At 47.2% G+C, this 288358-nt stretch overlaps 1 protein-coding gene across 1 annotated transcript; it reads right to left on the bottom strand.

Moving 5' to 3' along the window:
- Positions 1 to 12480: 12480 nt before the first annotated feature.
- On the bottom strand, positions 12481 to 146257 carry LOC142583346 (phospholipid-transporting ATPase ABCA3-like). Its single transcript, XM_075693766.1, has 8 exons — positions 145680 to 146257; positions 138187 to 138365; positions 126427 to 126552; positions 104371 to 104488; positions 97046 to 97191; positions 50685 to 50840; positions 24102 to 24312; positions 12481 to 13001 (listed from the first exon to the last, which is right to left on the bottom strand). Exons 1-8 carry the CDS (start codon positions 146113 to 146115, stop codon positions 12745 to 12747), a joined length of 1629 nt encoding a protein of 542 aa, XP_075549881.1. The 5' UTR covers positions 146116 to 146257; the 3' UTR covers positions 12481 to 12744.
- Between the last annotated feature and the right edge of the window lie 142101 nt (positions 146258 to 288358).

Genomic DNA, 288358 nt, shown 5'->3' on the forward strand with positions numbered 1-288358 from the left:
ATCCGAAACCAACCATCGAAACAACTTAGGCCACTGACTATGTCACAATTTGTATATACGGGTCTGTCTGTCTGTCTGTCTGTCTGTCTGTCTGTCTGTCTGTCTGTCTGTCTGTCTGTCTGTCTGTCTGTCTATCTATCTATCTATCTATCTATCTATCTATCTATCTATCTATCTATCTATCTATCTATCTATCTATCTATCTATCTATCTATCTATCTATCTATCTATCTATCTATCTATCTATCTATCTATCTATCTATGTATTTAACCGTTTTCCTGCCTGGGTCACATGATAGTGCGCGCTCGAATGGTTAGCGCATCGGGTTGCTGTGCCTAGGTAACAGGATCCGAAACCAACCATCGGAACAACTTAGGCCACTGAGTATGTCACAATTTGTATATACGGGTCATTCTTCAACAAACCTCATTCAAGCTGACATGGGTAACTGTACATGCGGTACTGGTTAGCACGGCATTTAGAATTTCTTTAAAGCCAACTCAGATTGCTGTTTTTTTCCACCTAGTTTGCGCTGATTTTCATTGAACCTCTGTGAAGTCAACTCGGGCAACAGGGTATACCCTCAATTGTATATGCGCCAGTAGGTGCGCACCGTTCTTCACTGAACGTCTGTGACGCCACCTTGGCTAACTAGGTACGCGCCACTACAAATGTGCCAGTTTATAACGACGAAAAACATCGCTTACATTTCTTCGATGCTAATCAAAATAAAACCCACGTTACAAGGGTTCCTCAAGGACAACAACCCGGCGCATTAGCAGGCTGCACCACAGATGCAATGGGTATGGGACGCTCATCAATGAACGCTTTTCCCGCCAGTACTTTGGCAAGCTCCGCCATGAACGAAATGGGTATGTGCCGCGTTAGTGGACCTCTCGCCAACTTGTGTCGAAATTGTTATGGAGCAGTGGGACATATTGTGACTATGAACAAAGGCGAGTTGTCTAAAAGAGCGTGCGGCTGGTTTGGGCAGCCATCTTGAGAATGCAGTGTTGCTGCACCTTGTGTATACTTGTAAATACACCTGCTATTCACTAATTCTGCTCGGTGGCATTTTGGTGGAGGTGCTGGGTAGCCAAAAAGTGACTACAGGACTCTGCAGTGATCGTCGTCTCGGTATTCACATCATGACGGAGGAGCAGGGGCCTGCGCCTGCGGCGTCTATCCCAACCGTTGTCCTGGCGTGTCCGAAAGTTGAGCGAACGTTCTGCGGCACTGACAACGTCGACGTGGACGATTCACTCTAAAAAAAGTTTACACCCTTTGGGGCTTACCTTGTCCCCAAACAATATTGGTCATCTGCCTTGCTTGGGTTTCATCGCTTGAAAATTCGGCGCTCGCTACTTTCCTGTCAGAATGATATGCCAAGCTTTTAACACGCAAGCCGTTCGTGACTAGGAAGTACCGGGCTCGCAGCGTTAAAGAAAGGAAATGCGGCCAAAAGAGATGACGATTATTCTTTGGGGACAAAATAGAACCCAAAGGGTGTAAACTGTTTTTAGAGTGCTGGATCGCCATTTATGAGCGTGCGAGTACCCACAACAGATGGGATGCTTGCAACCGTAATGTAGGCCAACCTGATGTTATACTTCCAAGGCATGGTGAGGATGTGGCTTGGCAACAACGAAGATGAACTTACGAACTGGAAAACTTACAAACACAAGCTCAAGCACTTGTTTGGCCATCCGTTAGAGCCGAAGAACGCCACTAACACAGACCTAGTGACTCGTGCGGAAACCTCCACGGAATCATTAGTCACTTACATCCAGGACGTGCTTGCTCTGTACCGCAAGGCTGACAGTGATATGCGCGTGTCAGACAAGGTTATCCATGTTTTGAGAGGCATCGCTGACGATGCTTTCAACTTGTTAATGTGCAAGAATTGCGCGAGAATCTGTGATATTATTATGATATTATCGGTAGATACCCGAGAGACGAGCCGCCGCGGGAACGACGACGAAGTGGGTCTGTGCCCTTGGCGCGAGAAAATGTGGGCCTGGCGCTCTGGCTCCAGGCCAGTGTAAATAGCGCGTAAATAGCCTTTTGCGTCTGTGTCCTTCTACACGTAACAATATTATCAAGGAATGCGAAAGCTTCGACCAGGCAGCGAGACGCCCCATTGCAACGTCGTTCACCCGCTTGCCGAACACAACTGCGGCTTCCTCATGCGAGGGCAGCAGATGGCAGCGACTTTCGACTTCAGAAGACGTGGCACGAATTGTGCGGCGCAAAACTGCAGCAATGTCACCTGCCATCCTTTGCTCACGCGTCGGTGATCCCAACAGCTTGCCCGCGATACCACTTGTCCAAGCAACAGTCCCCGAAGAATTCCAAAATGTTCGAGTTCATTCGCCTGCCTCTACTCCAGCTATACAACTCTCTGATCGATGTTATCCTTTGCCTTGCCAGTGGTGGCAAAGGGCGAACTGTAGATGATTGAACAATCTGATTTGCCTACCGTCGAATCGGTCACATTTCCCGCCATTGCCGCAGCCGTATCGCTTTTTAGCTGCCACTACCTACCTATGGTCACTGGTGTTCCGGACTGAGCCCACGCCGTTCCCAGCCTTCATTGACCAGCAACCGGCCAACACCGGCGCGACTGCTGCATAGAACCGTTTTTCACCCTCATCCCGCTGTCAGCCGTCCAGTTCACCACCAGCTCACCGGCCATCGTCCCTATCGCCTCAGGCTCGTCCCCCGCCGTCGCCAACGAACCTCCGACGCTCTTCTTCGGAAAACCAACTGTTGCAGCTCCCGGAGGTAATACTGCACTGACGATCTGACCTGGAAATCGCCTACTCCCTTTACCGACCAGACAAACCTTGATTGACGTTGTAGTCGATGGCCTAAACATTCGGGCTTTCAGTTATCATAACAGATAACTGCAGTGTTGTGCAGTTATCTGTGATGAGTGCACAATTGCGCCACCGCCTGGACAAAGCACACACGCCTGCCCCATCACGAACCGCCCGAGCCGCCCATGGAGGAATGCTCACCATGCTCAGAATATGCACTGCTCGCGTCAGCATCACGGGGTACTTTACTACTCTTCTAACGCGACAGCGTTAAGGAGCTCGTGTCGCAGAAAACCCACTGTCGGCGTCGGCGGCGTTGGCCGCGAGCGAAAAATCCCGGAAAGCAACTCATAAATAAAACAACTTGCAAGATGGGTTAGGTGGGAATCGAACCAGGGTCTCCGGAGTGTGAGACGGAGAGGCTACCACTCAGCAATGAGTTCGATCGTTCAAAGTGGGATAAAAACGCTTCTAGTGAATGCGGTGTTGCCTTAAAAACGTGCCGTAGAAAGCTATACTGCTGTGTATATCGGTAATTATGAGCATGTAAGTTACAGAAGTCGCAGTTAAACGCGTAGCGAAGTACGTTTGTGCTATATTTCTTCTGCGCTTTCCGCACACGCAGAGCCATCTTGCGGCAAACACAGAAGAACCCCTCCTCGCAATGTACGGCGCTGCCCCGACAGCTGGCGCGCCACGCGCGCATTGGGGCTGTGCGGAACCGGTGCGGAGGCGCGTCGCGGCCCGGCTGTCACGTTTGGCCCGCGTAGATCGTTTCTCCCTCCGAGACACCGAGTTCTTTGGTTCGTTCCGCTTGCTCAGGCGCACGTTTCGTTGCCGCGCCGAACGCTGCGTTGCTCGACGCTCACCGCGTGATTAGTGGGTGCGAGGTCCGATGCGGGGCGCCTCTTAAGTGATTGCTGCGCCGTAGCGCATTGTCTTACACCCCTTGGCGGGTCGACGGGAACGCTGTCGCGTTACACTCTTGGAGGCGAAGCTTAAGCGTCCTCCAATTTTTGTTTGAAGTCTTGGACCAGTGCCCTCACGACATTATACTAGGATTAGAATTCTTATCACCTCATTGCGCCCTCTCTGACTGCGCGTCCAGTGTGATTCAACTGCAACTGCCCCAGAGCTGTGACATTCCACAAGAGACAGAACGCCCATTTATCCCTTGATCACATCCTCCTGCCACCGCAATCTATCAAGTACGTTACTGTGAACTCATTTACACCTGTTCCTGACTGCGTCTACGCGTTTTGCACGAGTACTCACGTAATGCTTGAAAGAAATGTCGCACTTCCGCACACCCTACTCCCTGTTGCAAACAACCGAACCACATTCCCTCTTCTTAATACGTGTGCGTAGGTTATCCCGAGGGGCAGGACGCTGGCTTATACCTCGCTTATTGATTGCGAGATATCTATATTAGATGCGGAAGTTCCACGGTCCTACGCAGGTTATTTCGACTGGTCTAACCCTGCATCAGACGAACTCAGCAAGATGATCTCACCTGACCTTCTTCCTACGCAGGCTGCTGACATCGCCGCCTCTCGAAGTCTTATTGCGACATTTTTTTATTCTAATGGCCGTCCCTTGGGCCAGACATCAGTCTCACTCACCATATATGTATCGGAGACACCAATATCATGCGTCGACGTCCGTACCGTATTTCACATGTAGAACGCGTGAGGTGGACAAAATGTTGACTAAAGGATTTATCCTACACTCGTCTAGTCCGTAGGCACCCCAGTTGTCCTTTTTAAGAAGAAGGATGGTAGCTGGCGCTTTTGCGTCGATTACCGACATCTGAATGAGATAATTCGCAAGACATCTAACGGGTACCACGTATTGATGACGCCTTGGATGGAGCCAAGTACCTCTTTTCAATAGACCTTCGCTCTGGATATTGCCAGATCTATGTAGATGACATGGACCACGAAAAGGCTGCCTTCGTAACACCGGACGGGCTTTATCAATTCAAGCTTGTGCCGTTAGGCATTTTTAATGCCCCGGCAACCTTCGACCGAACGCTGGACTCTATACTTCGCGGATATAAGTGGTCCACTTGTCTGTGTTACTTAGACGACGTGGTGGTTTTTTCGCCCACATTTCTGACTCATTTTACGCGTCTGTCGGCCATTCTCGCTGTTTTCCGACGTGCCGACCTGCAACTCCACTCGTCCAAATGCCACTTAGGACGTTACCCTTATCGGCCGTTTTGTCAGTGCCGCAGGAGTTCAAGCCGACCGAGACAAGATTCATCATCATCATCATCATCAGCCTGGTTACGCCCACTGCAGGGCAAAGGCCTCTCCCATACTTCTCCAACAACCCCGGTCATGTACTAATTGTGGCCATGCCGTCCCTGCAAACTTCTTAATCTCATCCGCCCACCTAACTTTCTGCCGTCCCCTGCTACGCTTCCCTTCCCTTGGGATCCAGTCCGTAACCCTTAATGACCATCGGTTATCTTCCCTCCTCATTACATGTCCTGCCCATGCCCATTTGTTTTTCTTGATTTCAACTAAGATGTCATTAACTCGCGTTTGTTCTCACACCCAATCTGCTCTTTTCTTATCCCTTAACGTTACACCTATCATTCTTCTTTCCATAGCTCGTTGTGTCGTCCTCAATTTGAGTAGAACCCTTTTCGTAAGCCTCCAGGTTTCTGCCCCGTAGGTGAGTACTGGTAAGACACAGCTATTATATATTTTTCTCTTGAGGGATAACGGCAACCTGCTGTTCATGATTTGGGAATGCCTGCCAAACGCACTCCAGCCCATTCTTATTCTTCTGATTATTTCCGTCTCATGATCCGGATCCGCCGTCACTACCTGCCCTAAGTAGATGTATTCCCTTACGAGTTCCAGTGCCTCGCTGCCTATTGTAAATTGCTGTTCTCTTCCCGAGACTGTTAAGCATTACTTTAGTTTTCTGCATATTAATTTTTAGACCCACTCTTCTGCTTTGCCTCTCCAGATCAGTGAGCATGCATTGCAATTGGTCCCCTGAGTTACTAAGCAAGGCAATATCATCAGCGAATCGCAAGTTACTAAGGTATTCTCCATTAACTTTTATCCCCAATTCTTCCCAATCGAGGTCTCTGAATACCTCCTGTAAACACGCTGTTAATAGCATTGCAGATATCGTATCTCCCTGCCTGACGCCTTTCTTTATTGAGATTTTGTTGCTTGCTTTATGGAGGACTACGGTGGCTGTGGAGCCGCTATAGATATCTTCCAGTATTTTTACATATGGCTCATCTACACCCTGATTCCGTAATGCCTTCATGACTGCTGAGGTTTCGACTGAATCAAACGCTTTCTCGTAATCAATGAAAGCTATATATAAGGGTTGGTTATATTCTGCACATTTCTCTATCACTTGATTGATAGTGTGAATATGGTCTATTGTTGAGTAGCCTTTACGGAATCCTGCCTGTCCTTTGGTTGACAGAAGTCTAAGGTGTTCCTGATTCTATTTGCAATTACCTTAGTAAATAGTTTGTAGGCAACGGACAGTAACCTGATCGGTCTATAATTTTTCAAGTCTTTGGCGTCCCCTTTCTTATGGATTAGGATTATGTTAGCGTTCTTCCAAGATTCCGGTACGCTCGAGGTCATGAGGCATTGCGTATACAGGGTGGCCAGTTTCTCTAGAACAATCTGTCCACCATCCTTCAACAAATCTGCTGTTACCTGATCCTCCCCAGCTGCGTTCCCCCTTTGCATATCTCCTAAGGCTTTCTTTACTTCTTCCGGCGTTACCTTCGGGATTTCGAATTCCTCTAGACTATTTTCTCTTCCATTATCGTCGTGGGTGCCACTGATGCTGTATAAATCTCTATAGAACTCCTCAGCCACTTGAACTATCTCATCCATATTAGTAATGATATTGCCGGCCTTGTCTCTTAACGCATACGTCTGATTCTTGCCATTTTCTAGTTTCTTCTTCACTGTTTTTAGGCTTCCTCCGCTCCTGAGAGCATGTTCAATTCTATCCATATTATACTTCCTTATGTCAGCTGTCTTACGCTTGTTGATTAACTTCGAAAGTTGTGCCAGTTCTATTCTAGCTGTAGGGTTAGATGCTTTCATACATTGGCGTTTCTTGATCAGATCTTTCGTCTCCTGCGATAGTTTGCTGGTATCCTGCCTAACGGAGTTACCACCGACTTCCATTGCACACTCCTTAATGATGCCCACAAGATTGTCGTTCATTGCTTCAACACTAAGGTCCTCTTCCTGAGTTAAAGCTGAATACCTGTTCTGTAGCTTGATCTGAGACAAGATTGGCGCCGTCCAAAGCCTTCTCGTACCATCATCCACAGCAGATGCCAGATGCTTTGTTGGAGTATGCTTTTATATCCGTCACTTCATCAATAACTTTCCGGACACCACCCGCCCGCTCACTGACCTACTAAAAAATATTTTTCCTTCTCATAGGGCCGTGCGCAAGATGAAATCATTGCCGCGCTCGTCCGCCTGCTTACGGCTACACATTTGCTGGCTGACTACGACCCATACGCTGCTACTGAAGTTCGCACAAGTGCCAGCTGCCATGGAACAGGAGCTATCCTCGTTCAACAGCAGAACAACGCACAGCGCGTAATTGCATACGCTAGACGCCATCTCTCACCCACAGAACGGAAGCTTTCTATCACAGAACGCGAGTACCTGGCGTTTGTTTGGACATTAGCCAAGTTCCGCCCTAACTTATTTGGCCGCCCATTTCTCGTTATCACTGATCACCATGCTCTGTGCTGGCTCTCATCGCTGCAATACCCAACTGGACAAATTGTTTGGTGGGCGCGACGGCCACAAAAATGCACTTTTACTGTTCTGTACAAATCTCGCCGTTTACTCAAAGACGCCGACTGTCTCTCCCGCTACCCGGTTGACAGTCCGAAGCACGATTCCCATGACGCCGACGCTTGCGTCCTAGCCATTTCAAGCTTGCGTGACGTTCGTAATGAACAATGCCGTGATGACTCTTTTCGTCTCCTCATCGATCGCGTAGCTTCTGTGCACCCTGAACCCGCTGTCAGCGAATTCGTACTCCGCCACGGCGTTCCGTAGCGACGCAATATTCGCCCTGACGGCGTGGAACTTTTGCTCGTCCGACCTCGACATCTTCGAGCAGAAGTTTTTGAGCAGCTAACGACGCGCCCACTGCTGGCCATCTCGGTGTATCCTAGACTAACGACCGTGTACGACACTGCGTTTACTGGCCCGGCCTGTGTCGCTCCTTGCGCCGCTACGTTGCAGCTTGTGCACTTTGTCATCGCCGCAAACGACCTGCTTTATTATACTCTGGACGCCTACACCCCATGGATGTCAACAAGATGTCGCGCCAGACGACACAACACGTTACGCCACCACGTAAGCATTGCCTGCAAGCTGCGCTACGGGCGTTGCGGATTTCCTTCTGTATGACGTCATACTGCACAACGGGCGCACCGAGGCAGCTGCTCACTGATCGTGGCCGTACCTTGTCACGCCTTGTCGAAGATATTTTTCGTTCCAGTTCTGCCGTGTACAAACTATCCACAGCATATCCCCCGCAGACCAATAGGCTAACTGAGCGGCTGAACCGCACGTTGGCGGAGTGCTATCCATGTCCGTTTCTCCGGAGCACAGTGACTAGGATTACACGTTACTATACATAACCTTTGCATATAGTTCCTCCCTTTACGAGACGGCTGGTTTGTTCACCTTTATATGCTGTTCGGCCGCCACTCAACTTTTTCCTTCGACACGCTCTTTCTACCTACGACCAACATTCCAACTGAGTATGCTTGTGACATCTTCGCCAGGGTCCACACAGCTCACCAGATTGACCGCTCACGGCTCACTGCCTCGCAGGTTGCACAGAAGTCTACGTACGGCACCCGCCATCGACATGTTCCTCTCTCCCCTAGGTTCCTAGTTCTTCTATGAAGACCATGCACCATCGCATCGAATTGTCCGAAAAACTGCTGCCGCTCTACAGAGGGCCTTACAAGGTCCTGCGCCAGCTCGACGATGTAAATTACCAAGTATCCTCTTTGGACTATCGCTAATTGTCGGCCTCTGCGCCCACTGATGTCAACGCTTCTAGGCTGAAACCTTACTTCACCGCGACTTCGCCCCCCTAAAACTGCCGCTAAGGCGGCGGCTTTCCGACCGGGGCTTGATGTTACGTAGCAGTGGGGCATAGTGTGACTCTGAACAAAGTCGACGATTTGTTGAAAAGAAGGTGCGGCTGGTTGCAACACTGCACGCATCTTGTGCATGCAGTGTTGCTGCAACTTGTATATGCTTGTGAATGCACCTACGGCTCACTAATTCTGCCCCTTGGCAATATTTTGTGTAAATTAGCAAACTGTGTAAATTAGCATCACTTGGGGCAAGTATTTCGGCTAATGAAAGTGATGGTCAGGGTGTCGTAACTATTCGCATTGTTAAAGAAAACACTGACGTAGGAGGACCTATACAATGCCGTGTTTTTCAACATTTGTTAAGCCGTTCTACATACCCATCGTAACTAAAAATTGCCAAGGCCGTTTCAATAGTGTTACGGGGAGAATAAATTTAGGAGCCTAGACTGGCAAGATGGCGTAGCCTTGAAGCCAAGGCCAAGGTCAGCACGAGCATAACACTAGTTAAAACCGTTGTCGTCTGCCATCGTCTTTATCAATATGCAAAGCACCCGTCACACAACCCCGGCGGCAAAAACACCTTCTTGGTGTCTTCTATGCCAAGCAGCGAGCAGCAGTGCTGCACGGCTTGAGACGGAAAGCTCGAACGATTTCAGCCGTCGGTGCCGCAGACGACGATGCAGATGCGAGAGAGGGCACCTTGTATGGCACATTGGTCACATGACGCATCATGGGATATGGGCCGTGATAGCACTAGAGGAGTTGATGAGGAGGAGGAGGAGGAACCAGTTGATGAGTCTTTAGCAGTTGATGAGAGATACCGACGCGACTAAAAAGTGTCCAGACGAAGACAAGGGATCCAGGCCTGAAGTACAGATCCCTGTGACGACGGTCGTAACTAGTTCTGGTGATGTTAGCGCGCGCAAAGACGTCACTCATGTATAGGGTACTGAAGACCATGGCAGAAGGTCGCCGTGTGTCGAGGGGGAGGAGGGCGTTACATCTAAACCAAAGATAAAAAGGAGAGTAGTCGGTAGTGTCATGTCGTGAAGAATTATATGGAAATGTAATGAACGGTAATGCGGTGTCCCCGTCCCGATGAAATCGGACAGGTACATGGAAAGCATGTCTGTGTGCATAAGTTGACACGTTCCGTAAATCCTTTAGATCGGGGATGATACACTGTCGTGAATTAGTGGAGAGCCGAGAACAAGCGCAGACATTTGTCCACAACTTTCAAAACAAAACATCGGCCACGGGTGCGATGATGTAGAAGTACGCCGTGGACAAGAAAGTCCGTGACGTACGTGGCACAGCTGGTAGGAATAGCCCGCGTGATCGCGTACCACGTGGCTTCATCTGTGGCAACGGTAATCCATTTGTAACCAAAAGTCGACGTAGGCAAAGGTACAAGCATGTCTAGTGCAACGCGAGAAAATTATTCGGTAAGGACAGCAGTACGCTTAACTCACCCGGCTGATGGGAGCAATGAAGAGTTTTTGAACGTTGGCAAAGTTCGCAAGACGCAAGATAGCGTCGGATAGATCAATGTAACCCAGGCCGGCAGAATTGCCGTCTCACTGGGTCAAAAGTAGGAGAGATACCCATGTGTCCGGCGGTTGGGGCATCGTGATGTTCTACAAAGACGATCGATCATAGATGCTACGGAACATCAAGATAATTGCCTCAGGGTGTAGATTTCGGCTACACAAAATGCCGTTACGTAGAAGAAGCAGGTGCAGTGACCGGTGACGTGCCATGGAAGAAAGGCGTCGAGACGGTGGCTCACAGCTGAGGCAGTGCGGCCGGGCAGAGATTTCGAGCTGATAAACTCCCTAGGAGATGTCCTGTGATAGCTCGAGGCGCAAAACTCCCTAGAGCATTCATTTAGGACGGAGTGGCCTCTGAGGAAGTTGATGCCATGAGCCTGGACTTGAGGACAGCGCTCCAACACAGAAAACGGGACGGACGTCTGATTATCAACCATGCTGCCACTAGCTGAACACCTACCAAGGATGCTCACAGCACAATGCCGTTCACAAAGCGCACGACAGGTGGCCCGGCAGAAGTGAACGCCTTCTACAGACGGCAACAAATGTCTGAACTCATGATTGGCAGTTGCGCCTGTATTTATAAGATCTTCTGTTTACGCCGTCGACAGGGATTTTAAGAAGATTGCGACTGCATGTAGTGGGCGGCAGAGTGCTTTTAGTACGTGTGAGCTATGCAGCGTTACCTATGGACGCTGCATCGTCTATTTTCTCGAAGTGGATCGGAAGGAAGGTAAGAGCAGCGAGACAAAGGCAGCATTGAGGTGGCGGCGAAGGGCTATAGAAGGGCCTGGGAGGGTTGGGGTCAGTGCTGGGCTCTTCGACATGGATCGAAAAATGATTCAGGGGCGCTATAACGTAAAGCTGGGTGCTATAACGTAAAACTATTCCAAACTTTCCTATTCCAATTCTGCAAGCAGCCCTCCGCGATCGGTCAAAATTTTTTTGGACCGCCCCCACTTCACCTGTCTGTCAGGCGACGTCACGAAAGCCGCGATAGCTTCCCATCTGATACGACGTGCCTACTGATTATGCATGATTTGACCGAACAAAAGAAAAATAGTTATTTCAGATTCAACGCCTATTCGCAATTAGCCCTCGGCTATTGGTCCAAATTTTTCAGGGTGCACCCACTTCACCTGCCTGTCACGCTAAGTCACAAAACACCGAATATTCCCCACGTGAAAGTGACGTGTACGCGTTGAAGATACATTAATATGCCGCACAAAACTGAATTTTCTTCTGAATAGCCGCAGGCTGCCCCGCTCCGAAAGGAATAAAAGATCGCTGCCGCCGATCGCTCAGGCACTGGCTACTTGCACTAGCCGGAAAGCATGGGTTTATTTGCGTATTATGAAACTTCTTGCATGGCCGTGTAATGTCTTCGAGCACTTTCGGTACGTTTACAACCTCGCTCTGCGAACTCTTCTTTGCTGAGGATCCATTTTAGCGGCAATATTAACCTTCCGTTGTAAGCCGCGATTTTCGACCAGCCATCGCAAGCTAAGTAAGAGAAAGCGGACCAAGCGCAGACGCCGGCACCACCCTCTACATCCGGTTATCGAATTTCAGAGCACTGGCTCGGCCCAATCGAATCCCTCTTCACTTGAGCGTGCTCCTCGCCTCTTGTCAGTCAATTAGAAAACACAAGCCCCTCACTGTAGGTAATGCTATTCGTTTTTAAGGTAAACAAAAGTGAATCCTATAAACAAGGAGAGTGATTGGTCTGTTCAAACAACCCTGCGTCTCACCGCCTAATGCTTGCGTCGGTGGTTACGCAAATTTCACGTCAGCAGATTGCAATAAAACATTTTGGAATAGTTTTGCGTTATAGCACCCGAGATTATGTTCAAGGCGTCGAGCGACGCGAAAACTTATTCTTACGGAGGATGGCTCACGGCTGCGCACTCCCGAGATATGTGGCTAGCGTGTCCACAGGAGAAAAAAATAGGCAGGTCATCGGACGTAATCCATTTATTCCGGTTTTGATAACAAAGGTAACAAGGCGGGAAAGGGCAGGATTGCGTAGCCGCAGCAACAGCTGGAGAGACAGCGTATCCTGGTATTTACCGCAGCGATGCATCGTGGAAAAAAGAACATTGAATAAAGGCTTTGCGTACGTAAGGACAATTTCGCTTCCAGCATTTGAGGCCGTACATAAGGGACGTTTACTTAGGGCATAAGTAAATGCCCAAGTGCGAACGAAAGGTCACTCAATTCGAGGCATCGAACTTACTTGACATACGCGTCCTTCATTGTGGCCACCGTTACTCCAATGCTCCTAATACCTAGCTTCTTGCTTCCATTTTCAAGCTCCAATAACATAGACGCAAGGCCGTCTCTGCGCATGGTGTTTAGAGCAATGATTGCTTCATTTTCCTTCTCTTCAGCAATAGCACCTTGAGGCGCTACTTTCTTCACCACAGCAAGGACACCTTCAGATTTGAAGGCATTTCGTTCCTTGAGAATCCGCAGCTTGTAGCCAACACCTGCAGCGAAAGACGTTTTTAAGTGTGCCTATCTAATTTATAAAGCGTTCAGCAGTCATCAAAGATTTCGTGCGTATGACGTATTCATGAGAGCGAAAAAGGAACGTGAGAGAAAGGAGCCATACTAAGGACCATTGAGCTTAGTCACTCTGCCATTACCAGTTTCTTAAGGCTTTGACAAAGTGCACAGCACCTCGCGGCGTGTGCTGTGCCCACGGGCAAGACGTTCTCTTAATAATATAGTTCCCCTTACACAGTGTATCCTTGCTGCCGCCTCGCATTCTCTTTAATTTTGTAGGAGTCTTTCAGACGCTTGATTGTAGTCACAAAAATGCTGTCTGTAGTTCACGTGCGGAAGAGTTGGCGAAATAACTGTGTTCTTCAGCCAGCAATAATGACAACATACGCAAAGGCTTGTGGTCATTGATAAAATCAAATGTTATATTTAGTTAAAATGGCAATTCACTTTGAAACGCTAATAAACTTTTGATTTAGCCAGTGACCTTTGTGTCTTTGTATCCTTGTGTCTTTCTGAAAAGGTGTTTTGCTGCAAGCCATGCACAAGCGTTGTAACCTGCAAAATTTATTTCTGAAATACAAAATGCCAAAAGGAAATGGTTATGAAAATCATCAGGACATGTACTGTATTTACTCGAATGTAAGGCAACCACAATTGCAGCGCGCGAAACAACTTATCAGCCCATGCAAAAAAAAGAAGAAAATAAAAATAAAACATCGAATGTAAAGCGAGATGAACGGGAAAAAAATGGTAAGCTTATTCAAGGAACCAATTCGGAAAACAGTTGTTGTCTCAGGGGGAGACACAGCTTTCCTTGCATTTTTCTCGGGCGATCATTTTGAGTCAGTTTCCCTTTCGCGAAATTTCGAGTGTCTCGGCAGCGAAAGCGTCACCTACAAATGTTTCTGGCGCTGTGCCAAGCTCGTCATCAGCGCCAAGAGCGCTGTCAGCCGTATACTTCGAGGGGTTTGTTGCTGAAACAAGCCAAGTCTCCCCAAAGCGAAACTCTCCTAAAGTAACCGCCCGAGAAGAAAGTCATGCGTACCGTCGAGCTCGTTTAAGATTAAGTACTTTTTGAAAGACCGCACAACCGTTTCATTCTCGGGCAGTACAAGGCCACTCACTACGAGGCCCTTCCGACCGGCCCCGCTTTTATAAAGGACCTTCCATTGGCGTCACCATGCGAGATTCGTCAAAACATTGACGTTTAACTGCCGAGTCGTGGCGGAGTTTCCTGGCACCTCGGCGATTAAAATTACTCGTCTCTCGTAGCAGCCGTCGTGCAGAACGCTTTGCGTCGCTATAGCGTTGCGAATCATGGTGAAAGGAAAAGGCTGAGGAGAGGCCGTGTCCCGTCCCAACGCCTCCTAGAAAAACTTCAAGCCTGCGTGCCACCAGATGTCACGTGAGAAACGTCACATCCGGTAGGCGATCGCCTCCGGTAGGTGCGCGCGAGAGAGCGAACGAAGCGAACCCTGTACTCGGCGCCGCAGTGCCCGCGCTGGACCAGCAGCAACCAGCCCGACGTTGCAGGCATTGTTTTGGCATGGTTTTGTGTTTATGTACTGGTTGTGCGTTCCTGCGCATGATCAACGTGCGTGGTGGTGCTTAAGCCGTGAATTGTGGCTATCAGCATGCCGTACAAGTGATGCGTGCCGAAATACCGGGAAAACTACGATGAAGACTCGAAAGTTCAATTCTTCTCATTTCCGAAGGACGACGCCCAGCGAAATAAGTTGCTGCGTGCCATACCACGCAACTACTACCAAGTTACAGCTTCTTCAAGGGTAAATATTGCTGTATTTAGCTTGTTGTGTACCTTCGTGCGCGATTTTACAGTGCGCATTGTTCATTGTCAGTGCAAACACATTGAGCGTTAGACCTACAATCCGTTACATCGCTGAAACGGACGAGGCGTTGCAAGGACTCTTAGAATGCTTCCTATGGCTGACCGACAAAAAGAGTCACCTTCAGATTTCGCACAGAGGTGGCGTAAAGCAGGCAGAGTTGGGTTTTACTAGTTTTATGTCGTATATTTGCCAAATTGTTTTAGATTAATAATCAAATATGAAAGATGTCTTGCAAAGGAAAGGTTTCTAAGTAACGCCAGTTCTCGCCGTTCAGTGCAGTCAAGATATCTCAATGTTTCGCTTAGTCTGCTCTCGTTCTTCTGCAGTTGTGAAGGAATAGCACTGCGGCTCGAGCTGTAGGGAAGCTATTATTCAGTCGGACATTGCTCTAGACGGTGCGATCTCCGTTCTATTCTGTCATGCAAGTACGCTGTCAATTTGCCGTAATAAAAAGGCTAACCACTAAATACTACGTTCTTTGCCGTGATCTGCTCGAGCATGTACGAGCTAGTGATACCAGAGGTTTTGAGCTGCCCAACTGTTTCTGCTATCGGCAGGAAAAGTAGATTGGTCACGGAAGCGGATTCAAAGCTTTGTTGCTCGAAACCAGACGCATGGCCATTGATTTATGCAGTTGGTGACACTAGGCTTCGTTGGCGATGCTTTCGGCTCTCCTCATTCGATCAATTCGGTGTTAACTTGACCCGTCGTAACATTTAGATTTGATATTATAGTTCATTTGCTTAATCTGCCTGTTCTACGTTCTTCCATGCTCTGCAGCCGCTATGATTTTCGCGGAATCATCTTGCCGAGTTTAACGACAAGAATAATTGTGAAATAGAAGCATGCCTTTTCGAATTTTTAGCACACGCTAACTGAGGAGCACGTGTTTTCTGTGAAAAGTGTTCCTTGAGCCTGTTCTTGCATCTAGAAAGAATCTAATCGGCCCGTACTAGAAATACTACCTTGAGCACATATACATAATATGAATAAAATCCTTTTGGAAACACTATTACATCATTTTGTGACACTGTCCCCTGTTTTCGTTTTTACAGGTCTGTGGGCTACACTTCCATGAGAGCTTTGTTATAAAGAAGTTTGTATATCATGACCAAAGGACTGGGAATGTTATCCAGACAACTTTGCCGGTACCACGACTGGACTCTAGTGCTGTGCCTTCAATATTCAAGGACTGCCCATCATACTTGTCCGCACCAGAGTGTTCCAAAACAAGAGAGGAGGCAGAAGATCGACTGCAGCGGTTGGACTCCTCCCACCTTGCAAATGCATTGGCGAATTCATTCTCGTCACATAGGACGGAAGTTGGCATGTATCTGTTCCAGACATTAACAGAGCTGCAGGCGTGTCTGCAGGCATCATCGTTGCCAGAAAAGTGGTCAGTACTGTATACTTCTTTGAGTGTAATGTTCCTGTTGCTAACCAGAGGCACCACGCCAAGCACTGAAGCTTCTGTTGGGATCAGTGACAGTATGAACATAACTGTATGCCATCAATAGTCACAATGAAAATGCCCAGATATTCACCACATTTGATGGTTAATGCTAGCCTTCTTTTACAATATCGCTACACGCGTGCAAATTCCTGCGACACGCAGATGTTCTTACACTTCCTCATCCTGCAACCATCAGAAAGCTTTGTGCATCATGTCAGCTGTCACCGCAAGGAGAGATGGATGAAAGCGCGTGAAGTGCCTCCAGCCTCACGAGCGCATACTGATTTTATGCTTGATGAAATTCACTTGAAACCATTCTTAAATTGCAAGGGTGGCAATGCTTTCGGAGATGCCTTTACCTTGTCTGACGCTGCCACGACGGCCCATCTTCGGAGTTGCAGTTACAGTTCGCAGTTGGCTATGTTACAAAGTTTGGTTTCATCTTTTAAAGAGGTCGCTCACATCCTTCCTGTTAAAACCATTGACGCTGCTATGTTGCATAACGTCACCCTAAACGTCGTGAGTGGTTTGGAGTCGCACGGGTTAAAAGTCGTGTGTACTGTTACTGACAACAATGCTATCAATAGAAATACAATGTGAAGCTTTTGTAGTCCTTCAAAGCTGCAGTTTGTGTAGCCACATCCCTGCGACCCGACGAGACCCCGATTTTACATTGTTGTCACAGTCCATTTCTTGAAACTGTGCGGAATAATCGCATAAACTAAAAAAAAATCATGGCACTAATTTCTATTACCCGAAGTTTGAGATTGCTAGTTATACAATTGACAGTGGTTATATCATGTGGGCTTCGTTTGAAGCACTGCGCAGACTATACAAACTGGAAGAAGGGTGTTTGCTAAAGTATGGCCACCAGTTCACCTTAAAAGCTTTGCATCCGTCAACGTTAGAGCGGCGAAATGTGCAGATTGCACTACAAGTATTCAATCAATTTCCTGCAGAATGGTTTCTGGCGCATGCGAATGATATTGAAAGACGAGCAGGAACCTGCGAACTTTATCAACATTATCGTTGGCTTGTGGGCAGTGGTAAATATCGATACCCTCTCGAAGGTTTTCCAATAACATGACCCTTTTCAAGAGCCAGTGAAAGCAATGAAAAATGAAAAAAAAACATGACATTTCTTGAGACATTTGCGGAGTGGCTAGACATATAGATTGCACTACGTTTTGACAATGGCGTTTTCACACGTGAGACGGTAAATGCCTTGCGTCTGACGTCCTGTGGGCTTATGGAATTCTCTCGATACTGGCTTGAGGAACTTTAAATACGCTACGTGCTTCTAGGAAAAGTTCAGACCAATCCACTCGAGGCGAAGTTCGGTCAATATAGAGAACTTGCGGGTGGCCAGTACCATGTTTCTATTCGACAAGTGCACTAGTGTGAGGCAGAACTTTGTTTGCAAAATTCGCTGCCAGTTCTACCAACTGAGGAACTCAGGCTTCCTCAACCGAGCACACGACAAAAGCAGAACTTTGATAACGCCTTCAGCTTTTAAGTCACAGATTCTGACCTGGATGCTTTGCCTTCCAAAATCCCAGTGATCACATATGTAGTTGGGTATTGTGCTCATGCTGCTTGTAAGGCACTGAAGTGTGAACAATGTAAAGGAAACCTTGTAGTGGCTAGGAAAGTGGAGGAATCTTATGAAGAAAATAACCTCATTGACGCCCTTAATAAGGGTCGTGTTCGTTTTCCAGCACCAGTTGATGTAAATGCTGTGATGTATGCGAATGTAGTAATAGAACAACTTCTATTTAAGGAACACTGCCTTAGGTTCTTGAAGTTAGAAGACCAGCGAAATGCTCTGATACACTTAACAACAGAGGTCTTACCAGAATTTCAAGGCTTTGACACATGCCTGAATGGCCATAGACTTGAACAAGTCCTGGACCCATTGCTGCATTCAGCATAGGACATCCTTTGAAATAAGATGTGCAAAAGTAAAAACGATCTTCTGGCAGCGTCATCTCATAATGCGGAGTCGAAAAAAAAAGAAAGCTAACTGTCCTGTCCAAAAGTTAGGTCATTTTCATGGCTTTCCGCTCTCTTCTGCATTTTGCTGTAGTTCTTCTGTTTCTTGAATAAATTTATAATTGCAGTTTAATGCATCGCCAGTCAGTTGTTGCTTGTATTTCACTGTGCATTTGCTTGCTTGTATGTGGACTCTTTATTGCTTTGCTTTGTTTTCGCAGTGCCCTATTTTCGACAGGAACCAAGTTCCTAATACTAGTGGCTGGCAGCTATCTTCAACAATATGTCTTGTGCTTAATCTGTATATTGCTCGAAGTTTTGTGTATTTATTGACTGCGAACCATGATTGCTTTACTACTTAACGAATCACGCACACACAGAGGGTGGCTTGCATTGCTGACAGCTGTGCGTTGCTTCATTACCTTGAAGATGTTTGTTGCGGTGACCTGTTCTTCCTGTATAGGTGACATGCTCCAAAGTGTGTTCATGAGTAGAATTTCTTTATGTCTTGATATTTAAAGGGTATGTCTGTTCTACAAGTCTGTGGCTGCTAACTGGCAGTTCAATTTTGTTACCTTGGTGCTTTATTAGTTTTTCACTGTCTGTATTTTAATATTGTGTTTGTATTTGTTTATGGGGCCTTTGAATGCCCAAAAACCGACATTTGTGTTTTGTTAACGACTCCAAATTTCACTTAATTCTGGAATTTTAGCACATAATAAACAGCCTCGTGGGAACAACAAGCTTAGAAAGCTGCAGTGGGTACTATTATACAAGTTGCATGAAGGTGATGAGCTGCTGGGGCTGCCTCCATCATCGCGAATTCACGTGGCGCGCGCCGATGAAGCAGAAGCCGGCCGAACAACTGTACTGCAGAAGTTGCCCCGCATTTTGTATCGCACTTATTCACTCACCCAGAGTACTTCGTCGGCCTTACTTCTTTGAAAAGTGCACTGCAGCTTACCAGGCCCCTAGCTCTTTTCCAGAAGGTTCGGCCTTTCTTTATGAATGAGCGCATGCCTACCTTTTTTTCTTTTCAGGCGTCTATAGCGGTCACACTCGCGCTGGATACAGCGGTCGATAGAGAGGGACTAAACCATCCTAAAAAAGCGACACCAAGCGCGGTGGTGGAAGCGAGCGACGCGGCCATCCACCTACTGGATGTGACGTCACTTTCATAGCGCGCGGACCTGAAGCTTTAAGGAGGTAGTGCCTATCCGCATTGTACGAGAAAAGTGTACAGGAAGACACATGGTATTTTCTCCTTTTTTTCTTTTTTCTTTTGCGGTAGCGGCCATGTTCTCGGACCACAATGGCGGCTTTGTTATGGTTGTGTGCGCTCATACGTGTTGAACCGTGGGTTTAGCACCATAAAAAAGGCGTCGTGTGTGCAGCATTGCGTTAGTTTCCGTGTTTTGTTTCGCTGTGTTTTCTAGATTGTGATCTCCCAGCTGTTGTCCTGGCCAGGAGGGACTGGAAGAAGTAAAAAGCGTGAGACGCTTTTTGCTTCTTCCAGTCCTTTTTACTTCTTCGACCGTGCCGGGTTTCCAACCCGGCACGGACCCGGCATGTGCTTCAGATAATGTACGCTAGACACCTTGTACGTCAGTGACAGGTGTGCAGTATTGCTGCTTTTGACAGCGGACGATGAACTTGTGGCACATAAAACAACCATGTGGAAGGGCGGGAAAGAAGCGTCTTCTGTGAGTAATAAAGGGACCAAGCCCCTTTGCTGCTGTAATCAAAGTTATGTGCTGGAGGGGCGTAGGGAAGTGAAGGTTGGAAGATGTGGTGCAAGAGTGAACAATGCTCGAAGAAGAACGTACGCCTGTGAGCACGTAGGCCCGGTCAACGCGCCAGCCGCACGCATACGCGCTTACTGTTCGGCACCGCGGAACTTTGTTTCCATGAACCTTCACTTAACGTGCAAACGTAATACCTGAGACCTTCGGCGCCACTTACCTTTACAAAAAGTGACGTCATAGCCCCTCCTCAGACTTTTCTTCCTCCCATGATACGAATGAACATAGCCGAAGTGCGAGAAGCCGCAGGGTAACGAAACACCCTAAATGTAACACCAGGCACAAGCACAGGGAAAACGGCATCGATTCCAAGAAAGAGCAAAATTTTTATCTCGGTCGACTTGTCTATAGATTGGATCGAGACGTAAAGGTAACGTTGCCAATGCAAGGTTAAAAACAAGAGAAACTAGAGTATTTGTTTTGAAATAGTAAATTTTGCCATTATTTGAACGTAAGGCGAGGGTTGAGTTCAAGCAACGATAATCGTGAAAAAAACTTGCTTTACAATAGAATAAATATACAATCATATTCTGTAAGATTAGGTCACTTTATGGAAAGGGAGAATAAAGAGACATATGATTTCACCTGTATTAGTAAATTGCTCTTCTATACTACCCTTCTAAGTACCCTATCTTATCTTTCTGCTACCTTAGCTAGAGAATGGGCGGGGGAAGCAAGAAAAAAGGTGCAAGAAAGAATGCTAGATGGTGGCGCTGCCTTCAAGGGACACTAAAGGCAAATATTAAGTCAAGATAAAGTGATAGAATACAACTCGAGGATATCTAAGGCGTCAATATTATCGGCAGGCACGTACGCAGGATTTCTTTTTCGAGGGGGGCCCTAACGGAACTTTTCTATGCAAATGAGGGGGAAGGTACATTCACTAGTACAAATGTGAATAATGTCTACCATTCGCCATAATGGCGCGTAAACCCACAAAAGAGAATTAAAATAACGTGTATCTCACAGGCGTATCTCACAAAGAACCGCATCAAATGTACTCGCGCATGAAAGATGCGCAGGAAGTATCTTGCCAAGAACAAGTTAACGAGCGAAAGTGCAAAATAAAGATTTCTAATAGAGTTTTATGAATTAGCTCTGGAAGAAGTATAGAAAGATGCATATTTGCGAAACAATCAAAGTTCTTTGGGTTCCCTCGTTTACTGCCCTACCATGTGCCAAAACCGACTCGTGTTGTTATTTGGGGAAGTTGCGTAACGATGCGTGATCACCAGTCCCGTACAACCCCGTATAGCGCAGGACGCTGCGGTTCTAGACGTACTGCGCCCACCGCGGAAGCTTAGAAAAACACCCCCACAGCACAGCACATCAGGGATTCAAAACGTCATTAAAAACACACGGAAGTAATCACCACTTCCGGCGCCGTATTGTCTACTTCCTTTTTAAATAAAAAGATGTTGATCCATGAATATTTTCACAAACGATTTTCGCTTTTCCTCCCTGTTTGGCTGTTGCCTTGGCTTTCTCCCTTAGCAGATCGCTTAATCTCTCATCTCTTTGAGGCTCTTGTTTCCAGTTGCCAGTTTCGCACGAAAAGTGCTATACAATTAAGGAAAACCCAGGCGAAGTAACGGGTTACAGTTATACTGCTTATGGCTTGAAAGGTTATTGCCGGGTCTGATGATGGACGCTGTTTCGCAATATTTTATTTTCCACCTTATATAACCTAAATCACGGGTATATGGTTCCAAGGATATTTCAGCCTCGTGGCGAGCCGTCACTCGAGCAAATAATGAAGCAAAATAAAAAGGGGCGTTTTCTCAGGCCACAACTCGTTCCACGAGCATACAGACCAGCTGACTATGAACCGAACCTCTTTCCTCGCCCCTGGAGCAGTCTAAACAAAGAAGGTTGAACTAACGAAGCAACTGCAATTCGCGTGATCGTTGAATAGATGGTGACATAAAAATTGTGTCGGGCATTTAAAACAAAATAAAATGTTATAATTAAAGCAATAAACTACGCCCTGCCTGCTGCAATAGATGGTGACAACTGCATTCATCTTGAGTTAATCACGTGGGCGTCGAATCGATGAGAAAACTGGCCTCCACACCCCAGGAGGTGCCGTTAACTACCGCCATTCAAAAGAAGTGAAATAATTGACAACGATTCCACTCTGTGAAGATGGAATGGCAGCGAAAGCTGACGACAGTCAAAGCTCTCAAACGAAAAATACCAGGCACGTACCCAGGCCACCCCTGGTACGTGCTCATTATCGGACACAGAGCCTTAATAACCTAGAAATTTCGGCAAATGCAGGACATGATTAGAGACTCTTCCGAGACATTAATTTACTTTCCCGATGACGAAAGCACTCCTCAGTCGAATTCTGTCTGTAGTAATCAACCACTCTTTGCAAAAAAAACATCCTAGTATTGCAACATACCTCGAAATAAAATGCTTCATCATCATCATCCTATTTTATGTCCACTGCAGGACGAAGGCATCTATTTGCGATCTCCAATTAATCCTGTCCAGTTCTATTTCATTTTTAGAAACAATGAAGTCATTGAAATTGCCCTTAACGACGACGCGGGAGGCCGAAAGGTTTCGTTTTTGCCCGCCGCCGCGCCGCCCACGCTTTCGCGTTTCAGTAATTTCGTTATCGCGCAGTGCTGCTGTGATTTTGCTGGCTCGCGAAACTCGCACAAACTGCAAGTAGCCGCGAATTCAAGTTCCATGTGATGTCGCCGGATGTCCGAACGGTCTACGGCACTTGACCAAAAAGCAGCTGCAGCGGCTAATCCACTGCTCTGTCTTGGCTCGGTAACGCCGTCTGTCGGGCGCCGTTTTCCTCACAGACGGCAGCAAGGCGCGGTGATGGCGTATGCAACGTCACCACTCCCCGGTTTGGGTGGCGGGATACTTCAATTGTGATAAAGGTATTCGGACCCCTCAGATACAGTTTTCTCGTAAACTATTTTCTTGGCACAAAACAAGCGTTGCGAGGTTTTTGGAATGGTATTTAAACAGTCCACGTCGACATGGTATTTGCTTTTTGTGTCTCTGTAACGTTCTCGTACTAGCTCATCGTGACGTCTTGAATATGAAGGCGCCTGCTAAGGCCTTGTTAATGGTCTATCGCTAAAAATGGACTACACTGTATTCTAAAGAGGCAAGAAGTTCAACATGCCAAGTTTGCGGAACTTTCACTAATGCAACGTTGCCCAAATAAAAGAAAGAAAGAAAACTGAAATCCGAGACATCACGTTGACGTACCGGCGCTGAGGTTGCGGTGCGAAATTGTAGGTGTAGATGTAGAGCCTAGACGGTGTGAAGTTTTCGAAGTAGAACTGATCGTCATCTTTTTCAATGTTCAACATGAAATGAAACATTGACGTACACCCCGCCCTAGCCCGGAGCTACAAAGGAAACCCACTGAGTGTTTTCAGAGATGAAGCTTGGCATTTGGAAAGCAAGTCTTGGGATCGCTCCCCATGCCAGGACGCCTTTTAGGGGGGTCACTCTATCATCTAAGCCATTTAGCCCATGTCTGCGCGAGGACAAATTAGTCGACAGCTTCAAACACACCACTGAATATGGCAAATCAGTGGTGTGGAAACCCACAAAGGGGAGAAAGGTAATGAAAGAGAAAATTGTCGTCCGCCTAACTGCTGCAAACCGAACTAAAGGAAACAAACATATGGGTTTCTCGACGTTGCAGGCTTCCACAAAATTGATTTGCCTAAATTAATGTATTATCGCAAAATGAATAATATAGCGTGTTCGAAGATAAATTTAGCGGCCTCAACCAATTTAGCGTTTCTTGTGAGTGCGCTTTTATTAAAATGTCTTTGAAACCTGTGGGCTTGTTGAAAAATATTTTTGGGGGGAAAGACATCAACGTTGGCCTGATACCCTTGCTATAATTACGGTATTATTACTTGTCGTCGTCTACAAGAGAGAACCATTTGAGAACGGACAGTTTTTTAGCTGCGAGTCTTTGCTAAAACGGCAACTCACCACAGGCGTTCTTGAGGAAGCTCGGCGAACCCCAGCAGACGACACTGCCGCTGTACATCACGATGATCCGGTCGCCCAAAACATCGGCCTCTTCCATGTCGTGCGTGGAAAGCAGTATGCTTGCTTTGCCACGAAGCTCATTTATGAGGGACCATATAGTTCGCCGTGTCTCGGGATCTAGAGCCGCCGTTGGTTCGTCCAGTATCAAGACCTGTGACATGACAGCAAGAAATAGCATTGAATTGTACCGTGGAACACTGTCAAGCTTACTTAGCTATGTTTTTTTACTAGAACTAGCTTTTTCTGTGAGCAATAGTATGCCAGTTGACCGTTTCATGCTAAATAAAACGTCAGAATGAGTTTTATTTATCGATATATATAGCCATATTCAGTTTTCCTTTTACCTGCCGCGGAAAACAACGTCAAGGGTGTTACACTGAATGATTAAATGACACCACTGCGAATGCAGAGGACAAGCTCTGCCTTCTGTTCCCGATCACAATTAAGGCTCCTGTGCTAGTTTGCTGTCTGCGGCGGCCGTATGTCGTACGGCATGACAACGTTTTGGCGTCGCCAGCAGCCCGACCACCGATGATCGATTGGCTAGGTCTTTTACACGCAAGCGTGAGTGGCCAGCTAGTGAAATCGACGAATGTATATTTGAAGCAGCCACGGAAGCGAAGGAGGAAGGTGCCTGAAGGTGAAGAGAATCTTGCGCCGGGGAAAATAAGAAGGAGCGCGCAGAGCGCGCGGCAAGGTAACGCCACGTAGAGGAGGGTGTAGGTAACGTTGAAGGAAGGGAGATGGAGAAACAAAGGTGAAGTGCTGCGTAAGAGGAAAGTAGGCGCAGGCCCGCCGGGTTGACCTCCTCTACCAGTTGCTACGGGTTGTGTGAGCGCTATGGAGGTACCGGGTTCGTCTCATGTTCGAGTGGCCGAGCGCCGAGCGAGCAGGACGGACCTGCAACACAAGCGGCGCCAGTCCGACCCCCAGTCAACCGAACCCCCGAGACGTCGACAAGCCCCGGGTACAAGCTGAATAAGTCAGGCAAAAGACGCCGGCTTCGCGTGGCATCAGGAAACTAGCCTACCTCCCCTCCCCCCGGGACCATGCGCGCGACGAAAGACAATGCACTGTCTCACCGCTTTATGTTTTGCATACGTGAGATTCAGCCACAATCGTAGGCTCACCATCGCAAACTTTTACTCGCAAGTGCAGCATACCGCGCGCAGGGACGATGTCATCGCCCTTAGATTTTATGCAGAACTTCGAGGCGACCACGACAGTACAAATGCGCCTGGAGTGTGCATATAATTGATATTGTAATTATATAGAAATGGCGCTCATACGCTTGCGCATAACCTGAGTTCACGAAGTAAAACGTGTCACCGTAACTTATTCGTTTTGCTGCGAAGCTGTAGGAAGGGTACTCGAAGTTGGAGACACCGACGCTCGCAAGCTGCCGTATTTTCTTTCTGTTATTGCCACTTTACCTTCTCAGAATAATTTCACACTAAGCTAGTAGTACGCTGATATTCGCGGTACCTTGGGCTGCGATGAGGACGAGTTTGCCCTAACCAGTTAATGGTCAGAAGACGCGTCTACTGCAGTTGAGGTTAAATCGCAGCTGTCGTTGGCGCTAAACGTTTATCAATGGGCCAGGGTGTTCACAAATGCACAATTGACGTACCGCTTTGTTATAGTGAACGTTCATTTTTTGAAAATACGAGTGCAGCTTATATTCGCATTACCGATGTAGGCGACGCACTGCAACTGCCAGCTCTACGAGGAGCGCTCACTGGCGCCTTGCAGTTTGCGGTCGCCAGTTCCCAAGTCGGTTGTACGGCACACCGGCATAGCTGCCAACCGATTTGGAGCAGCCTTTGAACCTAGATACGTCTCGCACTACCGACCTTCTACAGCATCGAATGCCGCTGTGCCAGCACGGCATGTTTGCCGCCGCTACTGTAGACGTGCAGCCTACATGAGTTAGCTGTAGAATTTTAACGTGATAGCGTTAAGGAGTTCATGCCGCGAAAAGCCCGGTGTCGCTGGCATTGTTACGTGGGAATCCCGATCAATCGATCGGGTAGTCACAAATGCGAGTCACGTTGTGTCGTTCTCTAGACGCCTCATGTTGTGTCTACGCCAATGCGTGACCACCTGTGTCGGAGGGGGAGAGGGAGTAGTATAAATCTGCGGCTGCGCCGCCAAGTGTGCCGCCACGCAGTCACGTGACAGTCGAACATTGAGGCTCTTTTGTCAGGAGGAGGGGAAAGTTTCCATCTGTATTCGTCTGCGGAGGATGCGTACCCACCCGCGGGGCAGCCGCCAGGCCAGCGGGACAGAATGCGCTATACGATGGATGCAGTTCTGCCTACTAGTGCGGGACGCTTTTCTGAGTCGTCATCTACGATGACGCATCTATGTCTGCTCCTACTCGGACGAGTTCGGCGACATAATAGTAAAACTGCGAAGCCTGTGACGAAAGTTAAACGCGCAGAAGCGATAGGCCTAAAGCGGGTTGAGGATCCGGAGTATAAAGCGACGGAGGCAGAGGCCAAGCGGCAGGATTACGGCCAATTACCCGAGTATCGTGGACTGGACATCGAAGTCAAGCATCAGAGGCGGAGTGAAGACACCAAATTATGTGCCCGCGCAGCCGAAGTGAGGTGACAGCAGCGACAGAATGATTCCGCAGATCTTAGTCAGGTAGGCTGAAGCCAAGCGATCGAGACGGCGAGCTGAGTCGGAGCATCGAGGATGGCAGAGGCTCAGCCAGCACATGACTGCGTGAAACATGCTTCCGAAACGCTTACGCACCTAAGTCAGCGCACTTACCAAATGTTGATGCCATGAGCGAGCGACTTGTGTCACCGCGGATCCCCTTTATGCTGAATTGGAGGTTGCAGCAACGGGACAGCGGCCATTTTGGCATCGAGAGACTGATTGTAAACGTGCCCATCAGCGTTGACACAACCGTGAAAATGCTCCTGCGAGATGTCAGAGAAGACCGAGCGTCGTGTGATAACTGGATTCTCATCGAACTAATCACCATCGGACGCTACGTGAAGGAAAAGGGCTGGGTCACGTAACCGTCAGGTACAAGCTATTTTCCGTGGCCCAGGCGAGCGTTATAACCATCCATACGTTGCAGGCTGGCACACAGGATGAGTTGGTGGTCGATTACTCAAATTTACAGAACCAGATGCTCGTATAAGTCAAATTGAGCATGGTTACCACCATCTGCGGGTTGCGCCTGCAGCACCAACAACCATTGGTTCTATCATGCCAAGGGCAATCCGGATCGCCCTTTTGGCGACGAAAACTGGAGACTGTCCAAGCATCGTCTAAAAAACACCACTGCCAAGTGCAACTTCGTCACCATCAGCTATGTGAGCGTGCGCTCCCTGGGTGCACACTGTGCCGACGTCGCAGGACATTGTTATCGCACAGACTTTCGTACTGTATTTCACCGAGATAAGGATGGACCCGAAAGCCCCTTACACAGTGGATGGGTATAGCAACATCAGCGTGGCTAAGCGCTTCGATCGACGACAGTGCTGCTGGTGTGGCCATGTACGCTAACCGAGAGGTGCCGGTGGAGGACGTCTTCCTTGTTCAACAGGCTCACCAGTATGGGCAAGTTTGTGGCAGACCTAGTCGTCAACGAGCTGCAGCCCTGGATTAGGAAGAAGGAGCTGGCAATTGCGCGAGACACTAATCAGTTAGCTTGGGTATCCAGGAAGTTTCCCGAGCTGCTGAACTTGCGGGTTGGTTTGGAGATGACAGCCCCTATGAAGGCAAGTTCAACCAACCGAATGCGTGCATACATTTCGCTTTTAATATTTAGGACGCCGTTGAAGAAGCACGGTGGTTGCATATTCAAGGACTATAAGGCGATGCGTTTTGTGGTAGGGGTGAAGAAGCCGATAAAAGAGCAGCAAGTCGAAGAGGTGCAAGAAGAAAGAATGCGAGAAAGACCAGAGGATGGTCAGGATTGATGAATGGAGGGGGGGGGGGGGGGGTTCCTCCGCTGACGCTGATACGGCCCGCCCGACACCCTCCCAATCATTGCGTTTGATGACAGTGCTCTGCGAGAGGGCGGACAACTGTCGTTCAGGTATGTCTTGGAACAGAAGAGAGATATGAAGGAATTTGCAACGGCCTCGATTACTATGAGTGACAGTGCCAAAGTATGGTGTGTGTGAGTATGTGTGCGTAGTGAGTGAGGTACTCAATGCGCGTGAACACCGAAGGAAACAGGTGAGCAAGAAACTTTGTAATCTGTAGAGAACAGTGAAGTAGTGCTGTAGAATGTGAAGTTGATGTGTCAGAAAACAGAAAAGAACAATGAGGACGAAGTCTCACTGTGGAGAAATAAAGAAGTGTTAATTGCGTCATGAGAACTAGGTTGCTGCGTGACCGATCTGCATAAGAAGGGTATGAGAAGACGATGCGAACGCGGAAGATAACGTTAAAGACTTCCACTCTTAAACGTGAAGCTTAAGCGTCGTCCAATATTTTGCTTACGTGGTTTCAGCGTTTCTCACGCGGCATTATTAGTTCTGTTAACAGACATATTTGATAGCATATTGGCGGCATTGCATCCATTTATTCATTATTCATTTTGTAAGCTGTCCAGGGGTGTTCTATGCACTCTCTGCGTTTTCTATATTACATGTAGTGTTATCAGAGGGTGTTACTGCACGAAGCGTAATTTTATTTAATTGTGGATTTTAGGGATTAATTCACTGACATGTTTTCGGCCTTCTTTTCTCGTGAAATGAAATTCTGTTAGGATTCGCCGTTTTCATCTTTCGTTCTTAATTAAATGGCGGGGAAAAGGAACATTTTGCTTTGCAGATTTTGCAGATACCCAAGTTACTGGCGAGTAGGAAGATCAAGCAAATTGAATTAATAGTTGGTAAGCGTTCATGATGTATTTTTTATGCAACGGTCACAATTGACGAAGGACGAAGAAGATACAAACAGGAGTTGACAACTGTCTTTTTCGTGCTTCCTCTAATGAAAAAATACGCCATGAATCACACTGAAGCCCATTTCTGGTTCCCCTAAACGCCTTTATTTGCTTGTAGCTAAACTTGTCGGTCCGGTTCCTTTGAGCGTTCGTTATTTAGTATATATTCGTTACTAGAATTTACCCCGAGTTCGATAAAACGTGCTTCCCTTTTAATAGGTTTGCTTGCTTTTATTGATGTTATATTTTAGCTGATTTCGATAATAGTTTGGCGCAGATTGGTCCCTGTTTGCTAAATGATGTAGAGTAAGGGTTTATTGAAGAAATCTCAAGTGCAGAAATGTCCAGTTTAAGGGATTGCTTAGATATGTTACAGTGCTCATGTATATACGAGATGTTCCAAATTTAGCTTTACGGTTTTCTTAAAATTAGGCACTGGGAGGCACGCGAAAGCATCTGGCAAAATAAGTTATGATGTCAGCGACATACAAACTGAGATGACACTTATCCCTGTCAGTAGCCGAATTAACTACAATTGAATAATTACCTTTTTGTTGACTGCAGTAACTGGGTATATTTGTATTGAAAAGTAAGAGGCAGCCGTGCTTCTACACAGTATCACTTGGAAGAATTCTTCTAGCGTGTCTGTAGCTCCGAGCTGTAGAGGCAGCCGTGCTTCTACACAGTATCACTTGGAAGAATTCTTCTAGCGTGTCTGTAGCTCCGAGCTATCTGACTCCAAATTTTAATTGTCGTTCGCATGAATAAGCATGCACGAGAGTTAGGATCGGCGCAAAGCTCCTGCCTGATGTGACGCGGCTGTTGCGTTCGGCGTTTAGTCTGAAAATGAAGCGGAGGCACCGGCACAGATGATAACTGTTTCCACTGTTATATGTGGAAGCGCAAGGACACGATCTACCATTGATATCAATCAAGTCTAAAAATTTAAACTTCCAGATTATATGCTATCATAGTGACCGCCGAAGGGCTCACGGCACATGCCATCTGCCACATTTCGACACTCCAGACACAAAGACACGCTTCCAGCTCGGATACTACGACGAGCACAACAGCACAGTTTGTATCGTGATTCTCTTGGGCACTGTTGTGTCATGCTGTCCTTTGGTGTCATAAATAGCACTCGCTACCATTGCTATCTGCAATGTCCGTATGATGGAGCCGCGGCCTCAATGTAAGTGCGTTTGTGCGAATTCATTAGGCCAATCAGGTGTCATCACGCTACCTGTGTACCGCCAATCAAGTGTGATCACGTAACCTGTGTAACAGCCAATGGCACAAGGCAACCTGTCGATGAAATTCTATATAAGGTTCCTCTAACATAAAATTCTATTCCAATATGTTTTTATTCCAATCTGACGTCAAATTCCAATCTCCTGACTTCAAAACGGGAGGGCCACCGCCCGCTGCGGGCGGTGACCTGCAGTGTTGCCTCAACAGCCCAATCAAATGCTCTCTTCGTTTATAGGAGGTCACTTTTCTTTGATTTCAAGACGAATAACATTGTCCACACTGAGCGGCTTGTCTTATCTAATGGGCTGACAAGAGGCGAGGAGCACGCTCAAGTGGAGAGGGATTCGATGGGGCCGAGCCACTGCGCTGAAAATCGGTAACCGGATGAAGAGGGTGGTGCCGGCATCTGCGATTGGTCCGCTTTCCCTTACTTAGGTTGAGGTGGCTGGTCGAAAATCGCGGCGGCATGCAATGGCAGGTAAGAATGCCGCTATCCTCAGCAAAGAAAACTTGGCAGAGCGAGGTCGTAAACGAGCCGAAAGTGCTGGAAAACGTTACAGGGCCACGCAGAAAGATTTATTGTACAAAAATAAACTCATACCCTCCGGCAGGTGCGAGTAGCCAGTGCCTGAGTGATCGGCGGAGCCATCTTTTATTCCTTTCGGAACGGGGCAACCTGCGGCTATTCAGAAGAAAATTCAGTTTTGTTCGGCATATTATTGCATCTTTAACGCGTAGACGTCAGTTTAACGCGGTGAGTTTTCGCGGTTTTGTTACGTCGCGTGACAGGCAGGTGAAGTGGGTGAAATCCGAAAAGTTTTGACCAATAGCCGAGGGCTAATGGCGAAAAGACGTCGAATAAGAAATAAGTATTTTTCTTTTCTTCGGTCAAATCATGCATAATCAGCGTGTACACGTCATATCATATGGGGAGCGATCGCCGTTTTCGTGACGTTACGTGATAGACAGGTGAAGTGGGGGCGGTCCAAAAAAGTTTTTGGCCAAACGCGGAGGGCCGATTGCAGAAATGGAATAGGAAAGTTTGGAATAGTTTTACGCTATAGCGCCACAGCCTGCGGCTATTCAGAAAAAAAAATCAGTTTTTTTCGGCATACTAATGCATCTTTAACGCGTACACGTCACTTTCACGCGGTGACTTCTCGCGGTTTTGTGACATCGCGTGACAGGCAGGTGAAGTGGCTGCAGCCCGAAAACGTTTAACCAATAGCCGAGGGCTAATGGCGAAAAGCGTCGAATGTGAAATAACTATTTTTTTTTTCGTTCGCCATCGCGGTTTTCGTGACGTCGCGTCACAGACAGGCGAAGTTTTCTTTTCAAAAAAAAAAAGTCCTAAAAAGTTTTTGATCAATCGCGGCGAGCTGACTGCAAAATTGGAATAGAAAAGTTTGGAATAGCTTTACGTTATAGCGCCCTAAGTCGAATAAACGCCACGTTAGTGAGACCCTCTTACCCAGAGGAATCGTCTCCGTCTACCTCACTGCGTCGTCCTCCTAGACGCTGAACCCCCCCGTCGACGTGCTCCGGGTGCGACCATTCTGTCTTTGCCATATCCCTTATACAAACAGCTGTGCCGCAGGAATTTGCTAACCTGGCTTCTTGTTTGGCCTCTTCTGCCTCCTGACCTGACGAGATCAGTGCCGATTAGTGTGGTCCGGAGCTTCCCGTGCTTTCCGCACCGTTTCGGCAACACGGCTGAGTGTAGAACATCACACGACAAGCCGATCTGCTTTGCCTGCCGCCAAATTGGACACGTCTCGTCACTGCGACTGCAACCGGTAGTTTCTGCCCTCGAACGACTTCGTCTGCACTTCTCTCCGGTTCACTAACCCCGCCGCCATTCGCCACGCCGTGCGTCGCAAAGGTGACGTTACTGTGTAGGATCCGTGCTCCTTCCTTTTCTCGCCCTCGTTTTAACGCCAACATGCTCAGTCCCCTTATCCACTACAGCGTCAATTTCGTTCGCTTCTGTACCACCGAGCTCCTTCGCCGACATTTTCGTACGACCCGGTACCGTAAAGCTATATAATGAGCGTTTATAGATGGAGCTGCATTGGCGAACTTGGCAACAAATCTTCGCTTGGCCCACTAAGCGCAACCTCTTAGTTGTTCATGTGGACGGCATTACTGTTGACCGACACTGCGACATGTTGATCGTAACTGGAGCGCGCGTGTCTATTATGAGCGCCACTCTTCGGCGTCAGCTGAAGAAAATTCGTACGCGTGTACCGCACCGATTTCCAAGAGTCGTCGACGGCTGGACATTCGCTATTATTGGCATCTGCCCTGCACGAGTGAACATCAAAGATCGACGTACAGTCGTCCTTTTTACTCTCATAGTTCACTGCCTTCATGAACAGCTACTTGAGCCTGGTTTTCTTCCCGCCGTTATCTGCGCCTTGCCGCGCCCGTTTTCGCTGAAGCCCGTCTACCGTCTCAAACACGCCTAAGTTGCGTTGACTGCACTCGTCTGGGCCCTCAAGCTGTGACCCATGTCCGTTTGTGCTTTTCGCAGAGTGTGCCTGATGGTGCCTATGTGGTGATAACTATCACACACGCTATGCTTACGCACGGTGTAACCACTTCACATGCAGTTCTTACGATGAGAGGCTACTAAACCTGCCTTCCTCTTGTTAATGTTGCGCTGGCCGCGCAGATGCTGCCGTTGCGTACGTGACTGCGCCGTACTTGTGCTCTGAAAGTCGTGACCTTCTTTGTAGATGACCCCGTGCCGCTCACGCAACTCCTCGACGTCATCGCATTGTAGTGGTGCCGCCATTCACAACATGGTTCCGCCTGACCTGCCGACTGCTCAAGCTCGGGCCTTCTGCAGCGTTATTGAAAACTACCGTGATATTTTTGATTTTGACACTCGGCCCTGGGGCTATATTCCTTCCCTGACCTATCGCATAAATGCTGTTGATGCAAACCCAATTCACTGCTGCTTCTGGCGTATTACCGCGTTAGAATGCCTGGCAATACAAAAGGAATTCAGAAGGTACTAGCTAAGCATATCATCGAACCTTCGTGTAGTCATTGGGCTTTTCCAGTCGTACTCCCGAGAAAATATAATGGACTGTGGCACTACTGTGGTAGATTATCTCCACTAAAACAAATTCATAAAAAAGTACGTTTACCCTTTGCCACGCTTTGATTACGCTCTAGTTTGTGGCATTTTTTTCTCAATAGAGATCTGAGAACTGACAGGCTGCTTTATAAGTAAAAGGGCACCACCGAACGGGCAGTGAACTCCCTGTTTCGTGGGTTTAAATAGTGGACGAATTTGGGCTACCTGGACCAGATGATTGTTTTCTAGTCTACGTTTGAGACGCATCTAGATTGTCTATCAGCAATTCTTCATGTGTTTCGCAGGGCCGCCCTCAAGTTCTCCACGAAGCGTCACTTTTGTCTCCACCAAATCAGCGTCCTGGACCACCATTTGGACGCCACAAGAATAAGACACTATCTGAAGAAAATTCATCCCATTGCGAACTTATTCGTCGCGAATATCATCAAAGCCTTTCGTAGTTACGTAGGACTGTGCTCTTATTTCTGCCATTTTGTGCGGGTTTGTGGCCATCGCACGCCCTTTACCAACCTTTCAAAGAAAGTCGTGTTTATGTGAGGTCGATTTCGCCGGTGCTTCTACGCAGCTCACCAATCTCCCTATCACAGCGCCAATGCTAGCCCAGTTTCACCCAACGGCCCCAAACGAGGTTTGAACTAGTGCCAACGGCGACAGCATAAACGCAGTAGTAGCCCAACATCAGCGTGGGCACGACAGCGTTATAGCCTACGCCAGGTGGCTCCTGTCGGCCTCTGAGAGCAACTCTTCGATCACGAAGCCCGCGTTCCTCGTTTTTGCGAGGGTATTCTGTAAGTTGTGCTCATTCTTATTCAGACGCCCCTTCTGGGTGATCAAAGATTATTACGCGCTCTTGTAGGTCTCCTCACTCAAGCACCCGTGGGCCGACAAGCACGCTGAGCTTCACACTTGCAAGAGTAGACGTACTCATTTATGCACAAGTCAGGCCGCTAGTATCAGGATGTAGACTGTCTCCCGACCTCGTGAAAAAATTGGCCGCTACTGACGCAGTTCCCTGCGTTTTATCCCGTAGCAATTGCTTGAAATCAGCGACGAGCAACGCTGCGATTGATCTTTACGAGATCTCATCGACCCGCACTGGTCTTTGCCTGGTAATACCCCCGTACGGTCGTTCGTTCTCGAGTATTGGAACTAATACCACCGTACTTATCACCCTGACGGCCCTTACCTTTCCTTCGTCCTACCAACACAGCTACACTCGGCTATCGTCCACCAACTTTGTGACTGTCCCATGGCAGGGTACTTTGACGTTTTATGCGCATACCATCACATGCACCATTGCTTCCTTTGGCCTCGTCTCGGCTGGTCCGTGAGTATTTACGTCGCCGAATGGCAGCCCTGCCAACGCCGGAAAAAGCCCTCTGCGCTGCCTGCCGTGTACTTGCAGCCGATGGACATCCTGCCTGCCCCTTCCTTCCGAGTTGATTTAGACCTTGGCCCGTTCCTTATCGCTGCCTCGGGAAAAATTTGGTTGCCGTCGCTACCACTGACGCTACATTGTGCTCAATCACAAGTGCGCCTCCAACAAGTTGAGCTCGTCACGTTGCCGACCTCCTCCTCTACAACGTTTTTTGGTTCACGGTGCTCCACGACACTCGCTCACTGGCCAAAGTCGTAACTTCCTCCCTATGGCCATTAATGACCTGCTGCTCAACCGAACATCAGTTCACCACGTCAGCCCTCCCGCAGACCAACAGCCACACTGAGCGATTCAATGGACCATCACGGACATGCTCTCGAGATACGATCGAGCCGACCACCATGATTGGGACGTTCATTTACCATATGGAATGTTAGCATAGAATTCACTGCGACCCGATACTGCCGGATAGTCGCCATTCTATCTCGTGTACGACGGTGAACTCGACCTACCGTTTAACACGTTGCTGCCTTCGATTGCGCCTTCTGCCAGGGTATATGCCTGCCACGTGATCACCCGCGCTGGCCACGCACGGTGGCTCGCCCACGCTCACTTACCATGCCCCAAGGAAAATCAGACTTCTCTATTGCTGCCGGCATCGAGATGCACGTTTCTAGCAGGGTATCTGGTACTTCTTTGGTCATAAATCCATCACGTGGGGCTTTCCGAAAATCTATCGCGTTGCACCGCTCTGTACCGCGTGCAATGACTGATGTTAGTATGAATTCATCCCTGCAGGTTCATCAGTGTCATCGTTAGCCGCAAGGGACATCGTTCACGTAGCAAGGCTGAAGCCGTATAACACTCCTGCGATCACCATTGTGTCTGTGATGCACGCGGACAATTCTTCTATCGTCGGGGTCATGTTATGGGGCTGCCGCAGATCTATGACGCCTCAGCGTGGCTGCAGTGAACAGGACAAAAACGAAGTGGTGTCGTTACTTGACAATCGCCATTCTGCTAGTTTTGGCTGATGGACACGCATCTATTTTTGGGGTGTTGTCAAGAAACCCGGGTCCGAAGCCCGGCTACCCAATCCCGCTCCCACCTACTTCGCCTTCGTTGTTATATCGTGGGTGGACGCTGGCATGGCTGGGCTCGGTCGTCCGGGTAACTAAATTCTGAGAGGCAGCGCGAAGAGGTAGCCGCCGTGGCCACGATTTATTGAGGCCGGCCAGCCATGGTGCAGCGGGGTCTCGGGAGAGGCCGACACCGCGGCCGCTCAGGTCGCGCACGCTAGCGTGTTCTGTTCTGGTGTTACCTGCACGTGAGCCAATCTTCTTCTTCGCCTGCTTTGAAGACGATAGTCACGCCGCTACAGGGCCCCTTGCCTTGTGCGAAGTGCAATTGAAATAAAGTCCAATGGTAAAGGCCAGGTAAAGTTTGCAGATGGTGCCGGCGTTGGTAGTGTTGGATTCACGCAATCGGAGAGAGATGTACCAGGCATCAGCGCCAGTGTAGGTTGTGAGCGAGGCGCAGGCACAGTGATACCATAGCACAGACTCGCGATCTGCCGGAAGTTTTCGTAAATGCCCGGGCCTGTAAACGTTGGAGCTCCAAACGTAGACCACATGGAAGCTCGGCCGCTTGTGTGAAAATAGTGCGAGGGTTGGGCACTCAAGTTGTTGACGTAGAAGTGATTCAAGAAACCAGATGGCAGAGCTCCTCCTGCAAAACTTCTGTAGGCCATGCATCTGCCGAACGCGTGAGCACAGAACATCGGAAGGCTCGCCCGCTGTTGCTTGCGGTGAAATCTGGAATGCCGATAGCATCAGGGTTCCTGTGGTCGCTGGATGCATCGCGAGGGTTGTGCTTGTGGCGTCGCCGTGCCAGGAAGAGTGAAAGTTGCGCCTAGTGGAGCCGGTAGGAAAGCCTCTGAATCCATGATGAGTGAGCTGCCCCGAACAGAAAGCGGACAGCTTTCGGAAGCATCCAAGAAATGAGAGCAACGGGCTGTAGAGTAACTGAAAGTGCTCCCGTTTGGCCCAGTGAATTCCTGAGAAGGGGTGGTCGTGCCACTACCTTTAAGCTTGGGAAAGGGTTGACTGTTGGGCTAGTTGGTCGTCCATATTTGAAGTAGTAGCTTAGCGCATAAAACCACGGACACAAGGAAGACGGACAAGGACAAGCGCTTACGTACCCTGTAGAAGATTGGTGATGGGGCCGGCGTGTTCTGGAGATAGGCAAAGGTGGGTGCAGGTGGTGTGGGCCGACAAGACGCGGAATGACGCAGCGGTTCAAATGACCAGTGCTATCGTGCGCGAGCGCACTAGGTGGCGTAATGAGAAAGAACGGCTGCCCGCAAGTCCGCGTAGAAGTCGGGGCATGTGGGTGACAATCGGAGCCTGGAACGCAGTCGGAACATAGAACCACGTCGAGAAAGAACTGGCTGTTCAGCTGCATGAACGAGATGTCCAGCATGTCGATGTAGAATTCCCGGAGACGTCGCAACCGCAGGACATCTAGCGGACCACGTGGGGCCGTGCCACTCTCGCCTTGGATAATGCCGTGAGGGCAGTTGTCGATCACAGCAAAAAGAACAGAAGTAGGGTGCCCGGCTGTACTTAAACGCGCAGTACGCATTCCGAGAAAAATCAGCACGCTGCCGCCGCCTACGCGAAGCACTTGCGCAGCTGCTACGTCTACGCAGGCTCGCACTCATCACAGATACGTGGGCTCCCGTGTGAACGAGTGCATGGAGAGGTACGCCGTCTATTTTAACATCAATTACACTTCTCTTTGTGGGCACAGACAGAGGATTTGCTGCAGTAGTAGGCAATGCAGCACCACCTCTGAGGGCGGCATTTCTTAGTTTTCCGAAAGGGTGCGGCCGAAAGCCACAGGGGACGAAAGGCGGCGTGGTTGCGGCGAATGGGAAGATGGGCGACGTGTTTGAGGTGAACGAGACTGGTGTCCGCACGGCGATGGTGAGCGACCGTTCCAGGTGTTCCTAGCAGAGTTCTCGGCGGCGGTAGACTCGGCGGTGGGCGAAACATTGCGGGTATTTCCAAGAAGTTGGCTCAGGTTGGTCGATGTCCGAGGTGTTGAGGGCCACGAGCTGCGACATTATCGGGCGACATGACCAATGCAGCGACATGTGAAACATTATCGGCTGCTCGTCCGAAGTTTTCTACTCAGGACGTTTGATGGCTCGGTGCTTGGTGACAGCACGGACAGAATATAGAACAATGTTTTCATGTTCCTGATGAACAATGGCTTATACGCGAGGAGAAAGCTGCGGGCGCCATCACATCCAGTTCACGTCCAACGATTGGCGCCATGTCCTCCGATGGCGGCGCATGCTGCTGTGCCCTGTGATCTTCACACATCGACGTTGCTGCAGTATTCGGAAGTCTGGTGAATGGTTACCCCACGCTTCTGCTTTTCTCCTGCTCGAATTGTCGGCAGACTTTGACGATAGCATCGACTGTAGAATAATTTTGCACATGAGCAGATTAAAGGCGTCATCAGAAATTACCTTCAGCACGTGCCCTACGTTCTCAGCTTCTGTCATGTCGTGATCGGCTTTACGACAAACCCCATCATGTCTTAGATGTACCAGAAATAGGACTCCGTAGGGGATTTGGCACGGGAGGCCAGTTCCTGCTTTGCGACAATTTCACGGCCGGCTGGTTTCCCAAACATCTCTGTTAACTTCTTCTTGCATTGGTCCCTGCTGGTTAGCTCCTCTTCGTGTTTTTCGCACCACACCTCTGCCGTGCCTCTTCGGTAGAACAACAAGTTAGCTAGCATAAGCGTAGGGTCCCATCTGTTGACTGCACTTACGCAATCGTGCATAGCCACCCACTCATCAAAGCCGGCGCCATAGGTCCCGGAGAAAGTTCCGGCATCCTTCGGTTGCACAACCACAAGCGCAGGGGACAGAGACGTAGCTGTCGACGGTGATTTTTGAGGTGGCAACGACGTTGATTCCGCGTGTTTACCGTCATTCATGAGGAGGACGGTGATGCGACGTCATCTGCGGAGCTCCGTTTCTAGCCGTGGTACCCAGCACCTCTACCAATATAATACGGGGTTGTTGAGAGTACTGATAGACTGTATTTACAATATATATACAAGCAGAGTCAATATGGTTAAGATGGCAGACCAGCAACACGCAGCAGCCAGCGTCTCGCGATCTTCTTCCTTTCTCTTCTTTTATGTTTTTGCGACAATATTTGCTTCCAATCGAACACTGCTACAGTATCACAATTCACGGGCTGAATCTGTGTTTCCCGGTACACTGGACCAGACGCCGCAAGGTGAGACGAACATGCGCCCAGGTCAAGCATATGTCTTCCAAATTCCCGCATGTTGTCAGCCATCCCCTATTCCTAGGTGCCTCGACGCACCCGTCCATTACTGCCCATTATGTCCAAGCAGGCTCATCTGGGGAAAACGCGGTATTCATGTGTTTGGTCCTGAGGGGCAGCAGGTATTCTCCACTTGCGCAGCGCTCATAGTGGCGTCCTGTCCTCGAGCGAACTTTGCCTTAGCCATGTTGTTAAGGAAGATTAGGAGTGCGCGGGTCCTTTGTCATGCTGAATTATTCCTACGTTGAGTATTATATTTGCGCGATAAAAGGTGTCGGTAACGTGGAACCCGGCGCCCGTTCAAGGTAATCAGCCCTCACCATAGGTAAGGTGACGTACATAGTTCTATGATTCTTTCTCGTCATTTTTTTGTGACGATGATCTCGGGTTGTTCATTTTTTTTTACAGTTCGAGTCCACTGGGGTAGCTGTTTGAAGAAGTGGTGAACGCGGCTGCTGAAACGCGGCAGCTTCAAGCTGAAGCGGCTGCTGAGGGTGTGAAAAGTAGGCGCCTGCAGCGTAGCCGGAGCCTCACGTGAAGGGAGCACGGAGAACTGCGTGGCCCCACAGTCCTAGCCAGCAGGTTTTAGTCCTGACCACTAGCGCCCAGCGACGGTCCCCGCCACCGCTCATTAATTCATTGTGCTCTTCTCAAGTACTATCTTCCATGTTGAGGTGGTAGCCCCGACATGTCTCCTTCTTCTGGGAATGCTGCAGCACTTGGCCAGGGTGACTTGCGATGATGATACGGCACCCTGCCCGATGTGGAAATTTTGTGTACTGTAGCACTGATCGTGGATGCGCGGACCATGGATCAGGCAGTACCCGACCCGGCAATGTATGCTCGGCGCCCGAGGGTCCGACACCGGGCTGGCTTCTTTGAAACTGTGCATCTGGCTGGCTTCTGTGCAATTTTCGCTTTGGCAGTCTGGTGGAGCGTCGACCAAAGTGCTGTTCTTTGCTGCTTACTTGTAGGGCCTGTTTCTCCGATCGCCAACTGCCCATCTGTTAACCTTGCGGCCTGCTAGCTTGCTGGACTGCTGATCAAGGAGCGAGTAACGGACAGCGTACGGCGCAACAACTAAGCCAAGAGTGTGGGCGGTCAGCGATAACATCGTCGCTGATGACTGACGGCAGCGGTGACGTCAGGAGCCTGGACGGTTCCAACACCTATAAAACGAAGGACCAAACGATGCTGGAGGGCCGTCCGGTGGAGCCTCGACTAACGTGCTGATCGTTGCTGCTTACTTCTAGGTAAAAGGCGCCTACTTGGGGGGATCGGTCGTATTTCTTCTTGCTCCACTGGACTGCACTCCTGTCTCGAAACATGTTGCCGCGAGATTGTACAAAGTGTTCAAAGCTGTTTGAAAAAGATCAAGAGTATATCTTATTCCAAATGCAAGAAAGTATACCAGGCGGGCAAATGTTCGGGAATGACTAAAAAGGCTTTCAAAAACATGGGACCACGCGATATCGGCGGCTGGATGTGTGATAGTTGTAGAAAGTAGGAATCAGAGGAAGAAACATCAGAAACCAGTGATGCGGAACGCAGAGGGAAAGGGAAGGGAGGAAAGAAAAATCAAATGAATCATGTTACAAAACTGATTGAGGACATTAGCCAAAAGATGGTGGCAGTCTTGGGCCGACTAGAAGAAATGGAAAAAAAGGTAGACAGACAGTGCACGATAACGGAAGAAATAGAAAAATCTATGAAACTGCTGTCGCATAAATATGACAAAATTATGGCCACCACCGTAAGGCAAGAAAATGACATTGCCGAATTCAAGATAACGTCAGCAGAGCTGATGCGAAAGGTGGCAGAAAAATACAATGAAATCGCAAGGCTGAAGGAAAACGTCGAGAATGCTGAACAGTACTCGAGGCGGAAGAACATCGAGATACATGGCGTTCCGTACAAACAGGGCGAAGATCTGTATAAGGTTCTAGCGGGGCTTAGCGCCAAGCTGGAAATACAGACAGTAGAACGTCACTCACTGAAGGCCATTCACAGGCTAAAAGAGAAGATAAGTTACCTCCAATCAATGTCAGATTTAAGGAATTGGCTGATCGTGACATGTGGATTTCGAAGAAATACGCACTCCAATCTGATGGCATACACATAAACGAAAACTTGAGACGAGCGCAAAAGAAGTTGTTTTGGCTGAGCAGACAGAGGGGCAGACAACAGGGCTGTAAATTTGTCTGGATGCGTAATGGCAGATTTTTCGCTAGGTGCAACGAAGGAAGGCCTGCTATGATCATTGCAACAGAAAACGATTTGGAAAAAATAAACTAATGACAGAGTTCATGTCTTTTGCTGAGTGGGATTCTCATATAAATCAGTTCACTAAGATAGAACAGTTAAAGCAGGAGTTAAGTTTATTACATATAAACATACGATGCATAAAGAAAAACTGGGACCAGTTATGTGCTTATGTAAACACTCGGCAGACAAGAGAAGATGTAATCGTCTTGACAGAGGTTAATCTCGATGCAACTTGACAGAGCTTTTACAGCCTTGCTGGGTACTCTCGTTACGCTTGGTGTCGAGAAAACAGAAAAGGAGGAGGGGTGGTCGTGTTTGTGAGCGAGACTGGTTGTCATATGAAATTCAGTTATGCATAGAAAACGCATAAATGGTGGTTGTCTCTCTTACCCAAGATGGATACAACTTACATTGTATGTGCAACATACAGACCACCTAGCACGAACATTCCTTTATTCCTCTAAGAACAAACCTCACTTCTAAAAAAATATATGAATGAGAAGCAGTTTATTTTAGCGGGAGATCTAAATGTAGATATAATACTAAACTAAAAGAGGGTAGTTAGAGGCTTCTTAGACCTACTGGCTGAATTTCGCTTAGTTAACCTTATTAATAACTGCACAAAGAGGAATATTTAGGTTCCAAAATAACTACATCATGCATCGACCACATAATTGTCCGCATAGCAAGCAAAGACTGTTCATCAGGAGTCATTAAATTGAAACTTGCAGACCACTACTTTGTGGCACTAGTAACCATGAAAAAAAACTTGTAACCACGAAGACAATGCGAACATCAGACCTAGAATCAGGGACATTCTAGACAACAGGAGTATAGACAAAGCTATTCAGAACACAAACTGGAATGCTATATTACTTCTGGATCACATGAGGCTATATAATAAATTTTTCGAAAAGTTCCACCTCATACACGAGACGTCAACCAAAGCTATCAAAATAAAGCAAAGCGGACAACAATTGGATAACGCAGGATATCATGGAGTTGTGTTACTTAAAGGATAAAGCTTGGCAGAACTGTGGAAAGGACCCTGAAAATGCCGCACTTAGGCAGGAATTTCGCATATTGCGAAATCTTGTAACAGCCAAAATGCCACAGGCAAAAAGAAGATACCTATCCCAGCTGTTTGCGCTAAACAGGAATGATGGAAGAAAAACATGGAAATTGGCAAACACTTTAATGGGCCGCGTAAAACAGGCTACAATTGAGGAGGTCATCGACAAAAACTTTCCAACGGAACAAACACAGTCATTTTGTGAACTGTTTAAGAGACTTTCATTCACGCAACAGATAAGCTGCGCATTGCTCATGGTACGAATCGTCTTGAATGTAAGCACATACTTTCAGGCGCACAGACAGCGTACCTTCCTGAGATAACAGAAGCTGAGCTATGGAATATAATAGGTAGAATGAAGATGTTCAAATCACCAGGTTTTGATAAGATCCACGTACGGGATCTGTACTACAAGTTTAACAAACTATAAGGTGTGATTCTCAAAGTACTAAACAGAATGTTAGAAACCGGAATGATGCCCAAGGAATTGAAAATTTTGATAGTGAGACCTGTGTGCAAAAGTGGAAGGAGAAGTGACTGCGCAAACTATAGACGGATTTCTATTCTACCTGCCCTGGCTCACATTTTGGAAAAGCACGTGGCACCCGTTAAGCAGTCTTTCTGCGATAAATGTTCATTAAACAACCCGGCACAATATGGGTTCACAAAGGACCGGAACACAACTACACTCTTAGAAGAATTATCGGATTACGTTAACAGCGCAATAGAAAACAATCACCTTATGCTATCATTGTTTTAGACCTATCAACGGCATTTGATACTATTGATCACGCCTTATTGTTGCAAAAGCTGGACAACTTAGGTTTCAGTGGCCCATTTCATCAGTTCCTTGAGGGATATTTCACAGAAAGATCACAGTGTGTTAGAATTGAAAACAAATACAGTGAATTTAAAGCAATAAGGTTTGGTGTTCCGCAAGGAAGTATTCTGGCCCCATTACTATTTAATATCTGCTTATCTGAACTAGGTTTTTTAATAATAATAATATTTGGGGTTTTACGTGCCAAAACCACTTTCTGATTATGAGGCACGCCGTAGTGGAGGACTCCGGAAATTTTGACCACCTGGGGTTCTTTAACGTGCACCTAAATCTAAGCACACGGGTGTTTTCGCATTTCGCCCCCATCGAAATGTGGCCGCCGTGGCCGGGATTCGATCCCGCGACCTCGTGCTCAGCAGCCGAACACCATAGCCACTGAGCAACCACGGCGGGTAAACTAGGTTTTTTTGAATTTAATATCAAGAATCTTCCTATATGCAGATGACACAGCATTAGCACTAGAACTCACTGATCTAGATCTTGGGTGCAAAGTGTTTCTGCAGGATGTGTGCAGGGTAATAGACTGGCTGACGCAAAATTCAATATAATGTAACAGATACGAAAGGCACGGACAAGAGAAGAGAAGGGAAGACGAAGAGGACGAAGCGTTGGAGAGGCCGAGCTGCGCTACTATCACGCTACGATCATCATCCATCGCCTGTAAATAAAACCATTTCTTCGCAACTCTTTGTAACAGTTGTGGTGGAGGTGCGGGGTCCATGGGCAGCCCCAGTAATCCTGGTCAGAAAAAAAGATGGCTCCTGGAGATTCTGCGTGGATTACAGACATCTAAACGCAGTGACGAAGAAGGATGTCTATCCACTACCGCGAATAGATGACGTCATTGATTGCTTACACGCTGCTTCTTACTTCTCAACACTTGATTTGCGATCGGGGTATTGGCAAATACCTATGGACCCTGCCGTCACGGAAAAGACCGCTTTCGTGACTCCAGATGGCCTATTCGAATTTAATGTTATGCCTTTTGGCCTTTGCAATGCTCCTGCCACCTTCGAAAGATTCATGGACACAGTACTACGCGGTCTGAAGTGGGAGATATGCATGTGTTACCTCGATGATGTTGTAATCTTTGGCCGCACGTTTGGAGAACATAATGAACGCCTCAGCCTTGTTCTCGACTGCATCGAGAAAGCTGTACTGGTTCTAAACTCAAAGAAATGTCGCTTTGGCGAACGTCAAACACTGGTCCTGGGACACTTAATTGACAAGGATGGCGTCAGACCCGATCCTCGTAAGATCGAAGCGGTGAGCTCCTTCAAGCCACCACAATCAGCACGAGAATTTCGCTCATTCATTGGCCTGTGTTCATATTTTCGTCGTTTTGTTCCCAGGTTTGCCGACATCGTTTACCCGTTGACAAGTATTTTGCAACAAAATGCATCCTTCAATTGGACACCAGAGTGTGACGCATCATTTTCTCAACTGAAGTTTATACTAACGTCAGCACCGCTCTTGCGTCACTTCGATCCGTCTTGCCCAACTGAAGTTCACACTGATGCTAGTCGAATTGGGATAGGAGCGGTGCTTGTACAACGTCACAGTGGCGCAGAACATGTAGTCGCATATGCCAGCCGTTGCCTGAGCAAATCTGAACGGAATTATACGGTTACGGAACAGGAATGCCTGGCAGCTGTTTTCGCCATACAGAAGTTTCGGTGTTATCTTTACGGTAGACCATTCGAGATTATCACCGACCATCATTCTTTATGCTGGCTGGTCGGTTTGCGTGATCCCTCTGGTCGCCTCGCACGTTGGGCACTGCGCCTCCAGGAATACGACTTTGTGGTGTCGTACAAGAGTGGCCGTCGTCACGCTGACGCAGACTGCCTCTCTCGGATTCCTCTTGCGGCTACCGACTGCGATGCTGAGAATTTTGACGACTGTCTCGCTGCTGTTACTTCTACGTTCCCTGACGCGGCAGACTTTCAGCGAGAACAACGGAGTGATGTTACCCTCGATCCGCTTTTTGTCGCCGCCCGTACTTCTCAAGGCAGCGGTCGCTTTACCGTCCGTTATAAATTACTCTACAAAACTAATTATTCCGGGCATGGAGCGCGTTTTCTGCTTGTTGTCCCGGAGAGCCTTCGCTCCGACGTTCTACGCGCCATGCATGACGATGTGACATCCGGCCATTTCGGTTTCGTACGAACGCTACACCGCACGCAGGAGCGCTTTTACTGGCCTAAGATGTACGAAAGAACCAAGCGCTATGTCGCTAGTTGTGAAACGTGCCAACGTCACAAGCGACCGACCACAGCAGCCCCGGGTCCCCTTCGGCCATTGACACCACCCAACAGGCCATTCGAGCAAGTAGGCATTGACCTTTTGGGTCCATTCCCGTTATCTAGCAACAAGAACCGTTGGATAATTGTCTGCGTAGACCATCTTACACGGTATGCAGAAACTGCAGCCATACCGTCTTCCACCGCCGCTTGCGTGGCGGTCTTCCTGTTGCGTTCCGTGGTCCTTCGTCATTGCCCACCACGTGTCATCATCAGCGACCGTGGTCGCCAGTTCACTGCTGATGCCATTGAAGAGCTACTTCGTTTGTGCACTTCCCAGTTCCGTCATTCCACGCCGTATCATCCACAGACCAATGGCCTCGTTGAAAGGACGAACAGAACGCTGACCGACATGCTTGCCATGTACGTCTCCTCCAATCATAAGAACTGGGACGACGTGCTGCCCTTCATCACTTACGCATACAACACGGCGAAACACGAAACCACGAACTATAGCCCATTTTATCTCCTCTATGCCAGGTTACCGCGAAGCCCTCTGGACACTTTCTTACCGTTTGTTCTGCACAGTGACGATTCTGTATCGAAGACTTTGTGTCTCGCCGAAGAAGCGCGTCGAATAGCTCGTCTTCGTACTCTGGCCTCGCAAAGTCGTTCGAAAGAGCGATACGACAACCGTCACGTACAAGTATCGTTGGAAAAAGGTGACTTGGTCCTTCTTTGGACACCGCAACGCAAGCGTGGATTGTGCCAAAAGTTATTGTCACAATATTCAGGCCCATTTGTAGTTGTGGACAGTGGCGTAGCTAGGTCGTCTGGCACCCGGGGCCCATAGGTCTTCTGTCACCCCCCTCCCCGGGTGTAGCTGGCGGAAAGAGGGGTGTCTTCAGACGCATATGACACCCCTCCCCCCCTCCTCTCTGGCCGCTTGCACCCGGGGCCCACGGCCCCCCGGCCCCCCCTGTTGCTACGCCACTGGTTGTGGACCGCCTGAGCGAACTCACTTACGTCATAGCTCGCCTACTGTGCAACGGTCGGCGATCAAGCAGAACTCAGCTGACTCACATTGCTCGCCTGAAGCCTTCCTACCCTGCTTGTGCATCCTGACTCGCCCCACGGGCTTCGTCTGCTTGCGGGGAAATGTAACGGATACGAAAGGCTCGGACAAGAGAAAAAGAAGGGAAGACGAAGAGGACGAAGCGTTGGAGAGGCCGAGCTGCGCTACTATCACGCTACGATCACCATCCATCGCCTGTAAATAAAACCATTTCTTCGCAACTCTTCGTAACAATATTTAAAACGGCAGAAAACAAAGCTTATCTGTTTTAGAAACCCACACAAACGAATGCTCCAAAGGGAGTCTCTATTTTTACATAACTCACATTGCGCTACGTGCACATGTAATGCAATACCATTTGAACATGGAATCAAGTATCTCGGAATAATATTTGAAGAGCATATAACAGGGTATGATCATGTGCAGTATATATGTAACAGGCTTAGAGCTGTGTCTGCGATGATGCACGACCTAAGAGGTAGAAATTCGATGTACTCGAGGCGCACCATATACATGGCGCTGGCTGAATCTGTTATAACAGTATTACATTCTATGTAACTTGTTCTGATCACAAAATGGGAGCCATGAACCGCATAATTAAAAGAATAGTAAACAGTGTAACCTACGGAGCGATGCTGCAACAGGCTGTCAAGGAGGAACAATCCAATAGGCTTGGCATACTGGAAATGCGTGAACTATTTTATTACACTGTGCTCACACGTCATTACTATGCAAAGGATTTCAATGTACCTGCCAAGAAGAACCTTGCCCTAAGAAAGACAGAAATATACATTAAGCCACGATGCTTTACTCATTACGGGGGAAAAAAATAAGGCGATATTACGTGGCACAGATATTTAATGAACTTAGAGAAGCGTTTGGAAATTTCAAAACTAAACGAAAAATGACTAAATCAATAAGGAAATGGTGCTCATCTTTGCAGATAAATCACTGATGGCCTCTTGCATGTAGAAGGTTGCTTTCCTGCGTTTGCTCCTTAGATGTTCTGTGAGTTGTGATATGGCTCATTGTCAAGCTAATATGATGTACTTTATTTATTTACTTTTAATTTTGCTCGAGTTGTACTCATAAATGCTCATTATGACTCTATAATTTTTGTGTAATATGCTTAGTATGTACTAGTATGCCTTACTTCATTGTTTTGTGGTACACATTTGATGATTCACTTTGCTGCCTGAACAACCAACAAGCACGCTGTGGTTAGGTTGAACAGAAAATGACAACCTATGTACCAAATGAAGATGAATAAATTTTGATTTGGTTGGAGATGCTGTGTAGAGCTGGCGCAGCTGCGGCAGAGCATACACTATAGCCTCCGAGTTCTTTAATTCTTGCAGGAGTAGAAAGGTTCTAAGATTCTTCCGGAATGCGCAGCTGGTCTCTCTCTGCAACTTTGTTCTCAAAAGTAAACTCTGCAGGAGGCGGAAGGTGTGTCTACCTTTTAAATGCTGTGCTTTAAAGGTGTCTTTAAAGAAATAAAGTCAAAGTGAAAGTGACACCAGGTATAGAGAAGGCAAGTAATCTCGAGAACAGTGGCTACTTGGAGTAATGCAGCCAGGGTACGATGTCGACCTGCTTCGATTATGAAAACGGTGCCTCGATATCACCGCCGCCGTGGCCGCTGACTCCCGGATCTCGACATCCGCCTTGCAGGAGCTAAAACGCAGCTCACCGGGTGCGCAATCATGCTTACAGGTTATCGTGTGGAAGTCTTCATACTGTGCCGCCGAGAGCCTTAGCTGCTCCTCTAGCTGATGTCGGCACCGCCGCATTGGTGAGTTCTACGGGCCAACGGTGCCTTTATCCAAATGGCGGCATGGATTTCGAGGCGGCGCCCAAGGTCCCGCGCCAGGCAGAGAAGGAGCAAGCTGAAGAGCTTATTGTCGCACGCGGAAGGTGCATCTCGCGCCACGAAAGCTTGTCGCAGGTCTTTGTAGGAGTCGGTACCTCCTGACGAACGTGCGCAACGACATCCTGCGCGACCGTGGTCCGTTACGGAAATCTGCCAGGGCCCAACATATGGCGCTAGTCTGGGGGGGCGGTGCGGCCAAATGCTATTCGGTAGGCCTCCATCCTGACTTCCAGCGTCCCGACAGAGCATGCACTACCACCCGACGTCTGTCTTGTTCTTCTCGGCGTGCACAACACGATAAGAGAACTGATAGAGACGCACCTGGTGAGCTAGACTGAACGGATAGCGCTCACGGAGCCGAGAAGAGCTGTCCCGCGGCACCTTGGCCAACCGATGCCACTGAACGTGACGGCGCGGAAGGAATGCATACCTTCCAACATTCGCGAGCGTGTCTACGTCGCACCGGTACCTGGGAACATGCATGCCGAACACAACAGAGACCATAGACGCTCTCGCGCTGGAGCATCACAAACAAAGTGATTCACATCACAAACAATGATTCTCTCGCTGGGAACCTGAAGGGCCACGCCTCTACTCGAGTACACACTCACTGAGCCTCAGAACGAGACAAACGTGGCGAGCAGAGTTTGGAACTAATCCCAAAACAATTTCACGCCATACTTCAACGCTACAGAATACAGCGCCGGAAATATCCACCGCACGACTCCCTACTGCGCACCCAAGCAGTTTCGTGGATGCAGCTACAAAACACCTTTCTGCACCGCACACTGTATCACGCCATGTATCCCACACAATACCCGTAGCAATGTCCAGATTGCAATTCTCCGGTGACTCCCTACCATGCCACTTGAGCGTGCCAGCTTATGAGTGCCAACCTTATAATCGAATATCCAACCACACAGCAGTGGGAAACATGGCTGTCTAGTGTCAACTCGATGTGATCCTGAGAGTGCGCCGGACAGCAGCGGCTCATGGGGTCTTGCACGGAGGACTCCATCCACGCTCAGGGCCGGTCGACGGACCTTGCGGTTCCCCTGTATTTTAACAAATATTTCCTGTCGCTCTCTCTTCTCTAGTACTAGCCTCAAAGTCGTGGATCACGGTGGCGTTTCCTTCCGTGCGAAAGCTTCAAGTGGTTTCTTTCCATCCACGTAGTTAGACCCATCAGTAGTCATCCGCAGCCGTCTTAAACAAGAGCTTGTCTTGTATGAGCAATTTGATATCGTTAGCATACAGTGAACAAACTACAGAGACGCGAATCTCTTCACGACAGCCACAAGATCTGTCATGAGACAAAGATCATAGCATTATGCGCTATAGGGTAAAATGTCCGCGTTGAAGGAAATGAGAAAAGAAAACTTGTCAGTGTAAGCCAAGAGTAACAAGCTTCGACCTTCGACGCCGGTGTTCGCGCCCTAAGAGCCAACACACAGAGAGGAAAGCCATCAGCCAATGTAAAACACCACTTACGAACGAAAAGCTTTGCGAATTCGGCGCCTGTTCACTACAGTATCACAATGTGGAACCAGAAACGCTGCTTAGATACTCTCATTGCAAGAAATGTACGTCCTCAAGTGCATAATACGTTTAATAAAGCGAATAGCTGTCTAGAAGCGTTCGTCTATTCGTTGACAAAAATCTTTAATGAATACTGCCCATATTGTTTCTCAGTTTACGCCACTGTAGTTTTATTACCAGTTAAATCCGTTCTGCTAAAACGCCGTCTTACTGATAAAGAGACTCTAATGGAGCTTCCTATGAAGGCCAGTTGTATATAAATAATGATCAACATGGTAGCACGATTTCTGAAGTTTTCACGAAATTTATCAGCCCTATTTTTATGAAAATCAAAAATTTTCTACTTGAAGTAGGCAAAACATTGTTCTGCATGTATCGTGGGTCATGTAGTATGGCTTTTCCCATTTAGCTTAGGCCCGTATGGGGTGATGTTCTGTAATTCGTTCTTCTTTATTTAAACTTGAGTATATTACGAATGTATTGAAAACCGAAGGTTACGGATTCAGACTACTTTGATATTTCATCCATTTATATTTCATTTTCGATATAGCATGCAGCATTAAATAATGAAGGCCAAGCTGTGTACCTCAGGGCTGGTAAGAAGCGCCACAGCGATGCTCAGCTTTCGCTTCATTCCACCAGAAAGTTCATGAGGAAACGCGCGTGCCTTGTCAGAAAGGCGCACAGACTTCAACAGATTTTCTGTTATTTTGGGCAATACGCTAGTTTCCAGTCCTTTCATCTGAAAAAAAAAGAAAAGGAAAACGTTGGTGACATATCATAAGTGCTACATATGAGGTCATGATTTTTACTCATTCGAGCAAAAAATTTCAAAAGAGCTGTGTGTAGTTCATACCGCAGTTTGGCGTTTTAATTATTCCGGTGGACTGTATGCTGCGGCGAATTTCATTATTTTTAATTGCTGTGCGGCCTAGCGCAGGACATGCATGGTGTGCCAAAATCTCAAGAATTATATTCTTCAAAATCGATATATTTAGGAAATTATTGCTGACTAAACTGTGCGCTTTGACCAGCCATTTTACACAGGACCTTACATCTAAGCTTTCTTACAAGTGATCTGTGAAGGCAGCTCATCATGGGCAAGCGCGTTCTTAGTTCCTTATTCAGATGACAAACCGGTTTTCCAGAAACTTCTTATCGACTATACCACAGTGGGCGTCATGCTTCATTTTCATGTTCACATAATAGAAGTACCATCGCGTTTGAGCCCTTTTGGACATGCTATATTCGTCTTGCTTTAGTAATTTAAATAGATTTACCTACTTATTTACTTAGGCATAGACAAATGTTGCCGGCCATCTTATTTCGTACAGCAAGACAGGTCCCTCTGCTCGTTTTACAATTCTGCAAAGGCGGAATTTCCCCAGTTATGAAGCATTCATCTGAAATGTTCCATGAAGGAGAAACGGGGGCTCAGGGAAATGACCTTCCATTTGGTTGCAGTCACAGCAATGCTATGTGGTATGGGTGTGTGAATAATCGAAGTTTTCTGAAAGGAAACGAATATCGTCCTTTTGTCGAGTGTTGCCTAGCATTTTCGCAAATGTGTATACTTTTTCAATATTCTCCGAATGCTTCGGATTGCAAGCTGTGCAGCGTAGAACTGTAAATAGAAGCACATTAAAGCAAACATCAATTATACGAACACTCTAGGCACATTTCTGCCGCCATTTCCGGCAATGCCGTGATGTGCCGTATGAAGACCAAGTGCGGTAACACTGTCGCCTCGTGCCGTATGCTATATGTGCGAGTGAAAGCGTGCGAGGGGAAGCCGACGATGGTGGCTCGATATCACGGGCGCAAGGGAGGAGACAGGAGAGGGAGCGCCGCCCTCCGTCGAGCGCGAGGCACCGGAGGGAGGAGGGCACTTCTACTCCGACGGCGGCTGCATGCGTCACGCCCTCGCGTGCTCTATTTTGAAATCGAGCTGCGATGGGGACAGTGTACGCCAGGTGCTTATAGCTTTGTGTGCGCTGTATTCCAGCCGATTAGTTTGAGTTGTGTTCTCGCCGCATGGCTCGCGTTGAAGCGACAGGCAGCACGAAAGTCAATTCGCTTGTTGTTGCAGCGGCGCTTTCTCACTACAGCTTTTTGACAACGAGCGTGCGTGGTCATAGAGTGAGTGGTGCTTAGGTTTAATTGTTCGCGCGGGGCGCCATCTTTGTTAACTTAATAAGAGAATGCATTTAAGTTTATACGGCCGTTAAACTATCACTCTTAGTTCGCACAGCTTTGCGCTAATTTGCTGTTGTAATTGATGCTTCGCCTTTCGGGTGAAACTGCTACTTCTTTTAGCTATACCAGACTCATTCGCACTCAAATTTTGATACAGCATTGCATTGGCTGTGCCTATTGAATGGGACTATTTTATCGTTGTTACAATTCTGTTCACATGAATTAGACTCACATGCTTGATTGCGAGGTAAATTCGTATTGTTACGGGGATGTTGGGAGTATAAGACGATATTTACAATTGTATATACAAGCACAGTCGATGGATTGAAAAAAAAATGGCTGACTAGTAACAACAGGCAGCAGCCAGCTTCTCTAATTATGGGGTTTTACGTGCCAAAACCACTTTCTGATTATGAGGCACGCCGTAGTGGAGGACTCCGGAAATTTCGACCACCTGGTGTTCTTTAACGTGCACCTAAATCTAAGCACGCGGGTGTTTTCGCATTTCGCCCCCATCGAAATGCTGCCGCCGTGGCCGGGATTCCATCCCGCGACCTCGTGCTCAGAGCCAGCGTCTCGCGATCTTCTTCTTCCTCTCTCTTCTTTCATCCTTCCGTAACAGCACTTCTGGGCAAAGAACTGCGAAGAATGGTAGGCGAAGAACTGCGAGTGAAGTATGGCTTCAGCCGCGAATAATGCACGACGTCCACAGGTGGCGGATTTGAGGAAGTGCGAAACTGTAACGGCGCGATCTCGTAACTGACGTCGTTAACTTCACGTAGGACTTCATAAGGCCCTGTGTAGCGAGAGAGAAGCTTCTGGGAGAGGCCGACCCGGCGACATGGTGACCAAAGCAGAATCCAAGCACCTGGGGTGAAGTGAACATCGCGATGGCACCGGTCGCAACGCTCTTTTTGCATATGCTGCGAGGCTAATAAGCGAGATGGGGCGACTTGACGCGCCATGTGAGCGCAATCGATGGCTTCACGAGCGTACTCAATAGCAACGCGGAGCACAGAAGGTATGATGGTGTCAAAGGGCAAAGTGAGGTCGCGACCATACAAAAGATCAAAGGATGAATATCCTGCGGTAGTATGTCGGGACGAGTTATAGGCGAATGCCATGTAGGCCAGTGTGGCGTCCCAGTCGCGGCGATCGATGGAAACGTACATCGACAGCATCTCTGTGAGTGTTCGGTTGAGACGTTCCGTAAGACCGTTCGTTGGTGGGTGGTAGGCGGTGGGCAGCTTGTGCTCAGTGGAACAAGAGCGAAGGAGGTTGTCCAAAACTCGAGACAAGAACGAGCGGCCGCGGTCTGTAGGTAACTGTTGAGGTGCACCATGCTGGAGAATGACTCCGTGAAGGAGAAAATCGGAGACGTCACTTGCGCAGCCAGACGGCAACGCCTTTGTTACCGCGTAGCGTGTCTTGTAATCAGTAGCGACGGCGACCCACTTACCCCCTCTAGTCGTTGTCGGAAGAGGGCCAAGCAGGTCAAGGCCTACGCGAAAGAACGGTTCAGATGGAACTTGTTGGAATCTCAGCGCTGACACCCGTTGTTGCAAATGGGTTGCAAGCCCCAAGGGTAGCCTTGGCCTGGCGGCCTGGGGCACAACTGGAAGCATCCGAAGGTCCGAGCAAAGCATGAGTCGACTGCTAACAGAACAACTTGTTTATTCTAGCATCGCAAAAGAGCGGCCGGTCAGGTCGACCAAAGTGGAGAGACGGGAGAGCACGTTACTCAACAGAAGAAATCGGAGCCTCTCTCGGCGTCCGGGAGCAGCTGCTCTTATACTCTCGGAGTCGAGGGGAAGAAGGAACGCCTCGTCAGAGGCGCACGTGATGCGCGGCACGGACAGGCTGAGAGACATGTTGGGACGAGTGTAGTGACGCATCCGCCGGGCCGGCGCCGGTCAGACCTCCTCGCTTCACACTTGGGGAGCTCCTCTCCCCGGCTGCCGCGCTTTGACAAGCGTGGGCACCAACATGCACACACACACACACGCACACTTGAAGACACGTGGCATTGAAACATGCCTGGACGCGCTTGGCGGGGAGGCGTAGCAGCGGCGCCGAACGGGCCAAAATGTCCGCCGCTTTGAACGAAGCCCCGGCGTTCGCTGCATCCGCGCCGGCTATACCGCGCGTCGTAGGCGAAACGTAACAGACCGCCCCGCCGGGGGAAGGAGATCCCGATGGTCAGGGGACTGCATCCGCTGTCCGGAGGGATGTCGCTCGACGATGCTCGCAACCGAAGTCGGTCGTCCCTCGGCGTTTCTTGAGCGCAGCGCACCGAGAAGGCCTCGTTCTCACGTTCAGGTTCACACAGGACACTGCAAAGTGACTTCGGGAGAGTTGCCATTTTTGTTTCTCGTTCCCAGCTAGCGTTAGAACTACGCCGAAACTCAACCGCTCAGTCAGCAAGCACGGCACAACCCTCACCAAGTCCTGCCAGGCTTTTTCCCCTTTTATTCCACTGCCTAGTTCCTGACAGTAGTCTAGCAGCACTCAGAACGCGTCCACAAATTGGAAAATTGCACTAGAAAGCACGTCATCACTTTGAAACACTAAACAAAAGCAATATGTTAAAAATCCTGCCTCAGGAAGAAAAACATCAGTAACAAACTACCTTGAGGCTGATTCCTACGTTAGGGGCTTCGACTTAAGCCATCGGCGTTACCGTTGAGACTCCCCTTTTTGTAACGCACCTCAAAGGAATATTGTTGCAAAGCGAGGCTCCAGCGCAGGAGGCGGCCATTTGTGAAAGAGATGGTCTGCAGCCATTGGAGAGGGCAGTGATCCGTCTCGAAGCATGCGGAGCGGAGATCGCAATGAGCGACCGTACACTAGCTCAACCGGCGAAAACCCCGTAGCCGCATGCGGCGCGGTCTTTAATGCAAACATCACTCCAGGCAGACACAGCTCCCAGTCAGTTGGTTGTTCAAACCACAATGCTCTCAACACGCGCTTCATGACGGAGTGGAGATTCTCAACGAAATTCGACTGTGGGTGGTACACTGAGCTGTGTAACAGCTTTACCCCACACCTTTCAAGAAAGGCTGTCGTCAAAGCGCTAGTAAACACCGTGCCCTGATCTGATTGGATTTCCGCAGGAAAACCAACTCGCGCAAATATGGACAGTAGTGCATTGACTATCTCAACTGAGCTGAGTTCTTTAAGCGGCACTGCTTCAGGGAACTTCGTCGCTGGGCAGATCACAGTCAAAATGTGTCTGTACCCCGTGGCTGTTACCGGCAGAGGTCCCACTGTATCAATAACGAGCCGTCTAAAAGGCTCCGTAATGATAGGTACCAATCTCAACGGCGCCCTCGATTTGTCCCCTGGTTTGCCCACCCGCTGACAGGTGTCACATGTCCTCACGAAATGGTCTGCGTCCCGAAAACACCCTGGCCAACAGTACTCTTGCAAGAGACGGTCCTTAGTTTTCTTAACTCCTAGGTGTCCGGACCACGAACCCCCATGCGACAAGCGCAACAGATCCTGACGGTAGCACTGAGGCACGATCAGCTGATCGAACTCCACTCCCCTGCGGTCTAGATACTTCCGGTACAGGACCCCACCTCTTTCCACAAAGCGAGCATTTTTCTTGGCGATACCTTCCTTGACAATGCAGCGTATGTTTTCTAGGCTGCCATCCTTTTTTTGATGGGCTATCAAAGCCGACCGGCTGACTTTTAGCAACCTATTAAGTCCGTCTGACCTAGGCGCGATGAGCAAATCTGCAGATAGCTCTTCTAACTTTCCCGTGTCGGGCATTTCCTCTCCAGTATCTGGCGCCTTCAACGCTACAGGCTCAATTTTATTCAGTTCGGGCGTGCTCTGAATATCAGCTTGCTGCGCCTCTGACCCTTTCTCATTGTTCGACAACGTCGGCCCCGCAACTACCGCCTTTGCAGCGAGCTCCCGAACCTTCGATCTGGTTAAGGCCTGAGCGCTAGCCTCACCAAACAAAAGCCCCTTCTCGCGCAGGAGGTGATCGGACCTGTTCGAAAATAGGTACGGGTACTGGGGGGGCAGCATAGATGACACTGCGGCCTCCGTCTCAAGTGCTCCGAAAGGTCCTTCAATAAGCACTTTTGCTACAGGAAGACACACGCTATGAGCTTCCACGGCTTGCTTGATCCATGCGCACTCGCCCGTGAACATATCGGGTTCTACGTAAGAGGGGTGAACTACATCCATCGTAGCTGCGGAATCGCGAAGCACTCGGCACTCTTTCCCGTTCACGAGGAGGTCTCGCATGTAAGGCTCGAGAAGCTTCATGTTCTCGTCAGTGCTGCATAATGACAAAAACACGACTTTTGTTTTTGTTTCCGGACACTGCGCCGAAAAGTGTCCCGGCTTCTGACACGTATAACACACGCGCGCTTGCCTCATCTCGAACCGTTTTCTGCGTTCGGCTTCGGCTGCCGCCGTCTCCTTACGTTCGGTCGGACTTTCACTCGCATCCGCACTACGTGTGTCCCCCCTTGCTCTCATGGGTGTGAACTTCGGCCTGTCAAACTTGGAGCCAAATTCACCCTTTTGACCGTCCTTAGCTCCGCGAGCCCGACGCGTCACAAACTCCTCGGCTAGCTCGGCGGCTTTAGCCACCGTACAAACGTCTGGCCTATCCAAGACCCAGTACCGCACGTTCTCAGGTAACCGACTATAAAACTGTTCCAACCCGAAACACTGCAGAACTTTCTCGTGGTCACCAAACGCTTTCTCTTCTTTGAGCCACTCCTGCATGTTTGACATAAGCCTGTAGGCAAACTCTGTATATGACTCACTTTTGCCTTTCTCATTTTCCCGAAACTTCCGACGGAACGCCTCCGCTGACAGCCTGTACTTTTTTAGCAGACTCGATTTCACTTTGTCGAAATCCTCTGCCTCCTCTCTCTTCAAGCGAGCGACTACGTCGGCCGCCTCGCCGGGTAACAAAGTGAGCAAGCGCTGTGGCCACGTTTCCCGAGAGAACCCCTGCTTCTCGCACGTTCGCTCAAAGTTAACCAGGAACAAACCAATGTCCTCTCCAAGCTTAAACGGCCGCATCAAGTCAGTAATTTTGAACAATACTCGTTCTGCTGCACCGTGTGCCTGACTTCCATTACGAGCGCGTTCCATTTCAATCTCGAGACGCTTCATTTCCAAAGCGTGTTGACGGTCGCGCTCTTTTTCTTTCTCTTGTTGCTCTCGCTCTTTCTGTTCTTCAAGTTCGCGCTCCTGTTTTTCTTTCTGTTCTTTAAGTTCGCGCTCCTGTTTCTCTTTCTGTTCTTTAAGTTCGCGCTCCTGTTTCTCTTTCTGTTCTTTAAGTTCGCGCTCCTGTCTTTTTGCCGTCTCCCTCTCCTCAATGGTCTCAAGGCATTCCGACAGCTCGTCATCCTCAGCCTCTAACTCAAGAATAGCCCTTAGCAGTTCTGGTTTTCTGAGTTTGCCTGAGACATCCAGACCCAACTCTCTTGCAAGCTCCAGCAATTTCGGTTTGCGCAACGACTTCCAATCCATGGCTACTCTGAATGCTGCTTTCTCTACTGCCTACTATTGTCTTGCCGCAAACTAACCCGGCAGCAACGACAACCACAATTACCAGCTCTGTTTCTGACACTAACAAAAGCCTGGCAAAACTCAGAAGAAGAAAGTCCCGCACTCACCAAACCTCGCAGCCAAGAATTCAGCGCAGTCGTTCCGCTGCAGGCAACCAGTCATCACACAGGGCTCGTTCCACTGCTCCCGGATGGTCGTTGTGCTGCTCAGCATACAGTCAACTGCATATCTTCGCTGCTGGCCTCCGTTGTCGCGATCTCACCGCTGGCAGACAGTTGTTGGAATCTCAGCGCTGACACCCGTTGTTGCAAATGGGTTGCAAGCCCCAAGGGTAGCGTTGGCCTGGCGGCCTGGGGCACAACTGGAAGCAGCCGAAGGTCCGAGCAAAGCATGAGTCGACTGCTAACAGAACAACTTGTTTATTCTAGCATCGAAAAAGAGCGGCCGGTCAGGTCGACCGAAGTGGAGAGACGGGAGAGCACGTTACTCAACAGAAGAAATCGGAGCCTCTCTCGGCGTCCGGGAGCAGCTGCTCTTATACTCTCGGAGTCGAGGGGAAGAAGGAACGCCTCGTCAGAGGCGCACGTGATGCGCGGCAAGGACAGGCTGAGAGACATGTTGGGACGAGTGTAGTGACGCATCCGCCGGGCCGGCGCCGGTCAGACCTCCTCGCTTCACACTTGGGGAGCTCCTCTCCCCGGCTGCCGCGCTTTGACAAGCGCGCGCACCAACATGCACACACACACACACGCACACTTGAAGACACGTGGCATTGAAACATGCCTGGACGCGCTTGGCGGGGAGGCGTAGCAGCGGCGCCGAACAAGCCAAAATGTCCGCCGCTTTGAACGAAGCCCCGGCGTCCGCTGCATCCGCGCCGGCTATACCGCGCGTCGTAGGCGAAACGTAACAAACTTCAACTGGATAGAGTCGTCCGAGAGGTGGCAGGGGAGGTTTCCTACGGCGCTAACACAATTCGCAAGTAGCGACACAACGACGCACAGAGCCGTAGAGGCCCGGCCGGAAGAACCGCCGTCGTACGCGGTCGTATGTACGCAAAACATCAAGGTGTCGTGCCGTCGGTGCATCGTGAAGTTGTTCGAGAGCGACAGATCGCAGATGACCAGGAAGGACAAAGAGCAACCCAGGGCCTTCAGGGTTGATATTGCGGCGGTAGAGGATGCCGTCATGCAGCACGAACACGCGGCACGTGCCGTCGGTTCGGCTAGATTGTACTCCGGCGATGATGGACTGTAAGGATGCGTATCGTTGTTGTTCGGCACGCATGTCAGTCATGTCAGTCAAAGGCATCACGCAGGTCATCGGATCCTGCGCAACAGGATCGGGAGGATCCACGGGGTGACGCGAGAGGCAGTCAGCGTCCTTGTGCAGACGTCCAGACTTATATTTGACAACAAATGAAAATTCCTGCAGCCGCAGAGTCCAGCGAACAAGACGACCTGTGGGGTCCCGGAGGGAAGTGTTAGAGTTGTAGGACAATCCCAGCGCTAACATCCAGTTGTTAGGATTGGGGGCTGTTAGGATCAGTTGTCAAGATTGGAGTCAGGCATGAATTAGAAGGCAGCTGGCCCATGCCGTCGTCCAACTTATCCATGCTGAGGACGTTGCTGAAGGGAAGGACTGCTTCTCATCGAGAACGAGGAATACGGATTTACTTACAGCATCTACATAAGGACGTTGCAGTTCATCAGTCTAGCATGACTGCGAGAGAAAGTGCACTGAGCGGCCGCACAACAGCGGTTTATAAGCACTCGGTCCTCCCTCGACCCAAAGGTGAGCGAGATGTTAGACCAGTCATCGTAAACAAGTCGCCCCTCTGTGCGAGGGATTACACACACTTCCACAGGTTCACGGTCCTCAACCGACGTTACACAACAACTCACTTGGCACGGCAGCAACAGCACGATGCGGATTCTTAATCCTTTCGTCTATCTTGTGCAGCTGATTTCTACTTCCCTGGTGATACCGACGACACGGGACGGCTCTGGCCCCATGACGCAGGGCATGATAGTGCGGCTGGGCAACCACTCCGGCTCCTTCTGCCCTGCGACGGCAGTGGTCATCGAAACCTTCGTCTTCCACCGGAAGTCGACAGGGACGCCACACATTGACGGGACTCCCAGCTTGGACCAGGTGGCGCTTCGGTGCTACTTAAAGCGGGACTGGACCAGCACGCACTTCACTGGGCACGGCAGCAACAGCACGATGCGGATTCTTAATCCTTTCGTTTATCTTGTGCAGCTGATTTCTACTTCCCTGGTGATACCGACGACACGGGATGGCTCTGGCCCCATGACGCAGGGCATGATAGTGCGGCTGGGCAACCACTCCGGCTCCTTCCACCCTGCGACGACAGCGGTCATCGAAACCTTCGTCTTCCACCGGAAGTCGACAGGGACGCCACACATTGACGGGACTCCCAGCTTGGACCAGGTGGCGCTTCGGTGCTACTTAAAGCGGGACTGGACCAGTACGTACTTCACTGGGCACGGCAGCAACAGCACGATGCGGATTCTTAATATTTTCGTCTGTCTTGTGCAGGTAAGGCGTTACGGCAAATGTATTCGCTCAAATGATCAGTTCCTTGTTATGCTGCCGTGCCGAAGGCTGCTGTGTCCTATACTGTGTGATTTGGCAATGCACGCCGCTGAATTACTGCTACTGGCTGGAGACGTCGAAACAAACCCCGGCCCAGATCTTGAACAGATCTCCAGACAGCTCCAGGCGATTGCCGGAGACGTAAAAAGCATTAAAGAGGATCGACTAACATCAATTGAAACGAAACTGGAAAACATGGCTGCCCTTGACAAAAAAATGTTTGACTGCATAAACCAGGTCACCAACCTGCAGATGGTTGTTTCCTCGCTTGAACTAAAACTGGATGATTTGGAAAATCGCTCGAGACGGTGTAATCCTTTAGTTTACGGAATTTCAGAAGATGAAGAAGACAACGAATCCATTGAACAATCTTTTAATGAAAGCATTGCCAAGAACATTCTTCAAATTCAACCTGTCGCCATTGAACGCATTCATAGGTTAGGAAAACCTTCACGCGAGAAAACCAGGCCTGTAATATTTAAACATCTTGACTTCCGTGAAAAGACTCTTGTGCTAAAAAACTGTCGGAAACTTAAACATACTGAATACGCGATCAGCGAAGATTTCTCTGTCCGAGTACACGACATAAGGAAAAAAAATGTGAGTTAGTGTAAAATCAATGAAAGATTCCGGTGCAAAGGTGGCGCTCGTTTACGATAAAGTCCGAATCAACGGAGAATTGTTTTAGTGGGAGGAAGAGAACTGCCGGGTACCTGTAGAGGTACAAACAAATGCGAGTAAAGGCAAAAAAAAACAGGAAGGAATTTGACCACACCTACGCCCCCGACCGCCGCAAAAACGAAACAAATAACCTTTGCAAATGTAAATGCACGTAGTATCCTGAATAAGCTTGACGCACTAGAATCTCTTCTTATCAGCCTAGAGCCCGACTTTATGGCGATTAGAGAAACGTGGCTTACAGATGACATACAGGACAAAGAAATAGCCCCACCCGACTATGTGATTGTGCGCAAAGACAGATTAACGCGAGGGGGAGGAGTTGCTTTACTAATAAATAAAAAAATTCCTTTCACTGCCTTACCAGAAGTCGAAAATGCTGAAGCACTTTTTTGCAAACTTAGTTTTTGTGCAACGACTATCAGTGTCGGTTGTATATACCGTAGCCCTTCGACTGATGAACGCGCAGTGACATCGTTATATCAGTATATGGAACTTCATGTACAAAAATACCGGCTGATCCTTCTCGGGGATTTCAACCTTCCTGATATCGACTGGCCAACCAGGAGCAACCATGAGCCAACCATGAGGCCAACCATGACTGGCCAACCATTATGCTTAGTTTTGACTTGTCACAAGTTGTCAACGAGCCCACACGTGTTCAAGGCAATGCATCCAACATTCTTGACCTCATCTTTCTGAGCAACCACTTTTCGATCAATAAAACTAACTTAGCAGTGCTAGATGGAATATCAGATCACAAATTAACATTATGCACTACTCCCATTCAGGCCGCAACAAATCTTTCTATTTCCCAAACTAGTTATCCAGACTGTACAAAAGCTGACGACTCAAGCATAGTTAATTACTTAATTTTGGAGTATCAGTCATTTGAAGAACTCGCTAATTCTTCAGACACTGATATACACGCAAAATGGGAAAGATTTAAAGCCATTGTATCCCACTGCATCAACAACTATATTCCAATAAGAACCAAACGAACAAATAGAAATAACCCATGGATAACACGTGATGTCATTCATGCGAAGTGCAAAGTGAAGTGACTAAGAAAATTGCTCAAAACAAAAAAAAGGTCCTCAACATAAACGTAAACTCACGTGTGCTGTCAGTGAAATGAAAGCAAAGATTAGTACAGCGAAAGCACATTTCTTTTCAGTTACGCTTCCTAACTTTTTAAAACATTCCCATGAAAAGTTTTGGAAGTATCTTAGCCCCAAAAAACAAAGCAACACTCTCAATTCTGAGGAACAAAATTTAAGTTTTGCAAATTCATTAAATACACACTTCCAGTCTGTCTTCGCTGCTGACGATGATCGCATTCCGGAGGTGAATCACTACAACCAGAGACCGCTAGGCATGCCAACGATAACTGAGTCAGGAGTCCTCAACTTATTACTATCAATAGACACAAAAAATGGAAATGGCCCGGACAATATTCCCAACATTTTTCTTCAAAGATATGCCGAAGTCAACGCGAGATATCTGCATCTAATATTTAACAAATCCTTATCAACATGTAGCTTTGCAAAGGAATGGAAAATAGCGAAAGTAATCCCCGTTTATAACGCAGGAAGCAAAAGTGATGTTGGTAATTACAGACCAATATCGCTAACGTCCACAGTAGGGAAATTGCTATCATATGAAAGCATATCACGAGCTATCTAGGGCAAGCAGAAATATTATCGCCTATCCAGCATGGTTTCCGGTGGGGACTTTCAACAATAACCAAATTACTTGAAATAACGCATGACTTATCCCAAAGCATTGATAATCAAAAACAAGTTGACTTAATAGCATTAGATTTTTCGAAGGCGTTTGATAGTAACCCATCGAAAACTAATGAGCAAACTGAAAACTTTAGGCGATGGTTCTATTGTCAATTGGATTGAAGATTACCTAACCAACCGGTTTCAGTATGTTGTTAACAATGAAATTTCTTCCATTGTACCAGTTACATGGGGGTGCCTCAAGGGTGCGTCCTTGCTCCCACTTTATTTCTTATTTTTATTAATGATTTGCCCTCTAACATCCGCGTTAAAATAAAGCTTTTTGCCGACGACTGCATTCTTTGTAATGAAATTAACTCTATGAATGACCACGTTGATTTAAACAGTGCCCTTCACGATGTAGTGAAGTAGTGTAAAAAGTGGCAGATGGAGCTGAACATTAAGAAAACTGCCTTTTTATCTATAACCCGCAAAAAGCATAGGTCGGACTTCGAATACACTATCAATAATATACCACTCACCCGAGTTTATGAGCCTAAATATCTTGGCTTGATCATTTCACATGACCTAAGATGGGAATCTCATAATAGCAGTATCATACCATCTGCTTTAAAACAGCTGTTCTTCCTCAGAAGAAGACTTCGAGCTGCGCCACCGGAAATTAAACTGGTATCATACAACGCATTTATTCGCCCAGTTCTCGAATATGGTAACACAATTTGGTTTCCTTATACACAACAGCTTATTAACAAACTAGAAGGAGTGCAGCGAAAGGCAATTAGATTCATCTTTAACAAATACAAGAATAGCGATTCACCTACCCAACTGCTAAAACAAGCCGGTATTCCTACTCTGCGAAACCGCGTCAAGCTAGCAAGACTAAAATTATTGTTCCAATTAATACACAATGCATTACGAATAAATACTTCGTTGTATATATCCCTAGCTGACACCAGACCTTCCCGCCATAAGCATTCATTCACACTTAAAGAATATGCATTTCGCACTGACTGTTTTAGATATTCATTCTTTCCTCTTGCAATAAGAGAATGGAATAGTTTGGACCCCTTCATAACGACTAACACATCGTTGCCGAAATTTATAACCCTTGTAGAAGAGCAGTTGTGCAATAATTAGATTATGTTAGCTGGAAATAGCACCCCTCATGTCATTGTATAAAAAGAAATCTGTATGAGCATTGTATTTGCCTATGTAATGTCACCTCCTTTTGCCAAATGAAATGTACCCTTGTTTTATTTCCTACCATATGTGTATATCTGCTCCATGTCGATTGCAAATATTGTTGAAATCATGTAAACATGTTTTTATCGCTATTTGTGAGTGTTTAATATATGCCCAACCTGTAAAAATCCCGCTGGGATTGACAGTATCTGAAATAAATAAATAAATAAACAGCGGTTTATAAGCACTCGGTCCTCCCTCGATCCCAAGGTGAGCGAAATGTTAGACCAGTCATCGTAAACAAGTCGCCCCTCTGTGCGAGGGATTACACACACACACTTCCACAAGTTAACAGTCCTCAACTGACGTCAGACTGACTTCGTAGAACTCGGGGCTACGTCAGGAAAGGCGCCTTTTATTCCCCGAACTGACCCTCGCAGCGCGGCCACCTGTTGCCCATTGCCTTGCGTCTTGAACGGCGCGTGGGATGGGCCTCGAACTACGCTCCCTCGGGGACTCCCTTGTTCACAGCAGACCAGATCGGCGGTGGTGGGTTCAGGTACAAAGCCTGTTTCGTCGAACTCATCTTGGCTCAGGGACAGAGAGTCGAGGGCGCGCGTATTGTTCTCCCCATACAGTCGACTTAGTGACGCCGTGGCTAGAGGTTTGCGGTGGCGTTCCAGCAAAAGTTGACGCCGCTGTCGCAACTGGCGGGCAAAACTTGCATGTCAGCGGGCCGTTCTTAACAGCGCCTCCATGGCCCGGAAAATCTCGAGTGTCCAGCGCTGACAACCGCTGGGCAGGAAGAGAACGGCTGGTGGCCAGGGGGTGATGCCTTGGCTCGCAGCGACCACTTGTGTAATGATGTCACCACCCCAAAACATCCAACAAGAAAAGGCAACTGCAAAACGAACCCCACAACACGGTTCTGCGCCGAGATGACGTACCTTGGATCTCACTTTAGACCCGCTGGGCTTCAAAGAAAACATAAGTGCAGAAACAAAAATGCTGCATTTCGCTATGTCAATTCTTGAAGCAATTTTGTGCTGACGAATTCAGCAATCATGGACGGAGTCCTGTTAAATGAGAGGAGATCTTCTTGGCTTAACAAAATTACCAATAGTAACCCTAAAATTTAGGCGGGACCCTTACACGCAGTATTCAAATTAGCCTGCTCAAACCATCCGCATTGCTATACAACTTTCCCTTCTTTTATCTAACGGAGAAGTTGTACTCTTGGAGAGTGAGACCCCATCGGAGCAAGCGGCCATTTTTGTGCGACATTTGATTGAGCTACGTCAGAGGACAGTGGTCGGTCTGGAAGATGAACTTCGCTCCGTACAAGTAACACGATAACTTCTGCGCGGCCCAAAATAAACAAGTGCATTCTTTTTCTGAAGCGCTGTGGGCTTCCTGTCTTAAATTTAGTTTACGGCTGGCATAGAGGATAGGATGCTCCTCGTTATCGTCGCCGACCTGACTGAGTACCACGCCCATACCTCTGTCGCTTGCGTCGCATTGAACTATGAATTCCTTTGTGTAGTCTGGCACGCGAAGCAAAGGACGAGAAACCAATAGCGTTTTCAAACTTTGGAAAGCGTTCTATTTGTCCTCATCCCAGTGTACGCTACTCAGCGCTGCCTTTCGGAGGGCATCCGTTAATGGACTTGCCATTTGCGAGCAATTCGTAATGTACCGTTTATAGAACCCCACAAGTCCCAAAAAGGAACGAAGGTCTGTTTTCGTGCGCGGCTGAGAAAATTCTCCAATTGTAGCTATTTTCAGCTCGGCCGGCCGTCTCGTGCCCTGGCCGACAACATGGCCCAGATAAGTAACCTGCGAACAGCCAAATCTACACTTTTCCGCTTTCATTGTTAAGTCGGCTTCCCTCAACCGTGAGAACACCTGTTTGAGATGCGATACGTGTTGTTCCCAGCTGTCCGAAAAAATTGCTACATCATCAAGATATGGCAAGGCGAACTCCTGCAAGTCTTTCAGGACAATATCCATTAACTTAGAGAAGCTAAACGGCGCGTTCTTCTGCCGGAAGCTTAATGCGAGAGGGCGAAAAGTGCCTACAGGTGAGATGAATGCGGCATAGCGGCTGACACTTTCTGAAAGGGGAACTTGCCAGTACCCCCGCACGGGATCTATAGTTGAAATGTATTTAGCAGCGCTAACTCTTTCAATTCGTTCCTCAATGTTGGGTATCGGGTAAACCTGATCTCTAGTGATAGTATTTAACTTCCTGTGGTCAACACACGGACGAGGGTCCTTGTTAGGGGTTTCGACCATTATTAGCGGTGATTTGTAGTCGCTCTCAGTGGGCTCAGTAACTCCCAACTCTTGCATGCGCTGTATCTCTGCATCCATAATTTATCTCCGTCTTAGAGACATCCTGTAAGGCTTTGATCTTACGGGTTCGGTTGATGTCAGCTCTATTTCATGCATTATTAGTTCGGTTCTACCTGGCCGATCGCTGAACCTGTCGAGATATTCCCCTAACACCCCTTTTAGCTCATCTAGCTGCTCGGGTCTTAGAGCGTGCGAGCTTACCGAATGGTTTACTACTTCTTCTAGGCCGATTTCAGAGTTGGAGGTCGCCCTATACTCCTAAAACTTGGTACTATTACCATCCTGTTCTTTGATGGTATAGTTAACGACTCCGCTCCGCTCTATATGCGACTTCATCAAATTGCAGTGATATATCCTCAGCTCCTTCCTGCGACCAGGCATTTTCAGAGCATAGTTAGTATCTGAAAGTTCGAGCAACACTTTAAGGGACCGTCCCAGTGAACTTCAAGCTTGTTCTTTCTTGAAGATTTGAGGATGATTACCTGGTCTCCGGCGTTAAACGTACGAAGCCTCGCATTCTTGTCGTAATAGAATTTGGCGTTCTTTTGCGCCACTCCCATGTTCTTTTCGACTAGTTCTTGGGTTGCGCTTAGCCGTTCCAGCAGATTTAGCACGTATTCAACCACTGTTGGACTCTCTCCTCTTTCCTCTCACATCTCTCAACATTCTTAGTGAAAAACGGAGTGTCCTTCCATACACTAGTTCTGCTGGTGAGAACCCTGTCGCTTCATGTGGAACCGTTCGCAAAGCAAAGTTGCCGGCAGACAGTTCTCCCAGTCCTTCTTGTACTCGTAACACAGCGCGCGCAAAACCCGCTTAAGCACTGAATGCCACCTCTCTACACTGTTTGACTGAGGGTGATAGACGGAGCTGTGTATTAACTTTACCCCGTACTTTTGCAAGAATGTGGAAGTCAGTGCGCTGGTGAATACTGACCCTTGATCCGCCTGAATTTCTGCTGGAAACTCAACTCGTGCAAATACTGTCAAAAGCGCGTCTACTACTTCGGTGGAGCTGAGCTCTTTCCGAGGGATTGCTTCTGGAAACTTTGAAACCGAACACAGCATGGTAAACAAGTACCTGTAACCCGATTTTGTTTTTGGTAGAGGCCCTACTGTGTCGATCACAAGTCATCTGAAAGGTTCTGTTATTAAGGACACTAACTTTAGTGGAGCTTTCCATGTCTCTCCTGGTTTACCCGAGCGCTGGCAGGCGTCGCATAATCTTACAAAGTGTTCTATGCCTTTGAAACAGCCAGGCCAGTAGTATACCATAAGCAACCTTTCCTTTGGTTTGTTTATGCCTAGGTGGCAGCACCACCCATTTCCATGACATAGACTCAAAAGGTCCTCCCTGTACTTAGTAGGTACGACTAAGTGATCTAAAATCCTACCCTTTCGATCTCTGCAATGCCGATACAACAATCCTCCTCTCTCATGTATCGTCACGTTGCGCCTAGCAATGCCTTCTTTAACTGTGTGTTGCAATTTAGCTAAGCTCTCATCATTCTTTTGCTCGGCTGCCAGTGACTCTCTATCCACACGTAAGAGCTGGTCAAAGTTCTTTGAGGCCGGTGATATTAACGACCCTGTCTCACTTGCGATTGCGTCAGCTTGCTTTTCCTGCAGGCTTGAACTTTGACACTCTAGTGATACGCTCTCATTGAGCTGGTCAGCTGGCAGGCTTTTGTCAACTGTTCCTTTGTCCCTCGGGCCTAGCTGGGATTCGGGTATTGAAGTTATCCCTTTTCCTGCTTTCGCTGGAGCAGCTTGTGCATTTTCAGCCGAAAGCGACGCGATTTTACGAGCTTGGCCTCAGGACAATGCCTGTACTATGCGCTCTCCCAGTTCAATCCCTTTTTCACGCAGTAACCGATTCGAACGATTCGAAAAAATGTAAGGGTACTGCTGTGACAAAAATTTCGAAACTGCAGCCTCGGTCACTAGCTCCCCAAATGGTCCACTGATTTTGACTTTGGCCATGGGCAGACACACGCTGTGTTCTTCTACAACCTGTTTGATCCATGCTACTTCTCCGGTGAAGTCATCTACCGTCATGTAAGAGGGATGGACAGTGTTCATCGCGGCGGCAGTCTCTTAGCACCCGGCGTGGTTTGCCATTAACTTGCAGGTCGTGAAGATATGGGCTTAAAAGTTCCATATTCTCTTCTTTTTCGTCCACGTAGGAGAAAACTACGCTAGGCTTCCCGCAGTTTACAGCTATATGTCCCAGTTTGTGGCATTTATAACAGTGGATTGGTCTGAAAGTTTCGAATTTTCTTTTCTGCTCTTTTGGTAGTGTTTCCCCGTTTGATTTCTCCTCGCTCTTCTCTGAGGGCTTTTCCTCCGCGTCTACAGGCTCCAGTCGTCTAGTCTTCGAACCGTTTTTGAACGGAAATGATTTCCGCGGTCCAGTTCAATCGTCCCAATTTCCGTCCTCGGCATTCAACTTTCTACGCGTTGCGTACTCTTCAGCTAATTCAGCCGCCCTTTCCACAATGTTTACATTCCCTCTGTCTTGCACCCACAGTTTCACGGCTTGGGGGATGCTTTTGTAAAACTGCTCTAGACACATGCATTCAATGATCATGGCTCTGCTGTCGTACGCTTCCGCGCTTTTCAGCCACTCGTCTAGGTTGGCCTTTAAGCCGTATGCAAACTCCGGATACTCCTCGCTATCGTTCTTGCCTGTGCTCCTAAACCTTTGCCGAAAAGCTTCCGCTGAAAGGCGGTATTTTTTCTGGAGACTAGCCTTAACTTTCGCATAATCACATGCATCCTGTGCACTGAGTCTGGCGATTACTTCCGCCGCCTCACACGGGAACATAGACAGCAACCGCTGTGGCCATGTACTCTGACCGAAGTCCATCTTCTCGCAAGTCCTTTCAAAATTGCTTAGGAACAAGCCTATGTCGGTCCCGCCCTCAAATGGCTTTAATAGCCTGTCCATGCGGTATGATTCTGCCTCACTTAATCGCCCCAGAGCCCCTTCACTTCCTTGACACAACTCCAAACGTTTGCTTTCAAGTTCAAGTTGCATTTTTCTTAACTCGCGTTCCTCTCTCTCTTTGTCCCGTTCTTCTCTTTTTTAAAAGCTGCAATCGCATTTAAATTTCTTCCTCACTGGTGTGTTCAGAAATTAGCTCCAATAATTCCTCTTTTAGCATTTCATTGCGTACATCTAGGCCCACTTGCTCACCAACAATCAACAATTCGTCTCTCAGCAGTCTCCTTAACTCCATGATTGCTGCGTTACTGCCTTGATCCTGCTCGCTAAATCTAGCTTAGGAAAACACAACCTAGCTAACACTCAACAATCTAGCGTCCCTACTGTTCTAAACAGGACAAACACAAAATGAAGCCTAGAGAGTCAAAGCAAGAACCAAGCACTCACCGCAGACAAAGCACCACGTCGCAAAGTCCCTCTCACCGCTGTCAGCCAGTTGTTAGAGTTGTAGGACGATCCTAGCGCTGACATCCAGTGTTTAGGATTGGGGGCTCAATCCCAGCACTCGTAATCAGTTGTCAAGATTGGAGTCGGGCATGAATTAGAAGGTAGCTGGCCCATGCCGTCGTCCAACTTATCCATGTTGAAGACGTTGTTGAAGGAAAGGACTGCTTCTCATCGAGAACGAGGAATATGGGTTTATTTACAGCATCTACATAAGGACGTTGCAGTTCATCAGTCTAGCATGACTGCGAGACAAAGTGCACTGAGCGGCCGCACAACAACGGTTTATAAACATTCGGTCCTCCCTCGGTCCAAAGGTGAGGGAAACGTTCGACCAGACATCGTAAACAATCGCCCCTCTGCGCGAGGGATTACACACACACACTTCCACACAGGTTCACGGTCCTCAACCGACGTCAGACGGACTTCGTAGAACTCGGGGCTTACGTCAGGAAAGGCGCCTTTTATTCCGCGAGCTGACCCCCGCAGCGCGGCCGCCTGTTGCCCATTGTCTTGCGTCTTGAACGGCGCGTGGGAAGGGGCCTCGAACTACGTTGCCTCGGGGACTCCTTTGTTCATAGCAGACCAGATCGGCGGTGGCGGGTTCAGGCACAAAGCCTGCTTCGTCGAACTCATCTTGGCTGCAGCGACGGAGAGTCGAGGGCGCGTGTATTGTTCTCCGCACACAGTCGACTTAGTGATGCCGGGGCTATAGGTTTGCTGTGGCGTTCCAGGAAAAGTAGATGCCGCTGTTGCAACTGGCTGGCAAAACTTGCATCTCAGCGAGCCGTTCTTAACAGAAGACAGCCAGCAGAGATCGTGGTGTTCTGCAACGAGCGAAAACGTGCGGCCGTACAAATATGGTCGGAACATGGTGACAGCCCGAACAAAAGCCAAGCACTCCCGCTCGGTGATGAAGCGATTTCTCTCAGCAGGTGACAGCAGGCGGCTGGCGTAAGCTATCATGCACTCGGTACCATTCTGCTGTTGGGCGAGAACAGCGCCGATGCCATAGCCCCTTGTGTCAGCGTAGACTTCGGTCAGTGCACACGGATCAAAGTGGGCAAGTATGGGAGGGGTGGTCAGAAACCCGATGAGAGCGGCGAACGCGTCAGCTTGCTCAGGGTCCCATGAGAACGGCGTGTTCTTCCTTAGATTTGTCAAAGGCCTGCAACGTCGGCTAAGTTTTTGAGAAAACGGCGAAAGTAAGTACACGGGCCGACAAAGCAGCGCACCTCAGAAGCAGAACGTGGCAGAGGGAAACTGTGTACGGCGTGAAGTTTTTCCGGATCTGGTTGGACACCGTATGCGTCAACGAGGTGAACCAACACGATAATCTGACGGCGCTAGAATTGACACTTCGTGGAGTTCAGTTGGATGCCGGCTTTTCGGAAGACCGCAAGAATGGCAGCGAGTCGGATAAGGTGGCTGCCGAACGTGGGAGAAAACAATTGGCAGTGGTTTAGCTCGGCTGTGCGAGGATAGACGTAGCGAAAGCTAAGGTATAGCATGGTTAGTCTTGGTTAATCTTGATTGCAAGTCCAGGTTAGTCTGGTTGTCTAGCTATGTTGCGGTGTTTAGCGAGTCGTTCGGCGCGCTGTTCGTCTCTTTCGTGGGCGACTCGTTTCTTCTTCATCTCGATCCAGTGTCGATTCCAGGCCTCCGCCTGCTTATCAGAATTGTGACCGTCCATACTGCTGCCTCAACTGTGGTTGCGGTGCACGCGAGCTGTCCTTTTCAATCTTCCGATATGTTATCAGGCATGAAGCGCAGCTGGCCAAGTTAGTGGAGGCGAACGCAACGACGAGGAACGCAGTGTGTCGTCATGTGCCTCCTCGGAGCACGGCAGCGCGAAATCGCAAGTTTTCGACCAGTAAAGCTTTCGCTTTAAAACAATAACATCGTCAAGGTAGCAGAGACAGGTGATCAATTTAGAGCCCCGCAAAAGAGTCCATCATACGTTTTAATGTCGCAGGAGCATTGCATAGGTCAAAGGGCATGACTTTGAACTGATATAAGCCATCCGGCGTGATGAAGGCCGTCTTCTCGCGGTCCATTTCATCAACTGAAATTTGCCAGTAGCCGGATCGATGATCGATGGACGAGAAGTGGTGCAAGCAGTCCAAGGCGTCATCGATGCGTGGTAGGGGGTAGACGTCTGTTAGAGTGATCTTGTCTAAATGGCGATAATCGATGCAAGAACGCCAGGTACCGCCTTTTTTTTCACAAGGACGACAGGCGAAGTCCAAGGGCTGGCTGATGGTTCGATGACCCCGTTGCGGAGCGTTTTGTCCACTTCTGATTGGATGACTCGACGTTCAGCATGCGACGTATGGTAGGGACGCCGACGAATAGGATTCGTGACTCCAGTGATGATACGGTGGTGAACAACAGATGTTTGTCATAAAGGCATGTCGCCGAAATCAAAGATGTCAAGGTACGATTCGAGGAGGAAATGTATGTCCGCGGCCTGTGCAGAGGTGAGGCCAGGTGCAACCATCTTCGCTAAGTCATCCGTTAGCGAACCAGAGCTGTGAGCTGCAATTGGTGCTAAGAAACTGCTCTCGGCATCAGACTTTCAATGTCAAATTCGGCAGTATTAGAAACGCTGGCCAAGAACATGCCGGCTGGAAGCACTGGAGGGCACAGGGTGAAATTCAGAAGCGGAAGAACAGAGTTGTTATTAGTAATCGTCACCAACGTATGCGGAAGAGCAACGTTCCGGTTCAAAAGCACGTCGATGATGGGGCGAAGCACATATTCAAGGTCACGAACCTGTGAGTGGGCGTTCAAAGCGACGTAAGTGACTGCCTCAGGTGACAGACGCACATCTTGAAGCGAACACAAGTGCGATGGAGCGGAGCTCGGAGCATCGGCGACTTGAGGCAGTTCCAACTGAAGAACGCCGTTTGCGCAGTCGCTGAGAGCGGAGTGATGGGATAAAAAGTCGAATCCAAGGATGATGTCGTTAGGGCAGTTGTCGATCACAACAAAGAGAACAGAAGTAGGGCGGCCGGCTATACTTGTGCGCGCAGTACACATTCCAAGTACAACTAGCACGCCGCCGTCGGTCACACGAAGCACTCGGCCAGCTTCTGAGGTGAGGACCTTCTTTAAACGTCCACGTAGGCTAAGTACTCATCACAGATTTGTGGGCTCCAGTGTCGACGAGTGCCTGGACAGGTAAGCCGTGTATTTTAAAGTCAATTACAATTATCTTTGTGGGCACAGACAGACGATTCGCTGCAGTAATGGGTAATGCAGCGCCACGTCCGAGGGCTGCATTTCTTAATTTTCCTATAGGGTGCGGCCAAAAGCCACAGGGGACGAAAGGCGACGTGGCTGCGGTGAACGCGAAGATGGCCGACGTGTTTGAGGTGAACGAGACGGGTGTCCGCGCGGCGATGGTGAGCGACTGTACCACGTGTACCTAGCATAGTTGTCAGCGCTGTTAGACACGGTCGTGGGCGAAACATTGCGGGCATTTCCATTAAAACAGCACAGGTTGGTCGGCGTGCGAGGTGTTGAAGGCCACGAGTTGCGACAGTATCTGGCGACATGACCAGTGCGGTGACAGGTGAAACATATCGGTTGGTCGTCCGCGGTTCTTCACTCAGTCGGGTTGTGAAAACGCGGAGAGAAGCGTCGGGGGTGGAGTGAAAATAGTAGAGGTGTGTTCGTTGGCTCTGGGGTTGGTGACAGCACAGACAGAATGTGGGCCAAAGTTTTGAAGCTCCTGTCGAGCGATGGCTTGCGCGAACGGAACTGAAAAAGGGGTAGCACTAGGGCTACGCGAACAGAAAGCTGCGGGCTCCATCGCGTCGATTTCACGTCGAACGGTTTGCACCACGTCCTCTGATGGCGACGCACGCTGCTGTGAGCGCTGATCTTCACGCGTCGATGTTGCGGAAGTATTGGGAAGTCTGGTGAAAGGGTGCAGGACGCGTCGGCTTTTGGCCTGCTCGAATTGTCGGCACTCTTTGATGATAGTATCAACTGTAGAGAAGCTTTTACACGTGAGCAGACTAAAGGCGTCGTCAGCAATTCCCTTGAGCACGTGCCCTACCTCCTCAGCTTCTGTCATATCGTGATCGGCCTTACGATAAAGCGCCAGCACGTCCTGAATATACGCAACATAGGACTCTGTGGGGGATTTGGCACAAGAGGCCAGTTCCTGCTTTGCGGAAGTTTTACGGCCGGCTGGTTTGCCAAACAACTCTGCTAACTTCTTTTTGCATTGGTCCCAGCTGGTCAGCTCCTCTTCATGGTTTTCAAACCACACGTTTGCGGTGTTTTTTTACGTAGAACAACAGGTTAGCTAGCATAAACGTAGGGGTCCCCTGTGTTGATTCCACTCACATGTTCGTACATAGCCACCCACTCTCCAACGTCGGCGCCATCAGTCCCGCAGAAAGTTCCGGGATCCTTGGGTTGCATAACCACAACCGAACGGGACAGCGACGTAGCGGGCGATGGTAACGTTGGGGGAGGAAACAGCGTTGATTCCGAGTGCTCACCGTCATTCATGGTGAGGACGGTGATGCGACGTCCACTGCGGAGCTCCCTTTACGGCCGTGGCCCCCCGCACCTCCCACCAATATTTTACGGGGGTGCTAGGGCGTACAAGACTGTATTTACAATGTATATACAAGCAGAGTCAATGGGGTTAAAGAAATGGCGGACAGTAACAAGACGCTACAGCCAGCGTCTCGCGATCTTCTTCCTCTCTCTCTTCTTTCATCCTTCTGCAACAATATTATTGCGATTAGTGTTCTTGCCTACTTGAGACATCATCTATCTATCTATCTATCTATCTATCTATCTATCTATCTATCTATCTATCTATCTATCTATCTATCTATCTATCTATCTATCTATCTATCTATCTATCTATCTATCTATCTATCTATCTATCTATCTATCTATCTGTCTATCTATCTATCTATCTATCTATCTATCTATCTATCTATCTATCTATCTATCTATCTATCTATCTATCTATCTATCTATTTTCTGACGACGATCAACTGACTCAATTTGTCTGCTAGCTTGGGCCTCTGGGTATGTGCTCATCGTCGTGATTCCGTCGTTGCTTTCACAGTATTTTCACGTAGTAGTAACGGTGAATAATAAAGCAACAAAGCTGTGAATGACGGAACCTACTTTTTATTGGGCGAACTTGCGCCAGCAAAAGCAAGTTACACTCTAAGTACAACGATTGCGGTGAACACGATCGGCGATCGTCGAAATCTGTTCTCATGGTCATGCGCGTCGGTTTTTATACATGAGTCACAGAATGTTTCGGAGTAATCGCTGGTGCCCCCATGTCTTCCAGAATGTACTACACAATTCGCGTACCTCATACAATCATAATACAGAAGCTTCGGTGACAGCAGTCAACGGATAGAACCATCGCTAACCATCGAGAAACTTCCGATATAGGCTGGTGCCTCCCGCGCTGAGCGATAACATTTGTTAGACGGTGATAAGCGGTCACCCGGAAAAGATAGACAAGCACATGTGCCAATGCCCACACCCCTCAAGAAACATCGTCCCGATGTTAAAACATAATAGGAGAGAGAAAAACAAAATCACACTTGGTAAAAGAAAGGTAACGACAGGACAAAGACAGAAAGTCCAACGAAAGCAAGTAGTAAGTTCAGCTAGGGAAAGTCCCAAGGTTCGTTAGCGCTAGTAGAATGGCTCAAGTCGCACTACTCCCAGTCGTGAACGGCGCCGCTGTGATTGGGAAATGACGTCTGGCACGACATCATAATCCATTGCTTCAATGCGTCGGATGGCCTTGTAGGGTCCAAAATACAAGCGTAAAAGCTTCTTTCTTTCGGCGTATCAGCATGGAAACCCAAACGCGGTCGCCAGGATTGTGTTCCACCTGTCGTCTTCGACGATTGCAGTGCCGACTGTCTGTTCTCTGTTGATTCTTGATGCGCAGGTGGGCGAGCTGTCGGACTTCGGCGTGCTGGAGATAGGCGGCGATGTCGAGATTCTCTTCGTCGGTTACGTGTGGCAGCATGGTGTCGAGATTCGTCGTCGTGTTCCTTCCGTAAACCAGCTTGAAGTGCGTGATTCGAGTTTTTATTGCACTGGCGTGTTGTAAGCGAACATTACATTGGCAAGACGACATGTCAGGTCTGGTGCTCGATGTCGACGGACATTGCTAGCATGTCGGCGAGGGTCTTGTTCAGCCGCTTCGCAAGACCATTCGCCTACGGGTGGTAACCAGTTGTTCTTCTGTGGCTTGTCTGGCTGTATTGCAGGATGGCTTGGGTTAGCTATGCTGTAAAGGTAGTTCCTCTGTCGGTGATGAGGACCTTTGGAGCACCATGTTGCAGCAGGATGTTCCTGATGAAAATTTTCGCCACCTCGGCTACGCTACCTACGGCAGGAAATTAGGTTCAGCGAAGCGGCTGTGGTAGTTCGTCGCCATGATGATCAACTTATTTCTGGATGTTGAAGTCGGAAAGCGTCCCAACAAATCCATCCCGACCTGCTGAAATTGTCGATGAGTTGGCTCCATAGACTTTAGTAATCCCGCTGGCCTTGCTGGTGGTCTCTTGCGTCGCTGACCGTCTCGACATGTCTTTACGCAACGGGCGACTTCGATGGTGAGGCGCGGCCAGTAAAACCTTTCCTCCATTCTCGATGACGTCCGGGAGAATCCGAGGTTCCCATCGGTCCGATCATCATGTCGGGCGTGCAGTACTTCTGGACGTAGTGTTGAGGGAACAAGAATGTAGCTGGCGTGGACTGGTGAGGTCTTCTCTAAGAGTAGGTTGTTTTGTAGAGAAAACGAGCACAATCCCCGCTTAAATGCCCTACGGATAACGTAAATTTTGTCTTTCAAATACCCCATACTCCACGAGGCTTTTTAGCTCCAGCTCTGCTCGTCGCTGTTCAGCGACGGGTCAACGCGGCGGGTCAACGGGAACGCGTGACAGGCAGCCGACATCAGAGTGCTTCCACCCAGACTTGCAGCCGACAGTGATATGTCAAACTCCTGGTTTTTCAGACAACATATTGCGACGCGTCCTGAAGGGTCCTTCATATTTGCCAGACTACACAAGGCATGGTGGTTGCTTATGACTTTGAAGGGCCTGCCATAGAGCTAAAGGCGGAATTTCGTGGTAAACCAAATGATGCCAAGGCATTGTTTTTCCATTTTCAAATAATTCCGCTTTCGACAGTGACCGGGTAGTGTAAGCAATGATCCCTTCAAATCCGTCTTTCCTTTTGACTAGGGCATGACCAGGCCTCGGCTACTTGCGTCAGTGTGGATTTTGGTGTCGACGTCTCGGTCAAAGTGGGAGAGCAGTGGCAGTGAATGCAGGCGCTCTCTCTTGGAAACCTTTGGCTTCCAGCGCTTGAAATCGACGACTGATTTCTTGAGAAAGGTTAATGGCTCGGCGATACGCGAACAGGTCATCACGAAGCGCCGGTAATAGGCACACAGGTCAAGGAATTGGCGCACTCCCTTCTTGTCGATGGGCTGTGGGAAGTTAACGATGGCATATACCTTCGGCGGATCAGTGCAACTCCAGATTTGATGATGACGCGGCCTAAGGACAGAAATTCGTTGCAAGCGAAGCAGCACTTTTCCTGCTTCAGAGTGAGCCCTGATCATTTGATGGTCTTTAGTACTGTTCCAAGCCGCCTAAGGTGATCATCGAAATTCCCGGCGAAGACGATCACTTCATCGAAGTAGACAAGACAGGTCAGCCACTTCAACCCAGTTAACACCATGTCCATCACGTCCTGAAACGTTGCGGGCGCCAGGCACAGTCCGAATGACATGACTTTGAACTCATAGAGGGCGTCCGGCGTAATGAAGGCGATCTTTTCGCAATCACTCTCATCGACTTTTATTTGCCAGTAGTCAGTCTTGAGATCCTTCTAATAAAGTACTTAACATTGCGAAGCCGATCCAATGCGTCGTCTATCCGTTCTTGATCTTGTTCAGTCCACGGTAATCGACGCAGAAACGTAGTGTTCCGTCCTTTTTCTTCACCAAGACAACAGGAGATACCCACGGGCTTTTCTAAAGCTGGATGATGTCGTCGCGCAGAATTTCGTCGACTTGTTGTCTTATAGCTTCACGTTCTCGTGTCGAAACTCGGTAAGGGCTCTGGCGGAGTGGTCGAGCGCACTCTTCGGTTATTATGCGATGCTTTGCGACGGTGTTTGTCGAATCCTCGATGACGTCGAAAAGCAGTGTTTGTATCGTTGGAGCAGACTTCTGAGCTGTTGCTGGTTAATCATGGGATGACTTGGATTTATGTAGAAGTCCGGTTCGGGAAATATAGTCGAGGTAGATCCAGCAGGACAATGAGTTTGTCGATAGGACAAACTCATTGCTAGCTTCCACAATTTTCTCGACGTACGCGATCGTCGTGCCCTTGTTGACATGCTTGGACTTCTGGCTGAAGTTTGTCAGCATCATTTTAGCTTTCCCTCCGTGTATCCGAGTGATGCTTCTTGTGAGGCAAATTTCACGCTCAAGCAGTAGACATTGGTCGCCCTCTATGACGCCTTCTACGGGTGTTGCGCTGCCGACAGAAATGACAATGCAGGAGCGAGGCGGAATGCGGACTTGGTCGTTAAGTACACTCATTAAGGCACTCTGACTGGAAGGCCTCTGCGTATGTGTTTCTTGGTATTCAGATAGCGTTATCGACTTCGACTTCAAGTCAGAGATTGCGCCGTGTTGGTTCAGGAAGTCCATGCCAAGAATGGCGCATCGTGAACATTGTTCGGGATAAGGATGGTGGCAGGGTAGGTCGGGTCACGAACGGTAATTCTTACTGTGCAGATTCCAATCGGCGTTATTAGGTGTCCTCCAGCTGTCCGAGTTTGAGGGTCTTCCGATGCAGACTTAACTTTATTCAACTGGGCGGCGATGGGTCCACTCATGACGGAGCAGTCGGCTCCTGTGTCCAATCAAGCGGTGACTGCGTGGCCATCGAGATGCATGTCGATGTCAGCGGTTCTTTGTTTTACGTCGCAGTTTGGTCTTGGCGACGAATCACGGCTGTGTCGCGTCGATCTGAGGCTGAAACGACGCGCCATCAGACCTTTTTCTGTTGGTGTATTTTCTGCTCCCAATTGTAGTCGAGATGGCGGCGTGTCGTAGTTACGCTGTCGGGCTAGACATTGAAATGTCCTCGTCGGCCAAGGATCTTCAACATTTTGACGTGCAGCAACTGCGCCTCCATCGCTTGCTGATTTTATTTTTCCGGATATGGGCTTGCGTACCAGACCCGGGCTAGGCCAGTGTGCGGTTAGGGCTGGGCCAGTGCTGTACAGTTAAGGAAGAACCAGACGAGGTAACAGGTGACATTCACATTCCTTATGTGTATAACATGATTGCAGGGTTTGATCATGCACGCTGTTTCGCATGATTATATTTTCCACCTTATTTAACCTAAATCACAGGTATATAATTCCAAGGATATTTCAGCCTCGCGGCGAGCCTTCACTTGAGGAAATAATTAAGCAAAAGGAAAAGTTAATCGCAACTGGCCTTGTCTCCAGCCGCAACTCGTTCCGCGAACATACAGACCAGCTGACTACGAACTGAATCCTTTTCCTGGTGCCCGGATGTGTCTAAACTAAGAAGGTTGAACTAACGAAGCAAGAGCGATGTGCGCGACCATTGCAATAGATGACGACAGCAGAACGCATCTTGAGTCAATCGCGGGGCACCGAATCGATGAGAAAACTGGCCTTCCCAGCAGGTGACGATAACTAGCCCATCCAAAAGGAGTGAAAAAGGCAGCAAAATGTTGGCCGCCAAGTAGCTGGCAAGCCTCAAGACTGATTTTGCGGCGATTTAGGAATGTGTGTGAGCAGTGGTAGCGCGGGTAAGGGGGGGTGCCACTTCGTTTGGGGGGGGGGGACGCCCCCACCCCCCTCTGGGTACGTGTTTGGTTTGCGGTAAGCGTTCGGCGGTTATATTGCCTTGTCTGCATATCGAGTGGTTTCGTGATGGTTGTGGCCTCGGAAACCCGTTCAGCAAGTCTTACTCGGGTTGCGCATCAATCCGGGGTAGAGCTCTTGCTTGACACCACTCATCAAGAAAGCAAGGCTTTTCTCTTCTGGCATATCGGGGTCGGCTAGTCTAAAGAGACCAGTCATCTCTTCAGTGAAAATCGCTATGTTCCCATTCAGCAATTGTGCTCACGCTTCTAGCATAGCTTCGGCCCTTTCCTTGCGCAAGACGCCCGTAATGGTCCGCAGGAAGCCGTTAACGAACAGGTCACATGTGTTCAGGGTCGATTCCCGGTTCTCGCACCACGTTCTGGCGGTGTCTTCTAAGGCGAAGTATACATGCCGCAGCTTGTCGTCGGAGTTCTAGCTGCTGAAAGTCGCGATACGTTCATAAGTCATCAGTCAGATTTCTAGGTCGTCAGCCGACGGCCCACTTAAGGTTGGTGGCTCCCGAGCTTGTTGCAGCGGGATGGAGGACGCTAGGGCAGCCATTATGGTTATTAAAGCGAAAGCTTTACTGGCCGCGGACTTGCGATTTCGCCGTGGCGGTGCTCCGAGGGGGCACATGACGTCCAAACGCGCGCCTCGTCGCGGATATTAAAGCGAAAGCTTTACTGGCCGCCAACTTGCGATTTCGCCGTCGCGGTGCTCCAAGGAGGCACATGACGTCACAACGCGCGCCTTGCCACGGATATTTCTCTCTCTCTCTCGCTCCCTAGTCACTACTGCGCATCCGCCACTAGTAGCACGCCGCTGCGCAGCGCCGGGCCTTTCCGCCGTCGCCGTTTGGTATGACTTTACACTTCGTTCCTCGTCGTTGCGCTCGCCTCCGCTCGCTTCGCCAGCTGCGTCGCATGCCTGATAACATGTCGGAGGATTGAAAAGGAGAGCTCGCGTGCGCCGCAACCACAGTTGAGGCGGCAGTATGGACGGCGACAATTTTCATAAGCAGAGGGAGGCCTGGAATCGACATCGGAATGAGATGAAGAGGAAACGAATCGCCCAGGAAACAGACGAACAGCGCGCTGAACGACTGGTTAAACGCCGCAACATAGCTAGACAACCAGACTAACCTGGACTTGCAATCAAGATTAACCAAGGCTAACCCTGCTATGCGTTAGCTTTCGCTACGTATATCCTGGCATAGCCGAGCTAAGCCATTGCCAATTTTTTGACGTGGCCTTGATTCCTGTCGTCTTCTCGGGAAAAGGCCCGTACTCCGGTAGGATTCCTTGCAACTTACGCCTACCTCGCTGGTTCTTGTCGACGTTGGCGTTGTCCTCGGGTGTCACAGATGGATCGCAGCTTCCCGGTGGCGTTCGGTACATGAACGCAGAAGCGCCTTCACCAGATATGACGTAGTAGTGACGGCGAATAAAACAGCAACAAAACTGTGGGCAAACTTGTGCCCGCAAAGAAAAAAGAACATTATGCTACCAGGTAACCTTAATTATTAACTTCACTTATTCCTTCATTTACAATTTCTGCACGCCTACCACTCAATTAATATTCGCTTCCACGTTTTTATGGATATTGTCGCGTGGTAGTGACGGTAGAGAAAGCAGCAAAACAGTGAATGGCGAAAGTAGAGTTTTATTTGGCGAACCTGTCCCCTCGAAAACAGGCTACACTCAAAGCACAGCGATAGCGGTGCACACGATCAGCGATCGCCGAAATCTGATCTGAGGGTTAAGCGCGTCGGCTTTCATACACGAGTCATCGAATGTTCCAGAGTAATCGCTTGTGTCCGCGTGTCTTCCAGCAAGGACTACGCATTTCGTGTGGCTCATACAATCAAATTACGCAAGCTTCGGTGACAAAGGGCACAACCATCGATAAAATTCAAGAAATTTCCGACACATGCAGGCGCCTCCTGCGCTGAGCGCTAACGTTTAACTTTTGTTAGACGGACAAAAGCGGTCACCTGAAAAGAGAAACAAGTGCACGCTTCGGTATACATATCAGTGTGTAAGCCTGCTGCTGGAAAGGCGGCTTTTGTATCTTTACTTTCAGCTTTGGAAGCTTGAGACCAGTGTTTTCCTTCTTTTTCTGGTCCTTCGGATCGGAACGGCGGGAAATAAAGGATAAAGAGACCGCTCTTGGCATGTTGCCGATGGTCTTTGCATGATGAGCGAAACACAACGGGGCAATTAGTAGCCAGCGGCGGGTACTTATCGCAGTGACGGCGCCGAAATTACGCTGGTGCACGGCTCATGACATTGGCCGATTATACCCGACACTCGGAATGGCGATTGCTGCTAACCAGGTGTCTATGCAAACCGGCTGGCAGTGAGAAAACGCGGGGGGTGCATGATGACGTGATCAACATCCATTAGTGCACAGAACTGACCTCAAGAAGAGTGACAATCGGTGCTTCACCACGTCCACCTCGTGTGGTCGTTTTGTCCGCGAAAGCTAAGAGGTCGGTGTCCAGCTCTCGCTCCTCACGTGCGCGAGCCAGGCTTCTCATCGGCCCAGAACGCGTAAACGCCGTAGTCATTAATCATAGTCATTAATCACTGTGCCCATTGTGGCCATTGTGGGAACCCCTTTCTGAAACCTTGTCCAGTTGACCGCCATTGTAACTTTTTGTGAGCGAACGTTTATTAGACAAACGCACACGAGCCAAAAGCACCGCATTGACATCTTTCGTTCACGCATGAAATGTATTTATTACGCTATCGGTTTCTCCGAAGGTTGTACGCAAGTACGAGTGTGGCACGGGGTGACACAGCACATGTCAGTCACCCTACAGCTTTAGGCTCAAACAATGAAACGTTCCTTCGAGCGCTTCCTAACCTTACGTGAGGCCTCCTTACAGCGAAGGACCGATGGAGGAGGCAAGCGTACTCTGAAAGCTCCCTTCATCCGTCCTCACGTAAGGAGCGGTTGCCGCATGCCTGGGTTCGAGATTATCTTTTATAAGCTTTACGCGAACAATTATTCAATAAAAGAAATGTAGCGTCGCACAATTTTAAATTGAAGAGCTAATATAGAGAAGCGTGGACGCTTTCTTCTGGTTTTGTTTACTAAACTTAAAAAAAGTAACACATTACAGTGCAAAACTTGATGTGCTTCAGCAACGCTGGCACGCCGGCGTCGTGCAACGCCTAGCAACGCCTAGCCACGCTTCCATGCCGCACGCGTGACTGAAATGAACATGCCTGGCAAGACGCACCGTGCTCGCGCTTCTCCGCAGGTGGGCGACAGCGCGCATGCGCAAGCAAACGTCACGTGGTTAAGCAGTGAGGTGAAGCGCTCGTTCAGGGCCAGGAGCGGCGTAAGGACGCATGAAGGTAGCTTTGGAGCTACCTTATGCTGACGAAGCACCAAGGAAGCCTTCACCGAGGGCCCCTCAGTAAGGAAGCTTTCAGAGTTACATAAGGTGGCCTTACCGCAATGAAGGCTTCCTTACTGAGTTAAGGAAGATTTCATTGTTTGGCCCTTAGTTTGCAGATGCTTCCTGCTTATAAGTATTTAATGGCGCCCACTGTGTTGAGCTCTCTCGCTTTGCGCGGTGTACGATTGCTATGCGTTTGTAATCCTGTCACTTGTTGCGTTTTTATGCTGTCTTTGTGGAGAGGAGCAAACACCTTACACAATGGTAAAACAAAAGGCAGCGTAGACGAGGGACAACTGGAATGGTTGGCCGACCACTCACACGACGATCTTCGCAAGGATTGTTGATCGGTTTGCCGGCGGACCACCACCAAAAGGATTCGGTGGTGATTTGGCTGTAAATGTTTGGGGCGGGGCACCGAAGGAGAGAAAACGTGTTGCCGTTGCCCTGACCAAGCGTTCTGGACTCCACTTGAGGTGCTATGCTTTATCAGCTTTGCCGATGTAGGGCCGCCTTATGTGTTCCAATGCCACTTGTCATTTGTTCAGTGAAACGTTCCAAATAGAAAGGGTCTGCAAGCTATATTTGATTCTGCTTTCATCCATCGGAAACCTCCAGTGAACCTATCGCCACTATCCTTAGTGGCACTATTCTTCACTTGCAGAGACCGTCTTCTTGCGGGATGTCACAGACGCCCAAGTGCTCCACCCATGTGAGGGAGGAACAAGAACCTGGATTCTACTAAGGGTACGCCTGTCGTGATGTCAATAACACGAATATTACATACCTGTCACAACAATACATCTAGGCCACTAAGCAGTTCGTGGTCATGATGCTTTCCGCGTTGTTTCTGTAACTGTATATTTGTCAGTATTTGCATGACATGCCACAAATAGCGCCGACTGTTATGTCATTATTGTCATGGCAAGTAAATTATGACATGTGTTATGACTGACATGAGTGGCATGAATGTCATGACATGCATCACATGCTCCTGGTCGTGATGCTGTGATAGTTGTTCCTATAAATGAAGAGGCACTTTTTGCTTTATTATGCATCTTTTATGCGTTTTCAAATATATGCTGCGTTTTATTTTACCACTTTAAATTTTAACATGTGTTTGTTTACAAAGACATATTCGCATTCTGTGCTGCAACCAATGTATAAACCTATATTTTACTTGAAAAAGCGTAAGTTTGGGCATGTTGGTATTCTATAACTTTTACGTTTTTAGCGCACGGAAAGGGGACGAGAGACAGAACTTCGACGCGGACATAGCGCTGTGTCCGCGCCGAATTTCTGTCGCTCGTCCCCTTTCCGTGCGCAAAAAACGTAAGAGTGATATTTTACACTAGAAGCAGTGTTCTTCTACATTCCTATCCTGTTATAATCTTGAATAGGAGCGACTCGTATGCGTAATCGACGAATGGAAATATGAGCATATGCATAACATGCTTGATATATGACCGAATACAGTGGTGTGCCATGACATTTGGGATTTAGGTATGTGATCCCCGTCGTGATACCGTCGTTGTCGTTTCTATAGCGCAGCTCACAGGGCGCCCGTTCCTGCGTTTCGCGTTGGCATGCCTCGGAGTCCCTCGTAACCGAGCGAACGTGGAGCCCAGCTGGGATGAAAGAAAGGTGATAGCGAAGAGACCGTGAGGAGGAAAGAGGTGGAGGAGGATGCAGCGGAACCATGAAGAGCAAAGCGGAGGAGAATATGGCGAAAGGGCGAGGACGAAAAGGGAGTGCCGCATGATACATGCTCCGCGGCAGCGACCCACTGCGCATGCGCTACCGCTAGACAATGCGCTTTGAGCGAGCCACGTGCACTCGTCTTTTTTATTTCTGAAAACGCAACCGGTGTAAGTGCTTTGTCTGCCGCTGCTGCTAAACAAGCTGCACGACCAGAGGCTCAACGCCGCCACCGAGAACACCGTGCTGTTCAGATCAGAATTCTTCGCGTCAATGTTCTTCGCCCCGACGAGGGCGTAACTGCTGTTGTTTGCAAGCTTGCACAACTTTCAGGAGTGAGCGTTGCACCAGATGACATTGAGAATTGTCACCGTGTTCATGCTAGAAATAAGCCAGGCTGCATTATTGTGCAGTTCACGCGGAGACAGAAGCGGGATGCCCTGCTTGAGAAGGCAAGAAAACTGCGTCTTAAGAACAGCGACTTTGGCAATGAATCAGCCTAGCCTGCCCACGTGAATGAACACTGATGTCCAACACTAAAACGTCTCCTCGGAATGGCTTCGTCTCAAAAGCGCGAAAATGGGTGGAAATGCGTATGGTGCCGTAATGGGAAGATCTTTGCGAAAAATTTGGACAGATCAGAGACACTTGCCATAAAGTCGGAGTACGATCTGGAAAAGATCCAGTGAACGAGTCTGCATGCTTATCGAGTGCACTTCATAATAGAGCCATGTGAAGACAACGGATTACGGCGCCACGTTAGTAACAAAAGCAAACTTATAACAGAAACTGCTTAAACCAGTCAGGCAGTACTAAATCATACACGAATGCGCAGACTGAGACTCGCACTATTTTTACGTTTACTTTTGATGAAACATTATCTAATAGATATGAAATCAGCACTTGGCAACGACTGTTATCATGGATGCATTCAAACACGAGGACAGTTTCACAAGCTGTAATGTTGTTCATACCGGGTACAATTAATGAAATGAGAGGGTCAGTAGACTGTGAAGGCAGACATTTGATGTTCGTTATCATTTTTGACGAGAATGCAGATAACCTCTTTCATGAATCGACAGACATGGCGTGGTCGCTCATGCGCGTTAGTATTGGCCAGAACATTCTGGTCAATATGTGTTTTCATTGAGCAAATGCTAGACCAAAAGTGTTGTTTTTCTCGTCCGTGATGGCTTCGTCGACAAATGAAACTGCAAGACTGATGCGGCTAAGTGACTTAACGGTGACTGAATTTCAGCAATGTTGTAACTGTGTCCATTTCAACTTGAGATCCGGTCGCAATAACTACGATGACGTTGAGTAATTATTTAGCGATGTTAAAATTATCCTTTATATTGTGATGTTTACAGAAACGTGGTTTACTTGTGAAGAGGATGTGTTTGAAATGCACGGATACAATTCTTACTTTGTAAGCTACAATCAGGAGTGTGGTGGAGGCGCGTCCATTTTGGTCTCAAATGAAGTGCATTGCGAATTACTATCTGAGTATTGTTCTTCTAGTCCTCACTATGAAACGCTTGTTCTCAAATCACGGAAATTTTTATTCTGTGTCCGCTATCGCCCACCTCGCGGTGACGTTTCCTCCTTTATTAGCTTTTTAGATTCACTCCTGGAATTTGTTAACTATTATAAATATCAAATAATTTTAGGCGACGATTTAATAATAATTTACTTGCAGAGAACCATAATAAAGATGCCTTTGAGCCTATCTTAGATATACACAATTGCCACAGTGTAATAACTTCACCAAGGAGGCTGACCACTACAACAGAAACTCTTCTTGATCTCTTCATTACAAATGTTGATTTGCGCCGTGTGCACTCTGGTGTTATAAACTACTGCCTCAGCGACCATCTTCCAATATTTATTTCTGCAAACGAATCTTCTAAACGTATTGACCACTCTACGTCACTGGCACACATTTCTTACAGATCAATTAACTCTCACACATTAACCACTTTTCGTGAATCTATCGCAGAGGTAAGCTGGCATGATGTGAGTGAACGTAATCCAGAAATCCCCTACGGCAGGTTCTTAAAAAATTTACATCTATCTACAATTCATGCTTTCCACAAAAAACATTCACCCGATCAAAGAAAGTTCGTAAGCCATAGATAACTACTGACATTTTGCATCTAATAAGAAAACAAGAGCCGCTGTACAAAAACGTCGTTAAACCTAGATGCCCTCACACGCTTAGTGCTTTAACAAACATAGATATCTTGTCACTAAAGAACTTCGTGCTGCTAAAAACAGGTACAATTATAACCGCTTAATTTCTTCGAGCCAACGCTCTGGGGAGATGTGGCGCAAACTAAATGAGTATTTTTGGCAGAAGTACAGAACCTATTATAAAAATACTGAAGGTCAACGTGGAAATTTGTGCAGCAGAACTAGCAAACGCATTTAATATGCTTTTCTTTCTAATGTCCCATCTTTTCTAGCTAATCTCCAATCTCCATCTAATCTTCAATCTTCTCATCATCTGGAGGTGACAGCCTGTCTTACATGCAGCCGTGCTGCGAGCATACAATGTTTCTGCGGCCAGTATCTTAATCGGAAGTTATTACAACGTACACGAGTTTAGAAAGCAGCACAGCCACAGATATGATGGATCTGCAGATAGAACCTGTAAAATTCATTATTGACCTGATCGCACATTACTTGACGCATATAATTAGCAATTGTTTTTCATGTGCGGTATTTCCTCGTAAAATGCAATGCGCAAAAGTTACAGCGATCTGCAAAAAAAGGCGATAGGAATGATCTTACAGACTACCTTCCAATCTGTATTCTACCTGTCTTTTCAAAAGGTCTTGAAAAAACAATTCTAACGCGTTTAATTTCATTTACTGATCGCTACAACATGTTGACTCGCAGTACGGCTTCAGGTAAGATAAATATACCAGAGCTGGCATTGCTCATGCAAAAAGAAATAATACTTGAAATGTCTGAAAGTCAGAGTTGGTCCTTGGTATCGTTGCGGATTTCCCAAAGCATTCGATCATATTGTTACGGTGAAGGGAACGATGAAATTGAATTGAACTAGACGAAGACGAAGTCTGGCAGTTGCCTGAACGCCATATACGCCAGTTGTAAGTATACGTTATTTTACACTCGTGGGCCTGCTTTCTTTCTGCAACATTTTGGTGGAAGGTGTGGGGTACAATCAGGGAACTTCGCAGCGGACGTCATCTACCTGCCGCCACAATGGCAAATCAACCGACACAAGCGACAACGCCTCAGCAGCCCGTGCCAACGGTCATCCTCACTCATCCGCGGGACCCAGGGACATTTTGTGGCACGGACAACGCCGACGTCGAGGACTGGCTTATGATGTACGAACGAGTGTGCGACAAGAACAGGTGGGATCCAACAATGATGCAAGCGAACGTGATACCTTACCTAAGAGGAACTGTGAGGCAATGGTACGCCACACACGAAGCTGACCTAACGAGCTGGGATGTCTGCAAAGAAAAAATGCGAGACCTGTTTGGCAGACCAGTCGTTCGTCAACTGGCGGCAAAAAAATAACTTGCGTGTCACGCTCAAACGTCCACAGAATCCTATGTCGTCTACATACAGGATGTGCTGGCCCTCTGTCGCAAAGCTGATAACAACATGACCGAGGCAGACAAGATTGGTCACATATTGAAAGGTACTGCAGACGATGCCTTCAATCTCCTGATGTGCAAGGATTGTGCCATGGTGGATGCAATTATAAAGGAGTGCCGGCGCTTCGAGCAAGCGAAGGGCCGCGGCGTCGCTCAAAATTTCGACCGATTGCCCAATACCGCCGCGACATCTTCTTGCGAAGACCCACCCCGCTTCGTTCAGCCCACAGGAACGGAAGAAATCACGCGCATCGTTCGCCGTAAGCTTGAGGCCATGGCTCCGGCTCCAGTTCGTTCTGACTGTCGGGAAAGCGTGCTCGCTATCTCCCTTATACAAGCGGTCGTTCGGGAGGAAATAGCAAGTTTGGGCATTCCATCTCTCTGCTCGGTCCGCCATACAAACACCTACCAGATTTCTCCGGCCGCTCGCTCACAGACGCAAAGCTTTCCGCCCCCTCATCGCAACCCAGCTGACTGGCGCACAGCGGATGATAAACCTATCTGTTTTATTTGTTCCGGTATTGGACACATCGCCCGTCATTGCCACAACCATTGGTCGTCGCGTCCTCGGTGGTCGGCTCCGAGTCACTACCGCCAAGTACCAGACAATCGTACTTTCTCGCCCTATACGCCGACTAGGAACATCAATGCCGACAGTGCTCCACCAAGATCCAGCCGCTCGCCGTCTCCGCAAGGTCGTAGGCCCCGTTCGCCTCTCGTTCACCGCTCTTCGTCCCCTTCTGCAACCGGTCGCTTCGCTTCGGGAAACTAGGCGGTGCAGCTACCGGAGATGAAGCTGCAACTCCGACCCGGCCCACAAATCCTCTGCTGACCCTGCCTACATGTGGAAACCTACTCGACATTGAAGTTAATGGCGTTCCTGTTAGATCTCTCGTTGACACAGGAGCACAGCTTTCAGTTATGAGCGCCGCTCTCCGCCGAAGGCTCAAAAAGGTTCTGACACCCGCCGTACCGTGCACTGTGCGAGTCGCCGATGGGAGTACTTCACCTGTCCTTGGAATGTGCAGAGCACGTGTGACCATTGGGAGCCATTATACCGTTGTTATATTTATCGTGTTCACATGACCTAATTCTCGGCCTCGACTTCCTTTCGAAACACTCTGCCCGAATGGACTGCTCCGCACATGTTGTACAGTTGGATCTGCCGCTTCCTGCCGACGCAACAACTTGTGCTTCACACCGCTTATGTTCTGCTGAGTTTGCAAGGCTGTCTCCACAGGCGGCTACAAATGTCCTCCTGACACCCTGTCCTCCCGTACCTGATGGCGAGTACGTCGTGTCGCCGCTTACTGACGTGGTTTTGTCGCGCAATATTGAAAACTGCGCTCGCGTGCCCATCCTCAATTTTGGATTTTCGTCGCATGTGCTGCCACACGGTATCGCCATAGCGTATATTACTCCTTTAGAAGAATATAAAATTTCTTCTTTGACCTCTGAATCCTTCATCAGTACCAACGGACCTTTGTCACCCACTCCTCCGTACTCGACGCCTGCGGACGATGTTTCTAAGATGATCGCCCCTGACCTTCCTTCCGAGCAAACAACAGCTCTTCGTCACCTCCTGTCATCTTTTCGGGACATCTTTGATTTGGACGACCGTCCACTTGGCCAAACATCTGTTGTCACGCGTCGCATCAACACCGGTGACGCCAGCCCCATTCATAGGCGGCCATATCGTGTCTCCGCAACAGAAAGGGCCATCATACAGAAAGAAGTAGACAGGATGATAGACAAGGACATCAATGAACCTTCCAGTAGCCCGTGGGCATCACCGGTTGTCTTAGTAAAGAAAAAAGACAACTCCTGGTGCTTCTGCGTTGAATACCGTCACCTCAACAGGATAACAAAGAAGGATGTTTACCCCAGCCGCGCATTGATGATGCTCTTGACTGCCTTCACGGATCCCAATACTTTTCATCAGTTGACTTCCGCTCCGGCTATTGGCAGATTAGCGTCGATGAGATGAAACCGCCTTCGTCACACCGGACGGTCTGTACCAATCTAAAGTCATGCCGTTTGGATTATGCAATGCGCCAGCTACATTCGAGCGCATGATGGACTCTCTCTTGCGCGGCTTGAAGTGGTCTACATGCCTCTGTTACCTCGACCATGTGATTGTGTTTTCGCCGAACTCTGAGAGCCACCTGCGGCATCTCACAACCATACTCTCCTTGTTTCGCAGGGCTGGCCTTCAGCTAAAATCCTCCAAGTGGCATTTCGGTCGCCATGAAATTAACATGCTCGGCCATCTCGTAACGCCGCGGGAATCCAACCTGATCCACAGAAAGTTCACGCCGTGCGAAATTTTCCTGTACCTTGTTCAACAAGCGATGTCCGTAGTTTTCTGGGCTTATACTCTTATTTCCGGCGATTTGTGAAAACTTTTGCCGACATCACTCAACCTCTCACTGACCTTCTTAAGAAAGACGTCTCTTTCTCTTGGGGACCACTGCAGGAGAAAGCCTTTTCTACCCTGATTGAGCGGCTTACAACTTCCCCAATTCTGTCACACTCTGATCCTTCTGCGCCCACTGAAGTACGAACTGACGCAAGTGGTCATGGCGTCGGCGCTGTCCTCGCTCAGCGTCAACAAGACCAAGACCGTGTCATCGCTTACACTAGCCGCCTTCTTTCCACGCCTGAGCGAAATTACTCCATTACTGAGACAGAATGTCTCGCGCTCCTATGGGTGGTCGCGAAATTCCGGCCGTACCTTTTCGGTCGGAGCTTCTGCGCCGTCACCGATCATCACGCCCTCTGCTGGCTCTCCTCTTCGAAGGACCCAACTGGACGACTTGCGCGTTGGGCATTGCGTCTACAGCAATATACATTTTCTATTATGTATAAGTCAGGGCGCCTGCATAAAGACGCTGACTGCCTGTCCCGCAATCCCGTGGATCAACCGGACGATACCGATGCAGACTCGGACATCAGTGTTCTATCCATCTCCGGCTTCCTCCATATTGGCGATGAGCAGCGCAAAGATCCTGTTATTCGAACAGTTATGGAACGCCTAAGCTCCTCGCTCAATGACCCGTGCCTCCGGATGTTCACCTTGCGCGATGGAACTTTATACCGTCGTAGCGTTCGTCCTGACGGCCTGTAGTTCCTCCTAGTCGTTCCCAAGCACCTTCGACTAGCCGTGCTCCAGCAACTTCACGACGCTCCTACTGCTGGACATCTGGACATCACTCGTACATACGACCGCCTGCGGCGCCGCTTCTTCTGGCCCGGCATTTATCGCTCTGTGCGCCGTTATGTCGCTTCATGCGGCCTGTGTCAGCGCCGGAAGACGCCTGCTACGCCTCCCGCTGGTTTGCTTCAACCAATTGATATCCCCACAGAGCCTTTGTTTCGTGTGGGCCTAGGCCTCCTTGGCCCCTTTCCAATTTCTATCAAAGGCAACAAATGGATTGCTGTAGCAACCTATTAGGCCACGAGATATGCCATCGCACGAGCGCTACCAACCAGCTGCGCTACAGATGTCGCCGACTTCTTACTATACGACGTCATCCTGCACCACGGCGCCCCTCGCCAGTTGCTTACGGATCGCGGCCGCTACTTTTTATCGAAGGTCGTCGATGACCTGCTCCGCTCCTGCTCTACAGAACACCGGATTGCTACCGCGTACCACCCTCAAACGAACGGCCTCACCGAGCTACTCAACCGCACGCTAACTGAGATGCTGGCCATGTACGTCTCCGACGATCACCGTGACTGGGACGTCGCTTTACCATACATCACTTTCGCATACAACTCGTCCCGTCACGACACTGCCGGATTTTCACCATTTTATCTTTTGTATGGCCGCGACCCCATCTTGCCCTTTGACACGTTGCTACCTTCCACAGCCCAGCACTGGTTACGCTCGCGATGCTATTGACTTAGCCGCCCAGGCCCGAGATGTCGCCCGTCATCGCCTCACAGTCTCGCAAGCTTCTCAAAAGCGACGTTGCGACCTTCGGCACCGAGACAACCATTTTTCACCTGGTGCACTTGTCCTTCTCTGGACGCCTTCACGTCGCGTCGGCTTGTCGGAAAAACTACTTTCCCGGTACTCTGGTCCGTACCAGATCTTACGCCAACTGTCCGACGTGACATACGAGATCGCCCCAGTCGGCCAGCCTTCAGTGCATCGCAACGTCACCAGCGATGTTGTTCACGTCGCCAGGCTTAAGCCCCATGTCCCCCCATTAAGTGAGGATCTATAACTTGCACCGGGATGGAGCTACTCCACCGGGAGGGTGATGTTACGGTGAAGGAACGAAGAAGTTGAATTGAACTAGACGAAGACGAAGTCAGGCAGTTGCCTCAACGTCATATACGCCAGTTGTAAATATACGTTATTTTACACTCGTGGGCCTGCTTTCTTCCTGCAACAATATTAATCACAACATACTTGAGAAAAAATTAGAGCACTATGGCATTCGAGGGAAAGCTCTGTCACTCATTTCATCGTACCTACATAATAGGTCGTCATGATCGATGACCACTCTTCTTTAGTCAAACCATTTAATTTAGGTGTTCCACAGAGAAGCATCTTGGGTCCTCTTCTCTTTGTTCTTTAGATTACGGGTATTGTTAACATTGATCTTACCGCCAAGTATATATTATACGCTGGCGATACTAGCCTATTTTTTACCGACTCGGATGTCGCACACCTATCTTTTCGCGCAAATAAAACACTTCATCGCATTCACTTGTGAGCTACAAATAATGAATGAAACCTAACGTTAGTAAAACCAAAGCAGTGTTGTTACATCCACGAAACAAATTCTTCTAGATCCCACGACTACTGCTAAACGATTTCGGAATAGAAGTTGCAGAAAGTTTTAAAACGCTTGGCGTGATTTTCTCCAATAATTTGTCCTGGGATGCTCACATCAATTACCTAACGAAAAAAAACTATCCAAAGTAATTGGTCTCATGCGTCGGCATTGCTTTACGTTCCCTCTTTCTATTACCAATATTTTGTACAATGCTCTATTTTTTTCTACGCTAAACTAGTTTTGGGAAGAACAACTAAAGAGAATATGAAAGAACTTCTTTCACTTCAGAAGCGTGCAATACGCCTTGTTTTTTAAAGCTCCCTACCTAAGTCACACACAGAACATGTTTAACAAGCGTAAGCTTGTAAACCTACAGTCTATGTGCAATTTCAGACTAGTCCGACAACATAAACTGTAAACAAACACGAAAACTTTCCTTCTGAAATAACTGGCGCGGTTGCAAAAAAATTCCCCTTCGTATAACACACGCTATCCGGAAAGATGGAAAGTTGATAGATGCCGCACGACCTACGGTAAGCAAATGTTAAAGTACACATTACCGACCTTGTTAAATGATTTGGCCAAAAATGGCACGCATATAGAATTGAGCTCTTTGAATCAGCTACACAACATATATGTATAACTATCCATTTTTCTATTTTTTGTTGAAACACTACTTGTATTTTCTGTACTTTTTTTCTCTCGTTTCTGATCCAGTGAATTTTCCGCGATGTTTCTGGATATTCATGGATTTTCTTTAGGCACATATTTGCCTGTTGTTTGCATTGGTTTTCTATTTTCTGTAGTTTTTCGATTCCCTGCAAATTCAATTTCTCCTCTACTTTTTGCATGGAATTGATGTCACTGTATGACATGCTATGGTGCACGGACCCAGTCAAGCCTTTTCAGGCTTTTTGTCCGTGCTCCAAAGATCTGGCATATGTTGAATATAGCTGAATTGAATTGAATATCACGCGAATTCAAAACACCTAAACAGCTGCTTTCAATTTTCGAATTTGGGAGTATCATATTCGTGGGTTAATTTTTTTTACCTGGACATATAACAGGGTAACCATGACAGGTATCACCAAACATAGTTGACAAGAATGTCGTGACAATGACTCGACATGAAAGACATGACAACAATGCCATGCATTAATGCCATGCAGGAAATGAATGACACGGCATGCGGTGGCATGGATGACATGTAGTCGTGTTCATGACATACCACACATGACATGACAAAATTATACCCATTCATGACTTGGATGACATGAATTACATTATTGACATGACGTGAATGACACCTCGTAGTGCTTTGCGCAACACCAAGCACTGCTGGATGGTCAGCTATATGTTAAAATTCGTCGCGTAACATCGATTTACACCGAGCATTGAAACCGAATGTTTTTGTTAAGTCGCTTTCTTAGCCTGCGTCAAACATTCTCTAACATCCGTTAGTGGCTGCGCGTCGTCTGCCTTGCAGCAGACGACGCGCCATCCTCCAACAACGAAGACAAAGTCAGAGATACTGAACACCCAATCTACACTCGCAGTGGCACAAACAAAACTCGCTATGGTTGTGATGCCGTGTTTAGTGAAGCTTCCTTTGTGATATATAAAATCGCAGATGCTATTATCTAGGGGTAGGGATACCAAAATCGTAGCGTTTGGGAGTCCGCGTTTGCTGAGGCTGTCTTTGAGGTATCCGAACCTGCAGACGCTGTAGTGTAGGGCCAGTCGGACTAAACTCTCGACTTCTGGGAGCCTATCTTTAGTGAAGCATTCTTTATACTTTACGAAGTTGCAGGCGCTGTGGGGGAGGGAGGGGAAGAGGAGTTAAATGGGGTTAAACTACCTGTTATTACGGAGGCTGTATTTATTGCAGCCTTCTTTCTGGCATCCTAAGCTGTACACGCTGTAGTGTGAGGCCAGTGGGTCTAAACTGGCTGGGGTTTGAGAGGTCGCTCAAGGGAAGCTATCTAGTGGCATCCGTCGGTATAGACGCTGTGGCCTGATGGTATATTATTGTATCTGGCGTCGTACTTTGACTTGAAAGCTATCGTCTGCGGGATGCATGCAGGATTTTGTTTACGCCCCGTTTACCGCTTATTCACCGCTTTATTCACGCACGGTAGTGTTTATTTCACACAGTTCCCACATATATACCATCGTACAACAGGCCAATATTGCAACATAGATTACCTTCTGATATATTGTGTACCTTCATACCGTTCGGTGTAATGATGGCTATTCTGGGGCTGGTGCCGTGGTAAATTGTGTTGAAGGGTTTTAGCCGCACCCACTACCTCACCATGACGCGTGCGATGATCTACCAGTTGAGCAACGTGGGCAGCTGTGCCTGCATGCGTCCGTGCACGCATGTGCGTGCGTGCGTGTGTGTGTGTGTGTGTGTGTGTGTGTGTGTGTGTGTGTGTGTGTGTGTGTGTGTGTGTGTGTGTGTGTGTGTGTGTGTGTGTGTGTGTGTGTGTGTGTGTGTGTGTGTGTGTGTGTGTGTGTGTGTGTGTGTGTGTGTGTGTGTGTGTGTGTGTGTGTGCGCGTCCACCCGTGCGGGTGTGTTTGCAATAAGCCTTTCCATAGAACTGCCACTTAGACCCACTGACATTTGCTGCGGATGAGAATAACCATTTCAAGCGCGGGTGCCATGCGGTATCCTATGGTAGGTGTATGCTAAGAGCCAATCACTTCTTCTCTCTGTAAGATTACAATCTTTTATACCATATAATAGGTTGTTATTACTACCTATTTCTGTATGTCCAATTTTAGGGTTAGTTTCTACGACACATTATTCCCACCATTCTTTCTTGGCTTCTGCGTCGGCACATTTAAAGCCTGGGAGGGCAGCCAGATTTCGCTGGTTTAATGTCTGCAATTCGCTTTTACCTATGTAGTGCGCCTCAAAAGACTTCGAAATCACATCATCAAAGCTTATTATTTTTCAAGTTCGAGTTGCTGTTGTACTGGAAACCATGGCGTGTGCCATTTTCTTGCATTCTGCTTCGCGAGACACTGCCCGTAACATCACTGGCACGCTGCCTATCGAGTTGTGACAACCATTGGAAACGGACGAGGGTCACCACGCGATTCTCAACAAAGGATGCAGCAGTAGAAAATGTTGGGAGTGTCCAGCAATTGCAAAAATTACAGTTTGCTACTAAGCCAGCCCAATCTCCTCTACATGAAGCATGAGAACGATGGTTCTGGCAGCACGCCATCCAGTCTGGACCCAAGCGTGTTGACGCCGTCGCCTTGTTGTATAATTGAATATGTTATGCAAGTGAAACCACACGTACCGTGACAAAAAAAAATGAAAATCTATCATTGCCTAGGTCAGACAAAAGATGCGCGCATAAAAATTTGGTTGCTTATCTTCCTGCAATTGATGGCTTTTTCCGCTCTTGGCATCTTCTGAAAAGCCATTAACAGTGAACTTAATTCTTGTCTATATGAAAACCTTTTCTTCACTAAATCTACAGCCAGATACATGAACGCCCGAGGTCATTATGCACGTATCGGTATTACGCTGAAGGTATAGTATGTTCAATAATATTTTGGTCTACTGTCCAGGACTTATTATATTGCATCGTCCTATTGTTCTTCGACGGCTTTGGGGCGATGGAAAGGTTTTTAAAAATGTTTTATATTTGCACACGTTGACGATATTCTCAATAAAATATTCTTACCGCACCAAAGTATGTTAGTTGTTCTGTAACCGTGAGATCTGCAAAAAATGCGTCAAACTGGGGACAGAAACCCATACGTTCGAAGCCTGCTGTTCTTATGTTTTGACCGGAAACAAGCACCAATCCATTGTTAGGCTCGAGCAGACCTGAAAAGAAGAAAAAAAGAAGGGCATCAGAACAGCGTTATTGGTAATGTCCCGGCGAGCATAACTCAATCGACCGACCGACCGACCGACCGACCAAATCGTTGTTTACAACGACAGATGGGGGTCCCTCAGGCAAAAATTGGCAGTGGCTTAGCTCGGCTATGCCAGGATATATGTAGCCAAAGCTAAGGCATACCATGATTAGCCTTGGTTAATCTTGATTGCAAGTCCAGGTTAGTCTGGTTTTCTAGCTATGTTGTGGCATTTAGCCAGTCGTTCGGCGCTGTTCGTGTTTCCTGGGCGATTCGTTTCCTCTTCACCTCGTTCCGATGTCGATTCTAGGCCTCCTCGTGCTTATCAGAATTGTCGCCGTCCATACTGCCGCCTCAACTGTGGTTGCGGCGCACGAGAGCTCTCCTTTTCAATCCTCCGACATGTTATCAGGCATGCGACGCAGCTGGCGAAGCGAGCGGAGGCGAGCGCAACGACTAGGAACGCGGTCTGACGTCATACCAAGCGGCTAAATCGGAAAGGTGCGGCGGTGCGCAGCGGCGGAACACCTGTGGCTCGGTGCTACTAGTGGCGCATGCGCAGTAGTGTCTAGGGAGCGAGAGAGAGAAATATCCGCGGCGAGGCGGGCGTTGTGACGTCATGTGCCCCCTCGGAGCACCGCCACGGCGAAATAGCAAGTTCGCGGCCAGTAAAGCTTTCACTTTAAAAAGTGGTAACAAGCCGCTGTAAAGCCACGTCGCAGATCGCTTTCAAGGCACGAGCGCTGGCAACACATACCTATGGCGTCCGCCAAAGGCGTCTACAACGACGTCCGCGATTCGCGTGGCCAACGCCGTAGTAGATGCTGTGGTTGTCTCCACTCTGTACGGAGTGACAGGTGAGGAGGCAATCGAGGCGCCTTAGCAGCCGCCGAAGAAGAACGCCGCTCCTCCCTCGCCTGATCGCCCTGCCTTGCGCGTGACAGGAGAGGGCACGCATCCGGGCCGCGTTCCTCACTCGCTCACGCGAAGTTGAACCGCGTTCGTCTGCTCACCCTCAGACGCTCTCGCTCACACGGAACCTCCCAGCGATGGCGGCGCCGACAGTGACGCCGACGGCAGAAAAGCGCCTGGAGTGCCCATAATATTGCTATCGCAATAAAATTGCACGTAGAATCTCCTCAGGGAGTCATGTGAATGATGCGTAAGCATTTGGCAGTAACGGTGTGGTGTTTATTGGTCGTGCGCTGGTGTGTTTGGTATAATTGCGAGGAACGACCATTGAAGAACAGCGAAACGGAGAAGCGATGTTAAAAGACCGAACCGTTAAGTAAGACCTGCACGAGCCGACGTAGAAGAGGCGAGTAGAAGCAATGGTCACTCGTGGTATAGAGAGCCTGCAGCGTTTGTGGGAGTGGGGTGAAATTACGAGGGAGGAGTAAGGCCATGAAAGAAACGTATGCAGCTTTTCCTGGAACGTCATTATCGGTCGGCGTTGGCACGGTGCCGTTCCTCTTGTTTGTTACGTTCGGCAGCGTGTTCCTGTAGTTCCCCTCTCTGCGCATCGTCGTTCATTTGTTCCTGGCGTAATATGTATTCACGCTGAGAATTCTACATTCCTGCGTTTCCGTTCTTCTTCACTAAGCGGCTGCTGTTGTCTTGGCGCCATTACGGCAATGCGACAGCGCTGCGGCGACACGAGGTGCTGCCTGAAGGCGGCGCAACGTGAACAGAAGAGGCAAGCAAATTATACTGCCGTTGGCAGCGCCAGATGCGCTGATGGCGTTCCAAATCGAAGCCACCGTTGCTCCACAGTTCAGGTGCCTGCGCGATTGTACACGTCACGTGGTCGCAGAGACGCGTTCGTGCCACTGCTCGCGCGTTCGTTGTCTTCTTCCTGAGCTGGCTGGCTCTATATTGAAAACTATCGTCTTACGCGAAGGAAGGACGGACGGAGAGTTTTCTCATTAGGTAACCATAGAAATGCTTACGCATTTAAAACCATACATTAGTTTTTTTTTGGCAAACGTAAAAAAGCCAATGGCTATCTGCTCATGGGGGTACAATCCTGGGGGTACAACTTCTGATAAAGAAGTTGTACCCCCAAGATATGCCATAGTGCGCAAACACAGGGAATCACGCGGTGGGGGTGTCGCGCTTTTTAAGGAAGGGATCCACTTTTCTACTATGCCCGACGTAAAAGATACTGAAGCTCTGTGGTGCAACGTGCATCTTCAAGACGCGATCGCTAAAGTGGGCGTGTTCTACAGGCCCCCGAATGCTGAAAGTGTGTGCCTTCAATCTTTACTTGACTATATGCAATCGCACGTGCACGGGGGCTCGATTGTACTTGCTGGTGATTTTAACCTTCCCGAGATTCAGTGGTGTTCCCTTGTCCCTGAAACAAAAGCTCAAAGCATACTACTGGACATTATGCTTGGCTTTAACCTTGATCAGCTTGTTGCCGCCCTAACTCGTGTACAGGGAACGTCATCCTCCATCTTGGACCTTGTATTTGTCAGTAACAGTCTACCTTTAAATGAGTCGCGAGTAGGCATACTTGATGGACTATCCGACCACAATATGGTCTTATGCTCATTGCTATTCACTAGCCCACCTACATTACGTGGCCAATTAAAGCAAATGCCCGCCTTTAACAGAGCCAACAATGACGCTATAATGACGTACCTTGCACACGAGTACCCTGAGTTTCATGATTTTTGTACTGATGAACGTTATAGTATTGATGCGGTTTGGTTAAAATTCAAGTTTCATGTCATGCATTGTATGCGTAATTTCGTCCCAACTGTGTACAAAGCAACTCACAAACGCAATCCGTGGATCACGCGTAAAATAATTCATGCTAAACGTAAAATCAAGAGGTTGCGAAAAACTAGCAAGCAACGGAATGTTGCAGGCTACCGTTCTCAAGTAAATTCCCTTACTAGATTACTTAAGGAACAAGTGCGTAACCCTAAACAGAAATTCTGTGCCTCTACATTGCACGAGTTTATTAAGAACGCGCCTCACAAATTCTGGTAGTATATGAATGGAAAGCCGACTAATCCATCTTCACCAGATGCGCTAGATCAGGCTAGAGCACATGATTTTAACGACTATTTTTGCTATGTTTTCACAAGTGATAATGGTACTGCGAAAATGAATCCTTCCTTTTACAATCGGGATAATCGATTGCTAGGCACGCCTACTTTATCGGAGGCAGGTATTTTTTCACTCCTATTAGGCATCAATGAAAAGAAAAGTTGCGCTCCAGACGCAATTCCCAACAGCTTTTTGAAACGGTACGCGGAGCCAGTTAGCAAATATCTCTATCTGATATATTCAAAATCTTTGAAAGACTATTGCCTTCCTGCTGAATGGGAAATCGCAAAAATTACTCCGGTACTCAAATCGGGCAATGCAGCGTCTCCTTCTAATTACCGGCCTATTTTTATCACTTGCACTTGCAGCAAAATTTTAGAGCACATTCTATTAAAATATTTAATAAGCTTTATTGAGTCGAACAATATCCTCCACATGAATCAGCATGGCTTTAGATCTGGATTAACCACTGTTACACAGCTTGTCGAAACGCTGCATGACCTGGCCCTCGGCATTAACGAGCGCATTCAAACCGACGTCATTTTTCTCGACTTCTCGAAGGCTTTTACCGCGTCTCGCATACTAAACTACTCCTTAAATTTAATTACATATTAGGTGATGGCCCAATTTACCAATGGATTACTAATTACTTAACTGGCCGCTACCAATTTGTACAGTACGGCACTCACTCCTCCGACCTTGCTCCAGTGTTATCAGGCGTTTCCCAGGGACCTGTATTACCTCCAGTTTAGTTTTTAATATTTATAAATGACATAACTAACTATGCTGACGTGAAACGCAGGCTCTTTGCTGATGACTACATGCTCTATAATGAAGTACAACACCGCGATGACCAGGTGAAATTAAATAATGCCTTGAATAAAATAGCTCAATGGTGCGTAGATTGGCAAATGACAATAAACATTGATAGAACCGTATTCATGTCCATTACAAATAAAGCGTCTAAGCTTGATTTTCCATACCACTTTAATGATGCGCCATTTCGAAGTGTAAACCAGTATAAATATCTAGGTCTCATAATACCGTCTAATCTCAGCTGGACAGAGCACGTGCGTCAAGTGTCAAATAAAGCACTAAACAAACTGTTCTTCATTAAACGGGCCTTGCCATATTCTACACATGAACAAAGCTTCTAGCATATGTCACTTTTATCCGCCCAGTCTTAGAATACGCCAGTATTGTCTGGTTCCCTCACACTGCGAACGATATCGCCATTTTGGAAAGGGTGCAGCAGAAAGCGGTGCGTTTTATCTTTAACTGATACGGACGCCTTGATTCACCTACTACTCTGTTATAGCGTGCTGGTCTAGCTACCCTTGAAAGTCGCGCAAAGCTTTTTCGGCTCAAATTTGTATACCAACTATTGCATAGCTCATTCCGTACAAACCCCGCCTCTTACATTAAATTTCGTGATACGAGACCGACCAGAAGACGGCACGCATGGGAACGAGTAGAATATCCGTTTATTAATAATACGTTTCGTTATTCTTTCTTCCCACGCTCAATTCGTGAATGGAATGTACTGGATGTAGTCACAAAACAGCAGCCAACACTAGGAAAGTTTGTGGATTTAATTGAGCATGCTGCATGAGCCTGAAAGTTGTCAATATAAGTAACTGCATTGCTTTCGCCATGCAATCTATCCCGATTCAGTGTGTGATAGGAAAGCACTTGCGTACACTTTTGTTTCGTGCATTTTGTATTTGAATGATGCCTTCTACCCAGAATTTTTTTTTCTGATTTTTTTTATGGTCGATGTACATTGGTTTCGTTGTGTGTATTATTATGTATGAATGTACTACTGCTATTCTTGAATAGTCTCCAATCATTATGTACTCATCTATTGAATGTTTTTGTAGTGTTCATTGATGTGATTTTTTGCTCACCCCTGTAAAAATCCCCATGTGGGATCGACAGTATTCTATAAATAAAATAAAGAAATATTTATTGAGCAAAGATGACAGTGTAAATTTCATTGATTGCGAAAAAAAAAAATAGGTCGTGCGCTCACAAGAAAGAAGCCGCCTGTTGGCGCCGCGGGAACATGAGTCACTATGTTGTGTGCCCATGTAAGATAAATATTTAATAAACAGCCAAAGTTGATAATTCTCTAGGAAGTAGCTATATATTAAAGGAAAATGGACCCTATAGTTCATACAAATTATTTTATAACGAGAGAAGAATCTATCCGTACTATTGTTGCGCTGAACGTTCGCAATATGCCGAACACATTTCTTTGGAAATAGATAAATTGTATTTACGTTACGTGCATTTCGGGTCCCACAGACTAATTGGCAATAATTTACATGGGTAGAAAACAGCGCGTGGTAAATCTAGAGCTTGGCTTGTTCTGGAAGAATGTGTATACATCGTGACAGAACACCAGCAGCACGTGATAATGATTTTGTCAAAGTTTAAATATGACACGTCCGTGTCGTGTCAGCCAAGAAAGTTACACCCAGAATTTCCTGTGTCCCATATTTCAACGGGGTTTCTTCAAGCTGTAACGGTGGTTTACCATAACCTCCGTGCTTCTGGATCTCAAAAAGATAGCTTTTGTTTTTTTCACATTTATTCGCAGGCCGTTAGCATTTGATAATTGCAGCACTTTTCAAGTACGCTCAGGGCTGTTGCAACAATTTGAGTTTTATTTTGTCCAGAAACAAAATAGATTGGTGTCATGCGTGTACAGCACAAATGAAGAATTAATATTTATCTTAAGAATATCATTTATGCAGATATTGAAGAGCATTAGTCCCAAAAGGCTTCCTTGAGGCACGCCACAGGAAATGGTTATAGAAAAAGAAATACAATACGTGCTCTCAAGCAACCAATAAAATCATAATACAAAGAGAAGGTATTACGCTAGTTTATCGAAGCTCTTCTAACGCGTTAAATTAAACACCTTGTGATACTTAAAAAAACGTTACTGCGAATGTGTAATTATGATCTGTGATTCGCGCGTGGTCAAGTACTCAAACGATGGTTTCTTACGATAATTTGAAGGAGATGCTGAACGCAGCATCATCAGGACACTGCTAAACATTTACCTGTTTACCTTGTCGACCTGTGCGCCGTAAACAAAACAGCAGGCCGTCTGTTATCGTGTTAGGACTTGAAGAAAGCCCAGTGACACAATGGCTTTACAAGTCAGTTCTTTCAAACGAAAGTCACGTTGAAAAACTGGAAATTTCCATGTTCGTCCTAAAAGGTCAGTTCTAAAATAAGGCTTTTCCAGTATTACTGACTAAATTTGCGTCCGCTCAGCGTTGTTGCGGCACAGGCCGCTTTTGTTTGCGTCAACAAACCGACGGAGATGTCGCCGTTAGTGGTAGGCGACTTTCTTGACACTCAATTTAAGGCTTTCGCGTAAATACGCTTTTTGAAATGTACTTAATGCGCAGCTTCGTCATATGGCACGTTATTAAGGTCCTACAAAAATTATTCCTACTTTTCTCGAACGCTCCCTCGAGAACTTCAACCCCTCACTTGTGCGTAAACATGACGTCAGGTGAGGGATGATTGCTATTGTTTATTCTTTTGACTAATTAAGAGCAGCATTGATTGGTTGCCCAAAATGTGAGAAAGCAATCCACTGGTCATTTGTGAGACACCGTGCATTATACGGCTCTAAAATAGCTATGACCGTCAATGGTTCTTAAACAGGCACTTTTTTTCTGAGTACATCAGCCTTTTTTGCATTTAACCCTCAGTGAAATGAAGCCGTCGCCGGCTGAGAATTGAACCCGAGACCTCGTGCTTAGCAGCAGCCCGGCATATAGCCACAGCTCTACCATGACGGGTAAATTATTAGAAGAAATTAAACTGATGTCGATTATAATATAGAAGGTGTCTCAGTTGGTGAAGAAACAACATCAACGACGATTCCACTGCACCCAAGCACACGGAATCGTACCAAGTGTTTTTTTTTTTAAACATAGCGGTCAAGGATTCATTTTGAGGCACGCACACCTGCAAGAATTTAAGGCCGTCATTATTTCGCTGTGTTTGCTGAAAATTATATGCGGGTGCATAGAGAACTTGGCGTCCACAAAACAAATATTACCTGTAAGGATGCTCATGAGCGTTGTTTTTCCCGCTCCGTTGTGTCCTAAAAGTATGGTCACTTGGGACTTGTAGATCGTCATGCTCACGTTCTTTAGGGCAGCACTGCCGCCGTAAACCTAGGGTAAATAAATAGAACAATAAAGTAGGCCATTGATACCATGCAAAAAGGAAATTGCGCAATCTCTCTTTAAGAGAGCTGCGTTTAGAAGAAAAAACCTTTTTTTTTGCGCATCACGCGGAGAACATGCCGCAGAGAACAGCGGGATATACCTCATTGGCCAAATAAATCATATAAGATAGATGGACGGATATAACGTAGAGACGACTGAATGGGAATCATAACAATATGGGGCGGAATTCTCTAAGCTGCGCTGTTCGCACGCAATTTTTTAGTCAGAAAGTTATTAGCTGGAATAAGGGTACAATCAAAGTAGCAGCGCATTTAACTTACGGCGTCGTATGAAAGCGAGGAAGAAGCTACGCTCGGATAAAACGACAAGGAACGGAAGTAGTGTGGTCAAATGATAGCCCAATAGCACACCATGCGTATACAGTTGAGGCTATATTCTTACGGCAAATCACTGCACACTGCTCATTCGACAGCTTCCTCTTCCGGACGTCTGCTACAACGCCCATAAGCGCGAGCGCGCTCCACCGTTCACCGCACTGCAGTCAAAAGAATGGTAGTGGAATTGTCACGAATTCTTCGCGCATTTCTGCGAGAGACAGGACTCGTGGAAACATGGGGTGCTATAACGTAAAACCATTCCAAACTTTTCTATTCCAATTCTGCAATCAGGCCACCGCGATTGGTCAAAAACTTTTTTGGACCCCCCCTTGCTTCACCTGTCTGTGATGCGACGTCACGAAAACCGCAATAGCTCCCCATAAGATATGACGAGTATACACTGATTATGCACAATTTCACTGAACAAAAAAAATAGTTATTTCTGATTCGACGCTTTTTGCCATTAACCCTGGGCTATTGATAAAAAGTTTTCGGGCTGCGCCCACTTCACCTGCCTCTCACGCGATGTCACAAAACCGCAAGAACTTACCGCATCAAAGTGACACGTATGCGTTAAAGATGCATTAATATGCCCAACAAACTGAAGTTTTTTCTGAATAGCCGCAGGCTGCCCCGTTCCGAAAGGAATAAAAGATGGCTGCCGCCGATCACTCCGGCACTGGCTAGTCGCCCTTGCCGGAGAGCATGGGTTTATTGCGTGTAAGAAAACGTTTTGCGTGGCCGTATAACGTTTTCGAGAACTTTCGGCACGTTTACGACCTCGTTATGCCAACTGTTCTTTGCTGATGATCCGTTCTAGCGTCATTCTTAAGCTTACGTTGCATGCCACCGCGATTTTCGACGAGCCACCGCAATCTAAGTAAGAGAAAGCGGACGAATCGCAGACGCCTGCCCCACCCTCTTCATCCGGTTATCGATATTCAGTGCAGTGGCTCGACCGCATGGAATCCCTTTCCACTTGAGCATGCTCCTCGGCTCTTGTGAGCCAATTAGATCATACAGGCCGCTCAGTGCAGGCAATGTTATTCGTTTTTCAAGCAAACAAAGTGACCTCCTATGAAAGAGGGGAGCATTTGATTGGTTTGTTCAGACAACCCTGCGGCTGACCGACCGATGCTTGCGTCGGCGGTTACGCAAATTTGAGTCAGGAGATTGGAATAAAAACATATTGGAATAGTTTTCCGTTATACGGCCCATGGTCACATTTTTGGGGGGCAGAAAGAGACGCTCAGTCGGAAAAATTACTGGCCAGGTAGGCCAGGCGAACGCCGCCTGTACACACCTCCTTTTATTATTTTTCACTTTTTCTTTTTACTTTACACATATACACTGACGTTTCGGCACGCCTCTTCAATGACCACTGTTTGGGCAACAGCGCGTGTTCCTCCGCCGCATTGTTTTGATCAACATAACTTCGTTGTTTGTTTCGCGTTCTTTACTATTTTTATATTTTTGTATTTTCATTTTCTTTCATTTTTAGTTCTTATTTCTCCTTTTTCCTTCTTATTTCGTTATTTTTTAATTACTTTTTTTTTCACCTAGCACATATACACTAATGCTTCCACATGCCCCGAACCTACAGGGGTATGTGCCAGTGAGCATGGACCCTTTCTGCACTATCACCAGGACCAAATGATGGTTTGTTTTTTTCGACATCCCGAGGGGGGGGGGGAGGCACATTTTCTTCCACATCCTAGCCATAGACAGCTTCGCTGTAGCACATTTTTGTATAGTACAATACAAGCACTTCCAGGCGCGCTGGCTCAATCAGCTGCATTTTTTCAAAATGTCATGTGCAACAAAAAATATTGTACAACCTTGTCATAGCGTTTGCCAACACTTCTTGGTACTGCCTTCCATGTCCGTCTCGTCTGTGTCTTTATTTCGCTGTTTTGAACCTAAACAGTCTCCTTATTTAATTGATTACCATTTACTTTGAAATCAGGAGATGATTTCATAAAATATTTGGGGTCATCCAAGGCAAAAATATACATTATTTTATAAATACATTGGTAGCAATACTACACATAAGTATACAGGGGCCGTATTCTGAAACGATCCACCTGGGCGATACTATCGGCTCGGCCACACCTTCGCGATCTGCATGCACTGACTGGCTGTTTTAGCGAAATCGGATGAGCTACGTCATCCGATTTTGCCTAACCAGCCAATCAGCAGGCGCCTGATCGCAGAAGTGGATCGTTTCAGAATACGGTCCCAGAGCTCCTTGCTCCTATTTCTCAGATCATTTCTTTTTCTTTCTTTTTTTTACATGCACAGAGCAGTCATAATCTGATGAATGGGCCGATGGTGCTCGGTTGTCGACTGCCAGGTCTTGTATCAGGGAGGCCTCCCCGCGCCTTAGCAACGCTCACGTCCGAGCAAATGTTAGCGATGCAATGCTATCGATAGCAGTATCAATACTACACTATTTATAGAGCTGAATCGCTATGGAACTATTCATAGGAAAAACCTCTGTCGATATTATGATCCACGGTACACATCCACGCTGCGTGCCACACGTAATCACTATCACGTAGACTGTGTGGACGTTTTTTTGCATGTTCCTAGCCACGAGTTATGCAGGTTGCTTTAATGATCGTAGCAGTCTCCGTTGTGATGCGTAAGCATTATTTGGCGAGCTCTCCAGCCCTGTCACGGGAAACGTGTAATGCCTTGTATCTGCAGAAAAATGCGTAATTTCCAAAGTTAATACATTTAATCGTTATGATAGCGTAAATATAGGCCATTGGAAGCTTTTAAGCGATAAGGAATTTCAAGCAAAGAAAAATTCGCAGTTGCGCCCGCAAGGCGAAGCACCGATTGCGATAGCAAATTAGTAGATAGATTTACGAGGTAAGGATAGTAGTTTTATCGGCCGTATAAACTTGTAAACATTCTCTTACTAAATAAATTAACAATGATGTAATGTGTAAGCGTGACTCAAAGAGGACGTAGAAACAGACACACGGAGACAGCCCTGTCTTTGAGTGTCTGCTTCTTTCTCCGTCCTTGTTCAGTCGCGCTTACACATTCTGTCATGGATTCAAACCAACTAGGCCGCCAACGTGCTTTAACTAAATTAATCAGCACGGTGTCACTCGCGCACAGGTAAGCATGAACACATCTCGCTCGGTGAGCCCGGAAACTCGCTGTCAAAATTCTGAAGTTAAGAATCGCGGCAGCAGCCGCGAGACAATTGACCTCCGTGCATCTGTCTCTTCAACGCGTACGAAACGTCAAATGCACAGCAAATACGAAGCTACCCACAGTACGCGCACTTTACAAACATCGCAGATCGCTTTGAAGATGAGGTCAGTGCGGGCGAACACTTTGGCCACGTCGCAGATCGCTTTCAAGACACACGATCGCCGGCAACGTATCCCTACGACGCCCACGAAAAGCGTCTACTACGGCGTCCACGATTTCATGTATTATTTATTTGTACATACTGCAGCGCAATAAGCGCTATAGCAGGAGTGGATTAACAGAGGAAAATTATACACAGAAAAGCATGATACAACGGTGCGTGTGATGTGCTAGGACCATTCATGCTGGCTTGCAGATACAAAACTGCGTGAGCAAGAGCGAATAGACGCAGTTAAGGAATTCCAGTGTTCTATGGAACGAGGGAAAAAGCTGAATTAAAGCATATTAGGGGGGGGGGGGCGTGCAAAGTGGCGCATGTAGTTCGAGTTGTGATGTCGTCTCATTGATGACTCTGGCACGATGCTAGTATAGTTGTTTTTGAAAGACTAATGGAAGAATCGCGATGCTGTGCAAGAAATCTAACTATGCAACGTGGCGACGTGAATAGACCGAAGTTAAATTTAAGGAGCGAAGTGCAGAAAAGGGTGAAAAGTCACAATCATAACGGTGACATATAAATCTTGCAACTCTTTCTTAATTGCTTTTAGTCTGCTAATCTCACTTTGCTTATAAGGGTTCCAAACGACAGATGCGTAGTCAACAACGGGACGGATTAGCGATTTATACAATAGTAGCTTAGTTTTTTTTTTTTTGCAGAGTTGAATTCGCGTGGCCAACGCCATAATAGACGCCGCGGTTGTCTCCACTCTATACGGAGCGGCGGGCGAGGAGGACATCGAGGCACCCTAGCCGCCGCCGGAGAAGAACGTCCCTCCTCCTTCGTCTGGCCTCCCTGCCTCGCGCGTAGACTCAGATTGGGGTATGTATTAGTCTGCAGTTGTATCAAGGCAACCGACTGCTTTCTACTAAGGTCGTTGTGGGGAGGGGGTAGATCCTCCTTAGGGCTTTTTGGTTTTGTAAAATTTCTCCAGAGCGTCTGGTGACTGTTTCCGTTTCCCCGCCCTGGTGCACCGCCCGGTTGGCGTGTGCTTGGGCGTGGGCGTCGGCACGCTGATTGCTTGTCAGTTTCATGGCCTTGTGTCCACGTAATGAAGCATCTCGAAAACATGATTTTTCTCGTCTTGAATATGCGGGTGGCTGCATGGATATGTATCAACTGTTGTACCTTCTGCACCCTTTTTGCGAGTCAGTAAGTATTGCTGTAGTGGCCTTTTCGGCGTGGTCGGTGATGGCGAGTGCGATTGCAGCTTCCTCAGCCTCGAGGATGTTGTTGCCTTTGATCCAAGCGCAATTGATTTCTCTAAGCTGGTGATCAACGACGCTGACTACCGCCCCGGAGTGGTATTTGTATGTGGTCGCTGTCGACGTATAACACGTCTTTTCTCCCCGCGAAATATCTATTGTGTGCTTCTGATCTTTCCTTTCTTCTGGCCTTGTGTATTTCAGGGCGCATGTTTCTCGGTATCGGGCTGATCTCAATAATCTCTCGAATATCTTTAGGTACGCATCCCGTGGTGTTAACTTCTCTGCAAGCATCCCTCATACCCAGTATCTTCAGCGTGCTCCTGCCCGTTGGGGTCTACATGAGTCTCATTTTCTGCGCGAGAAGGTGAGCTTCAATGTGTTCCTGCACTGTGTTGTTCATGCCCAATTTAAGGAATTTCTCCGTCGACGTGTTGACCGGCAGTCCGAGAGGGCATTTGTAAGCTTTCCTGAGGATTGCCTCTAATTGTTCTTGTTCCTGCTCGGGCGGTCTTTCGTAGAGGTCACTATACAATCCTACTGACCAAGAGGGCCTGTATTAGCCTACATGTGTCCTCATCCTTCATACCTGCTCGTCTGTTTGAGATTCTTGCGATCATCCTCGTGATCTGCGCTGTGGTGTTTGCGAGATCTATGATTGTGTGATCCACACGACAGTTGCTTTGTATCCACATGCCAAGGATCTTAACTTGGGATACCTCCGGAATCTTCTTCCACCCATGACGATGTCTATGGAGTTATGCAGATTGTATCCTCTTCTGTAGACTCTGTGGACCTCAGATTTCTCCGGGAGCATGCAAGTCCGCAGTGTTCAGTGTATGCGTATACTGTATCTGCTGCACTCTGCAGAAGGTCTTGTTTTTCTCCTAAGGATTCCTGGGTCAGCGAGGCCTCCCCACGCCTTACCAATGCTTATGTCTGTGCAAATATCAGCGATGAAATGCTACCCATAGCAGTATCAATACTACACTATATATAGACAGATTGCGACATCTTTGGTGTACGTGGCATGACTGACTACCTCAATTTGTTCCAGTTTCCATGCTAAGCCGGTCATAACAATGTTAAAAAGCATAGAAGATATCACAGAGCCTTGCGGTGTTCCCTTTTTGGGCGTATTGAAGGTGTCAGTCCTGATGCCTCCTATACAAATGCTGGCGGTTCTGTCACTGAGAAAAGCTTTGACGTAGTTGTGTATTCTCTGTCCGCAACCAATGTTGCTGAGACCCTCCTATGACTTGCATTGTCGAAGGCCGCCTTAAGATCGAGTGAAAGCAAGATATTTTCTGCGTATTTCGGGATGGAAGTAAGTACCTCCTCCTTAATCTGCAGGAGGATGTCTTGCGTGGAGAGGCATTTTCTGAATCCAAACATAGTGTGTGGCATAAGCTCGTTATCCTCCAGGTGGGTCTCCAACCTCTGAAGCACAATTCTCTCGTATACTTTTTCCAAGCAGGGCGTTAGCGAAATGGGTCGCAGGTTTTTCAGAGAGGGAGTCCTTCCGGACTTCGGAATCATTACAATTTCCGCATGTCTCCAGTCCTCCGGGATGGGCCCCCGTTCCCAGTGTTTATTTACGAATTCTATAAATAATTTGATCGAGTTTTCGTCTAGGTTCCTTATCGAGGCATTTGTGATGCCATCCTTACATGGCGTGGTGTTCTTTGTGGCAGACATCACAACGTGTCTGACTTCATCTGTGGTGATGGGTTCATCTAGAGTGGGATTCGCTTCGCCCGTGTATGCTAAGCTGCAGTCGACGTCCGTTGTATCCCCATTGTAGGGCTGCTTGATGTTCTCTAGCGTTTTCCATTCTGTACCTTGGAATCGGCGCGCGATTCGTTGGGTCGTTTTACAATCTTCGGACTTGGTCATGGTTGGGTCTATAAGAACCCTTGGCAAGACCCAGGCCTTTTTCCACGCTAGGGCCGCTGCAGCTCTTTGCATTTTTTGGTCCCAGTTGCACCCTGAGAGTTCTGTCAGATACTGTTCGGCTTGTCTGGTGACCTCGACGATCCTTAGTCTGAGTTTTCTGTTGTGCTTACGCCGCTTCCATCTCCTCAGTAGCCCCCGTCGGACATCCCACAGGCTTAAAAGATGCTTATCCACCTCGGGTATGTTGTTGGTGAGGGCGACCTCTCGGGTTAGCGTTTCACAGTCTGTCTTGATTCTTGCGACTTAGCCCGCAATGTCTGTGATCTCAGCGTCTTCAGACTCCGCCCCAATTTTTTTATAGGCTACGCAGTCGGTGAGCCTAGCCTGGCCAAGTCTTTTCCTGATCGGGAGGATTTCTACCTTGATGCGCAAAATGAAGTGGTCGCAGCCAAGCGTTTCCCCGTCGTTTTCCCATCGAACATCCCTCACCCCTCTGACAAATGCCAAGTCTGGGCACGAATCTCGGTTGATGCCGTTCCCCACTCGCGTGGGTTGGGTGTGGTTTGTGATGAGACAGCCTTCTGCGACCCGCTTCTCCGGCTAGATCTCTGCCTTTTTGAGTTTCCTTAACGTAGCCCCAGCTTTTGTGCCAGGCTTTAAAATCTCCCAGGGTAACGAGACCCCTCTTGCGTGCTGCTTTTTCTGCCTTGCTGAGCAGGTAGCCGAAGTTGGCTTTCTTCTGGCTGGGCTGGCTGTAAATGTTGAGGAGAAAGATGCTTTCTTGGCTTCTTTTTTTGGGTAATAAGTTCAATAAAGACGTGGTCAATGTTCGTTGCATCGATGTCGTGTCTGATTGCAGTGACAACTATGGCAACCAGCGTCGCGACCTTACTCTGCCCGAGCCCTTCATACACTGAGTAGCCCGCAAGAGTGGGTGAGCAGCCGGATTCCTGTGGGGCGATTATGTCTGGTGGAGCTGTGCAGTTAGTGATGCGTTGTTTAAGAAGACCCTGCTCTTTGTGGATCCCACGGCAGTTCTGCTGTAACATATCGAGGGTTTCCAACTTGACCGAGCATTTACGGTTGCTCGCCACACTCAGCTGATGGCCTAGTATAGGGCTTAATTCTGAAAGCCCGTAAATTGTACTAGGCCTTTTCTATGTTTGCGCGCCTCCTCTTGGATGTTAGAAACGAAGTTGCTTAGATTCGCTAGCGCATTGTTCATGGCTACCATGGCAGTTGTGAATTTCTGCCGCTCTAGGGTGGCCGACTGAGTTTCTTCTGTTTGGGTGTTTGAGTTTGTCTGCCCTGTTCTCAGCGCCTTAAGTACATCTATGAGCTCATTGAGCTTCTGTCTATGTTCCGCCCTGAGCGCTTGAATAGTTTGCCTTAGCTCATTTACTTCGTCGTTCTGCGTGTTCGTGTTCTTTGAAGCAGTGGGAGAGGCTGAAAAAAGATGCGCTTTCCAGATCACCTTACTGTCTTCTTCCTTCTTGTTTATGGTCTTCTTCTGCTGCTTCTTTTTCGTTTTTGGAGCCTGCCCGGTCTTGGGCGCGGATCCCCACCTTGATCTGGACCTGGATGTCGAGGTGGAGTCCCGACTAAACCAGCGTTTCCTGGTCCGGCCACGTCCGCCGGCGTCCCTGGCTTCGGCGTCTGGTTCCTCTTTCTTCTCGCCCGTGGGCTCCTCGGTTTCCTGAGGCGTTCCTTGCACTCCTTTGCCGTGTGGAGTGCGGTTCTTTGCATAGCGCACACCTGGGCTCACAGGTGCGTCCGTCCTCGATGACTGGCTCGGCGCAGTTCGAGCAGACAACGGCGTCAGGTGTAGAGTATACATCCACCCTATATCCAGGCTTAAAGCATATATAGCCTACTTGCCGCGATGACCGGCAGAGGTAGCAACGTGTCTCGCCACCGTAGTAGTAAACGTAGCGGGGGACGATCTTGCCCTGGAAGGTAACGACCGCGGTTTGAGAGTTTCCGAGCATTCTTGCATAAAACACTTTGACTCCTTGGGTACGTACCCGAAGGTGGGCTAGTAATTCAGCCGGCGTTGTACCGGCGTCCAGACCATGAATCACGCCTTTACACGAATTGTCCGGCGCTGCCACGTAAGCCGTCACTGCATCGTCTGTCGCACCAAAACGTAGACTTAGAACGCTCTGAAAAACATTGGCAGTCTCCATGCTTGGCGCGCTGAGTATGGCGATGTTCGATCCGTTGCGCAACCGTGTAAGCAAGTTGCCTTCGTTGCACATGTTTCGGTTTCCACATGCTTTGATTATAGCCCGAGCCATCTGATGCGTGCTCAGTTGACTGCTGTTGAGCCCATTCTTCGGTCGAATGATGACTTTGAAATCGGTCTTCGGCAGTGGAGGTAGATTCTCTTGGCGAATGGGATTCCCCTTCAGTTTGGGTTGCCTCGCGCGCGACAGGAGACGGCACGCATCCGGGCCTCGTTCCTTGCTCGCGCACGCGAGATTTAACCGCGTTTGCCGGCTCACCCTCACACGCTTTCACTCATACGGAACCTCACGGCGATGCCGACGCCGATGATAGAAATGCGCCAGGAGTGGCCATATAATTGCTATCCCATACAAATAACTTTATTTACCAGGTCCTGAGAAGCCCTGTCCTAGGGCGCAATAAATATAAGAAGCGAATACACATAGGGATACATAGGGCTCCTTAGGAAATGCACTGGGAAGTTTATGGTAGGGCTGGGCCAGCTGAAATTTGGGGTTGGGTCAACATAATATTTGAAGGTGGTTCAACTGAAATTTTTGTGTGGGGCAGCTTTCCATTTGGGGGCGGCCGAACTTGAAATATGCAAGTGGACGAACTTAAAATTTGAACGTGGGCCAACTGAATTATGGCGGCGGGCTAAATTGAAATCTGACGGTGGGTCGACTGAAACTTTGGACGGGCCAACTTAAGTTAGGTGGTGGGCCGACTTGAAACTTGAAGGTGGCCCAACTCAAATTTTGGCAGTGGCCCAACAGAAATTTTGGGATGGGTAAACTTGATATTTGTAGGTGGGCCAACTTGAAATGTGGATGGTGGCAAATTAACTTAGGGGATGGGCCAACTTAAAATTTGTGGGCAGGCCAATTTGAACTTTAGACATGGGCCAAATTGAGTTTGGGGTGGGCCAGCTTAAATTTCGGGGCGCGCCGATTTGAAATTTGGGTGTGGGCCAGCTGGAGATTTTGGCGAGGTGCAATGTTCAATTGAACGCTTCTGAGCGTTCTTCGAGTTACGACAGGAGGCGATGATTTCGAACACCTCGCGGACAAGCGGGCGCCTTGAGGCACTTGGCGCGTTTTCATTGGGCGTTACCGTGGCGCAGTCAGAACTCGGGCGAGAGCTCGCGTGACGAGGAACGCTCGCATAAAACAGGCAGAGCGACAGCGAGGGTGACATGGCATCGTCGCGATGCCCTCGCACCTCACGCAGCCCTTGACGCGCTACGGCGGCAGCTGGTGTTCCCTCTCGCCCACTCTTCTCCGTCCAGGCGTGCGCGTGCTCGGCGTTCCGGTTCAATTCGTACGATTACCTGAATTGGCTGGATGCGTCAAGAAAATCTGACAATTGTCTACGAAATCCTAAGCATGCTTTGCCACTAGAAAGACCACGGGTAGATGTGCATAAGCTAGGAAAAGCAAGTAAGCAAAACTATGCAAAAACGAAGTCACAGCAGAACCAAACAATGCTTGAGCATTAGCAGACAATTCCCCTAATTTGTAGGGCTTTTTGTTACGTTTACTTCCTCAAAAGCTTCACCTTCCTTCTTTCTTTCTTTCGTTTTTCTTTCCCTACATGTTGTTTTCGCAGTATTTCGATTTTCGATAACTAGAAGTCGCGTAGCAAACCACGTGTGGGTATGAGACTGATCTACAGCCCGACGTACCACCAGTATCTACATCTCGATTATAAGCACCGATTGCATAAACTTGAGCTGCGAGCTTACAATATTCCATGGCCGCTTTGTGCGAGCGAACACAGAATACTTGCGTGTTCACTCGTACTCCGGCAACAGAAGTGCGTACAGAATAGTATTGTCCTTAAACGAAGGCCAATAATGAAATTAATAGCGTGATAAAATATTGGTATCTGGAACTTAGAGCTTCAAACCGTGCCACCTCGTGGAGGCCATGACGTGCGTGTGTTGTACGTTCTGTACACCAATAGATGGCGCTGGAGGCAGCACATTGCAACACAAAAGCAGGGAAGAGATTTATACGACCGGATCCATTACAGTCATGGATAGCGGTACGAGGTCGGTATTGAAGAAACTAAAAGATTAAAGAGATGTATAAAAAGATGGTAGATGAAAAACATATATAGCGTACCTGATTTAATCAAGCACGCTAGGTGACTATTTTTCACGGCCCCGTTTCAAAGGGGATGCCATTAAATCATCATCATCATCGTTGCTGCGGTAAAGCTAGGGAAACGTTGCAGCATATTTTAGTAGAATGTTAAGGTATATGCCTAGCGGTTGATTTAGTCACCTCTGGCTTTCTTGAAGCCCTTGCTTTTAGCGAGAGCGGGGGGAAACTAACATGTCCGCAATGGAGATTAGTACGAGGCGATTGAAAGATTGATGGAAGGAAAGTAGGGCAACGACAAAGAACGGAGGTGTACAAAAACAAAGTTCCCAGTAGGAGTTCAGAAAGTTTAGCGGTGAGAATTCTTCGTTCACCCCCCCCTCCTTTTTTCGCTTTCTTAACGTGGGTAGGACATTAGGCAATATTATAACGAGAGTTTGGTAGCGCAACCCACCTCCCCGTTCTAAAGGGGACGCTCATAGCATCTATCCATGCACGTTGTTGGTTGCTGCTTGCATTCTGAGAGTTAGGCGAAACCAGCGCCACAGTCACACAGCGGCGTCTATTTGAGCACCAAGTGCTGTAGGAGTTGAGGACGGACGTGGGGATGAAACACTTGGGAAGTTTATTTACATTATGTACAGTGAGCGTATATGAACAGTCTTAAAGTCATTACGGACCGGCAGCCACTCGGACGCTGCGGCCCGTCGCAAGAAGTTCGAAAGAGAGGAATCAAGGAATGCTCTGGAATGCTCTTCTCCTGCTCCCGGTCTGCGTCTTTTAAGCCCTTCGGTGTCGATAACACACGTCACGTTTGGCCAATGGGAGAGCCCACTCAGGTGACGCCATTTTCGGCCAATGGTAGGCGCCCATGCGATGGAGTCACACCCGGCGAAGAGAGTCGCTGCTCGGTTGTTTGTCCGAGGGCTTTCTTCTCCCTGCGGTCTTGCCTTGCTGACTTGCAATGCTCTGTCACCATAGAGGGTAGGGGTCGACGCCGCCAGGTTGTCACGGCGCATTACAGCCGTCTTTCTTCGGGACCCACTTTACCCGCAACAGTGCCAGGACGGAAGAGTCCCTTCCCTTCACTTTCGGGAAGAGCCAGACAGTGAATAGCTCCACCGGCTGCACACGAAGTGGGTTCCGCCAACTCGTTTGCACGTGCCTTGCCTCAGGAATGTGGCATCCGTGTTTCTACGCTCCCTAATTAGCTGTGGTGCGATTCGATGTGGTCTGGGGAACTCGAAGTAGGCTTAGGAAACGGCCCCGTATCTAACAGCTTGTCCTCGCCCCGGAAGTTCGGAATGGCCGGTGAACTCAATTCGCTGGCCATGAGGAACGCTGAAAGAACCTGCAGGGTACTGGTGTCGAGCCTCGTTTGACAACCTTCGGGATCCTGGGCCCTGGAGAACATACGTCAAACAAACAAAACAACACAGCGCTGCACCACGTGTAAGCGCTGGCTCTTCGCCCCTGACTCGCCAGGCTATTACTGAGTCGAAATGAACCCTGATCTTTTATTTCCCCAATTCTGACAAAGCAGTTCCAACCACCTCTCCAAACCGCTATCCATATTTTCCCGAATGCCGAGAAGACCAGAGTGCTATTGTTGTAGCAAAACAATGGGTCGTTGCCGTTGCAAACAAACAGTGAAAACAGCCGAACATAACTTAAGTGGCCTAACTACACGAACAGCATGTTTTCAACCTATCGCAGTGGCGTACTTATCGCACGTATTGGTGGCACTGAACAGTCTGGTCCGCTTCACAAGTACATAATAACAAGTCTTCTAATAACTTGTTCCAGGCACGCTCACTAAAGAAGTCAGAATACAGCTGCGCTCAACACACACTAGCAACCTAGTCAAAAATCTGCTTCCTTCCGTCCGCACAGGATACGCGCTAATGGAACTAAGGACGCTTTTCAGTGCAAATCATGCACTCACTGAAAACCTACGCGGTTAACCTTGGAAAATAAAAAAAAAACGCTTATAAAAAAAGAAGGTTAACTAAAACACACGCGCGCTACGATAGGCCTCTCACCGATAACCTTGACACTCAGGTTACTCGCACACAAAAAAGAAAGCCTATTTACTCATTAACTAACACTCGCGAGACTACATGTTTACATAAACCTCATCTTTCAAATCTCGGAGCTTCTCAAAGGAAAACACAAGCAAAGCTCAAACCTTACACATTGAAAGAAATCCTAGTTTCAAATCGGGAAAGCTTTCCAATGCTCAAAATAAAAAAAAAACACTTCATTTCCACGGAAGCGCTCTTGGCCTCCCATTCCAAACATTTTCGACTGACTCATACTTTTGAGCCGTACCCGAGGTGGTTGCGGTTTGAAAGCTATTCTGGCTGCCGAGGAACAACAAAAGGGCTGACTCACTGTCAGCTCCCCCAAGACGTTAAAAGTCCCCTGCCAATTTGCGTCCTGGCGCCCCGCTTTCATCATGACCTCGATTGACTGCGTCGCTACTCCCCACCTGGTCTCGTTTTGCCACCTTGCGCTTCTTAATACTGCCCGCTGAGCTTCGAAGAGAACGAGGGAACGACGAGGAATTTAACTGCCCCGTGTCCTTTGTCCCCGTCCGCGCAGAACATGCTTCTCGGTCCCCCTTTGACCGGTGGCTCGAACGTGTTTGAAGCGTCAACATCGTCCGTGACGACCACACCTTTCTTTTCCTCGCATCCTGCCCTTTTGGGTCTCTTGCCGTCTTTGGCGGCGCTACATCAGTCACCGCATTCCTATCTTTAGGGTGCTTCTTTCTGCGGCGCTTTTTCTTTGAATTCCTTTTCGTGCCGCTCTCTCGCGCGTCGTGCTGGCCGTTACACATTTCGTCGGCTCGAATCGGTCTCTTACCCGCACAGTCTGAGTGATTAATAACTAAATCATCCCTATCTAGGCTATCTAGACTGGCGGAGAGCTGCACCGATCCCTGAAGAATGCAGTTGTATTCTCTTGAGCTACGCAGCTCGCAATCCTGATAATTACCCTCAAGTGCATCGCTCAGCTCGCATTTCACTTCTGCACGCAGATCTGGCTCTACATGGGTGCTCGTGTCTATCGGGTCTGCAGTACCTTTTCTTCGCTAGCAACCTCACTAACATTACAAGCGATGCACACGCGCGGTCGTCGTCGTCGTCGTCGTCGTCGTCGTCGTCATCATCATCATCATCATCATCATCAGCTTCGTTACGCCCACTGCAGGGCAAAGGCCTCTCCCATACTTCTCCAACAACCCCGGTCATGTACTAATTGTGGCGATGCCGTCCCTGCAAACTTCTTAATCTCATCCGCCCACCTAACTTTCTGCCGCCCCCTGCTACGCTTCCCTTGCCTTGGAATCCAGTCCGTAACCCTTAATGACCATCGGTTATCTTCCCTCCTCATTACATGTCCTGCCCATGCCCATTTCTCTTTCTTGATTTCAACTAAGATGTTACTAACTCGCGTTTGTTCCCTCACCCAATCTGCTCTTTTCTTATCCCTTAACGTCACACCTATCATTCTTCTTTCCATAGCTCGTTGCGTCGTCCTCAATTTGAGTAGAACCCTTTTCGTAAGCCTCCAGGTTTCTATCCCGTAGGTGAGTATTGGTAAGACACATCTATTATACACTTTTCTCTTGAGGGATAAAGGCAACCTGCTGTTCATGATCTGAGAATGCCTGCCAAACGCACCCCAGCCCATTCTTATCCTTCTGATTATTTCCGTCTCATGATCCGGATACGCCGTCACTACCTGCCCTAAGTAGATGTATTCCCCTACCACTTCCAGTGCCTCATTACCTATTGTAAATTGCTGTTCTCTTCCGAGACTGTTAAATGTTTCTTTAGTTTTCTGCAGAATAATTTTTAGACCCACTCTTCTGCTTTGCCTCTCCAGGTCAGTGAGCATGCATTGCAATTGGTCTCCTGAGTTACTAAGCAAGGCAATATCATCAGTGAATCGCAAGTTACTAAGGTGTTCGCCATTAACTTTTATCCCCAATTCTTCCCAATCCAGGTCTCTGTATACCTCCTGTAAACAGGCTGTGAATAGCATTCGAGAGATTGTATCTGCCTGCCTGACGCCTTTCTTTATTGGGATTTTGTTGCTTTCCTTTTGGAGGACTACGGTGGCTGTGGAGCCGCTATAGATATCTTTCAGTATTCTTACATACGGCTCGTCTGCACCCTGATTCCGCAATGCCTCCATGACTGCTGAAGTTTCGACAGAATCAAACGCTGTCTCGTAATCAATGAAAGCTATATATAAGGGTTGGTTATATTCCGCACATTTCTCTATCACCTGATTGATAGTGTGAATATGGTCTATGGTTGAGTAGCCTTTACGGAATCCTGCCTGGTCCTTTGGTTGACAGAAGTCTAAGGTGTTCCTGATTCTATTTGCGATTACCTTAGCAAATAGTTTGTAGGCAACGGACAGTAAGCTGATCGGTCTATAATTTTTCAAGTCTTTGGCGTCCCCTTTCTTATGGATTAGGATTATGTTAGCGTTCTTCCAAGATTCCGCTACGCTCGAGGTCATGAGGCATTGCGTATACAGGGTGGCCAGTTTCTCTAGAACAATCTGCCCACCATCCTTCAACAAATCTGCTGTTACCTGATTCTCCCCAGCTGCCTTCCCCCTTTGCATGTCTCCCAAGGCTTCCTTTACTTCTTCCGGCACTACCTGTGGGATTTCGAATTCCTCTAGACTATTTTCTCTTCCATTATCGTCGTGAGTGCCACTGGTACTGTATAAATCTCTATAGAACTCCTCAGCCACTTGAACTATCTCATCCATATTAGTAATGATATTGCCGGCTTTGTCTCTTAACGCATACACCTGATTCTTGCCAATTCCTAGTTTCTTCTTTACTGTTTTTAGTCTTCCTCCGTTTCTGAGAGCATGTTCAATTCTATCCATATTATACTTCCTTATGTCAGAGGTCTTACGCTTGTTGATTAACTTCGAAAGTTCTGCCAGTTCTATTCTAGCTGTAGGGTTAGAGGCTTTCATACATTGGCGTTTCTTGATCAGATATTTTGTCTCCTGCGATAGTTTACTGGTATCCTGCCTAACGGAGTTACCACCGACTTCCATTGCACACTCCTTAGTGATGCCCACAAGATTGTCGTTCATTGCTTCAACACTAAGGTCCTCTTCCTGAGTGAAAGCGGAATACCTGTTCTGTAGCTTGATCTGGAATTCCTCTATTTTCCGTCTTACCGCTAACTCATTGATCGGCTTCTTATGTACCAGTTTCTTCCGTTCCCTCCTCAGGTCTAGGCTAATTCGAGTTCTTACCATCCTGTGGTCACTGCAGCGCACCTTGCCGAGCACGTCCACATCTTGAATGGTGCCAGGGTTAGCGCAGAGTATGAAGTCTATTTCATTTGTTGGCTCGCCGTTCGGGCTCCGCCACGTCCACTTTCGACTGTCCCGCTCGCGGAAGAAGGTATTCATTATCCGCATATAACTCTGTTCCGCAAACTCTACTAATAACGCTCCCCTGCAATTCCTAGTGCCTATGCCATATTCCCCCACTGCCTTGTCTCCAGCTTGCTTCTTGCCTACCTTGGCATTGAAGTCGCCCATTAGTATGGTGTATGGTGTATGGTAAGTTTTCACTCTACCTATCGCCGATTCTTCGTCTTCATAGAAGCTTTCGACTTCCTGGTCATCATGACTGGATGTAGGTGCGTAGACCTGTACAACCTTCATTTTGTACCTCTTACTAAGTTTCACAACAAGACCTGCCACCCTCTCGTTAATGCTATAGAATTCCTGTATGTTACCAGCTATATTCTTATTAATCAGGAATCCGACTCCTAGTTCTCTTCTTTCCGCTAAACCCCGGTAGCACAGGACGTGCCCGCTTTTTAGCACTGTATATGCTTCTTTTGGCCTCCTAACTTCACTGAGCCCTATTATATCCCATTTACTGCCCTCTAATTCCTCCAATAGCACTGCTAGACTCGCCTCACTTGATAACGTTCAAGCGTTAAAACGTTGCCAGGTTCATATTCCAATGGCGGCCTGTCCGGAGCCAGTGATTCTTAGCACCCTCTGCTGCGTCGCAGGTCTGACCGCCGCCGTGGTCCGTTGCTTCGCAGCTGCTGGGGACTGAGGGCCGGGGTTTGATTGTTGTGTTCATATAGGAGGTTGTGGCAAAGTACTGCACCAGGGTGGCCAATCCTGCTCTGGTGAGGGAGTGCGTTACCGGTTCTGGTCACCGGGATCAGGCCACACTCCAGGCCTGTTCATGCAATTTTATCAACACGCGGATTTCCTTTTTTTTAATCCGGTGGAAAATTGCCGGCACCGGCATTTGAACCACGGACCTATTGCACGCGAGGCGGGTGTTCTACCTCTACGCCACCGCTGCACACGTGCGGTAACTGTGCCAATTTGTTCGCAGCTGGCCTAGCTGTCTCGACAGTCAACTGTTGGCACAGCACCTCGTCGCTCTCCCTGCGGCCTTTAACGGCCTCTGTTGCCACTAAGGCATCGTCAGTTGCTAGCCTTTTCTCTTCACGTATGAACGTGCAGCCAACCTCACAGGCACTACTTTTCTCGTCGGATTTTGGCGAAAATCCGCTAGACACTTCCTCATTTTTGTGCTCTGTACTGCCTACAGAATTTTCAGACAGGCGTTGTCTCTGTGCCATTAACTGATCACAATACTGTATCTCTTTTAACAATGCTGCATTCTCTCTCTCATACTTTTGCTCACGCTCGCGCTTACGTTCCTGATACTCACGTTCGCGCTCATTCTCACGTTCTTGACGCTCACGCTGACGTTCTTGACGCTCACGCTTCCGTTCATTTTCGCGTTCTTCACGCTTACGCTCGCTCTTACCTTCACGACGCTCTCGCGCACGCTCACGGCGCTCCCGCTCCCGTGGTTCTTGTATCACCTCCCAAGCAAGCTCAATGCTTTAATAATCATTGCCACTATCTTGAATCGCCTTTATGATAGCTGGCGTTTTCATCTGTTCGTCCGCCTCAACTCCCAAGTCGTCGCACACCAATAACAAGTCTAACCTCGTCAACCTTCCAAGATCCATGGCAGCTGCCCCGACTGGTGGTTAGAACTGTTTTCTTTAATTAATTTGTGCACACAATGCAACAAATTCCCGATTCCCAGAACTATCAAAATGAACACACAACATTTGAGTCTTGTGAATCAAAAGGAAAAAAACCACGCCCTCACTTACGGTTGCAGCACCCTACCATCTGGTTCGCTGGTCCACTGTTCCAGGTTCCTCAGGACTCCCTGGGTCGAAGGCTCGCTCTTCTTCGCTACTCCCAGTCCCTTAGGACCTCTTTCGACGAAGGCTCTCTCTTCTTCGCTCTTCCCGGTTCCTCGCGACTCCTTTGGACGAAGGCTCTTTTTCGCTGCTCCGGGTTCCTCAGGATTTCTCTCGACGAAGGTTGATCCGTAGCGCTGCCACCAGTTGATGCATTTGGAGGCGATCCCACCGCTAGCAACCAGTTGTAGGAGTTGAGGAGGACTTCGTGATTAAACACTAGGGAGGTTTATTTACATTATGTACAGTGAGCGCATATGAACAGTCTTAAAATCATTACGGGCCGGCAGCAACTCGGACGCTGCGGCCCGTCGCAAGAAGTTCGAAAGAGAGGAATCAAGGAATGCTCTGGAATGCTCTTCTGCTCCCGGTCTGCGTCTTTTAAGCCCTTCAGTGTCGATAAGACACGTCACGTTTGGCCAATGGGAGAGCCCGCTCAGGTGACGCCATTTTCGACCAATGGTAGGCGCCCATGCGATGGAGTCACACCCGGCGAAGGGAGTCGCTGCTCGGTTGTTTGTCCGAGGGCTTTCTTCTCCCTGCGATCTTGCCTTGCTGACTTGCAATGCTCTGTCACCATAGAGGGTAGGGGGCGACGCCGCCAGGTTGTCACGGCGCATTACAGCCGTCTTTCTTCGGGACCCACTTTACCCGCAACAGTGCCAGGACGGAAGATTCCCTTCCCTTCACTTTCGGAAAGAGCCAAACAGTGAATAGCTCCACGGGCTGCACACGAAGTGGGGTCCGCCAACTTGTTTGCACGTGCCGTGCCTCAGGAATGTGGCATCCGTGTTTCTACGCTCCCTAATTAGCTGTGGTGCGATTCGACCGGGGTAGTTGGACCGGGGTAGTTGGAGAAGAATTGGAGAGGCCTTTGTCCTTGAGTGGGCGTAACCAGGCTGATGATGATGATGATGATGATTCGAGGTGGTCTGGGGAAATCGAAGTAGGCTTAGGAAACGGCCCCGTATCTAACAGTGCAGAGCGTACTCATTTTCGGCGACCATGATTCAGTGTGTATGTCCACCTATGTGTATGCACTGTACGGCTACTCGGCTCGCAAAGCACCGGGCTTGTTCGGAGGTTCACAAGTATCCCGCAGGTAGCGCCATGGTTCAGTTCCCATGTAATACCAGGATGTTATTGGCACATTTTCTTCGTACTGAGTAGCGCATCGGGAACCTAGGCACAGGGAGGACATGTGCCTCTTTCATGGACTGGTCTTTTGTCCTTGTGTGTGTGTTCATCCTGATGTTCTTACATGACTCATCAAAGCGTATGCGTTGCACCGAGTAATGAAGTGCGTTTTTCTACGTGGTGACACGCCGTCCTCATTGCTTCCACCTCGCGTAGCCACTGCACCTGATGCGAGACTTAATGACAGTCAAAAAATTGAGCACACTTCGGAAGACTGTTACAGGTTGTAGTACAACAGCCTATAGCATAGGACAAAGGGAATAATACCCCTGTTACACGGGCACTTGCAACGGCCGTTAACGCAAACGGCAGTTGAACGCCGTAACGGCAGTGGGAAGGGAACGGTGGTGGCTGCGCTCACACGGCACTTTCCATGTTCAGTGGTTTCACTTACGTTTAGACGAGTTATCACGCGACTCTCGAACTTTTTACCTCGCCAACTCGAAAAAATTTTGGTTCTGGATCCAATTCGATCCATTGCGTTGCAAAATGGCTGCGTTTATTGTGGCTTCAGCGTAGTGAAGCGTCCCATTTAAGGTTCCATCGCTTGTACTACCGTAGCACCACTGTGCATTTCCTTTTTTCTTTCGCACCACGAGTGACCGTCTGCGCGATTCAGCAGGTGCAGTGTTGAACATGGTGCGACTTTGCGACGCGCACCCGCGAGCAGCCGTGAAATGGCGCTTAGCCGGCCGCTTTGTGAATGCGACCGTGATAGTTCACCCGATTTGCTTCTCCTGGTCGCGCCCTATGAGGCCTTGTTGTCTGCAAAAAGGGCTGAACTGCAAGTTGTGCGCATTAAGAAAGCGCCAATCAAGAAGAAGCGGAAGGCGGCCGAGAGGCGACGTCACAGCCTCGCTGCACTCGCTGTGGTGATGTCAGCCAGGCAAAGGAATGTGTGGACGCTTTCCCGACCACCGTCTTGGCACGACACCACCGTGCCGACGTTGTCGGATCAAGATTTCAAGGCCAATTTTCGCGTGACCTGTTCCACGTTTGCCTACATCGTGAGCTCGGATCCCTCACTAGCACGGGAGGATACGAACGTGCGAGCTTTCATACCCCTACAACAGTGCGTCGCCCTCTCGCTGTACAGACTGGTTGAGCAGAAGTGGTTGAACAGCGCCGTCATCCTTGCGTACAGGGGCGCATTGTGCTTCTGAGCTCGCAGTTCGGCAAGGTGATCCTGCCACAAGTTGATAAGTAAACGCGTCAGTGACGCTGTCCAGGCAAAGTGTTTTTGCGCATGCGCGCTCGCCTGCAGCGGCGACACGTTGCTGCAGAGGGCCTGCCATCTTGCTTATTTCACGACAAAACGGACGGAAACGGCGGCGGAACGGAGACCAGCGAGCTCCGTTGCTGCCAATCGCTGGCAGGTTTCCAACGGCGCTCGCGCTGCCGTGTAACTCCGCCCAACGGCCGTTAAGGCCATCTGCCGTTTTCCTTAACGGCCGTTAAAGTGCCCGTGTAACAGGGGCATAAGCAGATGAAGCGCTGTAATGCCATGCTCTCCGAAGCAGCTTCACACCTAAAGGATCTAAAGATATAAGCTGGGTGCAGTTTAGCAAAATAAAATGTAAAGCAGTCATACTATTTGGGCTGTTCACGTAATTCTCACAACCTTAAAGAATAAATCCATAGTGTCCTTAACCAAATTACAAGCATTAATGTTGTAAATACCAACGGCGAACTCCATTTAAAGTGAGAAGCAGGAGAAAACCGAATATCCACGCACATTGTGCCCATGACGAATGCTAGTCTTTTAACTTCGTCTCTTATTCGGCCACCTGCACATTTAGCTGAGAAATAAACATGCGAAAAGCGATGTCTCCTGCTGATTATTTTTACCCCAGCTAAAATTAGACTGCTCGTACCTCTTACAGTTTAAGTATATGTTTCTAAGCTTGGCACTTTCGCCAATGCTGCGTACATTTAAAGAAATCCTGACTTCGCCCATACAGCGGTAAGATTAGCATCTCCTTTCCTATCTTGAGTCCCATTCCTCCGCATGTCATAGCTTATAGTAGGATCGCGTTATATGCCGCCGTGAATATTATGAATCAAAATTTTATTAGACTTGCGAAAAACCATGTGCTTTCCAGTGGCTTTCTAGATCATTTCACATGTTTTTTTCCTGATGTAGCCATAGGTATGACAGAACTTTTCAAGCAGGATTTGCTGAGGTAAAATATTTTCAACGTGGAACATGCAAGCGAGCTTACCTTAAGCAGATTCTTGCACTCTATTATGGGATCAAGGCTCGGCGCGGCTTCAAACCGCTCAGCGTAGTCAGTTTCGTTCACTCCAACGGCAACCACCACCATTTGGTCTGGAAACCAATAACTGGGCTGCAAAGTTCCAAGGAAAACTCGTAACTATCCAATTAAAAATAACTTTTAAGCTTCATTATTCCGGCCTCAGAAAGCTTTAATCTACAGCTAACTTGAGTGATCAGGACAACGATAGCATGGGAAGCGAGTAGTAACGGCGCTACGTGTACTTAATGCGTGCCAGGAGTGAATAATGTTGAAAAAAATTATAGGGTTTTACGTGCCAAAACCACTTTCTGATTATGAGGCACGCGAGTGAATAATGTTGAGTATGGGAAATATAAGAAGTGAGAAACAGAAAATGATGACTGGAGGATAGCGCTAGCAAAGGTTAGAAACACACATCTGCTAAATGTAAAGAACAACTTATTGTGGTATTAAAATTCTTCAAACTTTAGCGGTTTTTTTCACACAAAGCACGAAATACCAAGAATAAAACCAAGTATAGCAGTAAAGATAGCGTGCTAATGAGCCATGTACCGTTCCCCCCCGCCCAAAAAAAAGAACACTCATGAAATTCGTCATCCAACCGTCCCTCCATGCCTTCATCTAGGCTTGACTGGAATGGCTGGCAGCCAGCCTGCCAGCCATTCCAGCCAAGCCAATCACAGCCGGGCACAATGCTGGACTGGAGCAGAAGTGCGCTTCTTTCTGCACGACCTGTAGACTGAGAGTTGTTGCTGCTATTACGACTTAACCCGGAGGTCGTGGGACTGCTGGGAAGATCATAATTATGGTTGTTACGCCTAGACGATGGCGGGCCAACATGCGAGGTCGACGTCTGTTCGAGGTATCTGCAACTGCCCATTCTGTGAAAGTGGTAACGACCATCAGTGTCTAGCTCAACTAACTGCTGACAGTAAGCAACGTCCAACCGTGAGAAGGGCGTTCACTGCTGCTTTCCAATTAACTCGTTCTTCCGTCATACGAGAGACCGAAGGTGCAACATCAGAGGCGGAGTCCAGCGGCATGGTGCCACATCATGGAAGTGATGCTGCCAATGGTTTGACTCTTGCGATTGGCCGAGACGAGGCCATATAATTTTCTCGTCTATACTGTGGCTAGAAGGGAAAGCTATGGGCGTGCGGCTGCTGCACATGTGTTACCATGCCAAGTAGTCCGGTAACGTTTGACAGTGCTTCTGGTTGCTCGGAAGAGACGCTGAATCGACGCAGCTTCCACGTACAATTATTTAGCGTTTGTCCAGATGCGGAAGGAAAAAGCACCAAAATAAGTAAGCCTTTACAGTCAGTGGCGTGTTCTGTCTTATTTAACAGTTGCTAATAAAGTGTTTATGCTTTCTTTTCCCCAGACTATAATCTAACGTGGATTAAAAGGCGTGACTCCTTTCACAAGCGCTCTCACACTTGCGCGCGCGCTTTGCCTCCGTAGCTTTCCCTTTATAGCCACAGAAAGTTGTCCGCGAATATAGTGGCTAGGGAAGACCACTGTTTAAAAGCGAACACCTTGAATGCTGCGCACGAGATGTGCTCAGGCATGTAATGTACTCTGACATGTAGTGTGTTCCTATATCCGTGGAGTCAGTGGCGAGTTCTCAATGTGTAGGATAAAGCCATTTTTCATTTCGTTGAAACTGCCGACATCGCCTCCGCACGAATAAGCAACTCTCGGCGACAGAGATGAACGACGGCAATGGTGCGCTTAGTCAGCTTAGTGCGACGTCCCGGTATAGCGCAGGCCAGCTAACGTGTTTCAGGTGCTCCCGCGGCGTGGGTAAGCGATCCTTCTGTGTGACGCCCCACTTGGAAACACGAACGCAGACCAGGATGTCAACACTGGCTATTGCCGCAAAATTCAGGGATCGCTGCGAACTTGTCGCCCCCGCTCGACGGGAGCCGCTGAATATGAAGCAAGAAAAAATGAGATTTTAAAAGCGAATAGCCTTTTTTGGCTCTTTTGGCCATTTTCATTGTTCGATGCTGGGATGGTGGTCGAAGTGGAAAGAAAGATGTAAAAAAAAAAAAAACCCTGGATATGTTTTCATCCCTCTGCTTTTTGTCGGTCGTTTCCTCCCTCTCGTTCGCTCGTACGTTTTCTCACGCGCTCGGGCTATTCACGCACGCTGACAGCAATCGTCTGTGGTTTCTGTAGATTTTCCTTGCTCCATTTCGATGACCCTTTCGCTCGAGAAAGCAGCGGGGTGTTAGTTTAATCACCCGGTGTACGTTGTTTAACGCTACTCCTGATGCTTAAAGTTAACTAAGTCTTATGTATCTTTGTTACCTTCAACTACAGTTAGCGAGAGGATTGCATCATTTATCACAGACAAGAGTAAATTAAGCGACATACTTTAATAAGTAACGCGAGTATGGAAAGATATCTTAAATGCAAAGACCAGCCATTACTGTGGCACTACTTGAAAATAAACGGTCCACTTCAATGTTTACGACCCTATTAGGGCTCCTTGATTCTACTTCAATGGACAATCAGACGGAGTTCTTGCTCTGTAGAATTCCAACAGCACTGCACAAAAAAAAGGAGACCTACTTCTTTGGAAATCATAAGCCCAACGTTAAACTCAGTACCAGGAGTATTGCTTATAACCTTAAAGGTCTTCACGATTCCCGGAGGACTAAAACACAGGACATTCTAGTAAAAATTTCTTGCACTACGCAATTTTTTTTTTAGTGGTGTAGAAGAATTCAGATAATCTTTTTAGCGATGGCATGTGAGAGACAGTATTACACGACCCATGCAGACACACACGACACAGTGTACGACAGGGAATCCTTTAAGGTAAGGCTTCACACCGCAATGACTTGTGTGCAGATCTGTTGCACTGCATGCACCCCTGTTGTTTCTGCGAGGTTGTGCAAATATATGGCTTATTTTTTTCGACTTTCTGGTCAGTTTTATGGTAAATTCGCTCATAAATTCGCTGGTAAACGCTCATACAGCTTCTGTGCAAATGGGTCACCGGTTACACTTGTGCAGTGTGCGAATTGACCTGGATAAAATAACTTGGCATGTATCGAAGCTTTGAAAAGAGGTTGGCCTATTGTGGCAAGGATTGTTTACTGCTGTTGACGAGGACGCATGGCGCGTAAGCTTAAACGTGCTGTTTGCAGAGTAGCTATCCGCAACGATGCGAATGACGACCAAGTTACATGCCAACAGCCGTGACGTCCTTCGCGTAAGCAACAAAAACTGTTTGTGGAAACTTCACGAAAGACGGCATCCCACATGCGCCTGTTATCCTGTCGGGCACAATATAATGATTTAGGTTAGCACTTCTCCCATTCCTACTGCGTGGCCCTCTTTAGTGGCCTTCTTCGTACGCGAAATCTTATGTCATACGTCTGACCGTAGGTGCACCTCAGTCTGCAGCTGTCATTTCATCAAGTGTATCTTTACGCAGCCGGACAAACAGAATGACCGATCAATTAACAAACGCGCACCGCTGACCCCTCCCCCCTCTTGCACTCCGACTCGCTGCTTCAGTTCGCCGGAGAGAGGGGTACGCTCGCAACTTCCACTGGCAATCGGTGGCGTGGCCAAGTAGAAACAAATCTATTCCACTATAGGAGACCGCTGAGGTCTCATGCAAAAAAGTAGCACTCATGCCCAGTCCAACCACGCCCAGTCAAGCCAACCAGCCGTCCGTCCTTTGTTATCTTCCTTTCAAAATTATTGAACTGACGGACAGACAGGTGGTTGCATGGATGGATGGACAGGCGGACGTATGAATGGATAAGTGGACGGATAAACGGAATGAAGGAAGGAAACACGTACTGAAGCACGGATGGACGAATGGAGGGACAGGGATATACCCCTCGATACTGGGTATTACTTTTCAGCGCTGGCACTACATCATTCATTATTAATTTGATTCAGCTGATTATTCATCATTGAGCGAGCCCTCAGCCAAGCCAGTGTCCCCCTTAGTTTTCCTTTAATGTTGAGAGCGAGCTAAGAGCTGCTTCGTGTGAACTTCCGCGAAGAGTCTTTTCTAGCGATATCTGGGCTTCGGACAGCAGCAACAAACAGGCATTCAACACATGCTGTAATACATGGCGGTAGACGAACTATATCTCTCGATAAGCGAAATTTTAAAATGCGTGCTTCTTTCCTTATTTAGTTCACAGGTTCTGTTCTGTCAAACATATGCCCTTTTATTTTTTCGTTGCTTTCGCTTTTGAAGAAACGCGTTGCGAGATTGGAGCCCCGAGATTTTCTTTTTGTGTGTTTGTGTGTGTGTGTGTGTGTGTGTGTACGAGTACGCACGTATTCGTAATTTGTTAAAAAAACACCGTGTTTGTGACGCGTAGCTGCTCGCACAGTCTTCAGCGTGTAGCTTTAGTCGTTCGCCGTTCTTTGCTGTTGTCTGTTTGATCTAGCCGTTCTGTGTATACCGTCTTCATATAAGTGGCTTGCTGGGCGAGTACATGGTACATTCTAAGAGTATGCGGGTGAACAGAAAAAGTAACCTGAAAAAACAGAGAAAGAAACAGGGAAGCACCAGTTCGCAGGCTTCAATCACGGCTGTGGTGGCCGCATTTCGATGAGCAAACTGCAAGAACACCCTTGTACCTTGCGTTGGGTGCGCCTTAAGGATAGCTAGATGGTCAAAAGTAATTCCGAGGCCCACGTTACGGCGTGCCTTGCAATCACATCGTGGCTTTGAAAGCTGAAACTCAAGAATTTAATTTCTTGTTCAAGAGAGCCACTGACAATTCCACAGTGGTGTTTTGCTGTATAACACAAATTGAAGAGCTAAAGGTTGGGTCATTATTCAATTGCATGAAAATCAACAAAATTCATATCATATAAACGTAATAACGTGATTGCAGATCTAGATTTTGTGCAGAAATTTACTTATTGCGTAAGAGAAGGTATAGGCTTTAAAAAAAGAAGAAACGAGAGCGTGCGTCAATATCTGCTTCTCCTGCTTCTTTACATAATTAAGGTCGAAAATGTGCTTCAATCTTGAAGATGTCGGCATCAATCGACGGTAAAAGGTGCAAGGATTCCGCCGATACCACGTTTTCAACGGTGGGTGGACGTTTTCCCAGTCGTTCGAGGACTTTTCTGTGCGACCTCTGCCTGGCAGGGGCTCGGCGGGCGAGCTCAGCGCGGTTCCGCACGCTCAAGGAACGATGTTTACGGCTATGTAAATCACCGTTGAGGGTGAGGATATCTCTCCTGACGAAGTCAGTGAAAGCGCTGGGTGGACCACGGCATTACACAAGCGAAAACCCATCATCCCGGACCCGCTCGGGCAGGGTGGCCGAGTCACCGACACACGACGTGACGGGGGTAAAAGCCAGGCTCCCGCGAGTGTCAAGACACGGCTAACCACTGCTTCAAGATTGCCTCGACTACCGGAAGAGCATGTTCGAATCATAATCCGTCTCCGTGGAGGAGTGAACTTCAAGAAGATGGGCAACTTCAGAGTTGCCCAAGCCCTCACTACCGCTGCTAGACTTACGGAGGCGGATACGGCGGAGCATATCATATGTCCGAACATGGTGCAAAACATATTGGTTGCAAGCACACCATCAAAGCACAGCGCCATGGCCTACGCCGATGTGAAAGCAATACTTATTCGACAAGCAAGCTACGATGTTAGTGCATATGTCGAAGCCCCCGAAAACTCACGCAACTCATTCGTGACATAGATTCCACCATCAATCGAGACGATCTCAAGCGCCTCATCATTCAACCCAAGAATCGAAGCGCCCTCGAAGTAAGAAGAATCAAGAACACAAGTACGGTAGTAATCCTGTTTCATGGACTCAAAGTCCCGGACTACGTAAAATGCGGTCCCAGTTTGGTCAAATGCTGACTCTATCGCAGACAAACTGACGTTTGCTATGCCTGTGGCAAGCTTCGCCACAGAACTGACGTTTTCCCAGCCCCTGAAAATGCAACCTGCCGCGGCTGTGGTGCGAGCAACGCGGACGATAAGCACGAATGTACAACGAAGTGCACCCTCTGCGGAGGCCCTCATCCCACGGCTGACAGAACCTGCAAGCAAAGGTGCCGAATTCCGTTTGTAGTTAGACAACTGAGAAGAGAACGACGCAACCGCGAACAATCCAACCAACTAACTGGGTCGCCAACCCCTCTCAAGCCGGCCCTCAGCAGCTCGCACAGATCCAGGAGCCGATCCCGAGACCCCGGCGGCGAGGATGGAGGCTACTAGGACCGTGCCCCTTCTAAGGGTCGCTCAACGGAACGGTCGTCTTGCAGGGGCCGCAAGGCCACGAGGACACGCTCCCGCTCCTGGGGCCACTCTCGTTCCAGGGGACCTGGAGTTCAGATCCAGGAGCCTGCTGATCGTGGTACCACATGGGCTGACCGGGTCAAGGAATCACAGAAAAAGTTAATGGGGCGTCAATCGCCAGAGCAGAACAGGTTTGCACAATTGGGAAGAGAAAACGCTTCGTTAAAATACGCAACGGAGCAGCTCAAAGCAGAAATTGCATAACTAAAAAAAGCCAGCAAGCGAGAGACAGTACAACCCACTCAGGCCCCTGCAGTAGAAACGCCCATGGAGATCCCCGTAGCGGAACCCGCTGCCAATGGTCTGCCCAAAAAGAGGGCGCTGGCAGTTCATGCCTCGGACAAGAGCGCCAGTGTTCTTAAATTAAAAAAAAAACCGATAGATAAAATTGATGAATCCCTCGAAAAAGTTCAAATTGTTATTGACGAACTCGCGGAGGTGGTCAGAGTACAAGGAATCAGCTGCGATAATCTGGAGCGCCACGTTTCTACAACGGCTACAATGACATAGCTGGACAAGGTGAATAACACCGACACTGAAACGTCGGCAGCGGCTGCACTCCGCAGTATCTTATAATACAAGCTAACTGCTACGTCCCACCACGGCGGCATATCACAGGGTAATTAATATCTGGCAGTGGAACCGTCGGGGATTCCATCATAAAAGGAATGTCCTCCAACAGTTCATTCGGACCCACACGGAAAAGCCACATGTGATCCTATTACACGAAACGCTCACGAATACGGTCACCCAACCGGGCTACAAAGCGCGTACACAATATGGTGATGGGAAAAGGGGCAGCACATTAGTCACCAACTAATGTGCTTTCATAGCCCACGATCTAAATCTTGAATCCAATAAGGTTGAACACGCGCTCGTCGAAATCATCCCCAGCAGAGCGTTCAAGACAAGTATATTGATACTTAACATATACAGTACAGCCAAAGACCTCAGGGCTACATTATCAACAGGACTACAGCAAGGCCAAGACATTCCCACTCCTGGTGGCCGGAGACTTCAACGCTCCGCATCAAGCATGGGGGTACCAACAAGCTCACCGCAAGGGCGTCGACCTATGGCAAACTACAGTCAATAATCACCTCACGCTTATACAAGATCCGGCTGTTCCGACCAGGATCGGCAACTCCTGCTCTAGGGATACCACACCTGACCTCCTTTTCATACGGAATGTAGAATCGGCATCTTGGTCCAACCTCCAAGTGGACCTTGGCAGTTATCACAATATCCTGGCCACCTCCGTCAACGTGAGAAGCGGAGACCTCAAAGAATTCCCTCTTACAGATCGGGATTACTTTCGCAAGATTAGGGAAGAGCGAGCACAAACACATGACTCAGCACTTAGCCTAGAGCAGTGGGCTGAACAGTTAAAGGAGGATATCAGGCGGCGACAAAGAAAGTCCAGCCTGAACTGGAGGTGGACAGGATGGATAGCCGCCTCGCTCTTCTTCTAGAAGCTTTTAGCTTCTAGAAGATGTCACGTCACTGGTGAACAGATGGAAAAAGCAGGAACTCAACCGAAGGCTCCGAAAGAAGGTCGCGGAGCTTAACAAAACTATAGAAGACCACTGCCAAACCTTGAGCAGACAACAGTGGGACTAGGTATGCAATTCCGTGGATGGCAAGACGACAGTTGGAGTTAAATGGAACCTACTGAAGCATCTGCTCGATGATACCAATACCAAGCCAAACCAAAGACTGCGATAGCGACGGTTCTACACCAGGCATCACAATCAGAGACATTGCAGACCGTACTCGACAGACTGGCTCGCAAGTATTTGCCACTGGGCAACTCGGGTGACGAAGGCTATCCCCCCTACAAAGGCTCATCTTGCCCCGAGCTAGATAACCCCTTGAAGGCATGCGAAGTGATGGAAGCTCTCCAAATGGCAGGTCGGCCCCTGGTCCTGATGGTATGCCCAACAGGTCACTCAGAAACCTGGACGACTGCTCTATAGAATGGTTGACAGAGGAGATTAATGGAATATGGGAACGAGGGGTTGTCCCGGAGTCATGGAAAATGGCCTCGGCCATTCCCATTTCAAAGCCTGGATGACCTCCGAGTCTCTCAAACCTCATACCCATTTCCCTCACGTCCTGCATGGGGAAAGTAGCGGAACATGTCATACACAATCGAATTTCCAAGCGCATCGAGAAACAAGGATTGTTTCCATACAAGATGATCGACTTTCTTCCGGCACTTAAACGCAAGACTTGATGAAGCTCATCAAGTGTCAAATCATTGACAACCCCACAAGAGATATAAGAGGCATCCTAGGCTTAGACTTGAAGAAGGCCTTTGACAATGTATCCCATGCCCACATTCTGAACTCCATCTCGGAGCTCAATTTCGGAGACGCCTACCGCAGGTAGATAAGGTGGTTCCTACGGGATCGCAAGGCCACATTTAAAATCGGTGACCTCAAGTCCGGCAATTTCAGTTTGGGCCCCAGAGGCACACCACAAAGAGCGGTAATCTCACAACTGCCTTTTAACGTCGCCATGAAGAAACTATCGCAAAGGCTCTCCAGCATAGAAGGGATCAATCATACGTTCTACGCTGATGACATCACAATCAGGTGCACCGGAGGAAGCGAAGGAGCTGTTGAATTAGGCTTACAGGAGGCTGTAGATCAAACAGAGATGTACCTGGAAAATACGGGGCTTAGATGCTCTCCGAGCAAGTCTGAGCTCCTCCTCTACAGGCCAGTCAGTAGAGGTACCAAACCTAGAGGCTGGAAACCGTTGTATGAAATAAACATCAAACTCCACACTAAAAGCGGCTGTACCATCCCTAGCGTAGGCACCATTCGGGTCCTTGGCATGTGCCATTTAAACACTCATGTAACCAACTGTCTTTGTCTTCTTCATTCTTTTGTATTTACCACTCCCCCTCTGTAATGCCCTTGGCCCTGAGGGGTATAATAAATGAAATGGAATATTCATCGAATCCAATGGCAGTAACAATACGACGCTCAACAAGCTCACAGCCAAGACTGAGAACATGATCAGACTCATCAACATAGTCTCGAATAGGCGTGTTGGTTTAAAGGAAGACAACTTCCTCAGGTTGTTCCACGCCTTCCTCATGAGTCATATAGTTTATGTGGCAGCCATGCACATCTGGTATAACTCCGAGAAGAAACGATTAAACACGCTCATCAGAAAAAGTATTAAAAAATACTAGGCATTCCGTTACGGGCGAGCACGGACCTCCTTATGCAACTAGGAGTGCACAACACATCGGACGAGCTAATAGAGGCCCAGGAGTCAGCCCAACTATCCTGTTTATCCTGTACCCCGGCCGGAAAGAAGATCGTGGCGGTTCTTGGGATCAAACCTATCCTCATGGAAGAGCGGAAATATGCAATTTCAGAAGATTAAAGGAACAACATACGAGTTGTACCGTTTCCTCGTAATGTTCATCCTCAGCACAACGTAGGCAGACGCAGGCCAAGAGCCCTCGCCCTCCTCAAGCGTACCAAGGATGATCCCTACTCGACATGTTTTGTCGACGCGGCCCAATATGGACAGTCGTCTAACTTCGCCATTGCCCTCGTTGATCACAACGGACAGATAGTGAATGCGGCTTCCCTGAAGTACTCAACAGCAACCAGAGCGGAGCAGGTCGCAGTTGTTAGAGCACTCCTAAACAGCAGATCACAAATCTTCACTGATTCGAGATCGGCGGTCAGGGCTTTCGCTTCAGGATCCATCGCTGAGGAGGCTCACAAGATTCACAAGAACAAGATAATCTCTCCGCACACCATCACGTGGTTTCCGGCTCACCTCGACCCCCAGCTCGACTCCTTTCCCAATCTCAATGACATCGCCCACTCCCAAGCGCGCGCACTAACCCACCGCGCGGGAGCAGGATCGAGCTCAGACTCCGGGATTCTCGAGTTTCGGGACACTCTCACTACTTTCAGCGAAATTACTACGCACTATCACTTGGGCAGGAGGATTTGTCCTCCCCTTCACAGCAAACTGGCTAGACCTCTGGCGTCTACTTTACGCATGCTTCAGACTAAGTGCTATCCAAACCTGGCCCTTTTCCACACGATCACTCCAGAGGCTTTTAGCTCTACCTGTCCCGACTGTGGGGCTGTTAGCAATCTCGCACACATGCTCTGGCGATGCCCCTCATTATAGGGACCCGATCGCATCACGGAACAAGAATGGAGCTCTCCCATACAGAGCTCACAACTTTCACGTGAAACTTGGGCTGTCCAGAGAGCCCAGGGTGTGACGGTTAGGCTCGGACTACCAGTCCCCACGTGGGAGCGGCCCGCAGCTCTGCTCTAGGGCAATGCTTCTCAGGACCTTGTAATCAAAGTTCTTTGTCTGTGTGTCAGCAAATAAACTATACATGGAATCTTGCACAACATGGATCACGATGTTTAGCGCCCCGCCATGTGGAAAGAAACTGTTCTAGCTCATGTGCAAGACAGTATGAAAACAGTTGCTTATGAAGTGAGCGCCATGGCAACTTCTCACGCAGGAATATGCTCAAGCAGGCTTTCAATGATAGTATCGACTAAGAAAGTATGCGCGCGAACATTAGGGGCGTATTCTGTAAAGTTATACATTATTTTCCATTTTCCTTTTTTTTATCTACCGACTGGACAAATCCCCAATGCGGCGATAACGGCGTTGGGCTGGCATCTGCGGCCGTAACAAAAGGTGGGAACAAATGAAAATGACAATGATAGTTACAAACTACACCTACAGAAGCTGCCACATTAGCGTTATTTGCTAACTTAGGCATATGAAGGAATCTGAAAAAAAAAGAATAATAATTCAGGCAAGCAAATCGCACGCTGTGTCAACAAAGTTCGCAGGTTCAGAACAAGACACGTTTAATACATACCTGCCTTCTAGCGAACTTAAAAATTCGTAAAATCCTGCAACCATTACCCGAGGTGGGGGAGGGGGCTATTCATCCTTTATTTTTACTTTGCTCTGGGCGCGCACCGCTTTTGGAGTATGCGCATTTCATTAAAATGATATACCTTTGGATGTAGCACCGAAACCGCAACAAATTTTGAACAGCCATAAAATGACCAGCAACCCATGGTTTATGAAATAACAATTGCCTTTGCAACGACTCTCATGTTGCCGATTTTACTTGGCATAGAAACTTCTTTGACTAAAGCTGCACTGGCAAGTATCCCTCGGCTGTGATTTGACAATCTGAAGATTTGCGTGAGTATCTAGGAGACGGCTGAGCAACAGTTCAGGCGAAAAGCATTTGACGTAAAATTTGACGCAACATTTATAAAATTGTAAAGCGAGCCCAAATTCATAAACATTACAAAAGTTCGCCAGTTTTAGCAACTGGAGGTTTCAATTACCGCATGATAAATTGTGCTGGATTTTTGACTTACCATTACAGGAAAGAGAAGGGGCTGGGGTCTAGTTGTAGCCCAAGGCGAAACGTTTGATATATATGCAATCATGACGGCCAGTATAAATGTTGTGGCGAAGAGGATGAAGAACATTTCAATAATGGTCGCGCTGTCCATTTTCACAGCATACTTGCCAGTAATGTCCCAGCCAGCTGATCCTACAACGGTGCGTGCAAGAAATATCCAGTTTTAAAGGACGTATTTCCAATAGGGAAGAGTATTGGGAGCAGGGAGCGATTTGGGTAACAATCCATGCGCACATAAATAATGGCATGAGCGTTAGAAAAAAGTGTAGGGAAGGCTCGGAGATCAGAGGAAAACCGCTTTAGCTAACCATTTATTTAAAATTCAATGGTTATTTCTCCTATTTGTGATCTTTATAAAACGACAGATAAGAAAAAGAAACACGCCAGTCCTGAGCTGCTTTGCCGAATAACAACGCAACTTGAAGCTTTTGCTTCCGAGCATTTGCATTAAAGATTTCGTTTTCCTGGAAATAAATCGCAAAATTTGAAAGGTTTCTCGCGTATTGCTTGTTCGTTAATTTAGTCTTCCTAATCTTGCAGTTCGCCGTAATATCGGCGCTCTTTCCCTCTATCGCAAATTCTTCCTCACTGTTCTTTGATATGGCAGCCGCCTGCCACCACAGTAACCCCACCAACCAAAAAGGGCTCACGTACTTTCCTCTAACGAGCGCTGCAGGGCCGTCTGGACTGAAATTATCTTTGCCCTGCTTGTACAGTTCATTTAACTCTTTCGTTACCGCGCCTATAGAATTCGATTAATTTTATTGATGGTACTTATACGCGTTGCTTTACATTACATTTGGAATTATTCTGCTAGCAAGATCATTTATTCTCTGAAAAGATGACTGAACATTAGCTACTTGTCAGATTTGGCAATTTTTTTGCAGACTGGAGTGTCTGGAACAATGTTACTTCCCCTAGACGTATCCTCGATATCAGCCAGCGGTGCTCCAAACACTTTTTGAATCGAAAGAGTCAAAATTTGCACTTCGGTTGGTTCGGCAAAATAATTTTTAAGTTGCAGTAGCAGCGAAGACAAACAAGGTTGCCTCGGGTTGTCATTTTGCTTATCAGACGTATAATGTGTTTTAACGATGTCACAAACAACAGTAGGTGCTCATGGATGCCTGTTATTTTGATAATTATGTTCGAGCAATATCAAGTGCAAATTTATTTGATCCCCCTAGGCTGGCTTGATCCATAAGCGATTCGGCATCCCATGCACATATTATTACGCGCAGTCCTTCCTGTCGCGTAGTGTTTTCACCCACACAGGAGCACGCAGTTGATGACAGACAGACCTTTGACCGAAGCTTGGCTGTCTGAGCACTTACATTCTGAGCACTGCCACTTGAAGTGAGCTTATTCATTATTGAACAATATTGTGTAACATTCCACATTACTGTAACTCGCAGTGGTAGCTTAGCGGCTATGGTGTTGCTGCCAAGCACGAGGTCGCGTGATTTAATCCCGGCTGTAGCGGCCGCAATTAAATAGGGACGAAATGCGAATACACCCGTGTACTTAGATTTAGGTGCACGTTAAAGAACCCCAGGTGGCCCACATTTCTGGAGTCCCCCACTATGGCGTGCCTCATAATCAAATCGTGGTTTTGTCACGTAAAACCACGTAATTAATATTTTTAATAAATAATTTAACAAGAACGTTAACTAAGGAAAACACAGAAGAGCGACTCTTATGCCAACAGTAAGCTCCGCTGATCGCTGTTCAAATCTTCTTCAGTTTTCTTTCGCTAACAGGCCCGCGTGATTCTTGTACTATTTGCTTTGTTGCTAGAAAGCAGTTCTTTTTTCACGCTATTTCGGGAGGCTACATTAATGATACCGCTGTGAAGACCACCAATAAATTTTTTTTTCGTCACGCAAGTTACGGCGTCGTATATACGATGTCATTGTCTTGCATATACGTTTTCAGACATTTTGGCCGCGTTCCTATACACGTAGTTCTACTTCCATACGGTTTCGTCGACTTAAAGTGGTGAAAGCTCTGCAGATGGAGAACGTGCGTGCAGTCGCTCACTTCGGTCGTAATGAGAGCCAACGCGGCTGAGGGCTCGCTTTTCGAAGAAAACATGCAGGGCTGTTTGTGCTCACATAATACGTTATAGACAAAAGGTTAGAGTAGGTACGTAAACTGCAGAAGAATTAGCTTTTCTTGCGATAGCATGTAAATCGACACGCCAACGCATTTCTGTCGTTGCCGTGATGTTCCGTGTAAAGTTCAAGGGCGATAACATTGTGGCCGCTCAACGTAGGCTTTATGTGCGAGTGAAAGTGTGTGAGGGTGAGCCGACAGTGGTAGCTCGATCACAGGCGTACACGGGAGAAAAGCGGGGAGGAGCGCGCATCTTCCGCTGCACGTCGAAGGGGGAGGAGGACGTTCTATTCCAGCAGCAACTGCGAATGGCGCGGCTGCGCGTGTTGGCGCGGTCCCATTACACGGGCACCTACCATAAATGTGCCTTTCAAGAAACCAAAATTCTAACCGAGACCAACCAACAAAAACGACAGCTTAAACCGTTCCAAAGGAAACCTGCCGTCTGGTTATGTTCATCGTGTAAGCACAGAACTAACTATCTCCGACGACACCCAGGCGACTACCCTTACGTAGCCGAGAAGCAGTCACGACCCCCTCCTCCACCCCTTCCCTCCGTCACTCCCCCACATTGACCACGAAAGCTTCAATGTTGCGCCTGAACGTCCACATCACCAATCCAAAACAAAGGAGCCGAGTTGGTTCCGAAACGCCGGGCCTTGAGAGTATGACAATAAATAAAGTTATTTTTTTTATCTGGAGCCCACCCAACTCGGTTTCGACATGGCATGGCATGGCACGCCCCTTTGCGGCACTCGTTCTTGCTTGATCCCGTTGCTACGGATGATACCTACAGCATGAGGTGTCGTCCGCCTGTGGCTTAAGGCGGATTTGCGAAGTCTTCCGATGCGCGCAATGCAGTGTCCCCGGGGGATATTTCCCTCGTCGCGAGTCGTTGAACAACTTCTGCTTGTGTGGCAATTGTCAAGGATCTCTGCGCAGTGGTAGGGAGCCGTCTATGGCTCCTTGCAACCTAATTCCTCACGCACAATAAACATGTAGTCGCTTCTATGAAGACGCGTTTCACTTTTATGTTCTACCGATTCCTAAAAAAGAAGGATCAACCGTATTTTTGATAATACTTCGTAACCTTTGAGTCAAGTTCTCGGTAATGCGTTCGCTAAGTTCAAGGAGCGATGACTAATGTCGCGAGCAGCGAGCGAATTGCATACGCAAGGGTTCCGCAGGGTTGTGTGTTTTGCGAATGGCGCATAAGTTTTACCGCTGCCATGGGACCAATAACTATGGCTAACCAAGATTGAATATGGCGAATATTGGTGGGAAACCCCAATAAATATGTGTGAGAGGTCAAATGTGTGCAGCATTTCCATAAGACTCTCTGTGTTCCATGTATTCATTTCTATGTGTTCGAAAGCGTTGTATTTGTGCAAAGATTTAAATGTACCTCTCTGATGTGGGAACGGTTCAAAACATGTGGAATAGTTTGAGGCAACTGAAATTCCTAATGCAACCGCTAGAAAGAAGCAACTTCGCTGGAAATTGCGTTGTGTTCCTATACGACCGCAGAATTCCGGTGTATTTTTTGTACTGTCTCGTTAAATGAATGACAATATTATGGGCATCATTAAGGAGTGCGCAATAGAAGTCAGTGGTGACTTCGTTAGACAGGAGATCGGTAAGCTATCGCAGGAGACGAAAGATCTGATCAAGAAACGACAATGTATGAAAGCCTCTAACCCTACAGCTAGAATAGTACTGGAAGAACTTTCTAGGTTAATCAACATGCGTAAGACAGCTGACATAAGGAACTATAATATGGATAGAACTGAACATACTCTGAGGAACAGAGGAAGTCTAAAAGCAGTGAAGAAGAAACTAGGAATGGGCAAGAATCAGATGTATGCGTTAAGCGACAAAGCGGGCAATATCGTTACTAACATGGATGAGATAGTTCAAGTGGCTGAGGAGTTCTATAGAGATTTATACAGTACCAGTAGCACCCATGACGATAATGTGAGAGATAATAGTCTAGAGAAACTTGAAATCCCACAAGTAACGCGGGAAGAAGTAAAGCACGCCATGGGAGCTATGCAAAGGGGGAAGGCAGCTGGGGAGAATCAGGTAACAGTAGATTTGTTGAAGTATGGTGGGAACATTGTCCTAGAAAGACTGGCCACCTTATATGCACAATGCCTCATGACCTCGAACGCACCGGAATCTTGGAAGAACGCTAACATAATCCTAATGCTTAATAAAGGGGACGCCAAAGTCTTGAAAAATTACAGACTGATCAGGTTACTGTCCGTTGCCTAGAAAGTATTTACTAAGGTAATCGCAAATAGAAGCAGGAACACCTTAGACTTCTGTCAACCAAAGGACCAGGCAGGATTCCGTAAAGGCTACTCAACAATAGACCATACTCACACTATCAATCAGGTGATAGAGAAATGTGCGGAATATAACCAACCCTTATATATAGCTTTCATTGATTTCGAAAAAGCGTTTGAGTTAGTCGAAACCTCAGCAGTCATGCAGGCATTGCGGAATCAGGGTGTAGATGAACCATATGTAAAAATACTGGAAGATATCTATAGCGGCTCCACAGCCACAGTAGTCCTCCATAAAGCAAGCAACAAGATCCCAATAAAGAAAGGCGTCAAACAGGGAGATACGATCTCTCCAATGCTATTCACAGCATGTTTACAGGAGGTATTCAGAGACCTGGAGTGGGAAGAATTGGGGATAGAAGTTGATGGAGAATACGTTAGCAGCTCGCGATTCGCTGATGATATTGCCTTGCTTAGTAACTCAGGATACCAATTGCAATGCATGCTCACTGACCTGGAGAGGCAAAGCAGAAAGTGGGTCTGAAAATTAATCTGCAGAAAACTAAAGCAATGTTTAACAGTCTCGAAAGAGAACAGCAGTTTACGATAGGTAGCGAGGCGCTGGAAATGGTAAGGGAATACATCTACTTAGGGCAGGTAGTGACCACGGATCAGGATCATGAGACTGAAATAACCAGAAGAATAAGAATGGGCTGGGGTGCGCTTGGCAGGCATTCTCAATTCATGAACAGCAGGTTGCCACTATGCCTCAAGAGAAAAGTGTATAACAGCTGTGTCTTACCAGTACTCACGTATGGGGCAGAAACCTGGTGGCTTACGAAAAGGGTTTTGCTGAAATTGAGGACGACGCAACGAGCTATGGAAAGAAGAATGATGGGTGTAACGTTAAGGGATAAGAAAAGAGCAGATTGGGTGAGGGAACAAACGCGGGTAAATGACATCTTAGTTGAAATCAAGAAAAAGAAATGGGCATGGGCCGGACATGTAATGAGGAGGGAAGATAACTGATGGTCAGTAAGGGTTACGGACTGTATTCCAAGGGAAGGGAAGCGTAGCAGGGGGCGGCAGAATGTTAGGTGGGCGGATGATATTAAGAGGTTTGCAGGGACAACATGGCCACCATTAGTACATGACCGGGGTAGTTGGAGAAGTATGGGAGAGGCCTTTGCCCTGCAGTGGGCGTAACCAGGCTGATGATGATGATGATGATGACCTTTTCTTGATGAATGCACAGAGTGGAGGAATGCTTCCTTGCAGGAAAAGTGGCTCAGTGATAGGCTAGCTGTACGGACATCGCTATCCCACCTTGGTAGATGCCTTGCACAGATCTCATCTTTTGGCTACATAATCAAGGAAAGAATTCATGTTCAGTGCTGGTTGCATCATCCGAAGGGACGCCGCGTTTTTCGGCCAGTGCAGCCGCACAAATGCAACTGATGTGAACAATTGCCTGGTGGTCGTTATTGATAAAATTTCAATGAAAACGAACGTTAGACTAATCGCCGCCCTCAACAATTGTTAAACTTGCACGACCGAAATCCAAATAACTTGGATGAATAAAATGCCAGAAATGATGAGGTGGCCCTTTTGAAACAGACGTCGTTTACGAGATTGCATTTCCGCTCACTACAAGACCTGCATTCCATTGGTAGAGTAGTTTGAACGCCAACTTTTCCAGCGAGCTCTGAAAATGAGTCATGCTTTCATTTCTAAATGTCAAAATGAAAACAGTCGTGTTTTCCTGTGTCCATCTTAACAGAATTCACTAGAAATTTAACTTTAATTTATTAAAGAATGTTTAACAACAGGCTTTCTCCTCTTCTTGTTAGGTGGCACTTGAATCGAAGCTCCAACCACTATGTAAAAATCAGACAGATACGTTAGCCACGGAAGAAGGAGAGAAAGAAAAGAAATTGAGGGCACAATCCACTCGGTGAAGGTGGATTGCCAGCGAAGCTGTTACCATCCATTTACCTTATTCAAGTCTAATGGATGAAATGAGAGAGGCGCCTGATCGACATGAACGGGATCTGCGTTGCAACCAGCCATTCTTCGACAACGTTCAGCGGGGGCAGATGCGGGGTACGAGCGTCAAAGATTGGTGGTGAGATATTCGCACTCTCCGAACCGGAGGCGATGGGACGACAACAAAGCCACCCCGCGTACGTTTATTGATGGTTCGACTGTTGACCGGCGATAAGGTCCAAGCCTGATCGACCGTGAACCAGAGGCATGAGACGGAGGGCGACGTAAAAACATTCTCAATTTAAAAAAGTAAAATCATGCCCGAAACATAATGATAAAATGAATGTACATACTACATGCAGATGGTTCTAGCTTCGCGGAAGGCGTGCGGGTCACGCACAACACACGCCCTGACGCGACGCGCGACACAAAGCCCACCACGTGCGAACTACTAACACTCGCGAAATGACAAACAAATTCGCGACACAAATGAAAAACACACGCGACAATAAACGTGGCAAACACTACACTAACAGAACATACAAGAACTAACACGCGATGAATAATTAAATGAAAGATAAAACGCGATTAAAAAAAAAGAGTCCGGTGGAATGTTCTGGGAGTGTGCTGGAACACGAGGCTTATCTGTGGCGTGCTTGCCGAGATCCCGATCTGAAGAGCGTCGGGCTGCTGGTACCTCGCTGCCGGAGATCCTGGACGCACTTGCAACGCCTGTCGATCGACCGGTGAAGACTTCGGCCTGGAGATTTCAGCCTGCCGACCACATTTTCAGCTGTCTCCCGGTGCACGACCACGCTGCCTCCTCTTCCAAACCGCTCTGTTCGCTCGCCGAGCAGCCTCGTCCCTCGTCACGCTCTAGCGACCTACGTGACCAACCGGTCAGGTGAGCTCGGGTACAATTGGGGAGCTTTCTTCCCAATCGCCGTGCAAGCGGCGTTGCGGCTGCGGCGGCAATGGCGGCCATGTTGAGAGGGGTGCGGGCAAGCACTTTGTGACAACGAGTATCCGCAAGTCTTGGAAAGGAGAGGCAGTTTACCTTCGAGTAGAGAATCCTTGCAGGTACCGCACACCTTGAAATCAGACACGGCGTCTCCCGGGAACGCACGCGCGAGGACGTCGAGGGCACTGCGTTTCTCTGCGGCGTTCTTTACGATGGAGATGCGCGACAAGTAGTTGCGGAACCACAGGCGGTCGGACACGGCCCAGGAGAATCCGAATTCCACGTCGAGGAACTCTCGCTTGAATTTCGAAGTCGCTCCCTTGAACGTGGTGATCTTGTCGGCGTAGTATACTTGCGGCATTTCGCCTCGTTCTCCGCTTCTCGTCGCGGCTCGAGCGAGCGCGTCGTTCGCGGTCCGCTTCTTTGACCCTCGCCCGATGCTCGGCCTCTTGGTTCGAAGGGTTGTGCCTACAACGTTGCTTCGAGAGCCTATGTTGCTCCTTTCTCCGCGCGCAGCATTCCCGTTGCTCATTGAGAGTTCTAACTTTACGTGGCCTACCAATAGCTCATATTCTAACTAAACCGCGCGCATACTTTACATAGGATGTGTGGTTTTATACGTAAACCGAGACCTACGTATCCAGATGCACATCGCACTAACGCCACTCGCTTCTACGCAGGAACCTTATAGCAGCGCCAACCCATTGTTCGGCGACTCTCGCTGTGATCCATCAGCCACGAGACACCATGCCAACCGCGCGTGCGTGCGCTACCTTTGTTTTTTGCCCTAAATCGTCCATTTCTAGAAAGCCGAGTTTTCTATGGACCGGCACAAAAGAATCGCCGGTTGGTAGAGGTAAGCAGCTTCGCTGTAAAACATGCGTGGCTCTGCTATCGCAAACACCAATGACCAGCGGAGCTTGGGAAAGGCCAGTAGAGCAGTGCCAAATCACACACAAGACACACTAGCGCCGGCAACACGTCCCTACACGTCCGCCAAAAGCGTCTACTACGGCATTCGGGATTTGCGTGGCCAACGCCGTAGCAGACCCCCCGGTTGTCTCCACTCTGTAGGAAGCGGCGGACGAGGAGCACATCGAGGCACCCTATTGGGGGCGAGCACTTACGGAGTCGCCATTTGTCGGAAGTGCCTCCCTTGCCTAGTACGAGGGATCACGCGGCGGGCTCGTCATAGGTTTCGCTTACGGCGCTCAATAAAAACACCACGCGGCAGCCCTCCTGGACATTTATGTAAGTACTCTCAAAACGAGGGAAGTTTTTGACTGTCGATATTATAATCTTGGGCAAATTGAAAGCACAGAATCGTGTACATACGCTACCTCTTTACCGAATACGCACAGCGAACACCACTGCGCGCGATGGCCGCGATGGAGTCTCCCGAACCGGCTTCTTGCGTGAAAGGTAGGCAAACGCTGAGAGTAAACTATGTGAAATATGGTATCTAGTGGGTTGTCTGTATAAACAAATGGGGCATAACGGAATGAAGCATCAATGTAGCGATCGCGCGGGTTCGTAGCGACCGACTGCGTGTCTGCATGCATGTCCGCGCGCAATGTTTTGCTTTCGCGGTGAACGCGTGTTTTGCTTTCGCGGTGAACGGTGAACGCGAACGCGAGCTTTAGGCTGCAGCATATGAGCATTTGACAGTACACAAGCAACTTTTGTTGCGTGGACGCTATCAGAACTGTTCAAAAAGAATTTCGTTATAGAGACTTCGACGCCTATAGCTATATACGACGACTGTGATGTGCCCTCGCGGGTATTCAATCTTCTTTTGTCTTTTAAATTCTTGCACATTTCAATATTATTTCTCAAGTTACGTCGCACTGTATGCTTATCAGTCTTCTCAGCGTGCGGTTTCCTTCTGCTTCTTTTCCGTAATCTAGTGCATTAATTCATAGCACGAACATGACCATATATACCATGCCTTTTTTTAATGTGCGCCTTACAGCTCTCTTTCCGTTCCAGTGAACTTGCCAGTATCTAGCATAAAAAAGTTCTTAGACCAAAGTGCCATGACATTAGCCGGGCAGCGGGCGCGGGCGAGCATCTCAGTGCGCGTTTTCTGCTACTCACCGAACATCGCAGTCGCGGCGCCGCAGCAGAAATGTTCCTTGCATCTGTGCTTGCTGCAGACCCGAGCTGTAGTCGATTCCTGTCTGCGGGTTCTAAGTTTCGCGAGCCAAGCTTCACGCAGCTCCTTGTCCTGCGGCTACGTGTGAATAAGGCTCACACCGGGCTCCGTTCCGCACGTTCGGCAATGCGGCACCGAGCAGTAGCCTACCATGCTGCACGCTTTCAAAGGCAGCCACTACCCATTATAGTACTTTCAAATGTCTCACCACTTAATCAGAACCGCAGCGCAGTTGGGACATTAAACTTTCGTTTTCAGCTCGCTTCGGCGCTTCCGGAGCAGCCGACGCGGCCGCTGTGTCCACGTGATGCCTCATGCCACGTCGCGCCGACGGTGGCGCCAGCTTTTCCAGTGGTGGAGCTCGCCCCCAATACTCGGGGACAACTTTCTGTGGTACTGAAAGCAAAGCTTTCCGAGTCCGAGTTTCCCAAGCGTCCGAGTCCGCTGCCCGACTGATGTCATGACGGTTTTATCTATGAACTTGTCGATGCTATAGATACTGGCAAGTTCACTGGAGTCGAAAGGGAGCGGTAAGAAGCAAATTAAAGAAAAAACATGGCATATGGTCATGTTTGTGTGATGATTTAATACACTGGATTACATAAAAGAAGGAGCGGGAAATCACACACTGAGAACAGCGATAAACATACAGCGCGACGCAACTCGAGAAATAACATTGAAACGTCCGAGAATTTAGAAGAAAAAAAAAAAAGATTGATTCGTCGCGACGGCACATCACAGTCCCCGTAGGCGTCGAAGTCTCTACAATGAAATTATTTTTTAACAGGTCTGATAGCGCCCATGCAACAATGGCTGCTTGTATGCTGTCAAATGCTCATAATCTGCGGCCTAAAGCTCATGCCACCGTGGGAAAACGCGTACGCAGCGAAAGCGAAACAGTGCGCGGACAAGCATACAGACGTGCAGTCGGTCGCTGCGAATGCTTGCGATCGCTGCATTGAGGCTTCATTCTATTATTGTCTGCTGCGTCTGCTGTCATTTCGTGCGGAAGCTACTTATCATAATACGCACACCGAGCTCTGTAATGCTGCTGATTTCTCGCCGCCCCACCATGTCACAGCGGGAGATTTTGTCCTTCCACATGGCCATGAACGTATACTTACCGTTAGATCAAAAGGAAATATAAACGGCGACGCAGCCGTTTCCCCTACTCAACGCTGTATTTTCCAGGAAATTGCCTTCACCTCTTGTCTAGTGCGTTTTCACGAGGCTTTGCGAGCCTGACCGCCTAGAAGACGACAGCAGAGGCATTTCTGCTGCCGGAGGGGTCCAATGTGGCCATCCTTATCTACGCCGCACCAGTATGTGTCTTCACTGCTTCACCTATTTCGTTCCCTGCACAGTGTACGCCCACTGAAGGTTAACAGTGCTCGCAGGACCACTTTGAGTTCAGATCTCAGCTCAACGCAGACTGCTGACCATCTTATGGAAACGTCACACTTGCTGTGACGTTTGTTCGGATGGCTTGGGTCGAACAACGGTGGTCGCTCATCGCATCGAAACTGACGGATCCCGCGTCAGTTGCCGCGGCCGCCCTTACCATGTATCGGCTTCTGAACGCAATGTTATCCAAAACCAAGTCAACGACAAGCTCGAGCGGAACGTTATACGGCCTTCAGCAAGCTCGTGGCCTTCTCATGCCCTACTAGTTAAAGAAAAGGAACGCTCGGTAGGCTTGCAGGTTGATTATAGAACACTAAACAAAATTACTCATAAGGATGTCTTTCGTGTGTCTCGTATTAACGATGGTTTGGATGCCTTACAAGGTGCTGAATACTTTTCGAGCCTCAACTTGCGCTCTGGCTATTTGCAGATCCCGATGCATGAGTCCGCCAAAGAGAAGACAGCGGTTGCAACCCCAGATGGCATATACGAATTCAATTTGATGCCTTTTGGACTGGGCAATGCGCCAGCCACATTCGAATGAATGATCGATACCGTACTGCACGGCCTCAAATGAAAAACCTGCCTTTGTTACCTGGACGAGACTCATCGCTTCGTCCAGCTTCTCTCAGCACTTGGAACGTTTAGACGACGCTTTCACGTGTCTAGCCAAGGCCGAGGTCTATACTAATACTAAGAAGTGTCGACTTGCTAACCGCAGCATGAAAGTATTATGTCACGTCATCAGCCAGCATGACACTGAGCCAGATCCCGACAAAGTCGCTGCTGTACTGTATTTCTCAAAACTAAGCACACCTAAAAACCTTCGCCGCTTTCTTGGCTTAGCTTCGTACTTCCTCCGCTTTGTCCATTACTTCGCTACTATCGCAGGTCCTCTTCAATAAGTTCTGACCATGACCACAGCCTTTACATGGGCGGATGACTGTGAAGCCGCCTTCCAGTCTCTCCAGTGATGTTTGGCATCAGGACCAGTGTTTCGTCACTTTGATCCCACAGCCTCTACTATCCTACACACTGAGGCAAGTGGGCACAAAATCAGCGCTGTCCTGCTGCAGCGCAACCACTCTTCTGAAGACGACGTCGTGGCCTACGCAAGCCGTACTCTTTCTCCAGCTGAGCGAAATTATACCATCACTGAACAACAATGTCTTGCCATCGTATATTCTATACAAAAGTTCCGCCCCTATTTATATGATCGCGGTTTCACAATAGTGACTGACCGTCAAGCTCTGTGTGGATTATCCTCCGTGAAGAATTTGTCTGGACGCCTCAGCCGTTGGGTGCTGCATCTACAAGAGTACGACTACACTGTCACAGATAGGCTTGGCAGGAAAAACTAAGACTCTGATGCTTTGTCTCGCTGCCCGCTGTCGACAAATGCCCATGTTTTACCTTCCATCTGTCCGGCACTGCCAAGCTAACCGACCAAAACGATGGCTATTAGCACGATACCGTTCGTGACCGCGGTAGACATTATTTCAACAGAGGACCTCATCTCGCTTCAATGTGCACATACATACTGCCGCACCATTATCGACCGGCTCACTGGCTTATCCAGTCCTCCCAACTGCCGCTTAATACGACAACTTGCACGTTTAAACTACATGGTGGTTCATTATTTCAGCAAGTTTACCAACCTACGGGCAACCGATTAGGCCCACTCGTCCTTTGCCCACTTTAACTACAAGTTTTACAAGCGTTTCACGACGACGCCACGGCTGAACACTAAGGATTTAACAAAACTTATGATCGCCTTAAAAATCTGTTTTTTGGTACGGCTTGTCCGCTAGTGTTGCCAAGTACGTCGGTTCGTGTGGGTCATGCCAACACGGAAAGAGTTCTACATCTCTTCCGGCCGGCCATTTCAAACATTTCCGTGCCTTTCCGCTCCCTTCGAATTCGCGGGGATAGACTTATACGGGCCTCTTCCGCTTACACCATCTTACTTGCTGCACTGAGATGGCAGCTCTTCCTTCTGGTGCTACCTCCGAAGTCACCGAGTTTGTCCTGTCCGCTATTATCTTGCGTCACAGTGCGCCTTGTGTTCCGCTGAGTGACCGTGGCAAGATATTTTTCCCATGTTTTTGCTGAGGTCCTGCAGGCTTTTATCACCATCCACAAGACTACAAGAGCACATCATCTCCAAACAAATGGTCTTACCAAGCGTTTCCATCAAATTCTGTACGACATGGTCTCGATGTATGTTAATCCCGACCACGAAAAGCGGGAAACTATACTTCCTTTCGTTACGTTTGGTTATAACACTGCTGTTCAAACAACAACAAACTACAGCCCCTTTTTTCCTCTTGTACTGCCATCCACAATCTTTGTTTTGAACCTCACCTTTCTCTCTACGACTTCTGTCCCATCCACATCTCTTTCCGAAGAGTTCGCCGCCTACATCGCCCACTGCCGTGAAATTGCACGCGCCAACACCGCTACCATGCAGGAAAAGAAGAAAGTTCATTGTGATGCGACGCGTCGTGCGATCTCGTTCCGCACAGGCGACGAAGTCTCCTGTGGCCACCTATTCGTGTGCCGTGGCTCTGTGAAAAACTTCTTCACAGGTATCTCGGCCCGTACACCGTGCTTGAAAGAATATTTGCCGTAAACTACCGCGTCGCTCCTGTTAGCTCGGCTACAAACCGTCGTTGTCGCACCAACAAAATCGTTTACTTCTCTCGCTTGAAGCCGTATCTTCAGCATTCTCACCGTTTCTAACTTGCTGCCTTGCCGACCGCTTTCGTGAAGGGGAGAAGTTAGTGTCAGCTCAAACTGTGTAGTTCATCATCGTCTTCATTTGTATATACCCATCCTTTCATAGTCATCATGATCGTTTTGTCTGGTTGGCACTAGCTAACTGGCTTGCGTGGTTGCGCTGAAATAGAAGGGCTCTGCCTTAGTACAGGGCGCCGTTTTACATTAAGTATGACTATATATGTAAGTAATTAAAGCATCAAGACAAAGGCACATTTGGCGGTCAATCATTCCTCCAGGACGTTCGGCGCCTGCAACGTTCCAGCGCGTGATGGTCACGGTTTTAGTAGGATTGAAGTGGCAGACCTGTCTCGTTTACTTGGATGACGTCGTCGTCTTCGACGAAAATTTCGACGATCACCTCAGGTGGCTTGCGACAGTATTAGAGGCCATCAAGTCATCAGGGCTCACTCTGAAGCCTGAAAAGTGCCGCTTCGCTTACGATGAGCTTCTGTTCCAAGACAGCTGCAATCGCGCAGTTCCCGCAACACATCGACAAGAAGGCAGTGTGTAGATTCCTTGGCATGTGTGCTTACTACAGGCGGTTTGTCAAGGACTTTTCACGCATCGCTGAGCCATTGACACGTCTAACTAAATGTGATGTTGAGTTCAAGTGGGAAACGCCGCAGGCCGACTCATTTGAAGAACTCCAACGACGCATGCAGTCGCCAGCGGTACTTGCGCGCTTCGACGAGTACGCCAATACAGAAATCTATACTGACGCCAGTAGCCTAAGCCTCGGTGCTGTTCTAGTCCAGAGGAGAAACGGAGTCGAACAGGTGATAGCTTGCGCTACCCGGTCGCTGTCAAAAGCGGAAGGCAACTATTCTACGACCGAAAAGGAATGCCTCGCCATCGTTTGGGCTACTGATAAATTTCGCCCTTATCTATATGGCAGACCATTCAAAGTGGTCAGCGACCATCATGCGTTGTGTTGGCTAGCGAATTTAAAGGATCCTTCTGGACGACTGGCGCGGTGGAGCCTCAGACTACAAGAACACGACATCACTGTAACCAACATGTCCGGACAAAAACACTCTGATTCCGATTGCCTATCACGCGCCCCTATTGAGCCGCCGCCGCAAGATGACGAGAATGACGGCGCCCTCCTTGGAATAATAAGCGGAGAAGACTTCGCTGAACAGCAACGGGCAGACCCGGAGCTAAAAGGTCTCGTCGAGTATTTGGAAGAGCACACCGACGTTGTCCCTAGGGCATTTAAGCGCGGATTATCTTCGTTCACGTTTCAAAACAATCTACTCTTGAAGAACTTCTCACCAGTCCGCGTCAACTACGTTCTTGTTGTTGCGTCGGTGCTGCGTCCTGAAGTACTGCGCGCCCAACATGACGATCCGACCACCGGGCACCTCGGTTTCTCCTGGACGCTATCGAGGATACAAGAAAGGTATTACTGGCCGCACCTTACCGCCGACGTCGCCCGTTACGTCAAGACATGCCGAGACTGTCAGCGACGCAAAACACCCCCGACAAGGCCAGCGGGATTACTACAGCCGATCAAGCCTCCTTACCGACCTTTTCAGCAGATCGGGATGGACTTGTTGGGACCGTTTCCGACGTCAATATTCGGAAATAAGTGGATCGTCGTGACGACGGACTACCTTACCCGCTTCGCTGAAACTAATGTTCTGCAGAAAAGTAGCGCAGCCGAAGTGGCAAATCTTTTCGTGGAAAGCATCCTGCTGTGACATGGTTCCCCAGAAGTCCTCATCACCGACAGAGGACCGGCCTTTACAGCAGAGCTCACCCAAGCCATCCTGCAGTACAGTCAGAAAGGGCATAGGAGGACAACTGCCTACCACCCACAGTCGAATGGTCTTACAGAGCGCTTGAAGAAAACCCTCGCCGACATGCTAGCAATGTACGTCGACGTCGAACACAAGACCAGTGTTGCCGTCCTGCCATACGTAACCTCCGCTTACAACACGGCGGTGCAAGAAACAACACAGATCACGCCGCTTAAGCTGGTTTACGGCAGGAACCCGACGACGATTCTCGACGCCATGCTGCCGCACGTCACTGACGAGGAGAATCTTCACGTCGCTACCTATCTCCAGCGCGCCGAAGAGGCCCGGCAGTTCGCCCGCCTACGGATCAAGAACCAGCAGCGTACCAACAGCCAACAGTACAACTTCCGACGACGCTTCGTCGAGTACCAGCCCGGCGACCGTGTTTGGGTATGGACCCCGATACGCCGACGAGGACTGAGTGAGAAACTATTGCGACGCTATTTCGGGCCCTACAAGTTCATCCGACATATTGGCGCACTGTACTATGAGGTCGTGTCATACGGCATTTCGCATTCACAACGGCGTCGCACACGATCTGAAGTGGTCAACGTGGTGTGTCGTAAACCCTTTTACGGACGCTGCCGAACTTCCTTATTTTGTTGTTTTCGTTGCTACGAGTGCTTTTCTTTATTACTTTCGTTTGTTTGCAGCATCGGGTCCATGCTTTTTAAGAACGGGGTATTGACACGTGTACTTGTCTTTTTCGCGCGACACGTTTCACCGCCTAACAAATGTTATCGTACAGCGCAGGACGCGCTTGCATGTGTCGGAAATTTCTGGAATGTTATCCATAGTTCGGTCCGCTGTCTGTGACCGAACGTTGTGTAATCTGATTGCGTGTGTGCGCGACGTGAATAATGTAGAACTTTGTTGAAGGCACGCGAGTCCAAGCGATTATTCTGCAACATTCGACGACTGATGTATAAAAGCCGACGCGCTTGATCCGCTCATCAGATTTTCGACGATCGCCGAGTGTATTCACCGCTATCGTTCTTTGCATGTAGCCTGCTTTTGAGGGTACAAGTTCGCCCAATAAAACGCTAGTTTCGTTAATCAAAGTTTTGCTGCCTTCTTCACCGTCACTGCCACGTGACAGTATTATCATGGATTAGGGTGGATTAAAGAGAATGAAGGAGGATTAGGGTGGAATAACGTGCATTAAGAAGCATTAGGGTAGATTGAGGTCGATGACGGAGCATGAAGGTGGATTAGTATGAATTAAGGTAGATTAAGGTACATTAAGGTACAGGAGGATTAAAGCCGATTAAGGTTGATGTAGAATTAATATGGATTAAAGTTTGTTACAGTAGGCTTTATAATTTTAATCCCTCATTCATCTTAATCTACCCTAATCCTCCTTAATACTTTTCATGCATCTTTATCCCCCTAAATACATCCTAATCCACCTTACTACACCCTAATCGGTCTTAATACTCATTCATCGACCCGAATTCACCTTAATCCACCCTAATCTATTTTAATGCTCCTTCATACACGTCAATACTCTTTAATACGCCCTTATTCTTACTCACGCAACCTAATCCACCTGAATCCTGCTTTATACGCCCTAATCCACCTCCATCAACCATAATCCAGCTTAATCTATACTATTTCATCCTAAGCGGTCGTAATCTTCCTTTATAAACCCTGAACCATCTTATTCTATCCTAATCAACCTTAATCCACCTTCATGCACCTGAATAAACAATAATCCTTGTTCATGCACCTTAATCCTCCTTAATACACCTTCATCTGCATTCATCCACCATAATCGTTCTTAATGCGCCTTCAGCAACCCTAATCTACCTTAAGTCACCCTAGTCGATCCTAATACTCCTTCATCAACCTTAATTTACATTAATCCACTTTAATCCACCTTAACGTTCTTTATACACCTCGCTCCTCTTTCATACACTTTAATCTATATTCATACACCTTAATCGATCCTAATCCTGCTTTATACACCTTAATCCACCCACATCACCACGAATCCATTCTAATCGGTCTTAACATTTCTTTATCAACTCTAATTCACCTTTACCTACCCTAATCGACTTCAATATTCCTGAATCCACCTTAATCCTCGCCACTCCTTGTTCATGCATCCTAATCTACCTTAATCCACCCTAATCGGTCTTAATACTCCTTCATCAACCCTAATTCAGCTTTATCCATCCTAATCCACCCTAATCCTCTCTCATCCCCCTTAATCCTCTTTCATACACCTAAATCGTTATTGGTGCACCTTAATCCTCCTTAATACACTCTAATCCACCTTTATTCTCCCTGATCCACCACAATTAATTCACTAATTAATCAATAATTCACTTCGCTAATCATTCATTTATACAGCGGTGGACATGCTTTTGGTCGCCTCTGGAATTCCTTGGGTCATGTGATGCTTTCTGTTCACTGCGCGACCTTGCAACATAGAGATCTAAAGGCTTTCGCTTTTAAACTTAAAAAAAAGAAAAACTCAATGTGGACTAGCTAGCGCTCATCACCGCCAATACCACGGGTATACTTGCCACTAATTTTTTTCAGCGCTTGCGTTCATTGTATGTTAGTGACGCACAGGTCGACGTAAGCTAGAAATAATAGCTCCTCTAGAAGCCACTATTTCAATTTTCAGTAAAGCAAGCAACGGTTCCTAACAATCGCGAAAAGTGGGATCGAGAGGGTGTATCTACCCACGTAATTGTGCATTGCAGAAAGCAGAATCTATAGTGCTGCATTTCCGACAGAATAACAGTTGGCGACGTGCGAGGTGGTGGAACCGCTGCAGCATATTGCTGAATTATCTTCGTCGTGTCGAAATCCTCCATCGACGCTCGCTGCCGGGTGCCTTCAACCGCTCGACATTCCTGCGGAGGCGTTCTTTCGCGTTGGCTTGGACTTACTTGGCCCTTTCCCTCTATCCACGTCTTTCCCTCTTATTTCCCTCTTTCCCTCTATCCGGTCGCTCTGGCGACAGATTACGCCACGCGCTACACCATCACCAGAGCGCTTCCAACAAGCTGCGCCACAGATGTCACCGATTTTTTTTTATTTTTTACGCGACGTGATTCTGCAGCATGGTGCTCCACACCAACTGATCACTGACCGTGGTCGGACATCTCTTTCTAAAGTCGTCGCCGACATCCTGCAGTCCTGCTCCACCAAGCACAACCTGACTACGTCTTACAATCCGCAGACTAAAGGTCTCACGGAGCGTCTGAATCGCACCCTAACAGACATGCTTGCAAAGTATGTCTCGTCCGACGATACTGATCGGGACCTTGCCCTACCCTATGTAACTTTTGCATATTATTGCCCTACCCTATGTCACTTTTGCATATAATTCTTCGCGTCACGACACTGCCGGTTATTTCCCGTTCTTTCTGTTCTTCGGACGAGAACCCACATTGCCACTGGACGCATGTCTTCCATCTGCCGCAGCAGAGACCAGCGAGTATGCAATTGACGTCATCATCAGGGCAGCCCAAGCACGCGAAATTGCCCGCGCTCGCCTCCTGGCGTTGTACGAAGTAGACGTCTCTGTGTTGGCGAAACAATGGCGTTTGTACGATCGCCAACACAGAGACGTCTACTTTTCGCCTCGATCTCCGATACTCCTGTGGCCCCGACTCGTCACGTTGGCCTGTCACAAAAGCTCCTGTCTCGGTGCACAGGCCCATATCGATGGCTGCGTGCCGTGACTCCAGTTACGTCAGCACCAGTGCCTCATCTGCTCCGAATTCTACTGACGTTGAGCATTTCGCACGCCTCAAACAATACTACTCTCCTGTTCTCACCTATATTTAGACGCACGGGGACCGTCATCTGCCGCCGGGGATAATGATACATGCATATTATGCGCTTCTTGTGGACTATGCACGCGAGCGCCCCGACGAAGATGACGAACGCTCGCTGGCTCTCGAGCTGTCGGCTCAACGGGCCAGCGCTGCAGTTATCCTTTGTAACCATACTTTATAAATAGCATCCAGTCTGAATCCTTCGTTCGCGTAACAAATTAAGAATACTGAGAATAACCGAATTTTTGTTCAACGAACAAATTGCCGCAACAGAAACGCTGGTGAGCAGGCCGGAAGGATAACAGAAACGCAGCATTACGGGCCGGTTTGCTACGAGCAATAAGAAAGACGCCTCAGCTCGCAAACAACGCTGTTCTTTGTCGGAACTAAGTTCTTTCGGCCAATGTAATGCAGCCACTGCACAAGCCATCACGCTTTCCTTGTCGTATCATAAAAACGGCATAACCATCTTCAGGCTTCTTGCTGCAGTTATGTGCGCAACAGCACAATATAGCGCAGCACATAGAGCAGGAAACACAGCGTACAACGTTCGCTGCGCCGAGCTAAAGCGCTGAGCTAGCCGAGCTGAGAAAAATGGCGCGAACGAAAAAGAAAAGCAAGCAAAACGCAAGATCCGCGCTTCCCTTGTGGATATAAACTTTATACTCGCTCTTCAACCCTTCGTATTCCACGAAAACGGTATTTGCCAAGTAATTTTCTCTCAAAAGCTGTAGACAATCGTGACCTAAGCTTTGCCCTTCCAATATATTCCACAAAGATTTGAGGCCTACCTTGTCATACGCTATGGTAGTGTCTAAAAACACCACATATAACGGTCTGCTTTCTACTCTTGATATTTCAATACACTTAGTAAGATCAAATAGGTTGTCATCCAAACGCCTACCTATTCTGAAGCCATTCAGAAGTTATCATAAAGTGCCATTACTCTCCGCCTACCCTTCCAGCTTTAATTTGATTGCCTGCATTGCCAGCCTGTATATTACCGATGCAATGGTCAGCGGTCTATACGAGTGAATTCTATCTTTCTCCCCGTTACCTTTATAAATTGAATTCATTCTACTTTGTCGCCAACTGTCTGGCATTCGTCTATCTTTTAAAGTTTTTTTCCACTGCTTTCACCAGAGCTTTCTTACTTCTTGGTCCTAGTTCATTAATCAGCCTAACGGGAAGCTCGTCTAGCCCTGTGGCTGTGCGCTTTGGAATTTTCTCTTCGGCTTTCTTCCAGTTGAAGTTTGTCTGCAGCAGCTCCTTTTCCATCTGGTTCGCTTTCACGCTCTTCTTTTCTTCAAGTACAACCTCGCCATTGCCTTGGAAAGATTCGCGTGTTATTTTTCGGATGTAATTTAATGCCGCTTCCCTTTCGAGTTTGTTTCTATCTTCGTCTAGGATATGTTGTTGTATTGCTGTTGACTTCCTGCCTAATAATTTTATGTGGTTCCAGATATCCTAGGTGCGGCCTCCCTTTTCTCACGTATTTCTGACTACGAACGTTCACATTCACCTTTTATCTTTGCTTGCACCACTATTTGAACAATAGACCTTTTGTCCCGGTATATTTCCCATTTACTGGCTACTTCATCCTGCAGCATCCGCGCCTTCTTTGCCTGCCTGTGCTCTCGGGATGCTTTCGGTCGTTCGGCGATCGCTTCTCGTAGATCTCTGTTGCATCACCAGCTTTTCGGTTTCTTTTTTCGTTTCCAACGAACATGTTGTTTCTCTTTCCGTATTTCTGTCGTTATTACGCTTAGAAGTTGACTATATTCCCACTCATGGCCATTTGCTAAGTTCTTCCTCGACTGTAGTGACTATATTTGTTATTTGTTCAGCGCTAAAACTTGGATTGGCCATTTTGCACTACTTGCTCTGTTTCCCAACTACAAATCCCATTTACAAAATGGTGCGTTTATGTCGCTACCTATGCTGCTATATCCTTCCTCGTCAGTGACCATTTCTCTCTGCCTATCATGAATTCCTTCTGCCATCAGACAGCAATCAATGGTCGATTGCCGGTTTGCAACTTGTCGCGTGATCTGCCCTTCACACGTAGCCTCTATTATATTCACGACAACGAGGTTATGTTGCTCACAAAGATCTAGCATTGACTTACCGTTGTTGTCGGCATAGCCATGTTAATCCTGTATGTGGACATTCATGTCACCTAATAGCATAATTTCGGCATCATTCCGGAAGCCCTTAATATCAGCACTTATCCATTCCACTAACTCTTTATTCTTCTCTGTGTAATTATTTCCGGTCCACAAATACCTAACGCACACCGAAGTTTTTTCCACTCATTGTACCTGATAGACAAAGATGTTCTTGACATTTTGATTGTACTCTTTTCCATTTGGCTCCCTGATGGATAAATATTCTGACTCCCACTCCCTTTCTTTCCGACTTAGTTCTGCACTGTTCCCACACATAATTCTCAATCACTGGCAGCTCTTCCGAGTCTCTAAGGTGCGTTTTTGTAACCACTAACACCCCTATTACTTCTCTATTTAACTGCTCCTCAATCTATGCCAACTTTTCCTTTCTTCTGCCGCCCTGCATGTTTATGTAGCCTATTGCATGGCGAGCTCCCTTTCCCGTTTTCCTCCTCTTTCTGTTATTGACGGCAATGCTATTCTGAGCTTACCCTAGGGGACTTATTTCATTACTACCTACTCTGGCCTCCTGAGCGCCCGCGAGCCCCCTAAAAAAGCTACAGCGCGACCAGCAAGTCGCCAGCCCACTGCTCTTCCAAGAATGTAATTGAGGTGGATCCCGTCTCGTCTAAACCACCACACCTTCTCCCTTCCCTGTTTACTTCGACAACCTCGAAACCTTTCTTTCGGCTTGTTTTCCATATCGCCTCATTAACAGCCACTGCGGCTCTTTGTACGTGACTGTCACGTACAGGCACCTCCGGCACCGTGCACACCACGATCTGCACCTGAGGGGATAGGTCGCGCAAGTCGTGCAGCCTCTTCACCGAGCTCTGGGCTAGTCCTGTCCCTTTCCTGTTTAGGACATCATTTAGCCCACCTGTTACTGTGACAAGGTTGCGCACGTGGCCATTTTCCGCCAGATTTGCTTTTGCTCGCTCCATGACAGAACCCAGTGTCCGCCCTGGAAACGTCCCTACCGCCACGCTTTTATCGCCTTTCACCCTCTCGGCAATTCCTTCTGAGCACCTAGCCACGTTTGAGTCGCCGGCGATAATCACCATTTCACTCTCTCCTTCCTCTCCCTGCTTCATTTTCTCCTTTTCCGCGTGATTCGGGCTCGACAAGGGGCACTGACCCTTGCGCTCCTGCTTTTTGTGTGTGACGGCCTCAAGCTAGGTGCCACTCTTTCCAGCTAGCCCCTCACCACGCTGCACGCATTCCAGGTGTTTTACTGGAAATCCTTCTCATGTCACGCCGATGAACTGCGTTCCACTGTCCTGACCATTCTCGTTCACAATGGCGGCCCTGTTATGCTTTTCCTCGGCTGCTTGACGCATTTCTTCCACTGCCTTCCGTGCATCACGCTCCCTCTTTAGCTCATTTTTGAGCTCTTCAACCTGTTTGCAAGCTCTTCCTCGAAAGCCTCCATTTTCGTCAGCCTAGCATCAACATCACAGTGTGTGCCGATTGACTCGTTTGCCTCTCCATTCTCATCCGTACCCTCATGTGCCTTGAGGGACGCTCCGCACGCTACACGCTTTCCCGGCTTTCTTGCCATGTATTGCACGGCTTTTTCTAATGCAAATACTATAATACTATAGTAATGCAGAACACATGTCTTCTAGCAAAAACTGATGCGCACAGGACCTAAATCCTTAAAATGTCGCAAAGTAATTCTCACCAATGTTTTAAAAGCAATCAATGCCGCACAGGCTTAAGGGATCACACGTTTTCGCACATGTTCAACCACGCGGCCACGCTCTTGCTTTCCTACCAAGGCAATATTCCAGATACCAAAGCACGCACAGTAAAACCACTAACAGCTATTTGTCTTGCCACTTCCACGCTACTATTTAAAAGCTACATAGACTTAACGTCCCACCCGGTTGCACGTGTTGAAGCACGTGGCGCGAGAGGACGCTCTGACTATCCTGCAAAACGAAATGTACAGGAAACACACCCGCGCACACTAAGAAAGAGAGGGACAAATAAAGAAAACTGCACAATTATTATTTAAAGGCGATAAAAAATGAGCAAGTCTGAAACAGAAGCAAGCTCAAAGCATGCACAATAAACTTATGACTTCGTCGCCGCCACGGAGAAGCCCGTCCATCTGCCACAAAATCCAGTTCAGGTATAGCGACGGGGGCAAGCCCCATAGCGCCGGCGAATGAGCCCCGCGCCGAAAACTCTGCATCATTAATCACTCGACTTGACACGTGCGACCAGCGCACTAGGATTAACAATGGACCATCCATCTGGGGTATTGACACATAAGCTAAGGAATGTACAAGGCTAGACTCTCTTTTACACTAGCTCTGGAGACGAACATCTTTCTTTGTCGACGCGACGGTGTACACGCACGTACGCAGCAAATTTTCCGCGCTAGCGACATACAGCTTCGCTGTAAAATCACAAGGATGGTGCCTGATAAGGCACGAAACCTTCAGAAGCCAACCTCCTGTGACGTGTTTTCAACTCATGAAGTTAACTGAAATGCTATTATGGCTCCGGTAAATCTTGAAAACATGCCGCCGAACACATCATTCGGTTCGTGGTATAGGTTTGAGTGCCATTGGCTGCCGCAGTTCCCCCCACTTTCTTAAGCCAGTGCCACCCACTTTCTGTTGTCTAACGAGCTTCGGTCTACGGGTCACAGCCTTTCAAAATGGAACGATCAACAAACATATTTTTTTGCCGCAAACGTTTTTCGTTAATATGTAGATCTAAATAATAAAAGTGGAATTGCATGATAGAAAACACTTTGAAACTGGGCTCCATACGCTAATGTATCTTCACGGTGTTTTTCAACTTTTGTGTTGGCTAAGAGTGGTAATTCTATTTGTCAAAGGTATGCTGTGGACCTGCTAAGATCAAAGTGAATATGTATGTCACTTCATCTTTGAGCGACAGAATTGTCCACTGGATGTGCATCGCACAAGTCATGTCAATCTTTCCGGTGCGTGCTTGTACTTTAATGAAGTCGCCATCTTACCTTCGAAGTCGTCGAAGATTCCAATGATCTTTATGATTCTAGCGAAGGCCACGTTTGGATAAAAAGCGGTGCGTAGTTTTTCTGCCTTTGTCTTGGTGAGGTATGTCCACAGGTTTCCACCTAAAAGGTAACTAAGCTTCTCACCGTCAGTCAAGGGGAGAAGAAAGTAGGTTCCAAAAGCGATAACCATCGCCCACCGTCCTGCATGAAGAAAAAGAATGCAATAATGCTTGACAGGTGTATGCAAATTGCTGTAAAGGTATACCATGCTTTGCAGTCCAACAACCAGGATTCTAACCTACTGCAATTAGCATATAATACGATCCATGTAATTCCACTGTCAAAAAATTCGTATTCGAATTTTTGTTGGAGGGATGTCTAGGTGACCATAACTGCAAGAAAATTACTAGATTTTTCTTTTGATTTATATAGGTGGCCGTAAATGTATTGATATTCGCTGTCTAAGTAATTTGTTAATCAACTTACGGTGTGCAGCGCCATGTCATCTTTTCTGTCTCTTCAAAACTAAGTGTTCGTTTTGAGACGTGAAACATTTTATGTTAGTGATATATTGAAATATTTGTTCTGTTCAGGCTACTTGTATGTCCGCATTACGTGAACTTCTGTGCTCATACTAGCATATTATATTGCGCCATGCTCTCTATTTCCCTCCAGCTTTTTCAGTAGCGGTTTCCGCCAAATATGTTCTTTGTGCCAGTTGTTTGTGTGAATCGTGAAATATTTGAAAGCCCTCTAGTGTAATAACCCCTCGATTAGCCTGAAAGTAGGAAAAAGTGCTTAATGAAACGAATATTTGATAATAACCTGCGATGAAACAAAGTAAGAAAGGCAAAGCCAGGGGAAAACACGTAAATTTAGGTGTTATTTTGCTGTGATAGCAATTTTATGGATTCTCCATGCAAATTTTCCCCGTCGTCGTCACCGTGATTTTCAATAAGATAAGTGGGATACGATATCGCCCCGCGTGCCGCATGTTCTGAATGCGTGGCAAAGGCTGGAACGGTGAGCCGGGAAGGCTGGTGGCCTGGTTCGCGCCATTTTTGCCTGCGTAACATGGTTGATGTAACCTGACCAAGCATGCGCTAGGAGAGAAAAGCTCCCGCATTTCCAAGGCCGCTGTGGCCTCGCAAGCTGTTCGCGCTGATGAGGGCATACACACCTATGCGCGGTATCTTGGAGAAAATTTACGGTTTCATAAATTGCTTAGTGCGAGCTGAGATGGCTGTTGGGCTGAGTTCCGGGGCGCCTAGATTTGAGGGCCGCGTATTGAGACGTTTCGGGGACTTGTTGAGAGAGGGACCACACGACGCATCCTCTCAGCGCTGCCGGCGTTATTCATCACGCCAGCGTTGCGAACGCGAGGGCTCGCTGTAATCGAGTCAGATCTGTTAATGTTTGTCCGTATGCGCGTGACGCCGTGGTTAGTAACTTGAATAGAAAGGGAACGTTTACTGTACTTTATATGACCTATAAAGCTGTTAATCTGATGTGGCTTTCTAACACCGTGGGCTTCAAACTTTCTAGGTCAGCACTATTGAACCACAGAAAAGTACATTTCAAAGAGCGAAAATATTATGGTGATGCGTTTGTCACAAACAGAACCACAATATCAGCGCGTCGCATTTTGTAAATTCCCCTTTTAGTCACAACACAACGCCTCAAACGCTTAGGGAAAGCGCCTACCAGAGCGCGCAAGTAGTTGTCACGAGTTTCAGACCGTTCATTCACGAGGAAACGCTTGATGGAATGCAGATTGCAGTATGAGGTGTGCAGGTCTCGCTCTGTAAGCACTATGGAGCAGCATAGGCCATTCAATTGAGGTCAGGTGAATTTGACAGTCAATTCTGGGCAGCGATAGAGGAGGCAAGCATGTTTCTGCCTCTCTCCATTACTGTCCTTGCTTTGTGGGAGGGCGCAAACTCTTGTCAATTGACAACTCCAGTTTCCAAAGTGCTTCGTGGTAAACAGGTCCACAATCATGACTGTTCATCAGACATGGTGACTGCGCAGACCATCACTTGCTTCGGGCGATCGGACATCTCGCACTTCGAGCCGTGGTCGTTTTTTCTTTTAAGTTTGCCCGTTGCTCTGTCGTGAAACGTTTTTGTCGGGGAGCATAGGCTGGCAATGGCGTGTGGAAGCAAAGCTCCACGCGAGTTTTCAGCGTCTTTGCAGCCGTACCTCTCGCATTTTATCTCTGAGCGCGTTAGCCTTCTGCACCTTGCAGCTCTTCATGCCGATGACAGTGTGACATTCGTCGCACGCATGTCGCACTGATAGGTCAATTAGGCGCATGCTCCAAATTTAACACCGGGCTATTGGAGATGAGCAATTGGCACAATCCATATGCATACTTAGACAATTCCAGTGGAGTTCCTACATTATATGTTTTTACGGGCGTCTTGATGAAAATGTACAAATACCGGTGATGAATTAAGGCGTAGTTACAGGTCTTCGAATGCTTCTATTTGCGGCGTTTCCCACCTAAAATTGACATCTGATTTCGTGAGATGAGTGAGTGCCTCGGCGATGCGAGCAAAGTTCTGGTCAAAGTGTCTATAATAGGCACAGAGGCGAAGGAATCTTGACAGTGCTTTTTTGCAGCCGGCCTGCGGGAATTTCATTATGACAGCTCTCTTCTGTGAATGAGGAGGCACTCCGGGCATGATGTTTTTGCCTAGAAATTGGAGCTTTTCGAATGCAGCGCGTTACGTTTCTCACTTTAGGATCAGTACACATGAATTCGTCGCTACTAGTACTGTTCCAAGTCGACTCAGGTGATCGTCGAAGTTTGCGGAAAAGACGACCATGTCCTTCAAGTAGACGAGATACGTCTGCCCGGTTAGGCCTACCAGCTCCATGTTTATGAAATGCTACGATGCTGTAAAAGCCAAATGGCATGACGTTGAATTCGAAGAAACCGTTCGGCGCTATATAAGCGGTCTTCTCGCGATCGCTCTTTCCAAGATATATTTGGCAGAATGAGCATTCAGATGTATCGACGCAGAATACTTAGCCTCACATATTAGTTCCAAGGCGTCCTCTACCCATGAACGAGGGTAACGAGGGTATACGTTTTTCTTCCTAATTTTATTCAGGCGACGATAATCTACGCAGAAACTCTGTGTTCTAGCGTTAATCTTCACTAGAACTGTAGGAGACGGCTGCGGGCTCTTCGGCGGCTGGATGATTTGGTCATACAGCATTTCATCAACTTGTTCTTTTATGGCGTTCCGTTCTCATGCGGGAACTCGGTAGGAAGTCTGACAAAGTGGTCTTCAGTTATGATGCGATGGCTTGCTGTTGCTGCTTGTCGAAATTTCGATGACGCCGAGAGGCAGTGTTTGCAGCATTTGTAAAAGACTTCGAGGAACTTTTGTTTACGCTTGGGAAACTTGGATTGGCGTCGAAAGCTAGTTATGGAGCTAGGGCTGTCGAGGTGGATGCGGTGCTCTCCGAGAGAACCAACTTCTTGCTGGCTTCTTCAATTTCTTGTTATTTAGGCGATCGCCGCACCCTTGTTTAGGTGTTTGTACTGCTGACTGAAGTTCGTCATAAACACCTTCGCTTTGCCGCCGTGCAGTCAATCGCTTCTTTTTGCGACACAAATTTCACGGTCGAGTAGTAGATGCTGGCATCCTCGATGACGCCTTCTACATCTTCGGGTGTTTTGGTGCCGATGGAAATGATGATCCTTGAGCGAGGCAAGATGCGGCCTTGATCTTCGAGCTCATACAAGGCACGGCCACTCAGAGTTTTCTCCTGTGGTATTTCTTGGTCAATGGACATTGCTACCAACGCACACTTTAGGTCGATGAATGCTGCATGCTTGCTCAGGAACTTAATGTCAGGAACGACATCCCGTGAACATTCAAGGAGGAAACGAAGGACGTAGTGTAAGTCCGGTTATAAACTTTATCTCTTCCCGCGGAAAATCCAATCGGCGTTATAAATAAGCTCCAGCTGTCTGGATTTAAGGGCCGTCCAATGCAGTCTTCGCTCTCTTTAAGTTGGCGCGAAGGACGCACTGAGAATAGTATAGTCGGTTCCTGTGTATGCTTTCACGCTGACTTCATATTTTCAGGAAGTAAGACTGGCTCGCCAGACCTGCACCGCCTTCTTTAATGATGGCGGACAGCCCCCCCCCAAAAAAAACAAAAAACAAAGAAAGAAAGATATACCGGCGCGCAGTTGCGCCCTTTGTCGTCTTGTCTCTGGCGATCGGTGCCTGTAGTAGGCAGCTGACTTCAGGCGATCGGGACACGTAGTGGGCAGCTTACTTCGCGTTATTACTCTCCACGTGTAAAGCGACCGTTCCCGTCGTTGATTGGAGGGAGTAAAGGGCGACAGAGGGCGCGGGGAATGTTTATCGGAGGGACACTTCTTCGCAGGTGTAGCACAGTTTGGTCCGTACTACGTGGGCAATCTCGGCTCGTGGCCGTCGTCGGCTTGAACTCATAGTAGTACTCTGAGGGACGACCTCGTAGCTCACGTCACTGAGTCGCCTGACAATCTTGCACTGCCAAAGTATCTGCGCCGTAATTTTTCCGACAGCCCCTGATGACGGATGGCTCTCCACACCCAAACGTAGTCGGCGGATTCGTACTGAATGTTCCTTCGGCCACTGTCGTAATAGCACGCGCCCGTACTATGCTGGAGGTGTATTCGATTGAGAGCACGCTGTCGAGCTTCTGCGGCGTTCTAAACGATGTCGTCAGCATTGTTGCTTCTTGTTTTCTTGTCTACCGGGAGCATGGCGTCTGAAGGTGTTACGCAGCGCCCATAAATCAGTTGAAATGGTGCGAATCGGGTGGTTTCCTGAACAGCCGTATTGTGTGCGAGTGTCACATATGGAAGAATTTGGTCCCATAACTTGTGCTCTATGTCAGCGTACATCGAGATCCTGTCGGCGATAGTTCTATTGAGGCGCTCCGCAGGTTCATTGGTTGGCGGTGACAGGCCGATGATTGGTTTGGGTCAGTACGACGATCTTCTGGATTAACTCAACAGTAAATGCAGTCCCTCGATGGGTTATTATTATCGGGTATTATTATTATACTATGTCATGGACAAAACATGGCGACTTTTGTAGAGGTTCAGGGGGTGCAGCTTTTGTTTCTGCTTACCACGTTACGTAGTTCTTTGCGAGGACAATCGATTTGTTGCCTGCGGACGACGTAGAGAATAGAGCGAGATGATCCATTCCAACCTATTGAAACCATGCTGGAGAAGGGTCCAGGGGTTGCAGAAGACCAGCAGGTTTCAAAGGTGGAACTTTGCGCCGCTGACAATCCCGGCAGCTTCTCAAGTAGCGCTAACGAACGAGAACAGATGTGGCCAGTTACTTCTGGCGTATGCGCACTAACGTCCTAGAGAAGCGTAAGTGTCCGGCACACGGGTCGTCATGACACAATTGTAGAACTTCCTTGCGCAGTGAATCTGGGAGGACAAGAAGGAATGTTTTTAGGCTGTTTCCGAAGTTCCTTTTGTAGAGAACGTTGCTACAGAGGCAGTAAGAACTTAATCCTCGTGACATCGGTGGTGGGACTAGAACGTCGGCTTACTGGAGGTATAGGATGAGTAGAAGCAATGCACTGTCTGCACGTTGGAGGTCAGCCATCTCGACAGTGTCTACTACACCAAGAAACGGGAAGTCTTGCTCTAAGTCACTTGGCTTCAAAGGTTTAGGTACACGTGAATAGGCAGTCGGCGTCGCGGTGCTTTTGTTCGCATAGATAAACCACTGTGACGTTGTACTACTGAAGACGAGCGAAGTGGCCTGAAATTAACGGTCCATCAGACTCGCAAGCCAGCACAGTGAGTGGTGGTCAAATAATGGCTCGAAAAGGCCGGGTATACAGGCAGGGCCGGACTTTGCCGATTGCCCAAACGACGGTGCAACACGCTTTTTCAGTCGTGGAATAGTTGACCTCTGCCTTTGTCGGACTGCTGCTCACGCAGGCTACTACTCTTTCGGCGCCATTTTGCCACTGAACAACTATGGCGCCGAGCCCCACGTTGCTGGCGTCTGTGTGAATTTATGCGGAAGCCTTGTCGTCGAAATCCGCCAGTACGGGAGCTGTTTGCAGCTGCTTCCGCAATTCTGCAAAGGCTGCTTTTTGCTTGTCCATCCACTCGAAGGGTACATCTTGGCGTGTTAATCTCGTTAATGGTTCGGTGATCCTTGAAAGTCCGATAAAACGACGGTAGCAAGCACAGATACCTAAGAAGTGTTCAACTGCCTTCTTGTCAGTCGGACGCGGGAACTTGCGACAGCAGCTAGCTTCTCGACGTGTGGCCGGGCACTGTGGGGGCTGACTACGTGTCCAAGAAACGTGAGCTCCTGAAAGCCAAAATGACATTTCTCCAGCTTGATAGTCAGGTTTGCTTTGCTGATTGCGATGAGTACGTGCTCAAGTCGTTCTAGATTTTCATCAAACTTTCTTGAAAACAGCGCAACGTCGTGTAAGTAGGGTAAGCACGTCTGCCATTTCAGTCCAGAGCGAAATGTGTCCATCATCTGCTCAAATGTGGCAGGTGCGGAAGACAGGCTGAATGGGAGGACTCTAAATTCATACAATCCACCAGGCGTCCCAAATGATGTTTTTTCGCGGTCGCGCTCATCGGCTCCAATCTACCAGTACCCTGACTTAAGATCCAAAGAGGCGAAATATTGGATGTGGCGTAGACGGCCCAGAGCGTCATCGATCCGTGGCAGGGGATAAATGTCGCGTTTGGTGACAGGGTTAAGCCGTCGATAGTCTACACAGCAGCGTCGTGTATTGTCCTTCTTTTTACCTAACAGGTCGAGGGACGCCCATGGACTTCATCATCATCATCATCATCATCATCAGCCTGGTTACGCCCACTGCAGGGCAAAGGCCTCTCCCATATTTCTCCAACAGCCCCGGTCATGTACTAATTGTGGCCATGCCGTCCCTGCAAACTTCTTAATCTCATCCGCCCACCTAACTTTCTGCCGCCCCCTGCTACGCTTCCCTTCCCTTGGAATCCAGTCCGTAACCCTTAATGACCATCGGTTATCTTCCCTCCTCATTACATGTCCTTCCCATGCCCATTTCTTTTTCTTGATTTCAACTAAGATGTCATTAACTCGCGTTTGTTCCCTCACCCAATCTGCTCTTTTCTTATCCCTTAACGTTACACCTATCATTCTTCTTTCCATAGCTCGTTGCGTCGTCCTCAATTTGAGTAGAACCCTTTTCGTAAGCCTCCATGTTTCTGCCCCTTAGGTGAGTACTGGTAAGACACAGCTATTATACACTTTGCTCTTGAGGGATAATGGCAACTTGCTGTTCATGATCTGAGAATGCCTGCCAAACGCAGCCCAGCCCATTCTTATTCTGATTATTTCCGTCTCATGATCCGGATCCGCAGTCACAACCTGCGCTAAGTAGATGTATTCCCTTACGACTTCCAGTGCCTCGCTGCCTATTGTAAATTGCTGTTCTCTTCCGAGACTGTTAAACATTACTTTAGTTTTCTGCAGATTAATTTTTAGACCCACTCTTCTGCTTTGCCTCTCCAGGTCAGTGAGCATGCATTGCAGTTGGTCCCCTGAGTTACTAAGTAAGGCAATATCATCACCGAATCGCAAGTTACTAAGGTATTCTCCATTAACGTTTATCCCCATTCCTTCCCAATCCAGGTCTCTGAATACCTCCTGTAAACATGCTGTGAATAGCATTGGAGAGATCGTATCTTTCTGTCTGACGCCTTTCTTTATTGGGATTTTGTTGCTTTCTTTATGGAGGACGATGGTGGCTGTGGAGCCGCTATAGATATCTTTCAGTATTTTTACATACGGCTCGTCTACACCCTGATTCCGTAATGCCTCCATGACTGCTGAGGTTTCGACAGAATCAAATGCTTTCTCGTAATCAATGAAAGCTATATATAAGGGTTGGTTATATTCCGCACATTTCTCTATCACCTGATTGATAGTGTGAATATGATCTACTGTTGAGTAGCCTTTACGGAATCCTGCCTGGTCCTTTGCTTGGCAGAAGTCTGAGGTGTTCCTGATTCTATTTGCGATTACCTTAGTAAATAGTTTGTAGGCAACGGACAGTAAGCTGATCGGTCTATAATTTTTCAAGTCTTTGGCATCTCCTTTCTTATGGATTAGGATTATGTTAGCGTTTTTCCAAGATTCCGGTACACTCGACGTCATGAGGCATTGCTTATACAGGGTGGCCAGTTTCTCTAGAACAATCTGCCCACCATCCTTCACCAAATTTGCTGTCGCATGGACTTATGGATGGCTTAATCACGTCATCATTGACTACGCCTTGAACCTGGCGCTTTATCGCCTCCCTTTCCGCAAGCGAAACATGATACGAACGTTGACGAACGGCGCGTGCTGACTCGTCCGTAGAAATGCGATGTCTCGTAACGGAGGTGCGCCGTACTTTAGACTCGGTAGAGAAGGAGGCAGAGAAGTCATTGAGAAGGTCGAGTAGCTCGTGTTTCTGTGCTTCCGATAAGCCGGAGTGAATCTGGATGCGATCGCTCAGGTTTACCGCTTCCAATGAATTAGGCGAAGCAGTTCCTAGCGAGGCGACATTCGTGAGGGCAGCAATATTATGGAGCAAAGCGACAGCTGTGCGTTGCAGTAATTGCTGATAATTGTTGCTGAAGTTGGTCAGCAGGACTACTGAGCGTCCGTTCTGAAGCTGGATGAGGCTCCGCGCAATGTAGACTTTCCGTTCGAGCATTAACGAAATGTTTGCCTCGGAGATGCTCTCATAGCCTTTGAATGCGTCGCATTCTACCAGGATCAGTAGGCTTCTTCTTGGCCGTACTGTTATGCTGCCATGGACGATGCGCGAGGTGTTTTCGATATGGTTTTCGTTGCAGCGTCGCTTGGTATGGCTTCTGCCGCAGACAACATCACACTCGACTTTTCCAGGTTAATTATGGCTCCGTTCGCTTGTGTAAAGTCCATGTCGAGTATCAAGTCCCACGAGTAAGTGGGCGAATAATGAAAACCCCGACCGCGTCGCACGCTCTCTGCTCATAACTGAGCGGTCCCCACCAATGTGAAATAAAGCGGTGACGACTTCGTCGTCTGTGGTAACCGGTATATCCGACGTTACAACTTGTCATTGATCACCGGAATGCGCCTGCACGTCGGTTCATTGTCGTCGTTGTCGTCGTGATGGAGGATATTCGATACACTCGGCATCAGCGGCCTCACCTCCGCAGGTCGCTTGACTCAGTTTTCCAGGTTTGTAGGACTGGGTGAGCGCCGCCTACGAGCGTCTCGAGGAAACACCGGACTGGGCGATCGTTATCGAGCGGGCGATGAAGAATAGGGCTCGTGCCTTCGCTGCTTGAATGAATTATCACGATGCGCGAAGAACTTCCGTATCTCCATAGGGCGCTCACCAGGCCGTGGACGAGAAGCACCTGCAGGAAACCCTACGGAGACCCAGGAGCCGATAGCGACACATCCTCTGTGCGTGGCCAGCACTTCCGCAATGAAATCATAAGGGCCTGAGGTCGACACCCACTAGACGTCGCTTTTTCGGGGCCTCGAGTCCTCGAGGGACGGTGGACTGCGACGCATGAATGGTGGGGCGCATGACGTTTGAGAGGCCGTGCAGCGGCGGTCGTCGTGCCGCGTCCACCTAAGTCATTCAGACGGCCTCTCGCCGTTGTCGTACCTCGTAGCGTTCAGGAACTTGGATGGCTCGCCTAGTCTCGTCGCGTACTATTTTTGCCCCAGAAATTCATGCTGTCGGCGCGCTGGTTACCTGAAATCTCTGGAGCTCTTCTCGTACCACAGCCCCGATCAATTCGCGCAGGTCCTCGAGGTGGTTTCCTGAAGTCATGGTAGTGGGGCTGTTTGAATGTTCCATCACGCTGCGGTCGTATTGTCTGGCACGCTGTCGAAGGGTCCTTTCCATTGCAATCACTTCTGCAAGAAAGTCGCATGTGTAGTGGGCGAATTTCGAATAAGCCCAGTAATTATCTCTTGCTTCACGCCTCGCATCAGGTGTCGGACCTTCCTGTCTTCGGCTGTTGCGGCATCCGCACGTCTGAAGAGCCGAGCTATATCTTCAGTGATGACGCTCTTGTTCGGTGCTTGGAATTCTCCACTCCACTCTTTCCTTCCTGTCCGTGTTGGAGCATGTGGCACTCAGTTGCCTTCTAAATTCGTCCCACGAAAACCATGCCGCTTCATGGATATGGAACCACATCCTCTCAGAGTCATGAAGCGCGAAGTACACGTTGCGCAGTTTGCGGTCTTCCTTCTATCCTTTTCATTCGGCGACCCGCTCGAAATGGTCGAGCCAATCTTCCACGTTTTCGGTAGCGTCTCCGTGGAGTACAATCGGCGTTTGCGGCTGATTCATCATGAATTGCGCCGACACAACAGCTGCAGCAGCAGACTGTGGGCTCAGGTTCATCGTCCGGATACGCTCGAGCAACATACCGTGTTCAGGTTGGAGCCCTTGCAGACGGTGGCTGGTACATACGTTTACAGGGGTAATCTCTCCAGGATTTCCCACTGGAGACGTGTCAGGGGTACGCTGCCCCTTCGGCAATGGTAGCATATGCGCAGAACCTGCACCAGTAAAATGTCATGAATATACCTAAGACAGGCTCCCCGAAACAGGATTGCCTTCTTTAATGATCGCCGACACCCCCCCCCCCCCAAAAAAAAAAGAAAGAAACCCTGCGCACAACTGCGCCCTTCGTCGTCTTCTCTCTGCCGATCGGTGCTCGTAGTGGCCAGCTCACTTCAATCCAGTATCCTAAAAGAATCAAGTCAAGGTCGGTGATTCTTTCTTATGCATTGTAGTTAGGTAGCGGCGTCCGATGGTGGCTTGATCAAATTCTGCTGCTGTTGCTACGTCTTGTTCCGGCGGCGTCTTCTTTGCTTCAAGTCTTTGTGGGGGTGGCCTCGTACTGCAGCGTACTCGCCATCGTCGGTGAATGGTCTTCGGCATTCGGCGTACAATAACCGCACCTTTATCGATTGCTCTTTCTAGTTTTCCAGGTGAAGGCTCACGGACCAGCCAGGAGTTCAGCCAGTGTACGGCGGTGCTGTGGCAACATGTAGGATCAGGGTGACGGCGAACGGTAAGGCCGTCGAAGTCTCTACTTAGTGTCTCCGGTGATGTCGAGGATCTCACGTGATCGTTCACCTTGTTGTGGGCGTGGCGGGTTCACGCTGCATCCTTGTAGTGCCACCTGGCGGTATGGGCAACGGCACTAGATAAGACCAGCTTCTCCACAGTGACAGCACAGCGAGCAGTGCTCGGGGGCAGGCCAAATGCCAGGTGCGATGAAATATGTAGCGTGCTGCCGAGTCGGCGCCATAATCTGGACCCAGTGTCATGGCGTAACTGCGGGACTGAACCTTGCGCTTGGTTGTGCACGCGATCGAGCGTGGAAGCGCGAAAGGGCCGGTGTCGCAAGTGCAGTGAAGAAAAACAAAGAAGAAAAAAAAGACGAATCAGCAAGTGCAAGAACATAGCGCTCAGCGAATCGGCAAGAAACGAGTAGCTCAGACGGCCTAGAGAAGGCGAAGAGCAGGGAGGCGGGCCCTGAAGAGGAGCCAGCAATTACGCGTTGGCTTGAGTCGGACGTCCACGTTCGGGAGGCCAGCCACTGTCGAGGGACCCGGTCGAGAGCCCACGCACGAAGGGACCTCTAATTGATACGTCTTCCGCTCCCGTCAACCAGCCAACCAACCTGTTTTCGAGAGCCCGCCTGCCGCCTCCGCCCTTATCGTTCGTCGAGCAACGCAACATCAACCAAATTGTGAGTGCGCGGAGTGAGTCGCTCTGGACGCTGTGTAAGGACGCTTGATCTTGCTTGCCCCTATACCCTGTGCCTGTGTACTTGTTTTTTGAATATTTGAATATATATTTGTGTGCGGTGAGTGTTACCGTTCGTTCCTTGCTGCACTCGGAAGCGTCTCTTACTCACAAGGTTAAACATGCTCCCGGAATCACATGAAAGCACCCGGTTTTTTTACGACGTTGCCTTGTCCGGCAGGCCTTAGCGCTGGCGGCGGCGACAGCAGGGGACGGGATTGCGGCGATTGCGGCAGAGGCCTCCGGTGACGTAACTCACTGTCTTGCCGCTGTGGCGGCGGTGGTGTAGGAAATCCTATGGAGTGCTGGATTTCTTCACGAAAAATGTCAAGAATTGATGCTACTTCAGGCTACGACGAAAAAGACATCTTCTGTAGTTTTCTGATCGCCTCCCACAGGTTGTTGGAGGAGAGTGCCTCGGCCATTCCGCAGACTGGCAACGAGCGGCGGTTACATTGTCTGGTGCGCATTTCCAGAGTCGGTACAACGGACAACTCCTCTGTCAGGAATAGAGCTACGGCCTTCGGCGGATTGCGTATCAGTTCAGCGAAGACCTCTTCCTTGGCAGCGTGCATAGATAAAAAGGAGCGTTATCCTTTCTGGAGACGTCGGGATCGGCAAGCTGGAATAGCTGGGTAGTCTTTGGGAAAATATCGAAGTTCTCGTTTGCTTGCTGGATCCTGGATTCTAGAAGAGCTTTGGCTCGCACTTCCATATGGCGGTTCTGAAGGTCGGCAGGAACCAGCTGCGGAACTGCTCACACATCGTTAAGGTGTTTCTCGATTCTCGAATCACGTCATGGCGGCAGCTTCCAATGAAAAAAAAGACAGGCCACGGCTTGAGTTGGCAGTTACAATTCAATGTGGCGGTCCTTTCCCACCAGTTCTCCAATGAGCTTTCGAGGTCAACAATCCATGACAGCGTAATGTCTGTAGGTTGCACAAGGATTGACGACGCTGGTACTGTAATTGCGGCTGCTATCTTGGATTGGATGTTTTTGGTCTCCTCAGGTAGCGGTCCGTACTCCGGGGGCAGGTCTTGCAGCCTGTCGTACCTCGATGGTCCATGTCGACGTTGCATTGTCTTTAAGGCTTGAGTTTGTTTCATGGCTTGAAAACGGTGTCCGGTACGTGAATGTAAGAGCACTCCCACGAGACGTCAGGTTCTTGTGACGGTGAAGAATTACATTGTGGCACAATGGCGAGTTATAAAACAATTATCCATTGGGCGAACCTGTGCCCACAAAATCAAGTTGCACTCGGGCCGAAAAATTGTGACAAGCACATGCGTAGGTCGTCAAAATCTCATCTGCGAGCTAAACGAGTCTGCTATTTACACAAGACTCATCGGAGGTTCCAGCGTCATCATTGGTGTTAGCGTGCTTTCTAGATTGTGCAACACTGGTCGCTTCACACATGCAGCATGCTTACATAAGTCTTGGCGACAGCAATCGGAGGCCGACCCATGCGGGCGCGCCTCGCGTGGCACGACAACTTTGACAGCGCTTAGCAACTGAAAGGTAGGTAACCTGACAAAGAGAAATTAAGGTCACGTGTAAATATTAGGAAATCGGCAACCACGTGTTAAGGTACATTCTGACGCCCTCTGACGAATCATGCACGTGTTGTCTGCACATGACAATGTGCACGTGCGTCCTTTCGTAACCATGTGGCTGCTAGTATTGCCGCTTCTAGCCCTCGGGCTATCTGAATCGCGATAAAATAGAACAGAGTACGCTAGGACAACATTTTCCCTTTCATCAGGCGCAGCGAAGAACCTCTGGAGGTAAAAACCCTGATCCCCAAATGGGACGACTCATGATTATATCGTGATTTCATCACATCAAACCAAATAGGATTTTTTGGTACAAGCTAGCAAAGTGGTGCACTCTTGCATGTCACAACAGTTGAAGTAGATACGGCTTTGCTGGCGCAGTTTTTTGCACCCATCTGATTTATACGCTGGTCAAAAGAGTTCGTATTGGTAGGAGCACAATGAGAAAAGCGCGCGTGTGCGCAATGCCATTAATTGACACCACATGCCTGGCTCGGCCAAAGGCACAAAAATTTGTTTTTCAGGTTTGGTGGGTGCTTACGGATCCCCCATTATTTTGTCGTCCCCACATGTAGATGACCGCAGCATATGGAAACGGATACAATGTTGATGGCGTAAATTTTATAATGTACAGCGGCAGTATTCGCATAGTAAGAAGTCTGATTAGATGAGGCTCTTTCATGAAAATATCAGCGATACATTTGAAGATATTTCGCATACAATAAGCATGCCTTGTGCCCGGTGATATCTCGACAACATTTGTAAACCGCGATAAGCGGTCCCTGGCAGAAGAACAGTTTACGCGACCTAACATTGTTTCGCCGGAATGGTGACAAACGTCCTAGTGACACCTAACTTTTGCTTGAACAAAGTAAATTTGAGATGGCTGACAAGTTTCATTATTGCGTTTGGTAGATGTTCGCCTTAAGGTTGCTTACGTTTGAGAACCTGATGATTGTGGCAGGATGCTTGCAACAACCTTTTATATACGCATGCCTGTGAGAGTTGTTTTTTTATGTCAGAAAAATATACAATTTAGTCCCCCTTGCACTGCGCTTAAGCCGTCAGAAACACATCGTCAGCTCACCCAGCGGGAAAGCGCAGGCAATCAGAAGTGCCAATAGCGTGTGGCAATTCGAGAAGGCAGTAAATGATGCTATCACGAGAGATAGGTCAGCATTTCGGAGGTATGTAGTGCTGTCGAAACTGGATTTGTAGACTTGAACATATTCGTTGGAAGGCTCTGTTTCATCCGTTTCGTAAGCCGGCTCGGGTTGTGCCTCTGGAACCATAGTCACGAAAATAGCGAAAGCTGAATCAAGCACAGAAATAGCCCAGGCGGAAAGGAAATGCCCCAGCCAGAAGAGGCTTGACGAAAGACCCATGACCTCTTGCAGATCCTGAAAAAATGAAAAAAAAAGCCAGTCGCAAATTTTTATCCCGTTTACTCGCTAATAGCGACACAGCTTTAGCTCGATGTCAAATATAATTTCTCACGTCAAGAAACCAGTAATGTTTGTATCTATCAATCGATAAAGCAAGTGAAAGCGAAATAAAGCTAAAAAAAACATTGCATACTGAAACAGTTGAAATAAATTCCAGTGGCGCTGGAATGCAAAAACATTCGTTTTCCGTGCTTTGGGTCCTCGAGAATGAAAGCTGAAAAAACTCCAAATTTACAGCAAGGTGCCTAGCACCGGGTGCAAAGCAAACCGTCCGAAAGTTAATCGCTGGCATGGTTAAATATGCAGGTCTAGATTTTTCAAAGCACAAATCTTTTAATTTAATTCGGGTATAATTGACCTTCGATGACTATGCAAGCAGCGGTGTTTTCCCTTTACTGGCTACTCCGCTGGTTGCCTCTTCCCAGATAAACGACCTAACCTGGCTTGACCTAGATAAGGTGAGGCTTATAGCGCGTGAAAAAGACAAGGACGAAAGTGAGACGTGACACACACAGGCGCTAACTTGCAAAAATCTTTATTTCGAGCAAGGGACCCATAAATATATACAGCTTTTTCGCGTACATCATACATGCGCTGTTTGCAAAAAACCCTCACACACCATTCCGCAGCTACGATAACTGTTTGCGGGAAAGGGCAATCGATGGTTTTGACACACAGTTATCTCCAAGCCTATCAATCATTTCTGCTTCTTTAATTTTGCGAGTTATCCTACTTCGGGCTCTTCCCACAGTGGAGCAGTCTCTGTATGCTGGAGCACACGTCGAGTGGTCACCATCATCCACGCCGGCAACAGTGCACCTGCAATGTCTGCAGTGAGCGTCAAGGAACCCACCCCGCTTTTCTGCTACATTATACCGGTGTTCCTTCAAACGCTCGTTGAGGCACCTTCCGCTTTGCCCCACGTAGTTCTTCCCACACTTTAAAGGAAGGTTGTAAACAACTGCTTCCACACATTCAGCAAACGGTTCCTTGTGTTTCTTTTTGCACGTGCGCTTGTCAGAGAGGCCTGGTATGGTTGGTCTGCACAGACACTGCTTTACAGCAAACTTAGACAAGGCTGTTCCGCAATAAAAAATACTTCAAAAATAGAAGAAGGCTCAGGAGGAGCCGGAGAAAATAATTGCTGGTGAGCTTTCTGTGTAGTGAAAGATAGTTAATAGCCCGTACGATTAAACAAAACAATTAGGTGGCCTGGTGAGTGATGTTCACCTAAGCACCGGCCATGCATTGACTCACCAATAGCCACCTATTTAAATACTCGAAAGCCTTTGAGTGGCACTGTCCTCACTCCGAGAACTGTGTGTAGGATGTCTGGCGATCCTCAGATGAAACTTCGATCCTGGGAAGCGGCCAAGTAGATGATTCTGCCGATGAACACTGTTGCCAACTCAGCGGAATTTAATGCCGTAAATTTTCTTTGCTCGAATCAACCCAGCTTCTGTTGTGCATTCGCTGTCCGGCCTCTTTCGTGGAGCAGGAAGTCAAAATAAACCAGTAAACAAAAAAGAAACCGCGGTTTGGATCGCCATCATACATGACTACCCTGCAAACTAAAGCTTTGAGCTTCAAAAGAAAGTGCGCCAAACTCTATAATTGACCATGACATTATTGAGCCTGTTGACAGAGATACATTAGTTATGATAGAAAAGTTGAGGTTGCGAGTCTTGACAAGCTCCTCGTCGGAGACATAGACAGATTTATTATGATAGAAAAGCTGACATCTTCCGTATCTGGAGAGTCCGCTTTGCATCAATGGAAAGGGACCGGTGCTTTAGACGTGAAGTACTCCCTGTAATAGTGCGACGGTTCACTAGCATGGGGTATCGCTGTGATCGTGTTGCTTCCGAACGCTATGGAGCGCACAGTGCTCTCTCTCCGGCACCTGATGGTCTGTAGAGGCGTACATGCCCTTTTTCACTTAGTACGTACTAGGGGGCATGTGCCCAAATATATTATATTTGAATACTTAGTTAGAATTACTGGTAATCTCCCACCAGGTCAAAGCAGGAAAACGGTTACACCAAGTACATTGAAAGAATAAATCACAAGGATATGTTAACGACGTTACATAAAATACTGCTTGGAACAATTTTATCTGGATTCTAGAAATAATGGTAGAAATCACAGGTTATACAGTGATGCACTAACATGTGATAACCGTAAATAGGAGAATTGCGTTATATATAAAAATACAAACGCAATAGGTATAGGTACTGGCAATACAGGACGTACAAAATAAAAGACATGCTCTGCACGACAATAGAATACAAAAAAATGAATGGAACGAAATAAAGAATTTAGTAGCAGTTAGAACTTCGGACATTGTAACAATGTGACATAGTGCACTGCAAGTAAATCTTCCTCGGGAAACATTGTGAACTGGTTTAGCGAATAAGGGTTAAGTGTTAATGGATCAGCCTTATTGTAACTGAAATGAAGAGTTTGATGAAATCTCGTCGGGTCGGGAAGTAACGGCATAATGAATAAAAACAGAACGCCGAATTAAATGGGGTTGTCTAAAAATTCTTAAACGTATCGGCTTCCACACGAAAGCCTTGTTCACTGGGATGAGAGGCGTTAAACCTTCAGGCTCATTCCGCATCAATAATCACTTCAGGCATCTTGCGTATGTTGGCGGGAGATCTTCATCAAGGTTACAACCTTAACCGAATTCCTTATTGCAATCGGAAAGTACAATTATTTCAGGAAGTAACAAAGATGCATCTATTCAGTGAGAGTCAAGTAGTGCTTGTTCTGTGTAGGCCTTGCTGACGTCACAGTAATGTGTCTACTAGTGTCTATATTTACCTGGTTGTTATAAAGCTCGTATTATATTAAGTTCATACAACTTTCGCTTTGTTTTGCAGGCTAAGAAGGTCAGCCGTAATTCGTTAGTGGGTGAGTCCGAACGTTGATATATGCTAAAAATCTGCATAACTGCTTTTGTTTGGATGTCTTCTAATTTAGTATCATTATCTTTCGTGTCCGGGAACAATCCTACGTTACCATAATCGATACCAGTTCGGACGAATGTTTTGAAGGCTACGTGTTTTGGTTTCATGTGTTCCAAGATGAAGGCGTCTTTAGAGAAAGAATAGTTGTTTAAGAGCGGTTGATGTGACACTGTAAGTGTGAGAGTCCCATCTCAGACGATGAAATAGCAGTAAACGAAGGTATTATTTTATAAAACTCAAGTTAGTTACACGTTATATGGAGCGTACTGAAAATCAGATGTATATTTTTCCTAGTAAATGTTAGGGCAGCAATTTGTTGACGTTAATTAATGATCATTTGCCAATTAGTGCTAAAAATGCGGTCCTCAGGTGGGTTAATTGAGCTAGATGGTAGCTCATTGACAAAAGTGAAAAAAAGAAGAGGAGACAAGCCAAGATCGTGAGGCACTCTAGATCTGACAGGAGATAATGTCGAGCTGTGACGGTGAATTTCTAGCGATTGTAATCAGTTCGCTAGGTAGCCTTTATAGCAGGTAATGACATAACCGTTATGTAATGTTGATTGGATTTCAGTATTCAGCTTCTTGGCGAGATACGGTCAGAAAGTTTAGCAAAATTGCAAATTCGCCGTATGTGTTCTTGGTTATTAATACTGAACTACAACTCGTGAATTAGTTGTAACAGCTAAGCGGCAGTTGTCAGTCCTTTACAGAAACCGTGTTGGCAAGGCGAGAGGATGCTTCCTTCTAGAGAAATGTGGTTAAATGTTTGAGGACTGTGGTATTCTAGAAGTTTACCGACTGTGTTGCGTAGGGAAAACTGGCCTGTAACTGGAAACTTCTGCCTTATTTCCTGATTCGTGTACTGGGATAATTCACGCGATTTTTTTGTCCTGTGGTAACCTGCATGTTGACTGGCCAGGATTGCTTAGCGGCTGTGGGCTTAGTCTGCTAAGCACGAAGTCGAGGGATCAAATCGCGGCGACGGCGGCCGCAATTTGATTGGTGCGAAGTACGAAAACATCCGTGTGCTTAGACGTAGGTGCGCGTTAAAGGAACCCAGGTTGCCCATGTTAATCCGGAGTCTCCCACTACAGCGTGCCTCATGGTCAGATGGTGGGTTTTGTGCCTAAAACCCAATAACTGAACGTTTAATGGTCATGGTAACGATTCCTAAAGGTTAGACATGGGTGTTACGCAAGTCATTCTGCGCATCTATTAGGAAATATATTATGGATGTTATCCGGTCCGAGTTCCTTTTAAATGTCAATATCTAGTAAACGGTTAATTATACCACGCTTGGTTATTGCGGGTCTTTCTAAATGCCTTCAAATGCAAAGGCTGAGGTGTGCAACGTTCCCTTTGTCAATGGTAAAAACTGACTGAAAAATGTGTTTTCAGACATTTGCCTACCAGTAAACAATAAACACCGCCAAGAAGCTGTGCTCGCTGGTGTTTATTGATGCGGTGACCAATGTTGCCTAACTGAGCCTGGCGGGCCAACGAAGATTATTCCCGAAGGGACGTCAGATGAGACTTTGTGGGGTCGCCACCCTGGACCCCCACAGTAGGCAGCCTTGCTGCAAGCTCAGCTCAGCGGCGTTGTGCCTATAGGCCTGCTGAACCGATTCCTCCTCACGGGACACCGCCTTGACCACCTGAGGCAGGACTGGGTCCCGGCTGGTCGCTTGAGATAACGCAGATCTGGAGAGCACCTCCGGGTAAGCGTGCACCGGCATGAACACTTCAGCAGGTTCTGGAACAGCATCAGGCACCGCTGGTAGGCGTAGGCGGCTCAGGGCATCAGCAGGTCCCAGGTCCTTTCTCGGACGGTAAACCAGGTGGTCAGCCTCAAGGTCCAGCGTACCACTCGACGTTATGCCTGCACAGGAACTGCTTTTTCAGGCCACAGCAGCCCCAATAGCGGCTTGTGGTTCGTGACCGCCTCGAGCTTCCGGCCCCACAGATACTGGTGGAAGCGTTCGACACCGAACATGAGGGCCAAACCTTCCTTGTCCAGCAGACTAACGTTACTCTGCAACATGAAGCCGACGACAAGCAAACGACACAGGGCGTTCCTGGCCATCTTTGTCCCGGTGCGCCAGGACGGCTCCCACGCCGTACAAGCGACGCATTTACGGTCAGGACAACAGGCTTGGCAGGGTCGAAGTGTACTAGCACTGGAGCCTTGGTGATTAGCTCCTTGCTACGCTGGAAAGCCCGGTCCTGCTCCTTCTTCCACACACATTTCTGACCATCTTAAAGCAGAAGATGGAGCGGCTGTATATCCTGCGACAGGTTGGCAGGAAGCTCCTGTAGAATTGATGAGGCCGAGGTAGCTCTGAAGCTCCTTGTTCTGGGGCTTAGGCGCCTTGAGCACAGCATCAACTTTGCGGGGGAGCCGGGGATAGGCCAGCCTGGGAAATGATATGTCCCAAGTACTCAACACTGGGGGCCAGGAAAACGCACTTTTCCAGCTCGAGCTTAAGACCGGCGTCCTGCAGCCATGACAGGACGTTGTGCAGGTGTTCCCCGTCGTCGCTGCCAGTAACCAAGATGCCATCTAAATACACTGCCACGTGTCTCTTACCCCTGAAGAGATTGTTCATCTCCCTCTGAAATATGGCCGGGGCTGAGGCCACGCCAAATGGTAAGCGCGTGTACAGAAAGAGCCCTAAAGTTGTCGATATCGTAACATACTTCCGGGAGGCATCCTGGAGCACCAGCTGCTGGTAAGCATCTCTGAGGTCGAGCTTGGTAATCTTCTGTCCGCCACACGACGCTGACGAGAGATCTTCAATCTGGGGCATCGGGTACTTCTCGACGGTAGCGACGGGGTTGATGGTAACCTTGAAATCACCACAGGTCCTGACACTGCCGTCTCGCTTGAGGACTGGCACGATGGGAGCGGCCCATTCAGACGTCTTGATGGGCACCAGGATGCCCTGTCGCTGTAGCCGTTGCAGCTCCTGGGTGACCCCGTCCTTCAGGGCGAACGGCAGTGGGCGAGACTTGAAAAGACTTGGCCGGGCTCCCTCAGGTACATAGATGCCAGCCGTCGTGCCGGCGAATGTGCCCACCCCTGGCTGGAAGAAGGACTTGAACTCGCTTAGGAGTCTGGGGACGTCTTTCACCACAAGCAGGCTGATTTCCTGGTACTCTGGCAGACGAACGCCCAGTGCATGAATCTAGTTACGGCCCATAAACGTCGGCGACGACTCCTTGGTTAAGTAAAGGGGAAGGGTTGCCTCGCTGTCGCCAAAGCGAACGCTGACCTGTGCCTGACCCTGGACCTGGGAGAGCTGCCCGGAGTAGCTGCGCAGTATCACGCCTGAAGCCTCGACGGACACGCCGGGGAAGGTACGCTTGAACCGTTTCCCGGCCATGACAGACACGCTGGCCCCTGTGTCCAGCTCCATGGTAATGGGGTGCCCGCAGATTTCGACGGTCAGCTTGTACGGCGGCACAGACGACGCTACAAAGCCTGTGTGCTACATGTCAAAAATTGGCGGGTCCTCAGCCACGGCGTGGAGGCTCGCCGCGGAAGAACTTGAGCCTGCTGCCGCACGCACCCGCAGCGTACCCGTGCGATGTCTACACTGGCCGCGGGCTTGTGTGGTACCTGAGCTTGAACCAGGCTGCTGCTGCTGCTTGCTGCTCGTCCTGCCCATTCGGCATACACGTGCCAGGTGCCCAGTTTTCCTGCACATAAAGCATTTTGCTTGAGAGAACGGGCACTGTGAGGGGCAGTGGGCACCACCACAGTGACCGTAAGTACCGCCCTTTGTTGCCAACTTGCAGACCGCCGCTTTCGCCGACGGGCAATTTCGTCGTACGGGCAATTTCGCCGGAGTCCTTGGCGGCAGCTTCCATTGCCAGCGCTGCCTTCACAGTGTCGTCTAGCTAGGGGTCGGGAAGCTCCAGGAGTCGCGTCTGCATGGCGGCGTTGTTGATACCGTAGACGAAATGGTCCCGGAGCAGTGAGTCCCCAGGCACTCGCTAACCCTCGTAGCGTAGCAACGAACTACCCGAGGGTCCCCCGGCGGCTGAAGCGGAAACGCTTCATTAGTGTGGACGGTGCTGGGTTGATATGCGAGTGCTGTATGGCGAGCAGCTCACCCACCGTCTGAACATGCGGCGTGGCTGGCTTGAGAAAGTCGAGCACGAGACTGAAAACGCGGGTCCCGCAGCTGGCCAGGAAAATGTCCCGCTGTTTGGCCTCGGGTGTGTCGTTTGCAGGAAGAACACGTGGACTTGTTGCTCGTAAATTGGCCAGGCGGACCCATCTCCCTCGAACGGCTCGAGCCTTCCATACAGCGGCATGGCGGCAGCAATGGCGGGCGGTGTTTCGCCGCTCGCGGCAGCGTCAGACGATCCGTGGGTACTCGTCGCCCACGGTGTCATGAACCCGGGTGTCATGATCCACCCGGGTTCGTGAACGAGGAAGGGCTCGAGGCACCCTCCGTTAGACGGAGGCTTCGCGGCGTGGTGGTGATGAACGATGACTTACAGCCGAGCAGCTGTGCTCGCCGGTGTTTATTGGTGCGGTGACCAATGTTGCCTAACTGAGCCTGGCAGGGCACCGAGCCTGGCGGGCGAACGATGATTATGCCCGGGGGCGTCACATGCTTGCTACATAGGTCACATATATTGTAATGACGAAATGCACTTCCGCTCAGTGGCTCGCACTGCGTGCGCAAGGCTAGATGAGCAAGTAAATGCGGTGTTTGCTTCACACAAGAAACGCTTCACATATAAAAGTGAATTATGGGTCCGATGGTTGGACCAAACGTTGGCATGGGGTACCAAGGTTCGATCCAGAGTAGCCCAACGCTCTAACCATGACGCCACAAACGCATTATGAGGCAAACACTTTTATCGGGCCAATGACAACTAACCCTGTGAGATAATAGTGCCACGTGGTGGTGACGTTGAAGAACACAGTAGCAATACTGTGAACGACAAAAGTAACTTTTGTTGGGCGAACCCGTGCCCACAAAGCAGGCTACAATTATAGCGGCGAACAAGGTCAGCGATCGTCGAAAATCTGATCAGCGGGTCAAGCGCGTCCGCTTTTGTACATCAGTCGTCGAATGTTCCAGAGTAATCGCTGGGACCCGCGTGCCTTCTACAAAGTTCTGCATTATTCGCATCGCGCACACATGCGATCAGATTACACGAGGTTCCGTCACAGACAGCGGATGGAATCATCGATAACATTCCAGAAACTTCCGATACATGCATGCGCGTCCCGCGCTGTGCAATAACATTTGTTAAGCGGCGAAACGTGGTCGCCAGATAAAAATAAGTACACGTGTCAATACCCCCCTCTTAAAAGAAAGCATCGACCCGATGCTGCAAACAAACGAAAGTAATAAAGAAAAGCACTCGTACCAAAGAAAAGAACAAAATAAGGAAGTTCGTCAGCGTCCGTAAAAGGGTTTAAGGTGCACCACGTGGACCACTTCAAATAGCGTCGCAGTAGTTTCTCACTGAGTCCTCGTCGGCGTATCGGGGTCCATACCCAAACACGGTCGTCGGGCTGGTACTCGAGGAAGCGTCATCGGAGGTTGTAGTGTCGGCTGTTGGTCCTCGGCTGGTTCTTGATCTGCAGGCGGGCGAGCTGTGGGGCTTCTTTGGCGCGCTGGAGATAGGTAGCGACGTCAAGATTCTCCTCGTCAGTGACGTGCGGCAGCGTGGCGTCGAGCGTCATCGTCGGGTTCCTGCCGTAAACCAGCTTAAACGGCGTGATCTGGGGCCGTATTCTGTAGCGGTTCGCTTTGGAACCGGTTCGGTCTGGCTGTTGCCATTGGTCGGCGCTTCGTTGTCGTCATCCCTGATGGGCGGGACGACAAATTTTGTTGACGTCACACAAGTTGCCAATCATCTGGAAAGGAACCGGTTCCCTGCTACGAGAGGAACCGCGGAGAAGTGGTTCGCTCGAGGGTCGTGCGCAGTGGCGAGCATGATGTCGAGGGTTGCTAGGGCAACCGTGGCTGCCGGCTAGTCTCGCGCCAGCTGACGAGCCGGCACCTAGACGAGACGAGACAGAGACGGCAATGGCGGCTCCTTTCGTTGTGCTGCTGGCGAGTGCCGAAGTACAACGACGCGACGAGAGGCAATGACGCGACGCGTTCGGCATCGCCGAAGAAGAGTTTCGAAGGCATTTTAGGCTCTCCAAAGACATAGTGCGACGTCCTTGCGATGAGCTGGAAGAACATCTCGGACCTCAAAGATTTCGTGGTGTCGACACTACGTTGAAAGGGCTGTGCGCGCGGCGATTTTTTTGCCACCGGGAGCTTTCCAATGCGTCGGCAATGAAGAAGCGATTGCACTGTCGCAGCCTTCGGTCAGCCGGATCATTACAGCCGTCACCAAGGCCATTACAGTTGTGGGCAAAGAAAAAGGATGGGTTAGATTCCCATCCACGGCGCAACAGAAAGCCGCCGTCAGCTGCTGGCCCAACACACACGACGCCTTTGCTAGGTAGGGGTGCTCCTCGACAAATGAAACGAGTATTTCGCTATTTCGCGCTGCCTCACTGAAACATGAGGACCAAGCCGCCTGTTATTGTGCGACGACATCATTTCGGTTTCGGCGCGCGAACAAGTACAAAACGTAAACAAAGCGAGGCAAGTTGTTTGCATTACGTATGGCACACCCCCTAGCGACTAAATAAGAAAACAACGCAAATAAAATTACAACTCCCAGTAGCCGTCTGCGCTGCAAGCTCACATTTATTACTGGAAATTATATTTGCGAGTGTTCTGTACCAACCAATGTTTTTTTTTATCAAACCAGCAACATCCTTAAATTGCTAAACCGTCCCCCAAGTACAAACAAAAATGATGACGTGAACTTCCGGCAGACCACCGCTCATTGATTAGTTCCCCTCACGCCGCCCCGTTCCACTCTTTCTCCGAGTGACGTGATCCAGACGTAAGAGCCAGACCGTGCCGGTTCTAAAGCGAACCACTACAGAATACGTCCCCTGTGTTGTTTTTTGCACCGCCGTGTTGTAAGCGAATGTTACGTGCGGCAGGACGGCATCCCGGGTCTTGTGTTCGACGTCGACGTACATTGCTAGCATGTCGGCGAGGGTCTTATTCAGGCGCTCCGTAATACCATTCGTCTGTGGGTGGTAGGCCGTTGTCCTCCTCTGCCTTGTCTGACTGTATTGCAGAATGGCTTGGGTGAGCTCCGCTGTAAAGGCCGCTCCTCTGTCGGTAATGAGGACTTCTGGGGCGCCATGTCGCAGCAGGATGTTTTCGACAAAGAATTTCGCCACTTCGGCTGTGCTACCTTTCGGCAGTGCTTTAGTTTCAGCGAAGCGGGTGAGGTAGTCCGTCGCCACGACGATCCACTTATTTCCGGTTGTTGACGTCGGAAAAGGTCCCAAGTCCATCCCGATCTGCTGGAATGGTTGGCAAGGAGGCTCGATTGGCTGTAGTAATCCGGCTGGCCTTGTTGGTGGGGTCTTGCGTCGGTGACAGTCTCGGCATGTTCTGACATAACGGGCGACGTCGGCGGTCAGGCGCGGCCAATAATACCTTTCCTGTATCCTCGATAGTGTTCGGGAAAATTCGAGGTGTACAGCGGTCGGATCGTCATGCAGGGCGTGCAATACTTCTGGACGCAGTCCTGACGGGACAACAAGAAGGTAGTTGGCGCGCACTGGTGAGAAGTTCTTCTTTACGACTAGGTTGTTTTGAAGCGAGAACGAAGACAATCCTCGCTTAAATGCCCTAGGGACAACGTCGGTGTTCCCTTCCAAATACTTGACGAGGTTTTTCAACTCCGGGTCTGCTCGCTGCTGTTCAGCGAAGTCTTCCGCGCTTAAAATGCCAAGGAAGGCGTCGTCATCTTTGTCATGTTGCTGCGGCCAGTCAATGGGGGCGCGTGATAGGCAACCGGCATCTGACTGTTTTCGTCCGGACTTATAGGTTGCAGTTATATCATATTCTTGCAGTCTTAGGCTCCACTGCGCCAGCCGTCCTGAAGGATCCTTTAAATTCGCTAGCCAACACAAGGCGTGATTAACGGTGACGATTTTGAATGGCCTGCCATATGGGTAAGGGCGAAATTTCGTTGTAGCCCAAATGATGATGAGGCATTCCTTTTCGGTTGTAGAATAATTGCCTTCAGCTTTTGACAACGACCGGCTACCGTAAGCTATCACGTGTTCATGTACATCTTTTCTCTGGACTAGGACGGCACCGAGGCCTAGGCTACTGGCGTCAGTGTGAATTTCGGTATCGGCGTCCTCGTCAAAATGCACAAGTACGGACGGTGACTGCATGCGTCGTTTGAGTTCTTGAAATGCATTGGCCTGCGGCGTTTCCCACTTGAACTCGACGTCACATTTAGTTAGCTGTGTCAGCGGCTCAGCGATGCGTGAAAAGTCCTTGACAAAGCGCCTATAGTAGGCACACATGCCAAGGAATCTTCGCACTGCCTTCTTGTCGATGGGCTGCGGGAACTTTGCGATGGCAGCTGTCTTCTGCGGGTCGGGGCGGACTCCATACTTGCTGATGACGTCGCCTAGGAACAGAAGTTCACCGTAAGCAAAGCGGCACCTTTCTCGCTTCAGAGTGAACCCTGATGACTCGATGGCCTCTAGTACTATCGCTAGCCGCCTGAGGTGATCGTCGAAATTTGCGGCAAGGACGACGATGTCATCCAAGTAAACATGACAGGTCTGCCACTTCAATCCTGCTAACACCGTGTCCATGACGCGCTGGAACGCTGAAGGCGCCGAGCACAGTCCGAATGGCATGACCTTGAACTCGTAGAGGCCGTCTGGCGTGATGAAGGCGGTCTTTTCGAGATCTCTCTCGTCGACTTCTATTTGCCAGTAGCCAGTCTACATCTACGAGAAGTATTTTGCGTTGCAGAGCCGATATTGCAGAGGCGGCTTTTCGACGGCTGGATGATGTCATCGCGCAGCATTTCGTCGACTTGTTCTCTTATACCTTCACGTTTTCGCCGGGAAACTCGATAAGGGCTCTCGCGGAGTAGTCTAGCGCACTCCTCGGTGATTATGCGATGCTTTGCGACTGGTGTCTGACCAATCCTAGATGTCGTCGAGAAGCAGCCTTTGTATCGTCGGAGCAGACTTCTGAGCTGCTGTTGCTTAATCACCGAGAGACTTGGTATAATGTCGTAATCTGGTTCGGGAACCATGGTCGTCGTGGTAGATACGGCGGAATCCGAGAGGACAAATGCATTACTGGTTTCCAGAATTTCCTCGATGTACGCGGTCGTCGCGCCCTTGTTCATTTGCTTGAACTCCTGGCTGAAGTTTGTCAGCAACACTTCAGTTTTCCCTCCGTGAAGTCGACCGATCCTTCTTGCAACGCAAATTTCACGGTCTAGCAGTAGACGTTGGTCACCCTCGATGACACCTTCTACGTCGGCAGGTGTTTTGGTGCCGACGGAAATGACAATGCTGGAGCGGGGCGGGATGCTGACTTGACTTTCGAGCACGATTAAGGCATGGTGACTACGAGAGCTCTCCGGCGGTATCGCTCCATCTCCCTACAGCGTTATCGACTTCAACTTCAGGTCGATCGATGAGTACGCCGTATTTGTTCAGGAAGTCCATGCCGAGAATAACGTCTCGTGAACGCTGCTGGAGGATAGCGAAGGTGGCAGGGTAAGTCCGGTCATGAACGAAAATTCTTCCAGTGCAGATTCCAGTCGGCGTGATGAGGTGCCCTCCAGCGGTACGAATGTGAGGGCCTTGCCATGCAGTACTTACTTTCTTCAACTGGGCGGCGATGTGTCCACTCACGACGGAGTAATCAGGCCCTATGTCGACTAAGGCGGTGACTGCGTGGCCATCGAGAAGCACGTCGAGGTCAGTGGTTCTTTGTGTTGCATTGTAGTTTGGTCTTGGCGTGGGATCACGGCTGCTTCGCGTTGACCTGTGGCTGGTATGTGACGTCGTGAGGTCGTCTTTCATCGTCATACTGTTTGCTTCCACACTTCGTCGGGACGACGGCGTGTCGTCGAGGTAGTTTCTTCGGCGTCTTCGTCGGCGGCGGAGGAGCTTCGTCAGTTCGACGATCAGCAACCGCACCTCCATCGGTTGCTGCTTTTAGTGTTCCGGATATGGGCTCGCTGACCGGCCCCGGGCTGGGCCACTCTATGGTCGGCGCTGCGGCGACAGGTAGCGGCTTGTTGATGGCGAACGGGAAGGTCGTCGAGGGCTCCATTGAGTGGCGGCGATGTAGTCGGCAATATCGCGAGGTCGTTCGCCAATCTGCGGTCGCGGCGCGTTAACGGTGAACCCTCGCAGTGTTATCTCCCGGTATGGGCATCGGCGGTAGACGTGACCCGCTTCTCCGCAGTGGTAGGGGAAAAGGAGCTCGAATACGGTGACGTCCAGGAGGTGCGGCAGTGGCGAGCGACGTGGTCAATGCGGAAGCAATGGAAGCAAATGGGCTTGTTGTTCAGAGTTCTCCGGTCAGCAGGGTTGCGGTATCTGGGAGGAGAATACGGAGTGTTGTGTAGGAGAATACAGAGTTTTGTGTGGCGTAGCTGCCGACACCGGTCGGGCGTCATGTCGGGACACGGAGCAGGCAGCAGTAAAACCGAGGTTTGCAAATTCTTGCCGCACAACTGCCAGAATGAGAGAGATGGCTGGGGCTAGTTGGTCAATAGTGGGGTCAAGTTGGCGTGGACGGAATGGTGCAGGACTTGTAGCTTCGAACTCATGGTGATCAATACGTGTGACATGCTCACTTAAGGGCGGTGAAGCGCTAAGTTCGACTCAAAACGACGTCACAGCCCGGTTAGGGAGCTGGGAGAAGTGTGGAATGACGCGGCGGCTTTTGGCGAGCTCAAAGCGGCGGCATTCCTTGACAATGACGTCGATGGTGGACAGATTGTTGAAGATAAACAAATTGAACGCGTCGTCCGCGATCCCTTTGAGTACCTGGCCGCATTTGTCAACCTCGGCCATTTTCTCCTCGACTTGCCGGCAAAGAGTGAGCATGTCTTGTATGCATGAGACATATGATTCAGTAGAAGACTGAACTCGAGTAGCAAGGTCTTTTCTTGCATCCAACTGCCGACCGGCAAGACTTTCAAAGAGATCGATGAGCTTCTCCATGAAAGTATCCCAGCTAGAGATCTCGTCATGGTGTGTCCGCAACCAGACACGAGGAGTTCCGCCCAAGTAGAAGAGGCCATTCCCTAGCATCCCCGTGGTTGTTTCGGCTAACACGCTCATACAGGCTGAGTCAGTCCTCAACGTCGACATTATCTTTGTCGGAGAAAATGCCAGAATCGCGGGATTTATAACCGTAACTTACGTTGTTGCCGTGGTCACAGGAGTCGAAGCAGACGAGGTGTCGTCACCGGGATCCATGGTGGAACGCAGTATGGTGCGGCTGCTGCGGAGCTACATGGTGAGGACGGCGAACGGCACCTTACACCATAATATTGCACGAAGGAAGCATTAAGAACTGGAGACTGTTTAGAAAGTGTATTTACAAAGAATAACTGCAGCGCTGGCCAGTTAAGCCGACAACTCGAGAGCCAGCAAGAGTTCGTCGTCTTCGTCGGGGCGCCTGCTTGCATTGTCCACAAGAAACACGCTATATGCATGTAAACATTATTGTCTTGCTTATCAAACAGCGTCAAGAAATGTTCTAACTTCGCAGGTTGGAAGTCATGAATATATATGAGTGCAAAATACGTTCAATCCGTGCAATCAAAATATTTCCAGAACAGGTCAATTTGTGGTGACAGCCTGAATGTTGGCGACTTTCCCGGAGGGCCTCCCTCCTCACATGTGAAAAAAAGGAAAGAGACAAAGTGAAAAATGATTTTCCACACTTCGTCAAAATCACATTTTCCAGATGGTGGTTATTAATGGAGGTCCAATTTACGCAGTTTTTCTGCTACTGAGGATTGAGCCTAACTTGACACTAATTTTATGGTGCACCACTTCTTCAAATACTATAGTCTGCAGTTGCCTTTTGCCACCGCGGAAGGTAGCTTCACTTAAGTTGCGCACGTGTCTGGCGTTTGACGAACACATACGACGCTGCGAGACCAAGCAAGACTTGCATTCTAAATACTCACAACCGTTTCTAAATAACGTATCATTCGGTAGAATTCACGTAATGCAAAGTAGAAAATAATGTAACACCGCTGTACGTATCATGTAATAATGTAACACCGCTGCCATATTGCTGACTACCTAGCCACTACCTATCCCCGCAACGCCGACCATACACTGGCCCAGGCCGGCGCCGGTCTTGAAGCCCACACTCGGAAAATAAAAAGCATCAACCGATGGAGGTGCGGTTGCTGTTCGTCGAACTGACAAAGATGCTCCGCCGCCGACGACGCCGCCGGAAAGCCTGTTTTGACTACATACTAACGAGACTCCGCCATCCCGACGAAGTCTGGAAACAAAGAATGCGCAGACAAAAGACGACCTGACGACGCGGCATTAAGCTTCAGGCACGCACGACGCAGCAGTGATCCGACGCCAAGACATAACTGCAACGCAAGACAAACAACCACGGACCTCGACGTGGTTCTCGACGGCTACGCAGTCAACCCCTTAGCAGACACAGGAGCCGACTACGCCGTCATGAGTGGACCCATCGCCGCCAAGTTGAAAAAAGGGAAGACTTCATGGGAAGGCCCTCAAATTGGTACCGCTGGAGGACACATCCTAACGCCGGCTGGAATGTGCACGGCAAGAATGGCCGTTCATGACCGGACTTTACCCTGTCACCTTCGCTATCCTCCAACAGTGGTCACAATACTTCATTCTCGGCATGGACTTCCTGAACCCATACAGCGCAATCATCAACGTTAAGTCGAAGTCGGTAACGCTGTCAGAAGATCAAGCGATACCGCCGGAGAGCTCTCATATTCACTGCGCCCTGTCTGTGCTAGAAGATCAAGTGAGCACCCCGCCTCGCTTCAGCATTGTTATTTCTGTCAGCACCGGAGCACCAGCAGACGTAGAAGGCGATGGCGCCATGGGAAAGTGGAAGTGATGCCAACCAACTTTAGCCAGGAGTTCAAGCACATCAATAAAGGCACGAAAATCGCGTACATCGATGAAATTGTGGAAACCAGCAATACGATTCTCCTCTTGAATTCAGCCGCATTTACCCCGACGACCATTGTTCCCGAACCCGACCAACATAAATCCAAGTCGCCCCATGGGTAAGCAGCAACAGCTCAGATGTCTTCTCCGACGATTCAGACTGCCCTATGACGTCATCAAGGATTCGACAAACACCAGCCGCATAGCATCGCATAATCACTGAAGAGTGCGCTCGACTACTCAGCCCAAACCTTTACCGAGTTTCCACGCGAGAACGTACAGCGAGTCGACATCATCCAGCTGTCGAAAAGCCTGTGGTCATTTCCTGTAGTCTAGGTGAAGAAACAGAACGCGACCCTACGTTTCTGCGTCGATTATCGTCGACTGAGCAAGATCACTAAGAAGCACGTATACCACCTTCCACGAACAGACGACACATAGGATCGGCTCTGCAACGCTAAATACTTCTCGACGATGGATTTCAAGTCTGTCTACTGGCAAATAGAAGTAGACGAGAGATCGCGAAAAGACCGCCTTCATCGCACCAGACGGCCTCTACGAGTTCAAGTTCATGCCATTCGGACTGTGCTTGGCATCCGCAACGCCCCAGCGTGCCATGAACACGATGTCATCAGGAGTTAAGTGGCAGACCTGTCTTGTTTACTTGGATGACGTCGTCGTCTTCGCCGGAAATTTCGACGGTCACCTTAGGCGGCTTTCGACAGTACTGCTGTTCTTGGGCCACGTCATAATCAAATCTGCATTCCACCCCGACCCGCAGAAGACTACTGCCATCGCAAAGTTCCAGCTGAACATTGAGAAGTCGGCAGTGCGTAAATTACTTGGCTTTTTACTCAGCGCTGGGCCACTGACACATCTAACTAAATGTGATGTCGAGTTCAGGTGGGAAACGGCGCAGGCGAAAACATTTCTAGAACTCAAACGACGCATGCAGCCGCCACTGGTACTTCCACACTGACGTCAGTAGCCTAGGCATCGGTGCCGTCCTACTCCAGAAGAAAGACGGACTTGAACGGGTGATAGCTTACGCTAGCCGGTGGCTGTCAAGAGCGGAAGGCAATTATTCTATGACTGAAAAGGAATGCCTCGCCACCAGTTGGGCTACAGCGAAATTCCGCCTTTTCCTATATGGGATGTCGTGCAAAGTCATCAGGGACCATCGCGCGATTGGGCTAGGGATCTTAAAGGACCGTTCAGGACGTCTTGTGCGGTGGAGCCTCAGACTGCAAGAATATGACATCGCTGTAATCTACAAGTCCGGAAGAAAACGCTCTGATGCCGATCCACCATCACGCGGCCCCATTAACCCGCCACCGCAAGATGAGCATGACGATGTCTTCCTTGGAATAATAAACGCGGAAGACTTAACTGAACAGCAACGAGCAAACCCGGAGCTAAATGCCTTCGAGTACTGGGTAGGGCACATGGACGTTGTCCCTCAAGCATTTAAGCAAGGATTATCTTCGTTCTCACTACGAAACAACCTATTCGTATGGAACTTCTCACCACTCCGTGCGAACTACCTTCTGCTCGTTTCCTCAGCGCTGCGTCCACAAGTGCTGCACGCCCTACATGGCGACCCGGCCGCTGGACATCTCGGATTCTCCTGGACGCTATCGAGGATACAGGAAAGGTATTACTGGTCGCACCTAAGCGCCGACGTTGCCGTAACACCAAGACATGCCGGGAGTGTCAGCGCGCAAGACACCACTGACAAGGCCTGCAGGAAAACTACAGCCGATCGAGCCTCCTTGCCGACCATTTTATCGAGTTGGATTGGTTGGGACCCTTTCCGACGTCAACATCCGGAAATAAGTGGATCGTCGTGGCGACGGACTACTTTACCCGTTTCGCTGAAACGAAAGCTCTGCAGAAAGGTAGCGCAACCCAAGTGGCGAAATTGTTTGTCGAGAACATTCTGCGGCGACATGGCGCCCCGAAGTCCTCATCACGGACCGAAGAACGGCCTTTACAGCGCAGCTTATTCAAACGATTCTGAAATACAATGCGCTGATCAGCACCCCATCCAGGGTACGAGCTGAAGCTTATTTTAACATCAAATGCCTTAAAATTGAGCAACATGAATGTGCCGTTCTGGCATACGAACCTGCCCCAGAAAATTCAGTGAAAGGCATTATCTATTACGCTTACTCGGATGAGACTGACGCCGACATATTCAAGGAAATATGCACGAGAAATCTAGGATTGGAAATCGCTGGAGCAAGAAGGATAGCATCCTCTCGCCATATTGTGGTGTCATTTGCCGGACAAACATTACCCAAGCACGTCCGCTTTTGGGTCTCAATCTTTAATGTGCATCCATTCCGCGAACGGATTGAAGCCTGCTTTAACTGTCGCCGAATTGGCCATCGCTCCGATGTCTGTCCGGACCCAAGACGACAACGATGTCACCATTGTGGCGACGAAGAACATTAGACGCCGCCACGGGGAGCTGTGGCAGTGTGCAAAGCGCGTTGCATCATCTGCCGCGGCGGTCATCCTACCGGCGCTCCCAGCTGCCGCTATCGCTTCTATCCACCTGCGCAGGGCAGACAACCAGCCGGGGAAGGAAAAAGAGGAAGCGCGACCACGTCAACGACAGCAGGGCCACCTGCAAGTGGCGCACAAAACGCATCTGGCGCCGGCACAGAGAGCGGAACGAGCTACCGAGACGCCGTGCGGCACGGCCGCCCTTCCATGCGCTCCGATCAGCGCGAAGTTTCAAATAGTAGAATTGACAGCAGGCAGCGCAGCCGGAGCAACAGCCAGTCTCGCAGCCACTCCAACTCCAAACAACGTAGTAACCAGGCGGTATCGCGGAAAGTCGCCTGGTCAGCCAGTCCCGAGCCCAAGCCCACGCCCGCACGACCTCAACAGGATGCAAACCAGGTGAGGGAGATCGCTGAAGAGATTAGAGCACTGAGACAACAGCTGGAGGCAGCCAATGCCAAAATCAGGGCCCTAGAAAGTAGGCAGCCAATTGGAGGCGCCTATATGACGCTAGCTGCACGCGAAATAGTGGCCTGTGTTCGGAAAGCTGAACTTGAATCGATGGAGGCAGAACCGTCAAAGAAACGCAAAGCGTCAGTGCGGGACACACCCAAGGAGTCCGAAGCCTCAAACCCTGTGGACAGAGTAGATAAGTTAGAAGGAGCAATTGCTCAGCTAGCTGAGACAGTCTCCAATCACATAAAGTCTACCGCAGAATTTCAGCAGATGGTAGCCCACGAGCTTACCAGGATAGGCGCTGTGTATAGAGCCGAATGTACACAGGGCCTTACACAAAGCCCGGAACACTAAAAACTTGCCACCACAGCCACCGAAGTGCTCAACACTAAGGGCTTCAAAATGACATCTGTATTGCCGGTAAGGGCGGAACCGTACACCAAAAAAGATGGCTGAAACTATTAAGATTATACAATGGAATTGCAGATCTTTTAAGCAAAAGCGTGCAGCACTGCAGTTCCAACTCCCTAGCTTTGATCCCAAGGTAGATGTTGTAGCCTTACAGGAAACAGGCACGCAAGTCAAAATTACTGGGTATACCAAGTTGAATGAATTAACTGAAGCCGACAACAAACCTTCTACAGCAGTTGCGATACAACGCAACCTTACGGCAATGGAAATTGATCTGGAGGAAGAGAAAATTCCTTACACGTTTGTACAGCTACTTCCTAGGAAAAAGGAACACAGATGTGTATTCATCCTTAACTTGTACAGCTACCCAAAAGATAAAAGCAACAAAGTTATTGCCCTCCTGAAAAAAGCATATAAAGCCGCAGAGAAGGAACAACTGGTTGTTGTACGAGATTTTAACGCTCCGCACACAGTCTGGGGATACCAAACCTGCACTAGGAAAGGCAATGCGCTATATTCAGTGACAAGTGACTTAGAACTTACACTCATCACTGACCCAGATAGGCCCACGCGTATCGGCAACAGTGTAAGCAGGAATACCACACCCGACTTATGGTTTGTCAAAAATGCCAATGGGGCTCTTTGGGTTAACACCGAAACTAGTCTTGGGAGCGATCATTATCTCGTTGTTACTACTATCCCTTCCAAAGGCCTTAAAATGAAAATGAAGCTGATTCCACATAACAAATGGGATGTATTCCGATACGTAAGAAACCGCAAATAGCTCACCGATATAGCAGACCTCAGTGCGTGGACGAATGAGCTTATCCAGGATGTGGACATTGCCACAACCATGGCACCGATAGAAGAGGAAGGACCCGTGCCGGACTCAAAACTCCTAGGTCTATGGGAAAAGCATCAAGACCTTCAGCAGAGATGGCTAAGGAATAAGATCAACCGCACGCTGCGCCACGAACTCGCCACCCTAGAGAAAGAGATTCAGGACTACTCTAGCGAGCTCAGCACTATGCAATGGAACCAATTATGCGACAACATGAATGGCCAGTTGAGCAAAAAGAACCCCTGGACTCTGCTTAAACACATGCTAGATCCACAAAACTCTAAAAGCGCTGCTCATAAAAGGGTTCAGAAAATCGTACACAGTTCGGCAACCGACTCTGATTTCGTGAACCTCTTGATCGGGCAATATCTTAATACAGAACGGGAGCCGGGTGCATATATAGAGTACAGAGGAGACGAAAACACAACATTAGACGAAGACATCACCTAGGCCGAAGTACGCGCCGCTCTCAGCTGCCTACGCACGACATCATCAGCCGGTAAAGATAAGATCACCAACAAAATGCTCAGGAATCTAGACGACCCTACCATAACAATGATCACCAATCTTTTTAATCAGCACTGGCAAAACGGTACACTCCCGCAATAGTGGAAGCACGCTAGCGTGGTCTTCATTCCTAAACCGGGCAAGTCACTCAGTCTAGAAAACCTCAGACCCATATCCCTTACCTCTTGTCTTGGTAAGGCTATGGAGCATGTGGTCCACAATAGGCTGGTTGACTATGCCGAAACCAACAACCTCTTCTCACAGACAATGATCGGCTTTCGACCCAAACTGTGCACCCAAGACATACTGTGGCAAGTACAAAATGATATCCTTAACCCAGCGCCTATACGCGCGACTCGAACAGTGTTAGCATTAGACATACACAAAGCGTTTGACAATGTCTCACAGCGAGCCATTCTAGAAAACGTATCCAACATGAACGTAGGTAAGAGAACATATACCTATATTACCACATTCCTCAAGGGACGTACTGCCACCGTAAACATAGGCAATATTGAAAGCAAAGCCATAGAGCTCGGCACTAGAGGTACACCACAGGGAGCAGTACTTTCTCCTTGCTTCTTTAATACCACCATGAGTGGCTTATCCCGACAACTCAAGGAGATTCCTCACATCAGGCACGCCATCTACGCCGATGACGTAACGATCTGGACGTGCACTGGGTCGGATGGAGAAATTTCAGAATCACTGCAGGCAGCGGCTGACGCAGTGCGGAAACACGCTCGCAACAATGGCCTCAGCTGTTCGCCGAAAAAATCAGAATTGCTTATAGTCCGGAACAAAAATCCCGCAAATCCGGCTGCCAATATGCCCGCACACATTCAGGTGCAGGTAGCTGGACAACCGGTCCCACCCGTTCCTAAAACCAGAGTGTTAGAATAGTGGATCCAGCAAAACACGCACTACCAAGAAGCCGTAGCACCACTCCAAACTACAGCTGGGCAATTACAAAACCTTCTCAGGAGCGTCTCCCACCGACGGCACGGAGTTAAGGAGAAAGATGCCTGCAGGCTAATCCAGGCTTTTTTTCTGAGCCGAGTGGCGTATGTCTGCCGTTACCTGCATCTCAGGAATGAATGAATGAATGAAACCACGTTTATTCCACATTAAAATGCGCCGAAGACGCTGCGGTGAAAACAGGGGGGGGGGGGTCATTGCAAAAGGGGAAGGGTAAGGCTGCCTCCGTTTTATTAATGAACGTCCTGGAGGCAGCTAAGTAGGGAGCGCATGACGCTTGTGGCTGTCGCGGAGCCGATTGCGACGGGTGGTGCTGCAGGGTCCTGAAGGAACAGCAGCAGTGCTCGCCAGAGATCGATGGCATGGTCCGGAGACGTGGTATCCGGGCAAGCCAAAGTCCGGAGAGAAGGCCAGGGTCCCCGCTGTATCGTACTTATCGGACCAGTTCTATGTGTATCAGCCTATTGGTGACTGCCTCTGCGACCGATTAAACAGGGAATGGTATATTCTGCACATCCTGCACTTTCGAAGACATGAAAACGTTCGAGTGTTTAAGAATGCAGTGCCTTAAAGCCACGAAGCTTTAGTTTTCAAGAAATGTGATTCGCTCTAGCAGAGTATGTTTCCCATTACGTAGATTTGGACATCAATTGCGTCTGATAAAGTTCTTTTTTCCACTAGCAGAGTAACATTAGCGGGAAAATAATAATTCACCTGATAGGAGGACAAAACTGCAATGAAAAAGATACAGACCTCTCAGCAAAAAAAGTTGAAGGTTGAATATAAACGCCACGTTGTTCCAGGGCTGTCGTTCGGCCGTCTGAACTAATTAGAACGTTAAAATATCTAGGCCGAATATTCCGACATTAAGAAGGACACAGACAATGCATATGGCAAATTAATCAGTTCTACGAAATTTGTCAGGGTGAAGGAAGTTTCATAAAAGAGAATATTGTCAGAGATTTGCAAAGAAGAGTTTATCTTAAAAAATTAATAAAGAAGTTTCGCAGTTTAAAGACAGATTATGTCGGTCTAGTGAAATTGTCTGGGTCTCCCCGCTGCAATCCTAATTATAGAAAACCAATGGCGCCACGAAGCCCTTTTCGTAATCTCAGTAACAACATAATCACTAGTTGCTGATGTATTCATTTATTTGTTTATTTCCATGAATGTTTGAGAAACAACTGCATATTGAATAACAGGGCTAAATGCAGATAATCTTTTCCTAGCCATGATACATACGACTCGTACAGTACTCATGTGGTAATCGCGCATACAAATATATAGGATTTATGCAAATATACATTTGCCAATTTACGTTATGCAATGATACATTAAAAACATAATTAAAAGCAAAGTACCATTCCCCACACTAGTTTATTTGCTTGAATAAAACAGGCACAGTTTCCTCTTGTTTTGGGGGAAAGGTCAGGAGACATGTGTTAATTGCATTTTTTCGAGGTGACAACGAATCTAGGTTGTTTAACATTTTTCGTGAAAGCCTCTGTTTATTCGGAAAGGCCAGTATTAAATAGTTGGGCTCTTAAGTTGCATAATTAGTATTGTGCTGTGATATGTTGAAGCGTACATGTCTATTAATATATTGCGTAATACTGTGAAGGTAGGCATCATAATATGCAAACTTATCTCTTGCAATATCACACAGCACGTACGTCGCCAATTTAAGATTGAATAATTGACTAACATTTAAGGTACTATGCTTCAGAAAAAAAATCTGCTGCGTGGTCATTGTCAATAGGTGCTCAATGCACCCCACCGCTTGTTTCTGAAAAATTATTATGTCACCGTTTCCTTTGCTTTTAAACCTAATAAAGTTACCAATAATGAAGATATTTTGAGTAAGCAGGAACTACAGTTGTCTCTTCCGCCACGGTGGAACCAGAAATGTAAACTGGAATGGAATGACCTTCCTCGATATAGCTGTAAGCCCTCTGTTCACGTGTGGAGTTCAGCTATGTGGTTGCTCGAAAACGACGCCTAATAGTTTAAAAACAGATAGCTGCTCTGTCACGCAGCTCGTATGGTAATAAATATATTGGTATTATCTGGTTTATTTCTAGCCTTGAGACAATGAATCAGATTTCATTACATTTAAAGGGCGCTGATTAAAACATAGCCAAAATATTCATTTGTGGGCATGCTTTACCCGCTCCTTCCCTTTCACGTAAGTTACTGCCAGAAAAAATAGGCTGGTGTCATCAGCATTGAGAATGATATCGGAGATATAATATCGAATGTTGGTGATGTCATTTACGTACAAAATGAAAAGGCGCGCACCCGAAATAGAACGATTACGGTCACGAATATATGTCCTTTATTGGAGATTGAAAGGTGCGAAAGTATGTACAATGCAGACGGTGAGTCAAATACCTATGAATAAAATTTAACGCAATGCTTCGAATACCGTGAAATGGAAGTTGAGGGAACACAATATTACGTTGATTTCAATCAGAAACGTATCCATAATCTAAAAAAAAATTGGAGGATGTTTAACCTTTGCCTTTCAGAGTTGAACGCGATAGCATTCAAAGATTCCTGACTGCTTCTCATGTGTTCAGGCAACTGGAGCGTATGTAACCGTAATGTGTACCGGGAAACGCTGGCCGCGCACGCTATGCACGAAGGCGAGCTTTGTGGTAGAAACGCGGCACCTTGCGTGGGCCGGCATATGGCGGGGGCGAGCGCCAGCTGGTGTTATTGCAAGGAACGGGGCACCTAAATCTGTGGCCCCTGAGACACCCGCGCGCCTGCGCGCGCAAATGGTGGACGTCACGCCTGGTCTGTGAATTGTAGAAACGCTGGAAAATGTTATTTTTTAAGTCTTTGCGCGAAGGAATTATGTTTTCTCGCCTAGTCAAATGACAATCTGAAAGCTATAATGTATGTTGGTTGTCTGTATGTCGTAGTTCACAATTTTCGACGTATTTTAGCTTGACAAATTCAATTATTTCGCTCAATTTCTTGCGTGACATCGATGGCCTGTGTATGGGTAGTTAGAAAATCGTTTCGCCCAAGCTACGCCGGACGTCGACGCGCGACGCCGACGCCAGATTTTCTGCGACACGGGCTCATTAACGCTATCGCATTCAAAACCCCTGCAGTATGCAAGAAATGCGCTTGCATGCATTCAAATATTAAATTGAAAATTTCGTTTTGTTCAAGTAGTTGTTCTAATTAATTCTAAATTAATTTATTTTGTATATAAAGTGTACTTCGTTTATTAAATAGGTATATACAATTTAGATTGCTAATTTGCGAATTTTTTTTATTTCCATGTACGACTCCTTGTATGAGAATCAAATGAATTTCATTGTTTATTTATTTGTAGATTTCAGAATTTAATACTGCTGTATCAATTAATCATTTTTTAACAATATTCTTGTCAAACGAGGGTCCAGCTGCAGTCGTTTGACTTTGGGGCTATATCCCTGTATATAACTAACAACCAACTATGTATTTTAAATGAACAATAAACAGAAACTGAATGTTATTAGGTGGTTTATTCTTAATTTCCCGAAGCGCCATCTCAGTGGATTCTTTCTTACGAAAACCAGGTTGTTGTTCATTACGAAGCCTAGTAAACAATGTTTCTAGTTTTTTCGCAAATGTTACGGAAGAAAACGGGAGAATGGAGATGGGGCTATAATTATTTATAATTATAATTATAAGCGACCGCCCGTCACTATACGTTGTTCCCGGTTCTCGGATATCCATTTTACTTCACCTTGCCTGCACGTGGAGGTCATTGCCCTCTGCTCTTTACTAGGAGTGAGGTGGTTGCCCGACTGGGGCGCCACCACAGGCACGAGGAAAACTTGTATTTAGAATAAACCCAGTCGACTCTACATTCTCAACCTGTCCATACGTGTATTACTTGCCTCTGCTAAACCGAGCTCCCAAGAAGTGGTCACGCAGGGCATTTATGTATTTTTTAGAACACTAGCCATTGAGAACGCTTCTCCAACTGGTGACAGAGACGACGCTACGATTACATCTCCGGTCATCACCGCAGAGCTTCAGCTTCCCAGCCCAAGAATCTTCGAGTTTGGTTTATGCAAGTAGAGGCCCGCTTTAAACTCTGGCATATCGCTTCACAGCCAGGGAGGTACCTGCACGCCTTGGCCGCGCTACCCCCTGTCATCGTCAATGCCATAGACGACTTGCTAGCGGGGGCACCTTCAGCCACAGCATACGACGAGCTGAAACCCACGGTCCTGCATCGTCTTGCGCCATTGAAACAGAGTCGGCTTCAACAGCTTTTCTCCGAGGAACTCGGCGACCAACGACCGTGACAACTCCTTCATAGGTTGCGTCAGTTGCTGGGTGGCCACTCCGCAAACGAGAGCCAGCTTCCAATTTTGCGTGAGCTGTTCTTGCGGCAACTCCCATAGACTGCACGTATGGTGCTGGCAGGTTACGACGAGACGGGTCTCAATCGGCTAGCTTCACTCGCACACCGCATATACGACTGCTCGTCTGCGGCACAGCTACCTGTCACCGCTGCGACTGTCTCAGAGCCACGAAACTGACTCTCGTGCCTGGAGGAAACAGTCGACCGCCTTATCAGTGCTCTGGAGAAGCTGATGATGCGTGGCAACATTGGCCCAACCAACTTCGGCCCAACCATTCGTCTTTACAATCTCGTAGCACATCTGGAGACTCGCCCCAGAAATTGTGCTGGTATCACCGTTGCTTTCGCGTACAAGCAAGTCTCTGCACTCAGCACTTTTCTTGAATGGGAAACGCACCGGCCAGTTCCTAAAGGCGGCATGCGAGATCCGGCCTCGCGCAAGCCACAATTCGTGGTCGACCGCAATACCGGCACCCGCCCCTTTTTGACACCGGAGGCGAGCTGTCTTTCGTTCCAGCCAAGGCAGCACATCGCCGAGGCGGCAAGTCTACACCCATGCTCCACGCAGTGAACACTACCATCGCGTTGCGTGGGCTCCGGTCAGTAACGCTAGATATCAGACTCAGGTTATTGCACAGATGGGTGCTTGTGATCGCCGACGTGAGCTTTGCCGTACTGGGAGCGGACTTCCTCAGCCATTTCAACATAGATGTGAGTGTTCGTGATCGGCGCCTAAAGGATAGCGTCACATCGCTCGATGTACTTGGCCTGCAGTCCAACCTCATCTCATCTGGCGTCCATAAGTTTCGGCTGGTCTCAACGTATGACAAGACACTTGCTATGTACCCCGCAGGTCATAAACACCCTTTACAAGGCACTGCCCGTGAAACACACGGTGCTGCATCATATCACCACCATCGGCCCTCCTGTCGCCAAGCGGCCACGGAGACTCGCTGTACGGAGGTTGGACGCCAACCGCCTGGGGTTGGACAACATGCTTCAGCTCGGCGCTATTGATCCTTCCTCCACCAATTGGTCTTCGCCTCTCCATGTGGCTCCAAAGCAGGACAGTGGCGACTGGCGACCTTGTGGTGATTACCCAGCTTTGAATGCCCCACTATTCCGGATCAATATCCCCTTCCCCACATACATGACTTCGGCACTCGTTTAGCAGGAGCCAAGATATACAGCAAGATGGATTTGATGAGCGTGTACCACCAAATTCCTGCCGAACCCAGCGACACTCCGAACACAACAATCACTTCTCCATTTAGCCTATTTGAGTTTGTCCATATGCCTCACGGTTTTATGAATGCAGCGCATTTTCAAATATTCATGGACGAGGTTACGCGCGGATTCCCTTTAATTTTGATCTTAAATAACCACATTCTCGTTGCAAGTCACACAGACTATGAGCACTAAGACCACATTCGCCTTCTATTTGAGCCACTCGATGAACAGGGCCTGGTCTTAAAGCCCCAGAAATGCATTATCGGAGTTGAAGCCCTAATATTTCTTGGCCATCGTACTTCGCCCCATGTTATTAAGCCACGGAAATCAAGGGTGCAGGCAATGCAGGACTTCCCCTCTCCAACCTCCTTTCGAATGTTGCGTGAGTTTCTGGGGCTCAATTCATTTTCACAGGCGCTTCATACCTTCCTGTGCGCAAGCACTTCAGCCGCTTATGGACCTGCTGTATCACGACTCGAAGAAACTGCCTACCTTCCAGTGGTCCTCGGATCACGAACACTCCTTCTAGGAAGGTGGTTGGGGACTGCAGTATTGCTGACTCATCCGTAGCGCGGCGCGCCAACTCCCCTGATGGTAGACGCATCGATCAGAGCAGTGCGTGCAGTACTGCAGCATCATTATGCCAGAGACTGGAGGCGGCTGGTCTTTTTCTCAAAGCGCCTCGAACCAACAAAAACCCGCTACAGTACCTTCGGGAGGGAGATCTTGGCCATCTATTGCACTGTCCAGCATTTTCAGTTTTTTTTCTTGAAGGCTGTAGCCTTTTTATTCTGGCCGACCACAAGCCGTTAACCTTCGTTTTCAAAAAAAAAAAAACTGTTCCTCGTACTCGGAACGTGAGCTTCGCCAACTTTTCTTTATCTGCGAATTTTCTACGGACAACCGCTATATCTCTGGAACCGAAAATCAGGCAGCTGACGCACTGTCGCGGGTCGGCGATGTGCCTGCTGGCCCTGTGGATTTCCAACCTCTAGCCTCCGTCCAGAAAGACGACCCCGAGCTGCGCCAATTGCGGGGAAAACGCTCGTCGCTCCAGCTTGCGGAGGTGCCGTTTGCCTACATAACAACACTGGTCACGCGCGACACAACGCAGGCGGCTCCTCACCCGTTCGTCCTCCATCAGTTTTGTAGCCCAATATTTGATTCGCTGCACGGGCTCAGCTACCCTGGCATCAGAGCGACACAGAGGCTTATCACAGACCACGTCATCTGGCAAGGGATCAGAAAGTGTTCGAAGCTGGGCAAGAAGCTGCCTAGCCTCTCAAGCCGTGAAAGTGACCCGGTACACGCGTTCAGTGGTCCAGCCGTTTCGATCATCAGAAAGCTGTTTCAATCGCGTGCATTTAGATTTGGCGGCGCCTCTTTCGCGCTGTCAAGGTTTCAGGTACCTCCTTATGTCGACCAGTACTTAAGGTAGCCTGAGACGACGCCTCTACAACACATCATGGCCCAAACTGTGACTGAAGCATTTGTTGCTCCGTGAGTGTGACGGTGCGGTTGTCCTTTGAGAATAACTGGTGACCGACGCTGACAAATTCAAATGCTCGCTTTTTTCTGCCCTGGCGAGACTGCTCGGCACGCACCTTCATAACGACGCGGCTTGCCACCCACAGGACAACAGCACTGTCGAGCGTCTCCACCGACAACTGAAGGCGTCATTGATCGCCACGGTCGACATAAAGCACTGGGTGGAAAGGCTACCCCTACTACTACTGGGGCGGCGAACAACAATAAAGGATGACCTCGGAGTCAGCGCGGCCGAGGTGGTCTACAGGTCAGCAATTCGCGTTCCAGGCCAGTTTTTCCGCACCGAGCAAGACATTCTGCCAGCGGCCGCGCAGAACATAGAGAAGCTACATTCCTGGCTCGACCAGCTTAAACTACACCGACACATATCACCCGCAGGCACCCTGTGTTTAGTTTGCCTACAATAGACACAACCACGCACGTCTTTGTGCGGCGCTAAGAAACTGGAAGACAAAATAGCATGAAGAATAAGTTTTCCAAATTTAGCTGTCGATCAAGAAAATATATCCATGTGCAAACGAATCTTAGATGCGAATAGTTTATCTCACGTAGCCTATATCAGCCTCACATTCTATGCGGTTGGGCCGCTCGTTTAATGCTTAGCGCACAAACAGCCTTCGATTATTTGCCTTACAGATTGGCTCTGTTTTTTTTTCTGATTCGTCGCCCTCATTGCCCATGAAGCTTCTTGTTTTACGTTGAAGACTGAGAAAGTGAGGAGGCAACTTTTCTCTGCCTTTACGTCACCCCCCTTGCGCACCCATTCATCCCATTTGACTCCTAATGGGAGGCGCATGAGCACACGTTCATTGCCGTTTCATGAGCACCTTGCGCTGATTATACTTTTTTCATGAAGATGGCCCTGCTTGACAGGTGTTTCAATAAATTGAAACGTAAACCCCCTCCCACCACCCCATCTCTGACGAATAAATTACAGCAATCACTAACGGACTTCTACGTGGGCTAACGTCTATAATTGTCCGCTTCATCCGTTCGTCGCTTCTCCGCAATTAGTACCCTTTGTCATGTATCCCTTACACTTGAGCAAAGCTACAAGGGCCAAGCGTGCACGGTAGATGCCAGACAAGAACACTTTCGACAGTTCCCGGATCCGTGAGGGGTTTGACTCTATGTCACGCGACGGGATGTGTAAAAAAGCCGCCACCGCCTGTGTTCTGTGAATGCTGGTAACTGGGGCCGACGCGGGGATACACTGACGCACACTTACTCACAAAGGGCCGAGTATATTGTTCTTCTTGCCATATGGTCTCAAGCAAAAAATTTGAGTGTAACAGTGGAACAAAATTTTGGGCAATGCCCCTTCGGCACTATGTCTATCTACAATGCAATGCACCAGCGTAATTCAGTGGGGAGCATGCTAAATCATTTCTATTTCAATACATCAACCCAGTTTCAACAATGCGCAAATAGTAATGTCGAGAGGTAACTTTTTTTCCGGTTATATGCCGATAAACGACGGCGCGTATGATGTAGCGGATACTTTGTCAGATGAGCTGATAAAGCTATGGTAATAATCTAAATTAGAAAAAAAAATTGAAGTGTTTCCATAAATACGTCGATAATGTTGGATGAGTACGTTCGTTTATCCGTCTCAAAGTGAATGTTGTGTAACTCCGGCAGTTGGTGCTTAGGTAATTATATTCCATGTGAAGCTCAGGTCTTTTATGCCGAGGAATTTCGGACATTGCTACATGGGCAGTCTGTTGAATTTTACCTCAGTGCACTAACCTAACTCCACGGCCAGCAAATAAAATATAATTACGTATTTCACAAGACCAGCAGTGTTTTACAAGTTTCAAAAAGCAATGTCGACAGGCTATGTGTTTCTAACAACGTGCAAATTTACGACGCTTAATGACACTTAGTGCTGTGTTATAGGAATGTATTGGTCCTGACCAAAACTTTGTTATAACCAGCATTATGTGCCGTCTAAATGCAAATGCCTTCTATTCACTTTATTGTACCCGCAAGACCATGCAAGCTCCAGAGGGAAGTGATTAAGAACATAAAGATAATGTGAAATAAAAAAACAAAGAAAAAAAGGTAAGGCGCATTCTTCGCTCATCATACCACTTTATGGTGTTACGAAAATCAGCGTCGTCTTCAATAGCGACAGCGAAGCCGGGAAGCTAATTGGATTTTTGCAAAGATCCTAAGCATGAAACACTGGTAATAAGGTCCTGAGCGACACTTCCGAATTCCAAAATTGTGACGATAGTCGATGCGTGAAGCGAAGTACCTTGGGACCATAATCATGCTTGAACGCAGTTGCCAATTCTCGTAATACATCGTGTCAAAAGGCGCAAGGCAGCGACCCTTAAGTCGAGAGGAAACAGGTGTAAGTTGCAATAATGCTTTCACAGAGGAGGTGTTCGCGGTGCGATTGCAATTGTTAGCCATGAACCGTGCAACGTTATTTTGAACAAGTTCGCGAGATTGAATGAGCGTGGTAGAGTAGGGGTGCGAAATAGAATTCGCGTATTCCAATTTACTGTAAACCAAAGATTTGTTTAAAATTACCGTAAAGAAAGAGAGTGCAAAAGAAAAGCTTCCTCGTATGCAACCTAACTAGTGGTTGCCGTTATTAATTCAGCTATTAGTACGTACAAACCAAGAAAGCCTTGAGGTTATATGAGCACCTAGGTATTTCTAAGGTTGTACTGATTCTAGCACATTAATGTCACGAAAGTAGGATGGAACAGAATATACGCACGCATTTGTTAACACATTAATATGCTTAAATAAGATGCCTATTGCGTAAGACTCATACGGCTTAAATAAATATGCTACATTCATGTAAGTTCGCGGACATGATAATCTAATTACTTCCTTGTAACTTGTCAGAAATAACACTGTCCTTTTTACATTTTGTAATTATCACATAACTGAGAGCATTTCATAAATGAAATGTACTCGTGGCCTCCCTTTGCTGTCTTTTCGCCGTAAGATTACACGTTTAGCAATTTTCACAAGCTTTAGGATGATCCTACATTGCGCGTACAGTTATTTGCAAGACCACGTTATGTATCCCATCGTACTGATAACTGCTATAAAGACTGATCTATGTCACACAAGGCATTTTTCTAAGGCTATATTCCCTCGCCCGCCTATAGGTTGCAACCACCTTCCTGGTGACATTGTGGCCATTAGTGACAGTGGTCTTCTTCCTGAAATTTTAGCCAACATTGTTATAACCACAAACTATTGCCTTTTCTCTCGTTTTTCGTACATGTATAATATTGTAAAGCAGGAAAGTTTTGTATTTCGCATTGTGTTCCTTGCTTTGTCTTTCACTGCATTTGTTTTTTACTATCTGCCACTGATTTTACCACAACCCTCTCTATAAAGCCTCTGGCCCGGAGGGTAAGACAAATAAATAAAGATAAAATAAATTGCATTAGTCATGTATCTCACCACTCAGAGAACACATTATCTACTTGGAGGATGCTCATGCCGCAGGCTTAGCTAAGTTATATATAAATAACGCAGCCATGGAGGGAAAGCTGCCTGTTAGAAGAAACGCAGTAATGCAAACCATTACAAAAATTAGAAAGAACAGTTGACCTTATACTGATCCCTGGGGTTAGTCGGCGAGTAGGCGCGGAGAGTCGCCATTCTTAGTGGCAACGAACTACGAAGGTTACATGCAGAATGCTCCGGCCATAAGCAGAAGTTAAGGACAAGATATAGGTTTAAAGGGAGGAGTTCGCGGTGTACCTTTTTCGAAAGCTTTGGCCTAGTCGAGAAGCGTGCAATCAGCACATGATTAAGGTTAAGGTTAAGATAGAGTTTGTGAGTAAATGAAAGCAGTTCAGTTTCGCATAACAAGTGTTTCCAGAAACCGTGCCACACAGGTGCGAAAAACGCATTATCTTCTACAACGTAACCACGTGCAAGACTAATACACGCCTCAATAGTTTGCAGGTAGTGCTGGTGAGAAAAATAAGTCGATAATGGAGAAGAATATTTATTATCAGACTGGTGAAGCGGCAACACCTTCCCAACCTCCAAATCCTCAGGGAACTCATCACTTTCGAGAGACGGGTGAAATATTTTTAAGAGTATTAATTTGCATCCTTTTAGAAGACGAATGTACCGTCCCGACGTTAAGAGGAAGCTTTAGCTCGAGTGCTCCTATCTAAATACATGTAAAAGGAGAATTCGTTTTTCTCGGCAACCACTGCACCAAATTTGACGAGGTTTATTGCATTTAAAAGACAAACTTAAAATCTAGTGACTGTTGGTTTCGAATTTTTTAGTTAGGTCGTCAATTTTTTATTAAAAATTGGCAAAAATCGAACATTTTTAAAAAACGAAACTATCAAGTTTACAACTCTGTAACTCAACCACTAAAAATGATAGTACAATTCTGAGAATTGCATCTTATAGTACATCTAAAGCGGACAAAATTGATATGCTACACATGAATATAAAAAAATTTAATCATAAGAAAATACAACTTTTGCAAAACCGTTGTAACCAACGTAACAAATTCACGTAAGATGTAAAATGACATATTGAATTTGTCCGCTTTGAATGATATAATAGATGCCGTTTACAGAACCGCGATATCAGTTCTTGATGCAGAGCTATGAATTTGTAAACTTCGTGCTTCTATTCTTTTCAAACGGTCAAATATTTGAAAATAGTTTTTTAAGAAAATTCAAGCCCTAAATCAAAATTCGGCTTCCAACAGTCACTAGAATTTAACTTTCTCTTTCAAATCCAACAAATTTCATCAAAATCGGTCCAGGGGTTATCTCATAAAAACGTTTTTGCGTTTTACATGTATTTGAATAGGCCGCGTCGGAGTTGAGCCCGAGCTAAAGCTTCCTCTTAATATTTCACATTTTTTTTTGAAGATGCTATGCGTTTAGTTACGCTGATTCATTGCGCTGGATTTCAACAAGTTTCCGAAGGGGCAATGTCCACATTCTTAAGGCACATAATCAGCTGCAGCACTCACTTGCAGACTGGATAACGGCCCATTCTCGTCCAACAGCATTTTTCCAATAAGGGAAAGGTTCCATATTTTTTGTATACTTTGGTTATTACGATTAATCGGTTACCTCTTTTGAGAAACAACCCGCCGCATCATTTCTGCAGTAGTTTCTTTTTTCAATCACTTATACTTGTTCTGAGCACTACTATCTTAAAAAAAATATTTTCCACCTGACGAACACTACTCTTATAGTTTTATGGCTTAGGCCACCGTAGTGGTTATTACTCCATTTCAGTTGTTTAGATACTTTTCTCTTTCAACTGAACTGACGCCTGCAATGCCACTGTGTTTAAAGCATGCCAGAGCGGTCTAGTGGGGAGATTTGTCGCACATACGCTGATCGTTTTCCAGAAGCATCCTAGGTCTAATACTCATCGCTACCCTTGATGCATATTTCGGTGGATAATCGTAATAACAATTTATTATTATATCGATATTTCTTTTTAACTCATTCAGAAGTAGAAAGTGAGAAAAATATCTGGCGAGCGTTAGCCATTCGTTGCCAGCAGGTGTGTTAGCCAAGCTAGGCCAACTGCCTGAGACACATACCTTAAGTCCCGACTCTATCTCCATTGTGACGTCTCGTATGCGCCAGAGAAGGGGCAGGCAAAAGCCAACTGTTGTAGCTGCGAAAAAGCCAACTCTGTAGCGATCAATATCCCAGACTGGTGTGCGAGCAGGAATACTTGTGATGTAAAGCTGAAAGTAAAAAAAAAGAAGGATGCTTCATGGCTGTGAAGGGAATTTTTTTTTTTCAATTGCAGTCAACATTTAATTAATTTGCTGAATATGCGCGCTGACTCGCAGAGGACTGCGTAAATGGGCCTAAGAAGCACTCGCTGTATGCATTCAATTGCGTAACTTTGCTAAATACTAAGGTGCAATCTGCCACAGTCGGCAGACTGCGAGATCATTCAGGATGAATTTTCTTATCATTCAACTATTTCGAAGAGTTAATCCACGTAATGAACAGCTCTTGAGCAATTAACAAGAACGCCCATGATACTCCGGAGTATTGCCAGCACACAAAGATGCTTTTTAATGTACTAATAAACACACTAACATGCCTATTTGAAGTGGATGGATGGATGGATGGATGGATGGATGGACGGACGGACGGACGGACGGACGGACGGACGGACGGACGGACGGACGGACGGATGGATGGATGGATGGATGGATGGATGTTATGAGCACCCCCTTGGGAACGGGGCGGTGGGTTGTGCCACCAAGCTCTTGCTATTAAAATGCCTAACGTTCTACCTAAGTTAAAAAAAAAGAACAAAGAAACACGATGAACTCCCACAAACAAATTTACTGACTCCCTATTGTGAACTTTGTTTTTTTACGTCTCGGTTTTTTGTCGTTTCCCTACTTTTCTTCCACCAATCTTCCAATTGTCTCTTATTAATCTCTATTGCACACATGTTTACTTTCCCCCTGCTCTCGCTGAACCCAAGGTCTTCAAGGAGGCCAGTAGTACCTAAATCCACCGCTGGGCAGATGTCTTCACATTATGATAAAACATCCTCCATCGTTTCCCTAGCTTTACCTCAGCCAAGCACATGTTTCTTCTTCCTTCCTATATCTCGCTTTTTAGGTGCGTGCTCTAAGGCGTTCTGATCTCGCTAATAAAAGTAATGACCTTCCCTTTGAGTTATTTATTTCTATTTCATCATACCCCTAAAGGCCCCCGAAGCGGTAATACATAGGGGAAACCGATACATGAAAAAATGCGAGCTTTGCGGGTTACGGAAGAAGTCAACTAAAGTACACACGTTATACAAAATTTTACAGAAAAATAACACAAAGCTTATATAAAAGTACGATGTCTAGCAAAATACACAAGTAAAACAACATACAAAATACATTAGTGAAGTGAAACTCAGATAGAAAATACAAAACTGTCTGAGAAAACAAAGTAAGGGAATTCAATAGGCACAATGTAAACGAAGTAAAACGAGGTGTTGCGCAAAACTGCGTCAGTTTTGCGCAACTGCGTCAGACATGAATACACTTGTACAATGCGCACGCAGAACGGTAAGACAAATGATCAAAATAATATATACACTGAACAACGTATGAAGAAACAGTACATGATGGATATTTACATGTAACTATTGCGTAAAAGTTCCTGAAAGGTTACGAGATCGGTTTGAGTTGCAATGTGTGATGGCCGGTTATTCCATGCCACAATTGTTCGGGGAACGAAGGAGTTAGCATAGTTAGCTGAGCAAGAACTGATGCGTTTTATATTAAAGATATGGTCTGTGCGTGGAAAGAAGGCTGTCGCTGGTTCGAAGATACGGTGAAGGTGCGGATGATGATAAACTTTGTGCAGCAGCGAGAGGCGGGCTTCTGCGGCAGTGAGATAAGTCTCTAAGCGAAGCGCGAGCTTTTAGTGCTGAAATGCTAGCATAGGGTGAATAATCAGAGAAAATGAAATAGGCCGCGTGGTTTCGCAGCCCTTCGATTTCTTGGGTGATATATGTTCGACAAGTATCCCAGAAAGCTGGTGCATACTCGATTTTGGGGCGTAATAATGTGATGTATGCTAGTCTGCGTAGTTAAGCTGGAGCATGCTTAAGGTTGCGTTTGAGGATGCCTAAGGAGCGGTTAGCTGATGCCAACGTCAGGCGGATGTGATGATGCCACGTTACAACAGACTATAAGTGAACACCAAGGTACTTATATGAAGTTTTAAGTTCAATTAAGTTGTTATATATTACATACGATGTTGGAGTACGGTGGTTGCGCCGAGTAAATGATAATAACTTCGTTTTAGCTGTATTGAGAGTCATCAGCCATGTTGAACACCACGTGTTAATAGCGTTAAGATCGGTTTGAAGAATATCTTTGTCATTGTCGCATGAAATTAATCGATATATTACGCAGTCATCGGCAAAAAGTCTGATGTGGGAAGACACAGCTAGGCAGGTAATTAATATAGATTAAGAAAAGTAAAGAGCCAAGAACGCTGCCCTGCGGAAGACCGGAGGTTACTTTGGTAGAAGAGGAATTACTGTTGTTAACAGACGTATAGTGTACTCTGGATGAGAGGAAATCCTCAATCCATCCAATAACGGTTGGGTGTATGTTAAGGTTCATTAGCTTCAGTACTAGTCTATGGTGAGCAACGCGGTCGAAAGCTTTAGAGAAATCATAAATTGTTTCTTTCCTGATTTCGTTTTTTCCTCTTAGATATTTACTGATGGCGGGTTTCTTTTCCATTGCCGCCACGCATGAGATTATCTCAGCCTCTCTGACTTTCCGCTTGACGTTCGTTGTTGTTGCGTTGCTCGCCCTACAGGCTGCATACTTGCTGGTAAACTTCCTAGTCCTTTTCCGCCCCTGTGAATCAATGTTTTTCCTGCACACATACCTCAACACTCTCCCAGTCCATTTACTTTCTTCCATATTTCTCAGACGTTCTTCGTAATCAATTTTACTGTGAGCTTCCCTCACTGTAAGACTAGTGCAGCCCATATTAGCACATTAGAGTTAGTATGCACGTGTATTCGCGTCGGTCACCGTGACAATATCTTTTGTGTCTGTTACCGCTCACCAAGCGCACCTTCACCTTTTTGTTCTGAGATTTATGACGCCTTGAATAGCATTATACTCAGGTACCCTCACTCACCGACATTTTTGGTATGTGGTATGGCATGTATCCAATACCCTCTGTTACTGCTGGTTTAGAAGTGGATTTCGTGAATGTATGTTATCACTTTGCACAACTAATAACTGATCCAACCCGAACGACGTCTACAAGTGCTAAAATACTTGACCTCGTCAAGTATGTGGGCATGTGACCGTTGTTAGCAAGTATGTTTGTATGTTGACCGCGTCAAGTATGTCTAAGTTTCCGTTTCTTTATCACCTATTTCCACCTTGCGGGTTTCCGCAAAACTATTTCGTCAAACTCTTGTCATTACTTCGAGTTGTTGACAAATGCGACTTCGCCCTACTATCTGCTAGCCGCCTGGTTAGCTCAGATGGTAGAGCGGCTGCCCCGGAAAGGCGGTGGTCCCGGGTTCGAGTCCCGGACCAGGAGGAATTTTCCTTCAACTGCGAGGCTTTTCTTTCGAGGAACCCGTATGGGTTTCCTTTGTACAACTGGGTGGTCCTCGTCCTCACTAATTTCCCCGATGTTGTCACCTGCCTCAATATGTTGCCTGGCCTCAGTGACCATTGCTTCATCAACGTTATGCTAGAGGGTAAGATCAAGCGACTTCCAAAGAAAAGGAAACATATACGGCATTATTCTAAAGCTGATTTCTTTCGATTAACGAGGAATTATCACATTTCATTCACGACTACATGTCTAATTTTTCTGAACGAACCATTGAGTATAACTGGCATTTGTTTTAAATATAAAGGCAAGTACCTGATTAATAAATTTGTGCCATTGCGTATTATTCCTTGCGGACATCGTTCGCCATGGTTGAATACTTCTGTAAAACGCCTTCTTAATAAAATAAAGCGCACGTTTCGCAAAGCTAAAGCGTCCGAATAACTCTGAGTTGTGGAATAAGTACCGTCTCGCATTTTTAGCATTTGAAAGTGCTAAAAGCAAGTGAAGAATGTTTTCTTTCAATAAAACTCTCCCTTAATTATTTGTACGAAATCCTAAAACGTTTTGCAACATAATTGGTGGTTCTAAATACAGTACAGTGTCATCAAATAATAATGACGGTGTCCCTGTTCCACTTTCTCAATGTTGTTTCTTTTTAAACGAAACGTTCGCAATGTCTTTTTCCCAAGTGACAGCTATATCCCAAGTGACATCTGCGTACTGTAGAATAGATTAATCACCGATGGAAACTGTGCTTATAGATTCTTTTGGTGTGTTGTACCGAATGAAAAACTTGAAATTGTCTTCGTCATACGAAACGGACGGTATCAACAAAAGATATTTGAAGAACACTGCAATGTCAACAGAACTTTTTTCACAGTCCATCGCTTCTGCCCAGTTACCTAACGATTGGAAGGTGGGCAAGGTGGTACCACTTTTCAAGTCTGGCGACGTCAATTCAGCATATAATTACAGACTTATATCATTAACTAGCATTCCTTGCAAACTATTCGAAAACATTTTTTACTCATGTGTAGTTAATTTCCTCGAGTCTAATGCATTCTTTTCGATGAAGCAGCGTGGTTTTCGTAAATCGTTTCCGTGTGAGACACAACTAATTTGCTTGACCAATGAACTTTTCGCTGTTCTTGACAATGGTTGTTTTGTTGACTGCATATTTTCCGGGATTTTCAGAAAGCGTTTGACCTTGTCTCTCAACCTCTACTTCGTTTTAAAGTTAGGCAAATTAATCATCTATCCTAAAATTTTTGCCTGGATTGAAAATTTTCTTTCTGATAGAATGCAATTTGTGACAGCTAACAATTTTGATTCCTCTTCCTGTCCAGTTACTTCCGGTGTGCCGCAGGGTTCTGCCCTCGGCGCACTTTTATTTTTGGTCCACATTAACGACCTGGCGAATATAGTTAAATCATCCATTGGGCTATACGCTGATGCCTATACGCTGATGCGTAAATTATCGCATATCATATGACACTGATCTTGCAGCACTTCAATCTGACCTCGACGCTATAGCTGACTGGTTCAACGCATGGCAGATGCATTTGAACGTTAGAAAGTGTAAAGTAATGAGAATCTTCCGAAAAGCATCTACTTGTAACCCTTCTCTTTATTACATTGATGGCTCTGTACAAGAGGAGGTTACTACGTATAACTATATAGGTGTTCACCTGGCTGCTAACCTTTCTTGGCAAACCCATGTTAACTACGCCGCTGGGAATGCTAATCGCCCGTTAGGTTTCTTACGCCGTAAGTTTGCAAGGGCACCATCTTCTCTTAAATTAACATTATACAAAACAGTTGTAAGGTCTAAGCTTTAATATGCATGCGCTTTGTGGGATCCCAGTAAAGAATTTCTTAATAATCAATTAGAATCAGTACAAAACCGTAGTGCGCGTTTCATTCTATCAAATTATTCGCGCTTTTCAAGCGTATCGTCGGTGAAACACGTTTTGAAACTTCCTAACCTTTCTCTGCGCAGAAAAGTGTTTCGTTAATTCTTATTTCATCAAATTATTTGTAATTCACATCTGAAAAATGAACTTCCTAATGAGCCATCTTGTTTTTCATGACGGACTAACCACCGTCATAAAGTTTAAATCCCTTTTTGCCATACTATCTTATTTTCCGATTCATTCTTGCCAAAGACATCGAGGGAATGGAATCACCTGCCCACCTCCGTCGTCACCATTCCAAGTATTTCGGCATTTAAATCCGCTGTGGACAATTATTATTGTGTATACAAGCCGCCAACAGTCACAACAATTATGTTTTTTCCCGCTCCCTTCTGTAACACCTTCAGGCATTGAAGATAATGAAATAAATAAATAAATAAATAAATAAATAAATAAATAAATAAATAAATAAATAAATAAATAAATAAATAAATAAATAAATATTACCCTGCACGGCTTCACTTGTAGTCTTCCAGTGACCGCCCAGTGCGAGGCGTCCCACTGACATTTGGTTCCTATCGAGTCCTGCAGGTACCCGTGATTTAAAGCAAACCACATTTCCAAAAGTAAGTCCTGGAAGCATTACACCCTTCGGAATGCTTTCAGGACTGGAAGCTTTACACCATCCCGACAGTGCTCTGTGCTTCATTATGGGTGAATTTTTTCTTCCCCTTTACTGTTAATTGTTTTTCCTGTGTTTCCACATATCTATTATCTTCGTTTATCCATATACCAAGGTATTTATGTTCTTTTACCAGATGTATTTCTTGGTCCTGTATTGCCACTGTCTGTTCACACTTTTCATTGAATACCATAACTTCTGATTTCCTAACACTAAATTTCAAGCCTAAATTCTCGCTTTCCTGTCCACCGATATTAGCCAGGCGTTGCAAATCACATTGCTTGTTAGCGAGCAACACAATGTCTTGCGCTTAAAATAAACCTGGAAGCTATTTCTCTACTACTGTACCCGCCTGTTTGGATGAGAGATTAAACCCGACATTACTTCCTTCCAGCGCGCTCTCCATCCTCACCATCTGCATAATAAACAGAAGTGGGGATAAAGGGAACCCCTGCCTCAGTCCCTTGTTGATATCAACTTTCTCCTCACTCCTCATCCCTTCGTATTCAATGAAAACGGTATTTTCTAGGTAATTTTCTTTCAATAGCTGTAGACATTCGTGACCTAAGCCTTCCGCTTCCATATTATTCCACAACATTTTGCTGTCTACATTGTCATACACTCCTGTAATGTCTAAAAGGCCACATATAACGGTCTGCTTTCTACTCTTGATATTTTAATACACTGAGTAAGAACAAATAAGTTTTCATCCAAACGCCTACCTATTCTGAAGCCATTCTGAAGCTCTCCAAAAATGCCATTGTCTTCTGCCATGCTTGCAGTTTTAACTTGATTGCCTGCATTGCTAGCCTGTATATTACCGATTATTACCGGCCTACACGAGGGAATTCTATATTCCTCCCCCTTACCTTTATAAATTACATTAATTCTACTTTGTCGCCAACTGTCTGATATTCGACTATCTTTTAAAGTTTTCCCGCTGCTTTCACCAGATCATCCTTACTTTTTGGTCCTAATTCAATAATCGGACTAACGGGAACCTCGTCTACCCCTGTGGCTGTGCGCTTAGGAATTTTCCCTTCGGCTTTTGTTCCAGTTGAAATTTGTCAGCACCAGCTGGTTTTCGATCTGGTTCTCTTCCATGCTATTTATTTTTCAAATACAACCTCTTAATTGCCTAGTAAAGATTCGGCTGTTATTATTCGGATGTAATCTAATTCCGCTTCCCTTTCCAGTTTGTTTCCATCTTCGTCTAGGGTATGGTGTTGTACTGTTGTTGACTTCATGCCTTGTAGTATTATGCGGTTCCAAAATCAAAATATTCTAGGTGCGGCCTTTTGTTTCTCACGTGTTTCTGACAACGAACGTTCACCTTCGCCTTTTATCTTTGCTTGCACCAGTATTTGAGCCATACACATTTTCTCTTACTGAATGGGAACCAAGTGAAGCGAAGCGCAGGCGAGGACGGCAAAAGACTAAGTGGGGCGATGAAAGTCTTGCATAGTCGAAAGCTTCCTCTGCTATTGACCATCATCATCAGCAGCAGCCTATTTTATGTCCACTGCAGCACGAAGGCCTCTCCCTGCGACATCCCGTTACCCCTGTCCTGCGCCAACAGATTCTAATTAGCGCCTGCGAATTTCCTTATTTCGTTGCGCCACCTAGTATTCGGTCGTCCTACACTGCGCCTCCCTTCTCTTGGTACACATTCACTAACCCTAATGCTCCAACGGTTATCTAACTTGCGCATTACATGACCTGCCCAGCTCCATTTTTTTTCTCTTCATGTCAATTAGAATATCGGCTGTACCCGTTTGGTCTCTGATCGAAAGCGCTCTCTTTCTGTCTCTTAACTTTATGCCCAGCATTCTTCGTTCCATCGCTCTTTGCACGGTCCTTAACTTCTTATCAAGCTTCTTTATCAGTCTACATGTTTCTGCGCCATACGTTAGCACCGGCAAAATGCACTCATTGTACACCTTCAATTTCAATGATAATGGTAAGCTTCCAGTCAGGAGGAGCTTGCAATATCTGCCGTATGCGATCCAACTCATTTTCATTCTTCTATGAATTTCCTTCTCGTGATCACGGTTCCCTGTGATTGATTGACATATGTAAACGTACTCCTTAACAGACTGTAGAGGCTGACTGCCGATCCTGAACTCTTGTTCCCTTGCCGGGCTTTCAGCATTATCTTTGTCTTCTGCATATTAATCTTCAACCCCACTCTTACGCTCTCTCTATTGAGGTTCTGAATCATTTGTTGTAACGCGTCTGCTGCTTTGCTGAATCGAACAATGCCATCGGCAAACAGAAGGTTGCTGAGATATTCGCATTCGATCCTTACAGTTGAAAAGCTTGGATATTTCTTCTAAGCACACAGTGAATAGCATGGGAGAGATTGTATCTCCTTGTCTGGCCCCTTCGTTTATAGGTATCTTCCTACTTGTGTAGAATAAAGGTGGCTGTGGAATCTCTGTAGAAATTTTGCAAGATATTTATGTAAGCGGTTGCACTACCAGAGTGCGTAATGCCTCTATATCTGCCGGTATCTCTACTGAATCAAATGCCTTTTCGTAATCTATGAAAGCCATATACAGAGGCTTATTGTACTCTGCGGATCTCTCGATTACTTGATAAATGAACATGTTTCTATAGGTGGGCAGCGCAACCCGGACGAAAGACAAGAGGCTAACACCCTGTCACCCTTGTAAGTGTCATTGTATGCGTGTTTACACTTTCTGTATGTTTAAGTCCCTTGTTTGAAAAAATAAACTAGTTGCTAGTCTGCGCTCGTATCGTGCACTTCCTCTTGTCTTTCAGCTGGGTTGCGCATCCCTCCCTTAGGAACATGTTCAACCACCAACTCGGCCAGCTCGCCGTGTTAATTCTGATAAATGACATGGATGTGATCTATTGTAGAGTATCCCTTCCTAAAGCCAGCCTGTTTCCTTGTATGACTAAACTCCAGTGTTGCCCTGATTCTATTAGAGAATATTTGGTGAATACTTTATATAACACTGGGCGTAAGCTAATGGGCCTACAATTTTTCAATTCTTAACGTCTCACTTTTTGTGGATTAGTAGAATGTTTGCATTCTTCCAGTTTTCTGGGACCCTTGCCGTTGATAGACACTTCGTATAGAGCCGCCAGTTTTCCAAGCATTATGTCTCCTCCATCTTTGACTGAATTGACTGTTACTCCATTTTCTCCTGCTGCTCTTCCCCGTTTCTTGTCTTGCAAGGTCCTTCTGACCTCATCGCTAGTTAAAGGAAAAGTTTCTGTATTCTCTTCATTACTGTTTTAATGGAGGTATCCTGACTTCTCTGGGTGCTGTACAGGTCACTATAGAATTTTTCCGCTGCTTTTCCTATACCTTTGACATGGTTGATAATATTGCCCTGCGTATCTTTCAGTGCATACAACTTGGTTTGTTCTATCGCAAGTTTCCTTCTCACTGGTTTCAGGCTGCGTCCATTTTTTACGGGGTCTTCAGTCTTTCTCACGTTATACTTTCGAATATTACTTATTTTCGGCGTGTTGATCAGTTTTGGCAGTTCCGCGCATTCTATCTTATCCCTTGAGTTGAACACTCTCATTCTTTGTTGTTTCTTTATTAGATCCTTTGTAACTTGGAGAGCTTGCCTACTGGTTGCCTTGGTGCCTTGCCTCCCACTTCAACTGCTGCCTCTGAAGCCCCCAGCCTAGTTACTATTTCATTCATTACCGCTTTGTCTTTATCTCTCTGTTCTAAGGCTGCATACCTGTTTGCCAGTACCAGCCTGAATTTGTCTGCTTTTACCCTTACTGCCTCTAGGTTGACCTGTTTCTTCTTGACCAATTCTACTCTTTCTGTCTTCAAATTGAGGCGAATCCTAGCCCTCACTAACCAATGATCAATTTACCCTGCCTTTCACTTCTACATCCTGCACTATACTGGCATCAGCAGAAAGTCTGGAATCGCTTTCATTTCTTCTTTCCCCATTAGGGCGTTTCCAGGTCCACATCCTGTTGCTGCGCTTTCTGAAAAAGGTGTTCATTATTCGAAGCTTATTTCTTCCTGATATTCTACCAGTATATCTCCTCTAGCGTTCCTAGAATCGACGCCGTAGTTGACAATTGCTTATTCAACAGCCTGCTTTTCCCCCACTTTTGCATTGTAGTGTCCCTTTACTACAGTATACTGAGTTTGCAGTTTTCTCATCCCTAATTCAACATCTTCATAAAACTTATCTAATTCATCATCATCGTGACTTGATGGGGCGTAGGCTTGTACCACCTTCATTCTATACTGCATATTAAGTTTGATTACGACTACTGCTACTCTCTCACTAATGCTGTAGAATTCGTCAATGTTGCCCGCTACGTCCTTATGGATTACGTATCGTACTCCATATCGCTTCTTATCTGGGAGATCTCTATAGCGGACGACATGGCCATTAGTCAGCACTGTATAAGTGTCAGCAGTTCTTCTAATCTCACTAAGGCCGAAGATATCCCAAACAATGTCTGATAGTTCCTGAAAGAGTCCGGCTATGCTAGCCTCACTCGGCAGAGTTCGGATGCTAAACGTTGACAGGGTCAGTTTCCATTGGCAGCCTGTCCGGACCCAGGGATTGTTAGCACCCTTTGCTGCTTCACAAGTCTGACAGCCGCCTTGGTGAGGTGTTCTGCAGCTGCTGGGGCTGAGGGCCCTGTGTTAATTGTTAATTAGACTCTGCTGTTGGTACGGCACAAAAAAAATTATGCTCGCCTGAATATCATGGACACCTTCAATGGGTCGTGAATACGGCTGTACTTCTGCATTCAATGCGTTCAGAAAATAAATCAATATTTAGCCCTATTTAAAACAATGTTGAATGAACAGTCTATGCGCAAAACTACTGATCAAGAGATTATTTCGTATTAAGGAACTTCGACTCTGCTATGTGCCTTCCAAGACTGTTTTATTAAGGTATAAGATCTGTTTCGTAATGAGGAGATAACGTTATGAATGACCTCCAGTAAAATGCATTCCACTGAATTTCGTGGGAGCGGACTACTTAAACAGTAGGGATATGCCAATAGCACGTTTTGAGACCAAATCTGACTTGAAGTCAACAGTGCGAGAAGCAACTTGAATAGAATTTCAGAAATCTTTCAGTATTTTCCAATACTGTAGAGACACTGCACTAAATATATTGACACGTGTTCTTGTTTATATTTCTCGCATGACCGCTTTTCATCGGTTCACAAATGTTGGGCGTTATCGCTCAGCGCTAGACGCGTCTTCATGTATTGGAGGTTTCTAGAATGTTATCTGTGGTTCTAACCGTCATCTGTTGCCACTAAACCTTCTGTAATCTGACTGTATGCGCGACACCAATTGTGAAGTATTTTCTGGTAGACACGGGGGCACCAGTGAATACTCTGGAACATTTAACGATTCATGCATAAATTCCGACTCGGCTGACCCGATGATGAGATTTCGACGATCGCCGATTGATCATTCATCATAGTTTGATCATTCACAGTGGTGCGACTGCTTTCTTCACCGTCAGTACTGCCTGACAATATTACAAATCTCTCACATCTTAGTAGTCCCAACATTCCAAGCATAAAACATTATGTCACGGTACTGCAGATTAAAAATTATGCTTAACTCAAAGCACGAAGAGAGAATAGGCAAGAACTAAGCTGTTGATTACAAATGTCAGAGTTCTTCGAAACATACGCGGTCATGCATTTGGCAGCCTTGTGCGCTTTGTGTATCTGCGGGCCAAACTGGGAATGTGGTTTTTCTGAGCCGGCTCCAGGGTAAGAAAATGCGCTTCTTTTATCGAAATGTGATGGTTTATCACTGCATTATCATCACGCGTTTATTGCAGTGAAATGCTTTCAGATTATTTCTAGTCGCAAGGCCGCATTTAAATAGAACTTAAAACTCACTGCCTATTGTCATGTCTAAATAAGATTTTATTAGGATCGATCATTGTTTGCCTGGAAGGAGTAGCTCCCTGAGGGCCGCATGCTCTGGTACCTTATTGAATTGTGAACGAGATGAAAGGAAAGATATTTTTGCTAAATTTGTTTTGATCAAGTACGTACAATTTACAGCCAATCAATGAGTTAGCGGTAAGAGGCGAACTAGAGGAATTCCGGATCAAGCTACAGAACAGGTATTCGGCTTTAACTCAGGAAGAGGACCTTAGTGTTGAAGCAATGAACGACAATCTTATGGGCATCATTAAGGAGTGCGCAATAGAAGTCGGTGGTAACGCCGTTAGACAGGAGACCAGTAAGCTATCGCAGGAGACGAAAGATCTGATCAAGAAACGCCAATGTATGAAAGCCTCTAACCCTACAGCTAGAATAGAACTGGCAGAACTTTCGAAGTTAATCAACAAGCGTAAGACAGCTGATATAAGAAACTATAATATGGATAGAATTGAACATGCTCTCAGGAACGGAGGAAGCCTAAAAACAGCGAAAAAGGAACTAGGAATAGGCAAGAATCAGATGTATGCGTTAAGAGACAAAGCCGGCAATATCGTTACTAATTTGGATGAGATAGTTGAAGTGGCTGAAGAGTTCTATAGAGATTTATACAATACCAGTAACACCCACGGCGATAAGGTGAGAGAGAATAGTCTAGAGGAGCTTCAAATCGCACAAGTAACGCCGGAAGACGTAAAGAACGCCTTGGGAGCTATGCAAAGGGGGAAGGCAGCTGGGGAGGATCAGGTAACAGCAGATTTGTTGAAGGATGGTGGGAGCACTGTCCTAGAAAGACTGGCCACCCTATATACACAATTCCTCATGACCTCGAACGTACCGGAATCTTGTAAGAACGCTAACGTAATCCTAATCCATAAGAAAGGGGACGCCAAAGACTTGAAAAATTATAGACCGATCAGCTTACTGTCCGTTGCCTATAAAGTATTTACTAAGGTAATCTCAAATAGAATCAGGAATACCTTAGACTTCTGTCAAGCAAAGGACCAGGCAGGATTCCGTAAAGGCTACTCAACAATAGACCATATTCACACTATCAATCAGGTGATAGAGAAATGTGCGGAATATAACCAACCCTTATATATAGCTTTCATTGATTACGAGAAAGCGTTTTATTCTGTCGAAACCTCAGCAGTCATGGAGGCATTACGGAATCAGGGTGTAGACGAGCTGTATGTAAAAATACTGAAAGATATCTATAGCGGTTCCACAGCCACCGTAGTCCTCCATAAGGAAAGCAACAAAATCCCAATAAAGAAAGGCGTCAGGCAGGGAGATACGATCTCTCCAATGCTATTCACAGCGTGTTAAGAGGAGTATTCAGAGGCCTGGATTGGGAAGAATTGGGGATAAAAGTTAATGGAGAATACCTTAGTAACTTGCGATTCGCTGATGATATTGCCTTGCTTAGTAACTCAGGAGACCAATTGCAATGCATGCTCACTGACCTGGAGAGGCGAAGCATAAGAGTGGGTTTAAAGATTAATCTGCAGAAAACGAAAGTAATGTTTAACAGTCTCGGAAGAGAACAGCAGTTTTCGATAGGTAGCGAGGCACTGGAAGTGGTAAGGGAATACATCTACTTAGGGCAGGTAGTGACCACGGATCCGGATCATGAGACTGAAATAACCAGAAGAATAAGAATGGGCTGGGGTGCGTTTGGCAGGCATTCTCAAATCATGAACAGCAGGTTGCCACTATCCCTCAAAAGGAAAGTGTATAACAGCTGTGTGTTACCAGTACTCACGTATGGGGCAGAAACCTGGAGGCTTACGAAAAGGGTTCTGCTGAAATTGAGGACGACGCAACGAGCTATGGAAAGAAGAATGATGGGTGTAACGTCAAGGAATAAGAAAAGAGCAGATTGGGTGATGGAACAAACGCGGGTAAATGACATCTTAGTTGAAATCAAGAAAAAGAAATGGGCATGGGCCGGACATGTAATGAGGACGGAAGATAGTCGATGGTCATTAAGGGCTACGGACTGGATTCTAAGGGAAGAGAAGCGTAGCAGGGGGCGGCAGAAAGTTAGGTGGGCGGATGACATTAAGACGTTTGCAGGGACAACATGGCCACGATTAGTACATGACCGGGGTAGTTGGAGAAGTATGGGAGACGCCTTTGCCCTGCAGTGGGCGTAACCGGGCTGATGATGATGATGATGATGATGATGTACAATTTACAGTCCATTAATTAAAGAAATCTCACAAATGTTTCTTAATATCAAATAGAGACTCTTCGATTCAATGAATGAATCGAATAGGACCTGCTAGGATTTGATATTAGAGGGTTTTCAATATTTGCATACCTCTCGACTGCTGGTTAATATATACACATCCATCCTACTGCGCGTGCTCACTCTTCTGATAAACGTTGTACGCTGAAGGCTACGGGAAAGATGCTCATTGATCGCAGTGGTTTGCCCAGTAAGCATCGCTGCGACGGTGTTTTCATTGTATTACTTCAGTAACACTCTGGCCACGAATGTATTCGCCGCTAACTTGACAAACTGAGAGGTTCTCACTCGTTTTACACTTCACTTAACCAGACTACGTCGAGGATGCTCTCACATGGGCTAGTTACAAAATAGAGAGCGCTAAATGCTCCTAAGCTCTCTGACGCGCCAACAAGTGGGCATAAGATGCTGCAGTTTCGCCCGAAAGGTGAAGCGTAGATATCGATAGCAAAGTATTATCCAACAGCCATTTATTGGCCGTTTATTTGCAGTAAACATTCGCTTACTAATTGTATTAGTAAGCACGGTGCGACGAGCGCACGTGCGAACATGAACTGATATCACTCAATGAACGCCAACACACGCTGTAACAATGCTGGCCCCGTTTGTTCCTAGCCGACCTGCACCACGCGACAAGATGAATGCTCGGCCCTAAGCAGTGCCAGCGCTTGGGATTTTTTACAGCGAAGCTGCATGTGGCTAGCCGATCCGTCCGTGCACCTGTCGCCTGGACATCGAAAACTCCTCTGGCGCAACCCGATGCGATTGCGCTAAAAATAACAAGGAGGCGCGCGATTCGCTGCGCCAGTAGTGACGTCGTTGCTTTTTGTCGCAGCCGAGCACGCGCGCTGCAGTTTGTCTCCGGCTCTGAAAGGGCAGGCCATGCGTCGTACGTACTTCTGAGGAGCAAGCAGCTTTTGATCAGCAACGCCGCGAGCAAAACCGGGCACGAGCTCATCTACGCCATGCCGATGCTGCAGCCCGGACACAAGAACAGGCTCGTGCATCCGAGCTCAAGCAGCAACTGCGTACCGAGGATGCGGCAGCCTGCCAAGCCGTCGTTTATTGAACGGTTCGGATTAACCCAGGGATAAACACCGGGGCCGCACGTTTCACCTTCGCTGGTTAACTATATGTACTAAGTGCTTGGGCGGTGATTTTGTTGTTTTTAACCTTGATTATTATATCGTTTGCCTCTTTGGACTTTTGCAGTATTTGTTCACGACGTATACCTTTCACCAGCAGGTTTGACGTTGAAAGTTCAGATGAGCCAATCACGGGGAGAGTGGTTGTGCAGGTGCCGTTTTAGTGGCCGCGGAGCGCTGAATAATGACATTTTGTGCAGTAGTTTTTCGCTAACTATACTTCGCCACCAGGCCTGACATTGAGCATTCCTGCCAAAGGGAGGAATGTAACCCGGCACGCAGGGCGGGTGAGGCGACGTCCTAGGGTTAGATTGATTCCCCTTTAGTGGCCACACACCGATAAATAACGATACGGTGATACTAGGAGTTAGGATACTAGGATACTAGGAACGTAGAGTCTTATTACCTTAAATTTATATCTCCATAGCGTTATTGCAACTGCTACACTCTCATCAATAATGTAGACAAACGTTACACGATTGAAAAGTTTAAAATGCTTGAAAAGCTTGCCGCCTGTTTTACAGGCTGACATACGACTTGAAGTGAGCCTGAGAGCTGGGAGAATGCCAACATTATAGTAATCCAAAAGGAGGGAGACTTTAAAGAATTGCGAAAGTACAGGCCCATTGACTCGCTTTCAGTATTCTATAAAACATACAAGTGAATTTTTGATAGAATGAGGCTAACAATTAGCTTCAATCAGCCAGGAGAACAGCCAAGCTTAAGAAAGAGATATTCTATAGTGGATAGCATCCATGTAATTATCAGGTAATTGAGAAATTTGGGCAGCAATGTCAACCTCTCTATATGGCTTTCGTATATTATGAAAAGCCATTTGATCTAGTAGAGATACCAGCAGTCATTCAAGCATATTGCGTAATCAAGAAGTGCAAGATGCATACATGAATATTTTGGGAAGTGTCTGAAAGGATTTCACATGAACGTTGGATCACCACAAGGAGAGTATAAAATTACCTTTCAGAGAAAGGGGTCAGGCAAGGATACACAATCTCCCCAATGCGATTCACTACATGCTTAAAAGTATCCGAGCTATAAGAGAAGGCTGAGGAGTGAGGCTCTACGGCGAATGTACGGCGGATATCTCAGCAACCTTGGTTTGCATATGATATTATCCTGTTCAGCAGCGCTTGGGATGAATTGGAACAAATTGTTGAGAACCTTAACCGAGAGAGTGTAAAAGTGTGGTTGAAGATTGAAACATGCTACAGAAATTCTGGGAATTGCTTACTGATGCGTAAGCATTTTCGGGCTCAGCTGTTGCTAAGTTCTTGCTTAGTTGCTTTTGCTAGCTTCTGCACGTCTACCCATCGCTTTCCCAGTGCCAAAGAAAGGAAACCCACGAACTGAACGATGCGGAAACGAGTTGCCAGGATGCTGCATGGCGCCATCAAAGCGATCGTATCAACTGAGCCGGAACGCCGACATAACCGGTTTCACGAAAGATGTTTCTCCCTTAATTTTATCGTGACGCGGCCATGGCGGCGTCATCAGCATTTTCTTTAACGTCGCCAATCTCAGCAGCCTCACGTTTGTCTTCGCTGCATATTAACCCATAATGCGCGAAAGTAAGCTTTCAAGATAGCCCTTCGAAAACGGTTGTCTCTCGGATAAATTCTATTTTTTTGGCTTCAACCCTTCTTTATCGCTCATAAAGCTACTTCTCATAAACAGTTATACTACACTATTTACACTATTATAACAATCAAAGGTTAGTAGGTTCCCAGAACTACCTCACGCTTCTTTTAAATCTGATGACCTCTTCCTTGTCGTGCTTCCATGCCCAAAAGCCTTGGTTGATCCTTTTTATTCTTTGATTTTGTTATGTGGTGACGTTGAGAGCAATCCCGGTCCCAGTACAGGTTCGCAAAAAGCGCAATCTTCGAATGCTGTGGAAGAAATTTTGAAAACGCTTAAGGATCTAGACGAGCGATCTATAAGAATGGAAACCCTACAGAAGTCTATGGCTACGTCAATATCAGACCTAAAGGAAAAGCAGGAATCAGTTTGTCAGGTGATATCAGATACAAAAGCCAGATTAGAAAAAGTTGAACAGCAAACTTTTGCAATTGAGCAAAAGCAGACAGATCTCGACGACGTGCGGAATTCCGTAGTCTGCGTCGAAAAGCACACGCGCACACTCCGCTCAAGACTAAACGACGCCGAAGACCGCGCTCGCCGGAATAACTTGTTCTACGATGTGCCTGTCTCAGCTGATGAAATCTATTCCAAGTCGGAAGAAAAAATACTGAAAATTTTCGCCGACATTTTAAAAGTGGATATTTCAAGTAACAACATAGCCAGAGCGCACAGAATCGGGTGATTTGCTACAGGGAAAGCACGGCCACTAATAGTAAAATTTGAAACATACAAATGTAAGGACTTAGTCCTTTCCAAGCGCCAAGTTCTAAAGGATGAAAAAAAAATATCCGTAAGCGAAGATTACTGCCCTGCAACAAGACACTGCCGCAAAAAGTTGATCGAATTTGGAAAAAACACAAAAAAGTCATTCAAGTTGCATTACAATAAATTGATTATCGGTGGAAAAACGTATGTTTACAATGAAGCTCATAATACTGTAACTGAAATAGAAGCTTTCGATAGCACACAGAACGACCTCAGCCCTCGTACTCTTCGCTCTGGACGCGAATTCCCATTAAAAGAAATATAGGGGAACGAACGGGGAGGCGGTTCTCAGCTGTGTTCTTGCTAAGTGCTTTTCTCGAACATGCGTAGCCTTCTGCCAAAGAAGGATGAACTGTGTGCCATTATTGATGACTGTGACGCTGTCATCATTGCGTTAACTGAAACCTGGCTGTCATCTAGGGTAGCCAACTCCGAGTTGTTTTTTTGCAGAAATAAATACGCAGCTTTTCGGAGCGATCGCACCGTAAAGTAGGCGGTGGTGTGCTTCTTGCAATCAGTGACCGATTTGAGGGCTTTTGTGTGCCGGTTGTTTCAGATTTAGAAATCATCTGGTGCTGCCTTACAATAAAATTGAAAAAATTACTAATAGGGGTTTGTTACCGATCATCCTCAAGTCCTTTGTCCTTTTGTAATGACCTGTATGACAACTTGAACCAGATAACAATACGCTATCCTGAAGTGCCAATATATCTAATGGGTGATTTTAATTTTCCAAACATAGTATGGTCCCACATCAGTCCGTTTTCTGAGCCCTCATCTACTGAATGTAATGAGTTCATTACACTTTGTTCTGACTTCGGTTTTCCAGAAATGGTCACCTCACCAACGCGAATAACTCGGCACTCAAACTCACTACTTGATCTGGTGCTCACATCTTCACCCGACAACGTCTCATCGATAACTCACTTACCTGGTCTCAGTGATCACGACATTTTGCACTTCACGCTTACATTCCCCCAGCAGTATCAATGCAAACAACTAAAGACAATTAGAAACTTCAAAAGAGCCAATTTTTCTGCCTCAAGCCTATGTTCATTTCTTGACGACTTCTTACCGCGGTTTTTTGAACGATCAGTTGAAAGAAATTGGTGTATGTTCAAGAATAAAATTTTAGAATTAATCCGTCAGCATGTTCCATTCCAGCGCGTTTATACTCATAACCAAGCCCCCTGGTATAACAGGTTTCTTAATATGCTCTCAAATAGGAAGAGACGCCTTTTTCGCACAGCTAAAGGGACGAAAAAGCCTGCACATTGGCTTGCATATGCGAGCCAATGTGCCAGTTCTCAAGCAGCGAGCCATTTTCTACAAGAAGCGGCCAGGATCCACTAGATTTCGCGCCGCCAAACCTAATTGACAGTCATTCACTCGGCTGGCAACTCGGAACCATGTCAGCTGACCTGCCTGCATATAACCACGCACCCTTCTTCCACACTTCGGGCCACGCCACCGCAGTTGGAATGTTCCGCTCACTGTTTGCACTCGTACAGGTCCTGTTCATGACGTTGCTTGGCCAGTCCTGTACCACGTCACCGGCACCACTGGCTGGGCCTCGGCTGAGCGAATGGTGCTACCACAACCAGTTCTCAAGCAGTGAGCCATTTTCTACAAGAAGCGGCCGGGATCCACCAGATGTCGCGCCGCCAAACCTAATTGACAGTCATCCACTCGGCTGGCAACTCGGAACCATGTCAGCTGACCTGCCTGCATATAACCACGCACCCTTCTTCCACACTTCGGGCCACGCCACCGCAGTTGGAATGTTTCGCTCACTGTTTGCACTCGTACAGGCTAGTTACCTTGAAGCTTCATGTTATCGTAGCAACAATCCTTGTCTCATTGCGGTGTCTGGCCCCCTGATATGTCCAACGGTATCAAGCGGTTTGCGCGTACAGCACTGTATCTTTTGCGCCTGTTATTGCTAGGCGGAGACATTGAAGCGAATCCTGGTCCAATGACGAAAGCACAAGAAGAAAAACTTGACATGGTATTCAGTGCCGTGCAACGCTTGGAAGCGAGTAATTCTAACTTGTTGGAATCAGTGAACAAAGTGCTACACATACACATTGGACTAAAAAATGATCTTGAAGTACTAACTAAACGCGTACACGAAGTTGAAAGTAAACTTGAGTCACTTTCCTCAGAGAGACCAATCTCAAGCCAAGATGTTAATCTAGCCAAAATGCAAAATCAAATCCAGGAGTTAGAATCAAAATTTTCATCAGGAGTGTTGCCTCAGTCTTGCAGCAGCAGCAGCGAGCGTGATATATCGATGATGCACGATAAAATAGACGATTTGCAAAACCGCTCAAGGCGCTCTAATCTCATCTTTTATGGCATACAAGACACGGGTGATTCGGAAGACTGGGAAACGTCCGAGCAAAAAGTAACTAAATTCTGCAAAGATCAACTAGGAGTATCATCAGCTTCAATCGCACGTGCGCATCGCCTCGGACGATTTTCAAATGAACGCACTCGACCAATTATTGTGAAGTTTTTCAATGAAAAAGAAATCGAAACAGTGCTTAGTAATGGCCACAAGCTGAAAGATACTAACTTTGGCATTTCTCGTGATTACTCTGAGGCGGTTCGCGGTAAAAGACGTAAACTTTCGCAGTTCTCTAAAACCATAAAGAAAGAAAAAGACCGTGTAAGCCTTGTCTTTAACAAACTAAAAGTTAACAAGAAAGTGTACGTATGGGACACTCAAGCAAATTGTGCGAAGCTCGTTTCCCCGGTTGTGTCTCCAGTTTGACATGGCGCCAGCCTTTCAACTTCTCCTAAGGTTCCACAAACATTAACAAATAGTACGATTAACATTGAGGACGGTTGCTGCTTTTCATACACTAACATTAGAAGCGTTGTGTCTAAAAATGTCGCACTATCTTCACTAATCGACTCAACATCGTAACAGTAATAGCATTAACTGAAACTTGGTTGAACGATGCTACTCCTAATGAAAACATATTCGTTTCTGAAGCTGATTTTAATATCTTTCGTTGCGATAGGAAAAATCGTCGAGGTGGTGGTGTCCTCCTTGCAATAAACAGACAGTATATTGTAGTGCCCGTGGTTATTAGCACTTCCCTTGAATGCGTAGTAACTTGTTTTAAATTCAGATCAAGTAACGTAATTATTGGTGTCTTTTATCGCCCACCGGACCTCACTCATGGGTTCACAGCAGAATTTCATCGCATTTTTACTGAACTTGCTCATCGGTTTCCACATTCTAATGTAATCATTTTTGGTGATTTTAATTTCCCAGACATAGCATGGTCCACACAATCAACCTATAGCACACAGTTAGTCTCATGAGTTCCTCCAGTGTTGTCTTGATTTCAGCCTAACCCAATTAATTTCAAGCCCGACACGATGTTCTGCGCAATCTTCTAATATTCTTGATTTGATCCTAACGAACAATCCAGATATTTGTTCTGAATTAACTCATATTACTGGTCTATCCGATCATGATGTTTTAACTGGTCGCTTTGTTCCTTCACCTATCAAAAGGCAAATTATCAGCAATCAGATTAGGTGTTACAAAAGAGCTAACTTTGATCGTATTAACAATGAACTATCGCTTTTTTCTATCGACTTTCTGAGAGATTACTTGCCGCGGACAGTAGAAGAAAACTGGTTACTACTTAAAAACGCACTCACTAATGTCATATATAAATACATCCCGGTCATTTCCATAAAATCCGATAACACTGCTCCTTGGTTTTCGCTGAACCTTCGTCGCCTAAATAACAAGAAAAAAAGATTATTCAGGCTAGCTGACAGAAATAGATTATCTAAATCCTGGCGTCGGTACAAAGCATGTGACGAAGAATACCAAAGTTTACTCAAAGCCACGCGCGGACAATTCTATAAACGGTACCTGTCATCGATGTTATCAACTAACCCTCGGTGCTTTTGGCGTGTCATTAATCCCAAGCATAATTCTGACATCGTCCTTACTGATCATGACGGCGCAGCGATAACTGACACTGATTGTTCCCAACTAGTGAACGAAACTTTTTCATCGGTATTCACACGCGAATGTTTGGAACCGTTAGCCACCACGACTCACACTGATTCGTTTATGCCGGAAATAATAATTACCGATTCTGGAATTTACTCTCTCCTCACTAATCTTACGATTTCATCTTCCACTGATAATACTGGTTTAAATAAAACAATTCTAAATAATATTGCCCCAAGCATCTTCCCAATACTGTCCGCCTTATTTTCACAATCACTATCAACAGGCGTTATCCCTCACGATTGGAAGGTGGCTAAGGTAGTGCCACTTTTCAAGTCTGGGGATTGTTCTTCACCGCTTAACTATCGACCAATTTCTTTAACAAGTAACATCTGTAAATTAATCGAACATTTTATACATTCCCAGGTCATTAACTACCTTGAAGAACATAACCTCATATTTAAGCAACAACACGGTTTTCGCAGAGGCTATTCATGTGACGCTCAGCTCGCTGGTTTTATTCACGACATACATTCATCAATAGACATCGGAATTCAAGTAGATTCCGTATTCCTAGATTATTCAAAAGCATTCGACCGTGTCCCTCATCGTCGACTTATTCACAAACTTACACAGCTGAACATTGACTCAACTGTTGTCGCATGGATAAAAGACTTTCTTTCTAACAGGATGCAATTTACATCGGTTAACAATTACAACTCATCTCTAGTCCCCGTAACATCTGGTGTACCACAGGGAAGTGTGCTTGGGCCCCTACTTTTTCTAATTTATATTAATGATCTACCAGACGGCATGAAATCCAATATCAGACTATTTGCTGATGATGGCGCCATATATCGTAATATTCACTCTAACTATGATCACGACATTCTTCAATCTGACCTAAACGCAACAAACGTATGGTGTTCAACTTGGCTAATGCCTCTAAATCTTACTAAAACTAAATTCATGTCTTTTACTAATCAGGCGCCCCGAACATCAACATCTTGCATCTTAAACAACAGCCTTGTTGAACAAGTTTCCAGCTACAAATATCTTGGCGTACACTTAACCCCTAACTTGACGTGGAATAATCACATTAACCATATCCTCGCTTCTGCAAACCGTTCGCTTGGTTTCCTTAAACATAACCTCAAACATGCGACCGTACACTTACCCAAATTGGCATACACAACACTAACACGCCCTAAAATAGAGTACGCGTCAGCCATATGGGATCCCCATCAGGCATACCTAATAACTGACTTAGAAGCCCTGCAGAACCGTGCTGTACGCTTCATCTTTTCAGATTATTCACGAGAAACCAGTGTAACAGCATTAAAAAATCGCGCCGAGCTTGAAGCCTTGTCACTTCGCCGTAATATATCTCGTTTAACACTATTCCATAAGCTCTACTGTCACGTATCTCTTCATAACGAGTTCATGTGTGAACCCTCAGCCATTTTTCCGCGTCGGGATCATTCTTGCAAAGTGAAATGCATAATGTGTCATTCCCTCGCATTTGGTCAATCATTTATACCTCGCACCGCGAAAGAATGGAATAATCTGCCATCGCACATTGTCACCGAAACAAATGCGTCAAAATTTACAGACGCTCTACGCAGTACCATGCATACTTAATATATCATGTTTGACTCTCTGATTTGTAAAAAATTTTTTTTAAATGCGCCGTTAACCAAAGCTTCCACGACAGTGCCACATTTTGTACAAATCATTTACAGTTGCTGTACTGATAACTATCATTATTTTTTTGTGTTTGTACGTTGATGCACTGTAATTAATTTTTTCCCAGTTTTCTTTTTCCATTGTATTTACATCTACGCACTATTCACCTCACCGATGTAACATTTACCCTATGTAATACCCTCCCTAGAGGGCCTTTGGGGTTATTGTGAAATAAATAAATAAATAAATAAATAAATATAATAACGCTGCCTCTAACTACGCAATTACTGCTAAAAATACGAAGCACACATTTTTTACCAAAACCCTGCCATTATTACTAAACACCAATCCAAAGCGCTTTTGGAGCGTAGTAAAATGCAAACGTGGAAATAAGATTGCATTAACACAGTCTGGTAGTCAGGTTTCCAGCTATCTTTGCGCAGACGTCTTGAACAGCCCGTTTGTTCAATCATTTTCCTCTCCCGCACCTAACAATAAATGTCCCGTCCTACAGGGCTGTAACTTTCCTCCTATGGACCCTATTATATTTGATCCAACAGGAATTAAAAAAATAATCGAAAATTTGAAAATTACTTCCTCCTGCGGTGTCGGTGAAATCACCACCAAATTCTTAATTAGCGCAGCTGAATATTCGTCTATCATATTGCAATATCTATTCTCGCAATCATATAACTCTGCATGCTTCCGCTAGATTGGAAAACAGGAAAAATCATTCCCATACACAAATCAGGTGACACTCATAATCCCTTTAATTATAGACCAATTTCTCTTACCTCAGTACCTTGTAAAATTATGGAACATGTAATCTACACGCATCTCATTAACTTCCTTGACGACAATAATTTCTTTACTCCTCACCAGCATAGGGTTAGAAAAAAGTTCTCTTGCGAAACACAGCTTCTCACATTTACAAACGATTTACACTCTAACCTTGACGCAGGCTTCACGACGGACTGTATTTTCTTGGACTTCGCTAAAGCATTCGACAAGGTGTGTCATGCTCTACTCTTACACAAACTAAGCATTTTAAACATGGACCCTACACTACTTAAGTGGATCTGTAGCTTTCTTACATCGCGCGTTCAGTTTGTTTCCGCTAATTAATGTACTTCCTCTCTAGCCCCTGTCGGCTCAGGCGTCCCTCAAGGATCTGTCCTGGGCCCACTTTTGTTTCTTATATACAATAATGACTTACCTATTAATATTTCATCAAAGATATGTTTATTTGCAGACGATTGTGTGATATACCGCAAAATTTCCAATAACTGCGATGTAACAGCTCTACAAACCAACTTAAATAAAATAACTGATTGGTGCAGCACGTGGAAAATGCAACTGAACATTAAGAAGTGCAAAACTATGAGGGTTTTTCGTACTAACTCTAGTTCTCCAAATTATTCTCTCACTAATATATCACTTGAATGTGTCACCTCGTATCGTTATTTAGGAGTGACCATAACTAACAATTTGTCTTGGAAATCGCATATTGATATCATAGTGTCCAAAGCTAACCGCACTTTAGGGTACCTGCGCCGAAATTTTTCTCGTGCACCATCATCATTAAAACAATTACTATATACCACTTACGTTCGCTCGCAACTTGAGTATGCTTCATCAATATGGGATCCCTGGCATTCAACACTAATACATACGCTGGAAGCTATACAAAACCGTTCAGCCTGTTTCATTTTAAATAACTTCAATCGGACAGCAAGCGTGACACACATGAAATGTTTATTAAACCTCTTATCCGACCGCCGGAAACACTCACGCATTTCTCGTTTTTATAAAATCTATTATCATAACACCTTTTTACACACTCTTTGGAACAGGCCAGCACCTTTCATTTCTTCTCGCCGTGATCATAATCAGAAAGTTAGCATATCTCATTTTAATACTATCATGGGCGCAAATTCATTCTTACCAATGACTAGCAAAGACTGGAACAGCTTATCCCCTTCATTAACAGGTATAATTAATCAACTTAGGTTTAGAAACGCACTTGAAGACGAACTTCTGTAATATACTTACCATTTGTATTGCCTATGTGTATGTACCTTTCTCTATTGCAGCGTTTTCATCAGTTTTCATCAGCATCATGATCAAAAAGTTAAAAATGCATTTTATAAATCTACTGTACATATGTTTTTTTTTAATCTCTTTACCATTGCGTACATCACATTTGTATTTATATCTTTTGTACCTCTGTTTATTATCATCGGATGTCAACTAAAATTCTGGAATTATTACTGCTGTTATATATTTTTTTTTGTTTCAGTTACTTTTACAGATGTTTACTTTGTATTCTCTTAGCCCCTCCCCTCTATAATGTACTATGTACCTTGAGGGTAAAATAAATGAAAAGGACTTAACTTCGCCAATTACGCATTCCTGGGCAAATACAGTTTTCGCATGACAGATTTAATTAGGGGCGCTCGCCAAAGAATGCTTAGACATTAATGTGCAGAAGAGAAAAGTAATGTTCAATAGCCGGGGACGGCTACATGAATACATGATCGCCAATCAGCCTCTACAGGATGCTAACTGGTACATTCACCTAGGTGAATTGCTCACAGGGGACCTTGATCATCAGAGAGAAATTTACAGAATAAAAATGGCTTGGAAACGTACAGTAGGTATAACCAAGTCCTGGCTGAGAGCTTACCACTGCCGTTTAGAAAAAGCACGCAATCATTGCTTTCCACGAGTGGTAACATATGAGGCAAAAACTTGGAGGTTAGCAAGGAAGCTCGGAAAAAAATTAAGGGCCATGCAAAGGATAATAAAACAAGAATGTTCGGCGTAACGTTAACAGAAATAGTGCTGTTTTGTAATTATGTAACGTTAAGGGACGGAAAGAGAGCAGTGTGTGTGAGAGAGCAAATGGCAATAGAAGACATTTCAATTGTCATCAAGAGAATAAAAAATGGAGCTCGGCAGGCCGTGTAATGCTCAGGGTGCCAAGGGAAGCTGGCGGGAAGGGAAACTCAGTCGAAGATTGCAGAAAATAAGGGGGGGGGGACGTGCTGCAATTTTGAAATTTGCAGTCGCAAGCCGGAATCATCGAGCGCAAGACAGGGATAATTAGTGATCGCGAGGAGAGGCGTTCATCCTACAGTCGACATAAAAGTTGACTGATGATGATGATGTTTGGCCATTAGAGAGACTGTGTCGGCCGCTCGGAGCAGGTATGTGGGAAAGTTAATCGTCGGTTTTCGCGTTGAGCTCAACACCATCGGCTAGGGAGGTGCACAGCAAAGCGTGCCCTCCGATGCATTCCTAAGTCAAGCATTTTCTTTTAATGAACTGAAATCTTTTCAATGTTGCTTTTTGTTGTGGTTGCCCAAACTACGCTGGAACAGCTCAGATACGATTTAAAGAAATCGTAATGAGCATTCAGTTCCGCATTGACAGACAGAGCGTCTTTGTTGCAGACAAATTGTCGCCAAACCTAGACAGACTCAGAGTTTACCTATGTGGGCATCCCAGCATATTGTAGGCGTCAATGATGCATCGAGAAATGTAAATTCAGCTGCGCATGCAATCATATATTATTTCAAGAATTGGGTTAGCGCATTTTTCTTTCTCTGGCAAAAAAGACCATGGTGTTTGTTTTTGCAACATGGATGTTTATCGAGCTCACTGGGTAACATCCTGCTAAGGACTTCAAGACGTTGTTAGCCTTTTCAATTAGTTTCCAGATATCATATGTTGCAAAAACCAAAGCAGTGTCCTCTGCGTATATAATATAGCTCGCTTGTTTATGTTAGTTACACAAGTAACAAAAACACTAAACAAAAGTGGTTCCGATTTTACCGATAATTTTATTGGCACCTACTTATGTCATTCTCGACGGTGTTTCGCCTGTGTTGAAATCGATTCTGTTACTGTGGTAAACCGTCGGTTCTCTGTTCTGCACATGACGTGGCCTGCACAATAGCAGTTCATCCGTCAACTACAGTAATGGCTGCCCCCATTTACCCTCTAATCATCGCCGTGACTTTACTGTCTCTTCATATTAGATCTATTAGCTTTCTTCAATGCGCAGACCACCCGCCGTAATTGCTCAGTGGCTATGGTGTTGGGCTGCTGAGCACGAGGTCGCGGGATCGGATCCCGGTCACAGCGGCCACATTTCGATGGGGGCGAAAAGCGACAACTACCGTGTGCTTAGAATTAGGTGCACGTTAAGGAACCCCAGGTGGTCGAAATTTCCGGAGTCCTCCAATACGGCGTGCCTCATAATCAGAAAGTGGTTTAGGCACGTAAAGCCCCATAATTTATTTCAATGCGCAGACCTCAGTTTTAACTTAAGCTTCATTGTTATTCTCGAAATTTTGCCACATACCCTAATACTATTAGAATACCGTCGTTGCACGCTTTCATTTTTAAGTGTACCCATAAACTGCACGTCATGACTTGTTATAACCAGCCACGGTAGCGCAGTGACTGTGGTGTTGTGCAGCTGAGCTTGAGGTAGCGGGTTCCATCCTGGCCGCAGCTGTGTTTTGCAAAAACGCTTGTGTGCTTAAATGTAGGTGTGTCGTAAGGAACCTGCGCGTCAAAAATAAACCGGAGTCCCTTAACTGCTGCAGCCTTCCTCATATTCAAATTCTGGCTTTAGCACGTAGAGCCCGACAATTTTTAATGACTTGGCATTGTGTCCTGTGTAAGCTCGAACCCAATTTCTTTCCGCTGGAAAATTTATTTTTTAGTACGGGTTTCATGGGAAACATTGGCCCATATATATGTCCTGCTGGACTGCTTGTAGCGCTTGACAACAGATCGCGAGATTCTTCTTTGCCAGGTTATTGAAGATTACTTTACCCGCCGTGGTTGTTCAGTGGCTATGGTGTTGGGCTGCTGAGCGTGGGGGGGGGGGGGGGGGGGGGAGGTCGCGGGTTTGAATCCGGCCACGGCGGCCGCATTTCGATCGGGCCAAATGCGAAAACACCCGTGTACTTGGATTTCGGTGCAACTTGAAGAACCGCAGGTGGTCGAAATTTCCGGAGTCCTCCACTACGGCTTGCCTCATAATTATAAAGTGGTCTTGGCACGTAAAACCCCATAAATTAATTATTTGAAAATTACATTAACGAATTGCTTATTATTTTAAACCTACTTTCCGATATTCTCGCTTATAGTCTACAATTACTATTGGCCAGTCATCTTGAGTGCTACTGAACAATAAATCGTTGTTTGCAGACCGCAGGTTGCTCAACATTCTAGAGAGATCCTCACACCTTTCCTTCCCAGTCAACCACTTGAACACTATTCCCAAGTCTGCCAGTGCAATGTATTTTGTCTCCTTCTCATCTTTAATTATTCTTTCTTTGGTTTTGGTATGAACAACTAGGGTAGATGTGAAACCAATGAAGAATTTTTCCAATATATTAATGCGTGTGCATTCATTGGCGGGTACCCCGTAAAAGTTATGTCTGTCCCGCAAAAACTTGTAGCTGGGAAATAAGTAAATTCGTAATTGGTCAAGTTAAAACACCTAATATTGCTAATAGTGCAACAACAGATGATCGGTAGCTTCACAATAGACAAAAAGCTGCCAGTCACGTCGGCGTCGCCTCGATATGGTCTTTAATTGCAATAAGGAAGCATCAAACTGTACTCGCAAAATTGGTAGCCGACAGAAGGAAAAACGAGGACAGCGACAGGAACTTCGAGATAGGCAACAGCGGGAAGAGGAAAATAGGCGTCCAGAAGGGGATCGGAAACAACGTTATAGGGCGACGCTCGATAAAAAAGCTGGTCACGTCCCAGTCACCTCGACACAGTCATTCCATACAATAAAGATGTTGCAAGAGTTCTTAGAATTGTCTACTAATGCGTTAGCATTGTTTGGCTTCGGAAAAAGCTAAGGGTAGCCTTGCCCAAGATAACAACATAAGTAAGCAAAATCGAAGTAACATCCGAGCCAAAGAAAGATTATGCGTTAGTTGACAATTCTAAGAATTTCTATAGCATTTTCCCATATTCCTCTTACACTCATGGAATATGCAATGCTGGTAACGGATGGAGAACACCAGCTGAATAATCTCATGGAGAAAGACCGTAAAGGCCTTTAATTGTTTCATGTGTATAGGTTGACCAGCAGATTCATGTGTATGACAAAAACTGGCGAATAAATCTGTATTGTGTTGTATTGCATTGTATTTCAATCCAAGCTTGAAGACCATGACCCCCTTCCCTCCGTGTTTTTCTTTCCACGAGAAAATTGGCGATGTGGTAAGTCACAGTTTCGGCGAGTCAGCATCTACCGGCGCAGACCTTGCTGCATACCTGGCTCCTCGGGAAGAGAAACATTGAACCACCGTGCAAGAGTGCATTAAATGCACTCTGTGAGGGACCATCCAAAGAACAGCCGGGCCAAGACGTGACGCTCTCACTGCACGCAAGCGCCACTGCAGGAAATAGTTTTCTAGCGGTTCACTATCACTGCTGCATTTTGGTCCAGGTGCTCTACGTTTCAGTCGCATATACGGTGTTCATTGATGGTGCTAGCCAGGAGCGAGTGCAGCATCGGCCTGCCGGTTCCCCATCTTCGTATCTTAAATCGCACCTGTTTCACTTGTTCATTAGCGAGAACGTTTACACTGTGACTTGCCCCCGTAGGCATCCGAGTGTTATATGGCACTTTCGAAGTTTTACCATCATTTACTTGCGGTTTTGGCCATTGCGCTCCGTCTGATGGATGGCCGGAAAAGCTCAATGGAGTAAAGGTCATCCAAGGTGGGCAGATTTTTTGAAGCGTCTGTGGCAATTTGCATTAGTTGTGGGCCATCATCGAGTCTAACCCGTCGCACTCTGATGCGACGGGTTAGACGGTAGTGTCACTTTTGTTTGGAATGGTGTGTGGCCAATCCAGGGTCCGTCCAACGTAAAATTATTCCTATCTCCTGCTGTCAAGCCTATGTAACAACCGACGCGAGCATCGGACGGTGCCACCCTGCGTTGTTTCCACCGACCAGTCAAATTATCGGCTCGTTTGTGAGAGATAACTTTGCTTTGCTTTGAAAATGTGTACCGTTCTATATTGAAAGTTTTCTTATTCTATTGCCTGACAAGAGGCGAGGAGAATGCTGCAGTGGAAAGGCTCTTGGTGGGACCCAGCTAGCGCAATGAAAGTATAACCGGATAAAGAGGGAGATTGCGGCGTCTGCGATTAGCCCACTTCCCCTTAGCTGGCGGTGGCTGGTAGAAAATTGCGTTGGCGTGCAACGGAATGTTAAATATGTTTAGAGTACATCGTACTGTACATAAGCTTTCCTGAGGTTCAAGGAATTGGCCGCAAAGGTTCATCCACTGTGTCTTACAAACACACATTTAGCTCAGCAGAGCTTAAGGCATCTCTCACTTGCTGCAGCAGCTCGGCGTCAGCTGGCTTTGGTATTATTTCATTTCATTTCATTTATTGTACCTTCAAGGCCCGAAGGCGTTAAAGAAGTATGAAACGATTAGATAACTAAAGCCTGAAGCACTGAAAACGCTCCTGCCTTTTTTCAATGCCATGTGGGAGGCTTAGTATATTCCGTCATCGTAGAAAGAAGCCATATTCATTTCTATACTTAAACAAGGCAAAGACCTGTCCTTAGCCAGCAGCTACAGTGCCAATATCCTTAACAAGCTGTCTGTGCAAACTGCATGAAAAAGTGATAAACCTGCGCTTAATATGTTCCCTAGAAAATAGCGAAATACTAGACACCTTCCAGGGCAGCTTCCGATAAGGTATGTCGACAATATACCACCTTGTTCGCATCGAAGCAAACATCAGAGATGCGTTTATACATAATGAATCATTACTTTCGGCATTTCTGTATTTATAGAAAGCGTACGATTAGACATGGCGCTTCGAGATTCTGCGAGAACTTTGCACAATGGGTATCGATGGAAATACGTTAAATGCAGTTGAAAGCTACTTCTTCAACCACACATTTCGTGTAAGAGCAGGAGAAACATTATTTAGAACATTGAACTAGCAGATTGGCGTGCCACAAAGGGGCGTGCTTAGTGGCACGCTCTTTGTTGTAAAAGTTAACTCCCTGTATACAGTCATTCCACGCACTGTTTTCTTCTGTGTAAGTCTAATGATGCGGAGATAGGTTTCACATCATGTAACAGTGCTATCTGCGAACTCATGGTGCAGCTTGCTTTAAACAAATTGTCAAAATGGGCGGATGTGAATGGGTTTAAAACAAACACCCAGAAAAGCACGGGTATACCCTTTTCAAGCAGTAGAGGCTTAACACCAGTGCCAAATCTCGCGGTTAATTGAGAGGAACTATCTGTGACTAGTGAACATAGAATCCTGGGAATAATTCTAGACTCTAACTTTACCTTCATCCCCCAACTTAAGTATCTGAAGGCAAAATGCCTGAAAGCAATGAACCTCTTAAAAATCACCGGCCAAGCCCAAATGGCTAACCAGCGAAGCTGAAACATGCGGCCCCGGGGTTTATCACTGGGTTAATCCCGACAGCTCATTATACGACGGCTTGGTAGGCTGCCTGATTCTCGGTACGCATTTGCTGCTTGGGCTCGGCTGCAGGAGACTGTTCTTGTACCCGGGCTGCAGCATCGACACGGCATAGACGAAGTCGTTCCCAGTTCTGCTTGCGGCGTTGCTGATCGAAAGCTGCCTGCTCCTCAGGAGTACGTATGACACGTGACCAACCCATTTCGGAGCCGGAGAGAAACTGCTGCGCGTGTCCTCGATTGCGACAGAGAGCAATGACGTCACTACTGGCACAGCCAACTGCGCGCCTCTCTTTCTCGTTTCTTTCGCGCATGCGCATAGGGTTGCGCCGGAAGAGGGTTTCGGTGTACACGCGACAGGCGGACGGACGGACGAATCGGCTAGCCATATATATACAGCTTCGCTGCAAAATGCCGCTTAAACCGATCCTCTGCGAAGAAGAGCTGGCAGCATGATGTCTTGAACATTGCGAAAGGGTTCGACAACGTAATACTTCCACGCCTAAATATTTATTATACGCAAATAAATTCATGCTACCCGACAGCTGCGAGTAGTCAGTGTTTGAGTGATCGATAGTCTGACAACCTCAGTTTAGTGCAAAACGGGGCAGCCTTTGGGTATACAGAAAAAGTTCAGTTTTTTGGCGTATTGTTCGCATCCTTAATGCGTACACGCCACTTTGAAGGCATGCATGTTTGCAGTTTTGTGACATGGTGTAACAGGCAGGTGAAATGGGTACACTTCGAAAACGTTTGTCCGCTAGCGGAGGGCTAGCTGAAAAAGAAGACTGTAGAACTGGAAATAATTGATTTAATTTTCTTTAGTCCAATCACGCATAATCAGTATGTACACATCATACCGAACGGGGAGTTTTTCTTGTTTTCGTAAAGTCGAGTGGCAGACAGGCCAAGTTGGGGTGGCCTCAAAGTTTATTGAGCTATCGCTGAGGGCTGATGACAGAAACGGAGTAGAAATATTTGGAATAGCTCTAGGCTATGGAGCCCTAGATGAGGGTGTGGATAAGCCATCCTAGTGCTGAGGCCTCCGAGTGTAGATTCCGATTTTTGCGACTGGCCTGTCCACTCACTAATTTTAGTGTCCAACTTGTGACTACTCGTGCAACAGCGAGTGAGCCGTTTTTGTCTTGCTGGTTGTGCCCGTTGCTTCCTTCGGCTCTTCGACCTATTTTTTGGAGCACATCATATTTGACCCCTGCTCGGATGTTAGTACAGGTACATGCAGAATCGTCAGGGAAAGTATAGTCAGTTGGGATTGTGAGCACATTTATGGTTTCACTTTCAGCAATTCGCTTGCTGTAGCAGGTGTTGCAATGCTTTCGGTTTCCTGAGAATTACATTATAGGGCAAGCGGTGCCCTGTGACTATGAGCTTATGCTGGAAGCAGTGCTCTCTCAGACAATATCTTGGTGGTTGTGCCCGTTGCTTCCTTCAGCTCTTCAATGTCTTTTTGGAGCGCATCATATTTGACCCCAGCTCGGATGCTATTACAGGTACATGCAGAATCGTCAGGAAAAGTATAATCAAATGGGATTGCAAGCACGTCAACGGTTTCACTGTCAAAAATTCGCTTGCTGTAGCTGGTGCTACAATTTTTCGATTCACCGCGAACTACATTATAGGGCAAGGGATACCTTGTTGTGACTGTCAGCTAATGCTGGACACAGTTATCTCCCAGACAAGCGACTCCATACAGCTACGGACTCTAACAGCATCGGCCAACTACAGACGCTAGTTGGGAGTTTGGTTTGGCGGAGGCAACGAACACACGTTTTGACCACTTGAGAAGGGAGAGTCGACTGGCTTTATTACAAATCAAAAGCAGATTTCCAGAGTGGCAGTGGTGGCGGCCCAGTCGGTCAGCGACTTTGATTCCCAGAAAAAGAAAGGGCAATGACCCAGACGGCCAGGCAAACTGGATTTCCCTACTGAGGGACACTTGCGCAAGCTGCAGCGACAAGCCTTTTTCCAGAAATCGGAGCAGCTCGGAGTCATATTGTCGGGCGGGGGCTAAGCCCACAGGGCCAGCAGGCACAGCGCCGATCCGTGATAGTGCGTCATGTGCCTGATTTTCGGTCCCAGAGATATGGCAAATGTTCGTAGAAAATTCGGAAATAAACGAATGTGGCCGAAGCTCACGTTCCGAGTACGATGACCTGTTTTTCTTGAAAACGCAGGTTAACGGCTTGTGGTCGGTCAGGATGTAAAAGTTGCAGTCTTCAAGAAAAAAAAACGGAAATGCTTGACAGCGCAATAGATCGCCAAAATCTCCCTTCCTGAAGTTACTGAAGTGAGCTTCTGTAGGTTTTAGGCGCTTTGAAAATAAGCCCAGCGGCCTCCAGGCTGTGTCTTCTGTGGCTGCAGTACTGCACCCACTGCCGTGGTCAACACGTCTACCAAAAGGCGAGTTCGCGCGTCGGGAAACAGATGAATCAGCAACAATGCAGTCGCCAAACGGGTTTTGATTTACTGGAAGGAGCGTTCGTGCTCCGAGCACCAGTCAAAGGTACTTAATTTCTTAGTCGCGACGCAGAAGGTTGGTAAGCGATTGACAAACTTGCGCACAGGATGCTGTGAAGCGCCGGTGAAAATTTATGAGCCCCATAAGCTCACGCAACTTTCGGAATGAGGTTGCTCGATTGCCCGCAGCCGTGATTCAAGGGACTTGATGTCTTGGGGCGAAAGGCGATGGCTGAGGAAATGCACGGCTTTAACTCCTAAAATGCATTCCTAGCGCTTTAGGACCAGGCCGTGTTCATCCAGTCGCTCATTAGAAGATGAAGGTGCTCTTTGTGCTCTTCATCTGTGCGACTTGCAACGAGAATGACGTGAAGATAGACGAAAATGGACGGGAGTGCACGCGCAACCTCGTCCATGAACCTTTGAAAAGTTTGTGTCACATTCCGCAAACCCTAAGGTGTACACAAACTCAAATAGGCCAAATGGAGTAGTCATTGCTAATTTCGGAGTTTCGCTGGATTCGAGGGGAATTTCATGGTACATGGTCATCAAATCGATCTTGCTGTATATTTTGGTTGCTGATGCAGTATTTTGCCTGTCCCTCCCTCACGATTCCTACGATTAACCCATGGCCCTCAGTCCGCAGCAGCTGCGGAGCATCAGACCAAGGCGGCGGGCAGACCTGTGACGCAACAGATGGTGCTAAGAATCTCCGGACCCTGGCAGGCCGCCAATGGAAACTGACCCTGGCAGCCTTTAACACCCGAACTCTGTCGAGTGAGGCTGGCTTAGCAGCACCCTTTGGGCACTATTAGACATTGTTTGGGATGTCATTGGCCTTAGTGAGATTAGAAGAACTGGTGAGGCTCATACAGTGCTGACTAACGGCCATGTCCACTGCTATAGAGCTTTCCCAAGTAAGAAGCAATACGGGGTAGGATTCCTAATCCACAAGGACATAGCGGGCAACATTGGCGAATCTTGCAGCAATAATGAGAGGGTAGCTGTAGTCGTAATCAAGCATAATAGGAGGTAGAGAATAAAGGTAGTACAAGCCTACGCTCCAACATACAGTCACGACGATGAGGAAGTAGATCCGTTTTATAAAGATGTTGAATTACCGATGAGAAAAGTACAAACTGGGTATACTGTAGTAATGGGTGACTTCAATGAAAAAGTGGGGGAAAAGCAGACTGATGAACATCGCAATTGGTAACTACGGCGTCAATTCTAGGAACGCTAAAGTAGGGATGCTAGCAGACTCGCAGAATGGTATAAGCTGAGAATAATATACACCTTCTTCAGGAAACGTAGCAACAGAAAGTGGACCTGGAAAAGCTACAATGATGAAACAAGAAATGAAATTGATTTAATACTTTCTGCTAATCCCAGCATAGTGCAGGATGTAGAAGTAATAGGTAGGGCAAAGTGCACTGTCACAGGTTAGTGAGGGCTATGATTCACCTCAATTTGAAGATAGAGTAAAATTGGTCAAGAAGAAACTGGTCAACCAAGAGACAGTAAGAGTAAAAGCAGACAGATTCAGGCTGGTACTTGCATCAAATATGCAGCCTTAGAACAGAGAGTTGAAGACAGACGTAACGAGTGAAACCGTAACGACGCTGGCTTCAGAGGCAGCAATTGAAGAGAGAGGCAATGCACCAAGGCGACCAGGAGGCACGCTCTCCCAAGTAACAAAGGGCCTAATGATGATGCGACAAAAAATGAAAGCGTCGAACTCAAGAGATAATTCGCGGAACTGTCAGAACTGATCAACATGGCAAAAGTAAGTGATATTCGAAACAATAACGCGATAAAGACTGCATAAGCCTTAAGAAATGAACGCAGCCTAAATCAGTGAGAAGGAAACTTCACATAGGACAAAGCAAGATGTATGCACTGAAAGATAGGCAGGGTAATATCATCAGCAATCTCGAATGTATAATAAAAGCAGCGGAAGAATTCTATACTGACCTGTACAGTACCCAGAGGAATCAGGATACCTCTGTTCAAAACAGTAATGAACAGGATACAGAAGCTCCTCCTATAGCTAGTGATGAGGTCAGAAAGGCCTTGCAAAACATGAAACGAGGAAGAGGGGCAGGAAGAGATGGAATAACCGCCAATTTAATCAAAGATGGAGAGTCATAAGGCTTGGAAAACTGGCGGATCTCTATACGAATTGTGCATCCACTGCAAGGGTCCCATAAAACTGGAAGAGTGCAAACATTATACTAATCCACAAAAAGGGAAACGTTAAATAACTGAAAACATTATAAGCCCATTAGCTGACTCCCAGTATTATATAAAATATTCATCAAAATAATCTGCAACAACATAAGGATGAACAACATCTGCAGGCTTGGAATGACGCCTGTCACCGGCAAAATATGCCAAGAGCGAGTGGAGCTATACTAATACAGGTACAACCAAATTAGGAAGGCCATAAGGCTTCAACACGGCACTCCCTCACTAGAATAGGAATTGGCCTCCCTGGTGCAGTATTCGGCCACCACCTCCCACATGGCTCACTCAATTGCGCAGTGGCCCTCCGTCCCCAGCAGCTGCGGAGCACCTGACCAATGCGGTGGTCAGACCTGTAACGCAGCAGAGGGTGCTAAGAATCTCTGGATCTGGACAGGCCGCCAATATAGACTGACCCTTACAACGTTTAACACCCGAACCCTCTCGAGTGAGGCTAGCTTAGCAGGACTCTTTGAGGAATTATCAGAGATTGTTTGGGATATCATCGGCCTTAGTGAGATTAGAAGATCTGCTGAGGCTTATACATTGCTTATTAACGGGCGTGTCCTCTACTATAGAGGTTTCCTAGATAAGAAGCAATACGGAGTAGGATTCCTAATCCATAAGGACATAGCGGGCAACATTGACGAATTATATAGCATTAATGAGAGGGTAGCTGTAGTCGTAATCAAGCATAATAGGAGGTAGAAATTAAAGGTAGCACAAGCCTACGCTCCAACATGCAGTCACGACGATGAGGAAGTAGATGCGTTTTATATAGATGTTGAATTACCGATGAGAAAGTGCAAACTCAGTCTACTAGAGTAATGGGCGACCTCCATGCAAAAGTGGGGAAAAGGCAGGCTGGGGATCAAGCAGTTGGCAACTATGGCGTCGATTGTAGGAACGCTAGAGGAGAGATGTTTGTCGAATCCGCAGAAGGGAATAAGCTTCGAATAATGAATACCTTATTCAAGAAGCGTAGCGAAGAAAGTTGACCTGGAAAAGCCCTAATGGTGAAACAAGAAATGAAATTGGCTTCATACTTTGTGTTGATGCCAGCGTAGTGCAGGATGTAGAACTGATAGCTGGGGTAAGGCGCAGTGATCATAGCTTAGTGACGGCTAGGATTCAGCTCAATTTGAGGAGGGACAGAGCAAAATTGGTCAAGAAGAAACAAGTCAACCTTCATGCAGTAAGGGTAAGAGCACACAAACTCAGGCTGGTACTTGCAAACAAATATAGAGCCTTCGAACAGAGAGATGATGATGACTAGAGCTAATGAATGAAAGTAAGTAGATTGGCTTCAAAAGCAGCAATTGAAGTGAGAGGCCAGGCACCAAGCCAACCAGTAGGCAATCTCTCCCAAGTAACAAGGGACCTAATAAACAAACGACAAAAATTGAAAGTGTCCAACTCAAGAGATAATTCGCGGAACTGTCAGAACTGATCAACATGGCGAAAATAAGTGACATTCGTAACTATAACGCCAGAAAGGCTAAAGAGGCCGCAAAAAATAGATGCTGCCTGAAATCAGTGAGAAGGAAACTTGATATAGGACAAACCAAGATCTATGCAGTAAAAGATAAGCAGGGTAATATCATCAGCAATTTTGAAGATATAGTAGAAGCAGCGGAAGAATTCTATACTGATCTGTACAGTGTCCAGAGGAGTCAGGGTACCTCAATTCCAAACAGTAATGGACAGGATATAGAAACTCCTCCTATAACTAGCGATGAGGTCAGAAGGACCCTGCAAGACATAAAACAAGGAAGAGCGGCAGGAGAAGATGGAATAACAGTCGATTTAATCAAAGACGGTGGAGACCTAATGCTTCGAAAACTGACGGCTCTCTACATGAAGTGTCTGTCGACTGCAGGGGTCCCAGAAAACTGGAAGAATGCAAAGATTACACCAATCCACAAAAAGGAGACGTTAAAGAATTAAAAAATGATAGGCCCAAAAGCTTCCTCCCAGTATTATATAACATATTTAACAAAATAATCTCCAATAGAATCAAGGCAACGCTGAGCTTTAGTCAACCACGGAAACGGGCTGCTTTCAGGAAGGGATATTCTACAATGGATCACATCCATGTCGTCAATCAGGTTATTGACAAATCCGCAGAGTACAATAACCCTCTCTATACGGCTTTAATAAATTCAGAAAAAGCATTTGATTCAGTAGAGTTACCAGCAGTCATACAGGCATTACATAATGAAGGTGTACAGAACGCTTGCGCAAATACCTTGGAAAATACTGTAACGTGGTGGTAACGTTGATGAACACAGTAGCAATACTGTGAAAGAAAAAAACTAACTTTTATTGGGCGAACCTGTGCCCACAAAAACAGGCTACACTTATAGCATAACAATAGCGGTGAACACGGTCGGCGCTCGTCGCAAATCTGATCAGCGGGTCAAGCGCGTCGGCTTTTATACATCAGTCATCGAATGTTCCAGAGAAATCGCTGGGACCCGCATGCCTTCCACAAAGTTCTACATTATTCGCGTCGCGCACACATGCGATCAGATTACACAAGGTTCGGTCACAGGCAGCGGATGGAAGCATCGATAACATTCCAGAAACTTCCGATACATGCAGGCGCGTCCTGCTCTGTTTGATAACATTTGTTAGACGATGAAACGTGTCGCCCGATAAAGACAAACAAGTACACGTGTCAATACCCCCTCTTAATAAACATGGACCCCATGCTGCAAACAAACGAAATTAATAAAGAAGCACTCGTAGCAAAGAAAACAACGAAATAAGGAAATTTCGTCAGTGTCGGTAAAAAGGTTTAAGGCGCACCACATGGACCACTTCAGATTGTGCGCGGCGCCGGGATGAGTGCGACATGCCGTCTGGCACGACCTCATAGTCCAGTGCGCCAATACGTCGGATGACCATATAGGGTCCGAAATAGCGTCGCAATAGTTTCTCACTCAGTCCTCGTTGGCGTGTCGGGGTCCACACCCAAACACATTCGCCGGGCTGGTACTCCACGATGCGTCGTCGGAGGTTGTAGTGTCGGCTGTCGGTACGCTGCTGGTTCTTGATCCGCAGGCGGGCGAGCTGTCGGGCTTCTTCGGCGCGCTGGCGATAGGCAGCGATGTCAAGATTCTCTTCGTCAGTGAAGTCCGACTCCATGGCGTCGGGAGTAGTAGTCGGGTTCCTACCGTAAATCAGCTTGAACGGCGTCATCTGATTAGTTTCTTGCACCACCGTGTTGTAAGCGAAGGTTACGCACGGCAGAACGGCATCCCAGGTCTTGTGTTCGACGTCGACGCACATTGCTAGGATGTCAGAGAGGGTTTTGTTCAGGCGCTCCGTGAGACCATTCTTCTGCGGTTGGTAGGCCGTTGTCCTCCTGTGGCTAGTCTTGCAGAATGGCTTGAGTGAGCTCCGCTGTAAAGGCCGTTCCTCTGTCAGTGATGAGGACTTCTGGGGCACCATGTCGAAGCAGGACGTTCTCCACGAAAAATTTCGCCACTTCGGCTGCGCTGCCTTTTGGTATAGCTTTAGTTTCAGCGAAGCGGGTGAGATAGTCCGTCGCCACGACGATCCACTTATTCCCGCATGTTAACGCCGGAAACGGCCGCAACAAATCCATCCCAATCTGCTGTTCGGGCGGCGAGGAGGTTCGATCCGCTGTAGTAATCCTGCTGGCCTTGTCGGTGGTGTCTTGCATCGCTGAGAGTCTCGGCATGTCTTGACGTAACGGGCGGCGCCAGTGGTGAGACGCGGCCAGTATTACGTTTCCTGTATCCTCGGCACCGTCCGATAAACGAGTCGCCCGATAAAGACAAGTAGACGTGTCAATATGCACGGAGTACACATTGAATCCCATCTGTATGGGGAATGTTCGTGTACAGCGACGCCACGTGAAGTGTGACTAGAAGAGCATCGCTTGGAACACGCGAGACAGGAACTGGTTAGTATCTTTGATATAAGAAGAAAATTTTGGAGGAACTAAACTGATAAGGTTATCTACATAGCGGGACAAATTCTCTGTGAGGGTACCTATTCCTGAAACTATTGGTCACCCTAGGTTGTTTTCCTTATGCATTTAAGCAAGGACATAAAATCTTCTACAGGTTCTACAGCTAGTTTAATTATACATAAGCAGGAAGATACCTATAAAAAGGGGTCAAACAGGGAGACACATCTCCAATGCTATTTACTGCATTCAAGCTATTAAACAGGGAGTAAAGAGTAAAGGAGTAAAGATCGGAGTAAAGAGTGAAGATCTTAGGAGTAAAGATCAATGGCGAATATCCCAGCAACCTTCGGTTTGCCGATGACATTGTTCTATTCAGCCACAAAGCAAATGAGTTACAACAAATGATTGAGGACCTTAACAGAGTGTAAGAGTGGGGTTGAAGATTGATATTGGCACGCACTAGTTACGCTAGAGGTCGAGGAAGAAGAAGTGTGCGTGGTAGCTGCTGCAAACATGAACTGTAAACGGCTGTTCGCTTAGAACTGACTGGCTGGCTTTTCCTCTCGTGACAAACTGGTGGAAGTGCTGGGTACGCATCCATCGTATGCCTACGCGTCCTGAACCAGAAGCTACCGACGCCACTACCTCGGGGACGGCAGAAATCTATCGAAGCAGCCGTCGCCTCCAAGGTCTTCCACCGCAATACAGTCCCCTGGCAAGCTCCGTGAGGAAGATGTCAACAACTACCGCAAGCCAAACCGAGGTGATCCCAACTGCTCCCGTACCATGCATTCTCAACGCGCCTCGCACGCCTAACCCGTTCCATGGCGACGCCTTTGAGGACGTTGAAGACTGGTTGGACCATTTCGACCGGGTCGCCGCCTTTAACGACTGGGACGATCGCCGTAAGTTGAAGAACGTCTACTTTTCCCTTTTAGACGCGGCGAGAGTATGGTACGAGAACCACGAAGCCTCATTTACCAGCTGGCAGGAGTTTTACCGACTGCTATGCGAAGCCTTCTGCACTCCCGAAAGGAAAGAAAGAGCCGAACAGGCACTGTCTTCGAGGTTCCAAATGCCAAACGAAACCGTCGCCATGTTCGTCGAAGACATGACGCGATTGTTCCGTCGGGCGGACCCACTAATGCCAGAAGACAAGAAGGTGCGTCTGTTAATGCGAGGCGTAAAGGAACAGCTTTTCGCGGGCCTCGTGCGTAATCCTCCTGCAACAGTCTCTCAGTTCGTTCGTGAGGCCACAGTCATGGAACGTATGCTTCGGCAGCGGCTCTCGCAGTATGAACGCCAGACCACCATGACTGCTGCATGCTCTCTCGTACCTGCAAATGATGACAGGGAGTCACTTACCGAGCTAATACGACAAATTGTTCGAGAAGAACTGCAAAAGTCCTATGCATCGGCTTCGACACCTCCTAGTGCCGCGGTTCTTACGGATGTCATTCGAGAAGAAATCGGCAAAGTGGTTCATCCCTCGCCACCAACACGACCCGAACCTCCCACGTTCTCGTACGCGGATGCTCTTCGGGCTTGCGCGCCGTCGACGGGCCGTTTTTCGCAGCCGCCTGCTGGGATTTCTCGACGCTCCCAAAGTCCAATCCACCGCACGAATCCGCCAGCACCCTTTCATCCTGGTCCGCGCAAATCTACAGTATGGCGCGCCCCCGACAACAGTCCGTTGTGCTATCACTGCGGGGAGGCTGGTCACATGTATCGCGATTGCCAGTACCGACGGATTGGTCTGCGGGGATACCATCCGGACGCCCGTTGCCCGCGCTATGGCGAACGCCCGCACGAAATCGAGCAATACTTAGAAAGTAACCGGCTTCCTCCTGCCCAACAGCGAAGACAGTCACGGTCGCCTTCACCTCGTCGGTACGCGTCACCGAACCGTGCTCGACCCGCTTTTGATTCCGCTGGAGTCAACGGTGGAAGCCCGCGCCGGGGAAACTGAAAACGGCGACCTCCGGGGGTGAGGCCGCTGTCATGCGAACCATCAAATATCCTCCGCCGACGCCATCCCCTCGCGACGTACCACTGACGCCTTCATTCGCAACTGCAAAAAAAACTTCTGCTGCTATTACTGCTTCAATCGACGGTTATCCAGTAACTGCACTTGTAGATACAGGAGCTGACTACTCGGTTATGAGTGCCTCACTGGCGACTCGGCTACGCAAGGTGCTGACAGCGTGGGACGGCCCACATCTGATTACGGCCGGAGGACACCTCGTGTCACCCATTGGACGATGCACCGCCAGACTTGCAATTTCTACTTCGACTTTCGTAGCGTCTTTCCTTGTGCTGCCCAAGTGTTCTCGGCTAGTTATACTGGGCATGGATTTTCTCCAGGAATATGGGGCGATCATTAACCTTCGTGACTTGTTCGTGACTTTTTCTAACTATGTTTCTTCGGATTCGAATGTGGCGGATGAACATCACCGCGCGGCTTTACGCGTGGTCGATGACTGCGTGACGTTACCGCCTCGAAGCAGCATCTTCGTCCTCGTTGAATGCCCTCAAGAACAACTAGGAATAGGCATCGCCGAAGGTAACCTCACCATATTGCTGGATCGCGAAGTCGGCGTCGCACGAGGTCTCGTAGAGCTCCAACATAGGCAAACCACGATTCTAGTTACGAACTTCAGTGGCGAATACAAACACTTTGCGAGGCATACCACCATGGCCTACTTTGAAACGGTGGCCGAGTCCAACGCCTGTGCTTCGGTAACGACAATCTCGATTCCGGAACCCAGCGATGTGGACTTGACCAGTCACATCAACGTCAACCCACAGCTCGACCAAGACGAGAAGGAGAGGCTCCTTACTCTGCTATCGTCATTTAGCGACTGTTTCGCCACCACGTCGAAGGTCAAACAGACTTCTTTAATCAAACACAGAATAATCACTGAACCGACCGTCCAACCTGTTCGCCAACACGCTTATCGCGTGTCGCAAAGAGAACAGGATGCTATTCGTCATCAAGTGAAACAAATGCTCGACGATGATGTCATTCAACCATCGACAAGTCCTTGGGCTTCACCTGTTGTATTAGTTAAAAAGAAAGACGGTTCACTAAGATTCTGTGTCGATTATCGCAAACTGAACAAGGTCACGAAAAAAGACGTTTACCCACTTCCTCGAATTGACGACTCCTTGGATCGCCTGCGACATGCCCGTTACTTTTCTTCAATGGATCTACGTAGTGGGTACTGGCAAATTGAAGTTGACGAACGGGACCAGGAAAAAACGGCGTTTATAACACCCGACGGTCTCTATCAATTTAAGGTCCTCCCTTTTGGATTGTGTTCCGCTCCGGCCACATTTCAACGCATGGTGGACACAGTTTTATCTGACCTCAAGTGGAACTCGTGTTTAGTCTACTTAGACGATGTAGTTGTTTTTTCCACCACGTTTGAACAACACATCCAGCGGCTTGAGGCGGTTCTTCAAGCTATCCGCACCGCCGGCCTCTCCCTGAAGCCCGAAAAATGTCACTTTGGCTACGAGGAGCTCAAATTTCTAGGTCATATTGTCAGCAGCACCGGTGTGCGCCCTGACCCTGACAAAGCCCTGGCAGTTGCTCTGTTCCCGATACCGAAGACAAAACACGATGTCCGCCGATTTTTAGGGCTTTGCGCGTATTACCGCCGTTTTGTACCCAATTTTTGTGAAATTGCCGAACCTTTGCAACGACTCATCAAGAACGACGTCACATTTGTTTGGGGCCCAGCACAATCCGACGCCTTCCACGACCTTCAGCGACGTCTACAGACACCACCGATCCTTGGTCACTTTGACACCGAGGCTGACACAGAAGTGCATACTGATGCTAGTAACGTTGGTATCGGAGCGACACTCGTTCAGTTTCAAGCTGGTGTTGAGCGCGTTATTGCGTATGCCAGCCGAACCTTGTCCGCTGCTGAAAAAAACTACTCAGCAACTGAAAAAGAATGTCTGGCAGTCATATGGGCTATCCAGAAGTTCCGCCCATACCTGTACGGACGCCCCTTCCGTGTCGTCAGCGACCACCACTCTCTCTGCTGGCTGGCGAATCTCAAAGATCCTTCAGGCCGTCTCGCAAGATGGAGCCTTCGGTTACAGGAATTTGATGTGACCATCGTCTATAAGTCTGGCCAGAAACACACTGACGCCGACTGTCTCTCCCGCGCCCCCGTCGAACCCGCACCACTAGATACTGACGACGATTCTGGTTTTCTTTGCACTCTTCCGTCTTTAAACCTTGCTCAACAGCAACGCCAAGATTCCGAGCTCCAGCCCTTGATTGAATACCTTGAAGGACGCCGCCCACAACCCCCACGGCTGTTCGCGCGCCCCTTGTCCTCTTTCTGCCTACGTGGCGACATCCTATACAAGCGGAACTTTCACCCTACGGCAGCCGTTTTCCTGCTCGTTGTTCCCGCTACTCTCCGCGACGACGTTCTACGTGCATGCCATGACGAACCAACGTCCGGGCATCTTGGTTTCACGCGTACTCTCGCGAGGATCAAGCAGAAGTACTATTGGCGAAAACTCACAAAAACCGTGAAGCAGTACGTCAGAAGTTGTCGAGATTGCCAGCGCCGCAAAGTTCCACCACTAAAACCAGCCGGTCTGCTTCAGCCTGTCCGACCTCCTTGCTCACCTTTTGAACAAGTCGGGATGGATTTACTTGGCCCATTTCCCAAGTCTTCGGCTGATAACCGCTGGATCGTCGTCGCCACCGATTACCTCACTCGATACTGCGAAACACAAGCCGTTCAGCGAGCTACTGCTTCAGATGTTGCTAACTTCTTTATCAAAAATATCGTCCTTCGACATGGTGCTCCCGCTGTCGTCATCACAGACCGTGGGACGGCCTTCACTGCCCAGTTGGTCCGAGACATTCTGCAGCTGAGCGGAACAACGCACCGTACGGCAACTGCGTATCACCCGCAGACTAACGGTTTAACAGAGCGTCTCAACAAAACGATTGCGGATATGCTTTCCATGTATGTTGCCACGGATCATAAAAATTGGGACGAACTGCTCCCGTATGTGACATTCGCGTACAACACTGCCTTACAAGAAACCACGGGGTTTCCTCCTTTTCGTCTGGTCTACGGACGCGACGTCACCACTATGCTCGACGTGATGCTCCTGCCAACTTCGTCTCAACCTACCGCACCAGATACAGACGCCTTTGTTCAGCGTGCCGAAGCAGCGCGGCACCTTGCGCGGCAACGAATTCTATCCCGACAAAGTCAAGATGCTCGTCGATACAACATGTGCCATCGAGACGTCACATACAACCCGGGAGATCTCGTATGGGTTTGGACCCCTATACGTCAACGAGGCCGGTCAGAAAAATTATTGCGCCGATACTTTGGACCCTACCTAGTTTTGCGTCGTCTAAGTCCTGTCAACTACGAAGTTATTCCAGCCGACACTTCGCACCACTCCCGTAGACCACGTTCCTCTGACATTGTTCATGTTACCAGGATGAAGCCTTACCTTTCGCGCTGACTCCCATCCACAAACTTTGTGATGCGGCCCCTGTCGTCTCGTCCGTTGTCTTTCTCATTTCTTTTATTTTTCCTTGTGGCATTTAACATCTCCCCAACTTTATTTATTTATTTCTTCTTTTTTTTGGAGGGAGGGGTAATGGCACGCACTAGTTACGCTAGAGGTCGAGGAAGAAGAAGTGTGCGTGGTAGCTGCTGCAAACATGAACTGTAAACGGCTGTTCGCTTAGAACTGACTGGCTGGCTTTTCCTCTCGTGACAATATGCGGAAGACAGAGATAATGATTAATAGCCTGGCCAAGGAACAACAGTTTAGGATCACCAGTCTGCTTCCAGAGTCTGTGAAGGAGTACGCTTACCTAGGTCAATTAATCACAGGGAACCTTGATCATGAGAAGGAAATTCATAGAATAATAAAGATGGGTTGGATCACATACCGCAGACATTGCTAGCTCCTGACTGGAAGCTTACCATTATCATTGAAAAGGAAGGCGTACAATCAGTGCATTTTAGCAGTGTTGACATATGACACAGAGACTTGGAGACTGACAAAGAAGCTTGAGAACAAGTTAAGATCCGCGCAAAGAGCGATGGAACGAAGATTGCTAGGTATAACGTTAAGAGACGGTTAAGAGCGGTTTGGATCAGAGAGCAAACGAGTATAGACGATATCGTAAAGGAAAAAATTTAGCTGGACAGGTCATGTAATGCGTCGGTTGGACCGTTGGACCATTACGGTTACAGAATGGGTACCAAGAGAAGCAAAACGCAATCGAGGACGACAAAAGACTAGGTGGAACGATGAATTTGGGAAATTCGCGGGCGCTAGTTCGAATCGGTTGGCGCAGGACAGGGGTAATTGGAAATCGCAGGGAGAGGCCTTCGTTCTTTAGTGGACATAGAATTGGATGATGATGACGATTCTGATGATGATTTTGGTTCCTGCGAGCTAAGCGCCAAAGTCGAAGTGATGTATATGGGGAACGTGATATTGATCCGCTGTAGTGTTGGCATTCAAAGCCCAAGGCCGCTAGTCTCCACTGTACTTGTTTGGAACCAGATGGAGAGGTGAAGACGCATTGCTGAAGAAGGAAGAATAGCGCCAAGCTGAAGCACGTGTTTCAACTCATGGCGGACGACTTGCAACCTCCGTCTAGCGAGCCTCCGTGGTCGGGCGGTGGCAGGTGGGCCGATGGTGGTCACTCAGCAAGTATGTTTTTCTACCTTGAGGCTGGCTCAAACGAACGGATGCCAAATGGGGTGAGATTGTACTGCACGCCAAGTACATCGATGGATCTCGCGTTATGCCTAAAGCGACGATCCCGAACACTCACATCTAGGTTGAAATGACTGAGGAACTCCGCTTTCAGTATGGCAAAGCTGACGTCGCTGATCACGAACGCTAATCATGACCATCTGTGCAAGCGCCGGAGTCCGATGTCTAGTATTGTTGACGGAGGCCCATACGACACGATGATAGTGTTGTTCACTGCCTGGAGTGTTGGTGTGGACTTGCCGCGTCGGGGATCGGCGGCCGTGGCGGGAACGATAGACAGTTCGGCTCTGGTGTAGGCGAGGAGGCGGGTGCTGATGATGCGATCGACTACGAATAGGCGGCTTGCGCGAGGGCCGCTGTCGGATGCCGCCGTTAGCTACTGGCCGGTGCGTTTCACGTCCACGAACAGGACTGGGTGCAGCGACTTGTTCACGAAACTGACGCTGGTACCACAACAACTGGCGCGGCGAGACTCTAGGTGCGCTGCGAGACTGTGAATGTGAATGGTTGAGCCGAAGTTGGCCACCAATGTTGCCACCCGTCTTCAGCTTCTCCTGTGCACTGGTAAAACGGTCTACTGTTTCCTGAAGGCGCGAGAGTCCGTCACCTGGCTCTGAGACTCCCAGCGCCGATAGGTAACTCTGCCGCAGAGGAGCTGTCGGATATGCGGTCATCGAGTGCAGCTAGCGGATCGAGATTCGTCTCGTCGGAACCCGCGTGTACCATCCGTGCATAGCGTGGGAGGCGTTGCAAGAACAGCTCGTGCAAAATTGCAAGCAGAGTTCTTACCCAGTAACTGACGCAACCGGTGCACGAGTTGTGACGGTCGTTGGTCGCCTAGTTCTGAGAAAGGAGCTGTTGGAGCCTACTCTTTTGCAATGACTCGACGCGCTGCAGGACCGTGCGTTTCAGGTAGTCATATGCTTTGACCGAAGGCGTACCCGCTAGAAAGTCGTCTATGGCATCGGCGATGTTGAAGACTAGCGCGGCGATCACGTGCAGGTATGCGGGCACTTAGCTGTCTAAGAAGTCATTCGTCTTAGTTTAAAACGGAACCTCTACTTGTATAAACCAAACTTGGGGATTCTTGGGCCAAGAGCTGGGAAGCTGAAGCTCTGCGGTGATGACAGTAGATGCAATCGTGGCGTAGTCTCTGCCAGCAGTAATAGGAGTAGCGTCGTTGATGGCTAGTGTACAAAAAAAACGTAAATATCCTTGGTCACCTCGTGTAGAGATCTCAATTCGGCGGAGGCAAGGAATACACGTATTTACAGCTTGTGAGCGGAGACGACTGGCTTTATTCGATAGTAAAATCAGCTTTGCGGAGTGGCAGTGGTAGCGCCTTAGTCGGGCAGGCGCTTTGGTTTGGAGAATAAGCAAGGCGCAATGACCCCTCGGCCTGAACAACGACGTGACGAACGATCGCTACACTCATTTAATCGACCACGGACCATTTGCGCAATAGCCAAGACTACTAGTGGTACTGCTGACGCGAGAGGCAGGTGCAGTTCTTTGGGTAGCTGCAAGTCGCGGTTGCGTATACAGGGCTGTTCTGTTCCTGCTGCCACTCTCATAACCACGCGCTGGCATGGCAGCTGCTTCTTTAACTGCGTGTGCTCTGATGAGGAACCCGGCACAGAAGTTTTCTATCTTCGTAAGTAATTCTGTTGGGGGCTGTTACGGTCTAGTCACGTGTACAAATAAACTGAGCTTATGACTAACTTACTTGCCAAATTCAAACCCTCGTTGCAGTTTTTTTTCGGCCCATTCGTATCCTCGAATGATAGAGTCAGGCATCTGGCCATCAAAGTACTTCAAAACTGACCGTTTATGTGATAGCGCGTCCTTGGCACGTAGCAGCGTAAGACACCATAAGGCACCGCCTCCACTATTACGCGAATGACTTGGAGTCCTCCGAGCTCGCGCGCCTCCATCGTGCTCACCAATGGCTGCTCCCTGCAAGGCAACGATTTCTTCAATCGCGTTTGATGCTCAGTCTTGAGTGGTCCAAGATGGCACGTGTATATCGGATTTCACGGCACCAGATGTTGTTAATTGGACAACAGCAGTCGATAAATCCCACTGACAAAGACCACGGAGTCCATTACTGGTTTTATTCCCATGCAAATTAGTGATACGACCCCACAGCCACCGTCGTCTTTTCTTTATAATTTGTAACAATGCATTCGAGATTGCTGGCATCCCTCTCAATCTAACATCTCTCCCTAACTCGTTTAGGCTTTGAAAAACCGTTCTAAACATCCTACAAACAATGCCGCTGAACACAGGAATATCCATCCAACGCCAGCACCTTCACTTTGCTCTTTGCAATTGTCAAACAAAGCGGCTCTGCATTTCACTTACTTTAGTACTGTTCTTGTAGTTACCTTGAAGAAGCATGTAAGTATAGTCAATGGCTGTCAAGCTCGCAAATATAATTCCTGCGAAGAAAGCACAAGATCAAAAAATTACAGATGCACCACAACAGTACAAAGTGAAAATATTGGATTTTCTTTTAATGAGTCGCCATGGTCATTTCACCGAAAGTAAACAACGTTGAGTATACGGCCCTGAACATGATGTAACATAGGGCAGTGTATGCAGCTTATAAGTAGGTAACAGTGGGATGGTTTGTTTTACCATTACAGCACATTTTGACAGACAGTCAATACTCAAATTGTAAACGTGGCTTGTTGACCAGCAGCATGTTGACCAGCAGCTGGCCATGAAATCACAGATTTTGACAGCGTTAGCATAGATTTAATGAATAGCTTTTCTGCAAAGGAAAGCTGAATTGTAGCCTGAAAAGAACAAGACATACCGCCGAGATTTTGAAGAACTTTTCTTGAGCCGCACTAGACAGAATACATGAAAAAACACATTCGAAACATTGACCTATGATGTCGTGCCTGATGGTGTCAATAATCACAGCGACGCCGTGCACGACCTGAAATTGTCAACGTAATGTGTCACTGGCTCTGTTGGCTTATTGGATAAGGTGCTATGCTGCTAAGCACAAGGTTGTGGGATCAAATCTAGGCCGTGACGGCCGCATTTGATGGGAAGTGAAATGAAAAGTATCCGTGTTCCATACGTTGGGTGCATGTTAAATGACACCGGTAGTCAAAATAATTACGGCCGTGTACTCAATGCAACAAAAATTGAGTGCCCACAAGGAGTTTTGCATTGCGTTGCTTGCTCGCAGCGCAGCGCGTAAACACCGACAGCTGATTCTTCGGCTTCTCTATAATCTAATCTTGCAGGGGTTCGCAAGGAACCAAAGCACGTTGCATTTAGGGACGCAGAGATAGCAGCAAAGCTTTTATGTAAGCGATGCCCAAAATCATTGGCCTGTATCAAATATCGCGACGTGGTGCAAAGTGGTAGATAGGTATGGAAGTAATTGGGAAAAATCTTTGTAGCAGCGGCCTTTCACGCACAGTCATTTGCCGGATCTTACCAGCCAAGTGTCGTCATGGGCATCTCTAAAACGCTTGCTTAGCATTACAAAATTATATTTACTCTGCAGACGTAAGTACTCACCTCCAACAACTGACATGTCATTAGTGGAGGATAGTATTTCTGATTTTTCGAAGATCTCATGCATGCTGTACAGCACTCCTTGTGGAAACGTGAAATCTGGCGGAACAGGCAGCACGATGTTGTAAGTGAGGCTCCCGGTGGAAACTTCATGGGTGGAGTCAGCTGCAAACTCGATACAAATTGTATGCGATGCGGCATCATAGTACGAGTTCGGATCATTGTTGATGAACTTGCTTATTCTACTTCGACACCCAGTTACCACGGAGCCTACGTCCTCAAGTGGTATAGGTCCATGATAACGCGGTGAATCGATTCGGTTTCCTGCAGAAAACCAGAAATGTGAAGAATTTGAGCAAAAACAGTAATCGCAAGACCAGCAGAAGTCACGCGTAAAAAATTGTAGCTATTTTTACTAAATGATCTACAGCTAGAAGTCCTTTGTAGACATGGGCACCGCAACGAAGGCCTTTCTCACCCTCATCAGCCCTCACTCACCCTACGTGGTGAGGCTGGGGCCGCCTTCGGGAAGATTGGTTAAGGTGAGGGAGGGGCGGATGTTGTGATGGGAGGGTGAGGGAGGGTGCGATGACAAAGCTTGGTTAAATGAGTAAAAGGGGATTCATATTGATGAAGTTCAAAGAAGTCAATCAGATCGTGTGCGTAGTGAGTTTACAGCCTAAAGTTTTGAAGTACGCTGGCAGGAAGTCTCTGTAGCGCAGACGTTCGTGAAAGCTAACTTTTAACCGACTGAATTCATAATTGCCTGTTTATATTAGCTATAGCTGAACCTACAGCAAGCTATAGAGACTGAAAGCGGTAGCCAGAGTGGGAGGAGTGATGGCCACTTTATGGCATCACTATGAAATTATATATTTTTTAATGAGCACCACCTGTCAAGGCACTCCTTGATTCAAAGTAAACGCCCTGGAATATACGAGTTTTTGTATCAAATAAGCGGACAAAACTTTAACGATTTTCGGGCACTGAGCGTTTGTTGACCTATCAACAAAAGTAAAAATCATGTACTAGAAAGAACACGTCGGTAATGCATCTAGAACTCATTTAGAGTACAAACAAAATTGGCTTGCTGTATCCCTGACCTCGCGCATGGAAAAAACAACTGAGCGACGTTATTTACGGTAAACATGCAGCTTAAATGTTTTAGCTCAGTCTTCACAAGTGAAGCCGTTGGTCTGATTCTCAAGAATAAGCACAGCAGAATAGTTGAATTAATTCATATGTAGTTGTTCAATATGCATGAATTCCGACGAATATTTTGTTTTCAAATCCCCATAACGGGAGCCTGAAGCTTTCGGAATTAAAAAACCACTATCGATTTATTAGCAACTCGACAGCACTCAGAAACTCAATCTTGTTGCATGTAGTACCTTGACAACATCCTCGTCTTCAACACCACTACCGAAGCTCGCAAGCTCCATCTACGCCAATAGCTCGCAAGACTCAGCAAGTTTGGTCTTGTCGATTGGTCTTGTCGTCTAGTCGAAGAGCGAGTTCGGTGTTACGGAGTTGGTTTCCTAGGCCATCACATCAACGCATACGGCGTTCATCCACTCACAACCCGCGTCAAAGCCATCCATGAGTTTCCTCAGCCATTCACCACCACGCAACTGCGCGAATTTCTTGGACTCGCGAACTCTTACCGCCACTTCATTCCTCGCTGCGCCAACATACTGCCCCCTCTACACGACTTTCTCTCGGACCTCAAGACACCGAATACTCTCGTGCCCTCGAACGCTCACCGCGCGTTGAGAGACATCAAACGAGCCATTGACGGCACAACGCTCCACGTCCACCACAAATGCGACGCCCAAAATTTCATTGTGGTTGATGCATCAAAAACTGCTATTGGCGCAGTCTTACAGCACTTAGTTGCTGGTGTTTGGCAGCCCATTGCCTTTGTTCCCAAGGCGTTTGTGTCCCTCAGCGCCACTACAGCATCTTCCGCCGACAGCTGCTTCCCATCGATTTTGCTGTGGAGCACTTTCAACATTTTCTCGAGGGACGCTCCTTTCATGGCCTTATTAACCGTAAACCACTCACTTCCGCCCTAGCGTGTAGCAGCACCTTCTACGCTCTCCAAGAAATCAGAGAGATCTACATTTTTTAATACACAAGCGACATTCGTCATGTAAGCGCAAAATCCAACGCCGTTGCAGATGCAGTTTGTGGCACCGCCATCCACGGAATGGACCACGGCCTACCGGTCGTCCACTTCATGGCCATGGATGCGACCCAGAGTATCGACGCCGAGCTCCAGCTGATTGGCACGAGCGGCAGCTCTCCGGTGTTTCAAGACACCTTGCTCCCTGACCGCGACGTACCCCTCCTTTGTGATACGTCGACTGGACGTCCATGTCCCTACGTGTTCCACCCATGCCGCCGGACTCTCTTTGATGCCCTCCATTCCTTGGCTCATCCTGGCGTTCGTCAAACACAAACGAGTCGTCACTTCTGGTTATGTGGGGCCTAGTATCAACGTAGATGTTCGTCACTGGTCGAGCGCGTGTGTAAACTGCCAACGTTCTAAAGTGCATCGCCACACTGCGACTCCTCATGGCACATTTTCATCCCCGGAGGCCCGCTTCTGCCATCTGGACGTCGATATTGTCGGCCCTTTCTTCCATCGCTACCTGTTAACCTGTATTGACAGGATCACCATATGGTCTGAAGCGATGCCCTTGCTGGGCATAACAGCGGGGTCCATAGCTCGAGCACTCATCACACTCTGGGTTAGTCGCTACGGTGTATCTTCCACCATTAAGGCTGATTAGGGTCGTCAGTTCGGCTCAAAATTGTTCGCCAATCTATCTCGGCTCCTCGGTGTCAATCGCATCAAGACTACCTCTTACCACCCGATATCCAATGGAATCTTGGAATGTTTTCACCTCCAACTTAAGGCTTCACTTCGCTTCGACTTTTGCTTTATCGTGGATCGAGCGCATTATTTTCGTCATGCTTGGCATCCCCACCACTCTCCGCAGCGACTTCTTTCAGCGCCGCCGAGCTTACGTGTGGCGCTACTCTTCGAGTCCCTGGCGAATTCTTCGACGGATCGCCCACCATCCTTGCTGACATTTCTAACTAGGCCTACCGTCTACGCAGCGCCATACGTAGTGTTGTTCCCCCGACAACGACGTTCTTCCCGTCCGGTATACGTCAACCGTGGCATTCAGAACTGCATGCCCATCTCTGTAGGCCACGACGCTGTGCGTCGCCTTTTACGGCCCCTGTATCATGTCCCGTTCGAGCTACTCAAGCGTGCACCTGGTAAAGGTGTTTATTAGCGACCAGCGCTTGGGCCGACAGTCAGCGCCGGGCACGGATTCACAGTACGAGTGGTGTTCCCCGAGAACAACGCTGGAGAGCTTGAACTACAATAAGGCGCTGGAGCGGATGGGCCACTACAGTGTTCCTCTTCTTCGCTACAACTTAAACACTTTCTATTTCTCTTCAACAGACGGGAAGATACAATCTCCGTCGACCGTCTGAAGCCTGGCTACCTAGACTCTGACGTTTTCGCCACTTTTGGTGTCACATTCTCTCCAGGCAGGGCTAGAGCTACTCGCCGCGTGCGTCTCCATCCAGGTCTCGAGCCAAGGCTTCTATGCGACGCCATAAGTACGTAGTTTCGCGGTCGCCGTGATCCTCCATTGTAAGAAGGTGCTCTAATCGATGCTGCTCCGTTTCAGTGGTGCGATGGATGAGTGCCGCCTTAAGGTAGTCACAGCGGCGGTCGACGGGTGGGGAGCGTAGAACATCGCGAACGATTGCAACAGTATGAGGTAGAAGCGCTCGAACGACGTGGTCGAACATGGTCAACTGCGAACTGAGGTGGTGGCGATGATAATGAACCAAAGTTCCGAGTCTGACGACTAGAATTCCGGGAGCTTGAGAACGGAGACCCCGTGCTCGCGGGGTGATGGGGGCGGATAGCAGTACTTGATTGCGGGAATCCGAGGCCATGACTACTGGATAGGAGGCGGCCTGCGAAGACAGCGGCGCTCGAGTTCCTGGAGGCGGAAGGCCCAGCAAAACGGCTGAGGCCCCGGAGCTGAGAGCGATCACACGAAATACGGAGTCACCAATTTGTGGACGAAGAAAAACTAGACAGACGTCGGTGCCTGATGTCCACAAATTATATTTTGACAGGGACTACTCAATCAGGCGGGAGCTCGAGAAAGCGCTGCTGGCCTTCGACCTTGCAACCGCCGATTCTCCGCTCGCGCACCGTCAGCGTGCTGGACATGTCGTCATCGTTTTTTGGGATCGGATCACTGTGGTACGTATTAGTGCGCTATACTAAAGTTTTTTTTTTACTTTGTGCACTGATGGTATGCAAAGGCTGCGGCATAAATCAAAGACTTGACCTCATGCTTTACAAAAGCAGCATTTTTTTCTTGAGCCGCCACGGCTGGCATGCACTCAGGAAAATCGAGCTTTGCAAAGTTTGTTAGAAGAAGTAATTTATAGGTGGAAGTGTTCCTGGAAGTTTTGAATTTTTATTTGGATTCCACCGCAGTAGGTGTCGGAGATGAAATACATGTGCAGAAATCCGGTGTCTGCATCGGCTACAGTGTCGTACCAATACTGAGTGAGGCTTTTATCAGTGGCGTGAATAGAGTGATTAAAGACTATGTGAAAGACTCCGCCTAAATATAGCACCATGTTGAAGATTACCTTGTGTTTTGGGGGTAACTACAATATAAGGAAACCGTCAATTGTGTTCTCGGACTGTTTAGTACGCGCATCCTTGCCCTTAAGGCATCAATTCAGGCTTCAGTTCCTTGATTTGGAACTAGAATTTAAGCCAAATCATGTGTTTTGGGCATACCACCTAGGGATAAGAAACCATGGCTGAGTTATGCTTCCAGTCACTCCAACATGATAAAGACGGGGACAGCTTTCCCCGCCTTGCAGGCAATGCTGGAAAAATCATGTATTCATAAAATGCAGGATAACTTCAGAAAGCAGGCTGAAAGCTTAAACATCGCTGTGTAACCAAACCAAGTGACAGTCTCAGTTTGTACAAGGTCAAACATACGCATCCATTCGCAGTTATTCCATATGTCCACGGCCTCTCCCATGGGTAGAAGAAGATAGGAAAAAGACATGGTGTATACATAGCTTTTTCAGCGGCAGACAAGCTGTCGAAGGTTTGTAATTTGGTAAGTCAAAAGGAAGGGTTTGCCCAGACGTCACGGAGAAATGAGTGTCATATCCAACATACGAACGAGCATGGGCCGTCTAAGATAGCCGTTGATTATCGGGTGCCCTTAACGAATGGTAAAACATATATCGGAGAGAGCGCAAGATGTATTAATCTGAGATTAAGGTAGCGTGAGCGATCGCTGTCCAACAGCCCGGGTTTACGCTTACCAACGAACTGCGAGAGTGCTGTTAGAAGTCTGTTTTCAAGCACGCGGAAGTTACTTTCACGGAAAGCAGACGCATCGGCTGTAAGACAATACAGGCTTTCCACATCAGAAGAAAGGGGGAGGGGTGCATTAACCCCCCGTCAATTAATCTATCTGATATGGAGCACGCGTATCTATGCTCTACGTGCTACCATTGACTCACGCGGCCTACGGCGAGTAGACTGGTTTCTCTAAAGGCTTTATCTAAAGGTTTTTCTGCTAAGTTGCCTACATTGATGGTCATACGTCCCTCAGGCTGTACACTATTTAAGGTGGACTACCTGCTTTAAATTAATCAGATGTTAGTCTGCGCTCGTCTGCTTGACTTCTTTTCTTGTGTCCTGCCCTACCACGCAGTGTGTTGAAAAAGATGGACCCGTACTAACTCACCCAGCTGTCAATGCTTTTCATAACATGTTCGCACATTAAGTAGCAGTTCGCATTTCTACAAATTAAAGATCGCCATCAGATCCACTACAGCCACGAAAACAAGAAGGAAACACCCTAATATTGTTACGCAACGCTTGCATACGAACGCGACAACCATGCTGCTGAGCGGCATTTCGGCGAGTGAGTGCGAGTGAACCCGGCTGAGTGCAATTTCGCTTGGTCTCAGTGAGTTCTGTTTATTTAGACGAACTAAAGACAAAGTAAAACAGCTAAATTCGCGCCGGCGACGGCATTGTGCTACTGGATACATCACACGAGTGCATAAAAAAATATCAAGAACGGGAATTCGCGGCTCTGCGCCGCAGCTGCGTTTTTCCCCTACGCTCCGCGAACGCCCGCATCCACTTTTACTCACTTCTTTCGCAGGACCTCGAAGGGAGAGTCGGCGCCGCTCCGTCCCGGATACAGGCGCCGCCCTTCAATCTCCCCTCCCCCCTTTATCTATTTTGTCCGCGTGGCATTAAGAAGGCTTGGAAGCGAAGTGGGGGGAGTGATCACTGCAAAGCGTGAAGCATCCGGGTATCCAGAGTATAGTGGTTGGCATGTAAGCATTCCCTTTCGCTCTGGCGGCTAGAGGGAAACAAGGTGCGCTGTGGGCTGAGTTTTTGCGAGAAGCAAGCAAGTTCGACGCTGTCAGAGTTTATCCAGTTAATTAAATTTCGTCAGCACAGTTACTATTGCTGATCAGCCTTCATTCGAACCATCCTCTTTTGCACTTGGGCGCTCGAGCCTTCGTGCGGAAGCAGTTTTGGCTGCCGTTCAGCGTAACTTGACATCATGGCATTGGCTATTCGCTTATCCATCTGCTAAACTGCGCTTGGAGCGTTGCCTACGATGAATGGTACTACTGTTGGTTCTGTGGAGCGACCGGTTATTCCAAATGCTCAGTGTGCAGTACAACCTTCAAGACAACGAGGTGAGGCGGACTTTTAGCATCGCTCTCGCTAATCGTATTTCAATTGAACGTCGGCAATGTAGGATTCGCACGTACATTTGGTGCCTTGCCGCATGGAAAATAGAGGCAACAGGGAGCTGACGCCAAGATGCCAGCCTCGGCAAGCCAGCCTCCTATGATACCACCTCACGGCATTCTCTGCAGGGCCAATCTGTGCAATGAGTCTTCAGGAGTAGGCCCTGCAAGTTTATTCGGTTTAAAGTGCATGGTACATCGCAGAATTCAGTGGCGTCCTCGTCACGTGCTGTCTATTCTACGTGCTCAGCGGATAAAAGTAATTGCATTTGCACCACGTGGTAAGGGTCAATTTCGTATGAGCTTGTTTATTTAATTTGTATGACTACGCGTGAAAATGATTACGTACGCTCCCTCTTAGATTTTTTCCATGCTCCATGTTTGATGATCGTGTTCAGCGCAATTGTCAGAAAACACGGTTGTCAGCTGTTTCACTACTGCAATTGCTCATCTGCACTCAGGGTACATATATAGTGCCTTAGACCAACCTGCGATTAATTTCGCGGACCAACAGTACTTCAGAAATTCTCAGCACCTAGCATTAGGTTCGGCATCTCAAGAAGTATTACAACGAACTGGACCTCCTGCGGTTCCATAGTAAATGGTGGATAACTGGCATTATGTGTAGTCAAGCTTTTTTTGCGCACAATTCTAGCAGGGAAACCCTTACTTACGAGGCAAGGCTTCATGTAGCACAGAGCGAGAACGAAAGAACTGTGATTTATCCCCAACTGACAAAAAAAGCACATGCGCCATACAATCAAAACGTTTGCGCATCTCGCGGACGCACGCATCCATAAACAAATAAAAATTTGCATACTGTATAAATATCCCTTTTGTGCGCTTCATCCTTAGGTGAAATAAATGCAGCATTGGCAAAATTAGGTGTCAAACTTATTGGATTCTTATAAGATATCGTGATCAACAGGAAATAAGGAAATTTGTTGTGGTAACGACTATCATGCATTATTCTTTCTAAATTTTATCGTTTACAATCTCTCTGCATTCCCCATGTATTAGCCTTATATGACGGCATCTTCGTCATTTACAGGTTCAGTTGAAGAGAAAAGTTGAGGTCGTGAGATCTCTGGGCCAGAGCTTCCTGAGTCTGACTGAGTGAGTCCGAGAGGGCCCGGCTGAGTAGAATTTTCCGCAGTTTGATTGTGAGTCATCCCACTTGAGTGCCAGTCTCGTGAATGTGAGTCCAAGCTGTTTAGTATTTTTGTGAGTCTGAGCGCGAGCAAACTAGGCTGTGTAGAAACTTGGTGAATCTCGGTCCGAGTGATCCCAACTGAGTGTCTGTCTGGTGATTTTGAATCAGAGTGAGACTGGCTGAGTGCAGTTCTGATGAGTCTGTGTCTGCCTGATCTCCGCTGAGTAGAATTTCGGTGAGTCTGAGTCAGAGCGAGCTCCAAGCAAAAAAAAAAATTAATTTGTGAGTGAGGCTGAGTGCGTTCCCTGTATTTGTCCGACCTATGGTCAAACGCCTAAAAGCCAAGCAATGTGGCACGCTTTCATAATAGGAATGGCACTAGAGAACCAGTGTTGTAAATTAAGCTCTCGGGTCAAGGAAATGGTTCATTTGAAATTGTAGAAAACGCTAGGTAAGGGAAGGATGGTAACTTTTTGAGCGTGAGGGTGATGGTGAGGATGATAGAGGGTGGATAATTTTTTATAGGTGAGGACGAGGGCGAGGTAGGACGGTACATGCAGGGTGACGGTGAGGGAGGAAAAAAAATTAGGACATTTGTCCACCTCTGGCCACTAGAGATAACTCAGGAGAACATGAATATCTGAGGTTGCTTTGTAATAAAGCAGCTTCCCAATGTTAGTTAGGATTATCAAACAAGCGAACGTTGCAAAGCCGCTATTGCGCGGCGTCCAAAGACCAGAAGAGGCAACAAGCATTCAAACCTTTCACTCAGGTCCACCTGTGAAACTCATCACCCGTTAGGTGCTTTCATGTCCTTACCACTTAAGATTAATTTTATCGGCTACATGGCACAAATATTTAAGTTTGGGGCATAATGTTCAAATGAACGACACTTTCACACAAAGGGCGTTGTGCGCTATATTCTACACTGCTGGCCGACAGGGCAGCTCATCAGCAAGAGCAGATGGCAACTCGTCACCATGCACTCCACTTTTACTAGGATCAGCAATCAGTATGCAAAAAAGGCTTCATTTTAGATATAAGTTAAGCTGGGTGCAACATTAATTTTATTTTGAAGTTTATTCAACTTCGTTCCTTCATTATTGCCAAACATCAATACAGCCGGAATGGTCTCCAGTACATTTTTTCGTTAGAGATACCTGTGCCTCGCGGAGTGGCACTTTAATTTTGCATTTGCCAAACATAAATGTGGTGCACCAGTGGCGAAGATTGCAATAGTTAGACTTTGTCTTTGGCAGGATAGTAAAGTGAAATACAGCTCATAGAACCAAAGATCGGGATACTGTTTGATATCACTCGATCGAAGTTACCTGACTGTGCACAAAACAAGTCCAGGAATCTGGAATGTCAACTACTGCGGCGGAAGCCAAGCTGGGGCAATGCGGTTGGCGCAACTGTTAAGGTCTGTTTTCCCGACTACCGTGTCCGCGGGTAGAAAAAAATCGCAAGTACAAATGCCCGGCCGCCCCGCGGCGGAGGTGAAGCAAGCGTTAAGCACTGCCCATACGTGGGCCGATCGCGAAGGTAGTGAAATGCCGGGCCGACGCGCTGCAGAAGTGCAATTCGCCATTAAGGAGCCCACATAAACGATTTCGCTGGGTATCCTTCTTCACAGAGTGTAAGGGAACTGAGTGTTTTGATAAATCAATTGCTGAGCAATGCCTCATTTTTCGGAAATCGCACTTTAGACATTTAATCCCGACAACGGTCTCACTCTATATGTGGCGTGTAGATTAATTCCACTGGCGAGAATTTTTTTCCTGTGACTCTCTTTTAGGCCCGTTTAAAATGCATAGGTCGGCTTTTAATATTCTGGTTGCAGCACAGTCAGAGCGCATCCCTTAAGTGCACTCTACGGCATATATTCTGTCTCCCTCTATTTGTAGGCCCAGTTTCTTTTTATTCAATTGTCTAAAATTATTTCCTAGGGCGCTTTTGTTAGGCTACAATGTAGTGGAGCAGGGCTACAGACGGAAAAAATTCATCTGTCGTTCTATTCAACGCGAAGGCTTCGTTGGTCATGTTGAAGCTCGTGCACTCGAATGTGCAGCTATGATGCACATTCGTGCCCAGATGTATAGGAAAGGTGACACTTCCAGATTCTGCAAGAAGCAACGGGCCGAATCGGTTTACGGTTACTAACATACTATGTTAAGCTCTCTCGATATTACACACCATTAATGTAATGAATATTAAGTATCGTAAAAGCAGTGATTCAACAACGACACCGGCTGGGAACTGGCATGATGAAGCCACTAGCCATAATAAATAATTTAACTGGTAGAATGGTAGTTTTCATTCGTGCACGTCGTCATTGGTGTCATCGGCACTGTAATTAAATGAGTATTTCAATGTACCCTTCCTAAGCGATAACACCGAGTCTAACTTTCATACAGCATTGAGTCATGGATATCAAATGAGAAGTTATTCAAATAGTGACTCGTTTATGATAACTAGGAGTGCCAGGTTGGAGGAAGAAGTGATCACGAATTACTTTGTTTAGTATGACAGTGGTAGGTTTTATTCATAAACGTCGTCATTGACATCAATCCAAACGTCATTGCAGGAGAATTTCTTGTGGTGTTCGTTTCCGTTGGCGCCTGCAGAGAAAGTCGTGTACTCGTCCAGCGCGTTGCAGACAACAGGCGGGATGGCGTTTCGCCCTCGCGCATCAGCAAAACTGTTGCGATGGCAGCATGCTTGATTTCTTTCTTTGCTTCTTTTTCCTATCAGAAATCTGGCCTCCCAAACACCATGAGGAAATAAGCGCTCGTGATGCAATTCCCATTTACCTGTAGGTTATACCAGCTGACAGCCGTGGCCGTGCCTTCCATATCAACTCGGCCATTTTTCGCTTCTGTTGAAATTGTGCTTTTGGCACATAAAACCACATAATTCAAGAAGCTGGCAGGCGCAATCATGGCAATCTTTCCCAGGGAAAGGCGGCTATGTCTCCTCACATATAGTTCAGCATGGTTTCAGAGTGCATATGCAAGGGGAACATTTCGCCAAATTATTTGCTACGCATTGCGTCTGCGCTTAAATTATGCACGGAAGTATGGTGTCACTGACGTGTGCCTGGTAGCCTTCTTCACACAGGAACCTTCGGTCCGCTGTCTCTGTTTACGCCATTCGCTCGTTATTTTCTAGGATAAATTATTTATACTGGGTAATTAGCTAAGGAAGTTCGTTATTACTTGATTATGCAATTTAGTTATTAGATGCATAATTAGTTTAGTTGGATGGTTGATCATTAGTTGGTTAACCTTGTTTGATAACGGATGTAGTTGTCTTAGTATAGTTCATTACCTATGGTTTTATTTTGGTAGTGAGTTAATTAATTTCTTTATTTATTAAATTCCGTTATTAAGTTGTATTTTGTTGTGTTAATTATATTGTCTGGTTAGGACAGGTATTATTAGCTTAGCTTCGAGGTTAGTTAATTAGTGCAATTTTACCTTCATTAGGTGTTTAGTTGTCGCTTGCTAGTTATTAATTAGTTCAGTAATTTTTTATACAGTTTTGTTAAGAAGTATATTTTTATTTATTGTAGTTAGTTAATATTCCGGCCTGTATCGCTGATTACCTCTGGTAGTTTCTATTTATGGAATTATTTTAGTTAATTAGCTATTTGCTTGAATAATATTAAGTTATAGTTAGATAAATTTGCTTACATGCTTAATTAGTTGACTTATTTATAGTTGTGATCAGTTAGTCAGGTTAGTTAACATTTAGGGTGGGTAATTTATTTATAGGTGAGTTCTCTAGCGCGGGTGCGCTTTAAAACCACGGCGCTGCAATTTTGCTTCAGAAACTTTCCTTTCCTTTCTTCTTCTCCTCCCTTAAACTGGCTCTCTTAACTACTACACGCAGACAAAGCAACTGCGCGCGCATTGGATACCATAGATGAGATAGTCTAAAAATTTTAAGGCAGTTTGTCGTGTACGTACCATGGCCACGTACGCTAATATCGCCTTCCGTTTCTCTACCACGGGTGCGTTTTAAAACCACGACGCTGCAAATTTTGCTTCAGAGACTTTCCTTTCCTCTCTTCTTCTCCTCCCTTAAAGTGGCTCTCTTAACTACTACACGCCGAGACAAAGCAACAGCGCGCGCATTCGATCCCATAGATGAGATAGATGAACATATATATATATATATATATATATATATATATATATATATATATATATATATATATATATATATATAGTTATTCTCTCGTAGCATAGTTATTCTGGCGGCAAGCTTCCCACGCTATGCGTGCCGCCCCCGCACCTGCTTACGCCTTTCCTAGACGCTAGAGTTATACTATGTCCGCGCAACCTTGAGCGATCGGAAAGCGCGTTTTACCCCCTTGGCCGGCGGAGAAGGGAGGCTTTGTTTCCGGCCGCAGAGCTTTCCACGTCTCAGTAAGGAGCCTGGTGGTGGTCTCGTGCGGACGATGCCCTCTCGGTGAGCGCAAATTCCCCCCTCATCTTTTAAGGGCCGATATAGGCTCAAACCGCCCATGGCGGCACGCCGCACCGCAAGCGAGCGGTTCGCCAGTAATGGCCGACGTGACGTCACGAGGGGCGGTCGTGAACTTTCACCACCGTGCGGCGACCGCTTAAACATGGCGCTGGTTCGAAGCGAAGCGGAGCGCGAGGCCTAAACCGCTAGGCTGCAGCGGCAGTTTGTTTTTTGTGTGGTTAATTATAATCATTGCAAGAGCTATTCAGCACCTGCAAAGCTATTTGTCTAGCGCAACAAGCAGCTGTACTCTTCCTGACCGCTAGAGTCCTTGCGATCGCCAAAGGAAACTGACAGATGTGTGTTGTGTTTACGCGAGGGTCGGAACGAATGAAGCCGGCGATTCCGTGTGTTTTGCCGTTTTTTGCATGTGCATTACAAACGCGAAGGCCATCGCATACACCTGAATTCTAAGCATGACACTAGTTCGGTACGCGGCAAAATGAAACGATTGCGATCGCCCTCCTCAGGATATGGTGTTCGTAAGTGCTGTGTGTGCGCGCTTCATCGATACCAAGATTGCAAATTTGTGCAGTGTTCATAAGTGATGACACGATGTGTAGCGATGAGCTCAATTGTCGTGTCATCGCAGTCATTTGTGATGTGCTGTTTGTGTCTTGCTTGGTGTGAGCTGTTTTGCGGGCTTAGATGCGCATTGGTGACCGCGAGCACGTACAGAACGTTCGAGCGCTAGGGTTCTTGCTTTTGCGAAGGATAAGTGTACGGTGATGTGTACGTCCAATGTGTCGCAGTGGTGCTAGGTGTATAAGTGTTCGTTTCATGCAATATGCATATGTTCTGAAGTGAACCGTGCATAAGCGTTGCGGGCGAGTTTTGGTTCCGGCCCTTTCTGCCGCGTTCACGTATCTTGTGTGTTTTTCAGAAGTTATTTCCGTGCTATGAAGGTGTTTGTAATCAATGAGGGCAATATAAGGAACAGCTTAAAAATTACATGAGTACATGCGCGCTGTCGTGAAATGTGGGCGCGCTTATGCACTGTTCTCACGAACGCAAATTTCGGGCACTCTTCACTTTTGTCATGTGAACATTGGTGTGAACAGCAAAAATCCTGAGGTATATTTCTAGATTAAGCAAATTATACAGTCTTATACTGAGGGATGTGAGCACCTTGCATGTGCTAGAAATTCAGCTGCTTGTTTCTTGTTAGTATCTGAGTACACACTGTTAGTGCCAACACCAGTGGCACGGCATGATAAGCTTATAATGTGCGAAAATTACATACTTCCTTTTGATTCTTGACAATTTGCATTCTTTTATTAAAAGCCATATGCATGTAACAAAGCATGAAGATGACAACACAACTGGTATGGTCAACATGTGATTCAAGGATTGTAGCAGCAGAACTTAAGGAACACGCACAGAGAATGGACGACTAGACGAAGATGCAGCTGCACTGTCAACTGATTTCTTAATTGAAATTACCACTCTTATTTATTTCGTCGCCATATCTCTTATCTGTCTGAGGCTGTCTCAAAACGGTGACTTCCTTTGTTGTCAAGGTGACTGACGGTGTGCTTACACATTGCGCTCCTGTTTTACTTATCTCAAATGCCTCAAGAATCTCACGAGTTAGCCTATTGTTGTTCTTTTTCAGGACTTGCACTTCATGAAATTTGGGGGTGCATGTGCTTACTTAGCTATCTTGTCCCTTCTTGTTCATTTCGCAACGTTTGCAGTGCAAGGCCAGATTGCTGCCAGGGGTCCCTGAAAGTGATGATGCGTGCTCTCTTGTTAGAAAATTAAGGCATCTTCCTGTTTGCTCTATGTATTGTTTTCCACAGGACAGGAGGATGGCGTACACTACTCCTTTGACACAATTGCAGTATCTGCTCTGGTGCGTGATCTGGCATTGTGGTTCCTTTTTTTCCTGGTTCACTCATGAGCACATACTTCTTCCCTTGTTTGGTGCGCAGCACACTACTCGGACGCCGTGTCTTTTACCAATCTTGATGAGATTGTGGGTCAGTCCGTGCACATATGTAATTTTTGCAGAATTGTTTCTGGCATCCAGAACTTCAGATCCGCTTTTGCTTTCTTGTTTTCTTTTAGTCTTCTCTACGAGGCCTTCAGCTATGCTGCATAGCATTAACACGGCATGTTTTTCCCTGCATTTTTCAGCCTACTTAACTGCCGCTGAAAACTTTGTTCATTTTGATGCTGGCATAATTTATTTAGTGCTGCACTAAACGCTGCACTCGCTATTGCCCTTTTTAAAGTCTTGAAATGCCTTGACGTGAAGGGAAGAAATTGTATCTATGCTCTAGGCTCGTACCCCCAGTGTAGATGTCGTGGTTGGAATTCTAGTAAAATGTCGAGGAACTGCAGGGGACTGTGGTTCGGACGCTCATAAGGGAAGTTCAGCTCTGGGCACGTTGATCGAAAGGACTCCAGTACGGTGTCCTAAAGTTGTTGGTAATCGGTTGCATTCTCTTTCAATAGATGAAGCGCCAATAGTGATGGCACACTAGGAAGGAACAACGACAGGACAAGGCACTACTTGCGACTGTTTATTGAAGTCAAAGGTGGCTGATTAATAGCCATGGGGAGAGGGGGGCAGAAAAAGAGGAACACTGATTATTTGAATGTGCACGTGCGAGAACACTGAAGACATATATGAAGGGAATCACATTTAATCTAAATCTAAAACTTATCTATGGACATGCTTTCATTTGTGTACACAGACACAGGGTGCTGACACAGGTGTCCCCTCTTTTCTTAATCTGGTTGGCCTCCAACAATTCATGCGCCACAGAACCTTTACTTTTAAACATGAATGTTGTATCATGAAGCCTTGCTTCACATACTTGTTTCTTCTCATTCCCGGAGGCCTTGCAATGAAGCGGCAAGTTTGAACCTTATCCATTTTTCAATGAAAGCTTATGTTCCCACAGGCATTCATTGATACATCGGCCAGTTTGGCCGATATAGTCTTTCCCACACTTCAGCGGTATACGACCCCTTCTTCACACTTAACAAAAGGATTCGTATGCTTAATAGAACACCCGACTTTCTTAGAGTCATCCGAACCAATCGGGCGGCACAAAGTAGCAAGTTTTCGGGGCGCAGAAAAAACCACAGGAATTTTGTATGTCGCGGCGATGTGTTTAAAATTTATGCGCCACTTTATGAGATTATGGTATCACAACTGGTTTAGCTTTCTTTTCGAATGTTTGACCTTCACTTCTTTTTCTTTCTTTTTTCACCTGTTTCTGCGCTTAAAACCAAGCAAGAAAAGCCAGCCTTCCTCAACTTCAAAATCTGTTGGTCAAAGCTTGCTTGTGCCTTATGAGAGCAAGATTTTTTCGGGACGGATTCGAGGCACTCACTGGCAGTCGCACATTTAACAGTCTTGGAGTGTGTAGACTGATACGGCAAAAATTCCTTGCGGGCACGGTGTCAGTACATCCAGCAGGAACCTTCGTCAGTAAGGGTTATGTCAAGATCTAAAAACTGCAAGCTGTTATCCTTGGCTAGTTCAAAAGTAAGATCTAAGCCTTTGCCTTGCTGTTTAAAATCAGATAAAATGCCCTGCACAGTATGCGAGTAATTCACAGGAGATCATTCCATCAGTAAAATTAAAAAGCGTCAACATACCTAAAAACCTTGAGCACTTTGCCTCCGTCAAACACCTTGGACAGCACTCTGTCGATGCCCGCACGGAAAATGTTGCAAAGTACGGGAGCCATGCATGAGCCAATACAAATTCCTTTCTTTTGCACATAAAACTGGCCTTGAAAACAAACAGCTGTTGAGCACAAATAAAACTCAAATAAACATACGAACCCTTTTGTTAAGTGTGAAGAAGGGGTCGTATACCGCTGAAGTGTGGGAAAAAGTATATCAGCCAAACTGGCCGATGTATTAATGAATGCCTGCGGGAACATTAGCTTTCATTGAAAAATGGATAAGGTTCAAACTTGCCTCTTCATTGCAAGGCTTGCGGGAATGAGAAGAAACAAGTATGTGAAGCAAGGCTTCATGATACAACAATCATGTTTAAAAGTAAAGATTCTGCGGCGCATGAATTGTTGGAGGCCAACCAGATTAAGAAAAGAGGGGACGCCTGTGTCAGCACCCCGTCTCTGAATATTTACACAAATGAAAGCATGTTCATAGATAAGTTTTAGATTTAGATTAAACAAGATATCCTTCATATACATCTTCAGTGTTCTCGCACGTGCGCATTCGCATAATCTGTGTTCCTCTTTTTCGCCCCCTCTTCCTATGGCTATGTAATCAGCCACCTTTGACTTCAATAAACAGTTGCAAGTAGCGCCTTGTCCTGTCTTTGTTCCTTCCTAGTGTGCTATCACTATTGGCGCTTCATCTTTTGAAAGCTATGCACCAACTAGTCCCACAATGTGTTTTATTGCATTCTCTGTTTGGCACTGTATCAAGAAATCGTCCACATATCGATAGATCCATGTGACACGCCTTTCCTTGATGGATCTTTAAATTTTCTTGTCGCATGCTGCCAAGTACAAGTCACTCAGGATTGGTGCTATTTTTGATCCAATGCAGACCCCTCTTTTTGGACAAACAAGGTACCATCATGTACAATGATTGTGGCAGCGAAATAGGCACCCAACAGCTCCAAGAAGGTCTCCACAGACATTCCTACGGAGTTTTGAAATGGAATGACTCCTTGCTCCATGATGGTCTCTCTCAGTACGTTCATCAAATCCGCATGCGGTATTGAATAATACATATCTTCGATGTCAATCGAGAATCCGTACCAATAATTCATTTCGTACATTCTTATCTCGAAAGTTAGTTCTTCAGAGTTCCTAATCATGAACTGTTCTTCTACCCTAACTTGAGAAAGTTGCGTGAAAAGGTGTGCTGAAAGCAGCCATTGCCTCGTGTCTGCTTTCGATAAAATGGCGTGGAAGGGGGTACCAATTTTATGGCTTTTTCCACTGAAGAACACCGACAGCGTGGTGGTTTTTGCTGCTTTAACCTTGTTGCACAGCTGGCTACCATTAGTTGTTTCTCCTAGAAGCATCTTGACCTTTCTTTTCGCTTTCTTTGGGTCTTTATTTGCTACCTTGCAGAAGTTCTTGTTGATGGCTTCTAATGCTTTTGTATTGTAGCTGCTGGCATCAAATACTACAAATCCCACTTTGTCTGAAAGGCACAATATGAACTTTTCTTTTTTCAGTTCCTTTACAGTTTTAACAAAACTGTGCACATGACGTTTGCATTCTTTTGGACGAGCCAGTGTATCTACTCCGTCAGCCACAACTCTGCTAGCGCCCTCTTCATTCGCTTTTTCGGCTACTCGTCTGATAATGGCAAGCTTCACTGCTGCGTCTAGTCTCGGGGGAAGCGCAAATTTTGGACCGAATTCCAATACTTCTTTAGAAGGTTGTGAGAGCTGCACCTGTCCTACTGTGACCACTGGGTTCTTGCTTATCTTCTCGTACTCTTTTTGACGTTGTATTGTTGACTTCAAAATTGGCAGGAACCACTTATTTCACATGTGTTCAGTGTTAAAACTGCCGCTGGCCAAGTGAAGACGATAAGATTTTTTGCCAGAGGATCTCACCTTGAGGAAGTCGGTGGGTAGGCGAATCTGTTTCCATATTTCAGCCCGCAGTATCTTCATAATTTTCATAATTCTTCTTGCGTGTCCTTGGGAAGGCAACAACATCCCGAGTAGCAACCTAACGTCTTCCACCGAAACATTTTTCTTGATGCAACATGAGGATAAGCAGGCTCAGCAAGTGAAGAAGCCAATGTGAAGACATATTTGTCGTGAGTCAAGCAGATGCAGGAAACAAGTAGGAACGCTCAGAGTGCTGAAAATGAATGTCAAAAGGGTGTTTAACGGGGCCAGTTGTTTCATTCTTCGAGGATAGTAGCAGCAGAACTTGAGGAACACGGACACAGAAAGAACGACTGGATGAGGACACAGCGGCACTGTCAACTGATTTCTTTATTGAAATTCCCTCTCATTTTTTTCATTGCCATATCTCTTCTTTTATATATCTGAGGCTGTCTCAAAAAGGTGACTTCCTTCCTTTTCAAGGCCACTGACAGTGTGCTTACACATTGCGCTCCTGTTATACTTATCTCAAATGCCTCAAGAATCTCCCGAGTTAGCCTATTGTTCCTTTTAAGGACTTGCACTTCACGAAATTAGGGGGTGCACAAGCTTACTTGGCTATCTTGTCCCTTCTTGTTCACTTCGATTCGACTGCAATTGTGACAAAGGAGTACTGTACGCCATCCTCCTGTCCTGTGGAAAACAGTACATAGAGCAAACAGGAAGATGCCTTAATGTTCGAGCAAGAGAGCACGCATCATCACTTTCAGGGACCCCTGGCAGCAATCTGGCCTTGCACTGCAAACGTTGCGAAATGAACAAGAAGGGACAAGATAGCTAAGTAAGCACTTGTACCCCCAAATTTCGTGAAGTGCAAGTCCTGAAAAGGAACAATAGGCTAACTCGGGAGATTCTTGAGGCATTTGAGATGAGTAAAACAGGAGTGCAATGTGTAAGCATGCCGTCAGTCGCCTTGACAAGAAAGGAAGTCGCCATTTTGAGACAGTCTCAGACAGATAAGATATGGTGACGAAATAAATAAGAGTGGCAATTTCAATTAAGAAATCAGTTGACAGTGCAGCTGTGTACTCGTCTAGTCGTTCCTTCTGTGTTCATGTTGCTTAAGTTCTGCTGCTACAATCCTCGAAGAATGAATCAACTAGCCCCGTTAAACACCCTTTTGTCAATATATGTTGTTCTGTTGGCTGCTGGAGCATGTAGTGTTTATGTAAGTGTCGAAACCATTATTTGAAGCTGTTGGTATTGCATAGGGATGTGCGAATATTTGCAACTTTGTAGTTATGCACCGAATAGTGCCCTATTCGATTTGGTGGTCACTTTTTGTAATTGTGAATATTTTTTTCATACCTTTCGGCCATTTCAAAATGCCAACCGCAACCACATGAACATTAAATTGGAGTAAAGTATGGTAAATTTTCACCGTGAGAGGCATACTATAGCCATAAAACATGAGAACTTGCGTAGTGGAGCAGGCTAGGTCACACAGGTAGCCACACTTTACAGGCTCTACAGTGGTCATTTGCATCCTCTGAAGAACCCTGTGCATGCGAATAAAGTACTTGTTTGCTCATAATGCTCAATTTGTGTTTTTCAATTACAATACTTAATAAGGTACTATATGATAGAAACTTTTACCTTCAAAAATACTGGGATGTAAACATCAGTTTGTATTCATAATGGTAATGGCTATTCGCTTTTAGAACACTATTAGATTCAATTTGCTTCTGGCACTATTCTATTTGGTCCGAAAAATCTCTATTTGCTCACCGCTAATATTGCATCTTTCTTTGTGCTGTCTTTCACATGTGCATTGCAAACAAGACACATAAATGTGCATGCAGAGCATATTGCATATAATTAAAGAAAATTTCCCAGTGGGCTAGTTGGTTCGACATAACACTGTTGCGCAAAGTTACGAAGGGACAGGACTTAAGAAAAACAATGCACTGCACCAGAGTGCAAATTAACAACTGTTTCATTTTTTGGACAATGATACCTTCATATAGCCTACTCGCATGTGCAGGGATGCTCTTGCCAGTCGAGCCATGCCATCTATTGTCAGTCATTAAGCTAATCTCTTTGCTGAGTGATATAGATGGCACATGGGGTCATCTTGATGTTGTAGGCTTCCATGACTTCTTTTTCTTTAGTTACTATATTTCATCAAGCTCAGATCCCCATCCTCTGGAAGATATGGCATGAAGCGCAATATATGACAAGGTCTCTGGGTGCTTGTATCAGAATGCAGTCGTGTCGATGTTCGCACAGTCAACCATTTACGCACCTCTCTGTTTGACCCACATAATCAGCCCCATGTGTCAGAGGTATCTTGCAGACCACGTCTATCGTGCATTCAATCAATCCTTTAACATGGTTTATAGTGCATGCATTCAGGGTATTCCTATCGCTGGTTTCCCTTTCGCTTTTGTTGTGCTGTGAGGACCACTCTTTCGCTCATTTAACCGAGTGGAAGAGTTCAGAAAATGATGAGAGCGAACGCAGCATGCAGTGGGAGATTAAAAAAGCGGCAAGTGATAAGAGGCACGAGGAGGAAAGCGGAGAGGAAGGTGCAGCCGAACCATGAGGCAGTAATCAGAGGAGTGTATGTCGAAAGCATGCGAATGAAAGCGAAGTGCAGGGACGGTAGCTACGAGATGGTGCCAGAGTAGCACGCAATGTCTGGGAGGTTTGTTGGCGGTGGCTTTTGTGAATCATGCCCACGCGTTACCCACGCGCTGGCTCATGCGATCTCCAGATTAGCAAGGCAGTGGCACCACACTGCGCTCTGTTTGCAACGTGCCACATGAGACTGATTGTCCACACCAGCAAAATGACAACACGTGTAGAGCTGCACTCAAATTTCGTATTAGGGAGTATCGTAATCGTCTGTGAATTTTTCTGTCAGTTGCATGTGTTCTGAAGTAATAAACATTGCAGAAGCATCGCTGATCGCCTATGCTCTTATGCATCTCAATATAGGTATTGTATCTAAGCAGATGCCTTGCTTTGTACACATTTGTTTCCAGAGCTGTCTCTGCACATTTTACACTTTATGAAGAGGGGAGGCTAGGGAACAGCTTAGAAGTTGTATCACTGCAGGCACCGAGCAGACGGCACAGCGCGATGAACACGTCTTGAGGGGCATTCAGCCTTCTCATTAGCTAAGGAGCCCAGCAGCTTCTCCAGTGCTGCAAGGAACTACTGAGATGGAGTACAGCTCACAGAACACATTGTATTGCAATTATTTATTTTGTGCTAGGTGTCATCTGCTGTAATGCAAGCTATGCAAATGCTCCTTATGCAATTTTTTTGCATGTGTGACGACACAGCAAAGCACCTTCTCTGCCACTGCCCAACTGTTGCATACCTGTACATGTGTGATAGCGTTTCCCTATCTGACACGCGGGTCATATTGTAATCGCATCACCCTAGCCCACTATGTGTATATAATTGCTGGCCGCCAAGCTGTGGTTTGCTTTTTGTCCCTATATTTCTTGGCTGTCATTCTGTCACATTAAGTTGCTGCCATGTAATAAAACATGTTTCAAGTTCAGTCTGCCACTTCGTTCACGGAAGCCCAGGAACATGAAACCAACCTTTCGCGCTAACAATGTGTTCTGTGAGCTTTACTCCATCGCAGTAGTTCCTTGGAGCACTGGAGAAGCTGCTGGGCTCCTTAGCAAATAGGAAGTCTGAATGCGCCTCAACATGTGTTCATCGCGCTGTGCCGTCTGCTTGGTGTCTGCTTTCCATCCTGTCAGTACATGCTCCATGGTTGGAGGATTGACGCAAAAGATGTTTCGGTGCCATAACCATAAGCATTGTTTACGTGCATGCGACAGCGGAGCTTTGCTTCACCTGTACACTTTCTCTCCATTTACCTTGTAGCCACCTTAATAAGCAGCAAAGATGAACGCCCTCATAAATGTTCACTTGTGGCACAGCGTCTGCTCGGCGTCTACTTGCTGGAATGAAAGGTGTTTAGGAAACAATCTAAAGCTCCATTTTACTGACTGCAGTATATATCGTGGGTGCGAAGAGGGTGTTTCGACAGAAAGCCTGTGTGCAAATACAAGGAAATGTACTAGGTTGCTGATCAAAAGTTTTATAGGTGCATTGTGTAAAACCACAATTACATGCAGGAATGACATGACACTCGTCATAACTTAAAGCAATGGTTTATGGGATACACATATATGGGCACATAAACATGATGCTCAATGCAACTTTGACTTGAAATGATAGTCACTTTTCAGATAGAAGTGACATGATGACATACTGGTAACCAATGCCTGTTATTTCTTTATTCCCACAATGATCAATTGTATAATACTTGTACCCAGATACAATAGCGCATCTCCAAATCACAGATGTCACATCCCATTTGCCCTATGCAACTTTGCCACATGAAATGGGAAACTCATTGACATAATCAGTTACGGTTTATGCCAGTGTTATGCTGTTTTTTGCAGTTCTGTCTTTCACGAGTATTTGTGTAATGTGAAAAATAGTACCCTGATGTTCTAAATATCATATATACTGTATGACAATTCTATTCTTTTTCCGTTATCAGAGGAGGCTTTTGTGTCAATATATAAATTGGAAGTTTTTTAACAACGAATATGTGACAAGCCTCCCAAAGGCTAGCAGGCTAGCACGGTGACGAAAGTATCTTTTAGCCATATTGGCACAAAACTTTCCCATAGGCATTTCTTTTTCCATAAAAGCCAACCACACATCCCTTGATCTAGCAGATTTATCTTTTATGCGACAAGTCTGTGTTATCCTTCCAACAAGTCCTTTTACATGTGTCCGCAAAACATTGGTCCTTCATTAAGTTTATTTTTTCTGCAACTTTCATGTTTTTGGTAACAATTTATTGTGCATTTTTGGAAGCTCTTCATACACCAGCCATTATTTCTTGGAAAGCTTCTTTGCAACGAGGCTCTAAAGTTGTTGATAGACTATTCAAGTGGTTTTTTTAATATAACAATTAGTAGCCTTGCATTTAAAACTTATCCTTTGTCTTTAATAGTTAGCTATATTTAGCATTAGTTGGTTAAGAGGTAGTACCTAAGTCTATGGAAATAAATATTGCTACTACAAGTACTAACGTCGTCGTGTCACTATTCAATATTTGATGCTTACTATTTTTGTTCAATTTGTGTTTGAAAAAAATTAACATTCTCCCACCTCTACTTCTTATACAATGCACAAAGATGCACCCAAGCCATATTTGTGCTTTCTGAAGTCTTACTTTGCTGCATATAATAGTAGCAAAACGCAGCTTTTCAGAGGGAACTTGATTTTGTTGTTTTGTGTATTCTGTTCTTCTGCCATAAGTGTAGTGAATCGATAATTATATCACACACAAGTGCACAGACTCTCAATGGAACAGACATTTACTTGATATGCATGAATTCGCACCCTGTTCATCTAGATTTCAAAATTATGCTGATTGTGGCCAGCCTCTAGTATGTATAGAAGCATGTCTACAATGTGGTCTGAGGGTACATGTCCAGTGCTACTGTGAATCTAGTTGTAGTTCTCACAGCAATGCACCAAGTAAGGTTGTTGCTTAATTGTTATAAAGAAAGACAGCATCAGCTGGGCTGTAAGGGCGACAAAAATGATTTCTGCAATTCACCAAACATACAAACAGAATATAATATGACTACATGCCATGTGCTAGTTAGTATTTCAAGTGATTAAGAGAATGATATAAGGGCTGTTGGGTTAATCAGGCTTATTTGTCATGTTAAAACATAGGCTGTGAAGTTAACTTCAACATGTCTAAGTTGTCAACATGTCTAAGTATTTACGAAATTGGGGAGGTGGCAGTGAGACTCCCTGGGGAAGCAATACGTCAGTTGTCCTAATGGTATGACTTGACTATATAATTTCATCATTGCTTGTTTAGAAATATGACGGTGGGTTAGAACCTATGAAATGCCACAACAGCAAGGTTGAAAATCCATCCTTACTTCTCAGAGGCTTAAAGAATGATAAACAGTTATGCTTCAGAGAATATTTTGGTAACAAATATATGCCATGTTCATTTCAGTGGAATGGAAAGAGGTGATTGAGCACAGCCACGCTATGGTAGCATGCGTGAAGGAATACAGGAGAGCCTGGGGGCTAATATATATTAATAGAGTGAACAAGTAGCTGTGACTTGCAAGATTATTGTACTCCACAGTGGATTCTGCAGTAAGGTTTGTGCAACTGTAAGCAATATGAGAATGAGGTAAAGATTACTTGTAATCTATGGATTTGTATGACAGATGAGAATGTGCAGCCAATTTGCCACTACGCATTTTTTTCTATTTTATGTTCAGCACAGAGTGTGAGTCGCTATGGCTTCTTAACTAGAAATTTCTACATTCCGTTCCACAGTGTTTATGGGGCTATGTGCATTCATTTCACTACTTAAGTGATTGGATAATAGAACATGTCTGCATTGCAGATTATATTATGAATTCGTCACAAAGCTCCACCCAAGAAACTGTCTTATTTTCTTAGTTGCTGGTGCTGCCATGCACACGGTGCTAATGAACTAATGCCTACAATGCAGACATTGTGTGCTTTCATTAGAGGTAGGTGCAAGTTGCACTGACACAATGAACATGCATTCATTGCCTACAAGCTACTGCATGTTGGAATTGGTATTACAGCAGGCATGGCAAATGTTCTCCCCTACTTGTGTCTTGTGCGCCATATGAGTCAGCATTTCATTTCATTGTCGTGTACCTGTTTAAACTGTTACTGATTAAGAAAGGCAAATATAAAACGACTTAATACATCAACCATTTCACATGCAAGATCACTGCACTCATTGCAAAGCTTATAAGAGATTTTTAGATCAGGGGAATTCAATTGTTGAGGCCCCGTAGTACTTGGGGCCTCAACGCTTGTACCCTCAATCTGGATCTTTATAGTTGCTTGATAATCTTGGTCTGCTTTGAGATAAAGTACAGTTACTGTGCACCTGTTTGTTAGCCTATGCACTTCTCTTTTTAATGTGGCTGTGCATTAGCTAGCTAGGTTGTCACTACATAAATGGGACATTTAGGCATGCCCAACGCAATCAAATAACATTACTTTGCTATAGCTTACTGACTGTGCAAGC

Source organism: Dermacentor variabilis, chromosome 5 (genome assembly GCF_050947875.1).
Source record: "Dermacentor variabilis isolate Ectoservices chromosome 5, ASM5094787v1, whole genome shotgun sequence".
Taxonomy (NCBI): domain Eukaryota; kingdom Metazoa; phylum Arthropoda; class Arachnida; order Ixodida; family Ixodidae; genus Dermacentor; species Dermacentor variabilis.

What these genes read in the sequence shown, in the direction of transcription:
- LOC142583346 (XM_075693766.1), bottom strand. Translation starts at nt 146,115, where the DNA reads ATGAGCAACGGGAATGCTGCGCGCGGAGAAAGGAGCAACATAGGCTCT. An exon ending in AGTGCAAGAATCTGCTTAAG is followed by an intron (nt 104,489 to 126,426) that starts GTAAGCTCGCTT and finishes TATTTACCCTAG; the next exon opens with GTTTACGGCGGCAGTGCTGC. An exon ending in GCTCATGAGCATCCTTACAG is followed by an intron (nt 97,192 to 104,370) that starts GTAATATTTGTT and finishes TCTTCTTTTCAG; the next exon opens with GTCTGCTCGAGCCTAACAAT.